We start from the raw sequence: 256679 nt of genomic DNA on the forward strand, positions 1-256679 counted from the left end.
CCAAATCAATTGTTCATTATGCTTTCAAAATATTTTAAAGCAAAAACTTTCAAACGCCATCGTTTAAAAATTAAATTAGGTGTTTTAAGCAGGAAAAATACATGTAGTCAATGAGAAAGGTTGGAGGAGTCGAGGAATTTGGGGTTTTATTCTCATATTTTTCTGGTTACGTCTCAGTCAAAAGGCCTTATCAAATCACACGATTTCTACTCTCCTTCCCTAATATTAAGGTATAATCATAAAGGCAAAATAAACGCAACACTCTCTCGTATTCGATGACTATTTGCACTGGAACTGGAGACACATCAAAGACATCGATTTTTCAGAAATAATATATTCTACATAATTAATTTATTAAACTGTTGTTTAAGGGACGTCTTCATATTAAAATGTTCATGAACCTTAAAATTTTCAATGAAAAATCCCCTTTTTGTCACATATTTGTGATTAGCATCATCATTTAACCTTGTGTACCAAAATTTTTAATTTGATCCAGCCTTGCTTCAAAATTCAACTGATAACAAAACTAGCCTCCATATATGAAACATACACAGGGGTGGACTGGCTGACTTTGGCCCAGTCGGCAAGAATATTTTGGCCCTCCTCTGTAAAAAGAAAAGTTAAATTAACCAGTACCGGATCTCGATTCTTCCGATCCGAGCAAAGACATTAAACTACTGCTAGTTCCTATTTTCCTTTTAAATTTCTGAAGCAAGTTTTAAAGTTAAAAAAAAAAAAGAAAATTGTGAAACGCAAAATTAAGCAAACACTGACACATTTTTTTGTGTGCCTTCAAAGGATACTAATAGTCATAAATCTGAAAAAGGTACATCATACTGACAACAAAGGAAGGACACGAGGAAAGGGTAAATTCCCCTGGAAATTTTTCGAAATTGGTTGATATGCATAGCCATAAGGAGAAAAGAATCAGGAGAAGGGGTTCTAGAGTTCCCTTCCAAGAGATATTTTCAACGTTGATGTCAAAAAGCGTAATTTTACAATTTTCGGTAACGTTGAGGTTGAGAGGAGAGGAAAAAGAAAGGGTTCCCCCCAGAGTTGGACTGGCCTGCCGGCCCCGCCCTCAAGTCTGAACACCTTTTTTTATTTAAAAAAAAAAGCTTTTCTTTAATTAATTTATTTTTTTAGTATTTTTGTGCAATGCCCCCCTTCCCCTTCCTTTTTTTTTCTGCGCTTACAAACCTGTTCGACTTTTCCCTTCCCATTTTTTTTTTCTTTTCTTTAAACTCATAAACCTGTGCACCATCGGGTTTTTTTCGCACTTTCTTTTTTGCACTTTTTATATTTTTTCATCCGGGGGGGGGGAGACCTTATCAGTCTAATTGGAAACTAATGCCACAGGCGTTGGTGGGGGGGGGCGACACTGACGCAAAAAAGAAAGAAAGAAGAGAAGTAAAAAAAAGGGAAAGAAAGAAGAGAAGTAAAAAAAAAAGGAAAGAAAGAAGAGATGTAAAAAAAAGAGAGGAAAAAAGAATAAAGGGCGAAAATTCCGAATAAGAAAAACGTAAAGATTATGTGAAATTTACACTTTTCCTCCTTTTCTTTTCTTTCCCCCTTTTTTCTTTTACCCCTTTTTATTCTTTTTTGGGGGGGGAAGTGGGAAGGGCCCGGCGATATAACTGACAAGGGGCCCGCCTTGGCTTTCTGCGGCCCTGAACATAAGACCTTTTCCACTCCTAAGTTTACAGTTAAATAAGCATAATTCTTATCTTAAGTTCAATTGGATCAATAATAATAATTAAAAAAAAAAACAAACTTGCCAGCAACGAATTTACTTATTACAATTATAAGGGTCCCCGAATGGGATTCATAAATACATATGATAAATGATTTATACATAGTTCTGAAATAGAGCAGGGTATAAAAATTCATTTCCAACTGTCTAGTAATGATTTCAAGGCTCTTGTTTAAAGAACGATGACTCTTAGTTGAACTAAATCTTTAAGTAACGTGTACTTGAAATAAATTTAAACCACATTGGATTTTTGAATACTTTATTCATCGAGTATTATGAAAATTAAAATTAACTGAAACCAACAAAACAATTTGCATTAGGTAAATATACTCAAAAAGGGCTTTAAACATAAATGAAAGATGGAAATAGGAAAATGAATGGACTTTTTCCATTTGATTTGAATCACTTATTCCCAATTTACTTTTTGAAAAGGGAGATACAAAACAAAATGAATATTACAATTATTTGTTTACTGAATACTTCAGGATCACATTACAAAGATATTACTATTAATTAAAGAAGTTATATTTTTCGTTATTGAAAAACACATTCCAGAGCCACAAAATATGTCTTTAAGTATTTATTCAAGGAAAACAAAAGGAGCAGAACACTCGCAGTTTTTCTCCGTTTGAATCAAGGCAACATTACTATTTGAAAACGCATAGAAAATACAAACCTTATAATATTTCACTTGGACCTAAAAATTACTTGCGTAAAACTCTTGTAACAAAAACTGAACAATTGCTGTGCGATGAGTTTAAATACATCATAAACAAAAATACTTTTATTTACACTTTTCAAAGTAAAGTGAAATTGCAAACATAATGAATATTACAAATATTTACTGTAGGCAAGGTCTTTCTAAAAAAGTATCCAACCCAGGGTTTCTTTCAGACTTTTTGCTCCGGGGAGGGGGCACTTTAAAAATTGGAGGGGGCTGGCATATTTTAGGGGGCAGGGCACGTTAAGAGTTCGGAGGGGTCAAAGGCGTACTTAAGGAGTGGGACACGACCCCTCCCACCGCCCCCTCTCGCAGAAACAAATTCTAAATTACCCTCTCATAATAATTTTATAATTTCAAACAAGAGAGAAACGAACATAGGCATTTCCGAAACTCTGACGGCGCCCAGGGCGAAAGTTTCCTGGCGCCCCCCCCCCCATACACACAGAAACATCAAGTTAGCTATAACATCAGTGCATAATACATACTTGAATTTCTTACATATTAATGAACAGAACAATCAGAAGGCTATGCATAATACAAATTAAAAGACAAACAATGAACATGTTTCTAATATTTGTGAAACATTAATGACTCAAAAACTTTTCGAAAAATGGAAATGTTAAAAATCCAAATATTTATCTAGTAAAATGTTATCGAACTTGATAAAAAAAAAACTAACAATTAAAACTGAATTGGTTATTCATATTGATCAAACTAAGAACACAAATAAATAAGTTGCTGATCATAAATAGAAAATCTTTTCAAGAGTTCTTTTGTGGTTTTACTTGTACCAACTTAATACCAACTTTCTTATGTGTTATAAACAAAGATGTTATTCTTTTGCATCAAATATTTGTAAGTTTTAGGGAGAAGCCCACATATACTCAACAACATCGAAAATCGCTCAGAATTGCGTTTTGGAGCTCTAACTTCGAAAAATCACTGGCCCTAATATTACAAAATATGGCTTTACAAATTGAGTTTTAAGACTTAAGTTTAAGAAAATATTCGTGCAAGGGTCCCATGCCGCCTTTCTTTAATATCCCAAAAAAGTGGGGTTCTTAAACAACACTTATAAAAAATTTAAGTGGAATTGCCCCTGAAAGCAAAACATGGCTTAAAGTTTTTGAACCAAAATTTTAAACAATTTTCCTAGGAAATGCTCCAGATTATCCCGTCCATAAATCTTCAAAGTTCGTCTAAAGTTGCGTTTCTGAAACTTCAATTTCGAAAACTTGCAGGGGGAGAAGGAATTGATTTCAATCTATTTAAATAAATAATCGATCGGAAACGGTTTCTGAGCTCCCTCTCTAACGTCAGTAAACATGACCTATAGTCGCGTTTTAAAGACTAAAATTGTGTTTTCAAAACTAGAAAGTTTCAAACTTTTGACTGGACACCTTTTGACCTTTTTTCCTATCAGATCAAAAAAAAAAAAAAAAAATCTGTTTTTTGTTTTTTCAATGTGCCCCCTTAAAACTTTTTCTGGTTACGTCACTGCACGCAGGGGCAGAATTCAAGCAAATTTGGTGAGAACTAGACAAAGGAGAAGTGCCTTTTGTTTGATTCTAAACAGTTATATTCTCAGAAATTGTATCTGCTTCAATGATACAAAGGAAACTAATGTTTTGGAAACAAAGAGAGGAATATTTTCGTGCCCTAGGAAAAAAAATAGAGAATCATAGCAATGATTCTGTATTTTGTGTTTTTGACTGTGTATATATGATACATGAAATGAGGGGGCGCCTCAAGGCGCCCCTAAATTTAAGAAATCGGGGCATTTTCTACGATGAGGGACGCCTTGCTGCGCCCCTCATTTCGTGTGAATGTCGTCGTGTTCCGTTGAAACGAGGGGCACCTTGCGGCGCCCCCTCATTTCATGGCGCCCGGGACGATTGCCCCGCTCGCCCCCCTCTTGGGACGGCCCTGATAGAGACCATAGTTCTAACCACCCCCTATCACAGAGTTGCCAATCCCCCACCAACAGCAAGGGTGCACACAAATGCCACAAAGACCCGCTAAAGAGTCAGACCCCCCCCCCCTACAAAAAGAGAAAAATACCCCTTAAAACAATCTCCCCTAAAACTTTCAATGGCGCAGTCTACGCTAGGTCCCCCCCCCCGGGAGGGGGCTGTCTTGAACAACAGCAATAAATAGACAACAGACAAAAAAGGAAACATCCCTTCTTGTTTGTTAAGCGTCGAACATTAATTGCCTGTATGTTTCCTGGGGCAAAATGTCCTTTTAGCAGTTTGAAGACAGAGGCAGTGGCGGATACAAGGAGAGGGTCATGGGGATCATGACCCTCCCCCCCCAACCGCCGACAACATTATCCGTATACAATGTACAAACAATTTATGCATAAAATTTAAACAATTACAGTATCTTTTCAATTCATTAATTATTTTTGAAAGTAAATATTTAAACTACTACTTCGTTTCATGACTTATAAAATTAATTTACAACGTTTATCCCCAATTAGGTGCCTTATTCCTGACCGATTTTTTGCTTTTTATTGACCCTCAACCAGTTTCAGAAACTTTTCGTACCGGAAATCGTTAGTTCGTGCAGGGGGGGGGGGCATTCTTCAAACCCCTAAAATTGTTTTCTGTATATCCACCCCTGGACAGAGGCAGACTTTTCATTGAAAGCAACAAAATGGAGGCCACAGAGGCTGAACCTCCCCCCCCCCCCTTCTCTTCCAGAAAATTTTCAGAATTTTCTATTATTTCCTTTTTTTCATTCAAAAAAAAAAAAAAAAAAAGAAAAAAGAAAACTTCTCATGTTAGTGTAAAACGAACTTTTCTCCCGGGGCCGGGAGGGCAATCCCCCCCCCCAGAGAGATGCCTGAAGGAAACACTGATTCCAACCTTATTTTTTGTGCGAAAACTAGACGGATATAAATGATTAATTACTTCCAGTATATAGCTATTGATTTGTTATTGCTACAGATATTGTAAATTTGGAAAAGTAAAGAAATTTTCCCCAGTTTAATCAAAAATACCTCGTTTAAACAAAAAATATTTCTTGGGAACTGACAGTATTCGTTTAAACGGGCACTCCACTTTCTTTGTAGCTCGACTTGTACAGTTATTAGCCGTACAACTTGTCATATTTAATTTCTGAACATGAAGAACGTGCTATGTAATGGACTGCAATCTTCCAATGTTTAGTTAGTCGGGCCTTGACCAGAACCATAGATTACATAAATATACTTACGGACACGTCCAACTTATTGCCCCTTTGCTCGGGTAAAATGTTATCGAGTACTGTATAAGTTGGAAGTTCTCGAACAAATTCTGTCAGACGCAGAAAATTTCATTCTTTCGATTGCTAATAATATTTTTTACTTGCAAGTAAGTTTTCTCGTCACGGCTACAAAATATTAACAACAATTTACTTCATATTCATGAAGTAAAAACTTGCAGAAACTAAAATATTTTAATAGTTGAAGCAATCTAAATTTGATTCTAGTATTATGATGTGTTTCAGAAAGCTGTTGTTATGCCTAATTTGTTCTTGTTTTATATTTTTAAATGAAATTGTACCTAAATATTCCAGATTTTATTTATGAAGTTTAATTGCATTTACTTAGTATTAAAAATAAATAAATGGAAAATATTTTCTTTCCTATATATTATTTTTTTCTCTATTATTCTCATATTTTGAATATGAACTGTATAGCCAACAATAACATTGTTGACAAAGGCTTAGATAGTATTTAAAATCTGCTAAAAGAGGATATAATTCGAGCTCCATGTAACTTGGAAGTTCTAAAAAAATTTCATCAACTGCAGAAAGTTGCGTTCTTCAACTGGTAGAAAAAATTAAATGTGCAAGCATGTTTTCACCACCAATTCAATTCAATTTCAAGGTTTTGAAATAACATCTTCGGTAATCAGAGTCCTACAAAGTTGAGATCTAGCTAAGCCCGATCAAGTATCCTTTCGAACAAAAAAATAATTGCCAAAATTGATTCACCTATTTAGGAGCTATGATACCACATACAGACGCACAAATACAGACACGTCAAACTTATAATTTTTTTTTTTTTTTTTTTTTTTGCGTTGAGGGTAAATAAAATACAGAGTAAAACATTGATCAGAATGAAATCTGTAGAAGTCGTTTCTTTGCAAGCGCACTGTTAATTCAAAGAAAACAACTTGTCTTCTGTGGAATATGTTCTTTCAAAAGAAAAATATGATATGCGCTGGAGCTGCTTTAATCTCCATGACAAGAACTAATATTTAATTAAAATTAAACAAAAACTTCCAACCCTGATGGGCGAACTTACACTACGATGAATTTTGCAAGTCAGAACACATATAAAAGTTAAATACATTTAATTTTCTTTCTAGATATCATAAGAAACACGGAAAAGAAAAGATAGGAAACATTTTGTTGGTTGACTTTTCATTCAAAAGCTCATTTCTTTTTCATTGAAAACGGCGCTCCTTGAAATGCCGAATCACGTGTCTGCAGCAATTTGCAATTTTGTGCAATTAATCGTTGCAATTTTTTAATTTTACCGTATTATATAATTTCACAAGAATTTATTGTCACTGCAAAAAGCACTTAATACCTGTTATGAAACTACGTCAAAGCGAAAGCAAAGTTATATTAGATTCCTTTTGTTAAAAGACGGTTGGGGATGACAATTCTAAAACCAGAACTATTAGTTTGTTAGAGCATTTTAAGCAAAATCGGACTTGAACACATGTGTAATTGGTCTGGGTTTTTTTTTAAAGCACAAATATTGGACCCCGCTCCGAAATTAATTCTTGGCTATGAAACTGGTTACAGACACACACACACACACACACACACACACACACACACAAATATACACGCACAGGTTTTAACAGTATTGACTAAGGGGCTCTACCCCCACCTCGTTTCGCTCGCAAACCCCCGTTTGTTGACTGTGGCGGGTGACAATGGATGATCCTAATGCTTTTTTATCAAATGATACCTCCAACACCTTGAGGTTTAAAAAGACGATTCAGGGCGGAATGGCTTTTTCTAGATGTCCTGTATCCTACAGTCCAGTCTTGACCTGGTAGACATTGACAGTCCGAAGGAGGTAGGGTTACAGGTACAAACGAAAACACAGACAAACGCGCACAAATTTTAAGTATATAGATTCATGTGCCTTCATTCAGGCGATTGGTAAGGATCTCATATTTGGCACACCCGGGGAGAAAACCGAACGATTTAAAACAACGTTAGTCACATAAACGCTTTTTTAAAGGAGAGATTAAAAACGTTTGTCTTGCGTATGCAAACGATGGAACGCGCTCTCTTTTAACACTGGTGAATATTTACAAAGGTTTTTTTTTTCTTTTTAGAATTACATTCACACGACTCGATGCGGAATAGGATTCTACATAAATGCATTAATGAACGAAAAATCGTAGTTTTTGTATCAACGTTAGTCTGACTCTGAGGTACAGGTTTGTGATGTCTTAAGCTACAATATTTGCTCATTACCCTTTAAAATTATTACTTTTTAATGAAATATATGAGATGTCACGTGCGGGACAAATACCTGCTTTTCCGTTGAACGACCCATTGGCTTGTGTTCTCTTACAGACATCCGTCTGACACTGAGGTACAGAATTTTCATTTGTTTAAAAGCAACTTAGGGATATATGAACAATTTTTTTCATCTCTTTATTTTTCAAAAAATATTATCAATTTCTCAGAGCAAAAGTGTCACCATGATTGAATAAACTTTTCTTTGTGTCACGGAATTTTTTGGGGATTTTTTAAAACATTATTTTTTTACTTTATGGAATTTTTAAAAAACGTCTGTAGTTGTTCACATGTGCCATTAGAGGGGGGCACATGTAAACAAGCCTGAGGCACATATGAACACGGGTAAAAATGCAGGTGAAGCATCATATTTTAAAGGCAAATTCTACAATATGAAACATATACCTAAATAACAAATACGTTGAAGGGTTTGTAACCTATACTGTGTCTATTTCAACTGTACAGTAATTGTATACTAAGAAAATATATTTTCCCGAATATATAACTGCTCATTGTCAAATTTAAAGTCTCGTAGCCTGTTCTGATCACTGAATAGACTAGAAAAAACTTATACGACTACATAATAAAAACAATTTTTTATTTTGTAAGGGTTATTCTATATAGGGTCTGGTGGGGGAAAGTGGTCAATGGGGTAAAGTGATCACACGCAAAATAAATGCATATATCTTGGAAATAAATGTTCGAAAAAATGTGAACCTTTCATTTTAGTGTAGAGCAGTTAGAAAATATATTTTGAATACAAAATTTTACAAGTGGCAAAATTTTATTTGGTAAAAAAAAAATATTTTGTGTGAATATGAGAAATTTCAAAAGCTAAACACTTCTTTTAACTTCTTTGGGAAATTTTGTTTGTTAGAATTATGAGCAGATTGACTGCGCAGGAAGCTTCCGACATGTCTCAAGAACACTTACTCATTAGCCGTTAGCTGAACCTATTTTGGGTAATTTTTTAGAACAATTTAAGTAAGGTGGGGTAAAGTCTTCATATAGGCTTAACGAATATTGTTCTTTTAATGTCACTTAATCTTTAAGTATAAGGCAGCTATAAATAAAATATTAATTTTACTTAATCTGTATTGTTTTTACGGTAAACAGGTTAAATATACGAGTATATGCTTATGCATATGCATATATACTCGTGTAGGCACTATACGTATTCACATAAATGCACCAATAAACACGTATATGAGTGTATCTGCAAGTATTTTTTATCGATACAGATTTTTATTCGACTATACACGTACATACCCGCTTATACTCGTATATGTACGAACACTTGTATACTCAGGTAGACACGCATATACGAATACGTACTCGAGTAGACACTTACATACAAGCATATGATATACATGTATACATGGCGAGTTTAAACTCTTGGACAAATTATTAAAATCTGTTAGAGGGGAGGAAAAGAAGCAAGAATCAAAAGAAATATATTGGTCACAAACACAACGTTGATGCACTACATGTACGCAAAGCCAAAAACTGATGAATGCAAATAAGGTTACAAATTTATTATAAAGACAATTTTACACAACATGTTAGGTCTTAAGAAAGTTTTAAAGCGATTCACGAAATTTGCGGCCTATAGCTGTAATACATGCGTCCCAATCACAAAGCACTCTCTGTTGCAATAACAAGACTTTTGGAAAATTTTCATCAGTCGCTGCATCTTTGTTGCGATGCGTGTATTTTAGCTAATACTGCCGTAACTTTTAACAACTGCTCTAAATATCTCCTAAAAACTAAAATGTTGGGTAAAATCATCTTTGTGTAACAAATTTGTGCTCTGTTTTGCATCCACCAGTTTCTGGCTTTGTGTGCATGTAGCGCGTCAGTGACCACAAGTTCCTTATGATTCTTTGCTTCTTTCCTCCCCTCTCGCACCCCTTAGATTTTTGCCCAAGAGTTTGGATTCACACTGTAAACATACATGTATATTAGCGGATATGCTCGTGTATACATGCATGTACTGTTGTATACACGTAAATTTATGTATTTGCGTCAATACAGGTATATAATCGTGTTTACACCTCAACATACGTATATACTCGTGCTTCCATATATATATACGTGAATGGTCACGTGCAAACACGCACTGGATGTATTCAGGAACTAACTCGCGTATACTCGTATATGTGTGTATGTACATTTATACCACTTATACGTGATCACAAGTTACAGTGACCACAAGTTCCTTATGACTCTTTGCTTCTTTCCTCCCCTCTTGCATCCCTTACATTTTTGCCTAAGAGCTTGGATTCACACTGTAAACATACATGTATATTAGCGGATATATTCGTGTATACATACATGTACTTTTCTCCGCACACACCCTACCACTTAGCTGTATGCCTTAGGTTCCACCGCCTGGGGGGGTCCGCGTAGCGGGCCCCCGCACGGCTGGGTGCGACGGTCGAATACATACATGTACTGGTGTATACCCGTAAATGTACGTATACGCTTCAATACAGGTATATAATCGTGTTTACACGTCAACATACGTATATACTCGTGCTTCCATATATATATACGTGAGTAGTCACGTGCAAACACGCGCTGGATGTATTCAGGAATTAACTCGCGTATACTCGTATATGTATGTATGTACACTTGTACATCTACTATACACGAATATACTCAGGTATGCAATTATATAATCGAGATACAAGTGCATACACGCATAAGATAATTGTTTATACGCCTAATACTCGTATATACGCGTGACACGTACACACTCGTATAGACACGTATACACTCCTGTAGGTAATCACGTATACATGCTTATATACTCGTGTATACCCGCATATACTCGTGCATATACTTGTAACTATAAAAATAACCAAAATATACAAATATTTGGGTTATTTGTAATGGTTTTGCATCTATTTTTAACTATGACCACTTTACCCCATGCTATGATTACTGTCCCCCACCCCATGGGGTAAAGTGGTCATAAATACATAGGGTAATGAAAGTGTTATAAAACTACTTAAATCAATATCCCCCCCCCCTGAAATACAATGTACCGTGTTCTTTAATAATGCAATGTAAAATAACAACAATAAAAGTTGAAGTGTTTAAAGAATTTATTGTATTTATTATCCACCTAAGTTGAAAACCTACGATTTTATGACCACTTTACCCCACTAGACCCTATGCTTTGCTTTCAAACTTCATAAATTGTTTGGTAATGTATTTCAAAATCATTCTGAATCTCAATTTTTAATTAAATGAAAATATTTTATGTCTTTTCATTTCCTGTTAGTATTATCTATATACTAGTCGACCCGTGCGGAACTCCGCACTATGCTTCGAATCGTTTCATAAGGTATTTCGCTCTTTAAGAATTTCAAAGGATGAACAATATGAAGAAGAACCGAAAAAAAAAGTAAACGCAGAAGAGAAGACATGTAATTTAAAGACATCAGTAACAAAACCTCGTTAAATACAACGTTGTGATAATTTGATCATCGCTCACCTTTTGGTCGTACATATTTTCAATTCAAACATAAATATCATTAAAAGTGTGGCTGAGTAGTGACTCGTGAAAAAGCAATAATTGTGCATGTAAAAAAACAGGTTGTGGCAAATACAGTCCTGCCCATGTGAGCATCTGACGGGAAAAAAAGAAACATTAAAGAGATATTTATTGGCACGGATTCGAATTGGCGCCATTCTGATTAACAGCCCGACACCCCAACAAACCTAGCAATTGCGCCTTCCTTTTCGAAAGCTATTCATTGAAGGAATGCGTAGTAAAAAGCAGCAAAAAAACTTTTTGCCAAAAAAAAAAAAAAATACGATCATGCTTCTATGTTTTGTCATTAACCAGCATGATACGATTTAAAATTATTCGAAAAGCATGGAATTTGATTCAAGAATGACGAAGATCTCACGTAGCGATTGCAACGAAAATTCTAGAGAAGTAATAAATTAGATTGAAAATAAATGTTTTTATCTTTGAATATTGAACTATTTCACATAGAAGGTTGCTTTATGAGTTACGGCTTAAATGCCCGCAGATGTTTCTCTTTTAATCGAACACTTAAAATTCAAAACCAAAACCAGTTGAACTGAGTCCGTTTTTTAAGTGTAATTTTTCGAACGTAGACAAAATGTTTTTTTTTTTTTCAGCAGAAAGCAGAGGAGTAGAAAATGATTTCTTGCTAATGAAGTTGATAATAATTTTAATGCTTTATATCGTATTCGTGCGAATGAAAAATTAAAGGTTTACTGGGTGAAATTCGTAGTTTTAATTTGGCGAAGTACTTTTTCATTTGTACAAAAGGTCGAACACTGCTATTAGAAACATCTACATTTCAGCATACAATGAAAATGTTTTTCTGCACAAAAAGGATTTTCTTTAGGTAAATCTAATTCTTTTTATGCTTACATTATGCTGAGTGGTCTGGATGTAGTCAAAGCTTAAAAAAAGGAAGAACACTCTTCGATTAACAGTCAACTTATCCGAATGAAAACTGTAGCCTGCATAAAGGAGTCGAAACACCAAGTAGCATTCCCACTGCATTTATTTTATTACGTTTGCATGTTATGGGTACATGTAATGCGTAATACTAATATAAATTTGATATTCTTTCGGACAGCCCAAACTTGCCCGAAGTTCAGATAGTTTATAGCCGAACGCTCTACCGAAAAAAACTTATCAATTTAACCGAACAACTAAGTCCAGTGCTTTTAAACTTTATTAAAATATGAACACACAGAAAAGCTTTTTTTTTTTTTTTTTTTTGCCGAAAGCGACGTAAAAAATGGAAAACTGCATTAGAACTTTGCTTTTAAAAAATGCATAAGAACTACAGGCAGCATCAAGGTTTTGAAACAGCAAGGGGCGTTTTCGAAAACTTAATTTTTCGATCGTAAGTCTATTTTTCTTCATTAGCCAGCCTGATAAGTTTTAAAATGAGAAGGGAATAATATATAAGGTAAGATATTGAAGAAACATTTTTTTATTCTAGAAAATTTTTACAATTTGGCTGCTTGAAGCGTTATGACTTAGATGGCAGCACGTGTTCATCATTTAACAGCACGGTTAAAATACAAACTAAATTGAACTATGCTCTTTTTTAAGCGTAGCTTTTCAAATGTAGTAAAAATGTGATAAGCTTTTTGTTTTTTTGCAAAAAGAAGAAAAAATATATACTTTACCCTTCAAATTGAGGTAGTAATTTTTTTATTTGTACAAAGAGTCAAAAACTCATTAGAAGAATATATATTTCAATATACGATTTATTATTTTTTTCTGAACAAAAAACAATTCTATTGTAGTCTGAAATCTTAAACCTGTAACTTATATTTTCGCTTACATTATGCTTTAATTTTCTTGCCAGAGCCAAAGCTTAAAAAGAACGTACAATCCCGCAGTAATTTAGCACAAAGGCACTTCAAGTTTTCATATCAGCAAGGAGCGTTTCCTTCTCATTTATTCTATTCCTTCATAGTTGTTATTCACTTAATTAAGTGTTCATGTAATGCGCGATATTTCTCTAATTTTTTGTTGCAGATTGTCCGGACGTGGGCCCGAACGCGCATTCTCCTGGTTACGAAGAGAACGCTCTGCCGATCAAGCTATTCAGCTCTGTCGGTCATAGCGCAAATTAAAGTTATAAGTTTAGCCGAAAACCTCATTCTAGTTCTTTAAAACAGGTTTTTCGGCTGAAAAAAAAACAATTTTTAGACCGTGGGTCTATTTTTCGTCAGTAGCCAGCACCATAAGCTTTAAAATAAGGCGTAAGTCAAAGCAATCGATCAAGAATTGAGGAAAATCTGGCGTAGAAACCAAAAACAGGCTACAGAAATAATATATATGGATATAAAAATGGAGTTTGGTAAATTTGTCCCCTAAGATCTCAGAGACTACCCGGCAGATTTGGCTGAAACTTTCACCGTTTTTTCATTTTGGTACTGGGAAAGTTTATAGACCAGTTCGAAAAAAATCCGATTGATAGTTCCTTTTTTATTCCAATTTTAGTCTCAATTTTCGCATAAATGCCCCAATATGGGGGTGGAAAAAAACGTTCACATATTAACATTATGTGTCCATCGAAAGCGCTAATTTTTCTGCTGAAGATGGCATCTGCTAGAAAATTCTAAGTTGTATAAAAAACGAGTTATGAGCTTTTTTGTTCCATGTTCGAAGGCTTTCATCAACCCAATTCATTATTTAATGTATCAATATCAACTCAACTCCCAGTTGATAGCCGGAATTGTTGTTTTGTTGAATATTTTTGCGTTTCGTCTGACTGTTCAAGGCTTTTCTCAAGTTAAATCTTAAAGTAACGTTTTTACACAAGATTGGCTAATAATAAATGGATTTGGCCGATCATTTTCCATTTAAACGTAACTTTAATGTAATTAATGGTTTTTATTATTATTTATGCTGATTGAACACTTACTCATTGTCCAATCAATCAGCAGAAATATCGCCAAAATTTTTGCAGAAAGATTTCCGTAGCTAATGCATTTGGCAGTTTTTTCAACGTCGCTGTTTTTGAAGCCGAAGACTGCGTTCTCAGCTTTCACCATGTAAACAAAATATCGCCAATCAAAGAATCTTAAAAAAAAACTTTTTTTACTGTGTTTAAATAATCCAGCATCTAAATTAGGCAAATCCATAAACAGCTCAAAAACTTCCATTAATTTTCCTTTTTGCACAATTTCAAACAATCGCCAAATTTTACTACCTATTTTGGGAGCATTTCGGATGAAATTCTTTAGCGCCATTTTATGGTGACCAAAAGTATCTCAGCCTGGCGACAATATCTCTGTAACGAAAATTAATATCATATCGTTTTACAAAGTAAGGGAAGGAGGGGGAGCATCATCGAAGGTATCCCAAAACGATTCCCGCAAATTCGGTAAAATCGCATCAAGAGTCCACAATGATTGAAATTTCCCAAAATAACTAAAGCAAGTATAAGAGGGGATTACGAGCACGTCTACATTTTTTTAAACACTTCGTTCTTCAATAGTCATACAGAGAAGGTTTTAGACTCCATGTTCATATTGTGGAAATTTGTATATGCTTAAATATCGTGCTTTTGTTTCTAAATCAATACTTAATTCGTTCTTCATAATTATTGCTATTTTAGTTTTATGGGTAAGGAAGAAACTCTATTTTTAATCACGTCAAAAAGATGTGTTTTAAATTCTTTCACTTAAAACAGAAAACATAAGCAAGTAACGATTTTTTCTCATAATTATTACTGACCCAGGCAACGCCGGGTATTTTTGCTAGTCTATATATATATAAATGGAGTTTGGTAAATTTGTTCCCTAAGATCTCAGAAACTACCCGGCAGATTTGGCTGAAACTTTCACCGTTTATTCAGTTTGGTACTGGGAAGGTTTATAGACCAATTCGAAAAAAATCCGATTGATAGTTCCCTTTTTATTCCAATTTTAGTCCCAATTTTCGCATAAATGCCCCAATATGGGGGTGGAAAAAAACGTGCACGTATTAACATTATATGTCCATCGAAAGCGCCAATTTTTCTGCTGAAGATAGCATCTGTTCGAAGTTTCTAAATTATATAAAAAACGAGTTATGAGCTTTTTTGTTCCCTGTTCGATGGCTTTCATCAACCCAAGTCATTATTTAGTGTGTCATCTCAACTCCCAAGAATTGTTGTATTGTTGAATATTTTTGCGTTTCGTCTGACTTTTTGAGGCTTTTCTCAAGTCAAATCTTAAAGTAACGTTTTCCCACAAGATTGGCTAAAAATAAATGGATTTGGCTGATCATTTTACTTTTAAACGGAACTTATGTAATTAATGGTTTATTATTATTATTTATGTTGATTGGACACTTGCTCACTATATCTAACCAACCAGCAGAAATATCGCCAGAATTTTTTCAGAAAGATTTCAGTAATTTAGTAACATTTGGCAGTTTTTTCCACTGTCGCTGTTTTTGAGCCCAAAGTCGACGTAATAATGTTTCTCAGCTTTCACCATATATAAACAAAATATCGCCAATCAAAGATACTTAAAAAAAAAAAAAAAATACTGTGTAAAAATAATTCAACAACTAAATTAGGCAAATCCATAAACCGCACAAAAACTTCCATTAATTTTTCTTTTTGCACGATTTCAAACAATCGCCAAATTTTACTACTTATTTTGGAAACATTTCGGATGAAACCGTTTAGCGCCATTTTATTTTGACCAAAAGTATCTCAGCATCTGGCAACAATATTTCTATAATAAAAATTAGTACGGAGGGGGAGTATTAGCGAAAGTGTCCCAAAATGATTCTCGCTAATTTGGTAAGATTTTAAACCGCACCAAGTGCCCACAAAAATTGAAATTTCTCAAAATAACCAAAGCAAGTGTAAGGGGAACACGGGCGGCTACATTTTTTAACAGTTCGTACATCAATAGCCATACAGAGAAGGTTTTAGATTAAAAAAAATTAATTTGAATTTTGTCATCTTGAATTCAAATTATGTTTTTCGCAATCACTAGTGTGTGTATATGTAAGCGTGTGTTTGTGTGTGGGGGGTATGTGTGTGTGTAGGCATGTGTGTTTGTGTCTGTGTGCAGGCATGAGTTTGTGGGTAGTTGTGTGTATGTGTGTGTGTGGGGTATGTGTATGTGTGTGTAGGCATATGTTTTTGTGTCTGTGTGCAGGCATGAGTGTGTGGGTAGTTGTGTGTGAGTGTGTAGGTCTGCGTGTGTTTGTGTGTGTATGTGTGTAGGTGTATATATGTATATGTGTGTAGGTGCGTGTATGTATGCGTGTAAGTGTAGGATATTGACGAAACCTGGAGACGGTTTTCGCTAGAGGTACAGCATCGTGAGGAGCCCGTCGACGGTGATGGTGCGGAGGGTGGCGGTGGGAAAAATCAAAGGAACGTCAAAAACAGTCAAATGAAAGCAATAAGCAATCGTGATTGCTCAAAAAAAAAAGTACTTACAGATAAATCTTTTTAAACATGTAAAGTTTAATTTCATATTTCGGAAATTCTTCAAATTTGTATATGCTTAAATGTCGTGCTTTCGTTTGTAATTGAATACTATTTTGCTCTTTATAATTATTGCTATTTTAGTTTAATGAGTAAGGAAGAAGCTAGAATTTTAATCACGTCAAAAAGGTTTGTTTTAAATTATTTCGCATAAAACAGAAAACAAGGGCAAGTAACGATTGTTTCTCATAATTATTACTGACCCAGGCAACGCCGGGTATTTTTGCTAGTATAACTCTAAATTATTGACCAACTATTTAATAACAAAAAGATAATAATAATAATAAACATAAATAAATAAATATTTAATAGTATTTATTACAATTAACAATAAATTTACTAACTGATTATAGAAAAATAATAATTATAAATATTTATACTTTTTTTTAACACTTATAATAATATTACGGAAAGCGGCTATGGGAACTGTTCGCTAGTGCCCCGAGATGTTGTGTTCACAAGTGTCCCTTCGTCTATTTTAGAGCTAACTTGCAAAAATGAAGAATTTTTAATTTAATAAAAAAATTTAAACATTGTCACAAATTTACTTGTAATACTTAATTTTGATTAACAGCTAGTTTTAAAAATGTTTTCACATGAAGAAGACAGTGATAAAAAAATTTCAATACCTCCTAAAACAAAGAAGTTGCCACCACAAAAACATAAAATGGCACATTGCTCTAAATGTTTGTCCAAGAGGTACAACTGGTACTGTCCTTATTTGAGAATTTTTCCAGATTTTTTGCTTCAAGTGATCTTAGTTAAACATGTGTTCACATGAGCCCCCTTTTCCCCTTCTTGTAATTTATTTTAATAGATAAGAAAAACTTAGGAAAAGATTTTCCCTTTTCTCTCTTGATTTTCCTTTTGTGACTAGAAAAATTTAGTAATTGTGGTTATCTTTCTTTTTCTGTGCATCTAGAAAAAATTCAAACGCATTTAACTTTTATGCGTGTTCTGAGCCGCAAAATTCATCTTAATTTAAGATCGGTAATCGGGTCGGAGGTTTTTTTTTTTAACTTTTAATTTAATATTAGTTTTTGTCAATGACAGTAAAGCTGCTCCTGCGCAAGTGGTCGTTATCTTTTTCTTGCTAAAGGACATATTCTTCAGCAGCGTTTATCAAATATTTCTGACCCGCGGCCCGTCAAGAGCTTAAAAAAAGAAAAATCGTGGACCGATGATGTCTCCCTCCCCTTCTTTCTCCATTTTTTTTCCTTCCTTTTTTTTTAACAAAAAAAGGGGGGGCTTAGCATTTGCGAACCGTTTAAAACGTGAATTTTGTTTACGAAGATGTGAGGTTTTTCCCCCTTTTTTTGCCTAAACAAAAAAAAAAAAAAAAAAAAAAAAAAAATCGAACCGAAGACCGTTAAATGCTTGTGTTTTAATTTCGAAAGTCATTTGCGAAAGGCTGAGGGTCCCCCCCCCCCCTCTTTTTACATAATACAATGATAATAATAAATGGATTCATATAATTGAACTTAGTGTTAAGGAACTGCTACAAAAAATGTTTAAATGTTTTGAATAACACAAGTAATTATTGCAGCAATTATACAGAAATAATAAACATCGCATAAAAATCACAGAAAAGTGAAAATTAATCACAAAATACTCGTATAAGATATTATTTTTGTTATGATGGTGTTTTCTTTCTTTTCTTTTCTTTCGAGTGAAGAACACTTTTTTTAACGTGAACGATCCAAACTCTCTGGGTATCGGTCAAATTTTTCTGAATACCGCTGCCGGTCCGCCGGACCACCCGTTGAGAATCGCTATTCTACAGAAGACAAGTTGTTTTCTTTGCATTAACATTGTGCTTGCAAAGAAACGACCTGTACAGATTTCATTCGTACGCAAAAAGGAAGGGAACTTTGTCATCGGAGTAATACTGAAGTATAGTGCCTAGAAAGAGTAGAGTGCCGATCGAAGGATAAAAGGTGAGGTGAAATCTGAGGAAAATCCAGATGGCGTTGCGCTCAGGGAGCACGTCATGCTCTTCAATCTTTCTAGGCACTATAATGGGGTGATTTTCTTCATTCAAAAGTACTACTTTTAGTCATTGAAATGGATAGAGTGAGCAAAAAAAAAAAAAAAAAACATGAACCCAGAAAATACTTTTGTTTTCCCAACACTTTTTTTTAAATTAATTTTTTAAAATGTCCGGTTTTTCAAACAAGGCGTGGTCTTTATGACGTCACAAATGATGCAATTTGGCGCATCTTTCTACTACGTTTCCACGTTATGATATTCAAACAGCGAATTAAAATTGCGCTCTACGCTTGCTATCAACCCTATCGTTGCCAATACACGTGAGTAAAGACGCGAATTAAATATTTTGGACCGTGAATGGCAACACTGAATGGCATTTCATCATTTGTGATGTCATCGGCAGAAGCGTTAAACGATGAAAGAGCACCGATTTAAGTAATTTTTTAAAAATATTAAACTTAAAGGAATTATTTAAAAAATGGTCAGATTCTATGTTTTTTAGCATGCTCTTTCAGAAGAAAATACTTTTAAAATTTTGGAAACGACCCCATTGAAGTCAGAGGTCAGAATGGAGCGAATGCATAAAGTGATAGATTCTCCTTTGATAGAAAAAAGTACGTGTATGGATTACCAATAGTTGAGGCAAACCTAACTTGGCAGCGTCGTAATACTGTGATTAGGATCTGCGTCACCTTCATAATGCCGCCGGATCATTCCACGGTAAACGGTAATTTTGTCCCGCACGTGACGCCTCACATATTTCATAAAAAAATAATAATTTAAAAGGGTAATGATTTTTTTTTTTTTTTTTTGCTTAACAAATTGAAAACGAATGTGTGATTCCTTAAGCAAAAGATTTTGCCGTTACTTTCTTCAATACTTACTTTTTAATGAAATATATGAACCTGACGAACTACTTTTTCGTGGAATAGCCCAATACATAAACTTTTTCAATGGTTTAAGGGGCATTCCACGGTATTTTTGACATTATGTAGAGTCCGTAACGTGACCTTTTTTTGCCATAACTTTTTAATTTATCGTCTGATTTGCAAATTATTTCAACTTGAGCTGGTGTGTAAGTAGGAAAAGATCAAAATAAAATAATATGCTAATCAAACAGTAAATTAAAAAGTTATGGCAAAAAAGGTCACGTTACGGACTCTACATAAATGTCAAAAATACCGTGGAATGCTCCTTAAACTATTGTTTCTCATCAAATGAGATATGTTTCCTTTACATTGGAACCTTTGCTCTCCAAATTTACAACTTATTTGTCATTAATATATTAATAGAGCAAAAATATTAACTAATTCATAAGCAAATTACAAGAAGTTGACTTTGGATGTCCTGCTCGTGACGCATGCAAATTTTAAATAACAACTTTGTTTGGTAAAAATATAACTGTTTCAGGAGTATCTTTGTATCAAATGTACAGATTAAAGAATTTGCTTACCCCTTTTCCCTTATAATATTTAGAGATATGACAAAATGTAAATGAAATTTATGCATTTTTTTATCCGGTGTTTTTTTTCCTTACGGTGGAATGATCCTGCCAGGTTAGGTTTCAGAGATATTTCAATCAAGTAAGCTAAATGTGAAACTATGGATCTCTTTTCCAGCTTATAAGAAATGAATTAAAGAACTTAATAAACTCAACTCAATAAAACTTATAAAATAAACGAAGATTTAATTACAGTGAAGCACCTTTTATACATTTTTGAAGGGACTGTATGAAAAAAGCGTACAAACGAAAAAACGTATAATAGGTATAGGTTAATGAGTATTAGACTTTTCAGGGACCAATTTTAAAAACGTATAATTGATAAAAACGTATAAAAGAGAAACGTATAAACGGTGCTTCACTGTATTTAATTAGATTAATTACAGAAATTATTAAATAAACGACGCTGTGCTTATATTCTAACTAGCTGCGTTGCCCTGTGTTGCACGGTCTACCTATCTAGCTTGAAAATAAAAGCAGTGTCAAGGTCAAGTGACGAATGTTCAACAATCAGGCTTAGATAAAAGAAAAAGAAAATAGGCTAAAATTTCCCGTTACCATGTTGAAAAGAGCAATTTTATGACTCAAAACTTAAATTTAGAGCTATTTAAGAGTTTTTTAACATTCAAATTACTCAGTCACTGTTATTAATAAATGTAAACATTCTGTTTCACGGGTTTTCTAGCGAAAATCTCCTGACAGGGGTCACCCTCCCTAGGGTGGAATAAAAACCCTAAGTAAGTTGCAGGGTGTTTAGTGCTAAGTGTTACAAATGAAAAATCAATCAAAAATTCTGCAAAAAGACGGTATCTAAACGGATTTTAAAGTCTTAAAATGGTGCTAATGTTCTTTGTAATAATAAATCTTGAAAAAGAACGAGTTTGCTCGGAGTTATCGAATGAGAGGAATGAATAATTTTCAGTTCTAAATACTCGAATCTTCTTTTAGGAAACGTTATTTGGAAGAACTGGTTTTCCATCGAAATACTTGTTTGTTCTCTACAGAATTCGTTCCTCGTACGAGACCAACGTCCCAGAGATCGTCTGCGTACGCCCCGCTCCACCGCCCCTCTCGGCGGGCGAGTGCGTACGCAGAACGGGTCGATACGCGGAGGTTGCAGCTTTGGCACGTGACTTCGCAGAGAGTCGTACGGCGCACGCGTACTTCGGACGCGTACCCATGATGGAGCGGTCGAAGTGGATTAAACAGGAGCCCCTAGACATCGAGGAGGAGGAAGGGCCCTGCAGGGCCGTTGGGCCCCCCAAACACGGGGCCAGTCCCGCCCAGGAAGCGACGAGGGCCCGCATCGCGAGCCTCGAGGGTCAGCTGCGGGAGCTGAAAGGGGCTCAGGGCTCCTTTCAGATACGCTGCATTGAAGAGGAACTCAGGAAGGTATGATGCGTAAGGAAGTTATGTAAGTTGTTCCTATGCAAGACTAAAGCGCACTAAGTTTGAAAGGCTGCAACAGGGGAGCCCCGAACTTAAAATTTTTAAAATAACGGAACTTCTCAATTTGCCGATTGGAACTCTAAATTTCTCCGAATTATGATTATTTTGCCGAATGGAACTCCAAGTTTTGCCGAATGACGATAATTTTCCCGAATAGAACTTGAAATTTTGCCAGACCGTCAGGCAAAATTTACCGTATAAGGAAATTTTTGGAAGGTCACAGTGACCTCCCATAGAGGTGCCCCTGGGTCGCGCATTGAAAAATATTTCTCTAACTTGACACGTTTCAATATTAAAATAGATTCAACTTTTTCCCCAAATTATTTAAAATTGATATCTTAATATAAACGTAGGCACCGATTTAGGAGTTTTAGGACAGTAGGTCAGACCAGGGGCGTGCGCAGGGAGGGGGGAGAAAAGACACCTGTTGGCTCGTTCCTGAAGGGGGTCCTATATTTTAAAAACTAGGTGTGAAATATAAGGAGTGGGAACCTGGGGGAATGGAAGGGAGCCCGGAAAAGTTATTTGTGTCGGGCGACAAAATTTCTGTGGACGCCCCTGGACCAGACACATCTGCAGCTTCCCTTGAACAGTACAATAATACTGTAAAGTTGCAAAAACATATATTTTACGTCATTGCATATGTCACTTCTTTGGCACACTGAGAGTGTTTACTATAAGGAAAGATTGAAAAACATGATTTTCTTGATATCAAAAGCTGCATACTTTGCTCAAGATTTTAAACATCGTAAAAAACAATTCAAAACCGTATTTCGCTCTAATTTTTATAATTTGAAGTTTTTGAAACCCCTCGAGCTAAGGGGCCTCTAGGTGGACGACCTCATAGGTAAAACGGTAACTCAAACCCTGATAGTGTGCAGACTCCCCGTGACTAATAGGAGAATCAGAGGCAAAGGCTGACTATGATAGGGGAATATTCATAGACGGCTAGGTGCACCAAAAAAGTGGGGGTTCGATAGTTTGGTGGCATTTCTGAAGCTCTCTTTTTTTTAAAAACTCTTTAGAAAAAAACTGAACAGCTGAATTTTAACATCATTATTAATTAAATGACCTTCTCCATCCTTTTAATTCAAAGTTCCAATTTAAATTTTATTAAGTAATAACATAGGAAACGTGTGAAACACACGCTTATGAAGTCAATTCTTTTTTTTTTCAAACACGTTAATCGATCAATACTATCATTTTTCGTCCGACCGTAAATTTTGAACAGTTAAATGAAGAGGCAAAACTCCTTTATTTTAAAAGTGAGGTGACGGTTTCTCCCCCCCCCCTCTTTTTCCTCTGTACGAGACACGAACCGCCTTTGAGGATATGTGCACAAGAAAGATGTGTAACAAATAATGTTTGTACCGCTGACTAACGCAGCCAGAATTTTTATTCTTATCTTATGATATTCAATATATTAACATACAAAGTTTGGTAATGTGGCTAGAAACTGAGGATTTTCGGAATGTGAGGGTGAACCCCTTAACCCCCTTGTTCCCTTTCACTCTGAACGTAATTTAATGTGTTTCCAAATAGAAAATTTGAAGAAGTTAAAAAAATAAGTGAAAAGGAATAATTACATTAATTAAGTTAATATTTAAGAGGCAATCAGATTAAAATAATTTTATTTTGAGAAAATAATTTACTGAGGTTTAAATTATAATGAAAAATGTTTACTTTCATTTGAAAAGAAATCTGCCAGCATCCATACAGGGAGGATTTACAGTGAGATTTTAGAGGGAAATTCTTTGAACGATGCTAAAATTAAAGCAAAAGTGTTCAACCAAATAAAGATCAATGGCGACGCACCTCTCAGACTCTAATGTACAGCCCCAAGAACGAGACCCCCCCCCCCTCCAAAAATAGAGGTAGACCTCCTTAAACAACTCTATCCCTAAAATATCAGTGACGCAGCTTGTGACATGTATCTCCCCCCCCCCCTCCCAGAGGTTTCCCCGCTTGAAGCATTAACTTTCCACTAAAATTCATGGCGTTGCTTTGTTTGCTTTTTGGAGTTTATTTCTATTTGTTTTTGAAGCCAGTTCAATCGCACACGGAATTTCGTAATCGAGTTGTCTGTCTATTAAACATCAAGTTTAGAAAACTAAAAGAACACGCTTTTGTAGCAAAATGAACTAAAAAGTTAAATATAATCTTTGGATGACAAGTATATAAAGTAATTGACCAAACATTTAATTTTACTGTAATAGAAAAAAAGCGTGGGGGCTTCTTATCAGTTTTCTTAAATTTCTTTCACTTGTTATCCATGCAAAAATGTAAATAGACAGCCCCCCCCCCCCCATGCTTTTTTTCTATTACAGTGAAATTAAGTGTTTGGTCAATTACTTTATATACTTGCAAAGCAATTTTCTTAACTTTTTAGTTCATTTTGCTACAAAAGCGTGTTTTTTTAGTTTTTTAAACTATTATTTTATTTTCAAATAAAATTTAGATATTAAATATTGTTAACACTTGTAACTCTTAAATAAAATCTTTGTGCGTGTGTTCGATTTTTATAATGGAATACATCTTAGTATTCTATTGCATTATTTGCATCAGACACATTTTGAATGCTTTCTGGTAAATTCATGTGCAAACATTGTTGCACTCCGCAGCTCTGATTTGTACGTTGTAATTCTAATAAGCCACTGGCTATTTGTTCAAAGGAAAGTTAGACCCACAAACATACCCACAAACATACAAGTTAAGCTAATAAAAGCGTGTTAATTAGAATAAACTAATAACTCATCGTTAATAAATTAATTTGATTACAGAATATTGCATTGTCATCGAATCTGAGGTTGCATTCCAAATTTTAAAAGAATCCGATCACAAAAAGTGGGCGAAAATTGAGTTGCAAGATTATAAGTTAATTTCAGTATAGATGGGATTAGAACGCACACCCAATGATTCTCGGAAGTGGACGTCAGTGAAGTCCCGCGCCTTAAACCGTTCAGCTCATAAAGTGGTGAAATGTACTAACAGTAATAAGCCACTTGCTCTTAGTCCAAAGGAGAGTTACTCACAAACATACAAGTGAAGCTAATAAAAGCGTGTTGAAAAAATAATAAATAATAATAATTATAAATATTTTATTATAACTTTATTGTCAGTAGCTTTTATTTTTCAACATAACAATTGCCCACCTTTTTCACTGTATGTATGTTTTAACCCCCGAAATAAGGGGGTTATGAGTTTGACGCGCCTGTGTATCTGTCTGTAGCATTCTAACGCCTAAACTGATGGACCGATTTTGAAGGAAAAAAAAATAAATAAATAAAATTCGTTCGAAAGGAGAGTTGATCGAGAGTGTTCTTAGCTAGATTGCGTGTTCGGATAATATTAATTAACGAAGACATTAATTAAAACCCTCTAGAAGGCTTTCGCAATTTTTGCAGTGAAAAATACTTAAAAATTTTTAAAAATTTGTACCAAAATAAAGAGTACTTTTTTCTGCGTCTGATAAAATGCGGTTGATTGAAAAAAAATTTATCTGTTGCCAGTTTCTATTTGTTAGCAAAAAAAAAAAAAAAAAGCTTGTAATTGATTTTTAATAGTACGGTCAACGCTCTATATAACGACCTCCTGTGTTACTGCGACCCTTCCGTTATAGAGACCGAGTCATGAAGTCCCATTTCCTATTCCATAGATGCAATGTTATTTTACTGTCCATTAGAGCTCCCGAACTGAACCGTTCATTCCAATACAATGTCCAAAACTAATTTTCAGTTTTTGTATTATCCTTAGGACTAACTATTCGAAAACTAATATTTAAACATTTTATGTTTCTAAAGGTAAAATATTTCCATTGAAAAGAATTATTTCTTGGTTTTGGGTTAAAAAAGTGATGAAATTCGCACGCAAATGGTAGACATTACGAATTATGTATATCTATATCTATCTATCTATCTATCTATATCTATATCTATATCTATATGTATATATATATATATTTGAAAAAATCAAAAAAGCGAAAAACTTCTACAACTGCAGCATACATTTTTCAAAAAGAAAATAAACTAACACAATTTTTTTAACTTATTTTGTTAGTTTCTTGATTATTTTTCAAAACGAAGCATAACTACACTCTCAGAAATGGACTTTCAAATTTGACGAAATTTCCTTCGTTTTTGACGAAACCACTTCCAGGGATATGCTCCGAGCGAACATTTCGTCAAACTGAAGAAACTGCTTTTGTTAGTGGTTTGAGGATGCGAATTTCGTCAAATGTAACGAAATGTTTCTTCATTCTAGTTTCGTCAAATTAACAATCATTTTTATAGTTTTGAGAGCATTAGTTTCGTCAAATTAATTTCGTCATATATGAGGACGTTAATTTCGTAAATTTTTAAGAAAATTTATTTCCTTTTTTTTTTTCTTTGAGCACATTAGTTTTTTTTTTTTTTTTTTTTTTTTTTTGAGAATACAGTCGAACTTCATTAATTCGAACACGCTTAAAACAAATAACTGCTGAAATGAACTTTTTTGCAATCCTTGTCTTATTCTTTATTGTTTTTCGGATAAAGCGAACCACGTTTTATAATAATCGATTTTAATGGTCCCTTTAAGTTCGTTATAACGAGGTTCGACTGTATTTTATAAGATTTGTGTGCGTGTGATCAAATCCCAACTTCAGAATCTTACCACCGTAGTTTCCAACTTTATTGCGTATAGTCACTTACACAGGCTCGTCATTTACGGGATCAGGGGGTCAATTGACCCCCCCCCCCCCTCCCGTCTTGATTTTTGAACATTCATGTTTTTACACATGACTGCCCGTTGTTTTAGTTGGTTTTCTGTAAAATTTTTATTGAGTACAGACTCTTCGTCATATTTGGAAAAAAATTGAAACAACGGGCCTGCAGTCCCCCCCCCCAATCAAAAAAAGACAAGTAATTGTTAAAAAAAGAGGCAAACAAGATATGTCAAGCATATTTTTATTTATGTAAAAATGCAAACAAACAACTTCTCAAAAAAGGTAAAAGAAATCATTGCAGATTAAACTCCCCATGATATCTAATTAAACCCCCCATAATGGGGGTTTTCCTTCAAAAAATCTAATTTTTGTCGGATATTTTCCAAATTTGGAACAAAAGTTCGTTATCGGAGGCTCGGGAATTCACACAAGGTCGTTTATGTCCCTCTATGTAGGGGGCGGGGGGAGGGGGGACAGACAACCCCGCATTAGGGGTTCCGCGTATTAAAAAAAAAGTTTTTGTCCGATCTTTTTTAAATTTGCCACAGAGGTTCTTAGATGCTCAAGAATCACGCAGAGTAGTTTTCATCACTTTATAAGGGGAGGGGGGAGGGGGTTCCTTGAAAAATCCAATTTTGTCTGATCTTTAAAAAATTTGGCACATAGGTTCTTTCATGCACGGGGATTCACGTATGGCAGTTTTCGGCCCTCTATGGGGGGGGGGGGCAACCCCTATGGTAGTTTTCCTACAAAAAATCCAGTTTTTGTTGGATCTTTCCGAATTAGGCACAGAGTTTCGTTATTTGATGCTCAGGAATTCTCATAGGGTGATTTTCTTTCCGCTATATCTTTTCCAAATTTGGAACAGAGGTCATCTGATGCTCGGGAATTCACACATGGTAGTTTTCAACCCTCCATAATGGGGGGGGGGAGCAACCCTGCATTGGGGGTTCTCCTTACATAAAAAAAAGTTTTTGTCCGATATTTTCTAAATTTTCCATAGAGGTTCTTAGATGCTCAGGAATTCACGGAGGTTAGCTTTCGTCAATGTATGGGTGGGGGGGCAACCCCGATAGGGGTTTTTCTTGGAAAAAATTCATTTTTTGTCGGATCTTTCCAAAATTTGGCATAGAGGCTCGTTCATTGATGCTCAGGAATTCTCATAGGGTAGTTTTCGCCCCGGTATGGGGGACAACCACCAAATGAGGGGTTTTCTTACAAAAATCCAGTTTTATCATGTCTTTTCCAAAATTGTCACAGATGTCCTTTGACGCTCGGGAAATCCCGTTTTCGTCCCGCTATGGAGTGGGAAACCACGTGTGTGTGGGGGGGGGGTCTTATAAGAACCCAGTTTTTGTCTGATCTGTTCCAAATTTGGTACATTTGTCTTTTGATGCTTGGGAATTCTCATAGTGTAGTTTTCGTCCCGCTATGTGTGGCAAAGCCCATAGGAGTTTTCCATATAAAAATCCAGTTTTCGTCGGATCTTTTCCAGATTCGGCCCAGATGTTTTTTGATGCTGGAAATCCACATAGGATAGTTTCCCATGGGGTAGTATTCATATGGGGTACTACCCCATGTGATTAAAGGACCTATGTGCCAAATTAGAAAAAGATTTGACAAAAGCCTGGATTTTTGTACGGAAAACTCCCCTAATGAGGGAAGGGGGGTGCCCCTAAAGCGGGAAGAATATTTCAAACTGTTTGGACTACATCGCGATGCATCGCATGTAAGGATGGCGATGCATCACGATGTAGAAATTCCTACATCGCCCTGTCCTACTGGGAATATAAAAGTGCTACTTCCTCAGCAGACATTGGGTTCTGGAAAAATTAATCATGTGCTACTTTTATGAACAGTTAGATCGATATATGCTCGGGAGAAAATTGCTGGGAAGTTTCTTCTTCATTGCATCGCATGAAAAAATTCCAGATTTTTTTTTTTTTTTTTTTTTTTTTTTTTATCCAACTTATACCACAAATTTCGAAGAAAAAGTACAATAAAATGGACAACTTTAAGTTAGTATATATTTGTTATAAAATTAGATACAGAAAATAAAATTAGATAATCTTAAGAGAAAGCTTACCTTTTTCTTTTTCCAATCAGTTATTTGTTTTATTAATTTTGCTTGTATGTAGAATGTTTATTTGGTCAAATTTATGTTTAATGCAGGAACTTTATTATTGCATGCATTTCATACTTCATACTTTGAAAACAATTCTCTGCCAAAATTGCAAAAGGTATTTGAAAATATATATCTTAAAAAAATGCAGATGTGAAATAAATCTTTTGGTAAAATTAATTTAGTGTAATGTTTGTTAAATAATTATAAAATATACTTTTGCTTTTTACCCCTAAGTTCTTATTTTTATTTCCAAACATGTGTAACATGAAATCAATGTATAATATACGAACATTTAGAATATTGTTATAATTATGAAAAAGTCTTCGTCTGTCCTTGTTCTGGTTATCTTCGTGATGTTGGATTCATCCTAAAAAAGTTTTAAAAAGAGAATATATACATAATAATTGAGGTTTAAGTCCATGGGTGTATGCCCTCATGCACATGGATCTTTTTTCTATTTCGAGAAAAGTTTTGCGATTAAATTCAGCAGTTTATTTCTGAAATAAAACATGTTTTCACGATTTCTTTCAAAATCTGAGGTTTTTTTTCCTTAAGTTAAAAAGCTACGATTCGCTTGTGACTTTGAAAAGCATTTTATTTTTATAAGTTTAAAACTATATGCTTATTTCGATGCTGACAGCTTTTTTTCAAGCAGATTGCAAGAATGAGTTATTTTTACAGCGGATGAACAAGATTTTTATTTAGGCAGCTAGACTCTCAGTTTCTGAAATTAATTTCTGAATAATCTTCTAGAAATAGAGTTTCTTCAATTTATCGGGAATCAGCATTATTTAGCCATTAAACGAGTTAATTCTTTTGCACATCAAGTCGTGAATTTTCATTTTTTTGAGCTATAAAAAAAATCAAGGGTGCGAAAATTGTTGATCTGTGATTTTTTTTTTTAATTTATTTTTTATTTTAACCCATAGCCAAAATACACCGTTTTTTTCCGATTTTCGTGTTCCGTTTTCTTCACGAATGTTTTCTGAAGTACTCCCCGCCCTACCCACATTAGTTCCAATAAAGTACTTATGAATTAAGTAGTACTGAAACTTGTGATTATGATTTTATTTGCACTTTTTTCAGAGATTTTATTGTGCTATGTTATCAATAAACAACATTTACTTACCGAGCTTTACCTCCTTAAACCACTATCAAATTAAGAGTCAAAAACCCAGGGCTCCAACACTCGAAGCCACGCTCCATTTCATAAGTTAACTAGTAATTACATAAAGCTATCTTCTAGCTGATGGATAGGGATTTAGTAGGGGGGAAAAAACTGATTTTTCTGCTATACTGGGGGTAGAGTACATTCAAAATGGGGCGTAGCTTAAGGGCGTGTGTACTTCGGATTTTTTTAACCCTGCTGGTAATGATTTTAAGAGGGAATGCTTGCCAAGTAAAGTTGTTAATTGATAGTATAGAATCTTGAAATCCTTAAAAAATATTCGAACAAAATCATAAAATCATCAGAATCAATCACTAGTACAAAAATATTCAAACGTAGCTCTACTAGTTTGGGACGGAGACGAAGGGAGTATCACCTTTTAACTAAGCATATTTGATTTTTAAAATATGCAATTTTCACGCAGTAAATAAAAAAACGCCAAGGGAGAAGAGTTGCCAAAGATAGGGGAAACCCAATAACAAAGTGCATTTTCTTGTTTGTTTGTGTCTTGAGAACTAATTGATTGATATCAATGGGTTTTTTTTCAAAGGTATATAATGAAAATAGGGACTAGTGTGGTGAGCAAAGCTTGTTACGTATATAAAGCTTATCATATATTTTCATTATCCTTTTAATTTTTAGATTTAAGTTCGGTTAAATTTTCAGACATTTTACTTTATATGCAGCAAAATCACAACTCCAACTCAAAGATTTGGATTTATTGGAAGTTCATCTATAAAATGCTTCTTAGTCTGATTTAATGTAGACCGGGATTTCTCACTTTTTGTTGACAATATCTTGAGGTGGCAAATATGGCAATAAAAGTAATGCTGCATTTATTTTAGCTGTAGAAACTATGTATAATGGAAAAATTCATAATTATGACAAATCACGTAACACAAATTGACATAGAAAAACTTATAAATTTAGTGCATGAAGTGGGAAAATAAACAACAAAAAATGCTTATTGTTGTTATTATAATTTTCAAACATGCTATACTATCTTTTCTTTTTAAATCGAGGTTAAACATTAAAACTTCACTTCAATAATTTATTTTAATTTGCGGAAAAATTGAAAAAATATTGAAAATATTCTGCTGAAATATCAAGCACAAAGATATAGTTCTTTATGGAAATTAATATTTTCTCTATCTTAAAATGATTTTTATCAAATTGATATTTACTTTACTTCATGTTTTATGCAAGTAACAAAAAAAAAAAAAAACTAGTATGTTGTGGCCATCACGAAACTTTCTTCGATATTTTTCCTTTTTCTGATCCCTCCCCATGCTTGACGAGGAAGCAATATTCCTAACAAAAACAAAATGACACATGCAAAAACTTGACGACCATCCCTATGTCTGAATTACTGTAAAAGCAAAGCAAATGGCGAAAATTGAAAGTTACTTTAAAAGCCTTACTTGAATTAATTACAAATATTTTATTTATTAAAAAACATAAGATGGCAACAGTTAAAAATTTTAATTCATTGAGATAATATTTCCGATCATTTCCATACAATTAAAATCACGAGAAATACGCAGACGACAATCTATTACGATTTATCTTTCTTATTGTTGCATTAATAAAACTATTTTTATTCGCAAAAAAAAAAAAAAAATCAATACCTCTTGGAGCAATTGGAGTCAAAATTGAACCAAAACCTGTTTACGTATGGATTCACATATATTCCAAATTTCAAACAGAACGTAGCATTACTTCTTGAGATAGGGCACTCACAATGGAAGAAAAGAACGGGCGATTGCGCTACCTCCTTTTTAGCTGTTGACACCAAAATAAAATCAGCTCTTATACCCACTAAGGGCTACTTGTCAAAAAATTTTTGTTTGATTCCGTTCGTTATTTCTTGAGATACAGCAGTCACAATTCACGACAAAAAACGTTCTATAACTCAACCCCCTTTGAGCTATTGACACCAAAATTGAATCAGCACCTGCTCCAGTTAGGGGCAACATATGGACCAAATTTTGTTTGATTCCGCCAGTTACTTCCTGAGGAATAGCAATCACGCATAACTCAAAAAACGTCCCATTGCTCCACCCCCCCCCCCTTGGAGGAATTCGCGCCAAAAACCAATGGGCACAAGTTCACATAGGGTCACATATGTGTACCAAATTTCGTTCAATTTCATGCGATAGTTTTTGCTGTAGAGCGGCCACAAAAAACTGGTCACACACAGACGTGACACACACACACACACAGACAGACAGACATTTTCCAAAAATAGTCGAAATGGACTCAGCACACCTCAAAACGTTCGAATCCGTCAAAATTCGAAATTCGAAAATTTGCACGAATCCAATACTTTCTTCTATAAATTAGATATAGAAGAAAGTAAAAAGGCTGCACAAATAATGAACATAAGCACTTATTGCTAGAAACATTTGCCGAAGGGAACGAGATTATACAAACAACATGGGATAAGCTGGTAAGCATATTGGGGGATTGTTATATAGTATTAATTTAAGAAAATAAAAATGCAGAATGAAACAAATTTGAACTATTAAACTAAAAAATACACTTCGTTTAACAGAATTATTTTTGTAAAATTCATGGAGAAGAATGAAAACACATAACCATGTAATATATTCCATGTTGAAATTAAAAGCTTCAAAGTTCTAAGCCTTTTATAAAATCGCTGTATTTATCATCTGTGTTAGTTAAGCTATGAACGGTGGAGGGTTTTTTTTTTTTTTTTTTTTTTTGTAAGTTTAAATTCATGCAAACTCTTTAGCCATGTTTGTAATTTTTTTAACGAAATAAAGGAAGTACGCTTTTGGAAAGAAATGTCGACGAACCAACATTTTCTTTTACAAATAAAAAGAAAAACAACGCTAGCTAAGCCTAACGTGGAGGTGACTCAAAGTTAACACACAGAATTCTAAACCTAATCGAACCCTTCGTTTTCAATTTTAATGTGTTTTAAATACAACTATAAACCCAACACTAAACAAAAATGTAACAATACATAAAAGAAGGCACATTGCACATACAAATTTCAATAAATACTAACCTTTTTTATGAATTCTTTAGAATAATTGAGGTAAGAATTTAACGAGCAAGTACAAGATTGAAACGAAAACTCCCAGAATGCTCTGCAATGTGACGAAATCGGGACGAAATAATTTCGTGAAAAGTTTGAGATTTCTGGTTTCGTCAAATATCACGTGATTCGGTGACGAAAGGATCGTCGAAAATAACGAAATAGTGCTCGAGGATTGCCGAATCGTTAAAATTGAGCGTTTCATTTTTGACAGTGTATGAGAAATTATAAGTGCATTAAAAAATGACTAAATAACACGCAATACGTTATTACGACCTTTCGTTATAGTGCCCGATTTTGTTTGGACAACAAGGGTCGTTATAACGTTCGTCGACTGTATTAAGCTTTCAAAAGGAGTTTCAATTTTCCCTCTTGATTCTACATTTGCGACTGAGTCGTTTTTTTTTTAAGTTTTTAATTTTAATTACTTGTTCTTTTCTTTTCTATGGTAAGGTATTTAGAATGAAGAAATTGAATACCTGAAACTCATGCAAAAGTCATAGATATTAGAAATACGGAGTTATCAACTATAGGGCATAGAAACAGGAAGAAGAAGAAAGAAAAAGAAGTTTCAAATAAATAAATAAATAAATAATCTTTATACATAAAAGGCTAATCTCTGTCCGGATGTCCGGGGAAAACTTCAAAACTACTGGAGGGATTTTAACCATTTTTTCACCATAAATAGCTACATAATTGGGGAACAACTTAGGCTATAATTTATCGCTAAAAACTTAGTCTGAAAACGTCGTGATCGAAAAGAGTAAATGTCATGTAATTTCCGCATCAAATGATTAAAGATTAAACCCATTGTTTCGAAAATTCGTTGCCTAACAACAGCAATACTAAAAGTAATCATAATGTAAATTTTGAAACAAGGCCTCTCTGGAGCAAGCATGACATTGCTTTCTTAGAAATTGCATCCTCATCTTTATACATAAAGGGCTAATCTCTGTCCGGATGTCCGGGGTAAACTTCAAAACTACTGGAGGGATTTTAACCATTTTTCCACCATAGATAGATACATTATGAGGGAGCAACTTAGGCTGCAATTTATTCCTTAAAAACTTAGTTATAAAAAGTTATGGTGGAAAACAGTAAATTTCATATCATTTCCCCATTAAATAATTAAATTCGCAACTCCAATAAATTATAGGGGGCGCAGCAGCCACTGTCTAATGGCCGATGAAAAAAGGTGAAACAAACAAATGCCATATAACTTATAACTTGCTTTGACGTTTAGTTTACCTCAAAGAAAACTCGTGGAATGGAATGTTTTACCTCTTTCTTTACCTTTGTACTTATTGCTATTTTACTTTAATGGGTAAGGAAGAAGCTCGATTTTTAATCACGTCAAAGTGATATATTTTGAGTTCTTTCAGTTAAAACAGAAAACGAAAGGAAGTAGCGATTGTTTCTTACATTTATTTCTGACCCAGGCAACGCCGGGTATTTTTGCTAGTAATAAATAATGCTTTTACTCCTGACTGCATTCCTTGATTCGCAACTCCAGAGCTCGAATACGATACCTTACGGTGATTAACAAAACTAATGAAAAAGGTAAAACAATCCGTTCCAAGTATCTTCTTTGGGGTAAATTACTGGCTTCAGAGCTTCAGACAGTTTATGGTGTAATGTAATTTCAGAAGAATAGAAAAGAAAGCTTCCCACAAACACGATGAAAAATTACTGTCATTAATTAAGCTTCAAAGCAAGTTATAAGTTACAGTATTTGTTTGTTTTACCTTTTAAATCCATCCGCCATTAGACAGTGTCTGCAGCGCCCCCTATAGTTTATTGGAGTTGCGAATTACGAACACTTTAATTTGTCTGGACCAAATTAATTTGCTTTTTTTTTTTGAAAGTTAATTTTGACTCTCGAAAGAGCTACCAAGCTCCTAGAGATTCGCAACTCCAATAGATTATAGGGGCGCTGCAGCCATTGTTTAATGGCGGATGAAAAAGGTAAAACAAACAAATGCCGTAACTTATACTTGCTTTGACGTTTTGTGAATGACAGTAATTTTTCACAGTGTTTGTGGGAAGCTTTCTTTTCTATTCTTCTGAAATTACATTACACCATAAACTGTCTGAAGCCTGTGATTTACCCCAAAGAAAACACGTGGAATGGAATGTTTTATCTTTTTCGGTAGTATTGTTGATCACCGCAAGGTAGCATATTCGACCTCTGGAGTTGCGAATAAATCATGAATATATATATATACTAGCTCTTACCCGCGGCTTCGCTCACGTTGATGTAGTTTTTTTCAATTGATTTAAGTTAATGGTCATTACAGGCAGAGGTCAAATAGTTACCAAAAAATAGTTTGTCTCTAGTTTCGTCGATATTTCAAATTGTCTGTCCCCTTAAATGTATCAAAAGGTATGATTAAAACTGAAAATTAGGGGGAAGGGGAGTAAATGAAATGTCGGCAAAACTGAGAAGACACCCAAAAATCACAAAAAATAAATCACGAAAACGTTCAGGAGTTGCAAAGAAGTCATGGGTAATTCCCAAAACAAAACCTATTCGAGTGAGGTCAACTATTCTTAAATAAAGTGAAACAGTTCCCTTATAATCCCGATCTCCATCAAATGCATAATATCCAGCGCTACACCGGCAATCTAAATTATTGTATAATGTATAACTTCTTACAGTAGAAATCGTCCCAAAATGGGATCAACAATGATGCTACCCGAAATGTTTCCAATAAACAGTAAAAATTTGGCAATTGTATGAAATTGTGTGCAAAGACAAAGTAATGGAAGTTTTTGCGCTGTTTATGAATTTGCGAATTAGTTGGCGAATTATTTTACGTGTTAACAAATTTAAAGAAATATTAAAGAAATGGCGATATTCGGTTACATGGTGAAAACCGAGAAACACAGTACTGCGTAGTCTTTAGCTTCAAAAACAGCGACAGTTGAAAAAAATGCCAAATGCCTTAGCTATTGAAATGATTCCACAAAAAAAGTTTGGCTAGATTCCAGCTGATCGATTAAATATACCCAGTCAATACAAATAAAAAAAAAAAAAAACCATTAATTGCCTCAAAGTTGCATTAAAATGGGAAAAAAAATCAGCCAAATCCATGTATTATTTGCCAATCTTGTGCAAAAATCTTACTTCAAGATTTGACTTGAGAAAAGCCTTGAACAGTCACGAAAAGCAAAGATAGTCAACAATACAATAGTCGCTATCGACAGGGAGTTGAGATGATACACTAAATATTGTATTGAGTTAAGAAAAGCCTTCGAACATGGAACTAAAAAGCTCATAACTCGTTTTTTATTCTACTTAGAAATTTCGAAAAGGTGCCATCTTCAGCAGAAAAATCAGAGCTTTCGATGGACATATAATGTTAATATGTGCAAGTATTTTTTCATCCCCATATTAGAGAATTTATACTAAAATTGTGTTTTATTGCCTCCCAAAGGGGGTTTTGCCCCCCCCCATAATGGGACGAAAACTACCCTATGTGTTATTCTGATGCATAAGCTATATTATTGTGAAGTTTCATCAAAATCCATTTAGTAGTTTTTGCGTGAAAGAGTAACAAACATCCATACATCCATACATCCATACAGACAAACTTTCGCATATATAATAGTAGTAAGATATATATATATTTTACGAACGATATGTCTTAATTTTTAACACATCTTCTATGATAATCAATTATCCAACGTATTGAAGCACATTCAATACGTTGGACAATTGATTATTTTACTTTTCAGCAGAAAGGTATTTATTCGTTACATCTTCTATGATTTTCCGAATTTTAATCCTATTAATTTAAAATTCTTTAATCAAATTCCGCCAGTTAAAAAAAATGCTACGAAGAGATGTATCTTATTCTAAATTCTACTCTTTCAGAAGATTGTCTTTTTACTTTTGATTCAAAATTCTGCTCTTAGTCCTTGTGTAGATTTTATTCGTTCTTTGTTAGCTTCGTATTGCTCGTTTTTTCTTTTTCTTTTGTCGATAATTATTTTTACGTTCATTATTTCTAAAGAGTCTGATTTTAACCGAAATTTGAAACTCTTTGTCTGCATTTAAAATAGAAAGCTTTGTGTAAATTTTGCATATAGTTTTATCTCATTTTGGAATTTTTGTCATTTATGATCCTATTGTCTATGACATTTTATTTCTTTCGTCTTTCTTGCTATTTTCTCCACTAAGGTTCTTACGTCATCAAATCTAATCACAACAACTTTTCAACCAGAACCATTTTCTTTTTATAGAGTTCTGCATGCTATTGATTTTTAAAGAGACATGATTCAAGTTACTTAATGGAAAACCATTGAACTTGGCTTACAATCAATCAAATATTTTAATAAAAAATTGTTAAATAATTTAACTGAAAATATTTAAGTTAGATTAAAAATATTCAAATTTAATGCAAAGTCATTGGAATCAAATCAAGAATTGTACAAATTTAGTCTACCTTAATTTAAATTAAATCATTTGAGCTATTTACGCAACAGCAGTGCAATTCCAATATTCAACGCATGTTTTACTTTGAAATACGTTTGTTAATGTCTGGGGTACAATCATTCTTTTTAGAACTGATGCGTTAATTTGTGAATCACAGTTCGTGAGTCATTATCATCATGAAATCTTTGTTTGCGGTCCAGACTGAATACGAGAGCAATCTTTATCACCCTTTGCGAATGATAAGTTGTAAAAGATAGTGAAGGGGAAGTCATTTTAAGAAGGGATTTTCCAAAGGCACATAAAACTCGTTCGCGAATCTTCGGCAGGTATAAGAGAGAAATGGATAATGGCTTTCACTTTCACTTCGAGATATCTTTATTTTATGTTCCTCCTTAATGTTTAGAAATAAGCCTTTGACAAACACAGGCTCTGAAGAAAAAAAATTGAAGTTTGTGGCATTTTGAAAAAAAAAAAAATAATAATAATAATTTGCATTTTGACATCTTGAATTCAAATGATGTTTTTCGCAGTCACGAGTGTGTGTATGTAGGCGTGTGTGTTTGTGTGTGGCAGTATGTGTGTTCGTGTGTAGGGGGTATGTGTATGTGTGTGTAGGCATGTGTGTTTGTGTCTGTGTGCAGGCAAACGTGTGTGAGTAGTTGTGTGTATGAATGTGTGTGTATGTGTGTGTGGGGGGGGGGTATGTGTATGTGTGTGTAGGCATATGTGTTTGTGTCTGCGTGCAGGCATGAATGTGTGGGTAGTTGTTGTGTTTGTGTGTGTGTGCATGTGTAGGTGTCTGTATGTAATTGTATGTGTATGTGTGTAGGTGTATGTGTGTGTATGTATTTGTGTGTATATGTGTGTGTGTGCGTGTGTGTGTGTGTGTAGTTGTGTATGTATGCGCGTGTGTGTAGGATATGGATGCAACCTGGAGACGACTTTCGCTATAGGAGCAGCATCGTGAAGAGCCGGTCGACGGTGATGGTGCAGAGGGTGGCGGTGGGAAAATAAAATCAAAGGACATCAAAACAGTCAAGTGAGAACAATAAGCAATCGTGATTGCTCAAAAAAAAAAAAAAAAAAATTTTTTAGACAATAAAAATTACTTCTTATTTATTTATTTATTTGCTAATGTGATGTGAAAAAACGGTATAAATTATTTGTATTTGATAATTAAAAAATAAACTTGAACTTATAGAACGTATACTGCCGTGGAAAGGCAACGAACAGAAACTGTAGAAATGGGTTTCTGAGATATTTGAATTCAACACTAATTATTGTGAAATCTGAAATGTTAGAATTAGACGTTTTTTCCGTGCTCTGATTTTTCAGATTGGCATGACAACGAGAATATGCTAACTCGTTGTTTTGATATTTATTAAGAGGACAACGTTTATTTTCGTTACCATGGTTACAAATCGTTTGTGCTCACTCCAGGCACAATTTCAGCAGATTTTAATTTAAAAAAAGAAAGAGGGGGGTGTAAAATTGTGTTTTTTTTCAGGAAAAACATCAACACAAATGAATTTAAAAAGCAAAATTTCTTCAAAATACAAAATTTCCAGGTTAATAAGTCACATTATTAAAGATTAATCAGAAATAAAATTACATAAACTTATACGCTATAAATAATCTTTATGATAAGTGTACTGGTGGATATCGGCAGTAAAATCTTCATTTTTATTGCCGCATCCTAATGACCATTTCTTTTTGTATGGATATGCTTCGTAATTCTAATTCTAGAAAATCATCAGTCATGATATGACGAGAGCAAATTTCTTGGCCAGTTCTATTCCATTCTATCTGTAGAAACAAGAAACCCAACGCGTAGGGTCCTATCGCAATTCGGATTGCAAAAACATAATTTGATTTCAAAACGTCAATATTCAGATTTTTTTTTTAATTTCTTTTCTACACTGGTGCAAGAAATTAAGAGAATTTTCAGATTTGGTCAATTATCTCCAAAACTGATTTTAATAAAATTCGGTATGTATATACATTGAAACAATACAAAACAAAGAACCATTTAAAATTTAAAATACACACCCATGATCATAAATAACACTCGTTAGAGTCGGAGGGTATGAAACAACGGTTGCAAAATTGAACAAATAAAAATTGGGTTAGTAGGAGGTATGATCCTTTCTAACAGACATATAGGCCTCGCAGTGTGACTCCATATTTGAAAAGTAGCAGTTTATGTGATCCTGGGGCAATTGTTTCCACTCGTTCAACAAAGCTGTTCTCAGACTATGGATGGTCCCTGGAGGGTGTTGCGAGTTGCTATTGCGCTCCCTAGACAGTCTCAGACATGCTCTGTAGGATTGGAGTTTAGAGATCTACTTGACCAATCCATCCAGTGAATATAATTCCCCTTAAGGAAATTCGTCGACCAGAAGAGCTTTTTGTGACCTTGTGTTAACATCTATTAAAATTAACTCAGGACTAACAGCGCCCCTCAAGAGGTGAGCATAGGGCTCCAAGACCACTTCCCTATACCTCGAAATTGTCACAGAGCCTCTCTCAAAGACATGGAGGGGTGTGCAGCCATCCAACATGATGCCTGCCCAGACCGTCAATCCACCACCGCCATAATAGTTGATTTCACGGATATTGGAGGGTAGGCACCGAGTTCCTGCTTCTGTCCACATGAACGTAGAACAAGAATAGTTGGTTAAGCTGAACCGGGACCCGCTACTTGTTCTCCAATATCCGCGAAATCGATCATTATGGAGGAAGTTTGACGGTCTGGGCAGGCATCATGTTAGATAGCTGCACACCCCTCCATGTCATTGAGAGAGGCTCTGTGACAGTTGCGAGGTATAGGAATGTGGTCTTGGAGCCCTATGCTCACCTCTTGAGGGGCGCTGTTAGTCCTGAGTTAATTTTAATGGATGTTAACACAAGGTCACAAAAAGCTCTTCTGGTCGATGAATTTCCTGAAGGGGAGGATATTCACTGGATGGATTGGTCAAGTAGATCTCTAGACTCCAACCCTATAGAACATGTCTGGGACTGCCTAGGGAGCGCAATAGCAACTCGCAACACCCCTCCGGGGACCCACCATAGCCTGAGTACAGCGTTGTTGAACGAGCGGAAAAAATTTGCTCCAGGATCCTATAAACTGCTTCATTTCAAGTATGGAGTCACACTGCAAGGTATATATGTCTGTTAGAGGGGACCATATCCTCCTACTCAGTGGCGCACACAAAAATTTTGCAAGGGGTGGGTCCATAGTTAAAGTCCCATTTTCATATCATACCCCAATATGCCGTCAAACATATTGACTTGATTTTATTGATTCTTGAGAACAAAAACAGTAAAAAATAAATTATTGAATAAATAATTAGCACTAATTAATAAAAAATATTAATAACAGATACTTAAATTACCAGAAAGCAAACGAATTTATGCAATGTATTTACTTTTATCATTGTTCATAAATGAAAACAGATGCCCAAATTCAAGTATAAGAAGCATCAAGTCTGAAGAACAAGAAAAATCTCATTTTAACCTGTAATTACAAAACTAAAAACATTATTATTACTCTGTTTTCATTTACAGTCACCCATAGTCTGCCTCTATAGGTTTACAAAACATCGTAGAATACAATTTAGTTTTCTAGTTCATTTTTCGATTTTATTTATAACTTCCTCAGTGTGTGATGGTGACATTGCTTGAATTCAGCAGTACAAGAACACATTAAACGTTCATTATACATAGTACTATTTAAATATGTTTTTAGTCTTCTCGAAGTCGAAAAAGATCTCTCGCTTGTGCAATTCGTTACGAGAAATGTACACATTTTCCAAAAAATCTTTTAACAAGAGGATTGTTTTCCCTATTATTAGAGCTGAAATTCTTGTTTTCTTTGTTTGGAAATATTTTGTGTATAAAGTACATAGAATCATAATCAGTTGAAATAAGAAAAATGCAAGAGCTATGGGAGGGGTCCGGACCCCCTGGACCCCTCCCTTGTGTGCGCCACTGCTCCTACTAATCCAATTTTTTTGTTTAAATTTGCAACCACTGTTTCATACCCTTCGAGTCTAATGAGTGTTATTTATGATCATGGGTGTGTATTTTAAATTATGGGTGGTTCTTTGTTTTGTATTGTTTCAATGTATGCACATACCAAATTTTATTAAAATTAGTCCAGTAGTTTTGGAGATAATTGTCCACATCTGAAAATTCTCTTTATTTCTTGCACCAGTGTATTATTTTAACTGCACCGCAGAAAAATCAGGTTTAGTTTTGACAGCTTGATGCTTGGCTTTCGACGAACTCATTAATGTTAGGGCTGAAAGAGTAAAAAAAATTATGTTTTGGTACAACGCCAATATCCGCTATCAGCAATGCAAAACAGCTTCCTTCACCCTCATTTTTACAAATGGAATCGCTTAATCCTTCGCCCTGTGGCCGTGGTAGCCCAATTGGTAGAGTGTCGGATTCGGGGCCGGAGGGTCCTGGGTTCGAACCTCGATGGTCGAAGACCCACCGTCGTCATTAAAGGGGACTGAGCGACGTTAAATATGCTCATGGTCTCAATGTCCTCCAAGTGAAACGATACCTCTGGGGGTGCTAGCACCAGGTAGCTATTAGCTCCTGAACTAGTTCTAAATTCTCATTAACTGTTCGATCCGGTGATGGTGCTGCCATCTATCGGTATAAAAAATAATGGAGGCAAGGCACTTAGTATGCAGTCCTCGACATAAATACAGTTGTAATCAGTTATGACTCTGAATAGGAATAGGAATAGGATCCTTCGCCCTTCGGACGTCATGTTATCAGAGCCAGACTGTACATGCCAGCTCTTTTTACAGGCTCACTCGAAGCTACGACGCCTGTTGAACGAGGCCGAGCGTCAGAGGCGGCGCCGGGAACGACTCCGAGGGAACGGCATCAGGGTAGTTCAGTGGCAAGATGAGGGCGTCATGAGCGCCCTGAGGTCCTGCACGCACTTCCAAGATTTCACCAACGAACTCAACACCCTGGGTTATACTCTTGTCCGGAACGATGTAAACATGGATGAAAGTAAGACGTATATATGTTTTCTCCTTTTAACTGAAATATTTCTACACTAGTGGTACCCGCACGGCTTTGCCCGCAGTTGAAAATTAAAAGGTCATTCGGTTCGCCTGTATATTTACAAATAATGGATGACGAATTTCTCGCCAATTGGCTATGTTCATTCGCTCTCACATTCCACGTCATGATAATTTTGTAATTTACTTGTCTACCTTATGATAATTTTGCTACGGAAAATGTTCTTAAAGTTGAAATAGAAAAAGAACAAATCGAATTTTTGAAAAATTGCTTCGAGGTACACACCCCCATGCTACAAACTAACTTTGTGTCAAATTTCATGAAAATCGGCCGAACGGTCTAGGCGCTAAGCGCGTCACAGACATCCTGACAGACAGAGATCCGGACAGAGGACATTCAGCTTTATTATTAGTAAAGACTATGAACCTCCGTGGCTCTGTGGTAGAAGCTTCGTCTTCTGAGTCGGAGGTCGTGGGTTCGATTCCCGCCCGTGTCCTGGGTATTATTCCCTTCCTTTGTGTTGTAAATCTTTCCTGTGAGTGTGGACCGTGGTAACCCGATCGGTAGAGTGTCAGATTCGGGGACGGAGGGTCCCGAGTTCGAACCTCGTTGGTCGAAGACCCACCGTCGTCATTAAAGGGGACTGTGGGCGACGTTAAATATGCTCGTGGTCTCAATGTCCTCCAAGTGAAACGATACCTCTGGGGGTGCTAGCACCAGGTAGCTATTAGCTTCTGGTCTAGTTCTAAATTCTCATTAACTGTTCGATCCGGTGATGGTGCTGCCATCTATCGGTATAAAAAATAAAGGAGGCAAGGCTCTAAGTATGCAGTCCTCGACATAAATACAGTTGTAGTCAGTTGTGACTCGGAATCCTGTGAGTGTCCGAAGGCAAGGTGTTTTGTGCGCAGTCCTTATGTATGTGAAGCAGTTTAGCTTCTAAATAAATAAATAAATAATTTCTACACTAAACTCACCTGGGGACAACATGAATAGTGTAATAATGAAAAATATTGAAACAGGTAGCAATCCGATGAACATCTTTAGACTTATTTTTCGACGCAAAAATGATTTGCCCTCGTGTCCCCGTTATTGAGATATAACGTCTTAAAGTCAGCCTAAATGTTAAGAAAAGCGCAAAATTTTTAAGGATTTGGCGAAAACTTAAAGGTACACGCGATTTCATCGTCTGCATGCAGTAGGATATCCATCTGCAAAGCGGGTGAAAGATGTCTTACATTACTCACCGAAACTCTCTAACTTTGGCGAGCTTTTCCGGCAGTCTTTGTGATCACATATTTTGACAACGGAGACACAAGGGCAAATAATTTAAGCGTCTAGGAACATGTTTTACTGTACTCTTTCCATTGTTAATTGTTTGAATAATCCACTAAAAAGTATCAAAATAAGAAAAAAAAACACCTTTGAAAACTCATGGATTGAGCTAGTTTTGATACAAAACGCCTGGATAATGATTATGTATATAAGTTATGGATTGACGAAATTCTCTATCCCTTAAACGTCGTTGCTGAATTGATCTGTCTATTAAATTTACCTGTTGAAAAAATGATGTGTCAACCAAACTTGCCAGAGCACTAAACTGATAGAAGATGTGAACCAGACTCCCAGTGAAAAATTCCTTTCCCATTATTATTCCTAACTATGGGCCGTGGTAGCCCGATCGGTAGAGTGTCAGATTCGGGACCGGAGGTTCCTGAGTTCGAACCTCGATGGTTGAAGACCTACCGTCGTCATTAAAGGGGACTAGGCGACGTTAAATATGCTCGTGGTCTCAATGTCCTCCAAGTGAAACGATACCTCTGGGGGTGCTAGCACCAGGTAGCTATTAGCTCCTGGTCTAGTTCTAAATTCTCATTAACTGTTCGATCCGGTGATGGTGCTGCCATCTATCGGTATATAAAATAATGGAGTCAAGGCACTTAGTAGGCAGTCCTCGACATAAATACAGTTGTAGTCAGTTGAGACTCTGAATAGGAATTCATAACTATTAATCTTTGTGTGGTAAACAGTCTTAATGCTTATTGCGTACACTCCCATTTAAATGTTTCCTGTTTAAAGTTATTTTTAACCTCCGATACACAAAGGAAGGGGGGTTATAAGTTTGACGTGTCTCTGAGTGTGTGTGTGAATCTGTCTGTGGCACTCTAGCGCCTGAACGGATGGACGATTTTGAAAAACTTTTTTTTGTTCGAAAGGAGAGTTGCTCGAGAGTGTTCTTAGCTAGGTTGCGTCTTCGGATGACCCTAATTAACTAAGATATTAGTTAAAACCTCTAAAAGGATTTTCACAATTTTTGCAGTGAAAACATATTTAACAATTTAAAAATTTGGTACCAAAATAAAAAGTTTTTTTTTTTTTTGCGTCTGATAGAATATCTTTGGAACTTCCATGTTATATGGAATTCGAATTGCAACGCTTTTTAAAGAAGATTTTAAATACGGCTAAGCCACTTTTTCAGCGATTAGCAACTGAATTCATTGTTGGGCGACAAGGAAATTACCGATTCCGAGTCACAACTGACTACAACTGTATTTATGTCGAGGACTGCGTACTAAGTGCCTTGCCTCCATTATTTTTATACCGATAGATGGCAGCATCATCACCGGATCGAACAGTTAATGAGAATTTAGAACTAGTCCAGGAGCTAATAACTACCTGGTGCTAGCACCCCCAGAGGTATCGTTTCACTTGGAGGACATTGAGACCACGAGCATATTTAACGTCGCCCAGTCCCCATTAATGACGACGGTGGGTCTTCGACCATCGAGGTTCGAACTCCGGACCCTCCGGTCCTGAATCCGACACTCCACCGATCGGGCTACCACGGCCCCACAAGGAAATTATTCTATTCTATTCAAGAGTCACAACTGACTTCAACTGCATTTATGTCGAGGACTGCATACTATGTGCCTTGCCTCCATTGTTTTTTTATATACCGATAGATGGCAGCACCATCACCGGATCGAGCAGTTAATGAGAATTTAGAACTAGTCCAAGAGCTAATAGCTACCTGGTACTAGCACCCCCAGAGGTATCGTTTCACTTGGAGGACATTGAGACCACGAGCATATTTAACGTCGCCCAGTCCCCTTTAATGACGACGGTGGGTCTTCGACCAGCAAGGATCGAACCCGAGGCCCTCCGGCCCCGAGTCCAATGCCTTACCGATCAGGCTACCACGGCCACACAAGGAAATTAAAAGCAATGATTTTAAATTTTTATCTGTTGCCAGTTTCTATTTGTTAACAAATAAAATACTTGCAATTGATATCAAATAGTATAAGCCTTTTAAGAGAATTTTCAATTTTCCCTCTTGATTCTACATTTGCGACCCAGTCGGGGTTTTTTAAAATTTTTAATTTTAGTTGTCATTTATGTATGATTGCAGATGATACGATGCCAGAAGTAGATGGCATCAAAGTGCAGGTTGAACTAATTGAAGGTGATGGAGAGTTACCATCTGAAATCAAGCCCGAAAACAGCCCTTCATCTGAGACAGAAATACCATTGACAGAAGGTGAGTCATGGTCACTAATACATTTCCCTTAATCTTGGGATTGGAGTTCTTACTGCTGCTCTGAGGAGACAATATTGATGAAACAAAAAAAAAAACAAAAAATGTACAGTCAACTCTCGATAACTCGAAGTTCCACGGGACCGGCTAAACGTTCGAGTTATGGGAAGTTTTTACAACCGTCTCAAAAGTTTGAGATCCGATGAAAACTTTGAGATAAAGGAATATTTGAGTTATAAGCTTCGAGTTATCGAGATTAGACTGTAAATGCAAATGTACAATTATAGCTTCGCATATTTCTTGCTAAATACTAAAACAAAAGAACTATTTAAAATATTTTTCAGGTGTATTATGAGAATGGTGGTAAGGTGTGTAGAAAGAGGAGGGAGGTGAATACTCGTATACATTGCAAGAACATGCAGGGTCTGATCAAAGTGTTATGGGGCACTCCGTCCTTCATGATGCGGGTACTCACCTCCCTCCTCTTTCTGTACACCTTACCATCATTCCCATAATACACCTGAAAAATATTTTAAATAGTTCTTTTGTTTTAGCATTTAGCAAGAAATATACGAAGCTATAATTGTACATTTGCATTTATAGTCGAATCTCGATAACTCGAAGCTTATAACTCAAATATTTCTTTATCTCAGAGTTTTCATCGGACCTCAAATTTTTGATATTGTTGTAAAAACTTCCCATAACTCGAACGTTTAGCCGGTCCCGTGGGACTTTGAGTTATCGAGAATTGACTTTATATTCGTCTTTGTTTCATCAATATCGCCTCTTCAGAGCAGCAGTAAGAATTCCAATCCCAGGATCAAGAGTAAGGTATCCTATTGTTGCTTTGAGGCAAAACCTAAACTTTATTTGCATTCCTCCCCTTCTCACCAATTTTAAACATAAATTTCTGTAGCAGTTTTGCTAAACTCATTTTGTTCCACAGGAAGCATGGTCAGATAGTATCAAAGCAGTTAGCCGTGCCCACATAGTGGAGATGACTGGTGGCGCCATCTATCGGATGATTAATCGAGTTGTCATCGTTCTATGTTAGAGATAATGATGGTCATCTATTATGTACTCTTTAACAAATGGCCATCATTTCCTTGACATTAGAAAGGGCGAAAGCAGATAAGACAAAATACTTCTCGAATAATGAAGTTAAAAACGACAATGTACTTCTTCTTGGTGAATTTCATTTAGTAAAGCAAAATAAGAGTTGTTTATTAGTGAATGAATTGTTTATTATCATGTAAATTACTTATAATTTTAAACTTTTTTTTAAAATTTCCAATGGCTGGCAGCAAGAAAAGGTTACAAAGAACAAAATAGGAAAAACAAACACAATACACAGAACAAGGAACAATGCAGGAACAATCGAGTGAAATATTTAGCTGCCGATACGCTCTCTTGCTTCTCAATAACGGTCACACAGGCTACGTCTGGAAAGCTGGGTGCAAGTGTGCAGGTGACGAATTTCCATTTCTTCGTTTGAATTGCAGAGGGGACAATTGGGACTCTTGACAATCCTCAAGCGGTGAAGGTGTTTTGGTAAACAGTCATGGCCAGTTAAAAGTTGAAACAAAGCTACTGACTCAGTTCTTGGTGCTGAAGGGACAAAATCATGGTTTATAAACCAAACTTTGTGGTTGCTTCTAGCTTTTAGGTCTTGCTAAAAAAAGACTCTTGATTTTTTCCTCATATATAACTTTATTGCATTGTATGGGACTGGCTCATTTGGTAGCTGAACAATAGCAGACCCCCTTTTGGCCAGAGCATCAGCTAGCTCGTTTCCTCTAATCCCACAGTGTGCAGGGACCCACTGCAACACCACTTTTATATTCTGCTTCACCAGATCGTTAATGAAACTGCGACATTCAGAAATTTCATGGGATTTGCAGCTCTTTATCGATGCTATTGCCTCAATAGCCGCTTGAGAATCCGATAGGACAACACATTTCTTAAGTTTAAAATCACGGTATTTCAACTGATCTAGAGCCAGGTGTATAGCTTTTACCTCTCCATCGAATGCAGAGGCATGTTTACCAATAATTTTAATTATTAATATAGTCTTTTGTATTTCTTTTAGTTTTAGAAAATCAAGAACAATCGAGCAAGAGGCCCATAGAATCCTACAGAGAGTGGTTCGAGCGCCAAATTGAAGCACAGCACCAGTGGGAAGAAAGAATGATGAGAGAACAAATGGAATTGGCTCGTTCCCTTTTAGAATCCGTCACGACCACTTTCTTGCAAGGGATACAACAAGTTATCAGCAATGTTACTGCAGGGAGAAGGTTTTCATCGTTTTTTCCTGAACCACCTTCTTGAGGAAATACGAATGCGTGATAAGTACCTCAGTGACATTCTTATTCTGTCAAGATGTTCATCTGTCGTTGTTGTTGTACTATTTAATTTCATGAAATCAAAAGATGTCTGGAACAAATGAACTGTAAAAATTAAATTCTTTTTCATACCGTTTTTTACTTTTTCTTTTTTGTGAAAGTTTTGTTTAGTCATTTTTATGCGATCATGGCAACCAACTACAGTGGTGTGCCTTATTGGCAGTTACCCTCGTCTGCTCCTTCTAAGTGCTGCGGAAATTAGTCAAACCAGAATTCAAAATAAATAAATATTTAAAATAATTTGAAAATAAAGTAAACTAAATTCAGTGGCGCAACAGCTCATGGAGGCGAAGGCCTACCGTACCCATCTCAGTTTCCATGACCGAAGGCTCTGGTTTGCAAGGAAGATGTTCCGGATAGGTTGTCAGCCGAACGTGGAATCTACAGGGTTTAGTTCCCAAGCACGCTTGGTGCTCATATTATCAACCCACTGAATAAAGAAAAGCTGAATCGGCAGTGCCCAACCTGGGAATCGAAGCCGGGTCTGCGGCGTGGAAGAGCGAAGCTTTACAACAAAGCTACTGGATTTCCATCATATGCAAATACTGAAGCTAAAATGATTTTAAATTTTACTACATCCATATCTGTAAAAGTTTTTTTTTTCTTTTTTTTTTTTAATGTCGACCGCGTAAGTGCTACGGATGACTAAGTGACCAATGTTGGAGGGTTAAGCAGTGCATCAATAATAGAGTTAAAACTCAACTGTAAAAGACTAACAACTATCTTCTCATTGAATTCGAATGCGCTATTGTGAGTGATTATGCTGACAACATTATAATATTTTAAGAACTGTTTGCACTGAATTGTGAAGTTGATAACGACTTTACTGCAGATAAGAAAAAAACGCACAGTGACGCGTTTTTTCAAGATATTTTCTGACTCCAAATGAGTTTTTCTGACTTCAGACACTTCAGGACCCTGTGCTGGTGTGGTTGACGATTCCACCGGTGGACAAATCAATGCTCAGTACGAAAAAAAATGAAGCATAGCGCATCCGCATTATTTTTGTACATCAGAGCCAGACTAACGTAAGCCTCAAATCTGTGGGTTTCCGTTTATTAGTGCATTAAATGTAGATTCCTATTCCGCATCGAATCATATGAACGAAAATCTTTTTAAAAAAAAATCCTCTGTAATAATTTACCAGTGATAAAAGAGCGCGAGAGCCAGATTTACTTACTTTAGTCTGGCTCTGAGGTGCTGGTTTGTCTACTGGTGGATTTGTTTGAAGAATACTCCTCATTCTACCCAAACATAAATGAGCTCTTCCAAGGTCAAGCGTCAAGTTACTAGAATTACACTGTAGCACGCTAGACAGAATAACAGCTCTCATTTCAGCAAAAAGTCAAACTTTTCTTTTGTTCGTAAACAACGTACTGTCCATCCTCCACAACTTCAAAAAAATACTTTAAATTACTTAAACGTGTTTGATTTTATACATCACGATTCCATAATATTCGTAACTAAATGATTGAATACAACTAGCGCAGCTGTATTATTTTTAGCTGGAAACAAATGTAATGATAAATTGAGTTAGAAAGTATTTCATTTAAATTCACTTTCATTGAGCGATTTTAAAACTTCCTATCAAATTTTCCCTACTAATTTAGAACAAAATTTTCGACCTGAAAGAACAACTAAATTGGGACGGAGGGAGTAATATAACAGTTCTTAATCCGTGGCAGAAATTCGAAGCGCTTCAAAACGGCTATTGAAAAGTGAAATCTTTTTGCATCGCTTTCAAATTTGAAACCGATTTCAATTTCTGACCGTGAGTCAGTGGTGTTTGTTATTGCAGTATAACGGGAAATCTGAGAGTGAATTTCACGTATACTGCTCTGCGTTTTCAACGTGTTTTCTTCTGTGGTATCTATACTTCATTGAGGTGAGTGTAATCACAGAATTATCTTTCATTCATATATTTAACCCCTTCAGTCGGAATTATGAAATAGTAGACCAAAAATGTTGATATTTGGTACACAGTGTACTATGGTAAAGCGTATCTTATAGACAAAATTTTGAGTTTGTAGGAGAAAAATTTAAAGAGTTATGGCACGTCCAATATTCCGGACTTATATTTTTGAAATCAATATTTCACATACAAAAACGATAAAATACCAAACAAACTTCATTATAAAATGTTCTACAAACAATTATAAAACATAATATATGCGTTTGAAACGATTAATTAAAGATTATATATTTTTTTAAAAATCAGGAAAAAACCTCGCTTTCCAGATGAAAATCCATGGTAGGAAAAATGAGCCACTCTCTATCTCTCAATCCTTATATGTCAGTGTTGTCAATCCCAAAACGAAGAATTATTTGACGGATTATAATAAGCAGAATGTAAAGAGTCAACTACAAAAAAAAAAAAAAAAAAAATCAACTAATTTTAAATCAATTATTAAATGATTAGCAGCTGTTTAAAGTGGTTGTCTGTTATACCGGACACCAGGTCTGAAATGGTTAAAACAGAAATTTTCATATTGACTGTAAGTTTTATGAAATACTGTGCAATAGGGTGAGCCGAAAAACAGCTTCTTTTTTTTTAATTTCGATGATGGGTAGTGCGGAAAAGATGCCATTGGTAGAGCAAAGTTCACATAAAAAATTTGAATTTTTTCTCACAATTTCTTGATCTGCCGCAATTGGGTTGAAGTTACGAAGAATGCTGTTTTTTCATGTTTTTTAGCCAAAATTAGTAAAAATATGATGTTTTTATTTTCGACGATGAGTTGCGCGGAAAAGGTGCCATTGCTGGCACTTAACTGCTATAAAGATTTTGGGGTGTGTGGTATAGTTCTTTCCTTTGCCACAAATGAGTAGAAGTTTTGGCAATTTTCAGTTTTTTTTAACGTTTTTAATAAATTTTCTCAAATAGTAAAAATTTTGTTTTCGTCACATTTCTCTGCCATAATTATATAGTTTTATCACATGTGATGCAGTTTTAGATGCGTGGTGTTATTATAAGTTAACTACTTATTGCGTATAAATTTCTAAATTTAAAACATGCTATTAAAAAACTTAGTGCAGCTCTGTTTTATTTGCGTTCAAAACCAACGGATGTAACGCACAATTCGTTCTTAATCTCTGGTAAATCTTTTTAAATAAGAACAAAGTTATTTTATCTTAACTAAAAACAGTCGCGTGAAACGGTACCAGTGGCGTAGCCAGGATTCTGATTCGGGGGGGGGGGGGGGCCCAGGCGATTTTATCAATGTACTACTAAATTAACTATTTTTCGTTAAATCGCGAATTACGTTATTAAAAATAGATTTCATCATGCATTATGTGCATTATAAATTATTACTAATAATTCATTAAAAATCAATAAAAAATAATTGCACCCATATTTGTGGTGCTGGATATTTTCGATGATAAATAACATCAAGATTAATTCACCAGTAATATGCTAAAAAATGCAAATGCTTTTAATTTGTAATCAAAATAATGAAATGTATATACCATAATGTTAATTAGCTGTTTAAAAGTACATAAAAATTATCTTGTATTAAAAATTTAGTCGTCTTTTATTTTCTAAAAATTCTTCCGCTATTTCTTCATCTGAAATTTTGAGTTCTCTGTGTACTGACATCAGGGCAAGTCTATTTAGACGTTCTTCGCCAGTAGTGCTCCTTAGATAGGTTTTTACTCTTTTAAGGGTCAAAAATGTCCTTTCTACTGCTGCCGTAGAGACGGGAAGAGTGGGCAGTATTAAAAGAAGAATATGGACGTTTGGGAAAACTGTTTTCTCACAGTGTGCTAGTGCCTCCACCAGGGCTGTGAAGTCGGAGTCGGACTGATTTTGGGGTAAAGGAGTCGGAGTCGTTAGAAAACATGCCGACTCCGACTCCGAGCTTCTTTTTATCTTTCCTTTTCACTGACTCTCCTTGCATTTTTTAAAAACTGACTACCAATTGGTTCGATTACATGTATAAAAAGATACCAATGAGAAAATAACTGCCATTATGGCAATCAGCTAGCTTGAATGCTTATCGCATTCGTCGTTGCTTTAAAACTCTATTTAGCGAGTGAAGCGATTTTTACTGCAATTTAAAATATTTCGCCAAATAAAAAAACAAAAAAAAAAAAAACAAAAAAAAAAGTCATCAAATAATATGTTTCAAACGTAAAAATAAAATGGTTTGACAACCTGAATCAAAATGACATATTTCGAAACTGATTTAAAAACGCTTGTAACTTTTTTCCTTTGAAGATAGAAGCTAATTTTTTCGACCATGGGTCGAGATATTTCTGGAGTAAAAAATGTCGCTTATTTCAATGGTGTCAAAGAAAACTGTGGGACAATTCCTTCACTTTTTATTGATAGATTTAATGAAGAAAGTAGTGCCTAAATTTCAGCTTAGCCTAAAAAAGTTCGAGCTAAAAACACAAATTGCTCCCGTCGTAATGAAATTAGAGCATAGAAACAAATTGCTTAGAACGCGGAAAATTCTACCCTTTTCAACGATATATAATATTAATATATGCAAGTAATTTTTCACCCCCTTTAATAGCCAATAATAAGCAATTTACGTGAAATTTGAGCCTACATTGGTATAAAAAAAGAACTATTTATCTGGGGTTTTTTTTTTCGAATTATAGCCTATGTTACTCAGTAAGAAAGTACCTTTCATACAGAGAAAGAATTTTTCAAATTGGTGCAGTGGTTCCGGAGATTACCTCGAACATATAAACACACAAAAATCCGTCCTTTCTCTTTATAATATTAGTAAAGATAATTTAAAATATAGTCGCGAAAATTTTCAGAATTAAAATATTTATATTTTTTATAAACTCTGAAATTAATTTTGAGTCTCATCTATCAGATGGGTGTAGCCCGGGGCAAACCACCCCCTCTCAAGAACTTGGATTTAGAAAAAAGCTTTTTTCCTCTCAAGTTACAGCTTTCAAAAATTTAAAGTACACGATTTGATCAATATCTATCTGTTAAACATTAAAGGGGGGAAAAATTACAGATAATCCTTTTCAAATTTTTTAAAAGGGATTTTTAAGTTATCTCACTTTTTAACTCGTAACTATTTTAAAATTTGATTTTTAAATTGAATTTCCAACGTTGTATGCGTCTTGGGTTTACAATAAAAAACAAAATTCGAAATTTTCATAAAAAGGAATTAATATTTCCATCTCTGTTAAGAGGTTTTCCCCCTTTCCCTTAAAGGAGAGAGGGAGTTGAAAAAATACAATTTAAATAATACAATTTAAATAAAAATACAATTATTTGAACTGTCGTATGGTTTGTAAAGAAAAAAAAATCTATTTGTTTTTAAATCTGAAAGGTAATTCAATCATTGAAGAGTAAAGCTAACTAGAATTATTTGTTAAACCTAATTTTCATTTTTGGTACGTTAAACTATTGTATGGCTTCACATCTGCCAGAAAATAAATTTTGTGTCAATCAACCAATTTTTTTTACTTCTTTTTTTTTTAAATTTATATAAATTTCGAATAATGCTGTATCGGCAGTAGCAAAATTCGTTACTTGTTAAAACGATACTTAAAAAAAAAAAGTCATTTCGTCGACTGTTTGCAAATAAGGAGTACAAAAATTGGGAACTTAGAGGGACAAAACCAAACTCTCATTCTTAAGAATGAAATATCATAAAATAATTAAATTCAAAATAAATAAATAAAAAGCTTAATAATTATAAACAGTCGTTTTTTTTTAAATTAAAGAATCTCTTTCCTTATCCTCAAGCATAAGTACAAAATGTTTTATTCGTGACAATCTTGATGGGATATGCATTTTTCAATGTAAAAGTAGCTAAAACAATAAATCTCCTCTCGAAATTTAACATATGATTTTTTCTTGAAACCAAATCCCCCCTACCCCCTTCTCTTTTAAGAATAACAGCAATGAAATATGAAATAAAAAGTTAGCAGTTCATAAAATATTGCAGGATAATTTACCTCATTTATTTGTAGAATCCATCAAAAATTTCTCTTTGTGCACTCTTCCTTCTGAACTGAAAGAGAACTTTAACGTACAGCGGAATCAAAAAATAAAACTTGTGTATGGGTAGAGAACTGAAAACGGACTGATTCTTATCCCACTGCATCCAAATAAATTTCTCCCTTCCGTTATTGTAAAGTGATTTAACTAATGTTTTCTGAAAAACGATCCCTCTCCACTGGATACTTTTTGTAGATGCTTCAGGACAAAAAGACCGAGCACCCAGGACTTACGAATACAAGGGCTAGCTCGTTCCTTTGATCTTTTCATCCGCCGCCAAATGGACAGCGAGAGGAGAAAACTCGTTTTTGACGTCATCGGGTACACTCCGCGGGACAATTTCCACAGCGTATGCCCAAAGAACTGTGGTATGCCTTAGCTAAAATAGAATTTAAGAATTTTTACATTTGTACAAGGATTGTTGAAGAGGCAGTTGAAGGGGCCGAGGCCACTCCCAGACAAGGCTAAAAATCACTCATTAAGAATAAGGATATGAATATTGTTTTTAAGGTTTGATTTTAATTTGGAAATATCTCATAACATTTGACTAGGGCTTCTTCAGATCCTGCTCTAAATCTGTTGACAGGTTATTTTCCCTTCACGTTATGCTAAAGTAGACATGAAGGTCACATTTTTTAGAATCGAAAATATTTGTGGGTAATTATGTTTGAAAGTATTGAAAATGCCTTCACGTGCTGATGGCCTAGTTACTGAAAAAGTTCTAGAAACTTAAGTTTTCCCTCAAGATTGTCAAAGAGCTCAAAACACACCCAAAAAATTAGAAATACAACCTTCTTTTCTGTTTTGAAATGCTTTTTTTTTTTTTTTTTTTGAATACTAACTTTGAAGTTGCTTCAATAAATAATTGGGGAAGAATTTTAAAAAGTTAAGATATAGAGCAAGACAAATTTTATAAAATGTGGTGTGCGAAGTTATTTTTTAATGCAGGATTTGGTTTAACCCTGTCACAATGCAACTTTATGATATTTAATTAATTTAGTAACTGCACTGTGAGACCGTAATAAATTTCCTTCAACCGTAAAATTATAATGCATTTAGATGTAATGCACGAAATTTCTTTATAAATATTATTCAATAGATTTAACTTAACAATTTCTTGAACACAGTATCCCCATGCTTAAAATGTATAATAATTCGCATTGATGCGACAATGACTTAAAGATGGGAGAAGGGAGATGGAAAATGAGCACTATATCGTGATTATCTCAATCGTGTATTTTTTTTTAGTATAGGAGCTTTTTTTTGTGATTATTTAAAGCTTCCAAATCAGATACATTAGTGTTTTTATGATAGTACAAAAGCTAGGCCATTTAATTGTTCTTCTGTATTGAAAGACCAATTTCCTGACCCATATAAAAAGGCTATTGAACTTTTTTCTCGAGTAAGAACTTATGGAAGAATCCGATATTTGAATGAAAAACTTTCTGAGGACAAAAGGTAAGCCGGCAATTTTTTTTTTTTTTTTAGATGGACTTTATCACAGAAGAAAACTTTGTAGAATATTCGGAAAGATTTCATTTATTACTGTAACCTAATGTTTTGTAGAATTCAGACATGAAGAAATTTTTCAGTCTACAAATAAGTTAGCTTTATAAATTTGGTGATAATCATTGAAACTTAAAATTTGGTTTACGTTGCTAAATTTCAATATGTTATTTTTAAATTGAAGTAATTAAAATACTGATTAGCAATTTCAGCAAACACCTATTAATCTGGACTTCGCTTTATCCGGACAACCATTTGAATGTACATACGGTGTAAATAAAGAACGCGTTAGCGCAATAATGTATTTTTGTAAGGCTGTATTTTTATTTTTTTTAACTTTTTCTAATACAGCTTTATATTTCATTCTCTTGAATTAAAAACACAATTTTTACTGTGTTCAAGTATTTTACTTATGTATATTGGTTCATTTTATAGGTTATTTTGCTTAATTCGTTTTAAACAATCTAGAAGACCTGGATCCTCTCTTAGTCTAGGTTAATGAGGTTCTACTTCAGTTTTCAAAAACAACGTTTGTTAAGATTCTTGGTCAGAGCTATAGTTATTCGTAAAAAAAAAAAAAAGAAAAAAAAAAAAAAAAAAAAAAAAAAAAAAAAAAAAACTTCCTCTAAAATTTATCGGCAGTATTTATATTCAAAGGAGGTGTCACGAAATTCAAATATGTTTAGTTACTCCTTATATCTATCTTATCTCTTTCATTTTCTTTGAGACAAGTTTGAAATAAAAATATTATTTTTTTTAAAAGTCTAAACTGACAAAATTATGTACACACAAGAGGAAACTTGACAAGCATAGTAAATTATTTTCATTTCTTTATAAGCTCAATTTTATTGTGCAAAATTTCCGCTTTCTACCCCATTAAAACACGCATATTGGATAAAGGATATCCATAACTAAGCAAGAGAAACTAAAAATTTGTATTGTAGATTTTAATTATGTTTATAGTTTTTAGTATCGCTTATTAACTTGTCGATGGGACTCAAAACATTTACCCTTGTATTTCATTTCTTTTGAAGCTTAACCTCAAAAAACTTTTGAACATAAAAACGGGAAAAGAGAGTGAAGAATTACGCGCGCACTCACTATACAAAATACAAATGTCCCAGATCGAGTCTACCCAGTGACGTCACTGGCACTTTCCCCCTCGTTCCTTCTTTCGCGGCGCTAAGACCCAGCCCTTCTATCTTCTATAGTCCTGCCGAGCACCGAGCCAAGAAGGAACAATTTGGAAGTTGTATTAGGCATCAATCTTCAAGGGAAAGTGTCAATGGATTTCTGTGACAAGTTGTTGTCGATTTGGGTAATTTGCGCTTTCATACGAGCCGAAAGCACTTCCGTGGCAGGGGCAGGGTCCGTATTGTGGTCTGGTGATTAGTGCAATCTGTTTAGTATTGTCCAGCTCGAGGACAGTGCGGGTGGCGCAGACTATTTATCTGACAGATTACTGGGCAGTAAAACTGGGCCATTATCAATTTAGACGCCGTCATTCCTGGAGAATACATTGCATAAAGGGCCCCGTTGTTTACAATAGAAGACTGAAGAATCCGCTTTAGGGCCCTTCTTCACTCGACTGGTAGTACACCAGACCAGACCGGTTAAGAATCCCCATCATTAGACACGGGGGGGGGGGTCAAGGAGACTTTAGGTGGGAATAATTGCCTCCTCTCTCCTTGACTTACAGAAACATACTGTACTTTGTTCGTGTTTGGTATTAGTTTTTTTTTTTTTTTTTTTGCATCCTCCTCCCCCCCCCCCGTCTACACCACTGCTGTCATACAACCAATATTTTTAAACCAACTTTTTCGCCACGAAAAAGTTGCTTAAAAAAATCATTTTTGCATGAAATATTACTATGTCAAAAACGAAAATTTCGGGGGGGGGGGCCGGGCCCGGTGAGCCCCCCCCCCTGGCTACGCCACTGAACGGTACTTCCGTAAGAACATGTAAAAAAAAACCAAAAACAACTGTGTCATTGCAGGCGTTAAAAAAAGAAATAAATAAATAAAGAACTGCAACATTTGGTGTACATTTTTCATACGAACGAACTCAGTCTGGACACCTGATAAGTAAGAAAGAGAAAATACTGAACCTAAGAACTTCCTAGCCCAATCTAAACCAAGGACGTCAATATAGGGGGGGGCAAGGGGGGGGGGGGGTAAAGTTCCCCGTTTGAAATTAGAACTTCCTTGCTTTTAGTAATTTTTTCTTTGCAAAAATGTGAAAACATTTCTTCTCCAGCCGTTAATGAGTAAGTTATTAAAAACGTCAAATTTTAATAACTCAAATCTGCACTAAAATCAGTTTCCATGGGGAAAATATCCTGCTAAACCATGGGGAAAATATCTGAGTCCCCCCCTTACAATTTTGCATATGGGCGCCCTTGATCTAAACCAAGTTGATGCCACGCGAAAACCTACTTATGTTATTATTCTAGGCTACCTCTGTCATGTACACTGGCAAAAGAAAAGGAAAAGACTGAAAATTTTAGTACAGACCAAAAACACATAATTGATAGTTGTTAGGTTTTCCAATCCCGCAGGACCCCGCAGGATTTTTAGCGGGATTAGTCCTGCTGGATTTCGCTCGTAATCCAGCAATTTTTTTTCCATTCAAGTGTTTTCCAGCTTTTTCCGCTCATAAAACGATTATTTTCACAAGCATCATCGGAAGTTTGAATCTTCTTCCTTGTATATCTGCAAGGAGAGCAAGTAAAACTGTGTGTCCCATATGACCAACAATGGATTTACCAATTCAGGATACAATAAAAATAAATTATATTTTTATGAGAATGAATTGGTATTCTCATTCGAAGTTTCAATTTTCATACGTTCAGCAATTGAGAAAATGCGTGAAACTTATAAGCATTTTAAAAACCATCACTAAAATTTAAAATCCAGTAAATTACGCTTAAAAAGATAGAAAGTGTATTACATATTCTAAAACCCACTGAGTAGCCTGAATGCAATGTTGGAGCACTTCCGTAAGCTTCTGTAATGCACTCAAAACCAAGGGCGCCCATATGCAAAATTTTAAGGGAGGCTCAAAAAATTTCCCCATGGTTTAGCAGAACATTTTTCCCATGGAAACCGATTTCTGCACAGATTAGAGACATTAAAATTTGAAATTTTTAATAAATTATTCATTTATGATTGGAAAAGAAATTTTTATACATTTTTGCAAAGTAAAAAAGCACTAAACGCAAGGAAGTTCTCATTTCTAAGGAGGGGGTGGGTTGAGCCCCCCCCCCCCTCCTTGCTTCCCTATATGCACGCAGTTGCTCAAAACCTAAAAGTTACAAAAAGTGCACTCCAATGAAGAAAGTAATGAAAAATCTGACATTATTTATGTATTCGGCACGCTTTTAAAGGGGTAACAGAAACTTGTATGAAGCACAGGATGACTCTCGTGACAGTGCAGTAAAGTTAAGCTGCTCAGGGGCTTGCGCAGAAATTTTGGGGCCCATCAACATATAACTTTTACGGGCTCCCTTCATATTGTTTACCCCTATATTTCACTCATAATTTAAAAAATATTGGGTCCCCATCAGCTTCAGGCCCAGGCCAGCAGGTGTCTCTTCTACCCTCCCCCCTCTATGCACGCTCTTATAGCTGCTCATGTTTTTGAACTCCTCTTTAAAGTGAGAGGTAAAATTAGCGAAGTTATCCAAACACTTTTGCTGAGACTGCAAATTGGTAAAATGGTGAAATCAAGCAGTATTCAATTCACCCCTAGCTGCAATGAATCAAATTCACTGATACAGTGAACAACGTTAATGAAGCAACAAAGGTATTATCAATGCAAGTTAAATTGGTTACAGCAAAACACATATCCACATATCCAACAGACATCGCGTTTTTGACCGAAATTTGCAGTTCTTGAGCAAAAACCCAGCATAAGAAAAGAAAAATCTATTTCTGAAGGTGATGAAGATAATGCGGATCGTTTTCTAAGTGTCCACAATTTCTTAATTTTAGTAAAACCCATTGCAGAGGAGCCACAGCACTTGTTTTCATTAACTGCATTATTTTTAGAGTAAAAATCTTTTACCATCCCATACGAGCGGCACACTTTTGCTTACCAAACGCTAATTGCTAATTAGGATCTGACTTTGTAGTGCTTTACAATTGTTGTACGGAATTCAAGAAGACTACTAATTCAAGTAATAAAATCAGTCCATCCTAAGCAGTCCTCTTTGTCTTAAAAATTTAATTTTTTGCAAAATAAAGTCGATCCCGCGGGATTGGCACTTTACAATCCCGAAATCCCGCGGGACTTAAACCCTAAATTGATTGAACCCTACTAATTGGAAACCCTAAAATTTATGGGTCCTTCAAAATAGTACAGCCTTTCCCTCCTTTAAAAATTTCTAATTTCTGATATTATTTTAAGCTCTGAATAATTTCTTTTGCGATTAAAACTCCGCCGCGTAATGTATGATCTCCTACTGCTTATCGAAGTTATCTGCTTTGTTCCTTTTTCTGATAAAGAGATAACAAACGCGACTCTTTTTGCTTAGGTCTTTTTGATCGTTTAAGAGTTACCATCAGCACGAGCACACCGCTGGTTAGAATGGAGGAAGCCAATTTGCCATCGAAATCATCTAATCCAGAAGCAAAAACAGGTAACCAAAGAACTAAATTCTAGAATTCAATGGATATTTAAATCGTGTAGTAATATGCCCTTAGATTTCTTCTGATTTTAAAGGGTGTCCCAAAATTAACGCAAGATTTGAATTTGCCACCATTTTTTCCATAAAATGTTGGCAGCCATGAAAAAAGAACAATTTGACAGTTGAGAGCTTAGGGTTAGTAAAAATGGGGTGTTATTGTACCATACAGCTAGAGAGAGTGAAACATTTCAATTACTGCATAAGGCATTTCCTAGTCGCGTACTCTCTCATTTCGGTCATCAGAATTGGCACCCAAGATCGTGTGATTTAACATTTTTAAATTTCTTCTTATGGGGTTATTTGAATTCAAAGGTCTATGTCAACAAGCCCACAACCACCCGTGCATTACCGTGTTGCGATACCGAGCGCCAATAACAGTAACTGCTTGACCAGTCACAACTTTCATTATTTTTGAAACAATTGTTCAATAATGAAAGCGCGTTATTGTATCGTATAACGCTCCATTTTTGATTACCCTAAACTCTCAGCTGTCAAATCGTTCTTTTTTCAGGGTTGCCAACCATTTATTGCAAAAATTGCGGCAAATTCAAATCTTGCGTTAATTTTGGGACACCCTTTACAATGCAAAAATTCAGCTGAGACTGAATTCAAATAATTTCACGGTTTTTTCCAACAATTTTGACCTCCTCCCCCCATGCCCAAAAGTGTCACACTTCACCTTACCCCCTCCCTCCCCTTTTTACATGTCGCGCTGTTTTTCATAAGCATATTTTTATTAAAAAACTGTGATGTCACACTTTTTGTTACCCCTTCATCTCCCCTTTTCACAATTTCGCGAACCCTCCTCTCCCCTCCTCAAAGCGTGACATCATTTGTGGACACCCCCGAAAAATTGGATTACAAAAATTAGCAATATTCTAATTGGCTACGCACCTCATGCGATTTTTTTCTTTCTTTCTAATGGGGCTACGTTAGGGGCACAATCTTTTGCAGACCCGGTGCGATCACCAATATAGCATTCAATTTTTTACATGGCACCACTATCGGCGGATGCTTTTACCACGAGAATTTTGACGCTCAGGTTTCCCACAGGATGGAGACACCAAGGCTCCCTTCAATGCGAAACTGCCTTAAGCCCTTAATTTTGCCAAGAGCATTCAATCCAAATGAGTACTCGAGGGTTCTTTCACATGCCGCATAATCATATGACGTAGACGTTATCGATTTTCTGCATTTTGAAAATCTACCGACTGGAGCCAAGTTCGAACCTGTGCCTCTCGAACGGCGCAGAAGGCGTAAGAGACCAACGAGTGTTTACCCCATGTTTTGTTTATGACTTTGTTTCTCAATCGTAAGTTCGGCGAACCGGTACCAGTTCGCGAAAGGCTTTGACCGGTCCAGTGATCGATCTAGCCGATCATTTTGGGAGGGCCATCCGAAATTTTTTAACCAACCCCCAAATTTTATTAAAATGAAGTTTTAAAAACTCAATTTTTGGCCATCTTTAGAGACGTTAAGTGAGGAGAATGGATTTAGGAATCTCTCTCGAAAATGTTTCTAAATGGAAATTTCCTTATATATATTTTTTTAATTTGGGGTCCTAAAAACGCATTTTAGGCTATTTTTAATGATGTAAGAAGAAAGGTCAGGGTTTGGGTGCTGACCCCAAAGTACTTTTTGAAAATGACTACGTTATAAGTTGAAAAATCAAAAGGGGGGGGGGGGGGAGCTCTTACAGCTCTCTTCTTCTGTCGAGCCTAAAAATGTACCCTGAGGTGCCTGAAATTAAAGGGAGAGTAAGGGTGCTTGGAATCTCCCCTACCTGGAAATATTTTGCCATTGAGGTTCTAAAAATCCAATTTTAAACTATTTTTGAACATATTAAAGAAAAGGATGGAAGATTCGTGAGCTCACTCTCCAAAAACTCAATTTAAAGCCATAATCGCGATATTAAATGCATGTGTGGGGGGGGGGGGGAGGGTATTCTATCGGATATCAAAATGTAATTGAAGCTCTCCAAAAAGAGGGGGGGGGGTAAGGGCTATTGCTAAGCTGTGCTTCGTCGAAAAATTTTCCTAATTAAAATCTTAAAATTCAACTTTTGAGTAACTTTTCGTGGCATTTGTAGAAAAGCATGGGAAAAGGGGAAACCTCCCCCAAAAAAGTTTCAAAATTAGGGGTGCCTATCCCCCCCCCCAAGTTCAATGGCGCAAATTCCCTCCCAAAATCCTCTTTCCCTTTTTTATTTTTTATCTCTTTTTTTAAAAAATTTTTTAAAAATATTATTTATTTATTTATTTGCTTTTAATTATTATTTTATTAGAAAAGTTCTGTGCTACGCCAATGACACACACACACAAACTAAATAAATAAAATAAAATGTAAACAGAATAAAATATAATAAATAATTTAAATTTAAAATTAATTAATAAATAAATGTAAATAAATAAATTTTAAAAAATTAAAAAATTCCCCCCCAAAATTTTGATGGCGCAACTTGTGCCATAATCCCCCCCCCCCCTCCCTATGGGCACCCCTGTTCGAAATTAAAGCCATAAAAACGCAAGTTTAGGCTCTCTGGTTTCGTAAGCAATTGATGGACTCCGAGGACAGCAGTATTTTGAAATCGTCCAAGTGTCTAAAGTTTGAATTATGAAATGATGTGATAATTTCTGTTAAAGTAAAACATATGTATTCAATTTTGTTGTATTCTCATAATATTTTCTTTCTTTCTTTTTCTTCTTAAAAACATTCCTACAATCACAAGGTTTTGGAAGGAGCCATGGACCCATGGTCCCCTTCCAAATCCGCCGTTGGACCGATCCTTAGATTTTTGTTTGTCCCATTTAAAAAAAAAGTTCTGATCTAATAATAATAAAAATGATAAACTTTTTAATTGAATTTTTACGTTAAACTTTAATTTTAGTATCTAAAACTCATTCCTTTGGTTTGAAAGTTCAAAATACTTTAGTACGCTTACATTTGTCACTTTACATCATTGTTTTCTTTTTGATTTACTCCCAGTTTTTCCGACAGTTAAATTTTCAATCCCAACCCGCCTTAAACTTATCAAAATGTATGAAGGAAATTTTGTGTTGGCAAAACTGGGGGGGGGGGGGGGCACCTACTTTTCTTTCTCTTTATCTAGAAGGCTGGATTTTTGAGCAATCACGAATTGCTTATTGTTTTCATTTGACCTTTGAATGACGTTCCTATGATTTTATTTTCCCCTCGCCTTCCTCTGCAGCACCACCGTCGACCGGCCCCTCCCGATGCTGCGCTCCTCTAGCGAAAACCGTCACCAGGTTGCTTCCGTATCCTACACATACACGCATAGTGACACACAGGGGGCACTGAGTCCCCCGAAAGGGCACTAACCTTGACTCCCAAAGGGCCCAAATAAATAAATAAATAAATGAATAAAAATAAAATTAAGAAAAAAAAAACCCTGAAGGTTCAAAAAATAAATAAATAAAAATAAATATTGAAAAATACGATAAAAAAAATAAAACACCAAATGCGCAAAAAAGAAAAAAAAAACGGCTACGACTCATAGTCGTAAACATGTTCGAAAGCGCAAAAAAAAAAAAAAAAAAAAAAAAAAAAAAAAAAAGCACACGCTCGAGGGTGCAAAAGAAAAGCCGAAGGAGCTCGGATAGGAAGATGGAGAAGAAAATATCGCACAAGTGTGCAAGGTGGTAGAGATGAGTTCGGGCTCATTTTTGAGAGGAGCACAAAAATATGTAACCGAGCCCGCCCGAGTGATATTGTCTCGGAGCAAAATCCGAGCTCCCCCCCCCCCCCCCCGAGCCCGAAGGAAACTTTCTTGTATCAAAAACTGAGGTTTCTATAGTCTGACATGATCTCTCTGTTAATGAAAAATGTTACGTCAAATACTCTTCATTAACAGAAGTTTCTAAATTTTCTTAAAATGCTCCACTTAAAATGCATTACTGTATGACATATTCCCTATTCTGGGCAAGTCACTACTGTGATAGGAACAGGTGACCCTCGGGTATGATGTGATGTATGACATATTGCAATAGTAATCGCAAAAAAAAAAGTCTTAATTTGAATTTTTGGCATCTTGAATTCAAATTGTTTTTCGCAATCACGAGCGTGTGTGTGTGTATGATTGCGCGTGTGTGTTTGTGTAGGCGCATGTATGTGGGTTCGTGTATATGTGTGTATGTATGCATGTGTATGCGTGTTGTGTATGCAGTGCTGTGTGTGTACGCGCGCGTGTGTGTGTAGGCGTTCGTGTGTGTATAGGCATATGTGTTTGTGTCTGTGTGCAGGCATGAGTATGTGTATGTGTGTGTTTAGGAGTTTGTGTTTGTGCGCAGGCATGAGTATGTAGGCGTGTGTGTGTATAGGATATGGACGCAACATGGGAGACGGTTTTCGCAAGAGGAGCAGCATCGTGAGGCTGGTCGACGCGACGGTGGTGCTGCCAGAGGGTGCTAGTGGGAAAATAAAATCAGCGTAACATCAAAAACCGTCAAGTGAGAACAATAAGCAATCGTGATTGCTCAAAAAAAAAAAAAAAACTATAAGTAAGCGTTAATTAATTAATTATTTATTGAGAGGGAGGGGGGGAATTTGACATTGATTGAACTGATTTAAATGTTCCTTTCATTTTCTCACAGTAGGAAAATGTTTATTTGTTTGAATTTGTATGGAGATTGGCGATTGAATATCTGTGCTTGAGTCCGAGCCCGGACTTATTTTCGGTTCTAGATCCCGAGCCCGCTTCGACCCCGGGCTGAGGCCGTCTTATCTCTAGTGCAAGGTACAAAAAATAATAACCTGCTGCATTTGGAAAGCTCCGCTACGACTTGAACTGCTTGAACTGTAACCGCTAATTCAGTTTACATTCAAAGTAAACATGGCGGATGTATTCAGGATGAGGAGAGATCGGCGGAGAAGCGAGAGTTTTGACTGTATCTCTTCTTTTTTTAGGTATGAAGCAACTTGATCTGATAGATGTAGTTAATGATCTACAAAATAAACTTACTGCCAGTGGTCATACCTTGGACGTATCTCTCCCACAAATTGTGGTTGTTGGCTGTCAAAGCGCTGGAAAGAGCAGTGTTTTAGAAAGTTTCGTTGGCCGGTAATGTTTTGAATTTCTTTTCTTTTTGTATGGTTTTATGTCACATTCGATTTATTACTTGTTTAAACATTTCTTTTACATTTTGTATGTTTTAATTTTTTTAAAAAAATGCTTATTAAAGTTGAATTAAATTATGACAAATTAGTGAACCTATTCTTGGCCTGTTTATTCAGTTTAAAGTTGAATGTTACCTTTCCCAATAGTTTCAGTAGTGAAACTAATGGACAATGCCAATTTTCACTTATTCGCTACAGCACTGACTGAGTGTTCACAAACGTTCTTTTCTTTTTTAAAGTAATTTATTTATTGCTTTTGTGTTATATCTACGTGAAAAAAAAAAGCTGGTTTTTCTTATAGGTACAGTTAACATTTTCATAGGTCGTATAACGAGGCTAAAGATGTAAAATTTCCAGAAATTTTGAAACCCCAGAAAAGTTTTTTTCTGGAAAAAATTTGAAAGTGTGATTTTTTTTTTTTTTTTTTCAAACTAGAATGTAGTTACTTTTACTATTCACGAAGTCTTTCTGTTTTCTAATAGGCAGTATATTTCTCTAAACTCAAAACATCAATATAGCACGGAATTTTAATTCAGGACGATAGTGATATTGCTAATGTTCTTAATAACTTTTTTTCGAGTGTTTTTAACGATAACTGTATCTCAACAGTTGACACCAACAAGACACAAGCTATAGTACAGCTTGAGGACTTTGTATTTTCCAGGGATGACGTTTTACTTCATTTGAAAAAAATTAAAGAGACTAAGGCTCCGGGGCCAGATAATATTTATCCGAAAATTTTAGTTGAATGTGCAGAGGAATTAGCAGATGTAATCGCAAACATTTTCAATGCTTCTTATAATTCGGGGACAGTGCCAGAGGACTGGAAGCTGGCTAACATTACACCGCTCTTCAAGAAAGGGTCTAAACGGAGTGCGGGAAATTATAGACCTGTGAGTCTAACTTCGGTGGTTTGCAAAATTTTTGAAACATTGATGAAAATTAAGATAGTAAATTTTCTAGAGACTAATAATCTATTGACTAGTTTTCAGTACGGTTTCAGGAAAGGTAAATCTTGTGAAACTAATTTATTACATTTCTATGACAAAGTTACCATGGCTTTGGACAATAAGAAGCCTGTAGATGTTGTTTACATTGATTTTCAAAAAGCTTTCGATAAGGTACCGCATGTTGCTCTACTTAGCAAATTAGCTGATATAGGAATAGGAGGGAAAACTTTCATTTGGGTAAAAAATTGGCTGACCGGAAGGAAACAAAGAGTAGTTGTAAGGGGAAATTATTCTAATTGGAGTGAGGTCTTAAGCGGGGTTCCTCAAGGATCAGTGTTAGGGCCTGTTTTGTTCATTGTCTTTATGAACGATATTCACAAAAATATTTCTGGGAACATGAATTGTTTTGCTGATGATGTCAAAGTTATGGGGACTGTAGAAAATGAAGAACAAGCAAATCAGCTGCAAGAGGATCTAGATCATATTACGGAGTGGGCTGATAAATGGGGTATGGCTGTTAATGTTGGGAAATGTCAAGTGCTACATTTAGGGCATGGAAATAAGTGTACAAGTTATTATTTGCAAGGTTCAGTCATTAGTCAGGCAGACAAAGTTACTGATCTGGGGGTCCTAATAAGTCAGGATTTAAAGTTTAGCCAACAGTGCAGCATTGCTAGCAACAAAGCCAATAAGATGCTTGGGTTTATCAATAGATCTATTTCAAATAAATCTAAAGAAGTTCTTCTGCCCTTATATAGAAGTTTGGTAAGACCCCATTTGGAGTATGCTGTTCAGTTTTGGTCTCCTTATCTTAAGAAAGACATTAATGTATTGGAAAGGGTTCAAAGGCGGGCTACAAGGCTAATAAGTGGACTTTCCCACTTAGATTATGATTCCAGGCTTAGAAGGCTAAAAATGTACAGTCTTGAGCAAAGAAGAGACCGAGGGGACATGATTCAGCTGTTTAAATTTATTAAAACGAAAGATGTTACGGGATTAAAGTTTAGCACCGAAAACAGGACAAGAGGTCATTGTTTTAAGCTATTTAAATCTCAGGCTAACATGGATATTAGGAAAAATTATTATTTTAGCAGGGTAGTGGAACCTTGGAACAGCTTACCGGAAGAGGTGGTAATGAGCAAAGGAGTAGACAGTTTTAAGAGGGCCATTGATCTTCACTGGGGATTGTAAATTGACTAGGACCAGTCTAGCTGGGCCCAGAGCCTGTTGCTGGTCGTCACTTTTGTATTTGTATTTGTATTTGTAAATATCCAAATTGGTCATGTCATCATTTGGCAGTTAATTTTGAATGAAATGTTTTAAAAAATCGCTAAATCAAGTTTTTGCCTTTTTTTTTTTAAATTCCAAACACCAAATTTGTTTTTGTCTTTCTATAAAATGTTTGACACATGCCTTTACATCACATTTTATGCTGTACAGTGTACACACATCAAGGGTTCTCCAAACTTGAACTTTTGGGAAGGGGGAAATTCTCAATTTGCCTGGCGGAACTTCAAATTTTGCTGAATGATAAAATACTGGTATGCACACATAAGTATATCTAATAAAAAGGGGACATTTGGGTCTTTAAAAACAGCAATATTACAGTTTCATGCTTAATAAGCACGAAACTGCAGTCCTCGGCTGGAATTTACTGAGCTGGCGGTGTATTTCATGTATTTCTGCTTTAGCCCTGGCTATAGGGCGGTAACTTACTGAATGTATCTGCCTTGCCTTCAATATTCGAGTTGAACGGAACCATTGTTTCGGTCACTCGTCTGGTCAGTGCTAATTCTGTATTAGCTACCAGTTTGTTTGGCACTCTTGGCTTCCTTAAGAGGTTTTCCACCTCCATCTCAGTCATTCCTATGCCGGGCTGATGAGTGCTAATAAGCATGAAACTGCAGTCCTTGGCTGGAATTGACTGAGCTGGCGGTGTATTTCATGTACAGGTGTCTGTAGTTTAGTGAGCTGGAATTTTTGGGAGTTTTACCGGAACAGAAGTTGATTAGTTATAAATTTGAAATTTTTTCTGAGGCTTGAATTTTTGCCATTAAGACGAGCTTGCGAAAGTTGGGGCCAAGTGAAAGAAAGTGCTTGTACAATAATACTTATATTGGTTTTTATCTGATGAAAAATAATTTTGGAATGATTTTTCAGGGAATTCCTTCCACGAGGAAGCAATTTAGTGACAAGACGGCCAACAGTTGTACAACTTCAACCTTCTTCTGGAGAAGGTAATTACTTCTTTCAATTTACTATTTATCCTTAACAGGGGAGGTACGGTCTCACAGACCGCAAAAAAATTCATCCGATCACCACTATTTCATTTTCAGTCCAATTGAATGTTTTTTTCCCAATCGCTTTTTGTTTTGTGACCTTAAACACCCTCCATGCTTATTAGTATCTTAAAGCAAGTTCTTCTGGTTTAAATTTCATTGTATTCTTAGAAGCAGTGGTGTTCTCATAGAGTATACTCCATATACGGTCTATACTCTCAAACATTTTTTAAATATACTGCGTATACCCTCAAGCTTAAAAAATTTTCATATTATGACACCTTATGTATATGATCGCATCCGCATTAGGTGGTTCAAAAAATTATTTTTTCAAGGTAAAGTCTGGGACACCCCTATTGTTTTGAGACTTACTAATAGTATCATGCTAAAAAAGTTTTAGCTTCTTACTCGAATTTTAAGAGGGTACTCAATGACTCCTTAATTTAACATTAGCCGTAGTATAGAAAATGCTACAAGTTTAGAAACATTTGATTTCCCCAGCTGGTTTCTGGTAAATAAGTATTTTAATGCAATGTATATGCATATTACTGGTGTACGTTATAATATGTAGCATTTTATTTTTATTTCAATGTACTTTTTTTAAACACCGTTCCCATCATACCAAGTTTGGGGGAGGGGTTGAGCACCCTCTTTCAGTTGAAATAGAAAACTAAAACTGTTCCAGTATATTACTATCCTCAAGTCTGAAAATATTGAAGCGTTATCTAGAAGTAACTTTTTTTTACATGTATTTTTGAACCACGCTACACATATTATGCATAACTGATCAGGGGTCTGTTCCGGATTTTGTGAATAATCAATTATTTTTGTGAAAAATCAAATTTTGCAAAAAAAAAAAAAAAAATTTTGTTTTTTAAAAACGAAGTTTTCGAATTTTGAGGTGGCGCAAACTGCATCATTGACACTTAATGTTGAGTGTTTTCCCTCTTTTCTGTTGAGAATATCCTTCTTGAGTGTGTTTCAAGTATTGGAGTATGGGAGGGCGGCATTACTCTCTGGGAGATGGGCACTCCTCAAGTATCAATATTTATTTACCATTCTACATTATGTTAAATTATACTAGAAATGTTATATGTATAGTATTTAAAATAACTGTAATAAAGAAATTCAGGCCGGGGTTCATCATTTAAATTTTTGAACCAAGACATTGTTAAAAAGCATAGAATTTCGTTTAAAACTTATAAACTCCATGATTTTTACAAAAAACAAAAAATATTTTAATTGTTTACCTCTTAACAAAGCGTACTAAACATTGAAAATTCGAAAAATCAGATTCCCATAGCGGATGCAAAGAGATCGCAATCCTCAAAGTGAAAGCATCAAAAGTATAAAAACGGCTTGTAAAACAAATATTTCTGGTAAAATTATTTTAGAATTGCACTTTAGAGTCCTATGATAAACATTTCATTAATGTCTGGACACAGTTAAATCAAAATAAATAAATAAATAAAAATAAACCATCGATTCAGCATTTATTTTTTTGACTCATAAAAGAAAATGGAATTCCACTTTAAAAACTTAAAATAAGCGTTGTTACAAAAATAAAAAGACTTTTCATTTATTTGCATCCTAATAAAGCGAAGTTTGCTTGAAAAAAGAATAGAGTATGATTCTCATATCGAATGTAAAAATATTGCGCTTTTCAAAATGTAGGCATCTAAAGTAAAAAACAATAAATAAAAGAGTTTATTTAAAATTAATTATCGTTTTAGCATCGAAAAATCAAACCCATATAACTTTCTCCCAAAATAACAGTTAAACATCGCACCCGCCAGATGCTAAGTGGCGATAAGTTTAAAGTTGGTAACCCTATCTAAAGCGATCACATTCATCCCCCCCCCTATCCCTACTAAACTTTGCAGTCCTAAGTTCATTTCCCTGGAGAAAAGTGCTTACGACTAACTTTTTCAGAGAAGTTTGCAACAATACCACTGCATAAAACAAACAAGCAAAATTATGAACCAAACCGACTTTCAGCTGTTAATTTCTTTTATAGAAACCAACAACAAGCATTTATTAGGCCTTAGAAGTTATTTATTGCTTGCAGGAGCATCAGAAGAGCGCCTTTTTTTTTCTTTTGCAAAATTAGCAGATTTCGTATAAGTTGATACCTCTAATATAACTTTAAAAAAGGTTCCAAACATGCTGCGTTATTTTGATTTGAGATTTGCTCTTCCAATAAAGAATTTGTGAAAGATCCGTTTTTGTTTATCAGAATTTTGTGAAATGTCCGTTTTGATTGGTCGGGATTTTGTGAAGGGTCCGTTAAAGGACCCAAATTTCCTCTTTCCAAACCCCTGCTGATTGCTGGGAATACATCCCCAGGAAAATTGATGGGAACATCACTGCTTAGAAGCGGTCTGTGAGACTGCACCTGCCCTTTAGTGTTACATTTTTCGGCAGTAGTAGACATGGCTCTTAAGGTTAGAAACCGCGGATATAGGTTCATTTAATCTTATCCGCGTTATGCGGTAGAGATGCAAAATATTCTAGATGAAGTTAAGAGTTGTTTAAAATGTTCTCAAACGTTACGCAGTGATGTTCTAGGGACAATGAAGGCTGAATTATTCCTCAAAATACGACACAAAATACTAACAGTTAAAGGGCTGTCAAACATTTCGCGTAACGTGATATAACCAATTTTCTGGTACTAAAATGTTCTGCATATATTAAAGAACTAAAATGAAATCATTAATAATTAATAGATTCGATTTTATTACAAGTAGATAGTTATTTACTACAGCAAATGATTTTCTCAAAAAATCTGAAGAGTAGCAAAATTTCCTCGGAAAAGGCATATTTCGATTAAAAATTCAAAAATATTTTTCCCCTTGCTAATAAAAATTCAAAGAACATCTGTGGGAAATTAGAGGAATGTATCATAATTGCATGATTTTTTAAAAATTTGCAAATAGAGCGGTCTTTGAGACCTTGCGTCCCCTGTTATGTCTTACTTTTTCACCTGCCCTGTTACGGGTTAAAAAAAAAACTGTTATTAAGTGCCTTAGGTAACTATATCAGGAGTGCCCACCACAAGGGATTATGGCGTAGACTGCACCATTGAAATGTAGGGGGGGATGAGGTGTTTTTTCTGACACCCCTTCGATTTAAATGGAACTTTTTGTTCTTCTCTAACCCTTCAGAAAAATATTTATGGTAAATACATGCTCTCTTCGCAATGTTCAAAGCCATAAATTACGGCTATGTAACTGTCGAAAACCAAATAAAATTAGGGGGTGCGATTTAGAAGGAGGAATAGGGTGATGGGGGGAAAAGGGCTCTCATATTTTGATACAGGGGCCATTTTACATAAGAATCATCAAGGATGGTGTCAGAAGCATTTTGAAGGGGTATTTTTTTTTTTCATGCACAGTGTGATGGGTACCCGGGTTCCTGGTTATTGAATGTAGGGATAAAAATTTTCAATGCCAAAAAACTTCCCCAAAAAGTTTCCAAAAACACGGTTACAACTTTCTTTTTTTCTGATTCATGTAAATAATAAGGATTAAAAGCAATTTTACCAAGAATTAATTAGAAATGATAAAAATTATGATTAAAGTCGCAAAAGGTACCCGGGTACCTTGTCATTGACGCTAGGGTTAAAATGTATGTGTGAGTGTTATTCATATTCTTTAGCTATTGTATACAGCAGTATCGTTTTTTACCTATTATTCAAATTATTTGTGGTTATGGTGCCACCCTAATCTGGATAATTGGGGGTTTACTGTATTATTGAATCAAAAGTAAAATTGGGCTTTGAATTAGAAGAAGGTGTTATTTGTCCCGATTTTTAAGGCCATGTTCTGTTTCTTCAAAGAAGGTGATTTATCCAGTTATGATATTGAAATTCAATTGTCCCACTTTTGCAAAGGAAAAAAGTCTCCTAAGGGGTCACAGTACCTCAAAAGTGATTAAACAATCAAAAAATATTTTATTGATTATTTCAAAACTACAAATTATTCTAAACACAGGGAAAAAGTTTCATCTCTTTAGTTCAAATATTTAAAAAGTTATGAGTAGTTTTAGGTCATGCTCGCTATATGTTCTTATGCAAAAGAAAAATTTTAAATTGCTTTTTCTCAGTGATCGTTTTTTTGTGTTTTCATATCATTAGAATCCCTAAGGATTTTTTTCTATTAAAGATACAGCTTTAAAGTAATTTTTTTTTGCAGTCAGGATAATATGTTTAACAAAACTGTGCATTGGATAAGCATTTTATCAATTACTCAAATGTTTAGAGCATGTTATACCTTTAAAAGAAAATTTTTTTTAAAAAAAATTACGATTTTTTACATAATTATTCACAGAAAATGTTCCGATACATAGATTTTTAGAGATTAATATTGTGATTGCTTAGCAAAAATCTTTTTTTAAATAAGTACAAAAACAAAAAAGCAGGGATTTTAAAAAATTGAAATATTCCTACATTTTTTGAATTTTTAAAAAAATGTGGGCAATATTTTAAGATTTTGAAAATAAATTATTGGTTGCAAAATGAGTGTGTATGTAATGGTTTCAAAAAAAAAAACACAATATTCATAAATTTTTAAAAAATGTTCAAAAGGTAGTGTAACCCCTTGGCTGTCCTGAAAACCCCTTGGCCCCTGAAAGTCTTAATTATTTCTATTCCAATTTGGCTGTCGCTCACCTAAATTGCCCAATTTGACCCTTTACATTTTTGGTGCACTGGCCGCCTATGCTTGGCATTCCTTTGCTTTAAATGTTTTTTACAGTTCATTGACCTTTTATCAATAACAAAACATTTTCTGATTTCTTTAGAATATGCAGTATTTTTACATAAAGAAAATGAAAAGTTTACAGACTTCTCAAAAGTGAAAGAAGAGATTTTAAATGAAACAAATCGAAAGCCTGGACCTGTTGGATTTTCATCTGATCCAATTTCTCTCAAAATTTGTTCCCCTAATGGTAAGTCTTAATTATTTATTATTCTAAATTAAAAAATCTCTTATTCTCCCTAACAAGATACAATCTCTCATCTCTTTTTGTATTGACTGCCACAGTTTCTGTAGCTCTGTCATTTCAAAGCAAGCAAGATTATATAAAAAAAACATGCCCACTCATATAAATACTTTTCTTTAGTAAGGTCAGAGGTGAGAGCAGTTGTTACCTCCTGACCTTCTAAATAACGGCTTGATCTGCTGTGAGATATTTTTATTTTTTTATTTTTAACAAGTGTTTAGACGTAGGAAATTTGGGTCCATTAACAAACCCTTCATAAAACTCCAATCAAGCGAAATGGATCCTTCATAAAATTTCTCAGAACTGAAGTGAATCCTTCACAAAATTTAGTTTGACCAAAGTGGAGCTTTCACTAAATTATATATTAGCAAAGCAGTAAGAAAATACAAAATTAATATACTATTCTTCCTAGTTAATCCATCGTCCACAAATGACACACAGAGCATGTGACGTCACAACAGAAAAGCGCCATCCCCGTGAATTGAGTGTGAGCAATTTGTAGCTAGAATAAAGGCCATTCAAATTTGAAAAAAACAAGCCAACGGCAAATGCTATGTATCAATTAGTCACAAAAATTATGCAACTTTTCACAAATCTGTTTTTCAAATTCATAGCAACAGAAGGGGCGCTCCTAATGGAGGTCCCATCAGAGTGACTGTGACCTCACAAAAAATTCCTATCTTGGTAATTTTCGCTGGAAATTCGGATAATAGTGCATTGCAGCACTAAGATTCTTTCTCTTTTCAATTTTAACTTTTAAATTTGTTTTTTAATAAAACCTAACAGTTTTTTTCTCATCAGATGTTATGTATCTTCTTTACTAATAATAAAGTTGAAAGTCTCTCTGTCCGGAGGATGTCTGGATGTCTGTGACGCGCATAGCGCCTAGACCGTTCGGCCGATTTTCAGGAAATTTGGCACAAAGTTAGTATATGTAGCATGGTGGTGTGCACCTCGAAGCGATTTTTTGAAAATTCGATTTTGTTCTTTTTCTATTCCAATTTTAAGCCCATTTTTCACAGAAATTTAATAAAATGGGAAAGAATCTTTATCTTTATCTTCTTTACTAATAATAAAGCTGAAAGTCTCTCTGTCCGGAGGATGTCTGGATGTCTGTGACGTGCATAGCGCCTAAACCGTTCGGCCGATTTTCATGAAATTTGGCACAAAGTTAGTATGTAGCATGGGAGTGTGCACCTCGAAGCGATTTTTCGAAAATTCGATGTGGTTCTTTTTCTATTCCAATTTTAAGAAAAAAAAATAAGATGGACGAGTAAATTACGAAATGATCATAACGTGGAACCGTAACATGGGCACAAGCCAATTGGGGAGATACGAAATTATCATAACGTGGAACCGTAAGATGGGTACAAGCCAACTGGCGAGAAAATTCACCATACATTATTTGTAAATATACAGGCGAAACAAAAGACCTTTTGATATTTCTATTACAGGCAAAGCCGTGTGGGTATCACTAGTATATAATCTATGTACATTCTCATATTTAATCATTCAGTAAAATTGAAATTTTATTCCATAAATTGAGCATTTTTATCCTTCCGAAAATTTTGTTTGCAGCGCTTATTTTACATTGCCAGTTTCACAATAAAAGTTTTTGGCAAGAATGTGAAACATTTGTTGTCCCATGTCGAAGTTCCTTGGAACGCAGTTTGATGTCTCAAAAATAAGAGACTGTCCATTAAAATCCGGGATATTTAGCTACCCTGGTGTCTGAGTCATATATTCTCACGTCCCTTTTGTATTCATACACGATAAGTGTTAACTCTTCAATGCATGTGATGCATAAATGAGTCATACCATTTTTTTAAGCCAAATTTTGCATGAATGAACTTGCTAGAGAATACTAGTTTTGACCTGGTTACTATGCATTAACCGAATTTTTTTTTATTTTAGTTTTAAAACTGACTGTGGTAGATCTGCCTGGTCTCATTAGAAATGCTGTTGATGGTCAACCGGAAGAAAGTATACAGGCAGTTCGAGAAATGGTACTGAACTATATTCAGCAACCCAAATGTCTTATATTAGCTGTATCACCTGCTAATCAAGATATTGCTAATTCTGATGCACTTAACATTGCCAAAATTGCCGACCCTAACAGTAAGTTAGTTACTCTAAGTTTTTATTTATTTGATATCACTTAATATGCGTCTGATTTTTTTAAAAAGAGTTAAACTTGGAACATACAAAAATTTAAAGAATTAAAAGTAGAGTAATTGTAATACCAGTATGCTGTGATGTGATTTTCTAAAGAACTGATTTGTAATTTATTTTATTCTCTTTTTTGACAGAAAGTCTAACTTAGTTCTATGACCTTTTGAATATATTTGTACCAGTTTGGAGTAATGGTACAAATGCAGCACTCATAAAAAATTTTGATAACTAGAAAATAATTAGCTGTTCGAGTTTAAATTTTTCTAGTGTACTTCAAGCTCTCTTTGTGTTTATGTGGATAACTTAAGAAAATAGAAGTCTTTTTGCTCAAACATTTAGATGAAGCAGATGATTCGCCTGATGTATTACCTTTTTTAAAAAAATCTTTAAAAGTCAGCTGCTGAAAGCACAAATTGCCTTAATTGTTCTTAAAACTTAAAGCAGAATTTGCTCAGTGTTTCTCTAAACTAGATATTTTTCAAACTATGCGCTGGCTAATACTTTTTAGTATTCAATGGACAGGTATAAATATTTTCCTACAAATTATTTTTTTCCTCCCAAAGCTACAAGCAGAACTTATTTGAATTTTGCCTACACAGACAAGCTTTTCATTCAGAAGAATATGAAGCAAAATCTGAAAGTAATCACTTCTACCAACCAAAATACTAACTAGCTTGATAGCAAGCTACTTTAAAACACATTTTTATCATTACACACTACATTTTTGTAGTATAACCTTTTGTCCATTGTAACATTCTCTTTACAGAAAGTATTACTTTTAAATGAAGAATACTAACCTAATTTTTGTGTAAATACTCTGCTTCTAATGCAGTCAAGAGCAGACATAGGCTTTTATTGAGGGAAATGGCAATTTATTTGTGTTTTCACTTAGCTCCCTGAAATTTAATTCCAAAGAGCAAAATTTATAAAACTTTAATTTGTTATTATTATTATAATCTTTATTTATACACAATTCTCTGGAGGAAGAACAGTTGCCCCCAGTGCCGGATCTGCAATTTTGCTGAGCCAGGGCAAATCTTGAACCAATTGCCTCACCCATCTTCTTTCAAGTTTTTATATTTAGTTTCAATTGAAAAAAAGCACACACAAGCAGAAAAATGGTGACTTTCTTGCCCTCACAAGTTGCCACTTAAAACAAGTGCCCTGATTAATCCCTCTAGATTCAGAAGAGGTTGACACCATTACCTCCAACATGTATCCGTGCCTGGAAGCATTTGTACTGTGTGCTACATTTATCAGAAACTAAAGCTGCACAGATTAAAAACAGAAAATTTTATTTTTGACAGTGAATTTTTAATGGTAAATGTGCTTTGATCATAGAAAATTGAAACACCACTTAACACTAGATCTTTTTCATCATATGTTATGCAGGCTCATCGTTTCAGAATTTTCAGGAGGCGGGAGGGCAAAGGGTTTTGTTCAATACATTTAATAAGGAGAAAACGACAAAAAATATAAAAATATGCCGAATTTCATTATGTTTTTAAAATCCAAGGAAGGTCAATTGACCCCCCTCCCCCATAATGCAAAAAGTCTTATGTTATGATTCACTGGTGTCTATAATTTTGTTTCCTCTAGAAGATTTGATATTGTAGACAGGGCTTATTTTATTGTCAACAGAGCGCATGGAACCCTATTCTGCCATGCTGAACACAAAAGTTATGTTGGCAGCCGAGCTCAAAACGAAATATTACGTTTTAAAGTTTTATGCTTCCATCAGGGCTACCATTGTCAACTAAAAATGTGATTACAAAGGGGACTACAGTGGCTATTTTAGCCAAATACTATTTTGCAATTAGTTGTAAAAAACAGTGACTCTTTTAAAGAAAAGTTAACCAAAATGCATCAAAACTACTTTTTTTAAGGCAAAAAATTGTAAATAAAAATTGAGAATTCACTTTACCACCTGCTTTCCAAAAGAAAAAAATCGGAATAGATTTTCTGTGTTCCGGTCGAGGGCTCATTGTTATGCCTTCAGAGTAAACTGTCTGAATTTCATTTTACCTCTAAGGAAATTGTGGATTTAGTTTTCCTTAATCATACTTGTCTAAAGCAATGTTCCTTTGTTTTTAATGGTAAATTTTATACAATGTCGGATGGTTTGGCAATGGGAAACCCACTTAGCCCCATCCTTAGTGATATTTACATGCATTACTTTGAGCTCAAGTTGTTTCAGAAACTACAGTTTCATTTCTATGTTCGCTATGTTGATGACTGTTTTGTTCTTATGAATCACGATCAACTAAGCATTGATGATGCTTTATCTATTTTAAATTCCATTGATCCTCATATTCAATTCTCTTGTGAAAAAGAGCAGAATAATTGCCTTCCATTTCTGGATGTTCTCGTTTCTCCAACTGAGTCCGGTTTTGAAACTACAGTTTATCGCAAACCTTTTGCTGTTTCATTACCCCCACATAGATTATTGTCTCACCCTTCTAATCAAAAATATTCAGCTTTCAACACATTTGTTTATCGTGCAATGAATATTTGTTCTTCACCTGAGCTTCTTAATTCGGAACTTAACTATTTAAGAGCTGTGGCTGTTGATAGAGACTATCCGGCCACCTTAGTTGATTCCATTTATAAAAAACTTTGCAAAAAATCTCAAAGTATTGTTCGTAATAGAATTTTTAACACTAAGAATTTAGTTTTTCTGCCTTTCTTCCCTGGCATTAGTTTTCAGGTTGCTAAGATTCTGAAGCGATTCCAATTCCAAGTGGTATTTTCTCCTATTGATAAACTTTCTTTCTCTTCTCTTAAAGATTCTATTCATCCTCTTAATTGTTGTGGGATCTATAAAATTGTTTGCAATTGCGGACTCGGATACATCGGACAGACCCGCCGTTCTTTGAAATTTCGGTTAAAAGAACATCAAAGCTATGTGAGAAAACAACAGCTGAATAAATCCAGTATTGCCCAACACTGTTGGGAATCGAATCACTCTTTTGATTTTAACTCTTATCAAATTATCCAAAAATGTCCCAATCCGTTAGATCTTGATTTTTGGGAATCTTTCCACATCCTGAGGAACCGTTCTAATTTAGTTAACGATCTTACTGCAATTCCCTATTTTTCTTCTGTGTGGACTCCTTTGTTAAAATTGGTTTAGTTTTTCTATTATTTTTACGTAAACGTCGTACATTTCTTACTTTTATTGTTTTCATTTTTTGCTTTCTTATTTTGTTTTTGTGATTAACTATTCCAATAAGATTATCCTTCACTTTGTTTTTTCCTGCATTTCTCCATTTCATACATTGCTTCTATACATAGTTTTTCCCGCTGGTAAATTTATTGCTAATTTATTCAGAGTGGTTTCATTTTTGGAATTTTCGCATTGTTTATGGGTTTTCTTGGAAAATTTATTACTTAACGGTTTTTTCCTGATGGAATTATATAATAAATTTTGCCTCCAAGTGTCATTTTATCTTTTTTGTTTCGTTTAATTTCGATTTTTTGATATTTATACTATCTCCTGTTCCACCGTGTTGCTTTTCTCGGATGACTTTTCATCCAGAAGCTCACACCTCTTTGCATTGAAAAAGGTGTTCCTTGTAACACCAAAACACGTGTCTGCAATTTTTTTGCAATTTTTGTGCTTAACACTAGAACCGCGGAAATTTCTGTATACCTAAAACCGCGGGCAGGGGTCATTTTGACCCAAAGCTTAAAATGGGTTCTTTGATGTTTAGAAAGAGGTAAATTTTTTTTTGATGAACAAGAATACTTATGCAATATAATAGTAAGTTATAAAATTCTGTCCCATTAACTTTAATCATTTATTCATTTCACTTTGTAGTGTAAATTTCCTCCCAGAAGTAGTTTTTCTGCTATTACATTGTCCAGAAAAATTAGATACGGTATCTTCATTCGAGGAAATATTTTCTTCATCTTGGGGCACATATTCATCATCGCTGAAAACAACTTCTTCATCATTATCGTTTTCGGATTCTGTTTCCGATAATTGTTGCATATATTCGAGGACCTCGCCATTTGTAACAAAAGTTCCAGATTTTATTTTATCTGGATTTGACAACTTTTTTCGTTTATGTACATATTGTCTTTTCCTGCCAGAAGTAGTTTTTCTGCTAGTACATTGTCCAGAAAATTAGATACGGTACCTTCATCCGAGGAAATATTTTCCTCATCTGGGGGCACATATGCATCATCGCTGAAAACAATTTCTTCATCATTATCGTTTTCGGATTCATTTTCCGATAATTGTCGCATATATTAGAGGGCCTCGCTAATTGTTAATTTACGCCTATTTCTTCCAGCCATTTCAGATAATTTTATCTCCGTGTAAACAAGGCGCCAAAAAAAGAATAGACTGGTGCTATCAAACTATCCAAGGCAAAACGAACAACCAGTTGTGAAGTCATAAAGAACCGGATGTGAGCCAGTTCACCACTTTTCCTTCTACGCCAAAACAAAAAACATCAGAAAGAAAACATTCCTTGAATACACTAACCAGACGCATTTTTCCCACAAGGAACGATAACGTTAGGGGGGGGGGGGGGCGTCTGCAACACTTGTTACTACTACCGCAACCCCCCCCCCCCCCCACCTGCACTTCTGTTATCAGTAACAATTTACTGACCCTGAAGTATTGTTCTGCTTTCATCTGGGAAATGGAGAGATGACTGAAAAAGCTTTTCCTATTCTAGGAAACGTTGAACTGCGACTTTAGTGCTTGTGATTATAATGGGGTCAAAATGACCCATTCCGCGGTTTTAGGTATAAGTATTAAAAACAAAAAAGTGGTAAGTATTTAACGTATCATAATTTCACAGATTATTATTGGTATGAAAATAGGAAAAGTCACGATTTTTTTTTCAATTTCGTTCGTAACTTTTTGAGGAAATCGGAAACAAAATTGCTTTTGGGTCAAAATGACCCCATCCGCGGTTCTAGTGTTAATGACATTGGATTACTGATTTTTTGTATGATGTTCATATTTTTGAATAAAAAGTTTTGTTTTTGCATTTGTAATTTTTTTAAAAGTTAGTTTTTGTGACTGATTTTTTCAAAAAGTTAGTTTTCGATACTACTTTGCATTCTGAATGAATGTCAATAACATGTTGCTTTTTCATTTCTTGTAATCATATTACATTCATTCTTTGAAAACGAGTGCTAATTATTTTCATGCGATGAGAAATATTGCAAATGCAGCATCTCATTTCTTTTTACGCAGCTAGTCTTTTACTGTTGTTTTTAATTTACCATCAATGACAAATCATTACAAAGAAATTATAAGATCTGGCCCGTGAATACATAAGTCTAACCAAATATTGTGATTGGTCCCTTTTACATACTGATTTTTGCAGACATAATCTTTCTATTTATTGAAGTACTATTGCATTAATGACATAAATGCTGTTTAAAAAAAAAATGGAAGACTATTTTAAAAACTACTTTCTACATTTGTATTTTATTTGTTTTCTTTCTAAATAAAGCTTAAATTTCAGGAGAAAGGACTATTGGCGTATTAACAAAATTGGATTTGATGGACGAAGGAACTGATGCAAGAGATGTACTTGAAAATAACAAAATTCCATTAAAAAGAGGTTATTTTGAATTTGTTCTTAGTTTTACAGCTTGTATCACAAATATTTTATGTAAAATGTATCTGAAATTTAAAATACAGATTCTAAGCTAAGGATTTAGTTATATCACTGTGTTGTCATTCATATAACGTTCTTCAGAGACGACGAGTGGGGCTTAAAATGCCGGGGCAAGTTTTTTTAAAGGAAGTTGAGAACTTTTTTATGCTATCTTGAGTGGGGAAGGGGGGGAGGAGTCTTTTGATGTTCTCTTGTGTAAATGTTTTGTAATTGTAGTCTTAAAAACGACGTTTTTGTAGAGTTTGTAGAGTTTTGTCAACGTTTGGTTGGAGAACAAAAAGGAGTTTCCAGGGTTGTCCCTATAATGTTTTTGCTTTTTTTAATTAAGTTTAATTACCAATAATAATAACAAAAGCAAAGAAGTTTGGACTGTCTTTGGTAATATAAAAATAAGGAAAGCTCTTCCCTTGCAATTAAACTGATGTCTTAAAGACGCAAATTAAAGCCATCTTTAACAAATTTAGAGCAAGGGGTTTGGTGTTCGCTCCCAGAAATTTTGCAAAGTTTAAAACGTTTTTTAAACGTCTTTTAAAACGTTATTTCAGACTTCTCTTTTTCTGACTTAAGGAGAAACAAAAGGGTTCGGAGGCTCTCCTAGTACATATATTTTTTTATTATTTTGAACTGATGAAATCCTAAGAACTCGGTTTTAAACTTCCTTTGGAGACTTCAGAAAAAGAAAATCTTCATTTTTTTTTTCTTTCTAAGTTTGTCTTAAAAACTCAGTTTTATGCTATCTAGGGGGATTCTTTTCCTGATTTCCCCCCCTCAAACTGGAGTATTTATAAAGCAAATTTAGGTCATCTTTGAATTTAAAGGGAGGAAAAGTGCGCTCGGAGGTTCATCTCGGAAAATTTTCAAAATTGAAGTTTTAAAACTGAAATTTTAAAGAATTTTGGTGATGTTCAGGTAATCTCACCCAGAATGGTTTTAAAAAAAAAGTGTGGGGGCAGTCGCTCTCCCTTTGCCCCCCCCCCCGAATAGGCGCCACTGATTCTTGTTTTTGTTTTCCTTTTTTCCCTTAAAATTTATTTGAAGTTATTATGTATTGTGCATTGAGCATAGCTTTGTTTTAGGGTATGTTGGTGTGTTGAATAGAAGCCAGAAGGAAATCGATGAAGGCAAAGATATAGAGTACATCTTAAAAAAAGAAAGAGAATTTTTTTCCTCAAAAGAATGTTATAAGTAAGTAATCATTTTTCTGAAATTGTTCATGAATTTAAAATGTAGCGGAAAATTGCACCTGAGCCCATCTTGCTATGCTCCCACTGAACAATAGCTTTAGAAAGACAAAATGTTCCTGAATTTCATACGATAGATATACGTGTGTGTAAGTGGTAAATATTTATGTGTTATATGTTAATTTTAAAAAATAATAACAAAATCAATAATTTATGAATTTTTGGAGTAAAAAAGTGATTTATCATTATATATATGCATCATACAAATGTCTTTTGTAAAATTTCTCTTGACTTCTTTCAGTACAATTTAATAATCAACATTTTGCCTGAAATAGGTCTTTTTTTAATGGAAAACAGAAAGTTGAATTTTATAATTTATACACTCTTAATTAAAATTGCATCTCTGATTTGAAAAGAATTTTATGTTAGGGTAACCCCGATTTTACATTTTCCATCAGACTAGCGATAAAAAATGCATCAAGTGAGGAAAAAGTATAATTGGCATTGGGGGATCACCATGACTTTCCTAATTTTTTTCATATTTGGCAATTTTGACTGAAAGTTCAAAAATTTGTAGACAGTATTGCAGTTATTTTTTGTCTTTTTAATGATGCCCAATGTATTTTCTGATAAAATGTAGGTATGTACATATGCACATGTTTCTTTTTTTTTTGGTCACATTTCGTAAAATTCAGAGTTTCATTTGGCAAATTGAGAACCTCCCATAAATTTAGGTTCCGAGTGCCTCTGCATTTCTTACTATAGGAGGTAGAGATAATGTAAAAATAATTTCTTTGATTTAATTTTAGGAACATTGCTCATCAAATGGGGACACACTATCTTCAAAAGTTGCTTCAAAAAATGCTCAGATCTCATATCAAAAGTTGCCTACCCAATGTTCGTAATGAAATATCTCAGAAACTGAATGCATACAAAAGGGAACTACGAGAGTTTGAAAATCTTATGGGAAATGGTCCAAATGGAAAACAATTTTATTTAATCAAGTCAGTATCATTTAGATTTAATAAAACGTGGTGTTTATTTATTATTATTGTTATTATTTATTTATTTTTTGAAAAAAGAATTTGGTGCTATTTTCAAATGAATTTTGAATGAAACTGGAACAGGGTTCCCACTGGCCCTCAAAAGCTCATATAAAGGCTCCATTCTCAAGTACTGTTTCTATTGTTTTAAAAGTCACATTTAGTAGTCAAAAACCCTAAAAATTACTCCAAGACCTTTTTTTTAGGATTTGACAAACCCTTTAACATTTAATAAGCAGGCAAAGGCATTTGCTAAAAAGCTACAACCTAATAAACTGATAATTTGGAACATATTAGATTTAACAAAGAATTTTGTTTATATTCATTCTTATTTATTAACAAATGCATATAATTTGTTTGTAAGCATTAATGTTCCCATCAATTTTTCTGAGGGTATACTCCCAGTAATCCATTATGAACAATATGAAATTTTTTTGAGAGTATAAGGCATATATGGAGTGTAAGCTATGGGAACACCCCTGGTTATAAGGATACCCTGATTATAAGTTCATTTTCGTAAAGTCTCGAAGCATGACCTTATAAGGAGGTCCAATTGTATATTTATGTTCCTTTTTATAAACTAAGCTCTTTCCACCTAGATTTTTTTTTTTTTTTTTTTTGCAGCATTGGTAATTGCCGTGAAGTGATTCTATAGTTAAAACCGTGCTAGAAAAAGAGCATATAAAAGCCCTGTTTTTTAATCTGCTAGAACAGTGGCAATCGTGTGAGAACTTTCATGAATTTTTTTTTCTCGCAGTTTGAAGGCTAAAAATAGCCATTTTCCTTCGAATGCAGCAGTTATAGGAAAGTCTTCTCTTCAATTCCATAGTGAGCCCAGTCTAGTTCAGGTTCCAAACAATATGTTTTTATGAACTAGGTTTACTATGTCAGCAGAAGACTTTGCTTCCCTGTCCACTACCTTTTCAAAGTAAGAACAGATGGTTGTGAAGTCCTCATTTATTTTTTGAAAGCTTGAGGTAGTTGACAGAAAATTCAGTTTTGCTTTAACTTTCTTGATATAAAGCAGTGGTGCCCAACCTACGGTCAGCTTTGTGGGCCACATCCGGCCCAACCAGTGGGGCTCATTAGTTTGTTCAACTTCATAAAACAAAAATCAAGATTTGTTGCAAAATAAAAAATACTCAAATACTGGTTTCTGAAACACAGATTCAAACTTTGCTTTAACAAAATAAGCATCTAGTATTGATAATAATAATTCTTGGTTTGTAATTTTCTTTTCCATGTTTGATATAACTTTATCCTGTTGTTATGAAGTTTAAACAAAGATTCTGTAAAATGCTATTCAGATAGTTTTTGTTTATTTTAAAGTCAACTCTGAAAGTTTTTTAACTCTTAAAATTATGTGCAAATGTGTACCTTAACAGTTATAAAATGTGAGTGGTATTATTTATTGTTAAATTAAAAAACCATCTGTTATATCTAATTATTACATAAAATTCAGAATCTTTCAATACTATAAACTTGTTTTGTTTTTTCATTTTTAGGCTAATTCAAAAATTTATTGATGACATAAATGTTAAAATGATGGGTCATTCTGAAACTGTTGACATGAAAGTGCTTACTGTTGGAGCTCACATTCATTATAAACTCTACACAGAAGTACAGAAAAATCTGGAATTGGTAAGGCAAATATTAGTCATAAAAGGAAACTTTTTTTTTGGGGGGGGGGGAGTACAGTTAAATTCAACATTTTACCTTGTGAATTGCTGTACAGATAAGTCATTTGTCAAGTTTGGTTTAAAATATAAAAATGTTTTGATCACCTTCTGATTTCAAATGAAAAACAAGAGCAAGAAGGATTATTTTCCAAAATTAATTATATTTTTAAAATTTATATTATGGTGCTAAAACCACATAACTTCCCTGAAAACATTTCTTACCTGTAATAAATCTATTTTTTTTTTTTCTGATCAATGTTTGTACACATCTTAGAGCTCCATACAATTTCTACAATTGTTGTTACTTTGGAATGTTTCATTTTTTACATTTTATCTTTTTTGAAAAAAATTTAAATGTAAAATTAAGATCTGATTGTGTGAGTTGATTGGCTGATGTTTATGAAGAGGAAAAAATTTCAATGCAATGAAATTTGCTCAAACTACAAAAAATGTTTAATAAATATGAGTAAACTCTTACTTTCAGTCATATGTTGTTGATGGTCTTCAAAGAAAATTAGGTAGAACCTGAATCTATAAAAGTATATTTTCTATAAAGTGCTCAACCTTCCAGGAGTGAACAGTAAATTATGTAGTTGAAACAGTCCTATATTCAGTGTTGTAAAAAAAAAAAAAAAAAAAAAAAAAATTGAAAAAAAAAAAACAGTATTCCCTAGTTAGTTCAATTAAATACAAGTTCATAAGTTCTCATCTTCTCCCTTAACTCAAAGCTTCTAAATTTTAATTGATTTTGTTTCAGTTAAGGAATAGTTTTAGAAAAGCACAGTAAAAATGGGGATAGAAGACAAACATGCCCAACTGCCATACTTGAAACAGACAGTAAAACTCTTATCATTTCCAGCCAAGGACTGCAGTTTCGTGCTTATTAGCACTCATGCATAGGAAAGTGCCCAAGCTGGAGATGGAAAACCTCTTAAGGAAGCCAAGAGTGCGAAACAAACTGGTAGCTAATATAGAATTAGCACACCAGACGAGCTAATAAGCATGAAACTGCAATCCTCGGCTGGAAATGACTGAGCTGGCGGTATATTTCACGTATTTCTGCTTTAGCCCTGGCTAATGGGCGGTAATTTACTGAATATACCTTGCCTCGCGTTCAATCTTCGAGTTGAGCCGAACCATTGCTTCGGTCACTCGTCTGATCTGCTACCAGTTTGTTTTGCACTCTTGGTTTCCTTAAGAGGTTTTCCATCTCGAGCTCGGTCACTTTCCTATGCCGGGCTGATGAGTGCTAATAAGCTCGAAACTGCAGTCCTCGACTGGAAATGACTGAGCTGGCGGTGTATTTCACGTATTTCTGCTTTAGTCCTGGCTAATGGCCGGTAATTTACTGAATATAGTAAAACTCTTATTTTAAGATTTTCAAAAAATGTTATAATTAGTTTATTTTTGAATAACTTATTGCTGAGTCAACTTCACTTTTAAAAATAATTTTATCCAACTGATTTGATGTTCATTTAAAGTGCATTTATTTATTTAATGTCTAATTGTTTATATATCTTATACATTTTAATTTTTAAATGGTAATTTATTTGTAACGTAAACTACAATATCAAATTTTGACATTTGAAAGTTGCTTCTCTTGTTGCTAGCCGCTGATGCCAGATGAAGGAGAATTAACAATTCTTATTGCCAACTTGTTTGGTCTCAGGTAATTTCTTTATAACAAACAATCATTTATTATGCCTTTATCCTTAAGCTTTACACAGATGACTTAATTATTTTCTCACTTTTGAAAGTCTTTGTGTTGGATGTACAAGTAATATAATAATAAAATTTTCTGGGGAATCAAGAGTGTTTAACTCATTTTTGTGTTCATTCAAAATACCAAGTTATGCAGATTAATTTATAGTAAGCAAATTTGCATAACGGAGGAACATCAGAAGGCAAATTACATTCAATTTTCAGCCAATAAAGTCTAGAGTATTAAAAACCAAGTTTGCTTTCTTTCGATCCAATTTTTTGCCCTAAAGCAATATTTCTCATGGCTACCAGTAGAATTTAATAGTTAAGATCAGAAAATAAGTGTGACATTTTACAATGTCATCAACTTCACACCCATCCCATCATAATAATTTAGTTTTTTAAAGTTAAGTGCACATAAAATAAATCCTTTTCTACTGCTATGAATTTATGCTTTGCTTGCAATTTTTTAGCAAGTTATGCATTTTAATATTTGTGATCTGAGTTTTGTTAATCATCCTTTTATTGAAACCTCTCTCATTTTTGAATTGATGGAATTATCAATTAAATATTTTTAGTCTGATTTTAGTTGTAAAAAAAATATATTTTCTTTCAAAATTCATTATTCTGTCAATAAATCAATAATTGCATCCCCTAAATTTTTTTTCCTGTAACTGAAGCACTCTTATAAGCTTTACTATAATGGGGTCGTTTCCAAAATTTTAAAAGTTTTTTTCTGAAAGAGCATACTTAAAAACATAGGATTTGACCATTTTTAAATAATTTGTTTACGTTTAATATTTTAAAAAAAATTACTTAAATCGGTGCGCTTTCATTGTTTATGTTTCTTGCTGATGACATCGCAAATGATGAAATGCCATTCAGTGTTGCCATTCATGGATCAAAATATTTAATTCACATCTTTACTCACATGTATTGGCAACAATATGGTTGATAGCAAGCGTAGAGCGCAATTTTGATTTGCTTCTTGATTATCATAACGTGGAAACGCGGTACAAAGATATGCCAAAATGCATCATTTGTGACGTCATAAAGACCAGGCCTTGTTTGAAAAATCGGACATTTTAAAAAACTAACTAAAATATAACCGGAAACATAACAGAAAAATTAAAGAATTTTCCGGGTCCATGTTATTTTTTTTTTTTTTTGCTCATTCTATCAATTTCAGTTACTAAAAGTACTACTTTTGACTGAAGGAAGCAACCCCCTTTTTCTTACCTGCCAATTTTTATTTCCGTAATCTATCATCTGAAGTTGCTCACATCCTGTAACAAAATATGTACTGACTATCAAGTTAAAAAATTGTGTTACTCAGCAAAATTTTTAGTTTATAAAAAGAATTTTTAAAAAATTTTGAAGTTTAATAGATTTTATGTGTAACACTCACAGAAATGCCATCTCAGTGCCATCTCTTGCCCTTGATGCCATGTGTGGAAAACTGCTTGAGTCTTATAAAGATCCTCTGGAAAGATCTGTTAAATGTGTGATGGATGTTCTTATTGCTGCCATTGTTGAATCTGCAAAATTGGTGAGTTTCAAAAGAGACAGTTTTAAAATGAACTTCTACATCTGCAGTATGATATATTTGTCAGAAATATTTTTTTTGTTTCTATGCTAAACAAATAACTGGTAATAAATTCATCATAAAATTGGTAGAACCTGAAATTTTTGATTTCATTTCTGTTCGAATGTGATAAAATATATTAAGAGAGAACAACTAGAACATACACTATCAGTTCTGTTTTAGGGAGAATAGTAATAATTAAAGCATATATTACATTTATTTGTGCTCGTTCCTTTTCATTTACAAAAATGTTATGACTTTATAAAGCACCTGAAGCAATGACTCACAAAATTTTTCTTGCTTTTTCTATTTTTTGTAGTTTAATGTAAATACAGCAAAGTCTATCATATGCGAAAATTGATTAAGAAAAGCATGACTACCCTATAGTCGTAGAATGATTATACCCCTATAATGTTCATTATAGGCAGGGGAAAAACCACCCTTCACCTTTAAAAGTAAAGGGCCTTTGCCCCTCCATTTTTCTAAGTTCCAAAGTAATGGTCGATCAAAAACTATAGTTTTGTTCAATTCACTTGTTGAAAGAAGAATTGACTTAATAAGTGTGTCTTTTACTTTTCCCATATTATTATTTGAGGAGTTTTGAATTGGAAGCATGGAGTCTTCTGTGGTCACCTCTGATGATTTTTGAAACTGTCCTGAATTTTGCAGCGAAGGTCATTTAATTAATAATGATAAGAGTCAACTGTCCAGTTTTTTAAAAGGATTAGCTTCAGGAATGCCGATCCCCCCCTCCCCCCCCCCTACACACACTTCTTTCAACCTCACACTTTTTTGGTGCACCAGCCAGCGATGTTCATCACCATTTTGAAAGTTGTGACCACTAATTGAGGCAGTGAGAAGCAAAGGGATGTAAGTGGACATAAGTAAAACAAGTTTAAAGATAAGGTCCTAGGTAGGCTTTCATTGAAAAGTTTTTCTAAATTATGCTGTTTAACAGCACCTACATGAGCTACTAATACTATCTCTTGCCCCAAGACAGAGAAGATGTTCACCTACCATTTGTACTGGTTATATCCAAATTTTTAATTTTGCCACATACATCCCTTTGCTTTTCACTGCCTCAGTTGTGAAACAGTCATTGCAAATAAGTCATTGCACAAAGTTTGAATGTTATACAAGCCCGGATCTGCAACCTGCAGACCCCGTAGTGCGGGGGGTCTTAAGAGGCCTAACATCCCAAAAAATGAAAAACCAGACTTTAAAAAAAATTAATTTGAATTTTTACATTTTGAATTCAAATTATGTTTTTCGCAATCACGAGTGTGTATCTGTCAGTGTATATGTTTGTGTGTGTAGGCGTGTGTGTGTTTGTGTGTGCATGTGTGTGTATGTGTGTGTCTGTGTACAGGCATGAGTGTGTGGGTATGTGTGTGTGTGTGTAGGATATTGACGCAACCTGGAGATGGTTTTCGCAAAAGGAGCAGCAGCATTATGAGGCCGGTCGACTGTGGTGCTGGCAGAGGGTGGTGGTGGGAAAATAAAATTATAGGACACCAAAAACAGTCAAGTGAGAATAATAAGCAATCGTGATTGCTCAAAAAAAAAAAAAAGAAAAAAAACTAGCAGTAGGAATTATTTAACATTACAAATATACACTGCTGACCTCTCTGGTGGAGGCCCTACGGATTTTGTTGCAGGGGGGGTCAAAAATTTATAGATCCAGGCCTGATGTTGTAGATTTTTTTTAGTCAGTTGGACATTTCTCACTTTGAGTAGAGGAGCTGGGCCTTGCTACAAATGCTCTACCAGAATATCAGGCCTTGATGGTGTTAAGAGCCAGATCTGTAAATAGAGGATGTAGCATTATAATGTAAATGGCCTAACCGCTCGCTGAAAATGCTATTTCTGTGCTCTATTTTTTTTTTAAATTCCGTATTTCAATTACAATTTGAAAATATTTATTTCAGATAGATCCTTATCCTACTTTGAAACATGAGCTTTTATACAGGATACGCTGTTACATTGAGCTAGAAGCAGAAAGTACCCAAAGTAGGCTGAAAGAACACATTGATGCTGAAATGTTTTATGTAAATATTGCTCATCCAGACTTTAACAGCTCAGTGTAAGTTCTTTTCGATGTCGCATGTTTTTCTTTTCAAAGATTTTGGCCCCCCCCCCCTTCCACCTTTTGTCACAAAGTGTGTTGTGCTTCACCCCCTCCCCCAATCAAGTGTCATGCTATTTTTTCATGAACATATCCTTATAATAAAATCACACTTCTTCTCCCACCCCCCTTGTCACAAACTCTCCCCCTCCCCCCTCAATGCGGGACAACATTTGTGGACAGCCCTTAATATGCCTTGCTTAAAGTGTAGCTCATTTTTCCTTTTGACTGCTTGTGCGTTAAAGAAAATTTCAACTAAATTTCTTCTAGGAAAAACTTAGTAATTCAAGCATTAAGTTTAGCTCATAACTTTGAAAAAGTTATTTGCTGCAAAACTTACTTTTTTTCCTCTTTTTTCTCTCAACAGAGCTTTCTATTTTTTTTTTAGACTAAATAAAAACTATGTGACACTTTTAGAAAATGCTTTTAACTAACATAAAAGCATTGTTTATTTTCCAGAACTGTTGAAAAAGTAGGCTGAGTAGGTAAAATCAAAGTTAAAAATTTAGATGTAAGGATTTTTTCTCTTAGTTATCTTTACTTGTATAATATCCACGAAAATAACTTCTAGTTGTTCTGTTGTTATTGTGTCCATAGTTAGCAAACACTACAGAGAGATTGGTGCCATTGCCCTGAGAGGTTGGGCTTCTTTATTTATTTACACATAAGACAATACAAGAAAAATTAATAGCACATAGAGAGGAAATAACACCCAGGGTACTGGTTGGAATTGAACCCGTGACCTCCGACATTTGAAGCAAAATTTCTATCACATAGTCACGTTCTATGACTCATTAATATTTTGTTTTCTATTTTGGGTTGTGCTATAAAGCCATAAATGTTTATAGTTAGGAGTATTTCTTATTCATCAAGTGTAATGCTTTTGTTACTATCAATTTTTTTCAAGTTTTTTTCTTTTTAAGTTTTTTTTTTTTTTAAATTCAGACTGCTTAAGTCTATTTAAAAATTATTTTAATAAAGTGCAACACTGAATATGTGTTTTTTATGAGTACAAACCCTTTTTTTTCTATTGTAGTTTTGATTCTTGTATTGACAATGGATAACTTGTGTATTAGTGAAATGTAACTATTTTCAGTTTCCATTTGTATGGTACCAAAAGTGAAAAGCCAAAACTGTACTTTGTTTTTTTTTCTGAACATTCAATTAAACCTTTTGGGTGAAAATTTTCTAGTCCATCTTTAATTGAGTTCTATAATATTCAATGCTTCCTTCCCAATTAAAGCAAAATCTACAGCTTTGCATCATTAGGCTGCATTAGCACTGATATGTCTCAATTATGTATATCATTTACTAAAAATACTTGGAGTATATTGAACAGGTTACTAACTGAAAAGTGGATTTCTGCAAAATATTAAAAGTTCCCTGAATTATACTTTACAGTTTTTAAGTCATGTTGAAAAATGACCCCCCCCCCCCCCACACACACACACACACAATGAACGAATTTACGGTTTTGGGTACGAAACTGCTTGGGGGTCAATAAAATGACACCAAATTGACCTGGAATAAGGCACCTAATTGGGGACAAACTTTGCAAATTAGTTTCATAAGCAATGAAAAGAAGTAATAGTTTATATATTTACTTTCAAAAATAATTAATGAATTGAAAAGGTACTGCGATTGTTTACATTTTATGTGTTTGCACACAGTGTTGAGGGATACTTTTGTCAATAGGTTTAGAGGGTTTGGTCATGACCCCCATGACTTTCCCCGTGTACCCGCCACTGACTTCAACATGCATTTGCTTATAATTACTTATGTACGATCTTGAACATTTGCGTATTTTTTGTCCGAAACATTCTAGCTATTCCAATAATTACCATAAATTTTATTATGTTTATCATTATTGAATAGTTTGTGCTTATATTGTTTACAAGAAAAGGTTCACATATTGTTTTTTAGAAAATGTTTATGAAGGTATTTTTCGAGTAATGAAAAGTTTAATATATTTGTATTTTGGTGTATCTGTGTTAGTTGCAATATACTCGAAATAGCACAATTACAAATTCTCTAAAATTAGATACTTGGTCTTTTCCCATAGGTTTCTACTAAACCTACTAATTTCTTATTAGGTTCCTACTAAACCTAAATTTTGGAAGGTTTTTACTTTCATAATGGAAGTTATTTTTTACAACGTAAAAATTTTAAAATGATTGAACATTGTTAAGTCTATGTTTCCATTTTATAGGTGTGATCCCGTAGCTCCTGCTGCTGGCCCTGTGAAAATTTGGGACACAGAAGACTCAGAGGATGAATCTAACAATTCAGAGCAATTATTGGTGAGTGTTTTCTCTAAAAATTAATACTCAATATTTAAAACTGAGAAGGTCTTTGTAATCATTCAAGTTGAAGGAGCTGGGAAATAAATTCAATAATACATACTCTAAATAGGGCATAGGATTCGGAGGATGAATTTAACAGTTCAGAGTAGAACTGAGCGACATCAGAATTTTAATACTACGATATATCTTCAAATACCAATTTTTTTGATACATTGATATATTCAGGAAAGAATTCAAAATTTGCGTGGGGGGGGGGGGGGGGGGCTGGCAGAGTGCAAAGGTAACTTAGGCAAAAGTTCAGTGCATGTTATGTCAAAAAATGACAAAAAACATTTCCAAATATAATAAATACAATTGTTTCTCTAATTCAAAACTTTCCTTCAGGAAGGGGGGAGGTGCAAATACTTGACAAAAGTACTTCGCCACAGAAATCTCTCAATTTGAGCAGTCTCAATAATTTGAATATACTTCTAACTACATTTTGTATTGACGTCTTAAATAGTTTTTTTTTTTAGTCATTTAATAGCTCTTGCTTTAAGACTTTTTACTTCTTAGTTGCGTAACACTAAGTAAAATAATAATAATAAATCTTTAAAGAATGCAGCTACAAATTTTGGAAACTATCACACCATACACCCATTAAGCCCACAGAGCTACTTTTGATTTATATGTCACTAGCTGCATTTCCCGACGTTGCACAGTCTACCTCGAAGATAAAAGTTTTCACTAGTGACACATGTTTAACAATTAGAACATGTTTCGAAAGCACAATTTAATGACTCAAAATTTAAATTTAGGCATCATTGGATTTTTTCGTAATCATTCTGGATTTTCTGGCGAAACCCCTCAAGGTGGTCCCCACACACACCATTTTGATGAGAAAAAACTTATGTGAATTCCTGAGCATCAAAGGACCGCTGCGCCATATTTGAAAAAAGAAATCCAATGAAAATTGACTTTGCATAACGAACACCCCTTGTGGGGTGTATTCGCACCATCCCCCCTCTCCTCACTGGTAGGCAAAAACCCCTATGACAATTCCTGAGCATCACAGAAAGCTGTGCCAAATTTGACAAAGATCCGACGAAAACTACATTTGTATAAAGAAATCCCCTGTGGAAGGGAGAGTGGCCCCCATTGCAAACGAAAACTACCCTAAGTGAGTTCTTGAACATCAAAGAACCTGTGTGCAAAATATTTGCAAACATCCGACGGAAACTGGATTTGCATAAGGAAAACCTCTGTGGGATGTTTTTGCTCTCATAGGTGGGGTGAAAAATTCCCTATGAAAAGTCCTAAGCATCAAAAAATTACTGATTCAAATTTGTCAAAGATCCGAAGAAAACTGTGGATACATAAAAGAAAACCCCCGGTGGGGGGGGGGGCGTTCGGATTACAAATGAAAAGAGCTCTTTGTGGGTTCTTGACTATCAAAGGACCTCTATGCAACATTTTTTAAAAATCCGACGTGAACTGGATTTGCATAGGCAAAACCTTCAGTCGGGGTGTTTTCGCATCCCACCACCTCCCTCATATTTAGGCAAAAAACTTCCCTTGAAAATTTCTGAGCAACAAAGAACCGCGGTGCCAAATTTGGTAAAAATTTGACAAAAACTGGCGTAAAAATCTGACGTAAACTGAATTTGCATAATAAAATCCTTATTTAGTTAGAGACCAGGGCTAGTATGCGAAGGGGTATAATTTTCTCATTTTGACAGATAGTTTGACAGATCTGAGTGAGCTGTCACGTAACAACGTAGATTCTTCGCTACTGTTAGTGTACTTTCAGTTAAATCGGCCAAACCAAACGTGTTGCCCAAGAGAAAGTTATTTTTTCGCAGTGTTAAGTAATTTTTTTCATCCTTAGTTATTTTCTTATAAAGCATATAATAATAGAGTAATTTATCAAAACTCATAGATATTGAATAGCCCATGCTTCTATGCATCAAATGAGGTTTTATTTGGATTATTTTAAGAAAGCCATTTTTAAACCAGTGTAGCTTGAATTCAATAAGACGAGCTGGGGCTAGTAGGTGAACTTTTTTTCGGGGCAAGTGTGAATTCGCATACTTGCCCCAAGTTAAGTTTTTAAAGTCAAAACATTAAATAATTGAAATTTAAATTCTGTAAATTGTCAATTTAATGAAATAATTGCATTAGTTACACTATTCTTGAGCGTATCATTTCTTATAGACATGCTTATACAATTGCCAAAGTACCTGCTCTTCTTCCTGGAAATGAGAAAATACAAGAGAAAAACAACGGGAAAACCGCACCAGATGTAATGCTGCATGTATGGTGCATTCCCTAGTGCGTAGAGGAAAGCTGAAATGTTTCCCGGTTTCTTAAAGTGTTTTGCTAAAAACGCTAAAAGTTCAAAGAAAAACCTCTGATTCTCTTACTAGACATATAAGACTCTCACATCAATTTGGTGGGCTTGATTTTTGTAAGGAAACTACTACACTACTAAAAATAATAACACTACTCTCTTTCCCACCTCACTGTAATCATAAGTTGCTGCCTCTTGATAAGGGTCTATATGGCCCATTGAAAATTATGTTAATTCTGCCAGTGATTCTTGGATGTTGAATAATCCAGGAAAGCCAATGACGATTTACGAAGTACCAGTGGTGGTAACAGTTGCTTTTCCACAAGACGCAAGCCCCATAAATATTATGAATGATTTCAAAAGAACTGGTGTGTTTCCCTGCAATTCAAACATTTTTCAGAACTGTGACTTTATGCCAAGTTATATCACTGATCGGCCAGACTCCCAATCTCCTGGATCTATGAGTGAATCTGTTTGTCCCAGCAGGGCAACCATCTTGGAAGAAAGTAGTAAAACTGGATGTACCTCTCCTAGAGCAGATTCAGTTGCTACTTCATTCAATAATTCAGATTTAAAGTTTCGTACTGAAGATAGCGCTATGCCTCAGCTAAACCTACATACCTCTCTGAGCATTACTCCAGATCATATACGACCTTATTCTAAAGCTGGAGAGGGTTAAATCAAAAAAGGATGGAAATGAAAGAGGTCTACAGCAATACTCTTTAACACTCCAGTCAAAAAGGCTCTTCTGGAAGAAAGAATCTTAGCAGAAAAACAAAAATCATCACAAAAAGTCCCCAAAACATACAAGAAATTCTGAATCCAAGAAAAAAGGAATGTAAACTCAAAAAAAAAATAAAAAAGAAGAACGAAGGCAAATAAAATAGTTCATTTCGAATTATGTTTGCATTTTCAGCATTTACTTCTAATATCAGTTAAACATTTTACATGATCTAACATAACTAATTTTAAAGCAATTACAATACTAATTTCGCTTTATTTCATTCATTGGTAAGTTTTACTTCCTTATTTAAAGCATAATTTTGAGGCTCTAGGTGAAAATTTCTGTGTCTATTATGAGTTTTTCTCAATTCGCTAACTTGCCCCATACAGCTCGCCAACTTACCCCGTGACGGGACAAGTGTGCTAACTCGGCGAAGGTTCACAAAAAATTATGTAAAAAAATAGACAAAGCATAGTACTGTCAAAACAAAAATACGAATTTGTTGCTGATACCATACAGATTATCCGAGCAATAAAAGAAATTTTCTACTTGATTTAAAACCTTTAAAAAAATGAAGTTTAAAAAGTTCGCCAACTATGCCCGGTCTCCCCTATAATACATTTAAAACTATTGTTTTTTAATGATACACGCATTTTTTTAATATTGATTTTAAAAATGCAATTAGTTTTTCTTCAGCACATCCAATCCAAAATCCATATTATTAGGTAAAAATCAATTATCTCATCAATTTCATTATTTCACAAGCAATTTCACCAATAAACAAATACGAAAATTTCTTCACTTTTTCAATTCTGGTATTTGATGATGACTCTTATACTGAAGTCGAAAAATACCAAACAAAATGCTGCAATGAACTGCCAAAATAACGTAAAACCGTAAGTGTGCTCGGATTCACATTGCTATAATCATTAGGGCTTCGAATACGTTAATGCATAGAATTTACATAAAAAACCCTATTTTCACTCATGCATCCAAAACATCCTTCATCTCCCTATATGCCGCTTGTCTGGCGACAAAAGAAATTCGGAAGTTTCAGTTTCGTTTGGAGTAGCCAGCGATAGCAAGATTTATCTTCATTTCAATGGTGCTGTGTGTTATGAGGGGAGTTAATATTTTCCCTCTTAATTTTGGAATTAAAGTTATATTCGCTCAGAACTGAAGGAGATGAGTTGCGCTCCCTCTAGTTCTAGTCAGATAAATGTGCGACAAAAGTAACCTCATTAGGATTTTTTTCGTTTTCCATTTTTTTTAAAATTAATTCTGTTCAGTATTTTTCTTAAACATTATTTTCAGAGCAATATCAATGGTTTATGTTTAGTTTGAACTATGAATCGTTGATAAATCAATTGCCTCAATTGGCTAATTTTTAGTTGTTGCATTAAGATGCTTTCTTAACCATTAAACATTCACTTTTAGGGGCTTATATTCGAGGCCATGTCAGCTTTGTCAGAAACTAGTGGCACGATCCTTGGAAGGACCCCTTCTCTGAATAGTAGTAATATAAGTTTTGAAAACTTTGTAGGGGGAGGGGATGCGGAGACCAAACTGACAAAGGGGCTCACATTTACCTTCGAAGACCTTGTTAGTTTTTCCCTTTTACTATAATTTAAAATTAAATATTAAATAACTGTTTGAAGAATGCAGGTAATATCTTGAAATTTCAAACATTCACCCATCGCACAGAGCGATGAAAGATTATGTATTTTGAAGTCAGCATTTTAATTTCTCCGTAATTAAGTCCCGTATTTTCTTTTCAAATGATATATCAGATGGATACAAATCTAAATATCGTTATTGCGGCAGTAGATATATATGGATTTATGAAGGTATATTGGTATATCGCCCAGCCTTAGTTCAGAGCAATAATAATTGGCGAGGGTTATTACTCTAATTACATTCCATATTTAAAACTGAGAAGGTCGTTGGGAACAAACTATTTTACCTACTCTCAAAGCAGCTTAAAAATAATTGTCCCACAATTACAAGTCAAAAAGCATAAGTGCCAGACTTACAAAAAAAAAAAACCTAGTGTTTTATTTCATGCTCAAATGTTTCTAGATAAGTTTTTACAACATGAGAAATCGGCTAGGGAATAATGTTTAGTGTTGTTTGTTTTACTTGACAGAGGAAACTGAAGAAAAGCAATCAAATACAGCAGAAGGTGAAGTATGTGACAGCAATGGTTTTGAAGTATCTTGAAATAGTTCACAAGCAAATTGGAGACATTACAATCAAATATACAGTTTTTTTTCTTGTGAAAAAAGTAAGTACAGTTTTAGAGTATCATACATGAACTTCGTATTATTGATGCAAGGTATGTAATACATTTTATGATTAGATGCATCGTTGGGCTGTTCTAAATAGGTTTTTTCAGGTGCCCCAGAAGAAATAGGACTGCTCAGAGTAATGGATAAGCTAATAGTTTACTGATACAGTCGAATCTCGTTGACTCAAAACTTACGGGACCATAATAATATTTTAATCGGATTCGATCTCATCAGATAAATTATATCAGATTGTTAATTCAAAAGACCAAACAAGCAGCAGCGGGTTTTAAGGGGGCCCCAGATATTCCCCCTTTCAAGGGATAAAATTTAATTATTTCACTTATTATTTTTTAATTGACTTCTCTATTCCATTAAGATTTTTTATAGCTATTTAAAAAGAACACAAAACAAACAAAAAGCATATTTAAATATAAGCAGTTTTGTTTGCTGCAGAAGTAATACTGGAGTCAGATTCCAGAGCTGTGGAATGCATTTAACACACTGGTTTCAATTTCAAAGGTACCTGTAATATCGCTATTCGTCCATTAACTCCTCTTTGACGGAATTAATAATTAACATTTAAAATGAAGTGTGTAGACATAGCCGAAAGAGTCATTTCTTTTCAGGAAACTATTTGCGAAATAATAGATTTCTTTTTCCGTTCATGAAAAACTCCAAATGAAAAAAAATCATGTGTTAGTTTCTTCGCAGAACCATAATATTAACAGAAACAGCATGTAGTATCAAATTGTTATCTAAACTCTATTATGGCTTACGAACAAATCAGCAACAGCGTATATTAGTGCATAATATTTATGCGCTTAAAAGTTGATTAATTGGCCTTAAAGGATCCTAAAATACATTTAAAAATAAAGTCGTGAAAACTTGTTATGAAACATAGTAGGGGGGGGGGCGCTATTCAATGTCCGAGCCCCTCGAAAAGTTATTTCTGTATCCACCCCTGCAAACAGGTAGTTCATGTAAAGCAATAATTTCACATTTACCGATTTCTCATTAATGAGGTTTTGACTGTAGTACTGTAATCATTAAGACCAGTATAAAACTGATAGCATAATAATTATTAAAGTCAGTATAAGAGCTTAGCTCTTGAAACAGTATCTTTATTATGTGATAAAATATAGAATTTTGTTTCTATGAAAATTATGATCTTAATGAAAATGATAGATGAATAGAATGGATGGAAAAATGTGACACTGTTTATTAAAAAAATAAAATGTAAAAAGCAAGATTTTTTTTCCTGCCCTTATAATAAATTCATTCAATGTACTTTAATTTGTGTTTTGAAAATATACTTCAATCTTGGTTTTTATTACTAGGGCTGTTTTTTTTTTTCAACTTCCAGTCGTGCAGCTAGACGGCAGGGCGAACGGCATCGGCCATCAATGCGCGGCAGTCGACTGCGCACCTCTCTCACTACAACCTCACTCGTTTTCGGGCGTCTGACGCCATTACTAGTTTGTCTAGCGACAAATAAACATGGATACCATGATAGAATCTCCCGCCAAGTTTGAGTTGCGAAGTGTCATTCGCTTCTTGCAAGCTGAAGGGTTATCCGCAGCAGAAATTCACCATAGAATGAAACGAGTATACGGTGAAAGCTTTATGAGTGATTGGTGTAGTAAATTTAAAGATGGACGAGGTGACATTCATGATGAAGGGGGCGAAGGACGAAAGTCTGTCACAAACGAAGACCTCGTTGATCGAGTTGACCAAACTGTAAGAAGCAATCGGAGGTTTACGATTACGGACCTATCTGATCAGTTTCCTGAGATTTCAAGGTCAGCCTTATATACTATCGTAACTGACAAGTTAGGCTACAAAAAACGCTGTGAAAATCCATCTCAAATCACTGGCGGCAAACTTCTATGAAGAAGGTATTAAGAAGCTTGTACCCAGGTCTGAAAAGTGCCTCAATTTAAATGGCGATTATGTTGAAAAGTAACTAATAATGTACCTAACTTTTGATAATAAATTTATTTAATTACTCTCCCTAGTTTTATTTTTATACCACATCAGAAGTTGATAAAAAAGCAGCCCTCATATGTTCAATTTTCGTGAATGGGGATGCAGGAGTGTACAAAAATTTCCATATCATCCTTATCTCAGAAATTATACAGTACATGAACTTTTTTTTCTCCTCAGGTGATGGATTTCATCAAAAAAGATCTAATACCAACCCTTGTAGAATCTGCTAACATTGTAAGTAGTTTTTTAGACTATATCTTCACCTGCTCCTTTATGAGTTTTTATTATATATTTTTTTCATAAAACAATTACTTGTTCAAAGTAATTATGAAAGACCATGTATTTTTCTCATCCAATGGCTCAGATAACTTTTTTACTATGTCTTACTCCTTTCGAAAAAATTAGTTTTCAAATGTTAATAATAAATTTCATATTTCCTGATATCCAACACTATACATTTGCATTATATCAAGCAAATTTGTATAGTAGAGTATGAAAGTAGTTACGTTTGTTAGTACTTTTCTATGTTTGCTGGTGACACAGAGGGCAGTTTTCCTTGAAACTAGCCTATTTTAATCTTTTGTTTGCGCCTACTATCGCTTTGTTCTGTTTTATTTATTGAAACATATTTTGTGCAAAGAGACCAAATTGAGTATGGGTTTCGAACTGATCTTTGTAATTTTTTTATATTCGAGGCTTGTCAAAAAAGCTTCCTTTTAATTACTTCTGAATAGTAATAGGACCTTTTATTAGTGTTTTTCTGTGCAGCGAACCCGCACTAATACAAAACCCATTAAACTGGACTTCCCTTAATTCCAGATAGTCATTCAGATGAATACTGTATAAATACAAGGCGAGTTAACGTAATAATGTATTTTTGTAAGTTGTATTTTGCATTTTTGTTATTTATTTTTGTAATTTTCTCTAATGCAGTTTTAAATTTCATTCTCTTGGATTCTAAAGGCAATATTTACTGTGTACAGTTGTTTATGTACCTTGACTCAATTTATAGGTTATATAGTTTAATTCATACTTTCATCAGCTCAGGAGTGCCCTAACCCAGGATCAAGAGCTCCCCCTAAATGCCACCAAGGCCCCCGAAATTGGGAGTCCCTCCCCCCAAAAAAGGAAAAAAAATAACCCTTAAAAAATCTCCCCCAAAAAATTCCAATGATGCAGGCTATGCCTGAAATCTCCCCCCCCCCCTATGGGCACCCCTGATTATCTCGACCAAACTGGATCCCCTAATCCCTTATTAGCCTGAAATAATGAGTTTCTACTGTAACATTTTTTCTTCACCTATTTTAGAATGGCTTTCTCTGCATTCTCATGCTCCTTAAGAAGCCCTTAAAAAATATTTTATTTGCTTTATAAAAAGCAAGAGACCTTAAAAAGGCCTTATTTTGTTAAAGCCTAAAAAATGTACCAAAGTTTTTTAATTCTAAAGACTATTTGTACAAACTTGATTCACTCTAAAACGTCTGAAATAACAAATAAAACACATATGGGCAATTCCATGTCAAATCAATCACCTTCTTGACCTCACCATTTCCGATTTTAACGAAATTTGGCGTGAAGAACACATCTGAATTATACTAGAATAAAAATTCAAAAACCATTGTATAGCTAAAACATACAGCTTTCCATTGATATAAAACGACAGGTTTAAGTTTCAAGGTCATTCACCGTGACATTTGACCTTGAATATCTCAAAACATGTCCCCTTAACATTTCTTCAAAAAAATATATTTCATAAGCTCTGACACTATTCTTCCACTACACCAAAACGTAGACAGGGATCGCCATAGCAAGGTACTGAAAAAAAAATCAGTAATTTTCGCGTTTTACATTGTGGAATTCTATACATCAGGTCAGTCACCTTCTTGACCTCCTCACCATTTCCGATTTTAATGAAATTTGGTGTGAAGGACACATATAACAAGATAAGTAATCCTGCCAATTTTCAGAATTCTACTTCAAAAATTTTACGAAATATAGGGCTGTTAAAAACTTAAAAAATGAGAAATAAGCAGAAAGTTGTGACATGCAAATGACTAACTTCTATCCTAATGATAGTAAAACAAAAATTTAAAAACGATTGTAAAGTTAAAGAATAGAGCTTTCTATTGGTATAAAACATGGCTTTCTCACAACACTTTCAAGGTTCACTGTGTGTCAACGGTGTGAACATTTTCAAGTGTTCACCATGGTTCAATTTACTGTGAATTTTGACCTTGAATATCGCAAAACACGCCCCCTTAGAATTTCTTTAAAAATATACATATTATAGCTCTAATACTTCTTAAACTTAGGGTGGGGCCACAACCTCAAGGTACTGCAAAAGAAATCAGGAATATTTACATACAACTTCCCGTAACTCGAACTATTGATAACTCAAAGGTATTAGCCGGTCACATGGAACTTTGAAATTTCGAGAGTCAACTCAACTTTTGTTAAATGTTTCACACTATTTCTGTCCTAATATTATTGTTTTAATTTTTGGACGCATTATCACGAAGTACAAACAAAAACATTATGTACAAACAAAAACATATTAAACATACAAACTCTGTCATTATGTGGGAAGCTTTGTCATAGGCTAAAACTTGCTGTGTTTATTTCTATGATCTATTGCTAATTACAGATAAAAATTGCAGTTATCGAATAAACCTTCTGTCATATTCTAGCTCTTATTTAAGAAACCTGTCGAATTGTCAAAATATGCATACTTTATGAGGAATACACCCAAAAAATTAAAGCAATAATATTAGGAAGAAATAATGTAAAGCATCTAACAAAAATTTTTAAACATCCTGTTTTTTTGCAGCCCCTTGCCATTGTGGTCCCAGCCTACGTTTTGGTGTGGTGGAAGAACTGTGTTCGAACTACAAAAAAATTCTAAGGGGGCGTGTTTTTAGATATTCAAGATCAAAAATTAAACCTGTGGTGAAAAAGTCATGTTTTATATCAGTAGAAAGCTCTATTTTTTTAACTTTTCAATGGTTTTTGAATTTTTATTCTACTATCATTAGGAGAGAAGTTACAGTCATTTGTATGTCACAACTTTTTTTTTTTTTTTTTTGTACTTTTTCAGTTTTTTAACAGCCCTGTATTTTGTAAAACTATTCAAGTAGAATTCAAAAAATTGGCAGGATTACTTATCTTTTCATATGCGTCCATCGCACCAATTGACGTTAAAATCGGAAATGGTGAGGTCAAAAACTTATTTTTTTTTTTAATTGATTTGATGTGGAATTGCCTCACACTCAAAAATTGCAGTTAATCTTATATATCGTTACATTTAGGTTAATTCTAAAGCAGCCAATAAAAAGTTTTAGTGACTAAATATTGGCGGTACATACTGTATTGTATGTTATGTCAGTGGCGCACTCATAATTTTTTTTCTGAGAGAGGCTAGAATTTTAAAGGAACTCTGGTAGGTGAATAGAGAAGCAAAATTACCATTTTTTCAAACCTTTGTCAGATGTATGTAGATTTTTTTTTATTTTTTTTTATTGCACAGTTTTTATTTTAATTATTTATCAACTTTATAAAATTTTAGGGAAGAATAAATTGCTCTGTTCTGTTCTCAGTGCGTTCTCTATCTATCCAACCACTTCCACAAAATCAGTTTAAATTTGTAAATCATAAAAGATGCACACCAACTTAATTATGCTCAAATTAGGAAAAAACATTGAACAAAGAAAGCTGCAACAAATACTTTCTTTTTAAAGAAAGAGGCTGACTTCTCTGTAGAGGGAAAAATCGGTTGTTAGGAAAAGAGTTTTACAGAGAGCAGCCATATTTTTAAGAGTCATTTTCAAATATTTCATAAAATTCCCAAAATTATAGGCCAGAAGACGCAGTTTTAGACAATCTCTTAGGTCTGGTCAAGGAGGTTATGGCCATTTCTGAATTTCATCTGATTTCTGGGAGGGGCTTAAGCCCCTTAGCCCCTTCACTGTGCCCCTACACCACTTTGTTATGTGCATACATATTTTAAACCACTTTATTTGATTAAATGGCATATTATTTTCCGAAATGGGTATTTTCTTCAGGGGGAGTTTCGAAAATCCCAACCACCTATATGGTCCCAGTTAGTTTGAATTTTTCTACTATGTTCTACTAAGTATACATTTTGTTCTGTAAATAATTTGAGGTACTCTTTTCCTCTCTGAAGGCTTCCTTAACTGAAGACTGTGATGAAGATTTCCAAAGGAAAGACCATGTGGAGTCAACTTGTGCCTTCCTGAAGGATGCTCTTGAAGCCATTCAAGCTTTCTAATAATCAGAGGAAAAGGGAAGAAATGCTTGATTGAAAAGAGCAGATGTGTTCAAACATGTGATTTTGTAATTATATGTTATGTTCTTGATCTGAATAAAAATGCTTGAATGTGATTTTAAATCATATTTGCAATTTGTGTTGAGTGCTTAATGTGAACTTTTAGTGTTTTATTTTCTACTTTAATAAAATGTTTTGAAAAATATGAGGTATTTTATTAAAAGTTTTATTTATTTATTTTATATATTTTTTGTAATAGATCGGATGGTTAAGTGAAAAAAAATGGTTAATACAACATATCGTCGCTAAAAAGACGAATAGGCGTATCTCAAAAAAATCGAAAAATGAGTTATAACCACCACAGAAATGTCCAAAGTCGATTTTATAATCACCAATTGGCATATCTCTACAATAAATAGTAAAAAAGTTGCAGTCCCTCACATTGGTGGCGGTTCTCAAGCGGTACGGTTAACTGGAAATCTTTAAATCGGTTTTCTGCAAAATGCTCAAAAGTGAGATACCAAGGACGGATACAAGGGAGGGGCGATGGGGGCGATCGCCCCTCCCTTGAAGGACCCTGTACGGTAATTTTTCTGAACTAAAGTCCTAAAATGCAATTTTTTAACGATTTTTGGCGATACTAGAAGTTTAGAAGCCTTCGCCTAGTCATTTTGAAAAAAAAAAAAGTCTTAAAGATAAGAAGATATAGTACACATCTCGGGAGGTGTTAGGAGCACATAGTGGCTATCCTCTGGTAATCTTTCAAAACTGAAGTTTTAAAAAGCGAATTTTAGACGACGATGGTGTTAGGGAGAGGGGATTGGGGTCAAAATATTCCCATGGAATTATTACGAAATTAAACTTCTAAAACGCAATCTTTGAATACCTCTTTCAACGGTAAAGGAAAGAAATAATTTCGGGAACCTCCTTGGCAAAATCTCTGTATTTTAGTTGTTTTTGATAAAAACGCTGTGCCTCCCCCCCCCCCCCCCCCCCGCCAAACATGTATAAATCAAATACCTCACAAGATACCGGTTAAAAAATCAATCGCCCCTCCTTGAGAACCTTCTGGATCCGCCCTTGAATCAAAGGTGTCCTACACTTGTGTTCTTTTTCGAAAAATATTCGGGAGGGAGGGGCTTGAAACGATCTCTAATATCATCTAAGTTCGTGTAAAATTGAGGTGGTTTTGGAACTTATGTTTCAAAAAAAAAAAAAAAAAAAAAATCCTGTATGTAGCTCTAGCCTACAATAATAAGGAGATGGGCTATGATTGCCAATTGTTTTCAAGATTTCAATTCCGAAGAATAATTCACTTATCCTAACACAATCGAATGTTATGTAAAATTGCGTTTTTGGAACTTTAATATCGAAAATATTCCCGAAGAAAGTTTCTGTATCTCGGTTCAAGGAGGGGGCGATTGCCCCCATTGCCCCTCCCTTGTATCCGTCCTTGCTTTGATTGCGTAAGGGTTGGATTGCGATGGGGTTCAGTACACCCCTTCGAAAGATTTTAGAAATTGAAGTTCCAAAGAGTAAAGAGTAACATATAATCGCATCCTCCTTGATTACTTTCTAGATCCGCTCTGTGACCTATAAATGTTTCCAAAGCGCAATTTTTTGACCTTCTTGCTCATCAACTCAAACCAAACCATATCAATATCAGTAGGTTTGTTGGGAATTCCAAATAATATTATCAATTATTTACGTTTATTTTGATATATTTGGCTTTAATTCCGATTCCGAGTCAGGTGTTCCGATCCCAGGTGAGAGATTCGATTCGATTCCGAGTCACAACTGACTACAACTGTATTTATGTCGAGGACTGCATACTAAGTGCCTTGCCTCCATTATTTTATCTACCGATAGATGGCAGCACCATCACCGGATCGAACAGTTAATGAGAATTTAGAACTAGTCCAGGAGCTAATAGCTAGCTGGTGCTAGCACCCCCAGAGGTATCGTTTCACTTGGAGGACATCTAGACCACGAGCATATTTAACGTCGCCCAGTCCCCTTTAATGACGACGGTGGATCTTCGACCATCGAGGTTCGAACTCAGGACCCTCCGGCCCCGAATCCGACACTCTACCGATCGGGCTACCACGGCCCTTGGCTTTAATTAAATCCATATTTTCTTTTATCTTGCAAAGTCACAAATGCTAATTTCAATGTTTGTAACGTATTTCCCGATCTTAGACACGTGCGTGCCTTACGTCATTAAATGACGAAGTTCCTTTTCCATTTGATTGGCCGCCGTTCTAACATCGGGAAATGCGCATCTCAAATGCATGTCTTGTAATTCATGCAAATGACTCTGGCTGGCTGTATATGTTGCTTCGGTAGCTCACAGTCTTCCCCTCTCTCTTTTAAGGTGCCGTATTTTAGTTTCATGGTCAGCCTAGTCGGCTGCTTGCCGTCATGCTCTCGATTAGGCATTTTATAATTGTAAACTTGATCTGCAAACCCTAAGTTCAAATTACTGAAACCTGGATTACATAAATGACTCTACATTTGTCATATTACAAATTTACAAATAATGGTTTTGCATGTTTTACTAAATTATCTATGCTTCGAGAGAACTTATTTTGCAAAATTCATATTTCATATGTAAATAGCTCGCCAAGGATATCATTGTATTCTATCACCATGGAGGAAATAAAAAGAAATAATTTCAACAACAGGTATTGTTTTCTGCAAAGGACTCCAATTACACTCTGCAACTCAAAAGGGCACTAATTAAATTAGTCATCGGTGCGATAACTTCATTGATAAAATCTCATCGAATAATAAGGTGTTTATCATTTATAACTAATTCATTGCAAATGAAAATGTCTCTAACATAAAATAAAACCTCTCCACCTCTTTTGCCTACTCTATCGTGTCTAAACAAATTATGCTCAGCAATCTTTACTAATAATAAAGCTGAAAGTCTCTCTGTCTGGATGTCCGAATCTCTGTCTGGATATCTCTCTGTCTAGATTGTCGGGATCTCACACATACAGGGTTTCTGTGACGCGCACAGCGCCTAGGGCGTTCGGCGGATTTTCATGAAATTTGGCACAAAGTTAGTTTGTAGCTGGGGGTGCGCACCTCGAACAGATTTTTCGAAAATTCGATTTTGTTCTTCTATTCTAATTTTAAGAAACTTTTACCGAGCAAATTATCACAACGTAGACGAGCAAATTACCAATTTATCATAATGTGGAACCGTAACAGGGGCAAGCAAATGAACATAGCAAATTGCTAGAAATTCATCAACCATTATTTGTAAATATACAGGCGTACCAAATGACCTTTTTACTTTTCTACTACGGGCAAAGCCGTGCGGGTACCGCTAGTACACAATAAATCTGCATCAAATTCGGTAGCCCATGACTGTAATTCCTATAACATCCAACTTCTCATCTATAATTATGCTTTTCAATTCTTCCATCTTGTTCCTAATACTGCGAGCATTGGTACAGAAAACTTTAAGCATACCCAAATTACTTTTATTGAACAGCCTGGAATTTCTTAAAACACAATTGTTTAAATTACTTCTCTTATCAGAAACTCTATTTGCATTTCTAGTAACATCCAAATAATTATCACTTTCAATACCTGGTGCTTGAACCATAGGCGGATTTAGGCCGAAATATTTGGGGGTGCAACAATAACAGGGATCTGGGGAGGGGGGGTATTCCCGGAATAACAAGGCAGTGGCGAAATCAGAAATTAATTTTAGGGCGGGACACACTTTTAAGTCTAAAAAACGCGATGTAAACCATATTTAGTAAGATTAGGGGATGGGCAATTCTTAACATTTCAAACTGCAGAAAAAGTCTTAAACGAAAGTCGATATTAGAAGCAATGGGTGAATCCAGCTAGTGGTTTGGAATGGGATTCACGCCTAAGAAAAAATTTAATATAGTAGTTTTGAAAACGTAGTTTTACAGTTCTTGGTGATATTTTAGGGCAAGAAAGGTACGTGTGGCACCAAGGCTATTTTTAGAAATTTTAGTCTTATAAATGTGATTATAGTTCATATTTATAGTTTGGGTTAGGAATGAGATTCATAGACTGTCTCCAATCGATTTTTTGAAAATCAGATGGAAATACGTACCCCCCTCCACCACGCTACCTCTTTAACTTTTCATAACTGAAGTTCCAAAAATACAACGGAGGACAATTTTTGATGCTGTTACCGGAAGGGGTGTTCTGGAGCTCTTCCCTGGAAAATTTTTTAAATTGAAGTCCTAAAAATGAAGTTCTTCTGCAATACTCCATGGTATTAAAAAAGGTTTCTCTCAGTTAAATATTTCGAAATAGTAGTTTTCAAAACCAAAATATTAACAGTCTTAGATGATATTAGAGAAAGGGGTCGGAGGCCCTTGTTCGAATATTTTCCGAAATTAAAGTCTTAAACACATGAGTGTAAGACCATATTTGGTAACGTTAGGGACACTGCAGTTTTTCAAAACTGAAGCTCCAAAAACGCAAGTTTAAACGATTTTCGATGCATTTATGTGAATAGAAGATCTTCCTTGGAAATTTTGCGAAAGTGAAGCCCAAGAAACGAAATTTGAGGTACTCTGTAATAACTTTGGCTAGAGAAAGGGCTTTGGAGAAGAAAAATTTTAGGGTTTAATAGAAAAAATGAAAACGAAATAGAAAAATGAAAAAAAAAGGAGGGGGGATATGAAAGAAAGAGTATTGTGCGAGGAGGGAGGAGGAGGCACACAATTCGCCACTAATAATCTGAAGCTGTTGAAAAATTTAAATGTCAATATTTCTTTTTGAAAGAAATTAAGATTTTTTCCCAACATTCCTTTTTTTTTTTTCGCAAAATAACTGCGTTTTCCCAAAATCAGATCTTTTCTTCTCTTCAATAATAAAGAATATTATTTAAAAAAACATCTACTCAGCATTTTGTGGGGAGGGTCACCAGTTTTGTGCTCCCTCCCCCCTGGATGCACCACTCCAGCAAAATGTCCAAGAGTCCTCCTTCAAAATTTATTGAAAATTTACTTTAAAAATGTTGGTTTTCGGTTGATCTCCGTGTAGATTTTATTGATAAAGTTTCTTGCAATAGTTTTTTTTTTTTTTTTTTTGACTTTATTAGCCATTGTTGTTAAAAATAGAAGAATTGGTATTGATTTACGAATAAATACCCAATTACAGAACATGCAATTATTCTATACAATAACACAGCACTGAACAATAAATTGCTTGCGAAGTTTCTTTATTTGCATGAAATTATTTATTGTTTTTTTTTTCCAAATGGATAAAATTAATTCTTAATCTGAGCACAGTTATGTTTTTCTGGCACTAGCGACGTGTGGTGATACACTGGATTCAAGTAAATTTACTAGTATAGCAGCTATGATTTTTTACCCTCAACTGCGTTTCTGAGTGAAATCTACTAATTTTTTTCAAAACCCAACCAAAAGTTTTGGGGGTGCGGCGCACCCCTTGGCACCCCCGTAAATCCGCCTATGGCTTGAACTTAAAAAAAAGTCATTTTGATCCAGGAAGCTTTTGCCGGGTAATAGATTTCTTTTTCAGCTTATAAAAAATACAAAATGAAATAAATCACATGCCAGTTTCTTGGGAAAACCGCGATATTAATCGAAACGGCTTGTAATATCAAAAAATCATATCTCAACTGTATCATAGCTTTAAAAACTAGTGATGTTCCGGATATCCGTATCCGTGGATATCCAAAGAAAAATAAAGATCTGTATCCGTATCCGTTACTTTTTTGACGGATCTTAAACGGATCTTTTCTATTCTAAAAATATTTAAATATTTGAATAAAAGACTCTAAAATTCCGTTTAAATTAGGTTTTATTCCCTATTTAAATTATGAGGTATCATTTCAGAAGCCAACGGCCCTCTGAGACATGTTTTTTTTTTAATTTTTAGTTTAATATTAGGTTTTGTTATTGATATGGGGTTTCTGTTTTTCTTCATTTTGGTTTTTCCCGCTATCCTTCAAAAAAAGTGAGACAAAAGTCTCTATTTACTGTTTGTAAAGGTGTTCACGGCTCTGTTATTTCGTCGATCGGAGTAATGTGGGTGGAATGGGTCAGCGCTGCATTTATGCTGAAATAAAATGTGAAAAATTATTTCTAGCCTATCAAGTAGCAGCTTTACATTATTGCTCCTGTATCCTACAGCTACCGAGCAAGATAGAAATAATTTTTCACATTTTATTTAAGCATTAATGCTCCGCTGACCCGATCCTTCCAACTCTCCATCAATTTTAACGGAGATTTCTTCAAAGAGTAAATCATAGTCTTTATTATATTTTCGACGCAGGTTACATTTTTTGAAGAAACAGTGTTATTATAGTGACGGGAATACCTTCTGTAATAAATTTTACACTTGGATAGTTCACTTGAGCAAAAACATTTTGAGATCCGTATCCGTATCCGCGGATCTTGACACTAATGATCCGGATCCGTATCCGTATCCGCGGATCTGCTTTTTTAACGATCCGGCACATCACTATTAAAAACAAATCAGCAACTGCTTTGTAATTCACACAGAAATTGCTTCTGAGTTCTTCAATAAAACTTATATGTTAATGTTAAGAAGCTATGATTTTCTTTAGCAAATAAAATTTCTAGTTAAAATACATGTATAAATTCATTTATAAAAACTCAAATGATGTATGGGTTTATTGAATTGAACTTTGTTCTCGTGTTATAATCATTATGACAATGGTCCTAATTAAAACCTCTCATTGTATAGCATCTCGGTAACATTATAGGGTTTAGTATTTAATTGGCTTGAAATGTTAAACATGTTTTGACATTCAAAGTAAAAAGTGCACAATATTATGATTTAGAAGTAGATCATTGGCGCTTGAAGGGATCCTAAAAAAAAAAAAATAAAGTCATGAAAACTTTGCTATGAAACATCGTATATGTGTGTGGGGGGGGGGGAATGCTATTCAATTTCCCGGCCCCCTTCAAAAGATTTTTCTGTATCCACCCCTGGTAGTTCCTTCAGACAAGGTGAGGGGAGGGGGGGGGGGGTCGGAATGACATTTGCTAATTTCTCAGGGATTTTATTCACATTACTTTAGGAACTGTAAGAAATACTGTATCCGGCCCTGGTGGTGAATTCAGACAGGGGGGGGGGGCGGAATGAAATTCGCTGATTTCTCATGGATGTTATTCACATTACTTTAAGAACTGTGAAAAAAAAACTGTACGTTTTCACAGGATGAACTTCAGAAGATTGCTTTTGTGTCAGTAAAGTTGTTTATTTTACGTAGTTTGAATTTTCTTTTTACACGTTAAATGCTAAGTAAAATAAATACCCTACAGGCAAAGGGGAAGCCGTCATTAATGCCTTAGCTCGCTTGCCTTTACTCATTCTCTTGAAGTAATTACCGTACTGTTTTCAAGAAGAAATCTTTGTTTTTCAAATTAATACTTATAAAAGCTTAAAACTTATTACTTCTCCCCGTTTTAACTGCTAAAATTTAGTGAAAATCAAAATCAACTTTTTTTTCTGCCATCGTATTATTCGCCGTCGCCTCAGATTATATGAAGGTTTTTTTTTCCAGACTTTTTTAAAACGAAGTTATATACATGTGTGTTTTGAAATTAATCGATTGTTTTTTTGCATTTCAATGTTGCTTGTTACAAAAGTAACCCAATATTTTGTTTCGACAAATAATGAAATCATTTGCAATTGAGTTACCTTGTGTACACAGGTAAATATTTATTTAAAAAAAATTGATAATTAAAACAACTATTTATTCATTAAAACCTAAGTTCTTCATTAGAGAATAGCTCAATATATTAGTTCTAGTATACTTTCACTATCACTTGTTATTCTTGCAACAATAATTATACTGCTTGAAAATTAAGTCCAAAATTATTTCCATACAAAATTTTTAGTTTTATCATGAGTAGATATGTCTTTAAAAGTGGATTTGTTTTAATGATTTCATTGAATTCTTATGTTAACTGGTTACTTGAAGTAAAGTATTTGTTTTCAATTTCCATTAACATTTCCCTGTAGCTAATTTATTAAGACTCTTTTTACTAAGAAAAGGAGCACCTTTTCAAAATATATGTTTAATTAACTACTTTTAAACACTGCGTTTTATTTAATATACAATGGTTCTCAGTTAGGGTAAAGAAAGGAAACCATTATCATTGGTATTGTAAATCAGGGAAATTTTGTGAACTTAATCAGGGAAAAGTCAGGGAAATATTTTTCACAGTTCCTGTCGCCACCCTGTATGCAATTTCTGAAATAATCGAGTCACTTGTATAGTAAGATAAAAATAAGTCCTCCTATTTCTTTTTTTTTTTTCCTTTTTTTTTTGAGCAATCACGATTGCTTATTGTTCTCACTTGACTGTTTTGATGCGCTATCATTTTATTTTCCCGCCAGCACCCTCCGCACCATCACCGTCGACCGGCTCCTCACAATGCTGCTCCTATAGCGAAAGCTGTCTCCAGGTTGCATCCAAGTCCTACACACACGCGCATACATACACAACTACACACACACGTGCACACAAATACATACACCTACACACACATACACGCACTCAAACACATACATACATACATACACATACATACAGACACCTACACACACATACAGACACCTACACATACACACACACCTACACACCACTACCCACACACTCATCACACTCATGCTTGCACACAGACTCAAACACATATGCCTACACACACATACACATTCCCCACCACACACAAACACTCATACACACAAACACTCATACACACAACTACCCACACACTCATACCTGCACACAGACACAAACACACATGCCTACACACACGTGCACACAAATACATACACCTACACACATACACAAACACATACACACACACAAACACATGCACACACTCAAACACATACATACATACACATGCATACATACAGACACCTACACATACGCACACACCTACACTCCACTACCCACACACTCATCACACTCATGCCTACACACAACTATTCACACACTCATCACACTCATGCCTGCACACAGACACAAACACATATGCCTGTACACACACATATACATTCCCCACCACACACAAACACTCATACACACAACTACCCACATACTCATACCTGCACACAGACACAAACACACATGCCTACACACACGTGCACACAAATACATACACCTACACACATACACAAACACATACACACACACAAACACATGCACACACTCAAACACATACATACATACACATGCATACATACAGACACCTACACATACGCACACACCTACACTCCACTACCCACACACTCATCACACTCATGCCTACACACAACTATTCACACACTCATCACACTCATGCCTGCACACAGACACAAACACATATGCCTGTACACACACATATACATTCCCCACCACACACAAACACTCATACACACAACTACCCACACACTCATACCTGCACACAGACACAAACACACATGCCTATACGCACATACACATACCCCCTGCACACAAACACACATACTCCCCCACCACACACATAAACACACATGCCTACATACACACACACACACTCGTGATTGCGAAAAACGTAATTTGAATTCAAGAGGAGGTCAAAATTCATTTTTTTTGTCAGGTTTTGTTACAAATCATTTTTTTTGAGATGGATTATGTTCAAATGATGATTTCGTTTTGTTTATTAATTGGTATTTCACTATGGATAGACTCCCCTCCCCACAGCCATTTTTATGTGCCTTTCTAATGTGTAGTATTTCCGGCACCCTCTGACACTCAAAGAAATATTACTAATGTGATTAAACAACACTTTCTGACATTATATTCTTATACATACATTAAATGAAATATTTTAGAAGTGTTCTGATTTTTTATTTTTTATTTTTTTTTCTACACAAAGCCCGAATTTATAAAACTGAAAAGGCGAGCTTGAATTCGATACATTTATTTTAATACTAGAAAATCGTTCGTCAAGGTATGACGGGTGAAAATTGCTTCTACATTTGAACGAAGCAGTTGCTTGTTTGGTGATATTTTGATAGTTCACATTTCAACCCTAACTCCGGTGGATTAAACCTAAACTCCACTAGATAGCGTTCATTGTTGACCAATTTTTGGTTTCTTCATACTCCTAAAACGGCAATCTTACCAGTAAAACAGTTAAGATACCAGATTCAGCTCGCCCTCGTCCAAATAAAGCATTTCCCTAGATGTCAAACATTACCAAAAAATATTATCAAATGATCATGACTTGGAGCGAGTTTCATTGTTGATGACGTCAGGAGCATTACTCGATCATTCGCTATTATATGTATGAGGATTCGTTGTAATGTCGACATCACAAGTTTCTATATTCCACACGCAATAATTGAATAGATAAAATCGTTTCTGTACACCACATGACCTCCTCATATGCCTACTAAAAAAAACGATGGTTTTTAATAACTCAATAAGTTGGATGTATGTACTCATGTATGCGCGTTAAAAGTAAAAGTTTCTCATATGCATTTTTTCCCCAGAGTTTTTTATGCACCCATAAAAAATATGCTAAACATATACAGTGACACTTTCAAATTTAAATTAATTTGATGTTTATGTTGGCGTCTGCGATTTAAAATGGGGTCGATTCCAAAATTTTAAAAGTTTTTTTTTTTTTTTTTGAAAGAACATGCTTAAAAGCATAGGATTTGCCCATTTTTTAAATAATTTGACAAAGTTTAATATTTAAAAAATATATTTTAATTGGTGCGCAGATTTAATTTTCTTTTTTACGCTTCTGCACATGACGTCACAAGTGATGATATGCCACTCACTGATGCCATTAGCGCAAAGTTTAATTCGCTTCTTTACTCACATGCCCTGGCAACGATATGGTTGATAGCAAGTGTAGAGTGCAATATTTAATTCGCTTCTGAATCATTATAACCTGGAAACGCAGTAGACAGCAAGCGTAAACATTCAGTGGAGTTTGAGCCAAAGTTCATCACTTGTGACGTCATAAAGACCACGCCTCGTTTAAAAAATCGGACATTTTAAAAAATTAATTAAAAATTAAATGTTTTGAAAATAAAAGATTTTCCTCGCTCCATGTTATTCTTTTTTTTGCTCATTCTTTCAACTTCAGTGACTAAAGACAGATGGAAACAGCCCCATTGCAAAAACAAAAACTAAAGGGAACAAAGTACAATATACAGTCAACTCGCGATGACTCGAAGCCTTTAATACCCCGGAATATTCCCTACGTTAAAGCTTTCATTGGGTCCCAAACTCTAAAAGGATAAAACTTGAACTGTCAATAACTCGATGGTTTTAACCGATTCCTTCGGGCTTTGAGTTGAGAGTTGACTGTAAGTAGTACTGCCATTGGAAAGTAAATGGCATTAACTGCAAATTTTTCTTTTTGAGCAATCACGATTGCTTATTTTCTCACTTGACTGTTTTGATGCACTATCATTTTATTTTCCCGCCAGCACCCTCTGCAGCATCACCGTCGACCGGCTCCTCACAATGCTGCTCCTATAGCGAAAGCTGTCTCCAGGTTGCATCCAAGTCCTACACACACGCGCATACATACACAGCTACACACACACACACACGTGCACACAAATACATACACCTACACACATACACAAACACATACATACATACATACACATACATACAGACACCTACACACACATACAGACACCTACACATACACACACACCTACTCACCACTACCCACACACTCATCACACTCATGCCTACACACAACTACCCACACACTCATCACACTCATGCTTGCACACAGACTCAAACACATATGCCTACACACACATACACATACCCCCTACACACAAACACACATACCCCCCACACACCAAGCACACACGCCTACATATACACACACACACTCGTGATTGCGAAAAACATAATTTGAATTCAAAATGTCAAAAATCAAATTATTTAATTTTTTTTTTCTTTTTCATTTTCGTCATCTGTTTTACTCCAGCTTTATTGCACAAAATAACGTGTTTAGTTTGCGCTGAAAATAAAGCTCAAAAATAATCAAATTCCAACATTTTACTGTTTGTGGACCGTTAAAAACGCGTTTCTTCAAACATCTCAAAAACTTATCTTTGTAGATACCTGCTCACGTCAAAGATTTTAAATACACTTCTTGTTTGTTGCCGTTTGTTGTCTGCGTACCAATGCAGAGAAAAGTGTTTTACAAAGATTCATGTGACAAATAATGGCAAAGTTAAGGTCATTGTACGGGAATTTTGTTAAATATCGCCAAACTGATACTGGGTTTAGCGTCTCATTTCTGTCACCAACTTGGCTATTATATCGTCAAAAAGTCGGGCGATTTATAACATTTTGTCATTGATGCACTAAAACTAACATTGGTTAGCCACAAAAAAAAAAAAAAAAAAGTCTAAAGACAGACCCGCCATATTTACTTCAATCAATAATTAATGTATTTTTACGCGAGTGGGCGTGCTTATTTGTTTATTTATTTATTTCTTTTTTGCTGTTTTTTCGTTAAATTTACATTGAGTATACCCCCTCTTCTCTCTCCCCCCCCCCATTTCCCGAAAAAATCGAAATGACGGACCTGTGTCCTTTGGAGCATCTTTTGGCAATTAAAATGGGAGGTGCACAACTATCTGTTAGTACGTAGCTATGCGCGATACTTACATAAGTATGCATAAACAGACGTAACTAGAAAACTCCAGGTTGGTTAAATTGGATATTTCGGTTGTCCATACGTTCACGTGAAAATGCACGTGCGGACGGATCGAAAAACTATACTTCGAGCAAACGCAACCTGGTAGCATTGTGAAGGTTGCGCAGCTCCTAACCACAGCATTACTACACTGACAGGTTACGTTTGCCCAACTATGGTCAATATTCTTTCGAGAGTGCTTAAAATGGAAATTCCTGTCGAAACTTGAGAGAAATTTTTTTTGTGAATTCAATCCCAGTAAGCAAAAAAAAAAAAAAAAAAAAAAAAAAAAAACCTCAGTATTGCATAAAAGTTGACATATCAGCAAAGATCATCTTGCGTCAAAGTTGCCTCAGTATTGTTCTTACTCCATTTATGCTCTCATTGAAGTTTTCGAAACAATAAATTGTAAACAGAGAATCTAAATGTTAAACTTATCTTGCCTTTTTTCTTCACTGTATTTCTGTTTTCATCCATTCTTTCTTCTTTTTTTTTTCTTAATTAAAACACGATACAGATACTCGAAGAAAGCCGGGTAATTGCGGCATATTCAAGTATTCAAGTCCAAGTCCAAGTCTCCACCTGGAAATATCATGTCATTGCTTAAGTCATTGCTTAAGTTAAATGCGATCATTCTGTAAAGGGCCCAGCCAAAATTCTCCATTCTAATATGCTTAGACCGGCTCTGTTAGTGATCTCAAATCCATTACAATGAAGAGAATATTCAATAGTTAGTTGTCTCAAGAGGTCAACTTCCATTCCACCGTGGTAATTACGGAATTCATGTCTGAACTTTTTCTCATAATTGTGACCAGGCGATTCTTCACAATATTTTACCAAAATGCAATGTGTTTATGTTTATTATAATTTGTGAATGGGGAACATTAAAACAAACTAGTATGTTGTGGCCAACACGAAACTTTCTTCTAGATCTACATTATGAATCCTTGGGGCCTAGCGTAGTGTTACACATTTTGTAAACAGCATGTTTTCATGTTTATACATGCTCTGCACAGTAAAATTTGTTATAATCTGGCTAAATCTGGCGTTTATTCTATTAATTTTCGCTCAAAACTACCGTGGGTGACATCCAGGGCCGTCGACAGTATTTATGGGCCCCTATGCAACTTTCTTCAGGACCCCTAACTTTTTACTTGAATCTTCTCTTTCTTCGCTCTGCTTTTACATAAATATCCTAAATATTGTCAATGGGTCTAGGTCTAATAAAAAGTTTTTTTTTTTTAACTGAAAGTTTTTTTTTCTCAATTAAAATTGTTTTGCTGTGCTTCTTCTTAATCCAAACTTTGTAATATTATTAAAAAGAGATTCTTGTATACAGGATCGGATTTCGACTTAATGGGGCCCTAGGCTATTGTATGGAGGACCGTTTTTGTAGCTCGGACAACATTATATTAGTAGCAAAACAGGTTATTTTTTAAGTTTTTTTCCCAACTATGTGTCTTTTCCTCTGGCACATCTAGCGATATAGCCATGAATGTGTTTTTAAAAAATATTTTGTTATACTGTCTTTTTATTTTTTTATTTTTTTTACCTTGGATGAGGAGGGTTTTCAGGAGAGTTATACAGGGACCTCCTTTGAGTTGAGGGTAGGATACCTCAAATTTGAGGAGGTCCGGGGGTCCCCCCCCCCCGTAAATGTTTTTGAAAAATGCATTAAAAAATTCTGCATTTTGAGGTCTTATAAGAGGTAATTCGAACTACAAAAACATCAGCAAAAATAAGAGAACAAAATACAGAAATTTTTTGAACGTATGCACTCTTTTGCAAATTAAGGCAATACAAATAAAAAATTGCCCTTGGTTCAACACATCGTTGATATTTATCGACAGAGAGGAAGAGCGAGAGAGAAGAAACGATATGAGACACAGTCTATCGCTTGCTCACATCGACTTTCGGTTACATATTTTATTTTTCGACCCGTTAGTTTTGATTATCCCTTCTAACAACCGACAAACACAACGCTGAATCAATTGAAAAAATATCTAGATTAAACAATGCGTAAAATTCTTTAAAAGAAATAGTGGAAATATTTAAAAAATAAATACTAACGAGAAAGCAACACTCTAAACATTCAGAAAGTTCGCCTAAAGCTATAGCTTGCTTAGCTTATAGGTAAATTCAACAGATTCTAATTAATACAGTGACACAGGGGAGCCCATCCCCCTCCCCCGCCCAAGAGAAAAGGCACCTCCTCCCCAAAAGAAATTTAATGGCCCTTATCCCCCCTAGGTGGGCACACTTGAGTGACATAACAGTGCCCCGTTTAGATATTTGATGAGAAGTGCTTCGTCCAAAATGTTTTCCCATAGGCAACCGTTTTTACTCTTGAAACAACGATAGAATTAGTTTCATTTTGTTAACTGAACTTAAAACTCAAATCAATACATATTTTAAAATATTTCATCAAACTGAGCCGTTTGCCAATGTTTTAAGTTTCGAACGCTAAAAATGCAAGCGCTTTTTTTTTTTTTAATTTTTTACTCCTTGTCCATTTTACTAAAGTTCTGATAATCTTTCAGAAATAAGCGTTTTTTTTCTATTTTTAAATCATATTTACTTTTAGTTGATAGAGTCGATAGAGTGCTCAGAAGATAAGGACAAAAAAAAAATCTCGTTTCGAACTTGCAAGATTGAAAACTTGTAATCTCTAGGAGAAAGAGTTTCGTCAAACTAAAAAGTTTTTTTTTTTTTTTTTTTTTTTAAAGAAAGAGAAAAAAAAAAGTGGTGGGAGGGATTTTTCCTTTTTCTTAGGCCCGCTTCGCGTGCCCCCCAATCTCTCACGGATCCCTATGCAATGCATAGACTTGCCCCCCCCCCCCTTCTCGACGGACCTGGTGACATCAGTGCACCAAATTTCGTTCGATTTCATGCAGTAGTTTTTGCTCTAGAGTAAGTGCAGTCAGTAGTTACCGTTACCGCTCTAGAGAGCGGCCACAAAAAAAAAAAAAAAAAAAAAAAAAAAAACTCACACACGTTCAGCTCAGATACCCAGCCTTTTATCAAAATGGTCGAAATGGATTCAGAGCACTTCAAAATGTGCTACGCCGTCAAAATTCGAAAATTTTCACAACGCGAATACTTTTTTTCTATATTGTAACGGATTCGGTGCGACTTCCACTTTCTTGAAATGAAGACACAATTCTTGATAAAAGCACAGGAAATTTATTTACACTATGTACAGGAAAGATCGTCAACAACTGCTAAATTATTCATCAGCAATTAAGCAACTATCACACAACACCGTAAACTCAACGTTTACACACGTATTTACTTCCAAATACGAAAACAACACAGCGAAATGCCTCGCAATAAACAGAGCAAAAATGCTCTCAGTTCGAAATATCAATCGAAACTCCCCCGTTTATCCATCGCTAACGGCTTTTATAAACATCGAAGAATTTTCCACAACATTCTTTCTGCTTCGAGAAATGCGTAGACCGTTATCAAATTTTATCAATGAAAAGAAAAGGAAATAAGGGGTCGTATACTTTAGCGGAATGAAAAGGGGATGTATATTCATTACGGGAAACTATTTACAGGTTACGTTACTACAATAATTACTATTTACAGGATTTGTAACATTGCCCCCTTCCTAAGGACTGCACGTCCCGGGCAGTACAATCCCCAGAAAGGGAGCAAACTTCTATCACAAGTTCACAAATACACATTAATTAATAACTAACAGATACAGAAAACACAATAACAAGAAATATTACTAAACATTAAAAGGAAAAATTATCTACAACTTTAATGTTATCAACCATGGTTGTTTACGTAATACTCATGAACTATGGCCATAGTATGGGGCTAACCGATCATAATGTACAACCCTAGGTTTTGCATTAGGTGATTTTTGGATCCTCACTACGACGTCATTTAGTCGGTTAAGGACTTTGTAGGGTCCATCCCAATGCGACTGCAATTTGGGTGACAGACCTTTCCGTCGGATGGGATTCCATAACCAAACCTTGTCGCCTTCGTTGAATTCATGTCCAGTAGACCTTGTGTCGTATCGGGTCTTCATCTTCTCCGCCGCGATGTTGATTCGCTCTCGTGCGAAGTTATGAACGTCTTCCAACCGGGCCTGGAGATCCTGGATGTACTCCTCAGGCGATGAAGGCGCATCCGGAGGACGACCGAAGACGAGATCACAAGGTAGTCGAAGCTCTCGTCCGAAGAGCATCTGAGATGGGGCATATCCGGTAGTCTCGTGGACAGCACTGCGATAGGCCAACAGGAACAAAGGTAGCTTCTTGTCCCAATCCTGTTGATTTCTGGAGACCATAAGTGAGAGATTATTCAGGATTGTGCGGTTAAATCTCTCCACCATGCCGTCCGATTGCGGGTGTAGTGGTGTTGTCCTAGTTTTCTCAATTCCGAAAATTTGACATAGGCCCTTAAACACAGCAGAGATGAAATTCCTCCCTTGATCGGAATGAATCTGCAAAGGTGTTCCGTATCTCGAGATCCAATGTTGGACTAGAGTCTCTGCTACGGTGGTAGCTTCTTGATCTGGAATGGGATATGCTTCCGGCCATTTGGTGAAGTAGTCGATGGAAACAAGAATGTATTTGTTCCCATCAGCAGTTCTTGGTAGAGGACCCAGGATGTCGATCCCAATTCGTTCGAAAGGAGCTCCAACGTTGTACAGATGTAGCTTCCCTCTGCTTCTCTTCTTCGGTCCTTTACGAGCAGCACAGGCGTCACAAGAATGGCACCACTTCTCCGCGTCATCCTTCGCCTTGCTCCAGAAGAAGCGCTCCCGAACTTTATTGAGGGTTTTCAAGACACCAAAATGTCCTCCAGTCGCACTGCTATGTATTTCTTTCAGAACATCTGAAATCCTTGATCGGGGAAGTAGTAACTGCCACCTAGATGTTTTGCCGTCGTCAGATTCCCATTTCCGATGTAGCACGCCGTTCCGTAAATGGAGTGAGTTCCATAAAGCCCAGTATCTTTTTGTTGCAGGACTGAAGATGGAAACGTCCTGCCAGCTAGGGCGTCGACTGTCACTTTCCATGAACTCTAAAATTGGTTTTATGTCGGGATCTTCAAGTTGATCTTTTCGAACTAGGTCATCACTCCATGGATCAGGTTCTGATGATGTTGGAGTCACTGTCACCTGATAGGCGGTAGGGCTAGTCGTTCCATACTGTTTCTCGATTCGGGAACAATAGTGGCAGTTCTCAGGACAGGGTCTCCTTGATAAAACGTCAGCATTACCGTGAGATAACCCTTTTCGATGCTTGATCTCCATGTCATATTCCTGGAGCCGCTGTATCCATCTGGCTATCTGGCCTTCCGGTTTTTTTAAGTTCAAAAGCCAAGTTAATGAGGCATGATCTGTCCGAAGCAGAAATTTTCGGCCGTAGAGGTAATGATGGAAGTGTTCTACAGCTTTCACTATGGCCAGTAACTCCTTTCTGGTGAAGCAGTAATTTCGCTCCGACTTTGATAAGCATTTGCTCCAGTAAGCGATGACATGTTCATTTCCGTCAATTTCTTGGGATAAAACAGCTCCGATGCCCTCGTTGCTCGCATCAGTGTCCAGGATGAAGGATTTTTCAGGCTGAGGATAGGCGAGGATAGGCGTTGATGTTAAAGCCTCCTTCAGTCGTAGAAATGCATCTTCGCATTCTTTGGACCATTCGAACTTTTGCTTGCTCTCCGTCAGCTTATGCAAATGTAGTGCAATGTTGGAAAAACCCTTTACAAACTTCCTGTAGTAGGTGCAGAGCCCCAGGAAACTTCGCAGCTGATGGATGTTTTCGGGACGACTCCAACTCTTGACAGCAGATACCTTCTCTGGATCGGTTTGTACACCCTCAGAAGAGATGATGTGACCAAGGTAGTTCACTTCCCGGCGGAACAAATTACATTTGGACGGGCTTAACTTCAGATTGGCTTCCTTAAGCTTTTGCAGCACCTTCCTAAGATTTGCCAGATGTTCTTCGAAGCTGCGTCCCACGATGATGATATCGTCTAAGTAGACCAGACAGGATTCGTAAGAAAGTCCTCTTAACACTGTCTTCATAAGACGCTCGAACGTAGCTGGTGCATTGCAGAGGCCGAAGGGCATCACTTTAAACTGCCATAAGCCTTGTCCAGTTGTAAACGCTGTCTTCTCTCGGTCATCAGGGTGTATCTCAACCTGCCAGTAGCCGCTCTTCGTCCAGGGTCGAAAACCACTTGTGTCCGGAAAGAGTGTCTAAGGTGTCGTCTATCCGTGGAAGAGGGTAACTGTCTTTCTTGGTGATTTCATTCAGTCGTCGGTAATCGACACAAAATCTGGTGGAGCCATCTTTCTTTCGGACCAAGACGATGGGAGAGGCCCAAGAACTGGGTGAGGGTTCGATTACATCATTCTCCTTCATCTCTTTCAGGAGGGTCTCAACCTCTTCCTTCTTGGCGAACGGTAGTCGTCTTGGATGCTGTTTAATAGGGGGGTGTTCTCCAGTATAGATCCTATGCTGCGTCAAATTCGTCCGACCCACATCCTCCGATGTAGATGAAAACAGATGCTTGAAGTCGTCCACCAATTGTTCCGCAGCAGTTCTTTGATCCTTCGATAAGGGTGCACTCCCAATTAACTTCGATGTCAAGGACTCAGAAGACACAGTCTCAGGGGAATTGATTCTTCTAATGATGCAGTTTACTGGAGTACAAGTTGCCAACACTTCACCTTTTCGGATATTCCTTGGCCTTTCACTCACGTTGGCGACTCTCACAGGAATTACATCCTTAGAAAGGTCCACAAGCGTAGATGCTACCAGTACTCCTTTTAGGCTATTGCTTAGGTTAGGGTATTCAATGAGTCCAAATCGAAAACTATTGGTTTCTTCAATGGAGCCAGGTATTAATGATTCTGACCTTGAGGGAATCGATAAATCTGTTTGGGCTATTATTTGATGAGCGGATTTTACATCACTCTCTGCAGGGAAAACGGCTATGTCTTCTCTCATCGAGTGCAGCTCATTAGTCTTGAAGTCGAGAGTGAAGTCATATTTCTTCAAAAAGTCCAATCCGAGAATGAAGGGGTCCGTGATATTAGCGACGAATGCCGTATGATGGTAGGTGGCATTCCCAAACACTATTTCCAAGTCCACTTTACCGTCAATCTCAATTTTGTCACCTGTCACAGTCTGGAGACTTACGCGTGGCGATGTCCACAGCAGTTTCAATCCCAATTCACGAGCCACATCTGTCCTAATGATTGTCACATTGGCTCCAGTGTCAACAATCAGTCTGCAGGGGTTCCCATTTACATGTGCGTAAATGAAAAGTCCATCACTGCCACTACTAGAAGAGGAAATCTGCAGAGCTTTAGTGGTGGTGATTTCCTTCCCTCGCGTAGCTTGGCGAGCCGGACAACTCCTTCGCAGGTGTCCTTCACTACCGCATTTCCAGCACTTCTGCTCTTGTTTCTTTTGGGCTGTTATGCTGCTCAGATGTCTTGTCAAGTCACCGAGTTGTCTCTCAAGTTCAGCGAGGTGGGACGACCTGGAATCAGACTCATCAGCTTCCTGAGTCCGGATTAGATGGCGATCCACACGGGTTGCTTCTTGGGCGGCCTCGTATCTCATCGCATACATCAAAGCGGATTTCAAGTCGTTTACATTCGCCATCCGGAGGGCCTTCTGGATCTCAGGATTCCGAACTCCGTCGATGAAGTAGTTGAGTGCCAGGTTGTCCCGAACATCCGCAGGACAGTCGCAAAAAGCAAGATGAGACAGTCTCTCGACGTCCGCCGCTAGCTCTTGCAGGGTTTCCCCGGTTTTCTGGAAACGGGACTTCAACTGGAGTCGGCTGAACTCTTTCTGGCATTTCTCACCGAAGCGAAGCTCCAACGCAGATGTGAGGGCGGCGGAATCCAGGCGCTGGCTGTCCGGAAGGGTCTGAAGAATGTCCGCTGCGTCACCTCTCAGGGATGCTGCAAGATGGCAGGCCTTGGTAGCAGAGTCCCATCCGTTCGCTTCCGCCACTATCATGAATTGGGTCTTGTACACCTGCCACGAACTTTTTCCATCAAATGTGGCCAGTTTAATGGACGGTCGAGCAACCGATGTGGGAGCGCCAAACTGTACAGAACTGCTTTCCGCGGTCGCCAATCTCCGTTCCATGTCTTTAATTATTTCTTCCTTAAATGAAGTAAATTTCTTGTCTTCTTCTTCCAACTTATTTTCCACATTGGCGATACGCTCTTCCACAGTATCAAATTTTTCTTCCAGAGCATCAACCTTATCTCCCATGGCGGTTAGTTGATTCTCCATCATGGTTTTCATCGACGTTAGGTCACTTTTTATTTCATCTTGACTTGTAGTAATTTTAGCAGTTAAATCACTATTTAACTGTTCTTGGTTAGTCGCCAGTTCATTTTTCACAGAGTTGATTGCATCAAGCAGTTGTTTTAATTGTTCATCCATTGCGCGAGTAATCCCCATAAAAATAAAGTCCAAATTTAAAAAGTCTTTATGAAAAAATGTCCAAAGTCACACTTACTGCAAGAAAGTCCTGAAGTAGCCCCACGTTGGGCGCCAAATTGTAACGGATTCGGTGCGACTTCCACTTTCTTGAAATGAAGACACAATTCTTGATAAAAGCACAGGAAATTTATTTACACTATGTACAGGAAAGATCGTCAACAACTGCTAAATTATTCATCAGCAATTAAGCAATTATCACACAACACCGTAAACTCAACGTTTACACACGTATTTACTTCCAAATACGAAAACAACACAGCGAAATGCCTCGCAATAAACAGAGCAAAAATGCTCTCAGTTCGAAATATCAATCGAAACTCCCCCGTTTATCCATCGCTAACGGCTTTTATAAACATCGAAGAATTTTCCACAACATTCTTTCTGCTTCGAGAAATGCGTAGACCGTTATCAAATTTTATCAATGAAAAGAAAAGGAAATAAGGGGTCGTATACTTTAGCGGAATGAAAAGGGGATGTATATTCATTACGGGAAACTATTTACAGGTTACGTTACTACAATAATTACTATTTACAGGATTTGTAACAATATGTTAGTTATAGAAGAAAGTAAATTTCCGAGTAAGGGGCACCTGAATTAACACTTTTGTCTGCAATTGATAAGATGCCCGCTTCAGAGGGCTCTAGAATATGCTCCATTGAATTGGTTTAAATGAGATGCAATTTGACTACAGACAGTTCAAGTGATGCGCTTAACGATTTTGTATAACTGTTTTTCAAAAAACACCTTTAGGTGGCACTGTACCGATGAAACATTTAATGTGTTGTAAAAGGTAAATAATCTATAGAAATTAACATAAAAGCTCAATATGGCTTCCTCCGTTACGTTCAACAAAGTTCTAGAGTAGGAGAACCATATTCTCTGCTGCTGATCGGAGAGATCTGCAGACACAGCTCCAAATGCTATCCTTTAGATTGGGCAGAGTTATTGGTCCTTTGTAGTAGATATTATATTTTTAAAATCCTCACAAGCAAAAGTCGCGGGGGGTGATATCTGGAGAGAGTGAAGATTAAGCTATTGAAAAATACCTACTGTTCACTCGTTCATCTGTGAAATACAGTATTAGAAGTTTCTTTACACGATTATCAATGTGCGGCGGTGCACCATTATGCCTGAAAATGATGTTTTAAAAGCATCCACACTGTTGAAGTTCTGGAACAACAAAATCCCTCAGCATGTCATGGACCGTAGTCAACAGTCCACTGACAGAACTGATTTTGATTACAGAAAAGTCATTCATTTCTTTGCAGAAATGGAGTAGTACTCTGCCCAGGAATCCTGGAAAAATAAACAGTATCTGCAAAAATTTTTTTTCTTTGCATTTTGTCATTTATTTTACATATGCTTTAATGTACAAGCTTGCATATTTGGTTTACGCTGAAAATAAAGCACGAAAAGAACGTCAAATTCCAGCATTTTACTATTGGTTCTGATGGAATCAATAACGTGTTTTGTAAAAAAGCTAAAAAACTCACTTTTGTAGATACTACCGTTTACCTTTACACGTCAGAACTGTCCTAATAAGGGTGACGTTGAGCTCTAATGGTTTAAGGGCCGAAAATAGGGATGGTGGTGCTCTTGATACAGGTAGCGGACGCAGCAAGGGCAGATACAGGGTGTGGGTCGTGGGGGTTATGACCCTCCTACCCTTAAACCGTCGACCATCCGTTATCCATCCATCCTTATTGAGTGTGATCATAACTTAATAACCGCATACAAGATATATGGATCAGAATATCATGCAAATTTATTATTGCACACTGTGTACAAATACTTTATGAATAAAATGCAAGTGTTTGCTTCATCTTTTAAATGTATTAATTATTTGTTCAACTAAATGTTTGAAACAATACTTCCTTTTATTGTTTCTTAATTAAAAAAGTTGTTGCTCGACTAGGGGCTTGATTCCTGGCTAATTTGAGGCCTTTTATTGACATCCAAATAGTTCCAGTTGTTCCCAAAACTGTATATTTTTAGCGTGCCCCCCCCCCCCCAAAATGCTAGGCTGTATCCACCCAGGGGTAGCAATCGTTAATCCTGCTCCTCCTAAGTCATCCTCAGATTTAATAATTTTTCTTCAATAACACTCCTGCATAGATCCTGTACAATTTATTGTTGCAATATTCACCTCATAAAAACATGAAAAATTTAATATTTCATACAAAAATTTTACGAATGATTTATTGTGATTAAAAGGTCTTGCGTTTGACAAGTGAGGAATGCAAAATCTCTGTGGACTTGTCAAAAATTTTAAATTTTCTCCCTTTTTTTCCCTAACACATAAGTATGAAAATGAAAATTTTATGTGTATCTCATTATTATAGCAAAAGAAAAATATATAAGTAGAAGTTCTGTTGCAATAATTTAAAAACAATTAAAACAACTGCTGAAAACTGATGCTTCTTGCCATCGCTTTCAAACAAGTGAAGTAATTCTTAATTTGAACTAACTATTTCTAACTCTAACCGTGAAGTCAGTGGTTGCCAATTACAGCATTACAGAATAGACCATGTATTTTACGTACTACTGCTGGGTTTTGCAACATGAATTTTTTGGTGATATTTGCTACAACAGGTGAGTGCGTTTACAGTAAAATTATCTTAAACTAATTGAAATATTTTTCTTTAACTATCCTAACTAAGTTTTGAAAAATACACATCCCAGCAAACATGTGCAGAGAACCAACCGATATATTTTATAGTCTGCATTTAATTTTCGTCCGTAACATGGGTTCTCAACCTTTTGGATTCTGCGGGGGGGGGGGGGGGGGGAAACACATTGAGCACTGATGAGAGCTTATGCCCCCCCCCCCCCGTTTCCCAATCTGTTAGACCACCCAAAGGGGGCTTGAATGTATCTCAGAAATAAGAGTAAAAAGTATAACTGTAATTTATAGTCCTGGATCTGCGTCCCCGCAGTGCGAGGGGGGAAGGGGAGGAGGTTAAAGGGGGGCCACTAAAAGGGCCAGCGGCCTTTAGTGACATAGAAAATCAGTAGGCAGTTAGGGGCTCTGCTGAATTTTTGCAGGGGCTCAAAAATTATAGATCCGAGCCTGAATTTACTCAATTTTGACATCACCTGTTGATATTTTCGGCATTATCGCTTTTTTTGAAGCTTTTAGTGCAATTTTTATTTACACATCTCTGTGAATCTGTATTTGCTACATTATCAGGTATAAAGTCTAAATATCGAGTAAAGACGAGCATTGAAATTGACCTGAGATGCACTTTTTACCCCAAGTTTCGATTCATTATCTAAAATTTTTAAGTGCAAACAGCGGTAATCTTCCTATTGATGTGAAAGTGACTGGTATGACAGACTAACCTCATCCCTAAGATCCTAGATTGCTTTAAGTATGTTTGTTTTTAATTCCTTGATTTCATGTGATCTAGTAAAAACATGTTTAAAATCAAGTTATGTGTTGATATAAAGTTTTGTTTACGAATTTATCAGTATTTTTATTTAATGTCCAGTTTCAGCTATTCCAAACTGCTTCAGTTACAAATTTTGATTGTATTCTTGCTTTGACACACCCTTTTTTTTATTACATTATAATTTACAGTAGAACGGCAAAAACCGGAACTAATTGGGACTATAGGTTGTTCGGATTCTTAAATTGTTCGGATTTTCGAAAATAACCAAGAAAATTCCGTAAGGAAAAGAGTTTGATATTTAATCAAATGAAATGGTTATACAATTCGTATATAATATGCATAGTATCACCAAAAGTACTGGAACTTTTTAAAATTTCACATTTTTACGGATTTCTTGAGAAATAAAAGATCAATTGTTTTGTACGTTTTGTCACATAAAAAGTATGTTTTAGCTGTCATTTTCCAGTAGAAAGTAAATCACCCATGCATTTAGGGGACCAGCGACAAATTAAGAAACCAACAAAAAGTTTTCGATCATCCTTCATCGTAAATAGCTGGAATATGTTATGAATTTCAGAAATACGTTTACGAACTATGTAAAATTTAATTTTCGTGAAGGTATCACTTATATTCACAAAGATATAAGCATTTCTTTTGAAAATGCCAATTTCGCAAGCAGGTTTTGGTTCATAACACGCCAAGTTTTCCATCAACTCCTAACAAACTTTCAGAAAACTTGACAGTATACAAGGGAAGTATAATACTAAAACTTTAAATTAAAATATTGAAAATTTGAAGAAATACGAACATTTAAAGACATAAATTTTTAACCCCGCATACGCGAAATATATTAATTTAGAACCTTCCTAATTTAAAACCCAAGTAGATCTCCCAAATCATAATAAAATTCCGGTTCAATATCTTAAAAATTTAGAAAGATATCAGCGATCTAATGAACTAAATTTCAATAATTCTTGACTAGGCGACGAACCGTGAGGGATAGTTCGCGAATAATCTGTTTTTATTTTATCATGAATCAGACAGAACGATTGCAGGCAAGTGTTGCAAATTTGCGAACGTTCCCTTATGGTTCGTCGCCTATTCAAGAATAATTGAAGCTCAGTTCATTAGATCGCTGATATCTTTCTAAATTTTTTGGACATTAAACCGGCACTTTATTCTGAGTTGGGGATCAACTTGTGTTTTAAATTTTGAAATTTATTATTTGCTATATTTCGGGTAGGCGCGGTGAAAATTATTTGCTTTAAACGTTCATATTTCATCAAATTTTGAATATTTTAATTTTAAATTTTAGTACATTTTTTTTTGCTTGTAATCAAGTTTTCTGAAAGTTTGGTTTGCCTAGGACGGAAAACTCTGCGTGCTATCAGCCAAAACCATGCGAATAAAATTGTTGTACTTAATAAGCAAAGTAATTTCTGAAATTTACACCTTATTCCATGCTATTTACGATGACGGATGATCAAAAAACGTTTTTGTTTTCTGCAATTTATTGCTGGTGCTGGTTCTCCAAATGCATAGGTGATTTATTTTTAATTGAAAAATGACAATTGGAGCATACCTTTTTTTGCGATAAAAGTTATAGAACCATTAGTCCCTTATTTCTCGAGAAATCAGTAAAAATGTGAATTTTTAAAAGGGTCCCAATACTTTTGGTGATAAAGTGTACAAAGATACGCCATTTTGGTTTTCCAAGCCAGTCCCATTGACAGGACCACAGTTTCCCAAAATTAAAAATCAGAAAAAACGCCTTCAAAGCATAGGACAACACGGTACTTACAACAAAAATGAATAATACAATCCTCAACGTACAAAAAAAAAATTTGTACATTTTTTTTTTAAAAACTTAGATCCTACCAAAACCGAAAAAATATGATAAAATCTTACGTGTTCGTTTGATGGCGCTGAAAACTCCCGAGATACTGGACAGGGCTGAGACATGCACATTGAACCCCACATCCGATCGCTCTCGACAATACCCGGAATTTCACGATCCGTCCGTGGGTACAGCTAAAGCCCTCGATCCGAGAAGGATCCAGGGCTTCAGGTACAGCAGCATCCCCTACTCCAGCTATCATTTTCAAATGAAAATTAAATCTACTATTCATTTAGAGGACCAGAAACAAATTGAGAAAACAAAACAAGGTTTTTAATCATCCTTCATGGTAAATAGCTGGGAATAAGCGATAAATTTCAGAAAAAGTTAACGAACTACAGCAGACCCTCGTTTTACGGGGGTTTATTTTACGCGGTTTCGATTATATGCGGTTAAGATTTGACACCTTTATTTTAATTTACGCGGATGAGTTTCTGCATTTTGGTGTTCTATAATGACCAGACCAAAGAGAAAGCATAAAATATCGTTTTTGGTTTTTAATTTCGGAAAATTTCTGGAGGAGGGTCCTCGATCTCCACTCCTTAATTTTACCAAAGATGACTTTAAATAATAGTTCTAGGATTTCCATTAAAAAAAATATTAGGATTAGATCCACTCACTCGCTTTCTTCCCCAACTTGCCAAACAAGGCCTGAAATCTGAAATGGCTTTTTTGAGATTTCCATTTCAAACTATTACCTGCAGGGAATCTCCCCCTTCCCCTTTCTAAAGATCCATAAGATAGCTTTGTAATGTGTTTTTAGCAGAGAGAAATCCCTAACCTCCCGCCCCTTCCCCGGAAATGACACAATATAGCTTAAAATTGCGTTTGTACAGCTTTAATACCAGAAAATTTCTGAGTAACCCAAACCTTTCCATACCCTAACATCACTAAACATAATCCTCAAAGTGCATTTTTAGTCCTACAATTTCAAAAAAAATTCCTGAAATTCGAGTATTGTTTTTCATTAATTTCAAACCAGTTATTGATATATAAAAAATACAATATTCTCTGTGCATATATTTCTCTGATATTATAGATTTTTGATTCTTGTAAAATAGTATCGTTTTTATTAAATTCTTGTTTAGATCCATAAATTATTTTTAAAATTTTTGCATAAGTTCTATTTAAATTGTTAAGATTTGTTTCATAATCACCTCCCCATGCACAAATACCATACGTAATTATTGAGTTTATCCAGGCATAAAATAAACATCTAAGAAACGTTTATGTAAAAAAGCGTTTCTAAAATTTTTAAAGGAAAAAGTTTTAGGGAAGAGCCAGAGCCCCCAAATCCTGACCCTTCTTGGAACGTCGACAAAGATAGCTTAAAATGCATTTTTAGGACTTCAATTCCAAAAAAAAAAAAAAAATTGCAAGAAGATCATCAACCCAAATTCATTTCCTCTCGTCATTACCAACGATGTCACGAAATTGCATCTTTAAGATTTAAAATTCGAAACCGATCTGAAGGAGATCCCTAAATATCCCCCAAAACTATAGCTCCCAAAGATAGACTAAACATGAGTTTTTGAAACTTCAATTCCAAAAATTTTCGGGGTTGCTCCTCCCCCTCCCCCCTCCAAAAAAAAAAAAAAAAAAAAAATTCCTCGAATAAATTAAAATTTTGTTCTCCGACATCTTCGCTGCTTTAGTTAGCCCCACAGCCAAACTGCCTAAAATTGATTTCAATTTTGAAAAAGATTTCGGGAGAAAACTCCGAACATCCTATATCCTCGTTTCAAACGAAGCCCAAAATCGTAAAATTCAGTAAAATAAAGTCGCAGTTCAATGGCGAAAAATTCCCGAAAGTGAGCCGTCGGATTTTTAACGTCGCTCTATGTTTGTCTAAAGTTATGTCTTATTAAAGAAGACAGAGTTTTTAAAAATTTCAGAGCAAATCCCTTATTGCCCATTCCAAAGACAGCCTACAATTGCGCTTTTCCGAACTCAGCGTCGACAAATTTCTGGAGAGAATTTAGAAAATTCAATTAAGAGATATTTAATTTTTCGAAAAAAGAAAAAAAAATACTTTTTCATTACTGAGAAGCACACCACTTCTATTTCTAGATAATACTGCTGCAGTTTTCTTTGTCAAATTATTTTCTTCGTTTGAGAATAAGATTGCTGCGTGTCTTATTACCATTTAAAAATTTAAATTCATTTTGTAGTCAGATGGATAGATAAAAATTACTGAAAAGAGGAAAAAACAGTTTTGATTTTTTAAAGTTGACAAAAGTCGACACAAAATTCAACTTAACTAAAACGAAATTTAAAAAAATCTGCATCAATCTGGGGGGGGGGTTCTCGAAATATGCCCCTCCTTTCACGAATAAAATTTCCTTACGAAACTTCTAGCCCCTCCCAGGAAAAAATCCTGGGTGTGCCACTGGTGCCCACCACAGGGAAGTCATGGCGCGCAGGCTACGCCATAGACACTTATAGGGGGGGGGGGAGTTTAAGGGGTATTTTTCTTTTTGTGGTCATCCGATTTGGGGGGTGATATTTGGGGGGAGGGGTTACACTTGCTCTTGGGGGTGATGGACACCCCTGTGCTCACAGTAACTTTAAATGATATGCATAAAATATAATTTCACTTTACTTATAGTTTTTAGGCAAAATAATTGGTCGTTTATGGTTCAATGGCAAAAGACGCTTTTTTAAGACAGTCGCATACTTTTTGAACGTTATTTTCAAAAATTGAAGAGATTTAAATTGCATAATTCAAAGGGTCTTCCGCAAATGATGTCACTTTTCGAGGGAGGAGAGGGTTTTGTGACAGTTAGTGATAAAGGGGTGGGATGGAGTAAAATTAATAAGAAGTGACATTACACATTTTGATTGAAAAAATATATTTAGAATAACAAAATGCAATAACTAATGTAGCGTGAGAAAGGGAGAGGAGGGATAAGGGTGAGGTGAGACATTTGGTGGTAGCGTAAGGTTGGGTCCAGACAGACATTCCTACTTATTTAACAGGTGCTAAAGCCTTCGCCAAACTTCAACTGAAAACCCCTACCACAATTAAAACTAAATTTCAAATCATCCTCATACATATAACAGACAATGATCGAGTAACGCTCCCGACGTCATCAGCAATGAAACTCGCGACACGGCATGATAATTTGATAATAATTTGGTAATGTTCAGCATGCAGAGTTGTTACAAGGCTGAACTCGATTTGGTTACTTAACTGTTTTACTAGTAAGAGTCACTGTCCCCCGTCCGCAAAGGTGGTAGGTCTATACCCACTACCCGGCGGCCAGGCGGGGAAAATTGTTTGGTTTCATCGCAGGTAAACCCCTTGACTGGGGCGTGGTGTCGGCTCTGTAGCCGGGACCTGGCCTGCGAAACTAGAGAGTAGAGCCTCACCTTCCTGTCCCGCGAGAAGCACTTGCATGCATTCGCATGGTTGGTGAGGAGTTTCTAGTAAGAGTCACTTCAAGGGAAAGAAGAAACGAAAAAAATGGTTGAAAATTAACTCTACTGGAGTTTAAGTTAATTCACTGGAGTTAGGGTTACAATTTCAACTACCAAAATATCACCAAACAGGCAATTGCTTCGTTCAAATGTAAAAGCAATTTTCACCCGTCATATCTTGACGGGCGATTTTCTAGTGCAATTGAATATTGACAGAAAAACTGAAACCACGCTCACAAAGCTCAGGATGAAACATTACGAAAATATGAAGCTTTCTCTAGGTAGAACTAAAAATTATCGAAATTGCAATTATTGCCAAGAGGCCGAATTCACACCAAGTATGTCTTCGATTGCCCAGTTGTCGCTGCTGTGCAATGTATACACAGTCAGGGCCGGATTAGCCATAGAGCAGAAGTAGCAAATGCTACGGGCCCCGCGCCATGAGAAAAAAATTCCAGAAAAAACTACTTTCCCGTACTTTTATTCGTTTACATTTTATTATTTAAATCTAACTTTACTAAATGGGCAGGCAAATTAAAAATTTTATATTTTTGATTAAAACGCAGACTCGTTATGGAATAATACCATGCTGACCAGTATCATCGGTGCAGAGAGGAAGGCGGGGGGGGGGGGGGGGGGGGGGGGGGGCTTCTTGCGTCATTAGAGACGGTTAGCGACCCTTTATACTGAGAGATGCGACACAGGTGTACTGCGCGCTGATTGGTCACTGGCAAAAACCGTCCAACGCTCAAGTTCCCTCCCGTCCATAGGATTTGCATTGCGCGCAACACGCGCTCAAAGAAAAAAGGTGGATTCCTTTTAAAATACGGAAAACTATGCAATTTAATTTTTGATTTTACATTCTTTGACGTGTTGGTTACCTATATCTTGCGTTCACTAAGGAGAAAATTTCCCCAGGAAACTGTGAAAAATTGTTTTGTTTTGCCAGGCTTACGTTCGAGGTTTTGTTTTTTGTATCCTAAGCGATATTTTCGACTTTGATGGCAAACCAATACATTTAGGATGTACTTTAATGTGTTAACTTACTTTCTTTCGAATTTCATAGTGTTTTCTTTCCTGTAATATTAGTTTTAATGCTGGATTTTCCGATTCATGAAAAAAGCATGCTTTGGCGACATTCGGGATTTAAACACGCGCCAATCAGGTTACTGTATTCAATGTTAAAAAGTTTGTATTTACAAACAAACAAAGCTGGATAATTGAAGGGTTCTCTTTTACGTGATTTATATAATAAAGTTATTGCTTTAAAACCATTAGCAAGTGTACGTTTGCCTTTTTTTTTTTTAATTTTTAAATCTGATAGCGTGAACTTTTGAATCAATTGGCTTCTACATTCTAAAAACATTTTAGTTCTTTTTATTTCCTCCTGTTTTCGCAGGGTTTGCTGCTATATTCGTACATATAAATCCGACGTTTATTTTAAAATTATTATGATATCTGATAATTTCGATATTTGTTTTTGGAAACACGATGTGCAGTATCCTATATGAACATTACTTAGTTCCTCAGTTCTCGAGGCCATGTAGCATGGTGGATAAGGGACGCGCTTAGAGGTAGGGAGAGCGTCGGTTCGATTCCCGATGGAAGCACATCGTTTTCGACAGCGCATTTTAAACTTTTAGTATTATCACTGCCATAATTAGTTTTATCACCAATTAAAATCCTATAATAATTTTTTATTAAATAAAAATTTGTAAAAAAAATTAAAAAAAATAAAGATTTTTTTTTTAAGTAGAAGTATTTTGAAATGACTTGCACAAATAATGCACTCAATTATTCTTTTACAGAATTTAATTTTAATTGAGCGAAGAAACGATTTTCGTTGTAATTCAGTTCGACGGGGTTTTTTTTTTTTTTTTTTCAAATAGAAATTTTTTGAAATTACTTGCACAAATAATGCACTCAATTATTCTTTTTCAGAATGAAATTTTAATTGAGCGAAGAAACGATTTTCGTCGTAATTCAGTTCTACGGATTTCTTCCTCATACGATATTAAAAGCTAATGTGCTATTCAAAATGTTCTTGTAGAAAACAAGTTGAAACTTAAGTAATTCATCACTGAAATTTATTTAAAATATCATAAATAGATATTAATGAATTTTTAATGTGTTAAATGTGTTGGGGTGGTAAACATAACCTCGCAATATTGTGAAGGATACGCAGCGCTGCCGTGTTAGGTTTGCCTCAATATTATTATTAAAATTTTTTTAAACCTTTAACAAGATTTGATTTGCGTAGTGTTTAAAATATATTTCATTCATTAGTCTGTATCAAAGCAAAATGTATGGCAAAAAAAGAAAAAAAAAATCAAAATTCAGCTGTTTTAGATCTAACTACTCTCTTAACTAAATTTATTGAGCAGATTGCTTGTTTATTGTAATTAAATGCCTTAGGTTACTGGCTTTTCAAGTACCTTTCAATTTTTTTAAGGAACGAATCATGCAATTTATCGGGAGTCGGGAGTAACGGGGCCCCAACAAAACGGGGGGAGGGGGGGCTAAGCTATAGCTTGTTTAGCTTATAGGTAAATCCGGCCCAGCCGATGATTTATTTCGAAGGACTAAAGGGCAATATTGTGAAATACCACTTGTCCCAAATATATCAATCCTTGAAAAAAAAAAAAAAAAAAAACACGATATGATACATAAACGGCAAAATTAAGCGTGGAATATTCATTCTTGACCGCATGAAACTGGCTGCTCTGCGCCAAACAAGCGATAACGCGCCAGGCGCGGACGCCCTCGCCAATTCGAGTTGGACGGTTTTTTCGACTCGGAAGTATGCGCAGAAACGCTATTTCAGCCTGTGTCGCATCTCTTAGTATAAAGGGTCGCTAGAGACGGTAGGTAACAATATCTTTAGTCACGTCAGAGGAAGCACGAAGGATGTGGGGGATCGCTGGATGCTTTCCAGAAATTTCTCTTAATTGAAGTCTTAAAAACGCAATTCTAGTTAATCTTTTTTAGTGTTAGGAGAAAAAGCTCAGTTAGGTCAGAAAATTTTAAAAACTGACCTAAAAATTACAATTTTAGGCAATGTTAGGAGAATGAATAATATTGTTTTCTCTTAGATTTTTTTTCTTTTTTCAAAAAGGTATTTTATTAAATCTAAGGGATTTAGGGATCCTTCCTAAATCTTTCAGCTGTTCAAGACTAAAAAAAGTAAATTTCGGCTGTTCTATTAGAATAGAAGAAAAGGGATGGGGTTCTTTCCTGAAATAGTGTTCAAAACTGAAGTCCATTTCAAGCTATCTTTGGGAAGAAAGGGTTAGTGGGATCGGCTTATAATATAGCTGAAAACAAAATTTCAAGCTGTGTGAGAAGTTTAGAGAAAGTGATGAGGAACTGAACTCCACCGGAAATTTTTTTTGACTTGAAGTTTCAAATCGCGATTTTGGATTATCACTGGAGATGTTATCGGGATACCTTGGGGGGGGGGGGGGGGAGATACGGATTTTCTTCACAAAATATTGGAAACTGGAATCTTCAAGACACAGGCTGTCTTTAGTTCTAACTTTAGGTAACGAGTGGTGGTTTGGATCATTTCCCACGAATGGTGATAAGCTAGGGAAATAGGTGGCTATAATTCTTTTAAAATCGAGACTGTTCAAGGATTCTCTTCGGAATTTAGGGTCTAAAATGCAATTTTAAGCAATTTTTGGGGAACGCAGGAGAAGGAGGATTTTGAAATTCCCTAAGCACGAATCCTAAAAAGTCTTTGGGGCGATATTAGACAAGATAGGGGGAAAGGGTTACCATCCAGAAATTGTTTGAAAGTGTTTTTCGTCTTAAAGATTTCGAAATTGGTATTCGGAAAAAGTAATAATTAGTCATCCTGAACTCTTTGGTCGCTTAACTTCATGTCAATTTGTCGCCCTCAAAAATTTCCTCCCGCGACACTACAAGGAGCAAAATTGACATGACGTAAGAGAAGAAAAGATTCTTTGACTCTTCACACGTATGCTGAGCGAAATAAATAAATTGTTAATAGAGTATAATTCGTTGAAGAACTAAAATAATTATGTGTAGAAGAAATATTTTAAAGCTCGTTTTAAACTTTTTCCTCTGAGTGGGAGGGAACTAAAAAGCTGCCGCTAATGCCCTGAACCTAACCCATTTCTTTTGCATCACCAAAGGTAGCTGAAAACTTTTTTATTTGAACTTAAATTTCCGAAAATTTCAGGTATAAAATTGTTTAACATTAACGAAAACCCGCTAAAACTGCTTTCTGGAACTTCAAGTTTCGAAAAATGTTCATGGGTGAAATCCCGAGCCCGATTACTTCCTATAACATCATCTAAGGTGGCCTACAAATGCGTATTTTGGACTATATTTCAAAACATTTATTTGGGATTGTACCTTTCCCCCTCCAACATTGTTAACGATGTGCTAAAATGTACTTTTAAGACTTCAATTTCTAAAATTTTCCCGGTTGCCTTGGAGAGTGCCTGAACTCCATCCCATACTAAACGTAATCGGCGATGGCCTACAATCACGTTTTCAACACTTCGATTTCGAGAAATCTCCAGGGGATGGCTCTCTTGAACAAGCCCCCCCCCCCCCCCGCCCCAAAATCAGCTAAAATCTTTTAAAAATACCATTTTAGTCTAAAAATGTTCTACTAAAATTGTTTTTTAGATAATAATAGGTAATAAATTCGAAAATTTTCCAATGGGGCCTCCTTGAACACCCCTCTCTCTACAACATCATTAAAGATAATCAAAAGTTTTCTCTAAGAATTCAATTTTAAAAATTGCCTGGAGAGAGTCGCTGTAAACTCAAATTTTTCCCTTTAGTTTTACCTAAGATGGAATGCAATCGCGTTTTTTAACTTCAGTTTCAAAAGATCTCCGAATAAGGAACTCTGAACCTTCTCTCTTCCAAATATCATCGGGGGTCGTTAGAAATGAATTTTTAGATTTGAAATATCGAAAATTTTCCAGGGGTAAGCCCCCGGACCCCCCCTCCCTGTTTTTAATATATCGTCCAAAAATTGCGTTTTTGGAATTTAAAGCTAAAAACGTGTAGTGATGGGAAAGACGAGGGGCAATATAAGGCGAAAAGGGGTTATAACCCTCGTAAAGTTCTCAAATCATATCCATATTTATGTATTTATGCGTGTTATAAGTCCACCTCCTGTATAAGAAGTGCACAATTGTTTACAATATCATGAAAAAATGAGGGCCCCTTGGAAACATTTGCTACGGGCTCCGCGCTGGCTTAATCCGGCACTGTATACAGTAGACTCCCGCTACAACGCGATCCGACTTACGCGAAATGGCTGTAACGCGATTTTTTTTTCCAGTAAAGAATTTTAGACAGAACGCGAATTCCTTGCTCGCAACACGAAAATTTTCGGAGGGGAATCGCGGTGTGTAAGTATCATATTTGTTGTTGGCTACTAAAAAAAAATGTTTCATTAATGGACCTTCATCCCTTTAGCATCACTGAGAGCGGGAGATCCTACACCGTACTGGTCTGATACATCACTTATACAAATAACTATTCCTTATTTTCTATTTTTTTTCATTCTAAATATGAAAGTTGTTGAAATATAATGACACTTAAGAGTGATGTTTTACCTTGTGAATATCGAAAGAAAAAGAGAAAGTTTCTGATAGTTAAAGAAAAGCTAAAGATTATGTGATTAAACAACTATAAAATGCATCGAAGGTAACACGACAATTAGGTGTGAGTGAATCGTCCATATGTACAATTAAAAGTCAAGAAAAAGGAAATCCGTAAAAGTTCACCTAGTATCTAAGAAAAATGCTGAAAATATGAAAATGGAAGCTGTTCTTATATTGTGAATTTAAAAAAGCAAGAATAGGAGTGTTGCCATAGATGGAAACGTTATAAAAGAACTAGCGAAGCAATTGCATTAAAAAATATATTAAAATTAACGTTTTGATCACGCAACTTAAATCAATATGTTCATTAAGTTACAAATATCATTACTGGATCAACTGTACAGTAAAACTATTGTGCACTTGTTTTTCTTACTTCATACTGTACGTACCGTACTGGTTTATTTATGTCTTTCTTTCCCATTGATAATTGATTTTGTGCATAGTAGCAGTATTTCATGTTGAATAAAAAAAATTTTATTTAAAATATGTATAAAAATTCAGTTTTTTTAAGTAAGAAACAGTAATGTATAGTTAAGAAATGGTTTTTAACAGTTTGAGGTGGTGTTTACAAGTGCATAAAACAATTGGGTATATTTATAAAAGTTTTTACACACACCCTTTTAACGCGAAATTTCGACTTACGCGAGGGATCTTGGAACGCATCCGTCGCCTAAGTCGGGACTCGACTGTAATCTAAATCACCCCACCGACGAAGACCTATACTCAGAATCTGCAGTCAAAATAGCGAAGTCACTACAAGCACACCACTCAATCTGATCTTCAGGGACACGACGACAACAACAACAACATTGCATTTCATTGCAAACGTGCCATTAAAGCCCGTTTACATTGACCGACTCGTTGCAGGTAAATTTACAAATCATGACAATAAAAACAATCTCCATTTGAGGAGGAAAGCGGGATAGCTCAGGTTTGATATCTGCTAGTTGCAATGTAAACGGCAGATATCGAATATAAATTCTCCCAACTTTAGCCGGTTAATTGCAATTCCTTTGAAAAAACAACACCAATTTAAGTGATTACAAATAGCTGCTTCTTCCTTAGGGTTGCTGGCTGGTCTTAGAGCTGACTGGTTAACTCCCAATTTGAGTTCGCCAGCGGATGGAATCGGAGAGGACTACCAGCCGTGGACATTACCCCAGCCAGAGAAAAAGACAGGTAACCTGACCAGGGAACTGCACAAATAGAGCAATAATGAAAAAAAAAAAAAAAAGAGTTGAACTTGAAATAGGTTGCAATCGAAAGAATATTTAGAGACTTCTTTTTTTGGCACGAAAAGTATTTGCCCTTGTTTTCGAAATGATAAGCCCCAAATCTCGAAATTTTATGGAGAGCCCCAACTTTAAAGACTTGGTGAGAAGTAAAGATCCAAACAATTTCTTACAGTCTGCATGTGGCAGGACATCCATCTGCAAAGTGAATGAAAGATGTTTTTCATTACTCACCGAAACTTGTTAAAATTGGAGACTTTTCTTAAAATTTTGGCAGACTTGAAGATCCTATAAGTCGATAACGGGGACACGAGTTCACATAATTTATGTGTCCAGAAACATCTTTTCAAACAAGCTTTTCGCCAAAATTGCCTCGCCAAACTTTACCTAAATATTGGCTTTTTTTGTCAAGAAGTAGTTCCGATCAGGCTTATGAAGCGTCTAACATAGGTTTCTACCAGAGTGATCGATCTTTATGAGTTCTAATATCGCTGGTACAGCATTGCTCCTTACCAAAATAACACTCGGAGGAGGTATTGGTCCAGTTTTTGAACGGCTGCTACCGAAAACTCCTACTCCAAGTAAAGTTTGACCACGGATAGGTGGTGGATGACCTTGAAGCAAAACATCATTTGTATCATTCGTAATGGGTAGAATCTGCCATCAGAAAGTACCGAATAGTGAGAGGTACGGTCTCACTAATCCTATCTATTCCAAAATAATGCCAAAAAACTTATTACAAATGATAGAAATATATTTTTTGCTTCAATGTCACACGCCTTCTTTTCGTGTCATTCTATAATAAGCATTTCATTTACAAACGAGTCCTCAAAGCCCGTTTACATTGACCGGCTCGTTGCATATAAATTTACAAATCTTCACCGATGGGGGGCGGGGGGGGGGAGCGGATAGTTACAGGTAGAATTTTGGACCCATTTTTACTAGGTGGAAAACGGTAGAGTTCAGGGATGGTAAAGCTTAACTGCTGGTTATCATGTAAACGAATGATATCGAGTATCAAATCCAACGACTTCAAGCCAGTTTGTTGTATTTCTTTTGAAAATACGACAATAGTGATAAGATTACAAATAGCTGCTTTTTCCTCAGGGCTTCTGAGTAGTTTTAAAGCTGTCCGCAACGTGATCGCACCAGCGGATGCCTTGCTAGAGGACAACCAGCCCTGGACATTAACCCAGCCTGAGAAAAATACAGGTAACAAAACCAGTAAATCTCACAAATAGTGAAAAATGTTGAAACAGTTAGCAATCAAAAATGCATAGACATTTTTTTGACACAATTTGCTCTCATGCTCCCGATCCACAAGTATGTTGAAATTTTAAGAAGAGTACAAAATTTGGCAAAGAATTTGAAGAGACCTATTTTTTCTTTACGATTTCACCATCTGCGTGTGGTGGGACATATATCTCCAAAGGGAATAAAAGAAGTCTTCTATTACTCACAAAAACTCTCTAACTTGACGCATTTTCTTAAAATTTCAGCAGACTTTAAGACCTTAAACCTTATCTGTCGGTAACGGGGATACGAGGGCAAATAATGCATGCCTCCAGAAAAGATATCAGCATGGTTAACGCAAATCAAATCACTGCTACCAGGAAAATTCCTGAAATACTGTATTTATTTGGAATTGCAGTATACTAAATAGTTGTATCATGTTAATCGCTCTCACTTTTTCCTAGATATTAAAAGTTCTGGAAAAGATTTCAAAGGAAGAGAAAAGTAAATTAGGGATATAAAATCACACAATAACAATTATGCCATCAATTATGATAGTATGCAGGCCTGTCATGCAGGGCCAGATTACTAAATAGGCAAAGTGGGCAGTTGCCTACGTGCCCCGAGGTTCAGAGGGGCCCCGGAGAAATCTTCTAGTTGAAAATATGTAAGAAAGAAGTTTTTTTTTCGACAAAAAAAAAAATAAATAAATAAATAAATAAAATAAAATAAAATAAATAAAATTAAAAAAATGAAAACAAAACAAATAGGGCTCCCTTCCGTTTTTTTTTTTTTTTTTAAATCTCCATCTCATCTTTTACTGCTGTCAAACAGGAACTTTTTTAGTCATGTGGGATCCGGGGCACACACAACTATATGGGGCACCTACCAAAAGGTTTTGCTATTAATTTTTCAAAGGTCATGGAAACCATGACCTTTTGTTTTATTAGCTCCTAAAGAGCTGGCAGTGGCAGATTTGCCATATCTCAAATGTCACAAATGGAAGGGCCCCCACAGAATAAGAACCTCAAAACGGATCAGGGGCGGATACAGAAAAATCTTTTGGAAGGAGCACGGGAAATTGAATGCGCCGCGCCGCAGCCTTCGATGTTTCATATGACTTTATTTTTAAAAATGCATGTTTTTCATTATATTTTTTAGGATTCCTTCAGGTCAATGAATTTACTTCTAAGCAAATGAATATTATGCACAGTAATATACTGTGAATGTGGACGGAAAACATCTTTAACGTTTCTAGACCTTTAATTAAACCCCATATAATGCCACCGAGATGCTAGACAACGAGCGACTTGACTTAGAAACATTGTCATAATGATTATAACAAAGAGGGCAAGGTTATTAAACAAAACCCACACCTCACTTGAGTTTTTTAAAATTAATTTATAAAGAAAATCATAACTTCATAATATATATGTTTTACTGAAGAATTCAGAAACTATTTTTGTGTGAATTTCCAAACAGTTGCTGATTTGTTCTAAATTATTATTTAAATTATTTGTTCTAAACAGTTGTCTGCGACATGGAAGGCTCTGTTCAGGGGTTATGTGTAGGGGAACACATTGGAGATAGTGACCACAACAGTATTAGGTTTGGGATTAAATTTGATAGGAACAAAGTAGAGAATTTTAGGTTTGTGCCCAATTTCAGAAATACTGACTTTGTGGCACTTCGGCAGAGTTTGAAAGCAGTTTTTTCTTCTGGATTGGACAATAGCGATGTGAATCTTCAGTGGGCAGAGTTTAAGGAAAATCTAGCGAATACGGTTAGGGATCATGTTCCTTTTAGGAGAAAGGGTGTCAACACTAAAATTTGGCCAATGTGGTTCTCCAGGGAAACTAAAGACGCTCTAAATTACAAGCAAGCTGCTTTTCATAGGTTTAGAGAAACAGGTCACAGTGCAGATAGGCTCCAATATTGTAAGGCAAGGCGTAAATTTAAGTATTTGGTACGGATTCAGAAAAGAGAGTTGGAGCAAAGACTGGCAGATAACATAAACAGGAATCCCAAGAGGTTTTTTGCATACGCTAATTCGGGGAAAGTTCGAAATAGTCATATTGGGCCACTGGTTGATGAGCACGGAATTTTAATTCAGGACGATAGTGATACTGCTAATGTTCTTAATAACTTTTTTTCGAGTGTTTTTAACGATAACTGTATCTCAACAGTTGACACCAACAAGACACAAACTATAGTACAGCTTGAGGACTTTGTATTTTCCAGGGATGACGTTTTACTTCATTTGAAAAAAATTAAAGAGACTAAGGCTCCGGGGCCAGATAATATTTATCCGAAAATTTTAGTTGAATGTGCAGAGGAATTAGCAGATGTAATCGCAAACATTTTCAATGCTTCTTATAATTCAGGGACAGTGCCAGAGGACTGGAAGCTGGCTAACATTACACCGCTCTTCAAGAAAGGGTCTAAAGGGAGTGCGGGAAATTACAGACCTGTGAGTCTAACTTCGGTGGTTTGCAAAATTTTTGAAACATTGATGAAAATTAAGATAGTAAATTTTCTAGAGACTAATAATCTATTGACTAGTTTTCAGTATGGTTTCAGGAAAGGTAAATCTTGTGCAACTAATTTATTACATTTCTATGACAAAGTTACCATGGCTTTGGACAATAAGAAGCCTGTAGATGTTGTTTACATTGATTTTCAAAAAGCTTTCGATAAGGTACCGCATGTTGCTCTACTTAGCAAATTAGCTGATATAGGAATAGGAGGGAAAACTTTCATTTGGGTAAAAAATTGGCTGAACGGAAGGAAACAAAGAGTAGTTGTAAGGGGAAATTATTCTAATTGGAGTGAGGTCTTAAGCGGGGTTCCTCAAGGATCAGTGTTAGGGCCTGTTTTGTTCATTGTCTTTATGAACTATATTCACAAAAATATTTCTGGGAACATGAATTGTTTTGCTGATGATGTCAAAGTTATTGGGGGCTGTAGAAAATGAAGAACAAGCAAATCAGCTGCAAGAGGATCTAGATCATATTACGGAGTGGGCTGATAAATGGGGTATGGCTGTTAATGTTGGGAAATGTCAAGTGCTACATTTAGGGCATGGAAATAAGTGTACAAGTTATTATTTGCAAGGTTCATTAGTCAGGCAGACAAAGTTACTGATCTGGGGATCCTAATAAGTCAGGATTTAAAGTTTAGCCAACAGTGCAGCATTGCTAGCAACAAAGCCAATAAGATGCTTGGGTTTATCAATAGATCTATTTCAAATAAATCTAAAGAAGTTCTTCTGCCCTTATATAGAAGTTTGGTAAGACCCCATTTGGAGTACGCTGTTCAGTTTTGGTCCCCTTATCTTAAGAAAGACATTAATGTATTGGAAAGGCAACCCGGGTTCAAAGGCGGGCTACAAGGCTAATAAGTGGACTTTCCCACTTAGATTATGATTCCAGGCTTAGAAGGCTAAAAATGTAGTCTTGAGCAAAGAAGAGATCGAGGGGACATGATTCAGCTGTTTAAATTTATTAAAACGAAAGATGTTACGGGGCTAAAGTTTAGCACTGAAAACAGAACAAGGGGTCATTGTTTTAAGCTATTTAAATCTCAGGCTAACATGGATATTAGGAAAAATTATTATTTTAGCAGGGTAGTGGATCCTTGGAACAGCTTACCGGAAGAGGTGGTAATGAGCAAAGGAGTAGACAGTTTTAAGAGGGCCATTGATCTTCACTGGGGATTGTAAATTGACTAGGACCAGTCTAGCTGGGCCCAGAGCCTGTTGCTGGTCATCACTTTTGTATTTGTATTTGTATAAAAGCCATGGCCATGATACAGTTGAGATAACATATTGATACTACGTCGTTTCCATTAAAAATCGTGGGGTTTCCAAGAAACTACCATATTATGATTTCTTTCGTTTTGCATTTTTTATAAGCTGAAAAAGAAATCTATTTCTTTTTCGCAAATAGGTTCCTGCATCAAAATGGCTCTTTTAGGTCCGCCTATACATTTTTTTAAAAAAATGTCGATTATTGATTCCACCAAAGAACAATTAGTGGACGAATCGCGATATCACAGTCCTTTGAATTCAAAACGAGTGAGTTAAATGTATTCTGCAACTCTGAGCCCCTGATTCCAGTAATACTTCTTTAGCAAACAAAAATGCTTTTATTCAAAATATGCTGTTTTGCGTTCTTTTTAATTAACTACGTAAAAAAAGGCAAAAGAAAGTTCAATTAAGAAGTAATAAATAAAATAGTGAAAATCATCCATCCTTTGGGGGGGGGGGCGGGCCCCCTGTGCCACCCCTAAAATCCGCTACTGAAAGGGATTAAATTGAATATCAGAAAAATATTTACGTTAGACAAGTTGAGCTAAAAAAAATGAGTAGTTCCGTCATTGTGGCCCGACGCAGTGGCGGATACAGACGGCGGGCAACCGGGCATTTGCCCGGTGGGCCGGTTATGTTTCGGGCCGATCAACTAACAGCAAAGTCTTTTGGGCCTGTCTACTAACAGCAAAGTCTTTTGGGCCTGTCTACTAACAGCAAAGTCTTTTGGGCCTGTCTACTAACAGCAAAATGCAAATTTTGCGCGCGTGTGTTTAGAATAACGCAAAGCACAGCCTCAACTCCTCTTTACGCATGGGCTAAAGCTTGCGGTTGGAGGGAGGCAGGGCCGTCACCAAGAGGGGGGGGGATTTCTGAAATGGGGCTGCCCAGGGCCTGATTACCACACAGGCTGACTAGGCCTATGCCTGGGGCCCCATGTTCCTAAGGAGCCCCACATTTTTGCATAGCATTGCAACGATATGAAAAATTATGACTTATTAATTGGAAAAAAGCTTCTTTAAAAGGGAATTTTTAATCATTCTGCCAGTAACGAATTTTTTTGGTCACGATTATGAGGGGGCCCAAAGGGGATTCATAAGTGCACATAAGTGATTTATACATAGTTGTGTGATTAGACAGAGAAGCCTCCAAAAGTACATTTGTGCTGTAAAAATGTAAATCAAACACTGCATTGTCTTCAGGGGCCCTCCAAATTAATGTGGGCCTAGGGCCTCACTTTTACCTAGTCGGGCCCTGGGGCTTCCAATATATTTTTAGTGGTATCATAAAAAATAAATGAATAAATTTTTAAAAAAAACAGGGAAACCTTAGCGGCCGTAAAAAGTTATAATACTTTTGGTCTCTTTGACGCTTTTATTTATAAACTAGCAAAAATACCCGGCGTTGCCTGGGTCAGAAATAAATGTAAGAAACAATCGCTACTTCCTCTCGTTTTCTGTTTTAACTGAAAGAACTCAAAACATATCACTTTGACGTGATTAAAAATCGAGCTTCTTCCTTACCCATTAAAGTAAAATAGCAATAAGTATAAAGAACGAACGAATATTCACTTAGAAACGAAAGCACGAATTTAAGCATATAACAATTTGAAGAATTTCCAAAATATGAACTAACAAAAACAAAGATCACTGAAAAAACCGTGCGCTCCATTTAATTAAATAGTACACACTCAAAAGAAAAAAAAAGCTCTATGTTTCTTTAAGGATGCAAAAAGTGGAGTTTCCAAATGTTTAAACGACTTTAAACTCATGTCTGCTCCGGAGAAGCCTTGATTCAAGAATTTCATTATGATTGCTTTTATTATTGCTGTTGTTAGGCAACGAATTTTTGTAACAATGGGTTTTATATTCGCAACTCGAATACGCTACCTTGACGAATACGCTACCTGACGTGATTACCAATACTAAAGAAAAGGGTAAAACATTCCATTCCACGAGTTTTCTTTGGGGTAAATTTCCGGCTTCAAGCAGTTTGTGGTGTAATGTAATTTCAGAAGAATAAACAAGAAAGCTTCGCACAAATACGATGAAAAAGTACTGTCATTCACTAAACATCAAAGCAAGTTATAAGTTATGGCATTTGTTTGTTTCACCTTTTTTCATCCGCCATTAGACAGTGGCTGCTGTGCCCCCTATAATTTATTGGAGTTGCGAATTTAATTATTTATTGGGGAAATGATATGAAATTTACTGTTTTTCCACCATAACTTTTTACAACTAAGTTTTTAAGGAATAAATTACAGCCTAAGTTGCTCCCTCATAATGTATCTATCTATGGTGAAAAAATGGTTAAAATCCGTCCAGTAGTTTTGAAGTTTACCCCAGACATCCGGTCAGAGATTAGCCCTTTATGTATAAAGATGAGGATGCAATTCCTAAGAAAGCAATGTCATGCTTGCTCCAGAGAGGCCTTGATTCAAAATTTACATTACGATTACTTTTAATATTGCTGTTGTTAGGCAACGAATTTTCGAAACAATGGGTTTAATCTTTAATCATTTGATGTGGAAATTACATGACATTTACTGTTTTCGATCACGACCTTCTTAAACTAAGTTTTTTAGCAATAAATTATAGCTTAAGTTGTTCCCCGATTATGTAGCTATCTATGGTGAAAAAATGGTTAAAATCCCTCCAGTAGTTTTGAAGTTTACCCCGGACATCCAGACAGAGATTAGCCTTTTATGTATAAAGATGACAATTTACAATTGCTATAAAATGCAACCTACAACAAGGGTCGACGTGAAGTCATGTCAGCTTAGTTGGAGAATAGGAGCCCGGCTCGGAATTAAACTCGCGCAGACAGTAAAATATCATAATGGTGAAAAACTTGACCTATGTCATTTTTTTCCCGGGGCCGCTTTTGCTCTCGGCGACCCTGTTCATAACAATTGGAATTAAAGTGACAAAATATTTTTTCCATAACATTATTTTAAAAAATGCATTCTTAAAATACCATTGAGGAGCATGAAAGACTACATTATCAAGATTATCAAATCAAAGGCCAAAGAACACTGAAATGCGAGTGTCAAACATTTTTTGGCGAAACAAAGTATTCTGTACGCTGTACAAACTCACGGTTTCTGTCCCCTCAGTTTAAAAAGCAAAAAAGTTGATAAAAAAATATGTCGAAAGAATTCCGGTGGTCCCCTGAACCTCCACTTCCCTCCTATATCATCGAAGATGGTGTAAAATTTAAATTTTTGGGCTTCTATTTTGAATAACTTCATAAGAGAACAGCCGAATCCACTCCCGCCATAACATGGAATTCCAGTTTCGAAAATTTGCTGGAGGAAAGTACTCGAACCTCTCAAATTTTTTTAACATTCGCAAAGATGGTCTAAAACTGTTTTTAAATTAACAGTATCAAAAATTTTCTGGGAAAGTGCCCCGTCCCCTCTCTTTCGGCATCATCAATGAAGAACGTTTTAAATCTCGTTTTTAGTGCTTCAATTTTGAAAATTTTCCGGGGTGAGCCTCCTGAAAACTTTTTTTCCTAACATCACTAAAGGTCAGCAAAAATTTTGTTTTTGGAACTTAACATTCGAGTAACTGCCAGTGCCCTAGTCTTTACCAAAAAACGGCTTTTGAGACTTCAATTTGAAAATTTTCTGGTATATGGTCTCGGAATCTATCTCGACTTAAAATCACCAAAGATCTTCTTAAACGGCGTTTTCAGAGCTAATATATTTTTTAAGATTTCAGAGGAGAGCCCTCAGAACCGCACTTCATACCATATACTCGAAGATAATTTAAAATTCTGTTTTTGGATTTCCACGTCCGAAAAATAGCAGCAGGAAAAACCTTGTACCTTACGCTCCCCTAACATCACCAAATATTGTCTAAAATTGAGTTTTTAAGACTACAATTTCAAAAATTTTCCGGGGGAGAGGCCCCCCTGACCCCCTATTTCAGACTCAATGTTAATCTTTCCATTAAGTTTATATTGATTATTAATATACTTTAATGACTCTCAGAAGCCATAAAGCTAAATCCACTCCCTCTCCCTCTCTTTGTATTGATACATGCGTTTGAAAAAAAAAATAAGGGGCCGCCAAACTCGTACCCGACCCCTCCCACAAGGTTTTTGACCTTGCATCGAGTCTGGCGGTCGTCAGGGTATGGCAGTACAAAAAAAGGAATGTTTGTGACAGGGCCCAGTAACATTTGTGTCGAGGGACCCATCACGTTCTAACACGGCCCTAGTCTTTTACCCATGAACATTGCTAGATCAGTTTAATTTAGCAGGGAAATTGAGCTACTTGTTATGACTACAGAAACGGTTATACTAGCCAAGCAGTGTTATCATTACGGAAATATTCAATCAAGTTCCGGGCATTATAAAAATACTTAAATGGACAATTACAATCACAATTTCCCCCCAAAATAAGGTTTAGCTAATACTGTATCAATTTGTTCACCATTAAAGCGCAGAATTGTTCCTATCTGTTAAATTTTGTTTAAATAAAACATATTTAGTTGTTAAGCATAATTTCCTCATATTAAAGTGATATCCCAATCGTTAGGTAAAATTTAATACCTATAAGAGCTATGGGGCCGCTACATCTCCTAATGCCAGGGCCGATTTTTTCAACTAATCCGCCATTGCCGGCATCCAGATCATTAAATGTTCACTAAAACGATGAACTACTACACGTAACCAGGGCTGCGGAGTCGGAAGGAAAATGGCAGACTCCGACTCCTGGATTTTGAAATCTCCGACTCCGGATTTTTTTTTAATTGTATTTTTTCAATTCCCTCTCTCCCTTGAGGGGAAGGGGGAAAACCTCTAAACAGAGATTGAAATATTAATTCCTTTTTATGAAAATTTCGCATTTTGTTTTTTATTGTAAACCCAAGACGCATACAGCGTAGGAAATTTAATTTAAAAATCAAATTTTCCAATAGTTACGAGTTAAAAAGTGAGATGACTTAAAAATTCCTTTTAAAAAATTTGAAAAAGATTATCTGTAATTTGCCCCCTAATGTTTAACAAATAGATATTGATCAAATCGTGTGCTTTCAATTTTTGAAAGCTGTAACTTGAGAGGAAAAAAGCTTTTTTTCTAAATCCAAGTTCTTGAGAGGGGGTGGTTTTCCCCGGGCGACACCCATCTGGTAGATGACACCCAAAGTTAATCTTAGAGTTTTTAAAAAATATAAATATTTTAATTCTGAAAATTTTCACGAATATATTTTAAATTATATTTCATCAATAAAATTTCAACGAAAGTAGGGCACATATACGCCAGGAGCTAATTTCACACAAAATGCGGCAGTATACAAATTTGTACGAATATCTTTTACTATACCTATATTTCTTCTTCGCTAAATTTTTAATTTAAATTTTATTGGCTGCTTTAGAATTAATCTTAAAATCTTCATATTAAGGTTAACTGCAATTATTGAGTGTTGTAATTAAAAAATCATTTACACTTATTTTGTTCCACACTTTTTAGTGAGAACCAAGCTTATAGAAATAGTCTTAATAAAGAAAAAAACATTAGATTATTTCATCGAATCTTTTGGATTCGTACTTGCGCGCCAGAACTTCTTTGAATTTGCCGATCACCCTTAAACGTTTCAACCTTAGCTACGGGCCTCGACTTACTAATTTGTTACGTTTCTTTTACTATTTTATAACTGAAATCGAACAAAACACTATATTTTTATTTGAAAGTGATTACTTGAAAATGTTAGGCAACAGAACCGTTTGCTGACAGTTGCTGTTAGTTAAGTTAAAAAGCAAGCAAACTAGGGGACGGCTACAGAAAGTTCGGTAAGCATTCAAGCTAGCTGATTGCCATAATGGCAGTTATTTTCTCATTAGTATCTTTTTATACGAGTACATGTAATCGAACCAATTCGCAACTCCAACGAACTATAGGGGGCACTGAAGTCACTGTCTAATGGCGGACTTAAAAACTAAAACAAACGCACATGGTAACGAAGAAAATGCTAAAAGTGTTGTGATTTTTGTACGTACGTATGATTTTTTCGCTTTATTCTTTTTAAATTAATTTTCAAAGTCTTGTGGATATTCTGGCCCACGTAGAAAGAAATGAGAATTCAAGAAGCATTACTAAACGTCAAAGATTAATGCAAACTACGTAGTTCGTAGTTCTAAGCAGCTATTTCCACGATGTTGAATTCGATATTTATCAATTCTCGATAAAACTAAATAATAATTGTGGCCTGACAAGAATAACAATTAATGCTAGAAAATTCAATATGACATTACAAATTGTTATCGAAAGAAGATGATACTTTTTTGCCGTGCTGCGCTTATTGTTTTCCATTTGTAGCTGAGTTATTTCTCTCAAATTCCCGAATCGGTTATTTAAAAATTTTTTTTTTCGATTTTTCTAATTTCTGAGTTACGATTTAATTGTGTCATGTTATGCAAATCATCAACAAAATTCTCACGGATATATGGTGGTAGTTTTCTTTTCAGTTGATTGACCATTATTTCTTTTCACTTATCGAATTCTGTAATCTTACTACCATTTTATTCCACTCATGATAAAAATTAAAAATGGTTTAACTAAAAACGCGAAATCTCGCCAAGGCTACTTTGCTCGCACTATACTAAAACTATAACCCTAAACAAATTTGGCGAAACCTTTCAGCTGAGAATAAAAGGAATAAAGTAAATTCTTTCTCGGTTATTCATTTTGTTCTACGATAATATATTTAAGAAAATATTTTGCATACTGTCCATTCCAACTAAATGCTGCTGTAAAATATGGTAAGTTTAATTAATTTAAGATTAAAAAAAACCCCATATTCTTACAAATTCATACAAAACAATAAAATTTTTTACCTTGTATAACGTTATCCAAGTTTGTTAATCCAGAATTTTCGCTTTCACCAATTATTAAGGAAATAATGAAAACTAACATTATTTTGAGAAGCTCGAGAATACTACTAAGGGGCGAATTAATTTCTGTAGCTGAAAGCAAACTAAGACACATCGATTGCGTTAATAAATACTCAGAACAAACTGCCTGTGTTTACGTCAACAGACACACGTGGAACGCAACGTGGCAATGTTTTAGTTTCATTTGCAGTTTTGTAAATCACCGCAAGGTAGCGTATTCGAGCGCTGGAGTTCCGAATAAGTTGTCAGTTTTTAAAAAATGCAAGGAGAGTCAGTGAAAAGGGAAGAAAAAAAAAGCCGGAGTCGGAGTCGGTATGTTTTCTAACGACTCCGACTCCTTTACCCCAAAATCAGTCCGACTCCGACTCTTCGACTCCGACTCCACAGCCCTGTACGTAACTCCAAAACTGCAGTCTCTGAAGAAAATAAAAAAAAAATTTGGGTTGACTAATTCGAACATACCATGACATGTAGATTTGTGCTTAATTCTTATTTTTGAGTGGCAACAGTTAAACGTAAACAGAAAACACCACCGTTTTTTAAAATTGCCGGTCAGTTTAAAAACCTTTGAGTTTCTTTAGTAGCGTACGTTTTTGCTATGATCGATAATTACATTCAAAGGAAAAGATATCTAAAAGAAATACCAATGACAGAAATAGGTGTCTAACAGAACCTACATTACAACAGCTAAATGTAAACCCCTGTTTGGCGATTGCTTGGCATCTATGTTTTGCAATAATATCGATGTATTGCCCAGTCGTCTTTTTGATTTATCTTTTCAATTTTTAGGTATGAACAAACGTGAGCTGATAGATGTTGTCAATGATTTACAAAATAAAGTAGCTGCCAGTGGTCATACCTTGGAAATATCTCTTCCACAAATTGTTGTAGTTGGCACTCAGAGTGCTGGGAAAAGCAGTGTGTTAGAAAGTTTTGTTGGCCGGTAAATGTTTTTAATTTCGTTTTTTCTGTATGAATTTTGCCTCATCTTCAATGATTTGAATATTTGTTCTTGATCTTGTGATATATTTTTGAAGGAGCCTCTTAAAGTTGCATTAAGTCACTACAAATTTTTGATCATATTCCTGGCCTGAATGAGCTGTTTAAAATTTTAATTTTACCTTGCCCTTTTGCAGTAATAAAATTAATGCATATGTATATTGTGATAGAGAAACAATAAAAGTGCAAAAGAAACAAGTTAATAAATACAAATGTAAATTGAAAACTAAAATTAAGTTGATGATGTCAGTACTCATCAACAGTAGAAACTCCATCTCATGGTTGAAAAGCCAAAAAGTTACATTTCTCCTTTAGTCTGTAAATTTATTTTAAGTCTTGAATATCCATCCATCAGAATTTGCATTGGGCTAAACGTGCCAGCCACAAAGCTGTAAATGAATGAGCGGGAGCTTTTACAGCTGGGGGATTTCATCTCTTATGAAGAGCTGAAAGGCTATCAATAATAACACTCCATAAAGAAAATGTTAATGAAATTGGAATTTAATTCAAATGGTTTTGTTTTACATATGTGCTACAAATACAACGCTGTTCTTAATGAAGTTAATTAAGTTTAATAAAAGCCAAAGTCTAAAAATTGTTGATTTCTAGTCTCATAAAGTAATGCGCTAGGTTTCATTCTTGTCAAAAACTACTTTTAACCGTTAAATTCAATGTTATTACCCCAAAACTAATTGTTAATTCATCTTGTATAAAATTATTCATTTTTGATTTTTCAGAGAATTCCTTCCACGTGGGCACAACTTAGTGACAAGAAGGCCAACAGTAGTACAACTTATTCCTTCCTCTGGAGAAGGTGATTATTTCCAAACTTTAAAGCATTGAAAATGTTGTAACTAATAGTATTAAATAGTTACCTGTTATTTAAACTTGATAAGCAGAGCCAGATTAAGGCATGGGGCACAGACAGAGGGCAGCAAATCTGTGGGTAAAATTTGGATTTTAGGCTTATTCCATATAGCACTACAGCAAGTTGTATATATTAAACCTAGAAAAAAAAATCCATTCAAGTTTGTTCTACATTTACTACACTTTTTAAAGTTATACCATTATTACTTTCGATATTCATGGCTTTTTCCAACGGGCAAAATTTGACGGAATCTTATATTGTCATGTTTAGTTATTGTAATACTATGTCACTTCTATTTTTTGTAACATAAGGTCCCACCAAATTTAGTACAAATATGCTAATATGCAAGTATCAAGATATTTTACTGCTTCTGCACATAGAATAAGCTCAGTGGAGAGGGGGGGGGTGCGAACTAATATAAAGTATTGAAATAGAAAAATTATTATAGTGCATTCAATGTAAAAATTTAAGTGCTTGTATAAAACATGAAGCAGTTGCTTGCATTATCTCAGCTTTAAAAGTAAAAATTATCTTATTAAACTTACTCACTTTTTTCCCCACACTTAACTTGTACTATTATTTCTGGTCTCTTAACCCATTTCAAGCCAAGCATGGAAATTTTATAAAATGTGGTAATATTTTCTTAAAATTGGGTTTAAAATGCCTCCATTAAGACACAAAAAAAGTTTCTTGCATAAAAATATTTAATTTAAAAAATGAAATGGTGCGTAAACGCACCATTGACCAAATCAATGAACAAATACTTCAGTAGAACAATGTTATTCTCAGTCGAATTTTTACATTTTTAAATGAAAATTTGGGATGTAAATGGACTGTGCATTTGAGGCACAAATAAATCGTGTGGTTTTTGCGCACTTTACATCGTCTGCGGGCTTTTTTTCGTGTTCATTTATGGTATATAAATACAAATACAAATACAAATGTGACGACCAGCAACAGGCTCTGGGCCCAGCTAGGCTGGTCCTAGTCAATTAATTAGTCCCCAATGAAGATCAATGGCCCTCTTAAAGCTATCCACTCCTTTGCTCATTACCACCTCTTCCGGTAAGCTATTCCAAGTGCCCACGACCCTGCTAAAGTAGTAGTTTTTCCTGATTTCCAAGTTAGTCTGAGATTTAAATAGCTTAAAACAATGACCCCTTGTCCTGCTTTCCCCACAAAAATTTAATCCATTTACATCTTTCATTTTGATAAATTTAAATAACTGAATCATGTCCCCTCTGACTCTCCTTTGCTCCAGGCTATACATGTTAAGCCTATTAAGTCTGGTATCATAATCTAAATCTGAGAGTCCCCTTACTAATTTAGTTACCCTTCTTTGAACCCTTTCCAATACAAAAATATCTTTCTTCAGATAAGGCGACCAAAACTGAACAGCATACTCCAAATGAGGTCTTACTAAACTCCTATATAAAGGCAGAAGAACTTTCTTAGATTTGTTTGAAATAGATCTATTGATGAACCCAAGCATTTTGTTGGCTTTGTTACTAGCAATACTGCACTGTTGACTAAACTTGAAGTCCTGATTTATAAAGACACCCAGATCCATAACATTTTCTGCCTGATTTATGACTGAACCCTGTAAACGATATCTCATACGCTTATTACCATGACCTAAGTGTAGCACTTGACATTTCCCTACATTAACTGCCATACCCCATTTATCTGCCCACTTAGTAATATGATCTAAATCCTCTTGCAGCTGTTTTACTTGTTCTTCATTTTCGACAATCCCCATAACTTTTACATCGTCAGCAAAACAATTCATGCTTCCAGAAATATTTTCATTGATGTCATTCATAAATATAATAAACAAAAGAGGCCCTAAAACTGATCCCTGAGTAACCCCACTTAAAACATCACTCCAATTAGAATGATTTCCTCTCACAACTACTCTTTGCTTCCTACCAGTAAGCCAATTTCTAACCCAAAGTAAAGTTTTTCCTCCTATTCCAATGTCAGCTAACTTGCTGAGAAGAGCAACATGCGGTACCTTGTCAAAAGCTTTTTGAAAATCAATATAAACAACATCCACACATTTTTTGTTATCTAAAGCTGAGGTAACCTTGTCGTAAAAATGCAATAAATTAGTAGTACAGGATTTACCTTTCCTGAAACCATACTGCAAACTAGTCAACAGACTATTAGTCTCTAAAAACATCATGATCTTAATTTTGATCAAAGTTTCGAAAATCTTACAAATCACCGAAGTCAAACTTACAGGTCTATAATTCCCAGCAATACCTTTAGACCCCTTCTTGAAGAGTGGCGTTATGTTAGCCAGCTTCCAGTCCTCTGGCACCGTCCCCGAGTTATAAGAAGCATTGAAAATATTCAAAATAACATCCACCAATTCCTCTGCACATTCAACTAAAATTTTTGGATAAATATTATCTGGTCCCGGAGCTTTAGTTGCTTTAATCTTTTTCAAATGAAATAAAACCTCCTCCCTGGAAAATACAAAATCCTCAAGCTGTATAATAGCTTGTGTCTTGTTAGTGTCAACTTTTGAGATACAGTTATCGTTAAACACACTGGAAAAAAAGTTATTTAGAACATTTGCAATATCCCTATCGTTTTGTATTAAGCTTCCATGCTCATCAACCAAAGGCCCAATTTGACTGTTTCGAGCTTTCCCAGAATTAGCGTAAGCAAAAAACCTCTTAGGGTTCCCATCAATGTCATCTGCCAGCCTTTGCTCTAATTCCCTTTTCTGAATCCGTACCAAATACTTAAAATTTCGCCTTGCCTTACCATACTGGAGCCTCTCCGCACTCTGACCAGTTTCTTTAAACTTACGAAAAGTGGCTTGCTTATAATTAAGAGCTTCTTTAGTCTCCCTGGAGAACCACATGGGCCAAATTTTGGTACTAACACCTTTTCTCCTAAATGGAACATAGTCCCCAACCGTTTTAGCAAGTTTATCCTTAAATTCCGTCCACTGCTGATCTACGTCGCTATTTTCCAACCCTGACAAAAAAACCTCTTTCAAGCTTTGCCTAAGTGCAACAAAATCAGTGTTTCTGAAATTGGGCACAAACCTAAAATTATCATCTTTGCACACTTCAAATTTAACCCGGAACCTAATGCTGTTATGATCACTATCTCCAATATGCTCCCCTACACTCAACCCCTGAACAAAACTACCTATGTCACAAAAAACTAGATCCAAAATTGCCTCCTCTCGAGTTCCCTGAGTTACAACTTGATCTAAGAAACAGTCACCAATTACTTTTAAAAATTCCTCTTCTTTGCCATTACCAGGATAAAAATTATTCCAATCAATATCCGGAAAATTGAAATCCCCCATTATGATAACGGATCCCTTACTGGACATGTCACTAATAATACGGTACATCTGTTCATCTTGTCCCTGGTTTGAATTAGGTGGCCTATAAATGTTTCCAAAGCGTAGCTTTTTGCCCTTACTGCTCGACAACTCCAGCCAAACCATATCAATATCAGTAGGCTTATCATTTATGACCAATTCATTGCAAATAAAATTGTCTCTAACATAAAATAAAACCCCACCACCTCTTTTACCTACTCTATCCTGTCTGAACAAATTATACCCAGCAATATGTAATAACTCTGCATCAGATTTGGTAGCCCATGTCTCAGTAATTCCAATAACATCCAACTTCTCATCCATAACTATGCTTTTCAATTCATCCATCTTGTTCCTAATACTGCGAGCATTGGTATAGAAAACTTTAAGCATGCCTAAGTTGCTTTTATTCAACACCCTGAAATTTCCTAAATTACAATTGTTAACATTACTACTCTTGTTCGTCACTTTATTTCCATTTCTAGCAATACCCAAAAAAATTTCATTCTCTCGATACCTGATGCTTGAACCATGCCCCCCATTCCAACTTAGTTTTTTGACTCCGAAGCCCTTAAAATTAATCCACTAACCATTTTGACCCCTGTAGAGCTCAGATGCAGGCCATCCCTAGCAATCCAATCCCGTTTACATTGACTCCATACATCAATGAACCTGATACTGCGCTTTTCGCAAATTGACTTCAGTAGCAAGTTCATACACCTTGCACGTTGATTTAGCCAGCTCCTATGCACTCCATACCTGGGAAGCAAACCAACCACTTGGACATTTGTCGAAAAGCTGGTTGCTTTATCCAACAGGGATTCCCATTCCCTAGAAAACTCCTCATTTTTACTGTGGCCTACATCATTTGTTCCCACCCACAAAGTAACCATGTCCTCCTTATTCAATACTCCCTTCTTTTCAGCAACCATATTAACGTCTTTTACCCGAGCCCCTGGTAAACAACACCTAGCCACCTTACGCTTTACTCTCCCAACTGTGTTACCCACCTCCCTTACCATAGAGTCCCCCAAAATTACATCTTTAGTTTCCCAATCTAACTCCTCATTTGAAACTTCCCCCTGAATCTCTGGAACATTTACACCCTCTACAACTGGCCTACACCCTAATGCTAACTGGGCTTCCAAAACTAGCATCTTAAGTCTTAAGTCTGAGAGTTCAGCACATTTAGTGCAAATACGAGTATAATCCTCCTCAAAAACAGACTCATTTTCCCCCTTATACAGGCAGAACATATGACATAAATCACAAGAGATCCACCTGTCCCCCTTCCCACTCTTTACCTCTTTCATAATGCATATAACACCCATTTCTACTCGGTGAATATGTTCCAAAAGGCAAAACAGAAAGATAAAAATGCAAAAAAAAACACAGAATAAATACTAAAAACAGCAGTAAATAAACAGAGTTGCTACACCCAATAAAGCACACAAGATCAAAAACCAGGAGATCACCACATGTTAGGCTTAGCTCCAAAAAATGCAAAAACACTTCAAGAATACAATAACAGCAAAAATGAGCCCCCAAAACACAATAAAACTAAATTACATGATAAAGTGAAGTAAAAAAACCTAAAACTAGACAGTAATAATGAAAAATTATAGTAAGAAAACACTTATCAAATTAGCAGCAATAAAACTCCCTGCATCACAGGCGCCCGTATTTCTTTCGGTAGAGCTGTGGATGATGGACGACCCTTGTTTGGATGTGTTATTTGTACCGTATTTTCACGAAATAGATTGTCCTTGTGAATTCAGCTTTTAATAAGGCAATCGCTATGTATGACCTAAAGTCTGTAAGTGGCATTTTTGTGTTATTAGTAATTCTATGTAGCTTCCATGAATTCACTATGACACTATTAATAATATTTGTAAATAATGGCCACCACCTTTTTTTGCTTTGAATTCTGATCTGGTAATTTGCTATAGCATTGTCATGCAGATCAACGCCTCCCATATACTTATTGTAGTCCAAAATAAAGTTTGGTTGTGAAATAGAAATTTCCTTTCGTTCACTGCGGCTATACGTTTGGCATTTGCAAAACGGTCCCGTTAGTGGTAACAATCGTTGCTACAGCATTGTCGTTCTATTTGATAGCCAATGTCTTAACATTCTTGTTGAATGCAAAATCATAGAAACCCCGAGGATTTTTTCATATTTTTGGAGTCATCCAATACACAATCAGCAATGCGATTTTTACAAGCTGTTCCAGATGCAAAAAACCCCTTTTCTTTCAAAATTTCGAATAAACTGTAGTAAGAAAAAAGTTTAAAAATATATTTTGTGCATTTCAGGTTTTGGAACGTTAAGTAATTTCATAACAACACTTGTTCCAAATGGCTTTTTTTGTTGATTACTGCTAGTTTCAGCACCTATATACGGAATGAATTGGAAAAGGTGTACGGAATTTATTTTTACTTTTAACCAAAAGATTAACCTTTCATTCACAAAATAAATAGTAACAGATCGTATAGCTTTCCTTGTTTTCCAATCCGACAACCCAGATCAAAATTCTTTCATTCTCATAACTAAACAATTTTTCTAGATAGAGCAAATATGGCGTCACGTGTTCCAAGACCTGTAATCTAATTACACCGGGTGATATAAACATGAAATAAAAATTTAATCTAGTTGTTCCTTATTCATCGCAATCTAAAGAATTAAATGTTATCGTAATTTTTACCAAATAGAGGAAATAGCACGTGACACATAACTTAACAAACTCTCATCAAGAAAAAGAAATTTAATTAGCAGAGATATATGTCACGTTACACACTGGTTATTATTCATAACAAAACTTAATTAATGCATGAGTGGTCATGCAGATAAATCAGAAAGTTCACACTTACAGTACATATATCGAATACTCGTCGTAGTGGGGGCCCAATTTAGCACAAGGAATCCTCGGACGGCTTGTATTGGTACCACGTGGTGCTGGACATCTGCGGAGTCATGAAGGAGAAATACTGAAGTAATGCTATTTGGTCAAATCAATTCTCTTATGAATTCCTGTAGCGAGCATCTTGCTTCACATCCTCCTTTTCAGGTAGGGAAACCACGCTGAAGATCGAAGGATCATCAATCGCTTTCAAATAACTGGAGCGTTGAGGCCATCTCACCTTTTCTTCGTCTCTTCAACCCCTTCGTCCACTCACCACTGCCCGGCACACAGCAACTTTCTCTCGTCCACTGGTCTCCGCTTTTCCCACCCTTTAACACTGGAGTCCCGGGGTTTCATCACCCCTCTATAATGTTCTTCAAGCACATGGCGCCCTCTTGTATTTGTAAAATGCATTGAAAGTTCTTCGAATCGAAAGTTCTTATTTTATTCAAGTCCTAAGAGTGACTCGTATTAAAGGTGACCAATCTCATGTTATTTTCTGTCCTTTATTTATTGATTCACTTGCAGAAAATCAACTGTACAAAGGTATCCGTCTGATGAGCACAAACACCAAAGTTTGAATCCAAAGCTTAGTGGCTTTCCCTTTATGAACATTTTTGGTGAATGCTTTCCAAAATAAGGCACCATCTCTTCGTCAATTGACAAATTTTGAGAAAAGATTCCAAATTGTAAATACTTTTTTTTATATGCAGGAAAAATGGGCATAATTTAGTAAACTTGTCTGTTTTATCAAGGCAAGAGTTATCGGATAAATGGATATTTTGTTTTATGTGAGGAACCAAAAGCACCTTAACGACACTTCCTAGCCTCCGCTGCACCCTGAGGCACCGTTTTTTCACCCTAGGGTGAAATTCTTTACCCCTAAGGCACTCTTGGTTTTAACAGTGTACATTAACTTGACATAAAATTTTAGTCTCTTTACTTGCAACCCTTTTGCTTCTCACAGTTTCAAATGTTTTTTTCCAAGTTCAAAGGTCATAATATCAATTGTTAAACAGTTTTCCTCCCTTTTTTTTCTCTCAGAATATGCAGAATTTTTACATAGAGGAAATGAAAAGTTTACAAACTTTGCTAAAGTTAAAGAGGAGATATCAAATGAAACAAATCGAAAACCTGGACCTGATGGATTTTCACCTGATCCAATTTCTCTCAAAATTTATTCCCCTAAAGGTAAGTTTTAGAGATTTTTTTTCTTCCTCTCTCTTTTTCTATGTTAAAACATTTCAATAATGTTTCTTAACAAAAAAAAAGCTTCTCACACTGTTCTTGCTGATTCTTATGTAAAATGACTCCCTAAATCCAAATATGATCAGTTTTCCTCCATCACCCATTCAATTATGTAATACATGTGTGTATTTCTTGATCAAACACAAAATTAAGTAAAAATGAGCTGATGACTTCCTTTTACTCCAATTTAATGTCATTTTCCCATTATTGGCAATTTTAATGTGATTCAATAGTTTACTCTCTAAATATCACCAACAGTGGACCAATTGAAACCAGATTAAAAAAAAAAAAACGCTAAACTTGTCGCCAAGTTGGCGAAAAAACTTGCCCACCAAAAGACTGCTGATGTATCGCCAAGTGTCCGCCAAATTATAACACCACTCGAGTTTACATCAAAATTAACAATGATTTCCCCCCAAAAAGGGGCAAAAGCCCCCCTTTGGAACATTCAAATGCAACAAAAAGGGGAGGTGCCCACTAGGAGTCTATGTATCAAATTTCAACTTTCTAGGACACACCGTTCTTGAGTTATGCAACATACATACGCACATACATATGAACATACAGAAGTCACGAGAAAACTCGGGAATCGTTAAAATGGATATTTCGTGTGTCTATACATTCTTAGGCACTTATCCATGCGTGGTCGAGTCGAAAAAAAGAACTCAACATTCATTCGGGGGGAGTAAAGTAGAAATGAAGGTCGATTTTTGAGTGAAAATTGTTTCACAAATACAATACTTCCTTTTTTGTAAAATGAAGTAAAAAAGGCTTCCTGAGACTGATTAGCAATTTAATCATAATAAAATTTGTAAAAGTAATTCATGTTGTATCGAAACAAAACTTTTCTATGATTAAAAATCCCGAAAAGAAACAATTTCCAATCTTTTATGCATGGCGGTCAAAATGACCGCTGCTAGTCTTTCTAGGTATACAGAAAACAGTCTTTCTAGTGTTAAGATGCTTAAGCTGGCCAATTACACAGTGATACAGTAATGTTTGCTGTACAAACTGCACATGTGACAGCTACTTTTATTTAAAAAATAATAATAAAAACTGCAATGGGGAGATTTTATTCTCTAGGAGTCACATATGTGTGATTTCTTTTGTTCATGATTTTTGTTCTTTACTAATGGAGTTGCTTCCTTTAGTCAAAAGTAGTACTTTTTGTCACTGAAATTGGTAGAATAAGCAGAAAAAGTAACATGAATCCAGAAAATACTTTCATTTTCCCAACAGTTATATTTTAATTAATTTTTTAAATGTCTGGTTTTTCAAACAAGGCGTGGTCTTGATGATGTCACAAATGATGCTCTTTGGCGCATCTTTGTACCCGCGTTTCCACGTTATGATAATCAAGTCGCGAGTTAAATATTGCACTTTACGCTTGCTATCAACCATATCGTTGCCAATACACATGAGTAAAGATGCCAATTAAATATTTTACTCTGTGAATGGCAACACTGAATGACATTTCATATTTGTAATGTCATCAGATAGTAGTGTAAATTGAAAGCACACCGATTTAAGTAATTTTTTTAAAATATTAAACAAATTATTTAAAAAATGGTCAGATCCTATGTTTTTAAGCATGCTCTTTCAGAAAAAAATACTTTTAAAATTTTGGAAATGACCCCATTCTTGAATATTTTGTTATCAATGCAAAATATAAATCTGTCATAATATTAGATAAATTGTCTGTTTTGGGTAGAATGGCTTGGCAGCATTTTTTTTCTAAATTTGGATTATTTAGATAGTTTAAATCAGGTTTTAATGTTATATTTATCCAAGATTTTTCATTTCAGTTTTAAAATTGACAGTGGTGGACCTACCTGGTCTTGTTTTAAATGCTGTTGGTGGTCAGCCAGAAGACAGTGAACGCATTGTTCGAGAAATGGTACTGAACTACATTCAGCAACCCAGTAGTATTATTTTAGCAGTATCACCAGCTAATCAAGATATTGCTAATTCTGGTGCACTTAACATTGCCAAGATCGCTGACCCTGCCAGTAAGTAATTTGTTTTGAAAGTGATTTAAATTCTTACTTCTTTGCTACCTCCTAATAAAAAGGGAAATGATCGGGGGGGGGGGACAACAATTTTGGAGAAAAAAAAGGTTTATTTCTACTTGGGAAAAATTGAAGCTCAAATTTTAATATTTATAGCGCAAAATAATGTATTCAGAAATTTAAAATATTTGAATTCCATTTCTTTTTTTACAAGTTTATATTCAACATACAGGGTTAGCATAAAAGAATATCTCGGTTTTAAAAAAATTACATTTCATAAACTGTTACACTTACCACTATAAATGATACATAAAAATAAAGATAAAAAGGAGGTTATGATTTCCTATTGCGGTTTTTTATGTATGTTTTCAATAAATTCCAAGACTACTGGACCGATTTGAAAAATTCTTTTTTTGTTTGGAAGGGTATATTTCCCAGATGGTCCCATGGTAATTTGGTCTGGATCTGATAAGGGGTCGCGGAAAAATCCAAGAAACTTTAAATTTCACACGCGTTGTGGCTATGTACTACGGCTCACCTCAACAGCCGGAATACGTCACAGGTCAAGCGATTTTGCTGTGATCAGTGTGTGATCATCTATTGTAACTGAGTAGGTTTAGTTTTAAAGACTAATTTCGTGTTTAGTTAAATTAGTGTTTAAATCAGGATTTGGTGTGTTGTCAGTTACGTTGGGTAGTAGTTTATAGGAGGCCCGGACTTTAAAAGATAATTAAAAAGTAAGAGATCGTATATAATTAGTTAGGTATTTAAAATAATTCATGGTATAGTAATTAAAATGTGTTTATTTTATAATTCAATGTTTAGTTTAGTTGATTTTTGTACTGGAATTGTAAAATAAATTTCAATTCTAAGTTTGGGTAGTAAATAGTATGTAAGTGTAATCAGTTATTTTTTGCTTTTTAGTTCCTAGGTATTTTTTGAAGGAGTTTTTTTTATTTAAAAGTAATTATAATATATACCTAGTAAAATTTATTTATTTATTTATTTATTTATTTATTGTTATTCATTTTCTTACTAAATAAAGCTTAAATTTCAGGAGAAAGGACAATTGGTGTGTTAACGAAATTGGATTTGATGGATGAAGGAACTGATGCCAGAGATGTACTTGACAATAAAAAAATTCCGCTAAAAAGAGGTTTTTATTATTTTGAAGTATATTCTATATTAGTCTTATAGTTTTCTATATCATAATTCTAATGTTAAGATTTTTTGAAATTTTAAATTCAGTTTTAATGGCAAAAAGCTTTTTGTAACATACTGTTGTCATATGTTCAATTTTCTTGTTTTTTTCCTTAAATTTATTACACCCTTCTGCAAATTAACAGAATCAAGCCAATTTTCTTACAAAATCACCTTTATTTAAATCATTTAACTATAAAATCAAAATCGCCACTTAGTTACCCCCCCCCCCCCCCTTTTTTGTCCGGCATCATTTCAGTCTACTGGGTATAGTCAACTAGAGTTTTGCCCTTTGAATTCTTGATCTCTAAACCATGTTTTTAGCAAAGCACAAATCATTTCTTCTTTTGTGCCATCAGATTTCACTCAATGTCACAATGACCTGCTTCTTCCTCAGAAAAATATCCATGGCTAACAAAAAGATAAAAAGTGACTGTATTGAGAAAAAATAGCAAAAATAGGTAGAAATTTATAACAAACAAAACACAATATTCATGACAAAAAAAAAAAATAGAGGTTATAGTGCCTAATCAACTGCTAGGCTAAACAGCTGTTATGAACAAGGATTGAACAACCTAAAAAATTCGAAAATTGAAAATCTCAACTTGATTCCATTAATTTGCGCAAGGGTTTAGAAGACAATATGTGTATTCAGCATAACTTTGTTTTAGGGTATGTTGGTGTGCTAAATAGAAGCCAAAAGGAAATTGATGAGGGCAAAGATATGGAGTATATTTTTAGAAAAGAGAAAGAATTTTTTACTTCAAAGGAGTGTTATAAGTAAGAAATCATTCATAGTCATTTTTTTGAAATTGTATGTAAAATTAAAAAACAAAACCAAACCTGAGCTCATCCCACAATGCTTCTTCTCGGGACTGAATTTAGACATTGCAGGGCATTAAGGGATTTTTGCCCTTTTGTAATCCAGACAACTTAATGCCGTCACAAAACGGGCTATTAAGATATTGCTCATTGTGTGTCTTTTTCACCAATAAATAAACCAATTTTTTTTTATTTTAATCCTCCCACTTTTTTTTGTATTTGACCTTGGATGAGGAACACTAGGTGAGTGATACAGAGAACCCTTTTTTAAGTGTAGTGTAAAATACCCTTGATACTAAGGGGTATCGGGGCTTCTCTTTCTGGAAATTTTTATAAAATCAATATAAAAATTTTGCATTTTTGGAGCTTATATGGGTGATTAGAACTATATGAAGCAAACCATTTTTTTTTTGCAAATTAAGATAAATAAAAATTTTAATTTATTTGTTTAAATCATTGATTATTAATTGACAAAAAGGAAGAGTGAGGGAAGAGAAAAGATAATGCATCCTCACTTGCTTGCATCAACTTTTGGTATAGTTGACCACCGTGCAGACCTGTTAATGGCAGTCCTGATCTAGTGATCCCATTTATCAATTTTAGTGGTGAGTATTCACAATCACTCAGAGCATTTTTTAAGGAATTTTTACTAGGCGACTCAAGTTTATCATAAAGGCTGTAGCATTACCAATAAATTTCCCCTTTTTTCAACAAATATGTGCATATATCGTTGCCTCAAGGTGGTATTTCTGTAAGTACTGTTTGTTTTTGAGGTGACTCTATAGGAATTCTGATTTAAAAGGAAGCCGATATGAACCTAACCGTAAGTATAATGTTAACCCCGAAGTAAAGGGGGTACAGGGATTTCTCCCCCAGAAAATTTTCGAATTTGTAGTCTTAAAAACGCATATTAGACGATCTTTGGTAATGTTAGGGGAGAAGAGGTTTGGTGGTGCTCACTTGTCTATTTTTCAAAATTGTAGCTTTAAGAATGCAGTTTTAGACGATTTTTTTGATGATGTTAGAGGGAGGAGAGATTTGAGGGCCCATCCCAGGAAGTTTTTCTGATTTGTAATCTTTGAAATGCATTCTGTCTTTCGTAATATTAAGCGCTCCAGAGCGACCCTCTTTCCTCGGGCGTTTTTCGAAATTGAAACCTTAAAAACGCAAACATTATGTCCAATATTGTTCAGAAGAAGGAGGTTCGGGGGTTCTCCGACGGGATTTTTTTTTTTGCAATTGTAGTGCTAAAAACGCAGTTTAATACGATCTTTTCGTGATGTTTCGTGGAGGAGGGATTTGAAAGCACGCACTAAGAAGTTTTACTAATTTGCAAGTCTTAAAGATGCATTCTAATAATCTTTTATAATGTAGAGGAGAAAAGGTTTAGAGTGCTCCCCCAGGAAATTGTTTGAAATTTTGATGAAAGGCTGTTTTAGATGATTTTTGGTGATGTTAAAGGGAAAAGAGATTAAAAGGCCTATCCCAGAAATTTTTTCTAATTTATAGTATTAAAAACGCATTCTAGACTATCTTTGGTATAAGGTTAGAGGTTGAAGAGATTATGAAACTGCAAATTTGTAGGCAATCCATGATTTATGAGTAGATTTTAGAGGACCATCAATTTTTCAAAATTGAGCTCCAAAAACGTTGTTTTTGAAGTCTTTCAATGATGTTAGGGAGGGATTAGTTCTCCCTTGGAAACATTGAAACTCATGCGCTTAAAACAAAATTCATGCTGATTTTGAACAATGTTGGCGAAAAGGAGAAGTGGAGGACCCTCCCCTCTGGAAACTTTTACAAGTTCTTTTTTAAAACGCAGTTTGTAGACGATCTTTGGTAATATTAACAAGAGGAGTGGTTTGGAAGGTCCCATATTAAAAAAGGAGTGAAGAAGAATTACATAGCACTCACAGCATAAAGCCAATTTTGTTACTATTTTTTTAAAATAGATGATCAGGGCCGTAAGCAAGTAGCTAGAATTTTGTTAGGGGGGGGGGAGTTCCAAGGCGGAATGAACTTTAAAAATGAGGGAATACTAAATCAGAAGCTTTAGCTGTTAATTATATTAATTAGTGCTATTTCAACAGGGGTCTGGCCAGAGGATATTTGGGTCCGTTCACGGACCCTTCACAAAAATCCGATCAACCAAAACGGACCTTTCACAAAATCCCGATCAAACAAAACGGACCCTTCTCAAAATTCTGATAAACAAGATCGGATCTGTCACAAATTGTTTATTGAAAGAGCAAATCTGAAAGCAAAATAACGCATATTTCTGTGTATGAACCGATAATTTTTGGAACCTTTTTTTAAGTCAAATTAGAGGGATCAGCTTATACAAAATCGGCTAATTTTGAAAAAAAAAAATCGGCACTTTTGCGATGCTCCTGCAAGTGATAAATAATTGCTACTGCCAAATAAATATAATGGTTGTTTGTTTTATCACAGCTAATTAGCAGCGGTGTTGTAAACTTTTCTGAAAAGGCATTAATAAGCCTTTTCTCCGCTCATGATTTAATAAACAATAATAATATATATCTGCGAAATGGACTTAGAACTGCAAAGGGATAGTTAAGGGTGAGGAAAAAATATGATCGCTTCAGATAGGGTTACCAACTTCAAAACTGTCACCACTTAGCGTCTGGCGTTGAACCTTTATAATGACATGATTAGAAAATATTCTCATCATTTTGTCGGCTTGTCAATATTTGCGTTTTTATGGTGCGGTGCGATGTTTAATTGTTATTTTGGGAGAAAATTATATGGGTTTTGATTTTTCGATGCTAACAAGGATGATTAACTTTAAATAAACTCTTTTAGTTACCGTTTTTTTTCTTTAGATGTCTACATTTTGAAAAATGCAATCTTTTAACATCCGATATGAGAATCATATTTTGTTCTTTTTTCAAGCTAACTTCACTTTATTAGGATTCAAATAAATGAAAAGCCTCTTTATTTTTGTTAGAACTCTCATTTCAAGTTTTTAAAGCAAAATTCCATTTTCTGTTATGAGTCAAAAATTAAAATGCTGAATAGATGGTTTATTTTATTATATTATTTTTTTTGGGGGGGGGGGGCAACTGTGTCCACAGATATTAATGATATGTTATCATAGGACTCTAAAATGCAATTTTAAAATAATTTTATCAAAAATATTTCATTTACAAGCCGTTTTTATACTTTTGATGCCTTCACTTTGAGAATTGCGATCTCTTTGCATCCGCTATGGGAATCCGATTTTTCGAATTTTTGATGATTATTACGCTTTGTTAAGAGGTAAACAATTGAAATGTCTTTTTATTTTTGTTAAAATCACGGAATTTATAAGTTTTAAACGAAATTCTGGGCTTTTTAAGAGTGTCTTGGGTCAAAAAGTTGAATGCTGAACCCCATTCTGAATTTTGTTTTATTTATTTATATTTTTGTTACAATTATTTTAAATATTGTACAGAAATATATCTAGTATAATTTAACATAATGCAGAATGGTAGATAAATATTGATACTTTAAAGAGCGATGCCCCCCCCCCCCCCGGCAAATATCAGAAAAAAAATCCAGAATGATTTTCTCGTCATAGAAGAGGAAAACACTCAACTTTAACTTTAATTGATGCAGTTTGTGCCATCTCTAAATTCTAAAATTTCGTTTTAACAAAAAAAAAATTTTTTTTGCAAAATTTTTTGATTTTTCACAAAATTAATTCATTTTTCACAAAATTATTTGATTTTTCACAAAAACCGGACCCTGTAAAAAATCCTGGACAGACCCCTGTTCAATTAAAACTACAATTTTTAAAGCATAATATTTAGCTTCAAATTAATTAGCTAATCAAAATTTTAAGACAATAATAAAAGGTAATTAATCAACAAAAATTTTAATCACCTCTACCTAGTATGAAATGAAGTCCCCAAAAAGCGTCTCACATAAATTCCCGAATATGGGGGTGAAAATTACCCGCTCGTATTAACATTATAGTATATCGTTGGAAAGGGTAGATTTTTCTGCTGCCTATGCAATTTTTTTCAATTCTCTAACTTAATTATAGTAGGAATTATTTGCGTTAAAAACCCGAATTTTTCAAGGCTTTGCTGTACTTCAGGCACTACTTGGGTAGGTAACACTTTTCAAATCCTTCGTTTCTTTCTTTCTTTTTTATTTCAATTTCTTAAAAGCATTTTATTTTGTAGTGATCCATAACCCTGCCTAAAAGTTGTGAGTTTCCGTGACACAGCAGACAAATTCGTGGAAATTCAGGACTGCGAAAAAATTATATAGTTCGCAATCACGAATTGCGATAGGACCCTACTCGTTGGGTTTCTTGTTTATTCAAATGGAACGGAAATGGTCCAGAAATTTGCACCTGTGGTGGTACTGGTTACTTTTTATAATAGGTAGTATGAGGCATATGCATATCCATAAAAAAATGAAATGGTAATTAGGATGTAGTAATAATAATTAAGATTTTATGGCCGATATCCACCAGGACACTAAGCATAAAGATTTTTTACAGCGTGTAACGTCATGTATTTTAATTTCTTATCAAACTTAAATGATGGGTATTAGGAATCTGGAAGTATTAAAGACGATTGGATGACATTTTGCTGTTTAAGTTAATCTAAATTGGCGTTTTTTAATTTAAAAAAAAAACATAATTTTACAAAAAAAAACTTTTTTTAAAACAAAGTTTGCTTGAGTTAAGACCTGAAATAAATATGAATAAAATCAAACCGCAGACTTTTTTTAACTATGATGAAGAAAAATTTGCTCTCTAAATAAAAATTTAAAAAGATTGTCGTCATAGTAATCTGAAAAATCAGAGCAGCATCAATTTCGTAAAAGTGAGGATAATAAGCAATTCGTGATTACTCAATAATAACACTATGACAAACTACAGGAACTACTGCAAATCAAACACAAGGAGTGGGCAGAATGAGAATAAGTTATTTATTCGATGCTATTTTTTGTCTGAACCTAATATTTAGATGGAAATCTAAAATAAGGTGTAAAGTTCAAAACTGTAAAAATAAAACACATTTCAAAAAAATGCAATACAACTTACTTATTATTTTTGGAGTGCGTTGAATTTTTTTTCTTCTGTATTTCGATAGTTTTCCTAATTTGAGGAAGAAAAAGTTTGCTACCGACACCAATGATGGAAATGAATTGTACGACCTCAGAGACGCACACGCCTCCTGTAGGAGCCCCTGGCACCTTCTAAAAATGTGGCGCTGTCTACAATGGCCCCGCTGCGAACAGCCCCTTCCATGACTAATAAAAACAGGAAAACATCCCAAGTGTCACTTTCCTATATGGCGCAGAGCCTTGATATGGCCTTCCCTCAAAAACATTCCTTCATGAGAGTGGGATGATTTCGGGGAAGGTTTATAATGGGCAACTCATCATTGATGACCCATCAATCTTTCGGAAAGTCACAATAAATGTTTGTTTACACGTTGCTGGCAATTTTTACGTGCCGAGGTTCCCTCTGGTGTTTGTAAAAAGATATGCAAGCTACTTTTGCTGCCCCAAGGAGCCGTTCCTGTACTCAGATAGCCGCGAAAAGCTTACGGCTATCATCGAGGGAAGCGCTAATGAGCTGGGGTGCTAATCGATTGCTTATAAATCTGTCGCCGAGTGCGAGATGGCCCGGTCTATGAGCAGGGCCTTTCCACAAGGGAACAAAAAGATGAAGTCTCTCGGCAAGTACAAGTCAGCGATTTTAAAGAAGAGGAGGTTTTACAAAGATTAGAAATCCGTTTACAAAAATTCGTAAACCAATCTTGGATTTTCCAATGTCGCCCAGTGTTTCGATTTTGCATCTTCTAGGCGACAGGTTTTTTTCACTACGCGACATTGGTGTCGCGTAGTCCCTATGTTAAAAAATGCTCTGCAATCACCACTAAAATTGATAAATGTTATGAATCACTGCATATTTATCAAACTTACCAGTTTATTTATATTATCCCCAACCAGTTGCAGGAAATTTGATAGAATCCTACAATTTTACTAGAAATCAGTTCACAATATGGGAAGAAAAATTAATTTTACTCGACAATGTTCCTGATCTCGCTATAACACTTTAAGAATGAGTTCAAAAATAATCCCTTTCTGGACGTAAGGAATATCAACGATGTATCTGCGTGGGGTAGAAGTTGAGTTTGTCAGCTAAGAAACATTATGTAAGTGCATTCTTGTATGTATTTTTTTGTTTCTCTATAAAATGTATTAAATACATACCCTTTGTCCCCCCCCCCCTATCTCCTGAAAAATTTATTTTAAAAAAAGGCCTGGCAGAAGTGCAAATAGAAAAGATCTGATAAACTTAGTAATTCTAAATGTCGTAACAGAATGAGTTTAAATGAGTAAACTTACCTTTAAATGTTAGTAAATGTGTTTTGTGCTAGAAGGCTTTGGGTACAGTTTGTTGTTGATGTGGAGCTGTTTCAATAATGAAATTGTTTTCCTTACTTAGGTCTTAGATCTGACTACACAAAAAATGTCTAGAAACATTAATTATTATTTAATTCAAATATGTTTTGTTTAGATAAAAGTGGAGCACTTTTATCTAAACCAAACTTCAAGTGAGTAACATTTTTGGCAGTTATGAACATGCTGTATTTTGCAATTTTACAATGCATTTTTGAACATAAATTGCATCATCATTGCGATGTTTTCTCATTGCGATGTTTTCAACTATAAGTACTGCATGAAACGAAAGGGTAGTGTGTTAGCTTTTTCTCTCCCTAAGCAGGTTGACAGTATGCACTAGAAGTTAGATAAAAGCAAGCTATTTATTTAATTCTGAAATAAACAAATAGTTAGATATGAAACGTGATTCACAAAAATATATTTCAAGAACATGTTACATTAATTTTGAGATTAAAACATTACAAAATCAACTAGTATGTTGTGGCCATCACGAAACTTTCTTCTATATTTTTCCTTTTTCTGATCCCTCCCCATGCTTGACGAGGAAGCAATATTCCTAACAAAAACAAAATGACACATGCAAAAACTTGACGACCATCCCAATGTCTGAATTATTGTAAAAGCAAAGCAAAGAGCGAAAATTGAAAGTTACTTTAAAAGCCTTACTTGAATTAATTACAAATATTTTATTTATTAAAAAACATAAGATGGCAACAGTTAAAAATTTTAATTCATTGAGATAATATTTCCGATCATTTCCATACAATTAAAATCACGAGAAATACGCAGACGACAATCTATTACGATTTATCTTTCTTATTGTTGCATTAATAAAACTATTTTTATTCGCAAAAAAAAAAAAATCAACACCTCTTGGAGCGATTGGAGTCAAAATTGAACCAAAGCCTGTTTACGTATGGATTCACATATATTCCAAATTTCAAACAGAACGTAGCATTACTTCTTGAGATAGGGCACTCACAATGGAAAAAAAGAACGGGCGATTGCGCTACCCCCTTTTTAGCTGTTGACACCAAAATAAAATCAGCTCTTATACCCACTAAGGGCTACTTGTCAAAAAATTTTTGTTTGATTCTGTTCGTTATTTCTTGAGATACAGCAGTCACAATTCACGACAAAAAACGTTCTATAACTCAACCCCCGTTTGAGCTATTGACACCAAAATTGAATCAGCACCTGCTCCAGTTAGGGGCAACATATGGACCAAATTTTGTTTGATTCCGCTAGTTACTTCCTGAGGAATAGCAATCACGCATAACTCAAAAAACGTCCCATTGCTCCACCCCCCTTGGAGGAATTCGCGCCAAAAACCAATGGGCACAAGTTCACATAGGGTCACATATGTGTACCAAATTTCGTTCAATTTCATGCGATAGTTTTTGCTGTAGAGCGGCCACAAAACACTGGTCACACACAGACGTGACACACACACATACATACACACACACAGACACACATTTTCCAAAAATAGTCGAAATGGACTCAGCACACCTCAAAACGTTCAAATCCGTCAAAATTCGAAATTCGAAAATTTGCACGAATCCAATACTTTCTTCTATATATTAGATATAGAAGAAAGTAAAAATAAAAAAAATATTGTGATGAAAATATGATAAAAAACAACCTTAAGAAACTGCATATCACTGAAATGAAACATTTATAGCTCAAATTAATGTTTTGTACAGTATAACTCCAATTACATGAACTCGGACTATCCGAATCACTTTCAAAATTTCAAAAGAAAAACGAATTAAGTATGAAAACGGACTTGATTCGCAAAATACCAATTCAGTCAATACACACTGTCCTTCCCTTTGCAAAGATAGTGCAGGCACAGCTCGAACATTATTGGGATGAGTTACTGTGTCATAGTGAAGTATTTGCTGACATCCGTTGCTTGGTGGACAATTCTTTTATTTAATTAATTTCAACACTTTTTTTTTCTTTCAAAATCGTATTTTTTTTCTGTTTTTAACATAAAGACAGTAGTTGACAAAAATAGACCCCCCCCCCTTTTTTTTTTGAAAATGTCAAATTATCCGAACGTTGAAGTGTCGTAATTTGGTCCCTTCCCTTTGCGAAGCTAGTGCAGGCACAGCGCGAACATTATTGGGATGAGTTACTGTGTCATAGTGCAGTATTTGCTGACGTCCGTTGCAACTCTTTCATTTAATTAAACTCTTTTTTTTTTTTCTTTCAAAATAGTATTTTTCTTCTGTTTTCAACATAAAGACAGTAGTTGACAAATACTCCCTCCCCTCCCCTTCTTTTTTTGAAAATGTCAAATTATCCGAATTTGAGGTGTCCTAATTGATTTGGATAATTGGGAGTTCCACTCTTTTGTAAATTCTATAAAATTGCATATCCTTGTACATTAATTCCTTTTGTCATGTGTAGTGCACACGTCTCTCCCCTGGGAGTGGTCAACTTATATAGGTTAATCGTTATATTATACAGTGAAGCACCGTTTATACGTTTTTGAAGAGACTGTATGAAAAAAGCGTACAAACGAAAAAACGTATAATAGGTATAGATTAAAGTGCATTAGACTTTGCAGGGGCTAAAAAATGTATAACTGATAAAAATGTATAAAAAAGAAACATATAAACGGTGCTTCACTGTATTAATGGAGATCCAAGAGAAATTATTAATACAGAAGGAATTTCTTTGATTAAATTTTAGGCACATTGCTCATCAAATGGGGACCAAGTATCTTCAAAAGTTACTTCAAAAGACACTAAAAGCTCACATCAAAAAATGCTTGCCTCAAGTTCGTAATGAAATATCTCAAAAGCTGATTTCATATAGAAAGGAACTGCGAGAGTTTGAGAATATAATGGGAAATAGTCCAAATGGAAAGCAGTTTTATTTAATAAAGTAAGTATTGCTGATTTTTAAGAAAACATGCTGTTATTCTCTTTCTTTTTGAAGTAATTCAGCATAATTTCCAAAGGAATTTTTATGAGTAAGAAGAAATTTTTTTATGAAACTTTTCTTTTTCTCCCAATGGCACAGTTCTGTGAGGGCTCAGTATAATGGTATTTTCTCAGTGGTGGTGGTTCTTTGCTGAACTTACCAAAATCCGAGATCTAGTTTGAATACTGCCCTATAATATAGTTGCAATGTATCTAACGATTATAAATTGACTTTTTTGCTCTGGCAGTATCATAGTTCCTGGCATAAAAAAGCACATCTTTTAAATGCATTGTACACAAGGCTGTATCTAAAGCGTCGGTTTTTACAACTCAAACCCTGTCCAAAATTTTTCAAAACTATTCCAAAAATGCTTTTTGTTATACTTTTTTTCTTTAATATAAAAATTATCATTACTGTTTGGTTTTTATTTGTTTATTTATCAAAATGAAATTATTATTGAAGTGGTGTACAAACTCTGCTTTGTCAATAATATTTATTTTTATTGTAGTTATTGCGAACATATTTCTTATCGGGGGCGACTCCAGGACCGTGCAACAAAGCCGCCCATATGGGGGAGGGGCTCACACCCCCTAGAATTTAGAACTTCCTTACTTTTAGTACTCTTTTCTATGTAAAAACATTTCTTCTTCAGCCGTTAATGAATAAGTTATTAAAAATGTCGAATTTTAATAACTCTTAATCTGCACTGAAATCAGTTTCCATGGGGAAAATATCCTGCTAAACCATGGGGAAAATATCTGTATTATCTGTATCTGAAATATTAATAAAATTTAAATTTTTAGACATCCCAACATTGAGTGCTTATGTTACAGGAAATGACTACCAGTGTTTGAGATTTAAATCTTTTAACATGTTGTAGATGTTTTTGTCATGTAATGTATTTTGGAGTATGAATAGCTATCTTAACGCTAATAATCTTTACTAATAATAAAGTTCAAAGTCTCTCTGTCTGGATGTCTGTAGGATGTCTGTGACGCGCATAGCGCCCAGACCATTTGGCCGATTTTCATGAAAATTTGCACAAAGTTAGTTTGTAGCATGGGGGTGTGCACCTCGAAGCGATTTTTCGGAAATTCAATTTTGTTCTTTTTCTATTTCAATTTTAAGAATGCTTTCCGGAGCAAAATTATCATAAGATGGACAAGTAAATTATGAAATTATCATGACCTGGAATGAGAGAGCGAACGAACATTGCAAATTGGTGAGAAATTCTTCATCCATTATTTGTAAATATACAGGCGAACCGAATGACCTTTTAATTTTCAACTACGGACAAAGTCGTGCGGGTACCACTAGTCTTTACTAATATTATAAAGAGAGAGGGAGGATTTTTGTGTGTTTATATGTTCGAGGTAATCTCCGGAACCATTGCACCTATTTGAAAAATTCTTTCACTGTATGAAAAGTGCTTTCTTACCGAGTAACATAGGCCATAATTCGAAAAAATCCGATAAATAGTTCGTTTTTTATCCAAATTTAGGCCCAAATTTCATGTAAATTGCCTATTATTGGCTATTAAAGGGGTGAAAAATTACTTGCACATATTAATATTATATATCGTTAAGGGTAGAATTTTCTGCGTTCTAAACAGTTTATTTCAATGCTCTAACTTAATTACAGCGGGAGTTGTAATTTGTGTTTTTAGCTCGAACTTTTTTAGGCTTAGCTGAAATTTAGGAACTACTTTCTTCATTAAATCTATCAATAAAAAGTGAAGGAATTGTCCCACAGTTTTCTTTTTGACAGCGTTGGAAAAAGTAAGATTTTTTGCTCCAGATCTCTCTCGACCTATGGTCAAAAAAACTAGCTTCTATCTTCAAAGGAAAAAAGTTACAAGCGTTTTTAAATCAATTTCGAAATATGTCATTTTGATTCAGGTTGTCAACCATTTTATTTTCGCGTTTCCATGGTTACGCTTTTTGAATCCATTGTTTATTTTCTTATTTTGCATCTGATTTTTAAACTTATTTTATTTCAGGTTTCCATTGTTACGTTTTTAAAATCCATCTTTCGCATTTTAATTTCTTAAAAGTATTTTCGTATCTGTCGTCATTGTTTGGAAGGGTAATTTTGCATGGTGTTTTTTTTCTTTTATTTAAGTTATTCTTTAAGTTATTAAGTCATTCTTTTAATTGTTGAATATATGTCACTTCACACAATTTTTGTTCTCAAGGTAAATCGAGCAAAGCAGCTCTTAATATATAAAGATTTGAAAGATGTGATTTTATACCTTTTTGTTTGTTTGGCGAAACATTTATTATTGCCAAAGAAAAAACATACGCTTCACTCGCAAAAGGGTTGGGTTCCGGTAGCGTTGGTCGCTTGGCACATTAGGCGCTGAGCAGGGGGTCCAGTCTAGGATTATTGTTTTAAGGCAACCGTTAATGCAATTCATTGTTTTGGTGATTTGTTTGGAAAGAAAAGAAACTTTTGATTTGTTTTTATCCGAGTGAAATGTACGACATTTTCTTTTTTTTCTGATGATTTTTGAATGTTCCACGGGATTTTTTTTTTCGTTAGACGGATGGATTATGATAGCATGGTTGCTGGGCAAGTTTGGCAATAAACAATAGAGCTGCGGAATTATTTTTACATTTGAAAGACATTATTTGATGTCTTTTTTTTGTTTATTTGGAGAAATATTTTAAATTGCAGTAAAAACCACTTCATTTGCTAAATAGAGTTTTAAAGCAACTGTAAATCTAATTTAATGATTTGACAAAAAGTTTTAGATTCCAAAGAAATTTAAAAAGTTTTTTTTTTTTTTTGAAAAGATGTGTACGCATTTTATGCAAAGAAAAACAATTATTTCGCATCAGAGGGGGAGGGGCGTCAATTTTTTTATTCAACGAACTTCCATTAAATTTTTAGCACGGGCATCGCTGTGCGGGTACTGCTAGTAAAATATAAAATAATAAAATAAGCTAATATTGGCTTATTTTATTCTTTATTTTAAAAGCATATTTACAAAAACAAATTTTAAATATTCAAAGGAATCATAGTGTCCGTGATGGGGGGGAGGGGAGGGATATGGGATGAATGCCCACCTCCTCCCCTTTTAGATTCAACTCACAGAGTTTTGGATGGTTTTAGAGTTTTTATGTGCAAATACATTAAGGTTACAAAATGTGATTGGACTCATTCTAAAATCTCAATTTTGTGACATTCTTAAATATAATTCCACATTTTTGAGAGCTACAAACTGGTTTTGTAATTTCATTTTTTCTAGATTAATTCAAAAATTTATTGATGACATTAATGTTAAAATGATGGGTCATTCCGAAAATGTTGACATGAAAGTGCTTACTGTTGGAGCTCACATTCATCATAAACTCTTCACAGAAGTTCAGCAAAATCTGGACTTGGTAAGTTAAATATTTTATAAAAAGAAAGTAACAAATTTTCTTTCTTAATTTGCTGTTGCATCATGTTAGTTCTTGAATACAAGTGATGTTAAACTAGGGACTAAACCATTCAGAAACAATGGGACTTAAAACATGAAAAATAGGTTTGACCACCTTTTATTTTGAAACAGATAAGAGTGATATTTTTTTCTTTTATTTTTTTCATTGTAATAAAACGATTTTTCTTTTTGAAATTCATAACATTGTGCTTAAATAACAATTTTTCATAAAAGATTGAAGTTTAATTTTTAAAATCTTTTTTGAAATTTTTAAAAAAATGTGTTAATTTAAAGCTTATTTGAATGTGATGAACTCGACTCAAAATTTTTTTGGAAATTCAAAATTTTAAATTGATAAAAGTTGCCCCTACAGTACTTGTACCAAAAATGTTTTGTTCAGATCAAAAATGTTTAGATTTCCCCCAGAAAGCCCAAAATTCTTAATATTCTGCCAAAAATTCATTTTTTCTTTTCTTTTTTTTAAAATCAGATTTCAATTTTATTTTTTAAATTTGAAGTTAACTGATGTAAACTCTGAAGTCGAGCGTAATTGTTAAAAATTGAAACATTTGCTCATTTTCAATATTTAGACTCTCACATAGTACCCCAAAAAAGTTTTTTTTAAAGTTAAATATTTTATTATGAATAAATACATCACATTGAGAGGCACAAAAAATGCTTCTGACACTATTCCTGCTTGTACTTATGTACAATGACATCCTGAGTTCAAATATAACCGTCATTTTCCCCCTATAGCCTACTACTTTTTAAAAATAGCTTTCTCTATTTTTCCAGTTTTCAACAATTTCATGGCAATTATTTTGATTTGGAGGGGAAATAAGGATTTAATTTACCATTAATATTCTTTGAATTGGCAATAAAGGTAAAAAGCTTTTAAAAAAATAAACATCAAAACTTTTTTTTTGAGCAATCACGAATTGCTTATTGTTTTCATTTGACCTTTGAATGACATTCCTATGATTTTATTCCCCTCCCCCCCCCCCCTCCTTCATCTGCAGCAGCACCATCGACCAGCCCCTCCTGATGCTGCTTCTCTAGTGAAAACAGTCTCGTTGCGTCCATACAAAGTAAGAGCCAGCCCTACGTCATAGTATAAAGGGCCGAAAGTTTTCTGCATAACGACATCACAGCAGGTAAGAAAGGTTCATTATTAGTTAAGCTGAGTCGCACTGCCTTTGGCAGGAAACAGGTAGGAAAAGTTGCATCAAAACTAGATCATTACATGTCAAGTGACCTCGTAGTCTCCACCCGCCCATCTCCGATTTGAGCGAAATTTTATAGACGTGCAGACATGCTTTTGAAATTCACCCATACACATTTTCAGCTTCCAAGACCCAATTCCTGAGGGTCTAGGATCGATTTTTAAAAAAAGGCTCCAAAATGGTGGACCAGCTTTGTGAAACGAATTGCCAGGTTTAGCACGGTTCTCCCATTGAAGGCCATTTTGGAGCCCGCTTTTTTTATTTTTGAGGTACCTTAGTTCCTCATGATTTGTGTCTTGGAAGCTGAAGATTTGCATAGGTTAGTTTCTAAGGCATGTCTGCACCTCTCTGAAACGTCCTCCAAATTGGAGATGGTTGGACAGGGACCACCAGGTGATTGGACATGGAATGAATCTATGATGGTTAGTTTTTGCAGCAAATTTACGCACCTTTTCTATCTGTTTCCTGCCAAAGTCAGCACGACTCAGCTTAAATAATAGCGATTCTTTCTTACCTGCTGTGATGTTAAAGAAATGCTAAGGCAACTATCTGAAAACGTAAATTAACTTTATTTGGATTCTACACAGGAAAGGGCTTTCAAATTGCCCTTGCTATTCGAACTGTCACAAGACGACCAACATCAACAAAAACCAAGCTATTGATTGCCACGAATCCATGATCCATTAACAGAAAAACAGCTACCTAAATTGAACCGACAGGTAGGAAATTTGCATATCGAAAGGGGCCCTCTTGCTCACAGGTATACTTGAGGATTTTTATGGAGATTTTCCACTGATGTCCTTACACAGAAAAATTTTGGGCCTTTATACTATGACGTAGGTCTGGCACTCCTGGGCTCTTGAACTAAAATCCTACACGCATACATACACCCATGCTTGCCAACACACTGTCTCATACATACACACTCCTACACACACACACATACATGCTCGTGATTCCAAAAAACATACTTTGAATTTAAAATGCCAAAAATTCAAGTCTCCTTTTAGTTTTTTTTTTTTTTTTTTTTTCACAAGGAAGCATTGCACGTTGCATATAAATTGCACCACCGAAAGAAACTTGCATTCTGGATTCACAGATGATGCAGTGAGAAGCAAACTGATGTAACTGACAAAATTAAAATTTTGGAGGACCCGTACAAATGGTATGTCAACTTCTCCTCTGTCTTGGGGCAAGAGATAATACTAATAGCCCTGGTAAGTGCTGCTATACAGCATCATTTAGAAAACTTTTCAATGAAAGCCTACCTAGGGTGTCGACTTTAAACGCATTTTACTCAAAACTTGAACTTGTCCGCTCACATCCCTTTGCTTCTCACTGCCTCAGGTGTAATAGGGTTGTTTCCTTCAGTCAAAAGTAGTACTTTTTGTAACTGAAATCGATAGAATAAGCGAAAAAAAATAACATGAACCCAGAAAATACTTTCATTTTCCCAACAGTTATTTTTTAATAAATTTTTGTAAATGTCTGATTTTTGAAAAGAGGAGTGCTCTTGATGACGTCGCAAATGATGCACTTTGCTGCATCTTTCTACCGTGATTCCACGTTATGATAATCAAGAAGTGAATTAAAATTGCGCTCTACGCTTGCTATCAACCATATCGTTCCCAATGTATGTGAGTAAAAATGCAAATAAAAATGCAAATTAAATATTTTGCTTTGTGAATGGCAACACAGAATGGCATTTCATCATTTGTGATGTCATCGGACAGAAGCATAAACATTGAAAGCTCGCCGATTTAAGTAATTTTTTTAAAACTATTAAGCTTGAACAAATTATTTAAAAAATGGTCAGATCCTATGTTTTTAAGCATGCTCTTTCAAGAAAAAATGCTTTTTAAATTTTGGAAACGACTCCATTACGATTGAAAAGGCAACTAAGAGTTAATAATATAGCATTATAATACACTCTGTCGCAAAAAAATATATGCACCCAGAAGAAATTGAGCTACATTCACGAAACTTGGCAGGTTGTATAAAGAGATAAGAAGATGATTAAAAATTCAGAATAAAAGATAATTTTACTAAGTAGTTACAGCATACAAAAGGTTACAAATCAGTAAATAGTAAAGCTACCTCTGGCAGCTATACAAGCCAAAACATGAGGTGGCATCGAATCAATTAGATTACTTATGACCCCCTGCGGAAGATCATGCCATAATCATTGCTACTGCGTCGTTAATTACCCTGTATCACGCCTTCCCAGCACGTCCGAGACATGCTCTATTTTCGGAAGATCTGGTGACCAGGCAGGCCATGGGAGTACGTCATATCCCTGAAGACAATGTTGAGAGAGTCAGTATGTGGACAAGCATTGTCCTGCTGATAAATGGCACCTGGGCGACTTAATAGCATGGGCAGAACAATCGGCGTTAAAATGCTGTCCATGTATCTGCGAGCTGTTGATGCACCTTGGAGAACACCTAGAGGTGATTGTGTGTCCCAAGAAATCGCTCCACACACTCACACCTGGTGAAATGGCTGTATGTGTTGGCCCTCAGGAAAAGGACCAACGGATGTGGAATGGTAAGTTCGGGAGAAATGAAGCAATGGAAACTAAATTTCAATTTAAACAACATTTTATTTAAAACATATGTATATGTGTAAATAGGAAAAACAAACATTCAACATTTATAAAATCAAATCCCCATAAACAAATTAAATGTATTTCCCCCCAACATATATCAACAAGAAATATCACATTATTCGTTTTCTCTAAATTTCAGTTCTAAAACGTCTTCAATAAACAACCCTAAACAGCATGCCACATTTCCATGAAAAACTATTGGAAAATTTACATACCCTTGTAAGTCCACTCACAAGCACTTGGCACACAAAACATGAAGGCCACATCCATCAAAAGGATGAACTTTTGAGTTGAAAAAACCACACGTCCACACGTGGACGACAGACCATCCATCCTCTGTCAATGGTCACTGCATTCCAGGCACACCCATACCACAGTAGAGAGCTCCTCACCATATGCAGTACAGGAAATTATTTACCTGGTTTCCTTTGCCAAACAGGAGAACATTCAGTAGTAGAGTCTCTTAGAGGTCACCTCACCATTCGAAGAAATGCCTCACCCTACACTGAACCCGTACGGTCCGACCAGCTCGGAACCTAGGATGAGCAGTTTCGGTCCTCCGGTCCTGTTAAGCCTATTTCAATACATCAACTCTTTCTTTCTAATTTTATTTTTTACAAAACCGCCTTCCAAACATAGGGTACTGTTTTAGAACTTATCCTGCACTACTATTAGGCAAAACGAATTTTAATTCTTACATTTCTTGAACAAACTTCCACGTCCCCTGCGTGGACAAATCAACCAGAGCTCACATGCTCATATCAAAACAAACCGTCTGCAGAACGGAAGCAAATCATAAGAGATCGATTGATTGATTGACTTTCTATTTAAACCATCACTGTTACCCTGACGCAATGACGTGACGTCATCAAAATTTGCATCTGTTGCATCTTAAAGCAACTCAACACAGTTACTATTTTAACTGTTGCTATTTTACATTATCTTCTTCACTGCTTTCAGCAGAAAGATCCTCAACTCTCGAGGCCTGACGTCACATCCGCCGATGGGCGAAACACGTGATTGACTTGTTGGGTGTTTAGTCACTTGGGGATTTCATTCTTCTGCCGAATAATTTACGTCTTTTAAAACCAGGAATCTATTTTTCTCGAATAGGTTTGAATTTGCAGGTAAGTTTTAAACAATTTAAAATACAGTCAAGCTTTTTACGAATCTCTCCAAGAACCAAAAATAATGGCTTTTGCCAACAGTATGCCGCTTGACAACAAATGCCAGATTGAAGCGCTGGCCAATGCGCATCCACACAGGTGTACGGTGATCATCAGCTTCGAGACTGAATCGGGATTCATCGTTGAAGATCACACGCTTCCAGTCTGTTACACTCCAAGCTGTGCGAGGTCGGCAAAAATCCAGTCGACACTGCCGTGATGTGGGGTCAGTAGCAATCGTCTTAATGGGCGTTGGCTCCTTAAGCCAACTTTGGCCAGTCGTCTCCTAATGGTTTCCCTAGATACCACCGGATGCTCGGAAGGAGGTATGTGGCATTGAATAGATGCTAGCGACATTGTCGGTGCTGACATGCCCTCTCTTTTGATTGTGCGATCCTCGGGTTCATTTGTGTTTTGGGACGCCCTGACCCTCCGCGATGGTAGACTCTCCCTTCCGTGGTCCACTGTTGCCAACACCGAGCAGCTACCATATCACTCCGACCGACGTGACGGCCGATACTTCTGTTTGACCAACCTTCTTCTCTGAGGCCTATTATACGGCCCCTATCAAATTCCGTCAGCTGTTCGTACTGCCGCCGGTTACGTCTTACAGGCATCTTAAGACACAATACAGTCTTCTGAAGTCAACATATTCAATTGAATAGCCCTATGGCACAAGTACTCATGCTTTTAAACTCTCCCACCTGTGCAATTCACATGCTCATAGCGCGCTTAGCCCTGTTTCATTGCCGCTGAAATTTTAATCATTTGCATATCGGCTACCAATCTGCATTTGTGCCGAGTTTCATGATTGTGGCTCTAATTATTCTAGGTGCATATATATATATATATATTTTTTTTTTTTGGCGACAGAGTGTATAATTATAGTTCTGGATTTTGTATTGAGTTTTCATATTCAATTCCTGTTGTAAAATACTGGTAGGTAAAAAAAAAATTAAAATAATATATGAAGAATTATTTTGTCCCTTTTTTTCTTTTCAAATTTTCTTACTGTATAATCAAACAAGAAATCCTTGAAAAGAAAAACTTAAAATTTTTCATCTTGAAAATGAGATTTTTTGATACAGCCTATTGATATGTTAGGAGAAATTTCTGTGCCACTTACTATACATACTTCCAACAAACACTAATAAAATTGAACCTCACGAATGAGAAATTCATGGGACCGTAATAATTATTTCATCTTATTCAATAAATGATTGTTATATATGAGGTAGTGAGAAACAAAGGGATGTAAGTGGCAAAATAAAAAATTTGGAGATAACCAGTACATATGGTAGGTGAACCTCTCCTCTTTCTTGGGGCAAGAGATAGTAATAGTAGGCCTGTTAGGTTCTGTTATAAAGCATGACGTAGAAATAATATTCAATGAAAGCCTACCTAGGATGTTATCTTTAAACGTGTTTGGTCTAAAGGTATTGCTGGGAATTATAGACCTGTAAGTTTGACTTCGGTGATTTGTAAGATTTTCGAAACTTTGATCAAAATTAAGATCATGAAGTTCTTAGAGACTAATAGTCTGTTGACTAGTTTGCAGTATGGTTTCAGGAAAGGTAAATCCTGTACTACTAATTTATTGCATTTCTACGACAAGGTTACCTCAGCTTTAGATAACAAAAAATGTGTGGATGTTGTTTATATTGATTTTCAAAAAGCTTTTGACAAGGTACCGCATGTTGCTAGTTAGCTGACATAGGAATAGGAGGTTAGCTGACATAGGAATAGGAGGAAAAACTTTACTTTGGGTTAGAAATTGGCTCACTGGTAGGAAGCAAAGAGTAGTTGTGAGAGGAAATCATTCTAATTGGAGTGATGTTTTAAGTGGGGTTCCTCAGGGATCAGTTTTAGGGCCTCTTTTGTTTATTATATTTATGAATGACATCAATGAAAATATTTCTGGAAGCATGAATTGTTTTGCTGATGATGTAAAAGTTATGGGGATTGTCGAAAATGAAGAACAAGTAAATCAGCTTCAAGAGGATTTAAATCATATTACGAAGTGGGCAGATAAATGGGGTATGGCAGTTAATGTAGGGAAATGTCAAGTGCTACACTTAGGTCATGGAAATAAGCGTATGAGATATCATTTACAGGGTTCAGTCATAAATCAGGCAGAAAATGTTATGGATCTGGGTATCTTAATAAATCAGGACTTCAAGTTTAGTCAACAGTGCAGTATTGCTAGTAACAAAGCCAACAGAATGCTTGGGTTTATCAATAGATCTATTTCAAACAAATCTAAGAAAGTTCTTCTGCCTTTATATAGGAGTTTAGTAAGACCTCATTTGGAGTACGCTGTTCAGTTTTGGTCGCCTTATCTGAAGAAAGATATTTTTGTATTGGAAAGGGTTCAAACAAGGGTAACTAAATTAGTAAGGGGACTCTCAGATTTAGATTATGATACCAGACTTAATAGGCTTAACATGTATAGCCTGGAGCAAAGGAGAGTCAGAGGGGACATGATTCAGTTATTTAAATTTATCAAAATGAAAGATGTAAATGGATTAAATTTTTGTGGGGAAAGCAGGACAAGGGGTCATTGTTTTAAGCTATTTAAATCTCAGGCTAACTTGGAAATCAGGAAAAACTACTACTTTAGCAGGGTCGTGGGCACTTGGAATAGCTTACCGGAAGAGACGGTAATGAGCAAGGGGGTGGATAGCTTTAAGAGGGCCATTGATCTTCATTGGGGTCTAATTAATTGACTAGGACCAGCCTAGCTGGGCCCAGAGCCTGTTGCTGGTCGTCACATTTGTATTTGTATTTGTGTTTTACTCAAAACTTGAAAATGTCCACTTACATCCCTTTGCTTCTTGCTGCCTCATATGATTGTTATTTCATGTTAAGCGATATTTCACAAAAAGCGTTTTCATGTTAACGAGGTTCTACTGTAGTATTATTTAACTCTGCCAAAAAAATTTTTATATTAAAAAAACCTTTAACTGGCTGAACTTTACTTTTAAAAAATCAAACTGATTTACAAATACAAATTTGATATTTATTTAAAGTGCATTTAATTTCCCTTGTGTATATTCGTTTATTGAGTTAATGCCTTAATTCTTGTATATCAGCTTTATTGTACACGCTTGTGCAAAATTAATTGAAACAAACTCAGAAAATTAAGAAAACTAAGAAGAAATAGTATTTTATTTAAATTTATATAAAATCAGAAGTTTTTAGTGCATAATATGATGTCTAGGACTTTTTACTAACATTTAGACACGATTTGGCATGGAATCCACCATTTTTTTTTTACAATCATTAATGTTTTGGTCCTTGTCCTAAACATGAATTAGAGCAGTTTTTGGCTTCTCTATAGTTGAACGTATGTAATAGTTCGTATGTAATAGACGATTCTTGCCTATATCACAAAGGTTTTCAATTGGCTTGATATCAGGAAAGTTCCCAGACCATCCCAATGTCTCAATGTGGTTCTCAGACATGAAATTCTTGTCCATTTTGGAAGAATGGAAACAATCTAAATCCTGCTTTAAAATCCCCATTCCATTTGGGTATCGTTTTTTCAACTCTGGTAAAACCTTTTTTTTCCAAAATATTGCTATATTGCTCTGAATGCATCATATCCTAAATAGGCTGCAAAGAACCAACCCCATCGTAACCGAAACAACCCCAAAACATATTCTTTTGAGAATGTTCTACAAATTGGTTCATGTTCTTTCGCCTAGAGGTCTCTGCACTTGTTGAGCTCTTTGGTCTAGGGCAGTAAAATTGCTTTCGTTGCTAAACAGTACTTTCCTTTAATATTCAGCAGTCCAATTCATATATTTTAACTCCCACAAGTAGCGCTTTTTCTTTATTCGTTGAGTCAGAAGCAGTTTCTTTATCGGCCGATAGGCTGCAAAAAGGCACCTCCAAACAGTAGATGGGCTAATATTTATTCCATTCTCTTTTAAATCTCTATTAAATGCTGCACTAGTCTTTCACGGGTCTTTTTTTACTATGAATAAGTATAAAAGAGTCATTTCTTGGTGTTAATTTCGATTTTTGGACACATTTCCCTCTCCGCTTTGGAAACATGGATCCTGTTTCTCTATTTTGTTTTATAATTCGGCTCACAGTTGCAATACTAACGTCAACTACCTTTGAAATCTCTCTATAAGCGTTTGGAAAGAGTAGCAATCTTTGTACACTTTCGGAACGTCACATCCATTGCAAACGATAGTGAAATTTCAACTGACGTGATCATAGCTGCAGCTTTCATCTTCAGAAATTCCTACACATGCACGCTCAGAACTCCCCTGGTTGGTGTAAATTGATGTCAGGTAAAGGATTTATTCATCCCATAAATATTTTTACAAATTTTAGTTTGATTGGTGAAAAACACTTGGAATGATTTTGAAATAAATGGAAAAATATTTTGTTCCAATTAATTTGCACTAGGGTGTAACTTAAATAATTAATATTGAAGTTTGATGCATAAGTTTTTTCTTTAGACATTGATGCCAAATGACGAGGAATTAGCAATTCTTATTACCAATATATATGGCCTCAGGTAAGTATTTTTACTAAGCAATCATTTAATATACTATGTAAAAAAAGACTAGCTTTGTGGTTTACACAGATCAATTATTGATTTTTGTAACTTTTGAAACCTTCATGTTGTATAAAATATAATAAATTCCAGGAGCAGAATTTTAATTTTCAGCATTTTGCAATGCAGATTAAAAATTACTTAAATGGTCTAAAAAGTAAACAGACATTACAGTAACCATAAAACTTAGATTAATGCCATAAAATGCATATAAATAAGCAAGAGAGAGAAATCATCTCAATTTCTTTTAGTTTTTCATTTTTTTTTTTTTTTTTTTTAATTTTTGTATTTGTTTCTCATAAAATGTGACATATTCCTACACCTATCGGATTTACTATTATCCAAAGGTAAAGTTAAAAATTGTTTTATTTCAAGGAGTGTGGATTTTTTTTTTTTTTTTTTTTTTTTTTGAGAGAGAGAAGCAAAGTTTTTTCAAACTAACTCTAAGATTTTTCAGCAACATTGATCATAGAGGTTGCTAATTTATTTATAACCTTCAATGTAAATGCTTCTTTTTATAAAGGAGCTTATTTAAAACACTCTGTTGAATTTTGTCCCTTAATGGATTTTCTCCAAAATTGTTAAACAGGTACAAAAGGTTCAGGTTGTTCGAACATTTACATATTGTTACAAATTCTGTAAATAGTTTTTTTTTTTATGTTTAAATGTGCTTAGTTTGTTGCAATCAGGTTAAATTTAACTTTAATTGCATTAAATTCTCATACAATGTTATCTTAGTTCTTAGAACTTTACCTGTAAAATGCATCAAAGCAAGCAAATGAAAGAAAAAATTTGTATAAACTCAGCTTAACAGAACTTAAATGTGCACAAAAGCAACAATGTGCTAAAAAAAAGGTATATGTGAAATAAATTTAAAGCAAAAACTGAGGAAAAAAAGGAAGAACGGAACTTGTCAGTTACAAGGAATAAAAGAAAGATCCATCTTCAGCAGAAAAATAGGCATTTTCAATGGACATATAATGTGAAAATGTGCAAGCATTTTTTCACTCCTGTGTTAGGGAATTTATGTAAAAATTGTGGCTTAAGTTGGAATTAAAAAAAAAATATTTTTTTTTTTCTTTTAATGAAACAGTCTATAAACCTTCCTCATGAACCACTCTATAAATTGGCGAAAATCGTATGGATAATTGGTGCGATAGTTTTAGAGTTTATCAGAGACTGACGGATGCGGTGGAGGACTTTGTTTTATAATATGTAGTGATGTGCAGTTACTATAAATATGCAAGATGTTGCTCATTTTTTAATTGCACTTAAAACTACTGCAATACTTTTAACAAAGTTATGCTTCATTTTAAAAAAGAAGGAAATAACCAACACAAGTAACAAATAATGTTTTATTATTGTTGAAACATGCTATCTACAGATTGCACATGTCCTATCAATACTTGTTAATGGGAATTATCATTTTTTTTATCCTCTAAGTTTTAACTATAGTGGTTTTCGCAAGCTGTCGATATTTTCTCAAGCAAAAATTAATTTGTTACTTAAAGAAGTTTTTAGCTTTCAAAAAATGCTGTTTGAGGATTTTGTCATTTAAAGGATTTGTTTACCTCTCACAGACATGCCATCTCAGTGCCATCTCTTGCCCTTGATGCCATGGGTGGAAAACTGCTCGAGACTTATAAAGAGCCTCTGGAAAGATCTATTACATGTGTGAAAGATGTTCTTATCACTGCCATTATTGAAACAGCAAAATTGGTGAGTAGTTCCCTTGATTTCAGGGTTCGTGATTCAGTGGCGGCATTTGGGAGGGACGAGAGGGGGCGGTCACACCCCGAAATTTTTCGACCAGAAGGTTAAAAATTAATAAATTCAATTTATGTAAATCGCAAATCAATGTTCACAAGAAAAATTCTCGCCGATTCTCAGAAAAAATTGAAACTCAATACATTTCCAGACAAGAGCGCAAGTGTTTTCGGCTATTTAAATAACGGCTTGGGAGTTTCTTGAAGCTTTTGCTGAATGCCGACCTTTTCAGAACAGAAAACATTAATGGAGAATCATGTTTTATTTTCACTAAAGAAGTAATCTTCTCATACAGGCTAAATATTTCATACTTGTGTGTTTAGCATAACGGTGGCTCATTCAATATGAGACTCCCGTGTGCCTGCATGATTTTTCACAAGAAAATTCCTTGCTATTTCGCATTCATTGTTACTCTCATGTTTTCAATTGCATGTTTGTTTAATGAATCTTCATCGCTTTCTTCTGCTAGAAGCCACATTTCAGCTACTCAATGAATAATATACTTTCATAGAAACTTCTTAAAAATACGCTTAAAAAAATATATATCTATCGCACATCAACAAATACCTTTTCTGCTGGGGCTATTTAATTATGCAATCTCGGAGTGACACAAGATGGTCTTCAAAACTCAAGAGTTAAAATCATAAATAATCATAAATACCCTTCTTAAAATTTCAGAGTAGTAATTTGACACCTGAAAGAATTACTGGGAAATGACTCTTTCAATGGTAAAAAGGCTGATGCCTTTTAACATGCAGGACTTTGTTTAAATTTTTATTTATTTTGTGTGTATTGTAGAGAGTTTTTGAACAATGCTTTGCTCTATCAAAACATCTTCAATCCGATAACCTTAATTTTCGGACTGTTCAAGCTTTAGTTCAATTTGCAGCTTAAACTTAATAATTTTTGTACACATGTATATTTCAACCAAGACTGGAACTTTTCAAAAGAAAAAAAAAAGTTCTCCAAGACAATTTTATATTTAAAAAAAAAGGAAAGAAAGAATGTAGAAGATTTGATATCAATCCATATGATGTTAAGTCGTGACATTGATTTAATATTTTATGAAAATTATGAAATTAAATAATTATGAAATTAACACACGATTTAATGTTAAGTTTTTGTTTGGGTGATTTTGAAGAGCAGAATGCGAAGGGTGTTCTTACATAACTTTGTAACTTCAATTATTTTTTAACTATTTCAATCTGCTCGGCTATTAAAGAAAGATCATTTTCGTATCTTAAGAAGATTAGAGAATTATTTTCGAAGAACAGTCGGGGAAAAAAAAAGCTTTCAACTTACTGGAAAAAAAGCCCGACACTGGGCATTGATGGATTAATAACAAGATTTCCTGTTCTTCAGAATTCCAAAAATCATGCATTAAAACTTTACTAAAAGATTCAAGTTTAAATTGTTCTTAAACCCTAATTTTCATTAATATTAAGCTCATTTTATGATCCATTCCCGCTAGCAAATATGTGTTTTGCTCCACACTGAGGTAACTCAGTTTTAAGAAACTCGACCCCCCGAATGAAATGTTGAAATGCCGCCCCTGTCGTGATTTAATTTTTTTTTTAAATCAAAAAAGTCGGATTTTTTTTGTTTTTTTTTATGTTCAAAAATTTGTTGATATTAATTACTTTACATTTATAAATATAATATGTTTCATACAATAGAGATGAATCCATTCAGCTTACTTTTAAATTTTAAGATAAGTTCTCTAACTATTCAATAAAATTATAAATACACTATAATGCTTAGATAAAATGTGATTTTGTTTTATGCTTTGCTTAAAGATAAGGTTTCCATCATCATGTACGTTTTTAGTGTAAAATAATGTGTTTTCTTAACTATATTAGTTATGGTATATAAGGAAAAATTGCCAAGTTTTATTTTGTTCTAAACTAATTCTGGAGTAAAAGTAATATTGCAAGAGTGAAGATCTGTTGCACACACAGAAAGAGTGATCTATGTAGTTTTGCCTGTTGACGTTGAGATAGCGTAATGCAGCTTATTTAAATTTAGAGTAATACCTTCTAAAAATGTAAATTTTTTTTAATAAAATCAAATGAGTTTGTTAAATTCACTTGAACCAACTCAATTGATTTATAAATCAATGATTTTTTTTAATCACTTGGTTTAAATCAAGATTCAAATCAAGCTGATTTAAATCAACGAACCCTGTTTGATTTTAACACATATTTATAGGTATGATAACCCCCAATGATGAGCATTCCCAATGGGAGGTCCCAATCTCTCCCAAATATTTCTTTATTCAGCAAATTTGGAGATATAATTGCAATATTACAATTTTTAAATGCCGAAATGTCCCTTATCTTTAGATAAACTAATGTGTGCATAGCCATATTTTATCATTCGGTAAATTGAGAATTTTTGCCATCTCAAAAATTTGATTACAGGGCACCCCTTGTAATAACTCTGAATGACAATTCTGACTCCTAGAGTGCTTGTGTCTTACAGGAATATTAGCATCAACAAAGTTTATTAGCTAATAGCTCCTTGTCTTTGGCGTCAATGAACTTAGACAGTTGGAAAATTTGTTAAATATCCTGGTTAACGATATCTTCTTGAAATTTCAATCCTCATGTTGCTAATCAGTACAGCAAAGGAAACTAAAACAAAGCAAGGAAATATTTTATGATGCAAGTGCATTTGTTGCTGTCGTTTCCATAGCAACGGTTTCATCATGTGTGTTCCATCAACAATAATAAAATTAGTGAGAAAATTTTAACAAGAAACAGAAAAAATAGCTGAATTTCTTATTGTCTACTGAATTGGTTACTGAATATTTCATCAGTAACTGACCGATCAGTAACAGTTCTTGCTTAACAGTAGGCTTAGACACATATTAGTTATTTGGGAAACATTGTTTTTATTTCATTCTTGTGAAACGCTTAGAATTTTAGGATGAAAAGTATACATGAGCACTTTTCTACACAAAAGGAAGATTGTGTAAAACTTTGAAGTCAATCCATCGACTACTTTTCAAGTTTTGCTGCCCCAAACATATAGACACTGCAGTTTTATTTAGGGTTGGTAGGGGTACTGTCTTACCACAGATTGTATGGAAAGACAACATCCGTTTTACAACCAGAAATGGACGAATCTATTATTTTTTACCAATGTCAGCTTTTGCAGAAGTAGTCTCATTCAAATGAGCGGAATACGCGCATCAAATTTTTACTTTTCCCCCTTATTCACATAAATTCGTCTTATCTGGCAGTTTGAAAATTCCATGCAATCCATGGTTGGACAGTAAGTGGGTCACCCTCCTAAAACTGAAATATAGATAAAGTTTTCAAACTTTTTTGCGCTGATGATGTTAAATTTCATCACAGTGATTGGTTTTGCACATAATTTGGGCTTCGTGGAGTTTTTTTCTAGGTCATAGTACGTAGTCAAAAAAAATTTCTGAAAATTTTTTTTGCAAGTTCAAGCATCTTTTTTCAAAGAAGTGTTTCTAGGTTAGTTTTTATTATTTCTTTATGATAATTATATTTTCATGTATAGTTAAACTTAAAGTTCATACAGCAACAAGAATTTTTGTATAAAATATTATTGGTAAGTGCTTAAGAGGAGAGGTCCCACTTAACCCATTTTTTTTACTATATGGGGTAGGTGGATCCCCTCACTATGGATTAAGTGGATCCCGCTACAATAATGGGGATTTCAAAAGCAACTCTGATTCTAGTTAATTATAATAATCATAAGTTTTGCATATTGTTTGTAATTCATAGCATTGCATTTGCCAGCAAGAAGTCTTGTTTCTAGTTATTCATACAAAGTTTTTCTTTTGTAATTAGCGTTTAGATTACTAGTTACAAATTTGTAAAAGGAAGTGGTAACATTTGAATGGAAAGGGCTTGACCATACTCTGAAATTGCTATTTCATGTGTAGTTTTTTCCCTCTGGAATAATGTTTTCAAAATGTTTATTGCAGATTGACCCTTATCCGACATTGAAACATGAGCTCTTGTACAAGATATGCTCTTACATCGAACAAGAAGCAGAGAATACACAAAATAGGCTGAAGGAGCACATTGATGCTGAAATGTTCTATGTAAACATTGCTCATCCTGATTTTGATAGTTCAGAGTAAGTTATGTTTGGTTTGGTTCGGTTCAATATGCCTAGAATAGAATGTAGCTTATTTTGTCGTTTTGATTGCTATGTGCATCAAAGAAAGCTTGCTTTAAATTTCTGCCGAAAGCAACTTTTCAGCATTCAAGTATCAAGTTTGGTTCATCTTGAAAAAATCAACAATTGCCTAGTAAAACATTGGACCTGAGTACATTTTTTAAACTAAACTTTCTGCTTTTAAACTAAATAAAGGCTAATCAATATTTTTATGAACTGCTTTTAAATAACCAAATAGCGTTTATTTTTCAGAACTGTTTGACAAGAAAGCAGTCAGTAAAATCATTGTTAAAAGTTGAGATGTTCTCCTATTTGTTTGAAAGAAATCAGAGCAGGAACCAAGTTCTATAGCAGTACCTCATGGGTGTCCAATTGTAAAATGCTTTTAAATTCATTTGAAAAACAATTTTTCACTTTCTTTGATATTGAGTTTTAAATTTGGCAAGTTACTTTATAATTGGAATAAGCAATTGTTTTAAACATAGTTTATTGTACATACTTAAAAACTGAGCGTATGTACCTTCTTCCAAGCGTATGTTTACTTCTCCCAAATGCCAGTGAACTCACCATCGAACCAGGTATCGATGGATTCGTAATTTTCCTGAAAAAAACAAAAGTGAATCAAATTTCTTTCCTCTTTTTTCCATCATATCAAACATAACATGAGTTGTACTTAAGTGTCATAATATTTCAGGAGAGATTCCTCGAATCTTTCTAATTCTTTTAGCGTCACCAAAGTTAGCATAAAATTGCATGTTTAGAATTTTAGTTTCAGTAAGTTTCCCAGATGAGTCCTGATCCCCTAATATCATCAAAGATCCTAAAACTAACTTATATTCTGAAAAAAAAACAAAGGAAACACAAACCTTCCCTGTTCCCTATTTACAGGGTGTGGTTGAAAAGTAACCAAACTTTTGCTGCCGGGCTGTTTCCAGCAGTTAAAAAAGAATGCATGTTGGCGGGAAATATGCGTCTGATCTTGCTCTTGCATGCCCAACATGAATTAGTGCGCTACAAGCAAGGGTTGAGTAAATATTGCCCTCGGCAGGAAGGCTATTTTTGCAGTCTGTTACGTTTTATTGAGTGGTAGTGAAAATGCAACGAACGATTGATCAGCGTTATGCATTCAAGTTTTGCGTAAAGCTAAAAAAGGCCTTTACCCAGACTCAGGACATGCTTAAGGAAGCCTTTGGAAATTATATTCTGTTCCAGACACAAATTTATTAATGGCACAAGGCGTTCAAAGACAGCCGGGAGGACGCCGAAGACTAACAACGTGCAGGGAGTTCTTTGAAGTAAAAAAACTGACAAAAAAGTTGACAGGGTTTGTGAATTCTTGAACATTGACCATCAGGCAAGCAACCAGGAGATGAGTGAAGAATTAAAATAACTTACTACAACGTAAAATACACCGCCAGCTCAGTCATTTCCAGCCGAGGACTGCAGTTTCGTGCTTATTAGCACTCATCAGCCCGGCATAGGTAAGTGACTGAGCTGGAGATGGAAAACCTCTTAAGGAAGCCAAGAGGGGCAAACAAACTGGTAGCTAATGTAAAATTAGCACAGACCAGCCGAGTGACCGAAGCAATGGTTCGGTTCAACTCGAAAATTGATGGCAAGAACCATTGCTTTGGTCACTCGACTGGTCTGTTCTAATTTTAGATTAGCTACCAGTTTGTTTGCCCCTCTTGGCTTCCTTAAGAGGTTTTCCATCTCCAGCTCAGTCACTTTCCTATGCCAGGCTGATGAGTGCTAATAAGCACGAAACTGCAGTCCTCAGCTGGAAATGACTGAGCTGGCGGTGTATTTCGTGTATTTCTGCTTTAACCCTGGCTAATGGGCGGTAATTTACTAACTTACTACAACGTTCAAAAAATTGTGAGGGAAGAATTGAGACTGCCGAAGGTGTTCACAAAACTGGTTCTTAAGATTTTGACCTAGCATGGCATCGCAGTGCTTCCCCCACCCTCCTACAGCCCAGACATGTCTACCCTTGACTTCTTTTTGTTCCTGGTCATCAAAAGGAATCTGAAGGGAAGGCGTTTCCAGTCAATAGCAGACGTTCAAAAAGTGTAACCAACAATTTAAATGCCATCCCGGAAAACACGTTTAAAAAATGCTTTGAACAGTGAAAGGACCACTACCGCTAGTGTATAGAAGTCCAAGGGACGTATTTCGAAGAATATTAAGTGCATTTGTCAAACAGTTCAGTAAAATTGTTGTTCCAGCAAAAGTTTGGTTACTTTTCAATCGCACACTGTATACCAAAAATTACCAAATTTTACATCAATTTAAAAAAAAATTCTTCCAGGTATCCCCCCCCCCCCAAACAACAAACTCCTCCTTCTCCTAGTACTCTGAAGGATTGACTAAGAGTTTTTATTACTCCTTCAATTTCGAAAACTTTCTGGGAGTCGTCCTCTGATGCTTGTCACCTCTGTCCTTCCTTTGAAGTAACCAGAGATATTTTAAAATTGGTGTTATAAGACTTGTAACTTTGAGAATCCATTTACCGTCGAAATAATGGTTTGCATGTAAAGAATTTCTCAGTATTAAGCTCTTACTTTTTGTGTTAAAAAAATCAATAAATAAAACTTGATAAAGGATCTTGAAAGAAGATGAATAAGGTGACAGTATATCAAGTCTTTGTCACATCTTGGAAAATTTGAATATCAAGTCTTTACCCCACTTTGGAACAGTTTCAGATATAGCACTGTTGATTCCTCCTACAAAAAAATTGAAATTACCAAAAAAAAGTGGGGAAGGTGGGGCAAAGCTAAGCTTGGTTACATTGGCCCCCTCCAAAATAAAAACTTATAAATGTCACTGGAAAAGGGGTTGTCTACAAGTGATGCCATACCTTGGGGGGGGGGGGGGGCAGGTTCATGAAATTGTGACTAGGGGAAGAGAGAAGGTGACAATAAGGATATCACACAGTTATTATAAAATATGTTTATAAAAAATATGGCGTGACAGAGTAAAGTGAGTGTGACACAAGGACGGATCCAGAAAAGTTTCAAGGAGGGGGCGATTTTTTCCCCTTCTTTCTTATAACGCATTTGATTTACATCTGCTTTAGGGGGGGGGGTTGGCTACTGCATCATTTTTATTTTAAAACAAATAAAATATAGAAATTTAGCCAAGGTGATTCCCAAACCTATTCCTTTCCTTTTCAATTGATAGAGTATTTTAAAAACTGCTTTTTTTAGAAAATCAATTTCATAATAATTCCAGTGGAACGTTTTGAAACCCACTCAACCTAACATCATTGAAGATCGTCTAAAATTGCGTTTTTTCGGAATTCGGTTCCAAAATATACCGGAGGAAAGTCACTGAACCCATTCCTGCTTACACATAACATGTCTACGATCGGCTTATATTTTAGACTTACATTTTGAGGAATATGCTCGGGGGAAGGCCTCCAAACCTCTCCTCCTAAAATTACTAAAGACTCTAAAATTGCAGTTTTGAAACTTTAAGTAAGTCCAAAAAGCTTCCGACAGGAAAATTTGAACCCGTTTCCTTTCCTCAACATTGTATCAAAGATGGCCTACACCTCAAGATTAAGGTTTTAGGACCTCAATTCGGAAAAAATTATGGTGAAAAGTCCCTCAAGGGAGAGGCAGTCGCCCCTCCCTTATATCCATCCTTGGTGTGACATTTTGAAAAAGGGGGTGGGTCAAATACGCAGGACCGTCGCCATAGGGGGGGTGAGGGGGTGTCTCACCCTCCCAGAGATTTCCTCCAGTCGGCAAAATCAGTTTTTTAAGTCGGCATTTTCAATGTTTCGGATTTTCAAAGCTTTTATTGATTTTTTTTTTTTAGCATTTTCATATTCCAAAGTTACAAATCTAACCTTTTAGGTTCTTTGCGCAAGAGAAAATAATGAATAGGATTTTTATTTGCATTCATTTTCATTTTGCTCACACTACGTACAGCAAACACGGTCATTCAGCATTCTTTCGCCGACTGTTTCCTTGAACGTGCATCTTTAGGTTGCTTCTTTTACCGAGTGCGTAAATACGGCATTGCACAGTGCCTAATCATCAAATTCACAAGAGTCGACATTTTTGACTCATTAGTTTCAGCATTCACAAAGTGTTTGATTTTTTGAGATATGTATAATACAATGTACACATATTTATAATTAATAATAAGCATTGACGGGATGGAAGAAAACATGAAGAGTTCGTGCGGCTATACCGAGTTTGATTGCGCTTCATGCTCATTCTGATGAATTCATATTGCAGACACAAACATTTTTTTCATCTGCTCACTATGCTGATTGTTTACTTTGCGACATCTCATTTTGCCGACACAATAAGCATCGATCCCCTCAGAAAGTTCATCTAGAGAGTCGGCATTTTTGCCTTTTCAATTAATTCTAGATTCAAAATATTTGAGTAGAAAGTAATGTTGACCATGCGTACATTTTCACCTTTTAATGAAGAAAGAAAAATAAAAAACATGTATATACTGTATTCAGTAAATTACCGCCCATTAGCCAGGGCTAAAGCAGAAATACGTGAAATACACCGCCAGCTCAGTCATTTCCAGCCAAGCACGAAACTGCAGTCCTCGGCTGGAAATGACTGAGCTGGCGGTGTATTTCACGTATGTATATACTGGTTTAGTTTGTATAGGAATGTCTAGTGTATCCTGTGATCGTACTGAAGACTGTTCTTCTGAAACACATAATCAACTCGCAGCTGCTAATTGCACCGCATTCCGGGGAACTGTGTCCCTGCTAAAAACATTAGGAAACTATGTTTAGCTACGTTAGATGAGGAAGAGGAGGAGAAAGTCTTACCGAAAATTGTTTCAAATTTACGACTCGAAAACCCCATTTTTGAAGACAGAATAAAAATAATATTGTTTTTCGAGGGACAGTCTCTGAACATCATCACAGATTGTGTAAAAGTACGTTTTTCGAACTTCAATCTCGGAAATTTTCGGGGCTGAGTCTTTTAATCCCACTCTTTCCCCCCAACACTAAAAAGTTGTCATTCATCTCTTCTTTCCTTAATATGACTAATAGTGAGCTATGATTGCCTATGGAACTTTAATTTCACAAAATTGCATAATTTCACAAAATTGCAAAGGGAGCGCCCCTGGGTCCCATCCCTTCCCCTAACGGGTCCAAAAAATAGCTTAAAATCGCATTTTGAAGTCTTCAGTTTCGAAACATTTTCCGAGCCTGCTGTCACCCAAACATACTGTCACCCAAACATCGTCAAAGGTTGTCTAAAATTTCGTTTTCAGAATAACAATTTCTAAAATTTTCAGGGGGAGAACCTGCCAAACACTGCTATTTCTAACCTTCCATTATTATCATGAGATGACTCATATTATACTCTCTATATCATACTCTATTTCTCGACATACAATGCAATTTTCTTGATTTGTATACTTTTAATCTTCTTCGTGCGCTATGAAAATATTCAATGAAAAACAAAGTATTCAAAGGGTACCTGAATGGATGACTACCGTGAGATATTTTTTCTTCCAAAACATGCTTTGCTTATGTAATATAATTAATTCACCATATAGTATGAAAACTTTTTGTGTAAGTAGAAAATATTCTTTGGCCTAAATTTAAATTTTGAATGGATAAAATATGTTTTCTTTCTTTTTTTTTCTCGAATTTCCTCATTATGTCTCCTCTAAAAGTTCTTATAATTCCTCCTAAATTTCCTAAACAATCGAGTCTTTTAAAATCGAGAGTCATGACTGTTTGTTTGACTGTATGTTATTATTCCCTTTTTTCTATAGCTAATCTGCCACTGTCGACTGGAGATCTGTCAGTACCTACCCTCTCACCCACAGTCTCCATAAATAGCCTAAAACTACGTTTTTAAAACTTTAATTTCGAAAACTTTTCGGGGGAGGGCCCCCGAACACCCCATTCCTTTTCTTTGCGTCAGCAAAGATAGCATAAATTTTTGTCTCTAGCCCCCAAAACCATCCTTTCTATAAAGTCCAAAATTGACCCCAGTGAAAAAGATAATGGGGGGGGGGGGGAGGGGAACCTGCGCCTTCTCTTTCTTAAAATATACAACAAAGCCTAAAGTTACCTTTTTCGGATGCCAATTCCAGAAATTTTTCGGAGGAGAGCAGTATATATTGACTTGTATCGAAATTAATGCATTCCCTTAGCATTACTAAAGTTATATATATATATATATCAGTCGGCAAAATCAGTTTCAACACCCCCCCAAACGAATGCACTTGGCGACGGCCCTGCAAATACGTTAAGAAAATGAATGACATCAATTATGGACAGCCCAAAAGTACTCCTTCTAAATCTCATTTTATTCCAAAACTCCTTCATTTTATTTCTGAAATTGAGTACGAACCCTGTTACTGCATGAAAAAAATCATTGAGACAAAAGATCTGTTGCAATTTTTTTCTCTAATGTGAACGAGTAAAATTCTTGCTTTTGTTTTAAAGGCTTTTCATGTAATCGGGGGATTTAAAATTTTTACTTTTTGGTTAGTTTTCTGCAATCTGCTTCAAAATTTTACCGTTCTTTTTTTGGTTCAAGCTTGAGTGTTAAACACACATCACTTGCCATAACTTTTATTTTCGAGGTGAACCGTGAAAAGCCGGGCGACGTAGCTAGAATGTTAATAGCTACATGCAGGTGTATAGGGTGGTCCTTAGCTGCAGGGCATTTTTCGAAAGTCAAAATTTCATTGCTATCACCTTATCTTGTTCCAATGGACAAAAGAACAGCCTGTGCAAAATTTCCCTTCAATCGGATAATTTCTAGGGGTGCCTCAAATGCCTTGAAGTTCAGTCAGTTCTAAAAATCTAGTAAAAAATTTTAAGATTGTGTTTTTCTTCATCACAAAAATTTCTAGAGAATAAATACCTTTTATTAGGACTAACAATTTCTATATAACCAAAACATAGTAGAATAAAACAACAATAAACATTTTTTTTTTCATAAGTGAGGATTTAGTATGGTAGTTTTAAGTCTTCAGCATTGATGTGTGAAACAATTTTTTTCCCTCACTTTCTTCTTCTGTGAGAATATTATTGTGTTCCTGAATTAATTTTACACCTTTCTGCAGCATCATTCACAAAACTTGTTTCATCAAGTTTTTCCATTCCTCTTATAATATCCAAATTCATCCTTCCAAGTTGAAGCCTTTATTAAGGAAATCAGAACCAATAGAGAATCGGGTAAAGAAACATTTTGTAACAGGTGTTACAAAATATTAATCAGCTTGTAGCATAATTTAAGTCATAATTCTCTTAACCATGGTTGGAATAATATCATCTAATAAGGAAAGAGCCATTTTTTCGTGAGCCAAATTTAAGCTATGGTTTGAAAATTTTTTGAGAGTAACTTTACACTGATTTCTGAATCAATATCCTGATAATAATCAGTTGACGCATGAATAGAAAATCCAGATAGGGAGCTTTAACAGCTTCCAGGGTGGGGAGAGAAAACATGATCGAACGTAGACTTGAGCACAAGAAAAATACATAATATTCTTAAAGAGTTCCTCTCCCTTTTAGATAACTGAAACTGACCCTAAAGCAGTTAATTCTTGAGTACAGAAAGAGCCTTTGACATCCACCTAGCATGACTTAACAGTTCCTGGTTTACGAAATGAATCCCATTCTTTAGAATCTCGGTAAGAGGATTATAGCTCATTCTCAACAAATCTCGATGATCATCATGCTGTTTCTGAATAAAAAGGTGTTATTCAAGAAATCCGAGCATGGTTGAGAATATATCATCTGATACTACATAGTTACCAGATGTATATCTTTTTTGTCGAATTTTGTCCTGGTTCTCTGTCACTGTTGTCAAAACCACCGTTGCTTGGGTTGTTTGAAGCTAGAGGTTAAATTATAAGCTGTTGATGAGACATATTGTTATTCCATTTCTTCAAAAGTTTCTTTCGAACAACTCCCTTTTTTTCCTCTTACTTTTGTGCTAGTTTTTTGTCAGCACCAACCATGAAGCCCAGGCGTCCTTTTTGGCACTGAAGCATTCCAAATTTCCTATCTGTAATTGTTTCATGCATCATTGAGTTAGGCTAATTTATCAATTTAGTGTCTTCTATTAGAAATTTGTTTTTTTTTTTACTAGAAAACAAATTCTTGAAGCAATAATGCTGCATTTCTTGCTTTTTTTGTTATATTTACATTTTAGTTTCTGAAAAAGAAAAAAAAATGCTTAACTTGCTTATTTGATGGTATTTTCACTCCAACAATTTGATTGGAAATATAATCAAGAAGATTAATAAAAAAATCTCTTAACTTTCATGAACAGCTACTGGTAGACGTTGGTGCTATGTTATAAGCCTAGTTTGATCTTCACAATAGTTAGGAAAAAGTTACCAGTAGCACAAACTGCTCTTAGGTGAAAATTAGTGACAAAAGACAATGTTGTACTTGGTTAGAAAATAAGTAATTGCACATTTTGTAAAAATAATTACCGCACAAAGGGAAAATTAATGATCCAAGATAATGTTATACTTAGTTAGAAACTAAAGAAACGATACACATTTCATAAAAATTGAGTTACAAATTAAATTTATTTAAAATACTCATAAATTTGTGTTATAAAACGTCTTGAGTCGGGAGCATCGTCTTGGCGAGAAAGCTTTGCCGCCTGAAAAGGAAACAGATGAAAAGCGAGAAAGCTATACAAAGTCACATGAGAAAGCAGTTTGAATAAAATAACACTTGTGACAGAAAATAAGGCCATCAAAAATTCAGATCTGCTAAAAAAATTTTAAACTTGAAAAAAGATGAAAAAATGTCTTTTCGATGAAAATTCTATAATTTCATGCTAATTGAGGCATGATTTAAACTTTTCCGATTGAGCTAATATTTTGCACACATTTTTTTGTCCATTGGAACAAATTATTTTTAAAAAATGTTATGCAATTCGGATACCATTGATAACCATTTTAAAGCAACAGGAAGCAAAAAGATTGCATATGTTAATATGTAGATGGCATAGACAAAATATAAGAAAGAAAAGCTGAAAAATCGTAAACTACTGTCAAACCACGGATTCAATGGAATTTTCAAACATCCAGATAAAACGAATCTATGTGAATAAGGGGGAAAAGTAGAAATTTGATGTGCTTATTCTGTTCATTTGATTGAAACTCTGCTTCTGCAAAAGTTGACATCGGTAAAAAATCATAGATTCGTCCATTTCCGGCTGTAAAACAGATGTTTGTCTTTCCATACAATCCATGATCAAACAGTAATACAATAGTTAAAAATAGCGTTTTGTTCCAGCGAGAGAGACAATTTTAATTAATACAAAGGAGACAAAAAAAAAAGAGCAAGTAAACTATGAAGTGTGCATCCCCCCCCCCCCAGTTTTGGTGAGTAAATGAATAAATTTACTGGGCCGGGAGGGCAAAATTTCTAAAATTCTGAAGGACATTTAAGAAAAGTAACGTTCCTGTCACTATCGCAAATTCATGTACCAACCTTAAAAAGCACAAAAGCAAATTAAATGATAATGATAGGATGCATGTAAGAAGTTATATCAAATTTTATTTATTATCTTTACTAATAATAAAGCTGAAAGTCTCTCTGTCTGGATATCAGGAGGATGTCTGGATGTCAGGAGGATGTCTGGATCTCTGTGACGCTCATAGCGCCTAGACCGTTCGGCCGATTTTCATGAAATTTGGCACAAAGTTAGCTTGTAGCATGGGGGCGTGCACCTCGTAGCGATTTTTTGAAAATTCAATGTGGTTCTTTTCTATTCCAATTTTAAGAACAAAACTATCATAAGATGGACGAGTAAATTACGAAATTATCATAAAGTGGAACCATAACATGGGCACAAGCCAATTAGCGAGATACGAAATTATCTTAACGTGGAACCGTAATATGGGTACAAGCCAATTGGCGAGAAAATTCACCATACATTATTTGTGTAAATATACAGGCGAACCAAAAGACCTTTTAATTTTTCTATTACAAGCAAAGCCTTGCGGGTGCCACTAGTATCTTATATAAAGAAAGATAGACATTAAATTTAACAAGTTAATAAATGAGCAAGAGCATTACGAAGTAACAAATTTTAATGAAATTTAAAAGACGAAAAAATTAGTTTTGGTGAAGAGCCGCTGTTTTAGAAATAGAAGAAAAATTAAATTTCAATTCATAGCCATTTTATGTAGACTAACAAAATATAAATTTAGCATAACATACAGAAAAGGAAGTAATTCATATACTGCTGGTGCGGCGTAGTACTATTTTCGGCAGTATTCATTTACGAGGAGAGGAAGGTAAAAAAGACTAACAGTCAGTTTGAACCACTGTGTATATAGACATCTTTAGAGACAGCACCTTATTAGTACTTGTACTTAACACCAGGCCCCGGATCTAAGTACCCGCAGACCCCACGGGGAGGGGGGCAGCACTGAAAGGCTCCCAGCCAAAGAAGCCGATTTTCTTTTTTTTTCATTAAAAGAGCCTGTGCTCAAATTTTAATTGTTGGAAACATTTTTGTCAAGTTTTAGGGAAAAAAATAGAAACTAAACACATATTATGTATGAACAACAGCAAATCTTACTTAATAAAAATAACTTCCAAGTAATAATAAATAAATGAAAAGATTTAAACAAATGAATTCAAAATATAGGTAGAAAATTAAAGCAAAATATTAAAGTTAAAAAACAAACAATACTCATTCGTTTAAAAATTCATTATTCAAAAATGGAGAGGGAGGGGGGAATGAGCAATTCAGTTGGTGGTTAGGGGGCCCTGCTGATTTTTTGCTGGGGGTGGATTCCATAACATATAGATCCAGTCCTTCTTAAAACTCCAGGCAAAACTCACAGTACACAGTCTGGAGCAAATATTCTTTGTAATGGTCCCTCCATATATAAATCAATGAACTGAGTACAATAACGATTTACCCCCCCCCCCACCCTACCCCTTAAGTCTTGCATTCCAGTGAGAAAAAGCTTTAGCACTACAAAACTGGTTATTAAATATGTCATGTTTCCTTTTTATAGATGTGATTCTGTGGCTCCTGCAGCTGGTCCTGTGAAAATTTGGGATGCAAAAGAAGATGCAGAAGATGTATCTAACACTTCAGATCAAGTATTGGTTGGTATTTTTGTAATTTAGTTCAGGGGGAGGGAGAAGAAGTAGTGCAATACAGTGAAACCCTGATTTTAAATCCCCCGAATCTACGTTTTCCCGCATTTAAAGTTTCTTCATTGTGTTCCATCATCAGTTTTGCTTCTCTGTATTTCCCGTATTTTACATTTTCCTTATATCTTGGGGGTTTTTATCCCAGTCTCTTGAGAAACATAAAATTGGGGTTTCACTGTATTCATTTTCAAGATGAAAGTTGAGGCCCTGGTTATTTTCAGAAATTTAGTTTTGAAATTTAGTTGCAAATTTGAGGCATAGGAGAAGATACGGAAGAGGTATTTAACAGTTCCGATTAATTATTGGTGAATATTCTTATAAACATTTAGTTCAAGGGGAAGGAGAAGAAATAAGTAAATATAGCAATATTACAATCATTAAGGTCAACCCATATTGTAAAATGAAAGCAACGTAAGTGATTTAAAGGAACTTTAAATTAAGTTATTAATAACTTTTGACAAAAGTAGATGCATAAAAAATGCCTATTTATTGCACACACATAACTTCTCTGGACGTCTAAATCACAGGCTTGATTTTTTGACCCTTTGCCATCCTATGTCGAACAAAGTTTGTTATAAAAATTTGTCGTTTAGGTCCTATGCGGAGCAGCGTCCAACGAGTGATTCAACTGCTCTGTAAATTTCGCTGACTTAAAATGGCGCCTCTAAATACGATCCTAGGATACTTATATAAGTTCTGAATCATCTCTGAATCAGCATCTCTGAACATTGAAGTATTTAATGCAGTAAAGATTACTCCATATTTTATTGAATACATGAGCCTTTTGTGATAATATTTTATAGTTTTGTACGTAATGTTTCTTTTTTTTTTATTTCGTTTAGCAGTACAAATTGAAGCAAAGCGATCAACTTCAGAGGAATGTGAAGTATGTGACAGCATTGCTTTTGAAGTATCTTGAAATTGTTCACAAGCAAGTAGTTGATATTACAATTAAATATACAGTATACTTTCTCGTAAAAAAAGTAAGTATAGTTTTTTAATGTCTCTATTACGATCAGTACCTGGACGACTGAGCCTCGCTCGACTTTAAAATATTTTTTTTGTCAACTCGTATTTTTTTATGATTTCATACTTTTTCAAATATACTTGAAAAGCATCATGTCAACGAAACATTATTATCATTGCCAATCGCTGGATATGCTTCCGAGAAACGTGAGATATACATGTAATCACTTCATCAGCATTATAATCATTTCAGCTATAAGAAGCCTACTACTGAATATAGACTTCCCCTCCCCCACAGACATCCACCTAGGGAAACTCTGAGCGGGTTGCCTGTAAATATTTAATGCACGGTATTGCCAAAAAAGTAGTTTCTTAGACCGAACATGGTGACAGTAGATGTGAAAAGAAAGCTAGAATTGAAAATGCACCGCAACCTTCTTATAACACTGAAGTATCAAATAAGGAAGATGCTGAATGCAATTAAATAAATGTTTTGCTTTAAACTATCTGCTACATTTTTGTTTACTATGGTGAAATCAGTTTTAACACTAGAAAGACGGAGGGGCCTGTGTGGCCCCCTCGCATAGTTTGTTGTTTAATAACTCGGATAATGTCTAACAGAACGTAATGTAACTTCCTGAATTTTCATTATATGACACTATTTGAGTGCTTGTTTAATCATTTAATCATTCGCCTCATAGTACTGTTAATATTGATCCTTATACCTAGAAAGACGGGAGGGGCCACAGTGGCCCCTAAGCATTTTGACAATTAAAAAATTTATTTTTTTCCTTTCTCCTAATTGTTGTAGCATAAAAAAAATGCCATTCACTCTAGTTTAACCTGTAACTTCTTTATGCAGCCGATTGGATATCCAAATGCTATAAACAGTACCTACTGCTTACCATCCTAACGGTGGCCATTGCTCTTCGAAAGGAAAACTAATTCAACCTTTTGCCCAGTATAGAGAGAAAAACTAAAAATAATTAAGTACTAAGTTTTTATTTAGTCATGAAAGAAGGTGTATCAGGCATGTGGACTCCCTCAGGAAGAATTTTTAAAAGAATTCATTCCAAAAATGGGTAGGGGCCACACTGGCCCCTTCAGTCTTTCTAGGTATACATAAAATGTCAGTCGTTCTAGTGTTAACCCAATACTTCCTCCATACTATGCTGCGATTCACGGTTTTATCCCAATCGAAATTTTCATTTGGAATGAGTACTTTTAGTGTAGATGGTCATTTTACACCAGAAAATGCTACATACAGCATGCTATCCATAAAAACTGATGATCCCCAAAGCACTCCAACAATTTCTAAACAGTCTCAAGACATTTTTTTTTTTCAAAATAAAATTTAGATATGTGATTTAAAAAACGTATAAAACTATTTGAAGTAAAAAAGAAAATAAATAAATAAATGAAATAAAATAAGTCAGTAAAGCAATAGTTTCTCTCTAAAAAAAAGGCCTAACACAGACTTACATATTGCTTATGAATTTGTTTTTCGAAAATTGTGATTGAAATGAGCCAACATGCCTAATATCAGCTACGCCTGGCAACCCTAACCAATTTTGAAATTTTAAAACGAGAAGAGACAAATTTTCATTGTTAGGATTGCAAATTGTTTGCCTTATGTGTCAATTGACAGTTTTCTTCAAGGCTTAACTTAATTAGACAAAACATTAAAAGACTTTTTTTGTAAAAAGAAAATCGCGTTTTTTTACAGAAAAAACACTGATGTAGATGAAGCTAGAATGCAAAACTACAATTAAATCCAAAACTTCATCTAAATCGATAGAGCCGTTTCCTAGATAAGAAATATAAATATACATACATACCCACACACCCACAAGAATTGCTCGTTTAAAGATATAAGATGTTCTCAATATGATTGGTGAAAGTTGTGTAATTTTTGGCTGGAGATGCATTTTGGGACCATTCAAAAATTTCCCAGGCACTCTGACAGAAAGAAGCCTGCTTTTTAAGCTTTAGAGTATAATACGAAGCAACTAATAGTTTGCTTATAGTATAGTACTTAAAGTCAGTATCAGGGCTTCATAAATTAATAGCTGCATTGACCAGCATTGTACGACCTTCCTCAAATAAAGGTTTTGTCAAGTAGGCCATGTTAGCAAGCAGGAAAAAAAAATTGTTTGAATATTGACATCTTGAATTTTTGCAATCACGAATTGCAATGGGATCCTACTCGTTAAGTTTCTTGTTCTCACCAATGTAATGGAAATGGCCAAAAATTTTGCTCTTGTCCTATATGATGACTGGCGAGTTCCTTGAATAGGTAATACGAGGCACATCCATAAAAAATGGTGATTAGGATGTAGTAGTAAAGATTTTATGGTTTTAATATCCATTAGTAAACTTATTACAAAGATTATTTACAGCGTATAACGTTATGTATTTTTATTTCTTATTGCTCTTAAATGCTAGGGACTAGTAATCTGGAAATTTTATATTTAAATGGAGCTTTGCTGTCTTAAGTTCATTTACGAAGGTCTGTCCAAAAGTAAGGTTCTCATCAGTTTTACAGCTATACAGCACTGTCTATTCTCATTGAAATTTACATCGTTAAAAAGGAAAAAACAAGTTTCTCTATTTTTATACATAATCTCCATCTTTTTCTGTGCATTATTGTCGACGGTGCCTTAAATTCTGTATTGATTGTCACAGAATTCCACCGCCAAAGTGGGACATGACAGTCAACATGCTACTCCGTTCTTAATTGCAGTCCGGAGCTTGAGTCTAGTGATTACCACTTGTTCCCTAAGTTTAAGGAACACTTTGATAGCCAACATTTCCAGAGTAACGACAAAGTTGAAAAAGGGGTGAAACACTTCCTCGGCAATGACATACTCGCAAGTTTATGATTTTCTTTAAAATTTGAATAAAAATCTTAAACTTTTTTTTCTGGATGAAAAGTACCCTATGTTCTATTCCGCACTCCTAAATTGCATACAAAATTTCATGATGATTGTTTGGGTACTTAAGGTGTGAAAACATTAAAAATAAATAAACTCACTTTCACATATAATATTAGTAAGTACTCTCTTGTTATCTGAATTTTCTGCTGCACATTACACCAGATTTTATGCTTATATCCAAGATTCATAAACCGAGCACATCTCTCTGCCATTCATCTCACACCTTTTAACATACCCTGTCATTCAAAAGAGCTTTTTTTTTTCTGCATCAGATTAGGCTTGTTCAATTTTTTTCACTTAATTAGAACAGCAGATATTAGGGTTTCTATTTGCTTGAAACTCCTTAGCTAAACTCAATTCAAACCCGGAGCTAAGAATCTGTTTCTAGAGAAAATGCAAATGCTAGCGAATGTTACTCTTCAAAAAAAATTTTTTTTTTTTAATTTTTGCTTTTCTTATCCTGATGTGGGGCTTATTCACGTCAAGGGCCCTTTTTTAACTAAACCCATGTGTCAAGTTTGTGTTTTAAAATTTTGTTGTTTCGCATGTAGTCGACATATCACGCCCCTACTAGGATATCTCGTTGTTACTCCTGGGATTAGACCTCTTACTGTTGCTCTGAGATGATATGTGCAGTATTTGCTATCAGTGGACCCAATGGCTAATTGGCCCAGTGGCCAAATGCCCGATGGCAGTATCCGATGCTTATTCCTAAACCCTCTTGCCAGACTAGGCCTCGGGCTTCTAATTTTGTGAATCTTTCAGAATAAGTTTAATCTTATATTTCTTTTCAGGTGATGGACTTCATCAAAAACGATCTTATTCCAACCCTTATTGAATCTGCTAATATTGTAAGTAATGTTCCTTTCTTCTGCTGATTTTTTACTGCTCTTTTATCATTTGCTGTTCATAAAGCAATTACAGTTCAAAATAATTATAAAAGAACAATTATATTTCTCATCCAAATGCTCATATTTTTTTTACTACTCATCCATCTTAAAAATGCTTAAAAATGAGTAGAAAAAACCTATTTAATATGTAATTAGGGGAGAGTACATTTCATGAAAAGTTGGGCTTTTTAGCTTTAGTACCATTGTAACGAGATTAAAATGCAAGCAGCTTTCTGTTGCTGCAGATTTCTAGTCTAGGGGTCATCCTCATTTAGGAAATAGTTCTTCTCCCTTTGAATGTCACCTTTTGCTTACTAGCAGTGGGGGGGCTCCCGGCACCCTCGAATCTTTTCGAGGGTGGACGAGCACCACCGCACCCTTGGAGTTGGCACCCCTGTATAGAAGTTAAGTGAATCAATATAAATTTAAATTTTTTCAACAAAATTTAATCTTTTAAAAAAACATCAATACTTCATATGAAATCCGTAAAACTTAAGTAAAAATTTGGATACTTGAAAGAGATTTTATTAGCTTTAAATTTATGTAATGTTTAAACGATGTAAAAGTGAAATATCAGAAATTAAATTTTTGCCTTTGTTCAGAAACAGAAAATGATAAAATCATTAGTATTAACATAATTTTCTGAATAATGCCATTCACTCGTTTTGAGGCTAAAAGGTATCCCATTTTTAGTGGAAAAATATGATTTTTATTATCTTGCAACAGGTTTATACAGTATATTTGCAAGTTGTGCTTAAATAACATTGATTTTATTATGTTGCTTGGGAACTGCTTATTAATATTTAAAACTTTAAAAAGTGCGAAAGAAAGCTTCTGACCTTAAACTATTGATATGTTGTAGTGGCAATCAAACCAGTTACTCATATCAGTAAATTTTACCTTTTTTTCTGTAAATACTTTGAAGTACTCCTTTCTTCCCTGCAGGCTTCCTTATTTGGTTAGAATATTTTACTAAAATACTCGGACAAACAAAGTTATATACCTTGTTATAGAACTCTTTATGAAATAATTCAAATATTACTACCGGGGCAGTTGGGAATAAGGAGTCCTCGACGAGATCTTTTGATCAAAAAGTTTGTTTGAATCAAACTATTATCCCAAAAGTTATTGAGGGGGGGGGGGGGTAGACTGACAGGCAGACCGACACACACATTTTCCCCTTCTCAAAATTCTACTTTCTAAATTTTAATTTATATATATAAACAATATGCAAGCCAAATACCAAATATTAAACAATTTATACAAAGAATAATGATGAGAAAAAGGAAAATTGCAAGCAGCTAATTAATAGGAAAGAACAAAGTATGAATCCAGAGCTCATCAGCTGTGGAGGATTCAATAAATATGGTCAAAAGACCAAAAAATTTAACTATGAACTAAAAGAGATTGTCCAAGCTTCAGTATATGCAATATAGAGTAACATTGGGCAAAAGCACCACATCGTAAACTATAAATAATAAACAAGAGCTTAAACCTAAAATTAAAAGCAGGGGGTTTCGTCTTGACTAATTAGGAAAACAAGTTCCGATTATCAGCCAACCACAGGACAGTACCTGCCAATAACAAAATTATCTTACCTTGAGATCCATTTATAATAAACCCAATCCAATGTTCAACTTGACTATATATATATATATATATATATATATCAATAGAACAATAAACTGACAAGGTTACAACACAGATAAATGACAGAGATGAAGCCAGTACTCTTCAGCAGTGGAAACTTCATCCTATGGTCAAAAGACCAAAAATTTAATAAAACTAAGAATAGGATGTCCAGTTCCGAAAAAGTCCTTCTGGTTTATGGTACTCTAATTTTTTCCTCTTTAATACGTTTTCAATATATATATGTATGTATACATACATAATTATTTTTTTAGCGACCACAAATTGCTTATTGTTTTCACTTGACCATTAAATGACGACCCCCTATTGATTTTATTTTTCTATGCTTATAATGCAGGCATCCATGAGCCTTGAAATCAAATTATTTACAAAACGACCTTCTCAACTTGACACAATCCTTTTCATGCGGAAAAAAGCATCCAGCCTACGACATTCATTTGAATTTTGACTCCTTGAATTAAATTATGCTTGCGATAAAAGCCTTTAGTAGAAACAAGAAACCCAACAAGTAGTGTTGACATAATTTGAATTCAAGATCTCAAAGTTCAAACTAATTTACATTTTTTTTTTTTTTTTTGCAAATAATTTGAAGTACTCTTTCCCTCTGTGCAGGCTTCCTTAACTGAAGACTGTGATGCAGATTTCGAAAGAAAAGAGCACGTGGAGTCAACTTCTGCATTCTTGATGGATGCTCTTGAAGCCATTCAAGCATTCTAATAAGAAGAAAAAGAAAAATATGTACAAAGAGCTATTTATGTTGAAACATGTAACTTTAAAAATAAGTATCATGTTCTAGTTGATCTGCAAAAAAAAAAGCTTAAATATAATTGGGAATTTTATTTACAATTTGTTTCTGTTATATTATAAAATGGTGCTAATTTTGTTGCATTTAAGTATGTAACTTGGAATTAACCATAGTTCCAGTTGATCTGAAAAAAAAAGAGCTTGAATATAATTTGTTAAAATATTTTCAATTATTTTTTGTTGTATACTAAGGTATAGTTTTTTTGTTCAAACATGTAACTTTAAAAGTAAATATGTTCCCATTGATATGAAGAAAAGAGCTTTAATGCAATTTAAAATAATATTTACAATTGTTTTTTGTTGTAAAGTGGTGTAGAGCTTATTTTGTTATGCTCAAACTTGTAACTTGAGTATTAAATATGTTCTAGTTGATCTGGAGAAGAGAGCTTGAATATGATTCAAAAGCATGCATTTGCTTTGTACACATAATGTGGACTTTGTATATTGTGTTATACAATTCTATAAACGTTTTTGAAATAAGTTTCTTTTGTTGAAAATTTATTTCGCTAATTCAATAAGATAAGTAGATGAGAAAAAAAATTTAAAAAACATTTAACAAAAAAATTAATTTGAATTTTGACATCTTGAATTCAAATTATGTTGTTCGCAATCACGAGTGTGTGTGTAGGCATATGTGTTTGTGTGCAGGCATGAGTGTGCGGGTAGTTGTGTGTAGGTGTATGTATGTGTAGGTGTCTGTGTGTATGCGTGTGTGTGAATGTGTAGGTGTCTGTATGTATGCGTGTGTGTACGTGCATGTATTTATGCGTGTAAGTGTAGGATATTGACGCAACCTGGAGACAGTTTTCACTAGAGGAGCAGCATCGTGAGGCGGCCGGTCGACAGTGATGCTGCAGAGGGAGGTGGCGGGAAAATAAAATGATAGCACATCAAAACAGTCAAATGAAGGCAAGTAGCAATCGTGATTGCTCAATAAAAAGCACACAACATTTGAATTTTGACATTGTTAATTCAAATTATGTTTTCTGCAATCAAATTGCGAAGGACCCTGCTTGTCAAGTTTTTTTGTTTCTACAAATGGCTCCTATCGCAGTCGAATTGCAAAAAACATAATTTGAATTCAAGACATCAAAATTCAAATGGACTGGAGGGGGGGGGGGGGCAGGGACTGGATTCAAGCATACGCTAGTGGAAGTATCATAAGCGAACAAAAACCTTCACTTCTCTCAAAACATAAAAAACAAATATTTTTTAGCTCTTGACAGAAAATATATTGATGAACAAAGTTTATCATATAATTACTCAAAAAAAAGGGGGGGGGGGGGGGAACCGAGCATTAACTTGAATTTTGACTTCTTGAATTAAAGTTACATTTTTTGCAATCAGGATTTACAATAGGACCCTATTCGTTGGGTTTCTTGTTTCAACAAATGGGCTCCTATCACAAACATAATTGCAAGAAACATAACTTGTACTCAAGACATGAAAATAATAAAATCTACATATCTTCCCTTTACCCCTATTAAATGATCTCTTTTCAATAACTGAAAAGAATAGATGCCTGTATTCATATATGCATATTCGCAGTAATAAAGTCTGACCGTGAAGAGTTGACCCTTGGCTCCGCCTTGTTTCAGAATTGTCCATTTTTGTGAAGGGGCAATATGGAGTGGAAAGTTGGAACGGAATTTACAAGTGTGTCATTGGTTCTAGAGCTTGAATACGTCACCTTGGAAATTAAAAAAATAGCCAAAGAGAGTTTGAAGAGGCGAGGTGTTTGATAGTTTTTTCCCTGGAAATGTTGCAATATTGAAGCCCTGGAAACGAGAGTTGAGACGCTCTTTAATGATTTTGGCTGAGGGAGGGGCTCTTCCAAAGCGTAGTATTTTGAGGATTTTCCTTTTTTTTTTGGACCGTCCAAGAAAAAAAAAAGTGAGGAGAATGAAGAAAATAGAAGGTGTGGAGCGTGATTAACTGATCAATAATCTAACTATCGAAAAATTTAATTTTAAGGTTGTTTTTAAAAGAAATTAAGTTCTTTTCACAACATTCTATATTTTTCCTATTCAAATTACTTCGTTTTTCCAAGGAGCGTTCGTTTCTTCTCTTTAAAAATATGGAATGTTTTTGAAAAAAATATATTCACTCCTGGGCTGGTGGGGGCACTGTGCACGATCCAAGTCCGGACTGCAGAAGGTCAAAAACGGGACCGCCAAAAATGTGTAATTATTTAAAACGTCGTTAATAATAATAATTACTTGCTACGCTATTGCAATATCCCACTTCGCCCCCGTAGATTAATTACGGCTCCCCGGCCCAAACATTGTGGGGAAGCTTGCCAGTCTAGTGTCACTAAATCAATTTTAATTCAATTTAATGTTTCATAAAATTAGTGTGAGGCAAAGGTTAACCTTAAAATCCGGACCTTATGACCAGCCTGCTCGGAAAACTTGACCTAATGTCCTAGCTGCCCAAAATTAGGACCTTCTAGTTCAATGATCGGGACCTTCTATCCGTGGAACTTATATCCACTGGACCTTCTGTCCGTTGAAATTTTTGGACCTTCGTTGATACTCTATCCGCCGCCCTTTTTAGTTTTCAACCTTCTGTCCGAACCCCTACTAAATCACACCCCTAATGCATGATACATCCCAAAACGCTCACAAATGTGGGTTGAAGTTTTGACCAGGAAGTTCTTTACCATTATCTTCTTCTTTACATAGGCGGATTTTGGCCGAAAATTTTGGGGGTGCAACAGTAACAAGGATTAGGGGGGGGGGGGCAGGGCCGGATTACGGATTTCGGGGCCCATAGGCATTAGAAGTGTTGGGGCCCCCTCACACATGTATTTTATACATAATCTCATATATTATTTCTCTAGCCTGCATTTCTGTCACCACACAAAATCTTCCTTATTCCTTTATCAAATTTCATAACTTACCCCTCATTTTAAAGCTGTCTGTGTTTAAAGTTTTAGGTTCTGTCTACAATTTTAAGTATTACCAATGATGTTTATTAACAATGAATACAGTAACTAAAATGTGTTTATGTTTACTTTTCATTTTAGAGCTAGAAAAAAAGATATACAGAGCATTACTCAGTAAAATATTTCTGAAGCATTTATACCGTTATTGCTAACTGTAGCGGATTTTTTTTTGGGGGGGGGGGGACCGTTTCCCTCCCAAACAGATGAAAATTACTTAACTACATTATTAACTAAATTTTAAGTTACTTCTTCAGAACATAAGTAAAAACTAAAAAATGAAAAACACACACATAAAACATATATTTCCATAGTGTCCCTTTTATTCTTTTATGATGGCAATATTGCAGTTAGAGGTCAGTTAAAAAAAATACGTAAAGCTCACAAATTTCGAATTCAAAGGTACAAAAATTTTAGTAAAAAATTAATATCTTGTTACAAATAATATGCCTGCAGCAGAAATGAATGATATATAAAACGAATTCTTGCTTGTTTTTATTATTATTATTATTTTTAATCAGTACATAATTATTTTCTTACCTTTCTCATAGGAAACTTTTTACTGCTTAGAAAAGTATTTCAATGTGCTTTGATGCTTCATTTTTAAGGCAAAAAAATAAACACTTCAATACTGGTACAAAATATCAACTCAAAAACTAGCTTTATACAAGAACTCCACTTTAAAGTTTGGTTACCTTGCACATATAAAAACTGAAGAGGACCAGGAATTCGTTAGAGTGAAACCTCTCTACTTAAAAACACCACCTTTCATTCTGGGAAAAAGAGGTGCGGAAATGATAAAAATAAAAGAAATGGTTTGCAGGCGTCTAACCATAAGCTCGTATAGAAAAAGGGTATAAATAATAAGTGCACCAGAGAAAATTGTCTCATGAAGTGTTCTTACAAAAAAAAAAATTGCTTCGAATTTCGGCAAGTGCCTAACCAACGCGCGTTTCCGCAAATACATGTGTTAAAGCTCTTTATTGAACCGCCCATGCTTTTTTAGACTACAGCCACCAGAGTCGCATATTCAACCTCTATTGTAAAGGCAAGACCATAGTTGTAAAGGCGGCAGGATTGGAGGGCAGTTTATTTACTCTGGGGGGATCAAAAATTTCGGCAAAGTGACTTGTTCACTTATATCTACTATTCCAAGAAATGCCCACGAATAACAGCCAGGACCTTATAATACTGCAGTCCTGCTAACAGCTGCATTTCTTGGAATCAGAGCTCGGGTCCCCAGGACCATTGTGTTGAACAGCCAACCTGCAGCTTAATGTGGTGGAAGCAAAGGATTTTCTGATTCCCTTATTTTTTTCTTTTCTTTTCAAAGGGAAACCAGAGGGGTTTGCTAAAATATTTTAAAAAGAGATTTTTACAAGAAAAGCTGTGTCCGTGTCAGGATAAGTCTCCACACTAGAATAAAAGGAGATTTAATAGTTTAACCATAGAAAATGGGGGTGGGGTTATTAAAAAAAATATCCGTAATGAGGGGTGTTCATGCTTAAGAGATTTTCACTGTATAAGAATTAACAAAATTTCTAATATACTGGTAAATAAAAAATTAAACAATTAATAGTCTTTCACGGCTATTAATTGTTTTGTGGCAAATCAAATGTATATGTAACTGAAAATTTCTATGTACATCATATTTCATGTATAAGAGATTCAGTAAGTTTACTTGGTCACAGGTGCATAATCTTCAACTACGTTTTTGATAAACAATAGAGGTTTAGCAGTATAACTTATTCAAGCTAAACATTCCTCTTAAAAAAAATCCCAGAAGTAGTCCCAGGCTTTAAAATAAAAACTTATTTGTAAGAATTGGTTATATTTTATTATGACTATCAGAGACGCAAGAAAAATTGCGTTGCTGAAAACTTCTCGCCTCCCCCCCCCCCCCCCCCCCCCCCCTCCATGCATGAAATTTTAAAAATCACTATAAATTGATGAAATTTGCGAAGTTTTTGCCCCTATCACTCGTTTAATCGGGTCCTTGACAAATTTCCACGAGCATAAAACTCTGCTATTTGTGAAATTTCTCTTAATAATGTGTAACGAGTAGGATAGTAGGAAACTGGGGCATACTGCTGATAACTTTGTCCTCATTCACCCCTTTTCCGAATTTTCCTTTTCTTTCTGGGATTTTCTCTTCTCCCCGTATCAGGTGGTCTAGGAAGGGCAATATGATACTTTTTGCAACGATCCAAGGTTTGGTTTTCACGTACGGAAGTACGGCAGTGCCCCCCCCCCCCCTTCTCTCCACTCAGGGTCTGTTTACTGAATAGGAAAATTAGACCGCGGTCTGTGCTATTTGAGGCCCCCAAATAATGGCTAAAACTGTTTTAGCAAATGGAAAATAAAAACTAATGTTTAGCTACAAGAGGGCCCCGAAAATTGTTAGGCCTAGGGCCCCGATATCTTAATTGGGGGCCCTTGGTCAAGGTTCTGGGGCTCTAGGGGTCCCCAGAACCAATATAAGCATTTGAAACTAAGTTTGATTTACGGAAAAATTTAATAAAATTGAAAACAAATCTCAACTCCGTTCCCCCCCCCCCCCCCCCCCCCTTCTCTAATCCAAATCCACCGAAAACCTTCTCTTGGCTGCCTTTTTCCGGGCTCCGATACGGCCAGAACTTTTTCCTTTTCTTTCAGGGATTTTCACTTCTCTCCATGGTAGGTGGCCTAGGAAATCGACAAGCCAAGGTTTGGTTTTCGCACATGGAAGTTGGACTGTGGGCCCTCTTCTCTCTACTTAGGGCTTGTTTACTGAATAGGTCTACTAGGCCGTACCAAAGCCTCTGCTATTTGGGGGCTCCAATTGGCTAAAACTATTCTAGCAAAAGGAAAAAATTGTATTGTTTGACTACAAGAGGGCACCGAAAAAGTGCTTGACCTAGGGCCCCAATATCATAATCGGGGCCCTGGGTCAATAAGTTTTTGGGCTTTAGGGGCCCCAGAAAAAATATTACAGCTTAAAACTAAGTTTGATTTTTGGAAAATTTTTACAAAATTAAATGAAAACAAAGCTTAACAGTTTTGGGGCTCCTCCTGACTCCCCCCTCCCCCATGGTGTGGTGTCTTGCGTTACGTAGTTACGCCACTGAGTTATGGAGTTTATCGTTAGCAAACACTTAACAATCTGGATGCCGTCGGGCCACAATGACCGATATTTTTTTGGCCTAACTTGTATAACGTAAATACTTTTTTCATGTTCAATTTTAATACCTTCTTGAGGCCCTTATATTGTGGGGGACCCCCCATATGCGACGATTGAGGTATGGAAAATCTGCCACTGTTAGCCCTTTAGCAGCTGAAACAAAAGGCCATGGTCTCCATGACCTTTGAAAAATGAATAACAAAACCTTTTGGTAGGGGCCCCATAGCTGTTGTGTATGCCCCAGATCCCACATGTATAAAACATTTCCTGTTTGACAGCAGTAAAAGATGAGATAGAGAGAAAAAAAAGGAAGGAAGCCCCATTTTTTTAAAAACTTTTTCCTTTTTTTCTTTTTTTTTTTGTCGAAAAGAACTTTTTTCTTACATATTTTCAACTTTAAGATTTCTCCGGGGCCCCTAGGCAACTGCCTACATTGCCTATTTAGTAATAGGGCCCTGGGGGGGAGGTATTCCCGGAACAACAAAGCAGTGGTGAAATCAAAAAGTATTTTAGGCGGGGAGCACTTTTGTATCTAAAAAACGCGATGTAAACCATACTTAGTAACATTAGGGGATCAGCAATTCTTAATATTTCAAACTGCAGAAAAAGTCTTAAACGAAAGTTGATGTTGTTAGAAGCAAAAGGTGAATAAAGCTTCTGGTTTGGAAGGGGATTCATGCCCCAGAAAAAATTTGCAATACATAGTAGTTTTTAAAACGCAGTTTTGCAGTTCTTCGTGATATTTTAGAGGAAAGAAAAGTACGTGTGTGGGGGGGGGGGGGGGGGGGGGGGGGCTCCAAGGCTATTTTTAAAAATTTAAGTCTTATAAATGTGATCATAGTCCATATCTATAGTTTGGGTTAGGAATGAGACATATGGACTCTCCCCAATCGATTTTTGGAAAAACATATAGAAATATGTACCCTCCTCCCACACTACCTCTAATTTTTCATAATTGAAGTTCCAAAAACGCTATGGTGGACTATTTTTGATACTGTTACCAAACGGGGTGTTCTGGAGCTCTCTCCTGGAAAATTTTCAAATTGAAGTCCTAAAAATGAAGTTCTTATGCAATACTCCATCGTATTATAAAGAGAATTTCAAAGGCTGCTGTCCCAAAAGATTTTCCACCCTTAAATATTACGAAATAATAGTTTTCAAAACCAAAATGTTAACAATCTTTGATGATATTAGAGAAATGGGATCGGAGGCCCTTGTTCGAATATTTTCCAAAATTAAAGTCTTAAACACATGAGTGTCAGACCATATTTGGTAACGTTAGAGACAATGCAGTTTTTCAAAACTGAATCTCCAAAAACGCAATTTTAAACGATTTTCGAAGTTTTTAGGCTATTAGAGGATCTTGGAAATTTAGCAAAAGTGAAGTCCAAGAAACGAAATTTTAGATACTCTGTAATAACTTTGGCTGGAGAGAGGACTTTGGAGAGGAAAAATTTTGAGGACTAATAGAAAAAATGAAAAGGAAATAGAAAAAATGAAAAAAAAAAAGAGGGAGGGCGGATATGAAAGAAAGAGGATTGGTGTAAGGAGAGGGGTGGAGGTGACACACAATTCGCCGCCAATAATCTGAAGCTGTTGAATTGTCAATAATTTCTTTTTGAAAAAAAAATTAAGGTTTTCCCCCCAACATTATTTTTTTCTTTTTAAAATAATTGCGTTTTCCCAAAATGAGATCTTTTCTTCCCTTCAATAATAAAGAACATTTTTTTAAAAACATAAACTCGGCATTTTGTGAGGAGGGTCACCAGTATTGTGCCCCCTCCCCCATGAATGCACCAATGCAACAAGAAAAATTTCTTTATTTGCATGACTTTCTTTTACGTTTTTTTTCTTTTCAAATGGATAAAATTACTTCAATTCTTAATATGAGCACAGCTATATTTTTCTCGCACTAGCGACGTGAGATGATACACCGAATTTGTTTCAAGTAAATTTACTAGTATAGCGGCTGTGAAATTTTCCCCCCTCTGCGTTTCTGGGTGAAATATACTAAATTATTTTTTTTCAAAACGCAACCAAAAATTTTGAGGGTGCGGCGCACCACCTGGCACCCCCGTAAATCCGCCTATGCTTCTTTATCTTTTCTTTATCTTTATTTATTTACTAATAATAAAGCTGAATGTCCTCTGTCAGGATCTCTGTGACGCGCATAGCGCCTAGACCGTTCGGCCGATTTTCATGAAATTTGGCACAAAGTTAGCTTGTACCATGGAGGTGAGCACTTCGAAGCGATTTTTCGAAAATTCGATGTGGTTCTTTTTCCAATCCAATTTTAAGAACAAAAATATCATAAAATGGACAAGTAAATTACGAAATGATCATAACGTGGAACCGTAACATGGGTACAAGCCAATTGGCGAGAAAATTCACCATACATTATTTGTAAATATACAGGCGAACCAAAAGACCTTTTAATTTTCTATTACGGGCAAAGCCGTGTGGGTGCCACTAGTTACTAATAATAAAGCTGAAAGTCTCTCTGTCCGGAGGATGTCTGGTTCTCTGTGACGCGCATAACGCCTAGACCGTTCGGCCGATTTTCATGAAATTTGGCACAAAGGTAGTTTGTAGCATGGGGGTGTGCACCTCGAAGCGATTTTTCGGAAATTCGATGTGGTTCCTTTTCTATTCCAATTTTAAGAACAAAAATATCATAAGATGAACGAGTAAATTACGAAATTATCATAACGTGGAACCGTAACATGGGCACAAGCCAATTGGCGAGATACGAAATTATCATAACGTGGAACCGTAACATGGGTACAAGCCAGTTGGCGAGAAAATTCACCATGCATTTTTTGTAAACACACAGGCGAACCAAAAGACCTTTTTCTATTACGGGCAAAGCCGTGCCGTTACCAGTAGTTTTAAATACAGCGAATAGAGCGGATTCTTTAATGCAAGGTTTTGCCATCTTAGTGCAGTGTAAAATATTGAAAAATTTCATTATTAATAAGTCCCTAACTATTTGCGACGCTATTGCAAAATTTCGCGGCGATCATAGAGGCTTCATAGCTCCTCAAGGAGCTGCACATTTTGGGAATCTTTACCTGGAGCCTTACAAAGATACGCCATCGGGTTCTCAAACTTTTTCGACTCGCGGCATCTTTTGAAGAATTAGAACTTTCTCACGGCACCCCAGTTCATCTCTATTATATAAGACTAGTGGTACCCGCACAGCTTTGCCCGTAGTAGAAAATTAAAAGGTCTTTTGGTTCGCCTGTATATTTGCAAATAAAATGTATTGTGAATTTCTCGCCAATTGGCCTGCTCATGTTACGGTTCCACTTTATGATAATTTGGTAATTTACTCGCCTACGTTGCTCGATGAAAAGTTCTTAAAATTGGAATAGAAAAAGAACAAAATCGAATTTTCGAAAAATCGCTTCGAGGTGCACATCCCCATGCTACAAACTAACTTTGTGCCAAATTTCATGAAAATCGGTCGAACGGTCTAGGCGCTATGCGCGTCACAGACATCCAGACAGACAGAGATCCAGCCAGACTTTCTGCTTTATTATAAGTAAAGATAAAGAAGGTAAGGCCACAAAATACAGAGTGTCCTGAAAAAAAAACTGACTAGTTTCTAAAATTTGTAACAGGAAAACGGTTAATGATAAAATACAAATTCTTGCAGAAAATTCATATGATGGGTGCTAAATATTTTCCCTCGTAGTGTGTACCAAATTTTAGTTCAAAAATATTTCAATAGATGGCGCTGCACATAGTAAGCCGGTAAGTGAAAAAAGAAGGATTGAAATTCACCGATTTTTCTTCCGATTGCGACATGGGATTACAGCCGACGATTGTTTGAAAATCTTGTTTTATTCTTTTGTTCACTATTTTCGAAAAATTATGATGCAATTTTCAATATTTTTTTTTTTTTTTGATTTACGGGTTTACTATCTGCAGCGCCATCTATTGGAAAAATTTTCAACTAAAATTTGGAACTCATTGGGAAAAATTTACGGCCCACCACATGAATTTTCTGTAAGAATTATTTTTTTATCATTTGCAGTTTTCGTGTTATAGTCTTTTTCAGGACACCCTGTAAGACTACCCTGAGGTTCATAATCTAGTATCTCGCTCATTTGTGATTGAATTTCCTCCAGCTTTTGCATGGTCATCTGATGACTCATAAAAACTAAGGAAAAAAAATTAAACAAGTGGAAATTTGTGTTTTAATTATGTTTTTTTCAGTAGTTTCAAGCAAGAAATACGGTTTAACCTTATTAGGAACATAAATTCGGCTTCAAGAACAATAAATAACTTTTTTCATACTACCTACAATGATCCATGTTGAAACGAAACTTACCGTAAAATAAGGTCGGGTAGTTTTGACATCACTCTGCTGTAATAACTTTTGTTACCTGGTTTCTGTTTGTTTCTGTTTCTTGGTAGTTAGAAACTACTTCTTGATATCATTGTATCATCAGTTAATGTTTCTGAAGCCAATTTTAACTATGCTACATCAATGAGTGGATGACCTTATTGATGTATATGACCTTATTTTGCACACCCACCTTAAATATATATTGCTACCATGGACACTATGCGGCACCCTTCGTCTCTTCGTACGGCAGCCCAGGCTGCCACGGCACCAGTGAGCTGTACACTGTAAAAAAAATTCGGAAACGTTTCTGAGTATATCGTGCAGCTGCGGTTCATGAAATTTTCAAAAACGTTTCTGAGTATTTCGGAATTCTCTTTCTATAATGTCCGGAAACGTGTCTGAGTATTTCGGAATCCTCTTTCTGTAATGTCCAGAAACGTGTCTGAGTATTTCGGAATCCTCTTTCTATAATTTCCAGAAATGTTTCTGAGTATTTTGGAATCCTCTTTCTGTAATTTTCAGAAACGTTTCTGAGTATTTCGGAATCCTCTTTCCGTAATTTCCAGAAATGTTTCTGAGTATTCTGTGCAGCTGTGGTTCATGAAAGTTTCGAAAACGTTTCCGAGTATTTCGGAATTCTCCAAACAATTTTCAAAAACGTTTCCGAGAATTTCGGAATCCTTTTTCCGTGATTTTTTCTAAAAAATAATTCTTTACTATGGTATTGCATGCCATATCAGTTTCAATTCTTTCATATCTAAGAGCAATGAAACAAGCAATTTTAGAATCATTCGTGGATTTTTTTTCCTCTGAATTTCTAATGACAAATAGCATGGTTAACAGCATAACATATGCACAGTTATAAATTTTTGAAAATTTATGAAATAATATAGTAGTTTCATTCATAATCACAAAATCGTCGGGGGAGGGAAGGGGAGTACTTTCTCAAAAGTGGGATTGTTTGTTAAACAATATTAAACTTCAGTTTTTCTCTCAATATTTTCAAGACAAAATTATCAACATATTGTATTTTTAATGCAGAACTTAAAAACATATCTTGTATCAAACTTGATAGCTTTTATTTTCGGATAAAATTTGACAGAACTTACCTATACTTTGCGTTCCGAAATTCGTTCACGTCAAGTCAATTTCTTTGACGAACAAAGTGTACCGAAAAGTACCAACAGAGAAATTGATGAATTTAAATATGACACCAAAGTCCCCCTGCTGGAACCATTCGGGTTTATTCTTCTGTTCTTGCCCTTTTCCAGTTTATCACAAATATAGATACTTAATCAAAATAGGTTACTGATTTTATTTTTAGAGTGTGCTCAAAATGCATTATACATTTTATTTATTAAAACATTGAACTCTATTGCATGATTATTCCATTTCATATATACGAGAGTCCCCCCCCCCACACCATAAGAGTGATGGTGAACCCATAAAATGATATAAAGCGCCCCCCCCCCCTAAAAAAAGCAACCCCTTGAAAATGTCAATGGCACAGACAGCGTGGTGAACGCCCCTCGTCTTCTCCCCATATGTGCATTGCATATTTATAACATAGTATTTAAAAAATGATCACTTTTAAAACGATGACATGAAATAATATTACTTTTTATTTCGGCATGTAAATGCAGCTGTTCCATTTTTGCCCCTGACTCATTCCTCCTAACTGCCCTACATTAAACTAGTATATCCACGAAGGAAATGTTATTTACCGAACAAAGTAATGTCAAGGAATTTTTTTATTGTGAACCACATTTAACAAAATGAATAAGCACATGAATTAATTGCATAACTATGTTGCTTACTAATAGATAGCTCTGTCATTTTCTAATAGTATAAATATTTTTTTAATGAATGAATAAATTATAATAAAAAAAGATAAATAATACTGGCACATTTTTGTGAAGCAATTACAATACTAAAAAACATTTGCATTACCATATTTTTAATGAATTAAACAATTGATTTTTTTTTCTTTTTGAACCAAAATGTATGTACATCCAAGTATTTCGAAATAACTTTTTTGTGATTGCTTCTCAAACATAAATCTTATTTCTTCTGCGTAATTAATCAGTTTCAGTTGGTTACAACAAATAGTACACCGCGCACATAGGTATATATGTAGGATAACTTTAAATTAATTCGATAAACCCAAAAACAGTTACAATTGGAGCCTCATCAAATGCAAATCAACAAAAATATAAATGTATATAACAACATGTTTTAAAATATTCATTATTACTTACAAGTGAACATGAGCGGAAAAAAATCTAAGTACCTCCATTACAACTGAATAAATAATCCAAAGGGTTTTGTTTCATTAAGTATAAACACGGGTGTTGAAACTATTCACGCTTGAACACACAATATATATCTAATTATGGTCGCATTGGAAATTGTAAAGAAGCAAATGGTTATTAACTGACTTAATAGCTGCGTACGTCGTCTAAAAAATCAAGGGCAGTCCAAAATGCAAAGGCGTAAAATTAGTTTCGACACATTTTACTACTCTCTAGACATGAAATAACAAGCAATCCAATGCTAAACAGTTGCTGACTGCAGCAACCATAGATAAGAAAAAAAAAAGTTCTCGTTATTTCCGACTCATTGGCGTCCGTGTTGGAAGGATGAAATAGGCTTCGAAGCGTTGCGTCATCACTTCCGCCTCTAGATTTCTTGAAATAACAAAAAGCTTTCTGAATATTGAGGAATTCGCTATTGGATGAAGGATTCCTACTATTTCGGAAACGTTTCCGATATATCCAGAAACGTTTCCGAATTTTGTTACAGTGTACGTACAGTGCACTTTTTGTGCGCAGTTCAGTTTGCACTTTTTGTGCACAAAACAGAGGTGCCAAATATGCTCAGATTTTGTGCACTTTTTTGCATGATTTCAGTTTGCACTTTTTGCGCACAAAACAGAGGTGCCAAATATGCCTAGATTTTGTGCGCTTTTTTTTTCACTTTTTGTGCAAACTTTTTCTAGCTGGGCCAGTTTGAGATCTCCTGACCTAACCTAAGCATGATTAAAGAGAAAAACCAGCGTAAATAAAGCACAAATGGGGTCGTTTACGAAATTTTAAAAGTTTTTTTTTTTCTGAAAAAGCATGTTTAAAAACATAGAATTTGACAACTTTTTTAGCATAATTTGACAAAGTTTAATATTTTTTTAAAGTTATTTTAATCGGTGCGAAGATCAATTTTATTTTTTCTGCTTCTGCGCATGATATCCACGGCCGACGCCGGGGGGGGGGGGCTGCACCCCCCCCCCCCCCCCCATAGTTTTTTAGAAGTGGGCCCGCAAATTTCATTTTAGTAAAATTAACAAACAAAGAAAAAGGCAAACTCTTCGTTGTTTAAAAAAATTAAATAGTAAATATAAATGAACAATTGAAATAATAGTGACAAAAAGTATCTTTTCTGTAAAATTTGAATAGAAAATGTAATCTTAAAATACAATTTAGGAATAACCATGATTCTCTAAGTAAGGGACGCGGAAATGTAAACTTCAAACATTTTTTAACGCAAAAAAAGTGTATTCAGTACACTATTCACTTTTCACTAGGCCGCAGAATGGGTATGTCTGCCTAGTCGGAAACTATGGGACCGTATCAAATTAAAGTGTTGTGCATAGAGTAAAATTAGCATAATGGGAGGGAGGACCGGCGACAAAACTAACATGGTGCACACCTTATCTCTCGGCGACCCATACAAAACCATGCTTCATAGTTCTTCAGTTTAAAAAAAAGTAGATAAACAAAAAGGATGGCTTTATTGGAGCCGCCGAAACATTCCCACATGTAATTTTTTTGATGAAAAATATTGTCCGGAAAACAAATGCTAAATTGAGAAAAATGCATATTGGTCGCCGAAACATATTTGAAATAGAGAGAGGGAAAAAAAAAAAACAGTTTAATGCAAAGAGAGATTCAAAGTATTGTGATGAATATTCACCCCAGAAGTTCTAAATGTTTGAATGTAAAAATCGTAAGTAAATTAAAGCTTGATCAAGAGATGCAGGAGGCACATTTAATATTACATGATGTGGAAATAAGACCTAAGGTATTACAGAAAATTATTACATCCGTTCAAAATGTTAAGTTCTTTTTCTGGGGCCGCAGACGCTTGTATTTCAAGAAAACAAAATTATTAGGCTGCAAATTGAAAATTTTACTGTGGAAAATTCAAGCAAATAATCGTGTTTGGCAAAAGAAAATTTGAAGAACATATTACCGCAATATGTTCATCAACAATTAAAATTTAAAATAAAGATAGAGACGTATAGCCAAACTGAGGAAAAGAGTGCAGGAAACTCTAAACTTCTTTTTACGTCCCCAAAGCTGGCCTGTAAGTGAGTTTTTAAAACTTAGGTTCTGAAAAAATCCCGGGAAAACGTTCTCAAATCCCATCTCTTGCCCTAACGTCATTCAAGTCCTACACATGAGTATTTAGGTCTGCAATTTCTAAAAACCATTAGAGTGCTCCCAACGTAACCCCCAATTAATCATTCATCATCATTCACGGTTGAATCAATTCCGTCTATTGGACTTTAATTTAAAAAAACTCAATCTTAAAATTACCCAAGGTCCTTAAAAATTTCATTGTTAAGGTTTCAATTCAAAAAAAATTTTGCAGGAAATCTCCTAGCCCCCTACCCCTTTAAAAGTATTGAATTGCGCCTACGATTGCGTTAATTGAATTTCAATTTTGAAAATTTGCCAGGAGAAGACTCCGAATCTCTCCACTCATTAATCTTACCAAAAATCTTCTAAAACTGCGTTTTCTACGGATCGAAATTTTTTCGAGAGAATATCCCTCTCTCTTTCGCAAACATCATTGAAAAACGTCTTAAATCTCACTTTAGTGCTTCAATTACGATACTTTTCTGTGCGCGAGGTCCTTCAAAACTCCCCCCCCCCTTCATCGAAAGTTGGCTTAAATTACGTTTTCGGAGCTTTAATTTCAAGAAACTGACGGTGCACTCAATTTTAACAAAAAAAAAAAAAAAAAAGCCAACAATTGTGTTTTTAATGCTTTCAAAAAATGTCTGGGGGTTGACCCCCGCATCTCTCTTCCCCTTAATATCATCATAAATCATCTAAAACTGCATTTTTCGAACTACTATTTGACCTGTCACAATCAGAAATAATTGACAATTGCGTGCTTGGAGTTTAAAATTTGAAAGATTATCGGGGATGACCCCGAGTCTCTTCCTTCCTTAACATCACCATAGATCGTCTAAAACAGCAAGCATAAGCATTCAGCGTGCCAGTGGAATAGCGCACCAAAGTTCATCACTTGTGACGTCATAAAGACCACGTCTTTATTGAGAAAAGAAATATAAGATTGAAAAATCGGACAGTTTAAAAAATTTATTAAAAATTAAACGTTTTGAAAATGAAAGAATTTCCCTGCTCCGTGTTTTTTTTTTTTTTTTTTGCTCAATCTATAAACTTCAGTGACTACTAAAAGTAGCACTTTTGACTGATGGAAACAACCCCGCTTTCAGGAAAATACAGCATATAGCTATTTCAAGGCTGCAATAGAGCCTCTTCATTGGTGCAAAAAACTCACGTCAGAGAAGTTCTCAAAAAAAAAAAAAAAAAAAAAGGTCTTGATCTTTACTCACTTTTTTCCTTCACAACTGATCTAATTTATTACTTCTCCATAATGTTTGTTTCAATCGCTACGTGAGATCTTCCTCATTCTTTAATCCAATTCCCTGTTTTACGAATAATTTTAAATCGTATCATGCTGGCTTATGACAAAACATAAACGCATGATCTTATTTTTTTTCGGCAAAAAGCTTTTTTGCTGTTTTTTATTACGCATTCCTTCAATGAATAGCATTCGAAAAGGAAGGCGCAATTCTAGGTTTGTTGGATTGTCATGCTGTTACTCAAAATGACTCCAGTTCGAATCCGTGCCAATAAATATCTCTTTAATGTTTCTTTTTTTCCGTCAAAAGCTCACATGGGCAGGACTGTGTTTGCCACAACCTGTTTTATCATATGCACAATTACTGCTTTTTAGCGAGTCACTCAGCAACACTTTTAATGATATTTATGTTTGCATTGAAAATACGTACAACCAAAAGGTGAGCGATGATCACATTATCACAACGTTGTATTTAACGAGGTTTTGTTATTGATGTCTTCAAATTACATGCCTTCTCTTGTGCGCTTACTTTTTTTCCGTTTACTTTTTTCAGTTCTACTTCAAAATGTTCATTCTTTGAAATTTTCAAAGAGCGAAATGCCTTATGAAACGATTCGAAGTACAGTGTGGAGCTCCGCACGGGTCAACTAGTAACACTTATTTCACACAGTGATATAATTTTGCTAATGGCCGAAAGTAGTGTAATCACTAAGAACAAGGTGTTACAAAATAGCAAAATCAGACAACACACACATGAAAAAGATATCGCTCCCGTAACACACTGGCTCATTGGTCACGTATTCTGTAAAAGGGGGACTTCCAATTAGGTAAAGAGACAGTGGTCACGCGATGGCAGGAAGCCGTAGCTGAATTAATCAAACGCAGCATCGGATCAGCAACTGTCGCGTGGTAATGCTCATCAAAATGAATTGCGTGATGAGCCAGCTAGGATATATCTTTCTGGGAAACGCTTCTGGCTCCATTTCGTTTCAGCATATACGAGCAAGTCCACTTTCAAATGATGCGAACAAGCTTCTATTGCTGAGTTCGCTGTCTTTTCGTTCTGTAATTATTTTGTTTTAACTCACAAAATTTTCTTTTTGTTCCGTTGAAGTCAAACAGGGGAGCCTAAGGTGGTTCAAAAAAAAAAAAAAAAAACTGTTTTTCAGCTATAGTCCAGGACACCCCCTATTTTCTTTAGACTTACTAATAGTATTATGCTGTAAAAGTTTTAACTTCTTATTCAAATTTTAAGAGGGTGCTCAATGACATCTCAATTTAACATAGCCGAACTAATAGTATTATGCTGTAAAAGTTTTAAACTTCTTATTAAAATTTTAAGAGGGTGCTCAATGACCCCTCAATTTAACATAGCCGTAGCAAAGAAAATATCACAAAAAATTCCCCAGCTGTTTTTTTTTTCTTTTTTTTTATGAATAATTATTTTATTGCAATGTATATGCATATTACTCGTGTATATTATAATATGTAGCATTGTTTTTTCAGTTCAATGTATTTTTTAAGCCCCTCCCCATACTGATGAAGTTTGGGGGAGGGGGGTGAACATCCTCTTTCAGTTGAAATAGGAAGCTAAAATTCTTCCAGTTTATTACTATCCACAAGTCTAAAATTGAGGGGCGTCCTGTTATCTAGGAGAAACTTCATTTTTTACATGTATTTTTGAACCACCCTAGGGGAGCACCAGCTAAAATTTTTAGGAGGGAAAAATTCTCAATTTGCCGAATGTGACATTCCAATTTTACCAAATAAAATACGAGCGTGCATCATATCATACATACATACATCTAATGAAAAGGATCGGTTGGCATCATTAAAAACAATTTAAAAGATTCAAAAAGAAAAAATGACCTTTCCTCTAAATAGTAGACCCTCGTTTTCCTATTCCTATTCCGAGTTACAACTGACTACAACTGTATTTATGTCGAGGACTGCATACTAAGTGCCTTGCCTCCATTATTTTATATACCGATAGATGGCAGCACCATCACCGGATCGAACAGTTAATGAGAATTTAGAACTAGACCAGGAGCTAATAGCTACCTGGTGCTAGCACCCCCAGAGGTATCGTTTCACTTGGAGGACATTGAGACCACGAGCATATTTAACGTCGCCCAGTCCCCTTTAATGACGACGGTGGGTTTTCGACCATCGAGGTTCGAACTCAGGACCCTCCGGCCCCGATCCGACACTCTACCGATCGGGCTACCACGGCCCCTACCCTCGTTTTACGCGGGTTCATTTTACGCGGTTTCGATTATACGCAGTTTAAGATTTGACACCTTTATTTTAGTTTACGCGGATGCGGCAATGCAAACAGATAAAAAAAATTTCTCATTCAAAATCCAAACTCCTAAAGACTGCAGATTACGCGTAATCAACTGCATTTTGGCGTGCTAATAATCGAGCTTGGGTCACTGCAGACATTTTATGCGATTGGTTCCAGAGCTTTTTCGAGAAATAAAGTTATTAAAATCACACAGTTCAGAACTTACTTGAAGAAAAGCTTTTAGGAGTGACAAAGTCACTCCTAAAAGCTTTTCCAAAAGGCCAAAAGGCCAAAACCAACGAGGATACCGACGTCGGTGAAGCACAACCAAAAACGTTCACATTAAAAATTTTGAACCATTCCTAGACAATAGAATGATCTTTCTAATTTGTTTGTGAAGGAAGATTCTATCATGGAAATGACGCAAGTGATCATGGATGCGTTAATGCTGTGCAAAGAATTACAGAGAAAAATTCTTAGTGACTGCCAAAACGACTTCCATAGTCATACTCCTGTTTATAAACAGAACACGAAATTAATTTATGTTTTCTTTATGCATGTTGTGCATAAAAGGCGATATAAGTACACATTAAACTAATTATACAATTAGTCATCACTAGAATGAAGTATTTTGTTATCTACGGAACCAAGCCCCTATTTTAACACTAGTATTAGGTCTCAATTTACGCGGCATTTCCGTGGAACGTAACCCCCGCATAAAACGAGGGTCTACTGTAAAATGGTGGTGGAGGTAAAACGTATCAAATCTTCAGAAAGAAGTTAACTTTTTTTTTTGTTTTTTAAATTTTAAATGGCAGAAAACTTGACAAAAGTAAAATAAAGAAAAAATATCCAGCTTCCAGCATTTATTTGAATTTTGACGTCTTGAATTCAAATTATATTTTTTGCAATTGAGAATTGCGATAGGAGTCTACTCGTTGAGTTTCTTGTTTCTACAAATGGAATGGAATGGGAATGGCCACGAAATTTGCACCCGTCATATTGTGACAGATGATTTTCTAGAATAGGTAATAGGAAGCATATCCTTAAAGAATGATGATAAGGATGCGGCAATAAATATAAATATTTTATGACCGATATCCACCAGTACCAGGGTCAAAGCATGGGCACATGGGGCACGGGCCCCAGGCAACAACATTTAGGGGCACCAAATCTGCAGCAAAGTTTTAATTGGCACTTAAAATTGGCGATTTTCATATTGCACTATAGCAAGAAGTAAATATTAAGTCTGAAAAAAAAATCCCTTTTAAATTTTAATCTCTTGCGCAAATCACAAAAACAATCCAAGTTTAGTCGATATTTAAATAGTTATATCATAGATCATGTTGATACAGTAATGGGCAAAGTTTGACGTTGTCTTATATTATGCGTAATTATCGCATATAGGGTGGGGCGCGGATATTTCCTTTTTACTTCCTTTTACAAAAAACTAAGTATTGTATTCGCAAAAAAAATTTCACTCAAAAATCGGCCTTAATTTCCATTTTTCTCACCCCCGAATGAATGTTGAGTTTTTTTTTCGACCCGACCACACGTGGATATATGCCTAGGAACCTACAGAAACCCGAAATATCCATTTTGACGACCCCCGAGTTAATCACAACGAATTTTCTCGTGACGTCTGTATGTACGTATGTATGTGTGTATGTATCTCGCATAACTCTAAAACGGTATGCTCTAGAAAGTTGAAATTTGGTACGTAGACTCCTAGTGGGGCCTAATTGTGCACCTTTAATTTTGGTTGCATTCAGATGTACCTAAGGGAGTCTTTTTCCCCTTTTTGGGGGGAAATCATTATTAATTTCGATGTAAACTCAAGTGGTGTTATAATTTGTCGGACACTTGGCGATACATCGCCAGTTTTTTGGTCGCCAAGTTTTGTCGCCAACTTGGCGACAAATTTCGTGATTTTTTTTTTTTTTTTTTGAGCAATCACGATTGCTTATTGCTTTCATTTGACTGTTTTGGCGTGCTATCATTTTATTTTCCCGTCAGCACCCTCTGCAGCACCACCGTCGACCGGGTCCTCACGATGCTGCTCCTATAGCGAAAACCGTCTCCAGGTTGCATCCATATGCTACACACACGCGCATACATACACAACTACACACACGCACATACCCACATACACACACATACCACACATTCATGCCTGCACACAGACACAAACACATATGCCTACATACACATACCCCGTCCCCACGCACACAAACGCTCATACACACAACTACCAACACTCATGCCTGCACAGACACAAACACACATGCCTACACGTACATACACATACCCCCTACACACAAACACATAGCCCCCCCACACACACATAAATACACACGCCTACATACACGCACACACTCGTGATTGCGAAAATCATAATTTGAATTCAAGATGACAAAATTCAAATTAATTAATTTTTTAATTTGGTTTCAATATGACCACTGTTGGTGATATTTAGAGAGTAAACAATTGAATCACATAAAAATTATCAATAATGAGGAAATGACATTAAGTTGGAGTAAAAGGAAGTCATGTGATGCACACATCAGCTCGTTTGAAAATGAAATAAAAAAAATTTACATGCCTAAAAATTCTTTATTAATATCTTTTTTCTGCCATACATAATGAGAGATTATGCTTTACACTGTTTTGAAAACAATACCTTGTAACTGTTGCCCTCCATTGTCAATACACTAATTCAGTCGAACTAGGAAGTTTTGGTCAACTCTTTGGAGATGTCGTTCGGTACATTGGCTGTGTCGGCTCAGATCTAGTTCTTCAGGTCCCCCAGTGTTCGTGGGAGATCATTATATACCTACCGAAAAAAGCTTATTTTTATGGATGTCTTTTCATCCATAAGCTCATTACTTTTTTGCATTGAAAAAGGCGTTCCCTGTAACGCCGAAACACGTGTCTGCAGTAATTTGCAATTTGTGCTTTTTTGACGTTGTTTTTTCTTACTTTACTGTTCAGCACAAAGGTATTTATTTATCTTAATGGGCACAAGTAGGGGCTTATATGTGTACCGAATTTCGTTCGATTTCATGCGGTAGTTTTTGCTGTAGAGCGACTACAAAAAACCGGTCACACACACACGAACACACACACAGACACACACACACGGACGCACACACAGACAGACAGACATTTTCCAAAAATGGTCAAAGTGGACTCGGCACACCTCAAAACGTTCAAATCCTTCGAAATTCGAAAATTTGTACGAATCCAATAGTACTTTCTTCTATTGGAATCTTTCTCTATATATTGGATGTAGAAGAAAGTAAAAAAGGAAGTTTCCGCGCACCCCCCTGTATAACACTTCTACTTTTTATGATGAATATAATTGTAAAATAATTTGTCTCCAAATTTAGCATGGCTGTGTTATCACCGAATATCAAAATATTTTGTTGCTTCGCTATATAAAAGTATAACATTACGTATTTTGATTTAGTATCAATCTTAGACGATGGGAATTGGTAATGTGGAAATTTTGTAGTATTACGATGAAGTTTTGCTTTTTAAGTTCATTTATGCTAATGCTTTTCCTGAAAAAAAACATACTCCTCCCCCCTTTTTAAAAGTAAAATCTGCTTGAGTTAAGTCTTGAATGAATGCAAACGGTTTTAAACCATGGCGACGAAAATTTGTCCTCTTTATAAGTATTAAAACAACGAGTTAGCTTATTTTCGTCGTCATGGCAATCTAAAAAATCTGAGCAACATCAACTTTGGTCAAGTGAGAATCATAAGCAATTCGTGATTGCTCAATATGAAAAAAATGTCGTTGTCTCAAAAAACGAAGAAGCCGTATGACAAGGGCTTTTTTATTTATTTATTTTCTTTTATTAAAAACCTGTCTCATTCATTTTTTCATTTTTTTTAAATTTATTTATTTTCTTTTATAAAAACCTGTCTCGTTCATTTTTTCAATTTTTTAAAGTTAATTAAAAAAAAAAAAAACACACACACACACACACACACACACACAGTTTAACCTATCTATAGCAGTGGGTGGTTTCCATTAGTTCTGTTAGAACGGTTTTTTTTTCGTTCATTTAATTTTCGTATTTACGCTATTTTTAAAATAGTAGTTAACTTATTGATGGGATCATATCAGTTTTGTCGTCATTCATCAGGTATACTTTAGGAGCGGATCCAGAAAGGGAGCCGGGAGCCATAGAGGTCATGCCCCTTCCCCCACCCCATACAAAAGATCGGCTAAAACTTCGTTCTGGGGACTTGTATTTCGAAAACCTCGAAAGCTGTGGTATCCAACCCAACCTACGGCCTGCGAGCCACATGCAGCAGGTGAAGCTGATCCGTGTGGCCTTTTGTTTTGTTCAATGTTACAAATTGAAAACCACTTTGAGTTAATGTCACAAATTTGAAACCAAATGTTCAGACATTGCTTTCTGGAAGGGAAGACAGATGAAATTGAATGGGTGGCCGGAAAAAACGTTGTATGTTGGTTTTCAACAAAAAAAAAATTTCAGTGCAAAAATAATGAATATAGTCCAGAGAATGAATCACCCGTGTTTTTAGTTCGTTTCCACGGTCAGAGAATGCGCTCATTGGCATTGGCCTTGTAAATAAAGTGTTCAGAATTTATGGAAAAACGTTGTATGTTGCAAACTTGCTTCTGGGCTTCCTTGCAAGAGGAAATGAATAGTGATGTGCCGGATCGTTAAAAAAGTAGATCCGCGTATACGGATCCGGATCATTAGAGTCAAGATCCGCGGATACGGATCTCAATGTTTTTTTTTACCCAATTCAACTATCCAAGTGTAAAATTTGTTACGGAAGGTATTCTCGTCAGAATAATGGCAGTTTCTTCAAAAAATGTCAACTGCGGCAAAAATATAATCAAGACTATGATTTACTCTTTAAAGAAATCTCCGTTAAAATTGAGGGAGAGTTGGAAGGAATGGGCCAGCGCTGCATTAATGTTTAGATGGAATGTGAAAAATTATTTCTATAGCTTGTTCGGTAGGAACAATAATGTAAAGCTGCTACTGGACAGGCTAGAAATAATTTTTCGCATTTTACTTCAGCATAAATGTAGCGCTGACCCATTGACCAAACTTACTCCGACCGACGAAATACAGAGCTGGGAACACCTTTACAAACAGCAAATACAATCGAGAATTTAGTCTCACTTTTCGCTACCAATCACGCGTATAAATGCTTAGATTTGCATTTAAAATTTACTTAACAAGATTATTGCACCTATTGTATATAACTTGGAACTTTCAAACAAATATCAAAGGCAGAAAAAATACAAATTGGCTTCTGAAATGATACCTTAAAATTTAAATAGGGAATAAAACCTAATTTAAACGGAATTTAAGAGTCTTTTATTCCAATATTTAAAAAATTTTAGAATAGAAATGATCCGTTTAAGATCCGTCAAAAAAAGTAACGGATACGGATACAGATCTTTATTTTCCCTCGGATATCTACGGATACGGATGCGGATATCCGGAACATTACCAGAAATGAGTAGGTAATTGAATGGAAGAATGTTGTGTGTTGCTCTCCGTGGCCTGTTTAGTTTTTTGCACTATGTAGATTCGTTTTTCGGTTGTAGTGAAAAATTGCTGTTTTCAACACATACAACGTTTTTCCCGCCACCCATTCAATCAACAAAATACGCATCAAGTAATTTTTGACAACAATTCTTAGTTGGTAATTTTCTTTCCTTTACCCCGTTTTCTTATGTTATTAGGAAACCTTACAGAATTTTGAAATTTTATATGTATTCATGCCCGCGAGAATCATTTTGATATGAGGTGCGGCCCTCGAGTCAAAAAAGATTACGATCCGCCGAGTTTAAGCACCTTTTTTTTAATGAATTCGCAACTCCAGAGCTCGAATACGCTACCTTGCGGTGATTAAGAATACTGTCGAAAAAGGTAAAACATTCCATTCTACGTGTTTTCTTGGGAGTAAATTACAGGCTTTAGACAGTTTATGGTGTAATGTGATTTTAGAAGGAAATAAAAGAAAGCGTCCTACAAACACGATAAAAAATTACTGTCATTCACTAAGCTTCAAAGCAAGTTATAAGTTACGGCATTTGTTTAGTTTACCCTTTTCATCCGCCATTACACGGTGACTGCAACGCCCCCTATAGTTTATTGGAGTTGCGAATTAGTTTTCTTTAAGATTAGTTGTAGAAAAAAAAATCTGTGCTTTTTTTTTTTTTTGATCTTCTATAATTATGGTATTTGATAACTCTCAGTGTCCCACGTTGACATTCCTTTATTTTGATTGAAACTTTATACCATAAACTTATAATCTTTTCTTAGAAGAGAAAATGGAACCGTTTTCCTGATTAAAAAATCGCTAAATAAAGTTGCTATTCGCTTTATCGTTAAAAATACAAACACAGATAAATACAGTCAACTTGATTGTAGCTGTTAAGCTGCTCGTTAGAAAACAAAACTCAGATAACAAGCACTTCTGGAATTTTTATATCGAACTACAATTCAAGCCAAAATCGATTTCGGATCAGATATTCGTTACATGCTTCTGAGAAACTTCGAGCTTCTGCTTTAAATTTTGAGTGCTGAGCGGTACTGGAAGACTATTAGCGAAATATGTTTGGTTGCAGGAAGCAAAGTAAGTTACGATTATATTTTTTTCAAGTTTTGCGTTATTCTGCCGTTAGCAGGTAAATAGCAGTATCTACAGAAATGAATTTTCGAGATGTTTGAAGAAACGTGTTTTGGATTCATTACTAAAACAATAGGGAAATGTTGGAATTAACTGCTTTTTTAGCCTTCTTTCCCAGTAAAAGTCAGAGAAAGAAGAAAAAAGCATGAAGAAGGCTTAATGCATCTTAAAAATATCCAGAAAAACAAAAAAAAGTCAAAAATAAATAAAATAGATAAATATTGAAAAATTAAAAATTGGAAAGTAGGGTATTGAGATGAGGAAAAATGTCTGTCGGTCTGTCTATCTGTCGGTCTGTCTGTCTGCCCGCCCCTCCTTAATAACTTTTGAATGAATAGTCCGATTCGAACAAATTTTTTTTTTTTTTTTTTTGTTAGAAAGCTCTCGGCGAGGACATCTCATTCCCGTAATTCATTTTTTGATTTGAACAATTTTTCGTTCAATTTTGAACAGTTCGAAAAAACTTAACATTAGCGCTAGGGGTAAATTCAAAGCAAAAATAAATCTTGAACTTAGAGACGAAGTGGCTCCAAACAAACTTTGTTGGGAAAAGTTCTTGATAAAAAACATGTATCGAAAATATCTTTTTGATTTGAACAAGTTTTCGTTCAATTTTGAACAGTTCAAATCTCTTAACTTTAGCACCTACGGGGAAACTGAAAGTCAATATAGATTCCGAACTTAAAGGCGGATTTACTTCAAACAAACTTTGTTGGAAATAGCTCTTGACGACCTACTCCCGACAACGATAATGTTGGGGCTCCTGACTTCGACTCCGATTCCTGGGCCCAAAAGTTACTCGGACTCCGACTCCCCGACTTTGAATCTGACTTCGTAGCTTTGGCAAAAATGTATGCACGGAGGAAATATGACTGACTCCGACTCTTGGAAATTCGACTCTGACTACGGCTCTGCAAATATTGGTAGACTTGCGAACTTTTTGGGGAAATGACCGATTCCAACTCCGAGTCTTTGAATTTAAAACTTTCAGCTCTCGAATTTAACTCTTTTGTCCCAAAATCAGATTGACTCCGACTCTGACTCCGCAGCCATGGTTTTTACTGTGAAATAATTGTTTTTAATATGTTTTGATTTTATTTTCAAGCTAAAGTTTTAATTTATGTGTTCAGTTTCTGATGGAGAAATTTGGAGTCCTTTATGTTTCTACCATAGACTAATAATAAGAGTAGACCGAGCTTCCCCAGACTTGCTGATGAAAAAATTGGTTCATGGATACATCATGTGACTGGTGGAAGGCTCGGCGAAAACTTTGGCGGCATGGTTGCCAGCTGGCAGGATTATCTATAGTTTGGCACTCGGCAGGTATTTTAAGACGTAATGTGTTTTTATTATAATTTTTTTCCCAGGTGCAGAGATGATTGAACTGTTTTTCTTTTAGTTATGCATTATTTTGACATTAGTAGTTAGTTTTTGATCGCAGTTTTCAGTAACTTTTATTTCATTTGGAACAGCTACGTCAGCGTTGGCGTGAACGTAATGACGTAAACGTTTTGCGTTAACGCAAAAATGTACTAATCGGTATCTTAAATTGAAATTGCAGGTAAAAATCTTACCGTTTGCCGATTCTTTTTGGGCGCTTGCATCTTTAATTGCTTAGGGAGTTTTTGAAATTGACTAGGATATCCACCAGTCACATGGTTTGGTTTATGAGCAGCAAAAGGGTTGCCATAGCTCGGTCTACTCTTATTATTAGTCTATGGTTTCTACATAAAGATATGCGCAGACGATTTTTTTTCGACAATGAAAATTATTTCTTTAAGTAGACATTTTATTGTTTTTATTTGTTTTTGAAAGTACATTAATTCATTCTTAAAAAATTTTTTGGCAACAGGGAAAAAACAAACGATTTTTTTTTTTTTTTTTGATATGATGCATAGACTAATAATAAGAGTAGACCGAGCTTTTTCATTCTTGCTGATGAAGAAAATTGGTTCATAGATGTATCACGTGACTAGTGGAAGGGCTTGGAGAAGACTTTGGCAGCATGGTTGCTAGATGGCACCATTATCTATAGTTTGACACTCGACATATATTTTAAGACAATGTGTTTTCATTAAAAAAAATTTCCAAGTGCAGAGATTAAACAGTTTTTTTTTAGTTATGCATTATTTTGACACTAGTAATAGTTTTTGGTCACAGTTTTCAGTAACTTTTATTTCATTCGGAACTACTACGTCAGCGTTGGCGTAAACGTAATGGCGTAAACGTTTTGCGTTAACGCAAAAATGTACTAATCGGTATCTTAAATTGAAATTGTAGGTAAAAATCTTACCGTTTGCCGATTCTTTTTGGGCGCTTGAATATTTAATTGCTTACTTAGAGAGTTATTGAAATTGACTAAAGAAAATGCACAACACTTTCTAAACGAAAAACTCACTATATTAACAAAATATTTACAACTTAGAATAACAAATTTACAAATCGGACTCCATAAAAGATCATTCTTCCGTGTTCCATCAATTTTTATTTATTTTATTTCGATCGTCTGCTACGATCAACGCCCGCTGTTGCTAGGATACCCACCAGTCACATGGTTTGGTTTATGAGCAGCAAAAGGGTTGCCATAGCTCGGTCTATTCTTATTATTAGTCTATGATATGATGTATTTATTTTAATGAGCTTTTAATTTGAATTCTTTTTTTTCCTTTTTGAAAGCGGTTGAAGATTGTTTTTTTGATGGAAAAAATGTATTTATGTAGCTGCTTTGTTTAAAAGGTGCTGATATTTTTTTTTGTTCTTTTATTTATTTATTTTCGTATCTAATTCTTTAGATGAGCGAGGCATACTTTATTTCTCGTAATCAGCTTAAAATATTTAAAAAATATGTTTGAAATAATTTACGATTTTAGCTAATTTTGAGAATACTGATCAGATTCTAGAAAGTCAATATTGGTATATGGGAAAGTAGGTTCGTTTAATTCTAGACAGAACTTCTTGTTCGTACTTGATTTTCAGTGGAAACTAAATAAGCAAACTTGCACCAGGACCGTATCCAGACTTTTGATTCGGAGGGGGTTTTACCAAACACATTCTTTGAAACATTTATATGGTCTATCGAATTTGGTTTCATGTGTATTCTTTTTTTTTTTTTGTTATACTAGATTATCTAAATAGAAGGAGGGATGTTCTTACAAAACGCCATATTGTTACATAATAATAATAAATGAAATTCTCAATAACTACCATAAACTACTGTAAACACACAATGAGTATGTACCATTTTTCATACATAGTACTAATTTCATTTCACAAATAAAATTGAAATAATAATAAAAACAACAAAATTATTTTCGTCACAAAAAAAAAAAGATTATATATATATATATATATATATATATGTATGTATGTGTGTGTATATCTAATTTGAATTCTGACACTTTGAATTCGAATTATGTTTTTCGCAATCACGAGTTGCGACAGGACCCTACTCATTGGAGGCTATTTTTTCTAGAAACGGCTCATGTCCTCCCAAGCTCCTGGTCCATTCTGAAAGAGGAACCGGACATCAAGGACGGTCAAATAAAAGCAATAAGCAATCGTGATTGCTCAAAAAAAAAAAAAAAAAGAAAGAAAGAAAGAAAAATAAATAATGGAAAACATTTTTTTAGATGAGAAATTTCTGAGGGGTTTGAACCCTATAAACCACCCCCTTGCATACGGCCCTGAATTGTACGATAAAGCTAACGTGCAACAAATGACAAAAGTGCAAAACAAATAAATAAATTAATTAATTAATTAAAAATTTTTTAAAAAATTAAAAAATAAAAAATAAATAAATAAATAAGGGAAAGCATTTTTTTAGATGAAAAATTTCGGAGGGGGTTTGAACCCTATAAACCACCCCCTTGCATACGGCCGTGAATTGTACGAAAAAGCTAACGTACAACAGATGACAGAAATGCAAAAAAAAGATTTAAAAAAAAAATGCAGTTACTGCTTTTTACCTGCCAATGGCAGTATTCATATTTATAGATGTAATCAGAGGCGGATTAGTCCCGCCTTCGGAGGGGGGGGGAGGGCACCGGCGGAAAGGCGCGCGCCCTCTTGGGTATCCAGTCCGCCCTGGTTGTAACACGTCACGATAATTATAGACAGGGTCGTCCCAAACTTACATTTTTGATATTTTAATTTTGTTGAAGTTTGTACTACAATTGTTCCTACTCTTTCCCTCCCCCCTTGTCACAAGGTCTCAATTTTACGCCCCCCCCCTCCCCAACCCTTACACATCGTTTGAGTTGTGGTAATCCACAAATACTTCTTTATTGTTCATCCGGCTTGTCGAATTCATTGAAGAAAGAGAAAGTGCGCGAGCCTTTCGAGTCGGTTTGAAATTTGTGAATGGCAAGTGTTCCATTTTTTGCCATGAAAATGCGTGTTTGAAATTCTGTAACTTTTGATTGATTGAATAAAATATAGCAAAATAACATATCAAATTAAAGGAAATTTAAAGCTCTACAACTTAGTCATTGACAATTTTCATGAATACTGATCCTGGGAAGCACTAGGAGCAAATATTTAACAAAAAGAGAGATTTTTTTCCGAAAATCATTGATTTTTCATAACGTATACGGGGAAAATTATTGTAAACTAGCAAAAATACCTGGCGTTGCCTGGGTCAATAATAATTATTAGAAAAAATCGTTACTTGCTTTTGTTTTTTGTTTTAAGTGAAAGAATTTAAAACACATCTTTTTGACGTGATTAAAAATCGAGTTTCTTCCTTACTCATAAAACTAAAATAGCAATAAGTATAAAGAACAAAGTAGTATTGATTTAGAAACGAAAGCACTATATTTAAGCATATACAAATTTAAAAAACATGAAATTAATCTTCTCATATTTAAAAAGATTAATCTGTTGATACTTTTTTTTAACATGGAGTCTAAAACCTTCTCTGTATGGCTAATGAAGTACGAAGTGATTAAAAAAAAGTAGCTGCGCTCGAAATCCCCTTATACTTGCTTTAGTTATTTCGGGAAATTTCAATCATTGTGGCTCTTGGTGCGATTTTACCGAATTTGTGAAAGTCGTTTCGGGGTACCTTCGATGATGCTCCCCCATTCTTTACTTACTTTGTAAAACGATATGATATTAATTTTCGTTACAGAGATATCGTCGCCAGATGCTGAGATATTTTTGGTCACCATAAAATGGCGCTAAACAGTTTCATCCGAAATGTTACCAAAATAAGTAATACAATTTGGTGATTGTTTGAAATTGTGCAAAAAGGAAAATTAATGGAAGTTTTTGTGCTGTTTATGGATTTGCCTAATTTAGTTGCTGGATTATTTAACACAGTAAAAAAAGTCTTTTGAAAATTCTTTGATTGGCGATATTTTGTTTACATGGTGAAAGCTGAGAAACATTATGACGTAGTCTTCGGCTTCAAAAACAGCAACGTTGAAAAAACTGCCAAATGCATCCGCTACGGAAATCTTTCTGCAAAAATTTTGGCGATCTGCTGGTTGTTTGGATAATGAGTAAGTGTTCAATCAGCATAAATAATAATAAAAACCATTAATTACATTAAAGTTCCGTTTAAATGGAAAATCATGAGCCAAATCATGTATTATTTGCCATTCTTGTGCAAAATTCTTACTTCAAGATTTGACTTGAGAAAAGCCTTGAACAATCACGAAAAGCAAAGAAAGTCAACAATACAACAATTGTCGCTATCGACAGGGAGTTGAGATGATACACTAAATACTGTATTGAGTTGAGGAAAGCCTTCGAACATGGATCTAAAAAGCTCATAGCTCGTTTTTTATTCTACTTAGAAATTTCGAACAGGTGCCATCTTCAGCAGAAAAATCAGAGCTTTCGATGGAATATAATGTAAATATGTGCAAGTATTTTTTCATCCCAATATTAGAGAATTTATACAAAAATTGTGTTTTATTGCCCCCCTAAGGGGGGTTTTGCCCCCCATAACGGGACGAAAACTACCCTATGTGTTATTCTGATGCATAAGCTATATTATTGTAAAGTTTCATCAAAATCCGTTCAGTAGTTTTTGCGTGAAAGAGTAACAAACATCCATACATCCATACAGACAAACTTTCGCATATATAATATTAGTAAGATTTGACACATATGTGTAGAAACAGTTTCATAGTAAATTTATTTAGCTTGAATTTTTATTTTAAAAGCATTTTCCCCACCATTTCCGACATTTTCTCGAAAAACCCAAAATTTTCTTCCCTCCTACCTTTACTCACCCCCCAGGGTCGGGGACTTTTAGCATGTTTACTTACTAACTACCCCTAACAATATTCTAAAGTCAAAAATTATCGCATATTCCATGCACGCTACACCCCTGTTTTGAGCACTCATTGACTGGACTATTTAATGTATTGTCACAAATCCTGTAAATTGTAATTATTGTAGTAACGTAACCTGTAAATAGTTTCCCGTAATGAATATACAACCCCTTAACATATGGCTAAAGTATACGACCCTCATTGATAAATTTGATAACGGTCTACTATTTTCCAGAAGCTTTTGGAATATTTGAGAGATTTCTTTCGGTGTGTATATAAACCGTTACGCTGGATAAAGAGTTTAGTTTCGATTGAGAATTCGTACTGAGAGTGTGTATTAGCTCTGTTTATTGCGAGGCATTTCGCTGTGTTGTTTTCGTATTTGGAAGTAAATACGTGTGTAACCGTTGAGTTTACGGTGTTGAGTGATATTTGCTTAATTGCTGATGATTATTTTAGCAGTTAACGATTTCTCCTGTACATAGTGTAAATAAAGCTCCTGTGTTTTTATCAAGAACTGTGTCTTCATTTCAAGAAAGTGGAAGTCGCGCCGAATCCGTTACAGTATTTAGACTTTTTAAACTATTTTTCTCTCATGCTACTACATCTCAGCTAACTTTTGGTTACTTCTGGATCCTCTGAATTAGTTAATTCTATTTTTATTTGCTCAATTTTGACAAAAGGTTCGACCTAACAGTAACAGACACCGACAATTTTGATGATACCCAGTAACAGATAGGATGAGGAAAGAATGAGTAATGATCAGAATTCCCCTTCAAAAGTCGCCCCTCTTCAAAGTGTGCAAAAGTTCTTTATTTTTAGATCTAAAACCTTATTAAATTCAAATGAGCATGAAACATTGGCAGACCTCTTGGTAGCTGTTCATAATCTTCCACCACTGCCTTGTAAATACCAACTGGCTCACGAAATTCACTCTGATAACACTAGATGGTTGCACTGTATTCATGTCTCGCAGCAACATCAGTTTTATCAGCCTAAAATTCTTATTATTTAAATCCAAACTTAGACTGTCTGTTACTGGCCCCTTGACTGTTACTTGTGCCGTTACCCTGCTTCCACTTATTCTTACAGTACCTGTAGCGGATTTACCATGTCACAATTGCGAGGGACTTCCACAAACATTGGGGCCTCAAAGGTTTCTTTTTAAATGTGCATATTAAATGTTTCACATAAATCTGTAATTGACAAAGTGGCCCTAAAGATGTATTACGACTGCTCCCCCCCCCCCCCCCCCCAATGCGTAAATTCGTCACTGACTTCTATATAGCATTTTACCGATTCTGTGAAGTAATAAATCTGATTCAATCACTAACCATAGAATTGCAGTGCGACGTGCAACAATCAATGTACAAAGTCAGTGTGTGGAGGTGGGTGGGGGGGAGAGAAATTTCAATCTGAATTCAGTTAGGTCATTTGAATTTTTTTCTTCAAACATTGGTGAGGTTTGTCGCAATGTGCTTAGAAGTAAGAAAAATTTCACTGAACATGAAAAAAAAAGGGGGGGGGGGGGGGTCGGGGTCTCGAAATGAGACTGAGCTTCACCTAACTTCAGAGGTTAATCGGGCTCTGGTTATGAACAACCATCTCCCAGATGAAAATTCTAGTTGCTTCATAGTCGGGGCAAACCTAGCCTGGCAGCATTGTGAAAGTTACGCAGACCCTAATCACAGCATTACGACGCTGCCTGGTTAGATTTGCCCCAACTGTAGTGCACTCATTTATTATGCCTAGTGATGGGGATCGGGTAGGTAAATATTTTTTTGGGTATTTACCCGGGTATTTACCCAAGACCTGGGTAAATACCCAAAAACTGGGTATTTTACAAAAAAAATGCAAAAAATGAATGTGAAATTTTTTTAAAAATCTAAATATGAAAAAATTGGTAAAACTGATACATACATATGTATTGCACAATTTATAATATTTTTTTTATTGAAAAACTTGATGAAATTATGAAAGAAACATATCGTGAACCAAAGAATCTTCCTTTTCAATGTCATAATTGGAGAAGATGTATGCTTTTTTTTTTGTAACCAGTTAAGCTTTTTACTTTTTGTAGAATGGCTTTTTGTATCTGAAATTTGGCTATCAACATTGATTAAGCATATCCAACACATTTAATGTGAATGTCATATTAGATTGCTAAGTTGTTTCACACAAGAATTCTTTAAATATGTGATCAAAATATAATTTTGGGGCAAAAATTTGCTGTTTTGTATATGGTTCGTTATACAATATGTATTCCGAAAGTAATGCAATGGTTTTTTCGTGGCCGCTTTTATTGGTTGGAGTATAATTGAACTAATTGGTTTAGGTGAGGGGGACCCTAAGGTTTTCCTGAAAACCAGTCTCAATGTTCTCTGAGCTGTGGAAGTAGCCAGATGTAAGTTAATGTTAACATCTGTGCATCGAACCGTGTCACGGGAAAAATGGTACGTGATTAAGTTTTGTTGCTTAACCAACAAAATCTCTTGAGGAGACTAACAAAATGATTCGTAAGGCTTACGGGGACTCTTGTCAGTCCTATTCACAAGTTTTGAGGTGGTTAAAGACCTCTAAAGAGGGCCGAGAAGAGGTTCAAGATGAACAACGCTCTGGGCGGCCGTCAACCAGCAAAACCGACAACAATGTGGCTCGTGTTCCTCAATTGTTAGACTTTGACCCTCGATTGACTATCAAGATGGTTGCAAATGAACTGAACATGTCTACTGCTGTGTTTCGCATTACTCAAGATTTAGCGATGAGAAAAGTTTGAGGCAAGTTCGTGCCGAAGCACCTTGCCATAATGCGCTGCGAATCCGCGAGTTCCTGGCTAAACACCAAGTGAAAATGCTGTCCCAGCCCCCTATAGTCCTGACGTTGCCCCGGCAGACTTCTATTTGTTCCCCCAGATTAAGGCAGGCCTGAAATGAACCCATTTTTCATCCCTAGAAGAGATCCAATCAGCTAGGACGAAGACCTTACGGGAGGTCCCCAAAAACGCCTTTTAGGATACTTACCAGCCATGGCAGAGACGATGGAAGAAATGCAAGGTTGCCAACCTTGGAGAAACAATTTGAGCAGCATCTGTGATGATTTTGAAAAGGTCATGGAAACCATGGCCTTTTGTTTCAGCTGCTAAAGGGCTGACAGTGGCAGATTTTCCATACCTCAATCGTCGCATATGGGAGGTCCCCCACAATATAAGGGCCCCAAGAAGGAATTAAAATTGAACATGAAAAAAGTATTTACGTTATACAAGTTAGGCCAAAAAATATCGGTCATTGTGGCCCGACGGCATCCCGATTGTTAAGTGTTTGCTAACGATAAACTCCATAACTCAGTGGCGTAACTACGTAACGCAAGACACCACACCATGGGGGGGGGGGAGTCAGGAGGAGCCCAAAAACTGTTCAGCTTTGTTTTCATTTAATTTTGTAAAAATTTTCCAAAAACGAAACTTAGTTTTAAGCTGTAATATTTTTTCTGGGGCCCCTAAAGCCTAAAAACTTATTGATCCAGGGCCCCGATTATGATATTGGGGCCCTAGGTCAAACACTTTTTCGGTGCCCTCTCGTAGTCAAACAATACAATTTTTTCCTTTTGCTAGAATAGTTTTAGCCAATTGGAGCCCCCAAATAGCAGGGGCTTTGGTACGGCCTAGTAGGCCTATTCAGTAAACAAGCCCTAAGTAGAGAGAAGAGGGCCCACAGTCCAACTTCCATGTGCGAAAACCAAACCTTGGCGATTTCCTAGGCGACCTACCATGGAGAGAAGTGAAAATCCCTGAAAGAAAAAAAAAAGTCCTAGCCGTATCGGAGCCCGGAAAAAGGCAGCCAAAAGAAGTTTTTCGGTGGATTTGGATTGGAGAAGGGGGAGGGGGAAACGGAGTTGGGCTTTGTTTTCAATTTTATTAAATTTTTCCGTAAATCAAACTTAATTTCAAATGCTTATATTGGTTCTGGGGACCCCTAGAGCCCCAGAACCTTGACCAACGGCCCCCAATTAAGATATCGGGGCCGTAGGCCTAACAATTTTCGGGGCCCTCTTGTAGCTAAACATTAGTTTTTTTTTCCCATTTGCTAAAACAGTTTTAGCCATTTGGGGGCCTCAAATAGCACAGACCGCGGTCTAATTTTCCTATTCAGTAAACAGACCCTGAGTGGAGAGAAGGGGGGGGGGCACTGCCATACTTCCGTACGTGAAAACCAAACCTTGGATCGTTGCAAATAGTATCATATTGCCCTTCCTAGATCACCTGATACGGGGAAAAGATAAAATTCCTGAAAGAAAAGGAAAATTCGGAAACGGCGTGAATGAGGACAAAATTATCAGCAGTATGTCCCAGTTTCCTATTCGTTACACATTATTAAGAGAAATTTCACAAATAGCAGATTTATGCTCGTGGAAATTTGTCAAGGACCCGATCAAACGAGTGATAGGGGCCCAAACTTCGCAAATTTCATCAATTTATAGTGATTTTCAAAATTTCATGCATGGGGGGGGGGGGGCGAGAAGTTTTCAGCAACGCAATTTTTCTTGCGTCTCTGATAGTCATAATAAAATATAACCTATTCTTACAAATAAGTTTTTATTTTAAAGCCTGGAACTGCTTCTGGGATTTTTTAAGAGGAATGTTTAGCTTGAATAAGTTACTGCTAAACCTCTATTGTTTATCAAAAACGTAGTTGAAGATTATGCACCTGTGACTAAGTCAACTTACTGAATCTCTTATACATGAAATATGATGTTCATAGAAATTTTCAGTTACATATACATTTGATTTGCCACAAAACAATTAATACCCGCGAAAGACTATTAATTGTTTGATTTTTTATTTACCAGCATATTAGAAATTTTGTTAATTCTTATACAGTGAAAATCTCGCCGAACGTGCAACCCTTAAGCATGAACACCCCTCATTACGGATATTTTTTTTAATAACCCCACCCCCATTTTCTATGGTTAAACTATTAAATCTTCTTTTATTCTAGTGTGGAGACTTACTTATCCTGACACGGACACAGATTTTCTTGTAAAAAGCTCTTTTTAAAATATTTTAGCAAACCTCTCTGGTTTCCCTTTGAAAAGAAAAAAGAAAAAAACAAGGGAATCAGAAAATCCTTTGCTTCCACCACATTAAAATAAGCTGCAGGTTGGTTGTTCAACACAATGGTCCTGGGGACCCGAGCTCTGATTCCAAGAAATGCAGCTGTTAGCAGGACTGCAGTATTATAAGGTCCTGGCTGTTATTCGTGGGCATTTCTTGGAATAGTAGATATAAGTGAACAAGTCACTTTGCCGAAATTTTTGATCCCCCCAGAGTAAATAAACTGCCCTCCAATCCTGCCGCCTTTACAACTATGGTCTTTCCTTTACAATAGAGGTTTAGAGGTTGAATTTGCGACTCTGGTGGTTGTAGTCTAAAAAAGCATGGGCGGTTCATTAAAGAGCTTGAACACATGTATTTGCGGAAACGCGCGTTGGTTAGGCACTTGCCGAAATTCGAAGCGTTTTTTTTTTTTTTTTTTTGTAAGAACACTTCATGAGAAAATGTTTTCTGGTCCACTTATTATTTATACCCTTTTTCTATACGAGCTTATGGTTAGACGCCTGCAAACCATTTCTTTTATTTTTATCATTTCCGCACCACTTTTTCCCAGAATGAAAGGTGGTGTTTTTAAGAAGAGAGGTTTCACTCTAACGAATTCCTGGTCCTCTTCAGTTTTTATATATGCAGGGTAACCAAACTTTAAAGTGGAGTTCTTGTATAAAGCTAGTTTTTGAGTTGATATTTTGTACCAGTATTGAAGTGTTTATTTTTTTGCCTTAAAAATAAAGCATCAAAGCACATTGAAATACTTTTCTAAAAAGTAAAAAGTTTCCTATGAGAAAGGTAAGAAAACAATTATGTACTGATTAAAAATAATAATGATAATAATAAAAACAAGCGAGAATTCGTTTTATATATCATTCATTTCTGCTGCAGGCATATTATTTAAAACAAGATATTAATTTTTTACCAAAATTAACTTAATTAGCTATCAGACGTGGGTAAATATAGTTTTAGGGAGGGTCATGAAAAGGTCAAAAGTGTCCTCTCCCCAAATATAATGTTTTGTTAAACAGTTTGTGAGGTTCTTTTAAAATGTTTTAAAAGATGCCTTAAAGCTGATTAATCTACTTTAAAGTACATAATTCTTATGTTCTAATTTACTTCAAATGTGGTGGTAAAATATACTTTTTAGCATTTTAAGCCACTTAAATCTTAAATAATTTCATTAAAACGGTATAATAATGCTCTCTATTACTTTGAAAGATCGTGATTAAAACACACACACAAGAAGGTGTTAAAACAGAAAAATCAAATTTTTCCATCAAAGAAGTATTAATGAAGGAATCGTGCTGTTTTGTACCTTTGAATTCGAAATTTGTGAGCTTTACGTATTTTTTTGCACTGACCTCTGACTGCAATATTGCCATCATAAAAGAATAAAAGGGACACTATGGAAATATATGTTTTATGTGTGTGTTTTTTTCATTTTTTAGTTTTTACTTATGTTCTGAAGAAGCAACTTAAAATTTAGTTAATGTTGTTAAGTAATTTTCATCTCTTTGGGAGGGAAACGGTCCTCCCTCCCGCCCCAAATCCGCTACAGTTAATAATAACGGTATAAATGCTTCAGAAATATTTTACTGAGTAATGCTCTGTACATCTTTTTTTCTAGCTCTAAAATGAAAAGTAAACATAAACACATTTTAGTTACTGTATTCATTGTTAATAAACATCATTGGTAATACTTAAAATTGTAGACAGAACCTAAAACTTTAAACACAGACAGCTTTAAAATGAGGGGTAAGTTATGAAATTTGATAAAGGAATAAGGAAGATTTTGTGTGGTGACAGAAATACAGGCTAGAGAAATAATATATGAGATTATGTATAAAATACATGTGTGAGGGGGCCCCAACACTTCTACTGCCTATGGGCCCCGAAATCCTTAATCCGGCCCTGATGTTAAGGGATTTGAAATGTTCAAAATTGAACGGAAAATTCTTCAAATCAAAAAGATATTTTATATACAAGTTTTTCAGCAAAAGCTTTTTCCTACAAAGTTTGTTTGAAGCAAATTGGCCTCACAGTTCGGAATTGCCTTGAATTTCCCCGTAGGCGCTAATGTTAAGTTTTTTTTTGAACTGTTCAAAATTGAACAAAAAATAGTCCAAATCAAAAAGTGAAATATGAGAATGAGGTGTCCTTGCCGAGATCTTTCGAACAAAAAAAAGTTTGTTCGAATCGGACTATTCATTCAAAAGTTATTGGGGGGGGGGGGGCAGACAGACAGACCGACAGACAGACAGAACGACAGACATTTTTCCCCATCTCAATACCCTACTTTCCAATTTTTAATTTTTCGATATTTATTTAATTATTTTATTTATTTTTGACTTTTTGTTTTTCGGATATTTTTAAGATGCATTAAGCCTTCTTTCATACTTTTTTCTTTCTGACTTTTACTGGGAAAGTAGGCTAAAACTGCTCAATATGTTCTGGGTTTCTTTCAAAATATCCTTGAATTACTCCTACATCGTGGAGTTTGTAGCCCACATGGCAGCAGAAATATTTTATATCCGCGCACATCCGTCTCGATATGCGGATGTGCGTCGATGCATTGGCGTCGTCAGCTGAAATTTATTGGGGGGGACCATTTTGACTCTGTCATTTTCAAGTTGCTTTAAGAAAAATTCGTTTATATATATTATATATATATATATATATATATATATATATATATATATATATATATATATATATATTATATATATATATATATATATATATATATATATGAGACAAAAACTTGACATCAAATAGAATTGGATTTACATTTGATACAATACTTTCAAAGGTTTACATCTTGATTTACATAATTACACAATAAGAAAAAAAATTAAATACCAACAGTTACATTTTTTCTAGACTGCACATGGAATACGAATATCCGTGCTATTTTTTTGTGATCAATTTCGTCCAAGATGTTTTTGAGAACGTAACATAAAACAACATGATTCAACCGCTTTTGTGTCATAGTCGACCTTAGATACAATTTCAGCTTTCTCAGGGCAATGAAGGTTCTTTCAGCTTTACACGACGAAGGGCGGCACACGAAGAGTAGCTGCACCAAATTTTCAACATTTTGAAACAGTGGACAATTGAGTTAACCGTTCTTAATGAATGAAATCATCAAAAACGAAATCTAGCTTCATTGAATCAGCCGCTTTATGGAATCAAAGCTCTTTAGAACAAAATGTGACTCATATATAAGCCGCGACAACTGTATAATTAAATTTTATATTACATAGTGATAAACCCTGCAGTTCTAAGTTCTTGGCACAAGTTGGATTCGAAAGAGTTTAATTTGATGTTTTTTAATTAAAAAATTAAAGTATATAATTCACCCTTATGACATTCACGAACCTACGAAAAACACAAATACAAAAATAAAATAAGACACAAATAATTAAGCTCTCATAATATATTTTAATAATGCAACCTTTTAAAGTATTTTCTTAATTTTTTCAGGTTTTTTGTAACAAATGCACCAAAATTTTGCTTTTTTGTTGAATCCTTCATACACTCAATGCATAAGCAACCAAAAAACAGCAATAGCCATGCCCATGTACTCGTATATACCTTAATTTTTGATTTCTCAAAGTCAGCGGGGAAAGTGCCCTCCTGATCCTCTTTAAGTGATAGGCCTGCCTTGAGAGGCACACCCCACAGATTGAAAAGTACTGGCCTACACAGAGAACAAACAGCATTTGGTGCATAATTGAATTCTGATCAGCGGACGATGGGAAAGAGATAGAGAAATGAACTGCTTTTTTCTGACACGTGACAATAAGTTTTAAAATGGTGATTTCAATAAAATTTGTTCAGTAAAGCAGGATTATTAATGGATAATTTTCTGTTAAGCTTTAATAACTAAAAGGAGTATTATTTATTCCATTAAAATTTATAAAAGATGAAACATTTCAAAAAAGAGAGAGAGAGAGAGAAAGTTGAACGCATTAGCTCGGATAGGACTCATAATGTCAAAATATTGTCTGTAAAGCATACCTGATTAACAGGCATTCAGGGGCTACTCGATAGGAGGTCACTGTGAACTTTCATAAACTTTCCTTTCCCAGAAAATTCTGACGAGTCTTCAAATTTCGAAGTTTTTTGTGAAATATTGCATTAAAAGGAGATTCTTATTAGATAGTGATGTGGGTAATTAGGAATTTCATTCAGAAAATCGAGAAATAACCTAATCTAAATAGTATAAAATCGGGGAATCCCTGCATGATACACTAAACAGAATGGTACTTACCTATCACGGTCTTTTGACTTTTTAAAAATGGTTCCGTGGATGTTGTTGATGATTCAGTAGTTAAAAATTACTCAGGTTCATTTGACGTAGAAGGTTTGCTACATTTTCCCGTTTCAAGTCACCTATCCATAGCCGTAATCGAATATGTAAAAAAAGTATTTTTACCAAAAATGGAGCGCTCTTCAGGTCACTTACTCTCAAGGAGACTAAAAGACAATATGAAATTATTTTTGTTTTTGTCGGAACGTTTCCCAATAGGGAAGCTCCTTTTATTTCTGTTTTTTTTTTTTTTTTTCTGGTCATCTTGCGTTTCTTTTTTCGTTGGTCTATCGGAAGTGACATCACAGTATCCATCGTTATGCTGACTTACGATTTGCTTTTGAAATTGCACGTTCATTTTTAGACTCCTCCTCTTTTTTTTCTGTAACGTAACGCTTTTTTGGTCAAATTTGAGATGCCGCAAACACATTTGAGAAACTGCGCTTCGGTAAGGTACTTTGAAGCCACGTGTTGAATAATGACAAACACATGACACGTCCTTTCCCTTTCTACCCCAAACTTAACCTTTGACCAGCTAAGTGGTTTTCTAAATTTTTGAGCATCCTTTGGCCAGGGTGTTGTTGCCAGCTGCAAAAAACCGCCAAAGAGGTCAGGTGTCTCATTTTGTTTGGGTAACGTCGGGGTCGCTATAAATTGAATCGAATCGGAGAAACAAACACTGCCAAACTTGAAACAGAAACCTGGAAGCGCCGAGAAACGAGATAAGAAAGAAAGGGGCAGAAACTCAGATCCCCGTCTGACTTCTGTTGAGTCGTAAAAGGGGGGGGGGGAGTTGTCCATCTAGTTTCAGTATCTTAAAGTTGTCCCGTTGTTTCCCCCTAAATAGTAACAAATACGCTGGAATGACTTTCAAGCAGGGCTGTGGAGTCGGAGTCGAACTGATTTTGGGGCAAAGGAGTCGGAGTCATTAGAAAACATTCCGACTCCGACCTTCTTTTTTACTTTCATTTTCACTGACTCTCCTTGCATTTTTTAAAAACTGACTAGCAATTGGTTCGATTACACGTATAAAAAGCTACTAATGAGAAAATAACTGCGATTATGGCAATCAGCTAACTTAAGTGCTTTCCGAACTTTCTGTAGCCGTCCCCTAGTTTGCTTGCTTTTTAACTTAACAAATAGCAACTGTCAGCAAACGGTTTTGTTGCCTAACATTTTCAAGTAATCACTTTCAAATAAAAGTAGAAATATAGTGTTTTGTTCAATCTCAGTTATAAAATAGTTAAAGGAAAGTAACAATTTAGTAAGTCGAGGCCCGTAGCTCGGGTGGAAACGTTTGAGAGTGTTCGGCAAATTTGCAAATAAGTTCTGGCATGAAAGCACGAATCTAAAAGATCCGATGAATTTTTTTTTTGTCAAAACCATTTCTATATGCTTAATTCTCCATAAAAAGTATGGAACAAAATAAGTGTAAATGATTTCTTGGTTACAACTCTCAATAATTGCAGTTAATCTTTAAATCTTCATATTAAGGTTAATTATAAAGCAGACTATAAAATTTAAATTAAAAATTTAGCAAAGAAGAAATATAGGTATAGCAAAAGCTATTCGTACAAATTTGTATACCGCCGCATTTTGTGCAAAATTTGCTCCTGACGTATATGTGCCTTACTTTCGTTGAAATTGAAAAGTTAAATATAATTTAAAATATGTTCAAGAAAATTTTCAGAATTAAAATATTTATATTTTTTACAAACTCTGAAATTAACTTTGGGTGTCACCTACCAGATGGGTGTCACCCGGGGCAAACCACCCCTTCTCAAGAACTTAGACTTAGAAAAAAGCTTTTTTTCTTTCAAGTTGCAACTTTCAAAATTTGAAAGCACACGATTTTATCAATATGTATTTGTTAAACATTAAAAGGGGGCAAATTACAAGTAATCCTTTTAAATTATTGAAAAAGAAAAAAATGGTATTTTTAAGTCATCTCACTTTGAACTCGTAACTATTGGAAAATTTGATTTTCTAATTGAATTTCTGACGTTGTCATCTTACGTTT

General features: G+C 35.1%; 3 protein-coding genes across 3 annotated transcripts; all 3 read left to right on the plus strand.

The window, feature by feature from the left end:
* The first annotated feature begins 21645 nt into the window (after positions 1-21645).
* LOC129230053 (uncharacterized) lies at positions 21646-48511 on the plus strand. Its single transcript, XM_054864438.1, has 4 exons — positions 21646-21902; positions 42283-42493; positions 45915-46043; positions 48130-48511. Exons 1-4 carry the CDS (start codon positions 21690-21692, stop codon positions 48366-48368), a joined length of 792 nt encoding a protein of 263 aa, XP_054720413.1. The 5' UTR covers positions 21646-21689; the 3' UTR covers positions 48369-48511.
* An 11959-nt stretch (positions 48512-60470) lies between these two features.
* Positions 60471-105151, plus strand: LOC129229714 (dynamin-1-like). The gene is made up of 16 exons (XM_054864078.1): positions 60471-60564; positions 65536-65689; positions 68856-68932; positions 73775-73921; positions 75890-76093; positions 81637-81735; positions 82869-82977; positions 83783-83977; positions 85522-85657; positions 87306-87364; positions 88807-88945; positions 90910-91064; positions 93316-93406; positions 98609-98746; positions 100914-100970; positions 104917-105151. The coding sequence occupies exons 1-16, from the start codon at positions 60513-60515 to the stop codon at positions 105019-105021; spliced, it is 1917 nt and encodes a 638-aa protein (XP_054720053.1). The 5' UTR covers positions 60471-60512; the 3' UTR covers positions 105022-105151.
* Positions 105152-128800: 23649 nt separating this feature from the next.
* LOC129230565 (dynamin-2-like) lies at positions 128801-214165 on the plus strand. The gene is made up of 16 exons (XM_054864970.1): positions 128801-128831; positions 154562-154715; positions 155509-155585; positions 162935-163081; positions 164944-165147; positions 166205-166303; positions 167019-167127; positions 176305-176499; positions 179789-179924; positions 189435-189493; positions 191113-191251; positions 195261-195415; positions 206471-206564; positions 207455-207595; positions 211309-211365; positions 213667-214165. Exons 1-16 carry the CDS (start codon positions 128801-128803, stop codon positions 213769-213771), a joined length of 1902 nt encoding a protein of 633 aa, XP_054720945.1. The 3' UTR covers positions 213772-214165.
* Positions 214166-256679: the final 42514 nt, after the last annotated feature.

Source organism: Uloborus diversus, chromosome 9 (genome assembly GCF_026930045.1).
Source record: "Uloborus diversus isolate 005 chromosome 9, Udiv.v.3.1, whole genome shotgun sequence".
Classification (NCBI taxonomy): domain Eukaryota; kingdom Metazoa; phylum Arthropoda; class Arachnida; order Araneae; family Uloboridae; genus Uloborus; species Uloborus diversus.

Bases quoted from the DNA above. Each gene is read 5' to 3' on its own strand.
- LOC129230565 (XM_054864970.1), top strand. From the start codon at position 128,801: ATGAATTTTTTGGTGATATTTGCTACAACAG. The intron at 176,500-179,788 runs GTAAGTATTGCT...CATTTTTTCTAG, and splicing joins AAGCAGTTTTATTTAATAAA to ATTAATTCAAAAATTTATTG. The intron at 189,494-191,112 runs GTAAGTATTTTT...TACCTCTCACAG, and splicing joins ACCAATATATATGGCCTCAG to ACATGCCATCTCAGTGCCAT.
- LOC129229714 (XM_054864078.1), top strand. From the start codon at position 60,513: ATGGAGGAAGCCAATTTGCCATCGAAATCATCTAATCCAGAAGCAAAA. The intron at 60,565-65,535 runs GTAACCAAAGAA...TTCTTTTTTTAG, and splicing joins TAATCCAGAAGCAAAAACAG to GTATGAAGCAACTTGATCTG. The intron at 87,365-88,806 runs GTAATTTCTTTA...TAACACTCACAG, and splicing joins GCCAACTTGTTTGGTCTCAG to AAATGCCATCTCAGTGCCAT.
- LOC129230053 (XM_054864438.1), top strand. From the start codon at position 21,690: ATGATGGAGCGGTCGAAGTGGATTAAACAGGAGCCCCTAGACATCGAG. The intron at 21,903-42,282 runs GTATGATGCGTA...CTCTTTTTACAG, and splicing joins TTGAAGAGGAACTCAGGAAG to GCTCACTCGAAGCTACGACG. The intron at 42,494-45,914 runs GTAAGACGTATA...GTATGATTGCAG, and splicing joins CGATGTAAACATGGATGAAA to ATGATACGATGCCAGAAGTA.